This window comes from Eublepharis macularius, chromosome 14 (assembly GCF_028583425.1).
Source record: "Eublepharis macularius isolate TG4126 chromosome 14, MPM_Emac_v1.0, whole genome shotgun sequence".
Classification (NCBI taxonomy): domain Eukaryota; kingdom Metazoa; phylum Chordata; class Lepidosauria; order Squamata; family Eublepharidae; genus Eublepharis; species Eublepharis macularius.
The window spans coordinates 34,296,253-34,583,709 of NC_072803.1; the positions used below are offsets into that span (position 1 = coordinate 34,296,253).

At 44.5% G+C, this 287,457-nt stretch overlaps 8 protein-coding genes across 13 annotated transcripts; 2 read left to right on the forward strand and 6 right to left on the reverse strand.

Annotated features, from left to right (window-relative positions):
- Positions 1–5,729: 5,729 nt before the first annotated feature.
- LOC129342380 (S-adenosylmethionine synthase) lies at positions 5,730–13,200 on the reverse strand. The gene is made up of 9 exons (XM_054998101.1): positions 12,986–13,200; positions 10,512–10,589; positions 10,279–10,401; positions 10,079–10,191; positions 9,847–9,990; positions 9,392–9,610; positions 8,937–9,119; positions 8,213–8,346; positions 5,730–7,224 (listed from the first exon to the last, which is right to left on the reverse strand). The coding sequence occupies exons 1-9, from the start codon at positions 13,062–13,064 to the stop codon at positions 7,122–7,124; spliced, it is 1,176 nt and encodes a 391-aa protein (XP_054854076.1). The 5' UTR covers positions 13,065–13,200; the 3' UTR covers positions 5,730–7,121.
- Positions 13,201–74,789: 61,589 nt separating this feature from the next.
- Positions 74,790–90,746, reverse strand: SH2D6 (SH2 domain containing 6). Its single transcript, XM_054998340.1, has 12 exons — positions 90,665–90,746; positions 87,917–87,986; positions 85,527–85,646; positions 84,171–84,199; positions 83,967–84,003; positions 81,370–81,430; positions 80,602–80,632; positions 80,126–80,150; positions 79,300–79,331; positions 78,494–78,577; positions 76,281–76,439; positions 74,790–75,453 (listed from the first exon to the last, which is right to left on the reverse strand). Exons 2-12 carry the CDS (start codon positions 87,942–87,944, stop codon positions 75,337–75,339), a joined length of 723 nt encoding a protein of 240 aa, XP_054854315.1. The 5' UTR covers positions 87,945–87,986; positions 90,665–90,746; the 3' UTR covers positions 74,790–75,336.
- A 10,525-nt stretch (positions 90,747–101,271) lies between these two features.
- Positions 101,272–122,864, reverse strand: LOC129342589 (N-acetylglucosamine-6-sulfatase-like). The gene is made up of 13 exons (XM_054998432.1): positions 122,475–122,864; positions 119,143–119,202; positions 116,526–116,729; positions 116,315–116,380; positions 115,512–115,610; positions 115,215–115,379; positions 111,730–111,812; positions 109,240–109,358; positions 108,380–108,483; positions 107,703–107,804; positions 106,743–106,853; positions 104,709–104,816; positions 101,272–102,082 (listed from the first exon to the last, which is right to left on the reverse strand). The coding sequence occupies exons 1-13, from the start codon at positions 122,643–122,645 to the stop codon at positions 101,939–101,941; spliced, it is 1,536 nt and encodes a 511-aa protein (XP_054854407.1). The 5' UTR covers positions 122,646–122,864; the 3' UTR covers positions 101,272–101,938.
- A 146-nt stretch (positions 122,865–123,010) lies between these two features.
- On the forward strand, positions 123,011–142,169 carry LOC129342193 (DNA-directed DNA/RNA polymerase mu-like). 2 transcript variants are annotated; one of them, XM_054997828.1, is made up of 12 exons: positions 123,011–123,076; positions 124,593–124,871; positions 126,472–126,658; positions 127,633–127,731; positions 130,060–130,230; positions 130,547–130,618; positions 132,927–133,047; positions 135,501–135,633; positions 136,952–137,054; positions 137,925–138,209; positions 138,841–138,924; positions 139,243–142,169. In XM_054997828.1, the coding sequence occupies exons 2-12, from the start codon at positions 124,678–124,680 to the stop codon at positions 139,327–139,329; spliced, it is 1,536 nt and encodes a 511-aa protein (XP_054853803.1). In that variant the 5' UTR covers positions 123,011–123,076; positions 124,593–124,677; the 3' UTR covers positions 139,330–142,169. The 2 variants fall into 2 exon arrangements, with proteins under 2 accessions (XP_054853803.1, XP_054853804.1); XM_054997829.1 differs by lacking the exon at positions 137,925–138,209.
- Positions 142,170–148,310: 6,141 nt separating this feature from the next.
- Positions 148,311–159,607, forward strand: LOC129341866 (heparan sulfate glucosamine 3-O-sulfotransferase 1-like). 5 transcript variants are annotated; one of them, XM_054997220.1, is made up of 3 exons: positions 148,311–148,379; positions 154,455–154,633; positions 155,532–159,607. In XM_054997220.1, exon 3 carries the CDS (start codon positions 155,789–155,791, stop codon positions 156,695–156,697), a length of 909 nt encoding a protein of 302 aa, XP_054853195.1. In that variant the 5' UTR covers positions 148,311–148,379; positions 154,455–154,633; positions 155,532–155,788; the 3' UTR covers positions 156,698–159,607. The 5 variants fall into 5 exon arrangements, with proteins under 5 accessions (XP_054853195.1, XP_054853196.1, XP_054853198.1 ...); XM_054997221.1 differs by having other exon boundaries at positions 154,455–154,542; XM_054997223.1 differs by lacking the exon at positions 154,455–154,633 and having other exon boundaries at positions 148,320–148,379.
- Positions 159,608–159,737: 130 nt separating this feature from the next.
- Positions 159,738–177,204, reverse strand: LOC129341868 (histone H2A.V). Its single transcript, XM_054997225.1, has 5 exons — positions 177,087–177,204; positions 169,037–169,114; positions 164,287–164,400; positions 162,474–162,603; positions 159,738–160,072 (listed from the first exon to the last, which is right to left on the reverse strand). Exons 1-5 carry the CDS (start codon positions 177,087–177,089, stop codon positions 160,011–160,013), a joined length of 387 nt encoding a protein of 128 aa, XP_054853200.1. The 5' UTR covers positions 177,090–177,204; the 3' UTR covers positions 159,738–160,010.
- Positions 177,205–210,645: 33,441 nt separating this feature from the next.
- PURB (purine rich element binding protein B) lies at positions 210,646–220,917 on the reverse strand. The gene has a single exon (XM_054997324.1). The coding sequence runs from the start codon at positions 220,689–220,691 to the stop codon at positions 219,645–219,647; it is 1,047 nt and encodes a 348-aa protein (XP_054853299.1). The 5' UTR covers positions 220,692–220,917; the 3' UTR covers positions 210,646–219,644.
- A 55,310-nt stretch (positions 220,918–276,227) lies between these two features.
- On the reverse strand, positions 276,228–277,322 carry LOC129342458 (neuropeptide Y receptor type 4-2-like). Its single transcript, XM_054998237.1, has one exon. The coding sequence runs from the start codon at positions 277,320–277,322 to the stop codon at positions 276,228–276,230; it is 1,095 nt and encodes a 364-aa protein (XP_054854212.1).
- Positions 277,323–287,457: the final 10,135 nt, after the last annotated feature.

Here is a 287,457-nt window from a genome sequence, read left to right on the forward strand (position 1 = left end):
GCTCCTGAAGAACAGTAAAGCTAACCTTGCAGGCTAACAAAAAGGTAAATGCATCCAACAGCTAGGTCGCATACGGACGAAATAGGAAAAAGTGGTTTATAAGGGACAAGAAAATAGGAACTGCCAGTTCCAAATATGGACAGCTGAAGAATGCAGTACCCTGTCCAAGTAAAGTTTCCCCATGAAATTTCCATCAAATATGATCTGTACTGAGCATTATTTGATCAGGTCATTAATTCATATTAATTCACCAATGCCCTCTCCAGCTAGTAGCTTTCCAGAGAATGGCAGAAAGGTCATTCTGCAGTCTGTGATACCTGTCTGTCTGTGATCCTTACAACTAGGTCTGTCAGAGATTGAACCAGGCCCTTCTGCTTAAAAAGCAATGCTCTATCTCTGATCCACAAACCCTCTTAACAATGCCTTATATTAATCTGTGGCTTTGTAGAACAACTACGGTGATTTTCCATCAGTAAGACAGGTGGTGTAGTATAGTGGAGCAAAAACCAATTTGCAATATATATATACTTAAAAGGAGGGGGTTTGTGGAGGATAAACTAGTAAGTTGATACCAACAATGATTGTTTTAACAGTAACCACAGAGGTGTTTCTTTATGCCTCAAAAAACATTAACAGCAAGACAAAACACCAATAGGTAAACAATACTAACAATTAAGAATTAAATTTTTCCTTCTCCTTTCCATCTGTCAGTTCTTTCTGGGGGCAGGATATTAATATTTAAATGAATATTTCAGTTATAGTTACATATAACTATGAAACGAAATCCTGCCCTTAAGTCATAGTTGACTTAGGGCAAAACCCTTGGTGGGGTTTTCATGGCAAGAGATTAACAGAGGTGGTTTACCATTGCCTGCCCCTGCAACCCTGGTCTTCGTTAGAGGTCTCCCATCCAATTACTAACCAAGGCCAGCCCTGCTTAGCTTCTGAGATCTGGTTCGCCCAGGCTGTCCAGGTCAGGACATATATAACTATAGCTATAAAATATTTTAATATGCTTGGACACACACCCCCGGTTGTTTTTTCTTCTTCTGAGTCTTAGGTAAACTCAGGCATGTACTCCATGGGTGGAAGAAGAAGAAAAAACAACCAGGGGTGTGCGTCCAAGCATATCCAGATAGAAGGCAAAAGGGCCGTTTACATGGTGAGGGCTGAGGCCACACATGGTTAATTCTGGACACAGGACTACACCCAGCGGAGTTCTGTTTGCTTACTATAACTGGCAAAGGGGATTTTCGGATGCGCTGTATGAAGAATAGCAATTTGTTGTTCAGATCATTCACGTGAACTGTTTGTTAATATTTATATGAACATGTTTGTATAGCTTGTGAATTACACTTTGCATATTTGTAACTATGTTTGCCATCATTATTACGTGTCTAGATTACTGAGTAAGTTGTTTGATATCTAGGTGGATGCTCCACTGTTGATTCTCTGTGCACTCGGTATCTGATATTTTAATACTGCAGGAGCTCTGGGAGCTCTGGGTATCCAATTCTTGGTGCTCCCTGCATACGGACCAGGCAGCAAACAATTTTAATTACACTGAGCAGGAGTCTTGTGGCACCTTGAAGACTTTTTATTCCATCATCAATTTTTGTGGACCAATACTTACTTCCTCTTTTAAGTTGCCAATAGCCACCTGAGCATGTTTCCTGCGACAGACATGTTCTCTGGAATTATCATGTATAAGTGGATTGAACTTGAAGAATTATTATATTCAAAACCAAATAAGGAACAGATCTGAGATGACAAGTTTCATGTGCATAAGGAAGATTGCAAACTCCATTTGTCAGCTGTATTGTGGGGGATAATAGCAGCACTGGCTTTTCTCACCACGCTAGAGAAGAATGATATATAAGTGTTATTTAGTGCACTTGAGGTCCAATGATGGGTAACTGATGGGAGCGCCTTCTAGTAAACCTGCCCAGGATGTATAATCAAACAAGATGGTAGAAGCTAGAGTAAAATGGATTGTGTATTGCTTCGTGTGTCACATCACGAAATTGATACCTGCATACAACATGCCCATCCAGATACAGAATACACAGGTTCACCTGTTTCCCTAGTCAGCAATCTGCATTAGTAGCTCTGTATATTCTAGGTTTGAGAAGAGACTACCATTAGTCCCCTTCTGACCTGCCCAGGCTTGGAGCTCTGTGCCATAAAACTTCCAAGAGCTGCAAGCTTCCTAGCAGCAGAGGTTTGCTGAGCCCTAAAAAGTAATTCCCTTTTGAATGCTTCTTCCTCTCAGCACCAGAGGGCAGTACAGCACCCTTCAACAGGCAAGCGACTTACTGGCAAGAAAAGGAATGATATGCCTATAATTAGATGCAACAATCATATGGAATCTGAATTTTATCTTGACAGGTGTGTGCATGAGTAATTGGTTAACAATAGCAATAGGGCAGCCTTACTCAGTTTACTACAAATCTCCTAAGATCTAGTCTATTTAAACCTACAATTCTGCACAGCAAGAAGGATCTCAAAAGGCCAAGATTTCCAGGCAGCAGCTTTTGAGTCAAAGCAACCTTCATCAGATACCAATAGGAATGAGTTATTGTATCCCACTCAGAAGGGTGTCAGGATGCAGATACAACACAATCAGCTTGATTACAGCAGAGAAGTGCTTAGTTAGGAAATGGGAGAAAATTAGCATCCACAGTGATTTGGAATCCTATGTTCCTATTCAGCCCAGGGGAGGTGGTGGATTCCATTCTTCTGAAATTAACTCAGATTCAGACATTTAGCATTGTATCTCCTCTTGAAGCTTCTCTGTTTGAGGACTGTTTCAGGTGGGTAGAAGAGTCGAGTCCAGTAGCATCATAAAGACCAACTAGATTTCCAGGGTATGAGCCTTCAGGAGTCAAAGCTCCCTTTGTTGGAATGGAAAAAGGTAGGTCTTGTAATCCAGACACAGGGTGAGGACTATCAGTGTCAGCAAGCTAGCTATAATGTTGAAACTAGCTTGATAGAACATGGGTACGAAGTGCAGGAAATTAGCATCTGTAATGCAAGAAAAAATCCTTTTCTCTGCTTGAGAACTGTTTGAGGACTGGCACCCTTACCTGAGATAATAGGGTTTGCGTTATGTTATTACATTGTTAAGAGTGAATATGAGAATGACATCTTGGTTTATTGCAGGCCCTGGTCCTAGAGTCCATGCTCAGATCAGGAAGCTATTTTGAGATGTCATTTAATGTTAGGGGGCTGTTTGTGGGCAAGATTGGTCTCCCAATGAATTGCCCAGAAGGGGTTCCAGCAATTAATGATGCATTGAACTGAGATCCATATACAACTATCACTAATGCTCCATTGTTTCATTTAGGCCTACCTTGTAGCCAGCTATCCCTTAGTTATCAATTTGTATTTCTATGAACATGTACTCAGAAGTTCCACTGAATGCAGATTTCTGAACATGGTGCCAAGGCCCTTGACAACCCCCCAGGATGTGAACTGTACTTAATGGGGGTGGGGGAGGGGAATAGAATTCTAGAATACCCTTAAAATTCTAAATAGTTTGAGCCCCAGACATCTTCGGGTACCCCCTTCCTCTCCATTGCTTGAGATCAGTAGATGCAGCTTTGCTGTGTTCTTTTACATAACCAGAGTTAAAAAATATCTTCTGACGCCACCCACTTTAGAGGCCTACCATGTAAATTCCACTATACCAACCATAGGTGGTCCCCCCCAACAATTATCAATACTAGTTGCTTTCGAGCTTCAGAGATGCTGTTTTTACCATTTTCTTGATCTAAGCCACAATGGTTGCAGAGTGCCTGTAGCGCTGCAACCTCAGTCCACAAGAATGGATTTAAATTCTACCCAGATTATAAAGCTGCATTGCAAATACCTCAGAGATGCATTGTTAGGGACAGGAACTATTTATTAGTCTGTTGGGTACCATCTACTCACATAGAAATGCACGTTTGAGGAAGTTTCCATATTGGAAAAGGACATGTAAATTAATTATGCTTTGTTTCAAAAGGATTTTATCTCTGCTTGGTTTATGCTAGTATTTTCAAATCTTCTGCTAACATGCCCTATTGTATCTTTCAATATCTTAATTGTTCATTATCATACTTTGTTCAGTAAATGTCCTAGCTGTCTGATTATACATTTTTCACTAGCATGTGTAATCTGGCTTAGATCTCTGTGAGAAGAGCAGACCATATATAATAAATGCACTAAACTTTCAGACTGTAGCCTTTGTACATTTTGTAACAGTTAGGGCAATGTACATTTTGATGCTCTCATATTCTGTAGTTATGTGAACTTGACTGCAGTAGTCAGCCTGAATGTGTAAGAATGATACTGAGAATCTACCCCTAACAAGCAAATGCCTCCAGTTTAAAGCACAGGACAGACTTGAGGGTGCTGTTAATCCTATGGAGTGCTGATCCTTATTTGGTCAAATGAGAAGGGTTCAGAACAGAAAGGGCTGAGTTGCACAGCTAGGCATTTGGCAGTATGTTTTCTCACACCAAATCAGAGAAGCACAGCAATGGAAGGTACAATCCAGGCCAACTGCCACCAACCCGGAGAGTCTCTTGCACAGTTGGCCCATTAGGACAAGGACAGCTTCTCTGAAAGCTGCTTAAAAGCTTTAGCAGAGAGACTCATTAAAAAGGCTGCAGCTCATTAGAACAGGCTAGGCTCAGCAATCTGTGTGTGTCAGGTTCACAATCTGCATCTCCCTTCAAAAAGCAGAGTTTCAGAAATTTGCCAAGTAGGTAAGTGCTCATCTTCACTTAACCAAGATGTAAGAGACTGATTAGCTCCAAGTAAGGGAGATGCAGATTGTGAACCTGCCCTATTGTATCTTTACTTGGTTTGTATCTTTTCTTGGAGCTAATCAGAATTCTGGTTTTATATGACTGCTTAGTCCACTTATTTCAAGTGGTCCACACAGGAAGCAAAGATCCAAAGAACTTACCAATGGCACCTAGACAAGAACCCTGAGGACTAAACCTCACCCCAACCCAATCAGGTAAAAACAAACCATATGGTGCATGCTTACTATCACCATGATTAAGTTTGTATTGTGTGCACTTTTTCCATTTCAGTTTTCACATCTGTATATCTCAACTTTTCACCTAATAAGCTCAAGCAGGTTACACAGTCTCTCCCCCACCCCAATATAAGCAAAATACCAACTCAGCCAAGGTCACCCTTCTTACTTTCTCCTAAAAAAAAACCCCCACTAAATTTATAGCTAACTACCAGCTCAACAAGCAGGTCCTATGGAATTTTGTCACTATAGCAACCCCCACCCCTTTCCAGCAGCCTTCAATGAAAGGCCAGGGCACCCTTTTCAGCTTATAAGGGCCTGCTCATTAAGATATGTACTTCAGTTCTTCGCACTGTGTAACAGTCCTTCAGCAGACAAGCATAGAAACCTTTGCACTATTTGCTCACGGTCTTGCATTAACATGGCTAATGTTCCATTGTTCCTGTATGAAGGCAGAGCCCTACACAGTTAAAACATTAGCACAAGACAGCTTCTGGCTGCCAACATGCTGCTAAATCTAGCAGCAATCCTCACTACACACCTGTCTCACTCTGCAACTACAAGGCTGGTATCATATGGAAGAGGATAATTGCCAAGCACAGTCATTTCTAATTATCTTCAGGTACAATGTCATCTTTTATTCAAGCAAGTGGCCATTTCTCTAACCCTTACAGATCCCACACAAAATATACAGACAAGGTTTAAGATAGAATCTACCACTTTATTGAGATCTCCAATCAACTTGGAATTTCATAAACCAGACATACGTAATAAACACCCAGAAGTGGATCGCAAAAGGCACTTCCTGCTAAGGAAACTGCCCATGGGATGGGCGGGTAAACAAGCTAGCTTCTCTGTACAACACCAGCATAATTAGCCCTTCCCAAGGTCAGTCGCCTCAGCACTGCCCTCCCCTGTTTTACACAAGCCAGACCCCCTGTAGGTTGTGACCCAAGGCTTTTCTGTAGGACACCTTGGCCTAGCAGGGAATACTGGAAATTCAAGGAATTTGTGGTGTCAAAAGAAAGTTTAAAAGCTGCCATTTGAGACAAGGGCTTCTCTGTACTCACACCCTGTCTCAAACACAATAAATAAGCAATTATAAAAAAATTTCAAGTATGAAGGGTTTCTCCCCGCTTCCTTTCCAAATGCACTTGTGCTCTGAAGGAACCTGGTTTCTCTGTAGCTACGCCAGCACTTCAGAATGCAATTTGGACCTGACTTTGAAAACTTAAGCCCTGGGAGTTTTGTGCAACATGGATTCCTTGGCTTTTCTGAAGGAAAATGATTCCAGGTGCCAAAGTGTGCAGCCTACAGACCTTGGATACATCCTGGTGATTTCTCTGTAACACATCACAAGGTTGGCCAAGTGCCTGTTTCGATAAAAGTTGGTGAGGTTTGGCTAGTGCTAAAACCATGCATAGGATCTCTTTAAAACCTTATTACGTACATCCATCCAAGAAGACAGAGTGGGAAATGATTAAAATATGGTGCTGACTGAATTTAAGAGCATAATACCATACGTTGTCAAACCAGAACTGCCTCCAAATAAGAACCACCACACCGGACTGGAGCTCCAAATGGAACTTGTGCTGCATGCAAGGCTATCTGGTAAGCTGGCTCACATAAGAACTACCTAGCTGGAGGGAAGTGGGCTTTATATTCTCAATGGAGCCAAGTTATTTCATCATGCTGGTCTATGTATTTGGAAAGAGACTATGTGGAAACACAGACAGTGTGCACATTACAAGGGAAGTTCCTTTTTCATCGTTTCAAAGAAAGGAGTGCTGTTAGGCTTTGGGACAATACAAAGATTTGACTGAAGCACTGTTGATTAGAGCCTGTTCCTCTCTACATTACATTGACAGCTCCTATGTTCAACTGGCTCTACTTGTATGTCAAGAAGAGGAAAAAGCACAGTGCAGTTTGTGGTCCCCATAGGAATTAACATGTCTGGCAATGGACAGTGTGCACCAAGTTAAGAGCAGAGAAGGATAGGACCAGTTTAGGGAAGGGGGCTCTTTCCCCACAGAGCCTGAAAGTTTCTCTGTAATGTACACCAACAGGTCTGGGGAAAAGAAGCCCAACATGTTCAATATTTAAGTTTTTTTGGCACTTCCCATGGGAAGCTGTCCCTACCAAAGTGGCCATAGGCTGCAGTCTTCTGATAAATGGGCTTCTTCAGATCCAGATCCCTGGAATATACAAGTCCGTAACTCAATATAGGGCATTCACCAAACAAAGCAAAAAGCAGCTACACCTGAAGGGCCAACTTTTCAGCAGGGATGATCAATGATGTGGGCCCAAAACAGATCAATGGCTGCGTTGTACAACTCACATTAATTCATTTGTTCGTGTTTTGGGAAATGCAGGCAACAAGGCAAAGTATGATCTAAAGCACTAAGCCCCTGGGCTCAACTGGCATTATACAATACTTACCAACCTTTAAGAGTTGCTACATCCAACTGAAGATCATCACATGGTTCTCCACTGGGGATGACACTATCTGAATAACCAGCTTAACCTAACCAGGCCTGCCCACTTCAAATAGGATGCTTCCAGAACAGGTTCTTAAGGATGCAAGCAGCAGCACAGCAATGTTTGTAGAGCTAAGCACCCCAAGCATTGTGATGGAATCATAGGGGATTGCATTCAGTAACTAATACTAAGGCCATCAGTCTTGGACCGAGTGACGCTAACAAGGCTAACTAAATGCCTAGCATTAGGACTAACAGAAGTTGGCTCAGCACTTAAGGCAAATTGTTACTAACATGAAGCACTCAGAGACCACTCCCCAAGTCTATATTATGGAATTCAAATCATTCTATAAGGCCATTTAACAGTTGCGCCACCATGTTTTTATCATGTATTTGAAATAAACACCGGAAATATCTCTCTATATGTACAGCTCCAGATTCCCTGGAGTAGGTCCAGGTGATCTGACCCCATCACTACATACCAGACTAATTTGTCATGAACTGCTTCCTTCTGCCATCCTGTAGTAGACAGGGGACAGTCACATACTGGGGCAATGTCAAAACCTTTGTACATTCAAGGCAGTTTTTCCCACTGCTTGTGCGTTGCATAGGTTTGACTTACACTTTCAATCTAGTCCCATCCTCATTACCTTGTTTGTTTTTATCTGTATAGATGTGCATGCTTATTCTGCACTGTGATTTTTACCTGACAATGACCCCTGGGCGGAGGTCAAAGTTCTTCTTCACAATTTCTAGCAGCTCATGCTCACTCTTTTGGGAAGTGCCATAATGGAAAATGGAGACTGATAATGGGTCGGCCACTCCAATTGCATAGGAAACCTGGAAGCAAAATTAACATAAACCACAAGCATTAAAGCAGACAGTAACTTTAAACACCACATAGGACCACCTGTTTCCCTCTAGACATCTCTGCCTGCGCTTGACTTTCAACCTACCCTGCAACCTAGGTTCCCCAACTAGAAATTTTTCTAGTGCTGCAGTACTCTTTATCTTTGTCCCTGAAGTAGACTGAAGCTGGTTAGTTTTGTTTGGTACCCAAGCAGCACCACTTATGCTAGATGCCTGTGTCATAGAAGATCACTATTTGTGTTATACAGCAGTTTGGACCTACACAAATGCCATACATTTAGTGATGTGAAAGTTCTTCCAGACCCCAATACCAAATTATAGCTTTGCATTAGCAACACACAAGTTATGTGCCTTGTTTAGCTATTTGTCTACATGAGCACCTGCTTCCTAAACTATCAATTTGTGTTTTGCCGTTTACCTGATTACTGTCAACATAAGGGTCCCTCAAAGTCATATGAAGAGCCAAACACATGCAGAGTACTGTTATCCAGCTGCAACTTAACTGTGTTTCCATCCCTCCCCCTCAATCTTTTAGCCCAGAAGCAACAGGTTGAATATACCTGGACAAGTACTCTCCGACACAGACCAGACATTACAAGGGATTTTGCTACCCAGCGAGCAGCATAAGAAGCTGAACGGTCAACCTTTGTGTAGTCTTTACCAGAGAAAGCACCACCTCCATGAGCACCCCAGCCACCATACGTGTCAACAATGATCTTCCGGCCAGTCAAGCCAGCATCACCCTGCAATTAACAATACTCCATTCAATCATTTAGCCTTATTACATAGTCCAGACAGACAAAGGACTGAACAGCTATATTTCAAAAGCCATTTTTCCCTCTGCAGCATACATGATATTCTACATAATCAAGGCATTTTACGTCAATACCAATTAAAGTAATTTGGACGTATGTAAACCAAGCTATTAACTTATCATCTGTGGCCTCTCAAAAAGCTACCACATTTGTATTGAACAAGCAAGAGACAAGGAGCCAACCCCACCACCACCTCATACCTGGGGTCCACCAATTACAAAACGGCCACTAGGCTGCAGGTGATAAACTGTGCTATCATCCAGATATTTTGAAGGTACAACAGCTCTGACCACTTTCTCTTTCAAGGCATCTCGCATTTCATCCAGGCAAATTTTATCATCGTGCTGAACAGAGATAACAATTGTATGGACTCTAATGGGGATAACAGCACCACGGTCCTGCCTGTACTGCACAGTAACCTGAAATAAAACCCCAAAGAAAAAACATTTTTGTATCACTTCATGTGTTCTGCATACCTTTCAAGTCTATTAACAAACTGTTACTATTAAAAGCTTAACTACATGGTCTCTTCTAACAGAGAAATTGTATGTGAAGAGACCCAGTGGAGTTCACCTGCTACTTTGCTGCATCTGCCTATGTAGGCTGGCTTTCATCCACACTCCTTTCACTAGATTTATACCAACTAGCCATTTACCTGAGTTTTTGAATCTGGTCGCAGCCAGGGCAAGGTACCATTACGACGGAGCTCTGCCAGCTTAGCATTCAGCTTGTGTGCCATGATAAGTGTCAAGGGCATGCACTCTTCAGTCTCATCAGTGGCATAGCCAAACATCAAGCCCTGTCATACAAGAAGAGATTTGGAACTTCAGCTTCCAGGAAAGTCTCAGGAATGTATAACATTTCCCAAACAGGCTGGGAACACCAACCTGATCTCCAGCACCAATGTCTTCTTCGTTTCTGTCAAGATGAACTCCTTGAGCTATATCAGGGGACTGCTGCTCCAGAGCAACCAATACATTGCAAGTCTTGTAGTCAAAACCTAGGGCACACCAAACCAATAACATGTTAAAGGCCAAAAGCTTCTTAATCAGAGTTAGAAAAGGCTTGTCACATACAGACTACATACCTTTTGAGGAGTCATCATAACCAATGTGCTTGATTGTTTCACGAACAATTTTCTGATAGTCAACCGCAGCTCTGGATGTTATTTCCCCAGCCAGGAGAATCATTCCGGTCTTTGCAGCAGCTTCTACAAAACAACATTGTACAAGCATGAATTCCAAGAGGAGAATGATTGCTGTCACTAGCCACACCCCCAACAGGTGCTGTTTTCTTCCCTTAATAGAAGAGTTCACTTACCACATGCAACTTTGGCATCTGGGTCTTGTCTAAGATGTGCATCAAGAACAGCATCACTAATTTGGTCACAAATCTTATCTGAAAATCAGAAAGCCTGCATTATATTCTAGACATCAGGTTGGTATTATTTCAAAACTTAAAACTTCAGTAAATTAGCATGTCTATTCATTTAGAACCGAATGAAACATCAAGCAATAGGAAATTTAAATATAGCCATTTACTAGTTATTTCCAGGAAGTATAACAATTAGAATTTAAATAAATTTGTATTTTATTAAACCATATATCCACTTGCCTTTCAGATGCTGAAACAGGAACTAACTAAAGTCACCACTCACTGATTACTTTTATTCTTTTATTTAAGGAGAGCAGAACCAAAATATCCTCTGAACTGCACAGAAGTGGTCCAACTCTCCATCTCGCCAATTAAAAGGTACTGTTGAACCAATTATGCCTCCCATCTGCACTCCTCTGCCATCCCTGATGCTAGTCAGACATCATGTTGCCAGGTTTCCAAGTTCAATTAGCACCTGAAAGACTTTTACTTTGCTGTCTTCATTTGTCAAAGAGTGATGACACTATTAGTCCCATTCAAACTCTCAAGTATTGTATGCACCTTGACTTGCTTTAAGCAGAAGAGGATCACTTTGTGTGTAGGTACTTCCTACATAAGCTAAATGCAAGACTCAAGATGCTGTAGCTAAAGCGACTTTAGCTTTACTAGAAGCTAAAGCTACTTTAGTTTTACTAGAGACTGCTAGATTTATAACTTGTTTTCTAGGTAACACCCAGTTCTCCAGAACATGTCAAAGATTCAGCCACAACTGGGCAAGCAGAAGAACTTAGGTTCCACCAAGGAGGGCCCAGAATAACAAAGGATGTGACTCTTCCTCCTGGTGCTCCTCCATGAAAACTTTAACAGGAATGCTTATTATATTTTAACACTGACTGTGAATACTAGTATGCAGTATTAAGTCTGCTACTATGCCAGGCACATCCTCTAGCATCTAGACAGCAGCTGGAAGAAATCATTATAAATATATCAAACAGTCTGGGAAAGAAAATCTGGATCTATTACATATCATGACAACAGCACTCAATGATAAACCACAGTTGTGTTTATCAAAAAGTTCTTCACTAGACATTTGTATCATAATATAGTATACTGTACTATAGTATATGCCAAAGACTAACTCTTCTCCCAGTTAAGACTCTTGAGCAGAGAAGAAGAGCATTCTAAAAATCAGTTCATAATAGCCATCATGGCTATCATACATTTATTTAGGCTTCAGAAAGAACAAAGATAAAAGCATGAAGAGAAACCAGGAATGTGGTCACAATGTACTTGTCAAGGTCAGAGTAATTTATTACTGATGCAGCTGTACGTTGAAAGACATAATAATATCAATGGAGTTTGCATGATCTTTTTTAGCCCAGGTTTTTGCACACCTCCCAAACAGCAAAGTCGCCCTGAGGTGCCACATGGCTTAAAGAGACCACATGTCCATGGTGCAACGGCTGCTGATTTCCTGTAGCAGAAGATTTACATGGCCACTGCTTAATTTTTTCATCTTGTTTCTGCATCAAAGATTCCTTCTCAGCAACCCACCACCAGACACCGTATTTAGAGATCTCCCTGTGTACAAAAGCACACTCTCCTAGAGTCAAGAACAGATCTTAACCATTCACCCCCTCACTACCCAAGAGTCAAGGCTGGCAGGCTATCCAGCCGTCATGGCGGAGGACAAAAAATATCTCCTTCACAAGCTCGACACATCGCCCAATTAAGATTAGCCAAAGCAAACGTTTTTCTCAAAGCGCTTTTAGTCACTTTTCCCCTCCCCCGAACATATATATACTCATTTTAAAAAAAAATACTGATTTGAGAAAACTAGCTGTGACCCGCCCTTCCTTAGTAAAATCCGGAATATCCTATTCACCAACTCCTCATACGTCTAGGAACCCTCGTTCCCCTTCTTTTTTTCTCCCACCGCCTCAAAAACTGCTGTTTTAAAATGGATGCCTCCATAACTCCCCCACCCCCTTCCCTCGACTGTCCCCCATCCTCTCCCCCTCAAGAACTCTCCATGCGGACACCACGTGGTCAGCGGCAAAGTCGTCTGCAATGCGGGAGCGCGTACCCGCCGGCACGCGAGCCGGCGGGAGCGCGCGCCCATAGAAAGAGCCGTTTCGTCATCTCTTTTCGCCCATTCTCGTGATTGTAGGGAAAGGGGGAGAGACAACAGCCCCCCCCCGGACGCCCCACAATCCAACGCGACTCAGACGGACTTCTAGGAGGGGGGGAGGCTCGTGCCGCCCCACGGCTCCCCCCCTCATCAGTTTGTCACCCCGAGACGAGCCGCGACGGTCTCCCCACCCACCAGGAGTCCGTCAGTCGCTCCGCGCCCGTCCTCCTCCCCCCGCCCCTCCCCCTCTCCACTGGCCGGCCTTTCTTCCCTCTTTTCTTCCACTCACCTGGGTGCCCCTCGCCCACCGATTCTGAGGTGAAAAGGAAGGTTCCCTCCTCAATCCTGCTGTCGCGGAATCCGTTCATGGCGATATCGAGAAGCTAAAGAAGATGGGAGCAGCAAAAAAAAACCCAAAACCACAGAAACACAAAAAGGGGGGGGGGGACGTTAAAGGGAAGGCAGATGAATACTGTAGACTTCTCGAAAATCCGTTCCCAAAAGCTGGCGCCTTAAAGGAATGAGAGCGGCGGCCGCTAATCGGGAGTATTTATAGAACCAGGCCACTCCTACCTCCCATCAGGCCCCGCCCCGTGTTCTCCTTCAATAACCTAGGCGAGGCCGGGAAAAGAGCGAGAGCGCGCTATCTTGGCGTCTGTCACACCGCTGAGGAGAGATAATTACATTTATTAACAAAGAACCCGCTTTTCTCATGTTCGTCCCTTCGCCAATGACCTTTTCTTCAGAATCAAATAAAGGCTTACCGCTGCAACTTATTCTTAAATAATTGTTTCCTATTGTGAAGGCTGGAAAAAAAAAATAAATGTCTCCGCTTCTCTCCCCACCCCCCCCGCTCTCCCTCCCTCCCCTTTGCATCTGGCTTCCTTTAATTTCCTCAGTCTGGCCTGCGGGAGGCGCAGCGCCGCTTAGAATTTTCCCGCCTTGGTGAGGTAGTAAAAGCGCCGCTTTTAAGAATCCGACCTTTTCTGTGTTCTCTCGTTTCGCTTCCTTGGGAGTAAGTCCCCTTGAAGTAAATGGGACTGCCTTCTAAAAAAAAAACACCAGACCTAAATTCGGGCAACCTCTGATAGGTGCGGCACACACAGCTTGCGTTCTGTCTTTCTTGAGAAGGGAGCAGCGTGGTCCTTCGTGGTGCCTTGAATAGCCACGACGGCCATTTTGGTTCAGTTTCTGTCCTACTCCTTTTTGGAATCACTCAAGGCTCATTCACGCAGTACTAATTCAAATTAAGTAGTGTTTTTTTTAAAGCAGATAACGTGTGGGGGGGCAGTTGAACATAATGCACAAATATGCGTGTCTCCACGGGGGGCGGGGGGGAAGGCCCTGAGCATTTATACATAAAAGCTCACAACACGCACGCACCCACCCACACCTTGTCCTTCCCAAACTGGCAATATGTTGATCTGGTTGTAAAGCTATGTGCCTGGGAATAAATCCCACTGAGGGAGTCCCTATGCTTATTTGGGAGCAAACTATAAAAACAGGTTGCACAGTTGCAGTGCTGTAATTCCTGTGAGTAAGCCTATTGAACACAATGACTTGCTTTTGAGTACACACGGTCAGAAAGCACAAGGTGGTGGTATTTACAATACATAGTAATGTTCCTGCTTTCATCTTCTAATTCTGGCAGGTAAAGTACTGTTATTTGGACAAGTAACCAGAACTAAAGTTGTCATTTGTAGCTATTAGGAGGGCACAGTAATTCTTACACTAAAATTCCTTTCAAATTTTGTTTCAGGAGTTCAGAATAACAACATATTGATTCTATGACTTTAATTTTTGTCTGTTCTTACATGTGTCTCATATAGTTTTTCAGCTTTATTATTTAACAGTTGTATTTCGTTAGGATTTTATCTTGCAAAGCAGCATGAAAAGCTACGTTTCATGGAAAGGAGAGATCCAGACAAAAGAATGAAATAATTCATATATACTGTTCTACAGCCTGGTCCTATGTTTTTGAAATTGCTACTGTAATGCTGCTGCCTGCACAAATCAGCAACTCAAAAACACTAGTAACATTAAAAGAATATTACCAGAAACAAGTTCCATCCTCCAGATGGAGCCTGGAGATCTCCCAGAATTATAACTGATCTCCAGAATATAGAGATCAATTCCCTTGGAGAAAACGACTGTTTTGGAGGGTGGACTCTATGGTATTATACCCTGCTGGAATTTCCCAACCCGGAGTTAGTAAATCTAGAAACAGCAATACCATCAGAATCCAAAAGCACCAGAGTCTTTCCTTCAATGATACAGTTACCTATGAACAACTTCTCTAGCAGTATTGCATAGAAAGTACCAGTCACTAGGCAGCTATTTCACAACTATATGGTTTTCAACTAACATCAATGTACTCATGAAGGGGAAAGGCAGGAAACAACCAGACAGCCCAGAATTGTGCTTGGATCTAGCTCCAGATAACAGCCCTGTACCTCAAGGGTCCAGCTGCCAACAATGGGCATCAGAGAAAGAAGCAGGCAGATACCACCTCGTCATTCCTGGATCCAGCTCCAGTTGAGGACTCTGTCTTCTAATTCCCATTTCAGAAGCTCTCAGACAGACAAAATTAGAAAGTAGCCAGCTGTCATCTCTTCAGTGTTCCTGGATCCAGCCCCACCTGAGACTCATACCTTCACCTGCTTCCAGCTGCCATATGAATCATTTGTAATTGTTATTTTTCTTTAATTTTTTGTAAACTGCTTAGGAAGCCAAATTTGACTGAAAAACGGGAATAAAATATAATAAATTCAGTGCTTGGCAATATTTAATCAATTCTTTCCCCATTCTTTATCTTTAGATAATTGCAAGGAAGGAACAGCAGGCTTCCATTGTGTCCTTCGTTGGTTCTGAACGCTGTAGACCAGTGATTGTGGGACCTCAGTCAGAACTAAGAGACATAATTTAAAATGTCATTTCTCCATTTCAGGTCTCGAACAGCTTTCCCATGTTAGAATTTGCAAGGGACATTTTTGAAATAATTGCTAGCAGTGGAAACTGTGGGGCCACTTAGACAAGGAATCACTGCCACTCACTGAGGAAAAAATGTGGACAAGTGATCTAAATATATAACATTTCAGCGACCCAAGTTAAAAAGTGATTGACATAAGATTACCAAATGAGCTTCATGGCAGAGTTCAATCTGAACTCGGCCCTAGTATGCCATTCCAACCACTGAGTAATTATACAGCTCATTGCTTTCTTTTTGGAGCATAAGAATAATATTCACATTCAGAATCAGAGTTTGTGTCTTACATATCTACCAGTTCCCAAACCAGATATTAAGAGATTCTGATTTCTTACCCACCTCCTATCCCTTTTCCCATATATGTCTCCTTCTATACCATACCAAATTCTTGAGCAAAGTGTATGTCTTCAGGAAAACCTCAAGAATTCAATTTAATTTCAATACATTTATGAAAAACAAACACATCATCACAAGTTATTGCACATCACTGGCATTTGCGTATTTATTTGGAAGTGGCCTATTTTGCAACTTAATGTCTACTTTATAATACAATACTTAATTAATCCAAAATATTTCAGATCAGTACTTGAACCTCAGTCAAGATTCTGCCAAAAAGTCTCCAGAGTAGGGGGCTATGAAAATTCAGGCCACAGAACAAAATCAGGCTTATGCCCCATGAAAAATTCACCTGCTGAATTTTTGCTTTCTGCTAAAGCTACCAGGAAGAAAAAGTTGGGAGTCCTATTAGGCTAGTCGGGAAGAGAATGCTAGAAAATAGAAAACACACTAACACTATAAGGGAATCGAGGCTAAAGGAAAGATGCTCAGTCACCTGCCATTTCGGCTTGCAACCTGCTCACAAGTTGTGATAATGATGTCAAATGATGTTGACATCATTCTACCATAATGATGTTATGGTAGAATAACATGCAGTCTTTCTTAATGGCTGCCCCACTGCTAGATCTAGATACATTTGCACATGAATGTTCTCATACTGCCCTCTGGGAACTGTAGTTTCTTCCCCCACACAAACATCCACAAAATCTTGTTTTTCAACTTTTAAACTAATTTTTAAAATATGGCTTTGGATTGTTTTTGCTGTAGTAATTGCTGGTACACAATACCTCCATTGAAAAAGAAAAGACAGACAAACAATCCAGATAAAGTACATTTGCACATTCTTCCAAGCAACGTCTCTATTGTCAGTCATCTGTGCAGAAGGGAATGTTTCTGTGCTTAAATAGTAGGCAACTTCATGACCCAACCATGACCCTGGAGGGACATGTGCCTTCTTTCTTTCTTACTTATTTATTTAAAGTATTTATTACTTGTCTTTCCTCCAAAGGTGTTCAACCTGACTTACAATATAAACACAAATACATCAAAAAGAGCAGTTAAAAACCAAGTTAAAACACAGTTTAAAAACAGAGTGAAAACAGTTAAAATAGAGTTAAAATCCAATCCACAGTTTAAAAGCTGTCCTAAATAAAACAATCTTCACCTGCTTCCTGAAACTAAAGAGTGTCGGTCCTAGGCACACCTCCCTGGGGAGATTGTTCCACAAGCGTGGGACTGCCTCTGAAAAGACATTTTCCCATGTACCCACCAACCAAGCTTCTTTGGTTGATGGGACAGTCCAAGGACCTCTCTCTGTGATCTTATCCCCTCCCCCTTCCCCCTGGCAGGAACATATGGGAGAAGACCATTCTTCAGATATCCTAGTCCCAAGCCATGTAGAGCTTGACCGGATAGAAACAACACCTTGAACTGAGCTTGGGACATTGTGTTTTTCTTCTCCATAGATCAAGATGATTTCATTCACCAACTCTGCAAGCACAAAAGTGACCATAATCTGCAATGTGTAAGTTACAGAAATAGCTTATTAACAAGGTAAAACAACCCAGACATGACCATATAGTACAAATGGCTACTGTTCAAGTAGAAAGCTGTTGGTGCAATGTGTGAGCTGAATAGCTGAAAAAACACCATCATCTTTGTGAAAAGAATGGCATAGATTAACAGTGACTAAACTTTAACGGAGTAACAGAGCAATTGTACTGCCAATTCAAATATGCTATAAGGATGGAAGAATAAGATTGTTCCTAAATTGCCTTGCACCAATGCAGCCTGCAGATGTATCAGCACAGATAATATGTGCTAGATAGCACCAACATAGCGCTGTTGGCACCCACTGCTGTTAGAACAGCAGCTGTGCAAACAGGTAGGGAAAACTGAATGGAGTCTGCATATCATGATATAAGTGGGTCGTAGTCAAAATCTTATATTTGGTAAGGATATGGTCCCACTTTCTACAAAAGCATAAAGTTACCCTTGCAGACACTCTTTCTGAACTCATTGTAAAGCCAGAAGACCCCACACTCTCCCCTCAGCCACGATAGGGAATAAGATTTTTCCAACTGACTTTGCAGCCAATCACATTACTATGTGTTTACAAGCCACAGCAGGAAACCCTGTTCTCATATATCAAGATTCATAGCACCAGAACCATATTGTTTTGTCCCATGTTGAAAGAACTGTGGGTACAAAAGTAAAGATTTTGGTGAGAAAACAGCGCACAAACACCCAACAGCCAGGTAGAACAGGAAAAAAAGAAGAACAAATGAAGAACACTTGTCTTCTCGGAACCTTTACTGGTATCCTGCCTAGACATCCAGGCACAAATGCCCACGAGGAACCAGTGACTGGGGATACAAGATCAAGGCACTCAACACAACGGGGAGAACTTCACTGGAAATTTCACTGGGAGGTTCTCTGTCTTCTTGATGGAGCGCATAACTGGGAAAGAAGGGGAGACTGTTTGCTATTACACTACATAGTGTTTTGCCAGTGACTTTGCCCACTGGAGAACAAAGCTTCAAAGACCTCCGGACTTTTCTCCCCATCCCCGCCTACTGCTGCCATGATAATAAATCCAGTGGCTGGGCTGCATGATAGACTCTTTAATAGGTTTGTCATGTTTAATGTCTTAATGGATGGATTGTGTTGCATACAATGATTTTAGCACAACCTGTGCGGAATCACTGAGTCTCTCAGTTGGATTATGCCCACTAAGCAGTAGGAATCCTCCGCTGGGGAGTTACTGTCAACTATCACTGGAGGCATGCTTGCAACTTGATATGGAAAGGGATGTATGTATATATGCTACTCATAGGGCCACACACCACCATTAGTCACTGGGAGATGATAATTGAACAAAACAGTGTTTTGCTGCTTTCCTTTTTTCCTCCTTTTTCCTGCGTCCATTCCAGTCCATTTTCTACCCCGGCTGTGGGACAGAGATGGTACTGGTTGCCTTCACAGATGACCTTTGTCAGCATCTGGCTCAAGGTGGGTTGGCGCTGTTATTGTTATTGGATCTAACCGTAACGTTTGACACGGTTGATTATGATCTTTTGATCCACTGCCTTGCCAACGTGGCGATTCAGGGGACAGCCTTGAAGTGGTTAGTCTAATTTCTCCACAGTTGGGGACAGAGGATTGTGCTGGGGAAACAGATGTCACTGCAACACCCTTTGGTGTGTGGCGTCCCTCAGGGGGCAATTCTTTCATTCATGTTGTTTAATATCTATATGCACCCCCTCGTCCAGGTAGTCCACAGTTTTGGGCTGGGATGTCACCAGTATGATGATGACATCCAGCTATATCTGAAGGTAGATGGCCAACTGGATATCGCATCAGACACCTTGGCCAAGAGTTTGGATGCCATGATTGTGACTAAGGCAGAGTCAACTGAAATTAAATCCTCTGAAGATGGAGGTTCTGTATCTGGGTTGTGGGATTACAGAATTGTGGATCCAGCTCCCAACTCTGGATGGATTACAATTAACACCTGTGCATGGGAGAGGAGTTTGGGTGTGATCCTGGATGGCATTCTTTCTATGGAGACCCAGTCATGGTGGTTGCCAGATCTACATTTTTCCATCTTTGACAGGTCGGACAGCTTGTTTCTTTATCTCTCTTCCCATAACTTAGCTACTGTGATCCTTGCAACAGTCACCTCCAGACTGGACTACTGTAACTTGCTCCACACAAGGCTGCCCTTGAGGTCCAAAATGCAGCGTCATGGGTCCTTACAGGGACACTGGTTTGAATACAGCCAGTGCTGTCAGTTGCATTGGCTCCCAGTTGAATTCCAGATCAGGTTCAAGGTGTTAGTTTTGAAATTTAAAGCTCTTAACAGACTGGGACCAACATATGTGCGGAACCATTTTTCCTGATTTGTCCCTTGGAAGGCCTTAAGCTATGCCAATCAACACCTGATGGTTATTTCCAGCCCAAAGGATGTTCACCTCACTTTAACCAGAGCCAGAGCCTTCTCAGCTCTGGCACCAGCTTGGTGGAACACTCTCCCACTTGAGATCCAGGCCTTCTGGGACTTATTACAGTTCCGTAGGGCCTATAAACCAGAGATGTTCTGCCAGGACTATGGCTGAGGCGATAGTGACCCACCCCTACTGCCCCCCCCCCGTTCTGCCTCTGTAGCCATGTTTTTTTTAGCAGATGTTAGTGGTGATATTGTCTGGCCTCAATTGTAGTTATTCGTCTAGCCTGTTGAATTGGACGCTATCTTCTAGTTATATTGTTGAACTGATTTGTATTTATATATTGTTGGTTTAATGTATTATTTTATACTTTTGTTTCTTATTTAATGTTGTAACACAACCTGCTTGCAGAGAGGGCAGGTAATAAGTCAAAGAAAGAAGGAAAGAAAGAAAGAAATCAATTAATAATAATAATAATAATAATAATAATAATTAGATTAGTAAGGTATTCATTCCCAGAAATCCAGTGTGGAGCAATGAGGATCCAGTCCCATGAAGCATTTGATTAACCCAAGGCTTTGTTGACAGAGGAAGGCAGTACTATGTGCCTTAAAATCTTATCCCTCCCTGGAACTTTGCACATGACTGCGGCAAAGCAGGGACTGTTGTACTGTTAAAAGAACCACTGTGGTAAGGTTTTGACTCTGTTGCATCATGCAGAGCAGCCTGACATGTCCTAGAGGTCACGCCACCTCTCATAAACAAACACAGACACTTCTCTGATCCATTATCTTTCCCATCGCATGACTTGATTATTAGTGTGACGATTAATTTTAAAGAGGGAGTTAACTAATCTTCCCTGGGGCTGACCATGCCAGAGGCTACTGACATAAAAAGACTGGAAAATACCATCACTTAGAATGACTTGCTGTTCTTGTTCAAGCCAAACAAAGTGTATGGCTTCATCAAAGCAGGCAGGACTGATGGAGCCAGGGTCACTGGATGCCAAGAAGGAAGGGATATAGGGTCATGACTAGTAGAGCAGAAGTATTTCAACAGGTGTAGCTTTCCTGGCCCTTACACCTGCCAAAACTCTCTCATCTTCCCCACTATTAAAGGAGCACAAGCCCCCTTTAGATCTAAGGAATGGAAACACAGAAGTTTTAAAGGTCACAGAACCAATAAGACTAAAAAGAAGGTGGTGATTGGTATGGGGAATTCAGTACCTCCCCAAATGTCTGTAGAAGTATATTGAAAAGTTAATGTAATTTTTTCCAACTGGTTCTTCTACCCACCCACTCCACCTCGTTAGATTTGTTCTTGTTCCCAAATCATAACTCTTACAGTCTGCTTTTTTGTTGTTGTTTTTAATTCCTGCTTCCAGGATGTACCAGTTTCTGGTCATGGTACTCTTTGTTCTACCATCTGAACTTCTCTTATCTTGATTTGAGGCATATCCGCCTCATTGATGACACGAGGCTTCAGCAGGAGATGGCATATGGAAAAGATTTAGCCTCTGTAGCTTATCTCAAGGCACTCTTGCAGTTAAAAGACCCAGTGGCTATTAAATCAACTCCATTATCTAAATGGAACAGGGAATGCAATGCAAGTCCTAAATTAACAGTTATCTGCCATTTTAAAACTGAAGGATGCTTTGCTCAAAAAATGCTTTTTGGATGTCTTAAAAAAAAGTGAAACTGTTTAGCAAATCATCCCCATTGAGGCCTAGTTTACATGTTGCTTGAGTGGCACAGCAAAGAGGGATCTGATAGGCTGCATCCACTTTGCATACAGGATGACCATTGATGGAATTCAAGGAAAGGCTATGTAGAAAGCATAAGGCGGAGGGGTGAGGGATAGGATGGAGTTCAGACAGAGCTAATGGATGAGGAGTCTATGTGGCATGCAAGCAGGGAGGCTGGCTGTCAAGCAAACAGTAGTCAAAGCTTGTGGGGGGGACTTTAGCATGGGGTTCAGATAAACAGTAGCTAAACAGGAGGAGAGAGGAATGTATGAAGGAAAACAAAAATGGAAGTGGGAATCACATTATATTCTTTGAAGCTATAAAGGGAGACTGGGGACAGGGCAGGTGGTGTAATGGATATAATTAATAATTGGGAGGAAGAGAGTTTGGAAGATTGAAGGGAGGAAATCATCATAATAAAAAATGCCCAGTATATTTTAAAATTACTTTGAACTCTGGAAGGAATAGGGGAAAACAGTTTAAAGGAAGAAGACATTGTCCAATCTGTACAGCTAGTGGTGTTTCCCACTGGAATTATAGAGCTTGGGTGCAGGGATAGCAAAGTTGCCAACCGGACAGGGAGAAAATGCCCTATCCCTTTAAGAAAGGCTTAAAGAGTTATTGAAACTTTTCATGACATGAGGTTAAAAAACTGAAATGAAAGGCTCAGCTAGAAGGACCATCTTAACAGTATGCACCCTAAGAGGCAAGTGCTGTTTTATGGGTAGTGGCCAGCAAACATGGACACAAGTTGTTCAAGATCAGGGCATTGCACTGGTATCCCAAGAATGACCTGCCCACCACCTATGGCTTCAAGGCCAAACTCAGCACTTGCTGTGCAATCCTACACATGCCTACTTGAAACTAAATCTCAGTATGTTCAGTGGGGCTTCCTCTCAAGTAAATGTACATAGGATCACAGCCTGTGATCCTATGTGAGAAGATCAGAGAGAAGATCTGAGATGATCTTGAGAAGATCTGAAGACTAGTGAAGGTTGAATTTTGTCATGCTCTAATGGTGAACCCTCTGAAGCAAACAGGCAATATTGCAAACACAAACTTTGATGACTGAAATAGTTGAAGTTTAAATAGTTTTGAAAAATGCGTATGTCCGTCTTCCACAGAGCCTGAAACACTCACGTTAGCACTGTTGACCTTTGCCCCTTCTTACCCTTGCTTCCATTCTTTACCTTTGTCTTCATGCTCGCCATTCTCTGCATTATACCTTGCTGCATTTACCTTGCTGGAACGGAATGCTTCTTTTATGTGGAGAAAGGTACAAAGATAGCTAAATTCATTTCACGTTATGTTTATTTAGGACACTTGGCACCCAAAGAGCTGTTATATGTGTGCTTTCAGAAATTCAGGGCTAAGACATAAAACAGACCAGCTCTCTGGTTCTGCTATGCCAGTGGCTGCTACGCCCTTGCTAATATTGATGTAATGTCTGCACACTCCCAGCAGCAGACTCAGTCAAGAGCAACACAATAGCAGTAGAAATAAAAGCTAAATACAATTAAGCACACTGTCCCTGGAAGCTCTACCACCAGTCCCATTGCTGAGCACTAGCTATGCCACATTAGCCAGTTATGGAAGGCACCAAACAAGGCAGGCAGCAGAGGAGAGCTATTATGGATATCTGTTTCAGATAGGTAGTCATGTTGATCTGTAGTTGAAGAGCCCGATTTGGGTCCTGTAGCACCTTAAAGACCAACTAGATTTCCAGGGTAGCTCTGCTTAGGAATGCACGATAGGTAACCTTGGACTAATTACATTCTCTCAGCCTAGCCTAACTCACTGGAGTTGTTGTGAAGATAAAATGGGGCAAGGTTCACCCTGAGCTCTTTGGAAGAAAGGAGGGATGAAAATGTAATGAATAAATTATAAAATAAAATCCACCCTAATCCACAGAGCCTCATCTGTAATGGGAAGGCCGCATGCACACAATTATGTGCAAGGATCTCAGCACTGTGCCACTTGTGACTGGCTCTGGGCAGAGGCCATGGTTTAGTAGTAGAGCATCTGCTTTGCATGCAGAGGGTCACAAATTCAATCCCTGCTTCTCATGTTCACAGGATCAGGTAGGAGGTGATGTGAAAGACACTGCCAGTAGACAGTGCTGACCTTAATAGACAAGTCGTCTCACTCAGAATAAGGAAGCTTCATGTGTTCACTAAGGGGCTCTAGAAAGTAACCTAAATTTAGAAAGGGAGATGTGGTGTCCATACGTTTGAGAAATACTGTATCATTGTCTTGAAAGCAAAATAGGCCAGGGCAATTCACACAGTCATACACGTGCATCCTTAAAGCAATTGCTTGTGCTCTGATCCTGCTGATTTCTATGACACTGTTTGCAGGATCTCAAAGTAGAAATACCTGCTTTGACATTTGCCAGTAGAAATTTTGGATACCTTTAGGCAATCCATCTTTTAAGTTGGGCTGATGTAAGACCAAGCAGCTGTTGCTAGATGATGGCCATATGGGTTGCCAACTCCAGTTTGGGAAATTCCAGGAGATTTTGGGAGCGAAGCCTAAGAAGTCAGAGTTTGAGGAGGGGAGGGGGAGCAGCAGGGTATAATACCATAGAGTCCATTATCCTGGAGGACTGATCTCATTGGTCTGGAGATCAGTTGTAGTTCCAAGAGACCACTCCAGGCACCACCTGCACCAGTTCCAAGAGGATACAGATTTTCGGTTTAGCAATGCAGGATGCTACTGTAAGGTTGCAGTTTTTTTCTACTTGCCTTACTCCCCCTGTCTCCCTCTATTGTTGTCTTCCACCAGCAAGTGAAGACTTTGTTGTCCTGTTTGGCATATACCCCATAACTCTTATTGGCCTCCTCCCCTCTTTTTTGGTGTTAGGTGCATTTATTTGTTTTTATTGAATTATTGTATATATCATTTATTTAAAATGTGTTTAAAGCTGAAATGTTTAATGTTTTCCACCTTAGGGACCCTAACTGGGTGGAAAGGTGGCACTGGGGCCTGCACATGGCTGGGAGGTATACTTTACTGGTCCTGGAGGAAGTCTAGAAGGGAGGTCCAGAGCAGTGTTCCCGCTAATGTGAGCACGTGAGCAATCGCTCACAGATTCTGACTCCTCTGCTCACAGCTTCTCAGATGTAGCTCACAGATACTAACACTCAGGCGGCCCCGCCCTCCCACTCAGCCAGCATCTGCAGGTGGGCCCTATAGGGATGGAGCAAGGATGGAGCCTCATCCCACTTCTCTCCTCCCTTCCTGGCTGTGGCTGGTTTGGCCCCCAGGGTGGTGCCAGAGAGCGTCTCCAGCCACTGCTGGCTCTCTAGCTGGGGAACAGAGCAGAGCTGAGTGACCGGGTCTGGCCTGACCCATGAAGCCTGAAATCGCTAGGATCCCCTCAGCCCCAGAGAGCTGAGGAGAGGAGGTAGCACCTCAGTCACCACCATGGTGAAGTCGTCATTTAACTTGGCCTTGGCGCAGGAGGCTGAAGAAGTAAGCACTGACTCACAAAAGCTCATTTTGAAATAAACATGCTAGTCTTTAAGGTGCCATTGCGTGTCTGTTTTATTTTGCAGCAACAGACTAATACAACTACCCCTTTGTAATCAGCATGGGCATATCCATTTTTATACAGAAGTATACTCTGATTTTTGTGGCCCTTTCATTTAATGGCTTTTATTGTTAAATTGTTTTGATTGTAATCAAAATAATTTGATTGTGATTTTTTTAAAAAAGGAGGTGCTCTCAAAATTTTAATGAAAGTTGTTTCAGCTCACAAAGTAGATTTTTAGCTCACAACACTGCAAAGCTTAGAGGGAACATTGGTCCAGAGCTAGGGTTGCCAGGGAGTTTTGGAGGGCTTGGGAGGGGCCAGTATTCACTCTTCAGTATTTGCATGTTGTCACTGTGTTTTCAGCTGATGCTTAAGGAATCTGCCATAGTGCAATGACATTGCTTCCAGTTGCGCTGGAAGTGATGTTACTGGAGCATGCAGGCAGCCATTTAACCAGGCTTCCTGCCAATGGCAGACAATCTCACAGTCACAAACACACATGCTCCATGCTGCCATGTTTTTTGGTGGCTATAAATACAAATCAGGCAGCCAGAAATGTAAGGTGATAAAAGAAAGGAAACTGAAGAACACCATTTTATCCTCCAGTTTTTCAGATCAGACATGTCCTTTCTGCAGTCAGACAATGGGTGGACAAGCATATGGACAAAATCAAGATTAAAATGATTTCAATATAGAGACTGAGTATGTGGCAACTAATTTTCAGTGATGTGTGCATAGCCCTATGGATTCTTTGCACGCTGCCAGTATCTGTGGAAGAAGCTGAAAGAAGTTTCAGCAAACCAGTAATCATAAAAAACTACAGGCGTTCTACAGTGGGGCAAAAACAGTTAAGCCACCCAGCCATTTTGTCTATTGATTGTGAACTTGCAAGATAAATGGACTGGAGGGCTAGTTAATGATTTTGCAATGAAAACAGCTAAAAATTAAAACTTTAAGTTAATTGGCCTAATCTTTGCATCCATGGCCGAATCCACACTTCCCTACCTTCCACTTTTCATGTTCTTTAATCGCCCTGGATTCTATCCCGCAAAGTCCCAGTCTGTGTTCACATCCCTTCTCTTACTGCCGCTGCTTCGCGCTATACTTCGTCCACATCCCTGGTAGAATCGCGCAATACGGGGCGGGTTTAGATCTGATGTCACGGATGACGACATCATGTTCATTTTTTTCCCATTTTTTCATCAGATTTCCGCTATAGTGTTTTTTTTGCTAAATTGCTATGGCGAGGCCACACCCCTATGATGCTGGCCACACCCCTATGATGCCTGTGATTGGTTAATGTTATTCTATGCCTTCTTCTTTGAAATCCATTGGACCATTATTCTGGCGGGCTAATTTGAACTGATATTTAAGGTGGGGGTGATCCAAACTCTCCAAATGGGCAGCCTAATTATTTGACGTTTGAATGTAATGTTTGAATGACAGATTTCCGCTATAACGGTAATTTCAACAGTTAAAAAAAATTAATTTTAACAGCCACCGATATTTCCAACTGTCCAGCATCCTAAAAATGACACGGAAATGGAAATGACGCCACCCCTTGCTGTCTCCACAGGGATTTTGGAGCACCCTGATTAAGATGTATGGCCAGGATTGTGCAACAATGCTGAGAAAGTCCCCTTTAAAAAAAAAAAAAGGGAAAGGGCGGGCCGGCGGGCATGCTGTGGAGAGAGTGGAAAAGCTTGATAATTGCACAGCAAAGAGGGATGGTGTTCCGGAAAGGCTGCAAACACGGAAGTGGGGTGGTTTGAAGGGGGCGGTCTCCTTGTGAAACGCTTCTATTTGTCCACATCCATGGTAAGAACTGCGCAAGAGAAGCGTTTGAACGCATGACAAATTTGTCTGAGGTGCAACGCGAAAGATGCGAGAGAATGGCGGGATTGAGGTAAGAGTATGTGAACAGCCCTCTGAGAAGCGAATAATGGGCAGGGGAAAATCGGAAAACTTGAGACGTGTGGATTTGGCCATGAATCAATTATCCACTGATCTGTTGGATTTTGTTGAGGACTCTTCACTAGCTAGCTGTACTTTGCAATAGTTTGTCCTACACTGATGAGAGGTGGTGGTGGTGGGGTTGTTCTTTGGATTAAAGTTGTGCTATGGAAACATTTTTGATACATCAAAATCAGCTTCCTCTGCTGCATTTCACTCAGTGAAATGACAGCCTGTAAACTACATGGGCCCTTAGTGTTCAGGCATTCACATTTATATGCATCTATGCTAGGGTCAAGATGCACACAAATACCCTAAAGATTGCACTGCTAGAGTTCTTGGGAGGAAATTGAGCCCTAAAGAACAACTTGCACAAACAACATTTTAACAAGACCTCTTCAAGCAGCTTTGAGTCCCTTTGATGGCAAAAATAGGAACAGAATGGAGACAATGATTTACCAGGGACCATGGGCTGAAAATAGACATTATCCTTGGTAAATGGGGCCCCATGGAATGCATGCATACCTGGGGGCCACACCAGACCCATTAACAGTTTAACAAATTACTCATTGCTCAGCAGAACCAAATGACTAGCCAGAACTAGAAGTGCTCCTGAAGAACAGTTGTACATGATCTGAAAAACTAGTCAATCTGGAGCTTCCAAACCTGCCTATGGAGTGTTCTTCAGAGCTAGGGGAAATGTTTGTTATTAACATAAAGGATACTGAATGGGAGATCATTCATTAATGCACTTCTTCTGACCCTTAAAGCTACTAATAGTCACCAAGCACCCTTGGGGCTTTGAACCATTTCCTACTCTCCTGCTTCTTTTTTCTCCCCATTGTGAAGCAGGCATTTAGAGAATTTGTGTTTCTGCCATGAAACTCAGAGTCCTCCTGAGTCCTTGAGTGTGTGCATCAGGAGCATTGTCTGCAAAGGCAAAACTAATTTCTTAATACCATGTCTGCTGAGTATTAATTTGAAGCATTTTTGGTGGTTAAGTTACCAGATGTGTTTTAATAATGTGTATTGGCACATATATACATGTTTAGGAAGTAAAGAACAAGATTAAATAAAAACAAATGTTATTCTTAGCACTCTTTAATTGCTGTTAGTTATTTCCTTATGGTGCCAACTGTCTTACTGCTCCTGTTCCTCTATCTTTAATCCAGAGGAGTTAGCCGTGTTAGTCTGTAGTAGCTGAAAACTTGAGACTTGTAGATTTGGCCCATGTTGGTCCATTAGAATTTTTTTTAAGACATTGGCAGGATAATCCTTTTTTTAGTGACCAAAATGTTACAAAATAATTAGCAAATTTATAGGACTCTCAGGCTGCATTTTATTAAAGAAAAAGCTGGCATTTTTCAGAAATGTAGAATATATAACAGTAATTTCAGAATTAAAACAAACATTTTACATGGCTTAAGAGATGAGGATGAGGGATTATAATATCAGTGTGGAATGGGGGGCATATTTCAAGTTTGTAGTGCCCCCCCCAATAATGCTTGGGCCCCGAGTGATGTAGAAATGCTTTAAATAAATAACTTCATCTCAACTTTTTTAAAAAGGGCACTTTCCGAGCATTGTTGCACAATCCCGGCCATAAATCTTAATTGGGGTGCTCCAAAATCCCCGCGGAGACATCAAGGGGTGGTGTCATTTCCATTTCCGTGTCATTTTAACGGTTGAAATTACCGTTATAGCGGAAATCTGTCATTCTAACATTACATTGAAGCGTCAACTAATTAGTCTGAAAGGACATCATTAAGCAGGGGCTCATAGTAGAAAAGTCAAACCTAGAAGCAGGTCATAACATCAGACTCCCTGGTTCCAATACCTCCAAGTGCAACACTTAGCGCACCCTAAGGAGATAAAAGAGGCATTCAACAGAAACCTCACAGACTTTGAGTCTATCCTTAACCAGGGCCGGTGCCAGAGGTTTTGGCGCCCACGGCGGCGTGCATGTGCGCGCCCGCCACGGCCTGCGTGATGACGTCACGTGCCGCAGCGGGGCTGGGCGGCGCACGGAGGACTGCCGAGTGCAGAAGCTGCGAGCTGCTGCTGGAGCAGCGCGCGGAGGCTGCTCTGTGCGCCGCCCCAGCAGCAGCTCATGGCTTCTGCGCTCGGCTGGGGCGGAGGAGCGCGCAGCGGAGCTGGCGTGGCTGGCTGCAGCTGCTGCTGCAGCCAGCCAGCCCCGTCCTTCCGCCGCCACCGCCACCACCGCGCACCCCAGCTGGGCGCACAAGCTGCGAGCCGCTGCTGGGGCGGTGCGCAGAGGCGCCCGGCTGGGGCGTGTGGCGGCGGCAGTGCGCCGGCCCTGTGCAGAAGCCCCGAGCTGCTGCTGGGGCGGGTGCCGCACGGAGGCTGCTTGGCGCGATGCCCCAGCAGCGGCTCGCGGCTTCTGCGACTGGCTGGGGTGTGTGGGGGCAGAGGAGCGCGCTGCAGAGCTGCCGTGGCTGGCTGCAGCAGCCAGCTCCATGCCACCACCGCCGCCGTGCGCCCCAGCTGGGCGCAGAAGCCGCGAGCCGCTGCTCGAGCGGCGCACGGAGGCTGTGCCCAGCTGAGGTGAGTGGCGGCGGCGGCGGCCGCAACGGGCTGGCTGCAGCAGTAGCTCATGCCAGCTTTGCTGCGCGTGCCTCCGCCCCCAACACCCCCTCCAGCGCCCCTCCAGTGGCCGCGCGCCCGAGGCCACTGCCTACCTGGCCTCCATGGGCGCGCCGGCCCTGTCCTTAACCAAGACCATATACGAAGGAAAGGTCTTATATCTAAATTATACCAACTAGTCTCAGACAAAAAGAAAGACCTACCACTAAAGTACCAGTCACTCTGGGACAAGGATTGTGGCCTTAATTTATCCGAGGCTCGGGGGGGGGGGGATCTGGAAAGCTAAACCACTCAGCTCCAGAGCGGTAACACTACACACCCTCTCCTACAAAATCCTAGCCAGATGGTACCTGTTCCCATGCCAACTGCACAAAATAAAACAGAGTTACAGCCCATTATGCGGGAGGAAGTGTGGCCAGTATGGAAGCTGCATACATTGCTGGTGGAACTGTCCAGTTATTCATACATTCTGGGGGGAAATCTTTTCCTATGTTGAGAAAATAGTTGGATATACTATCCCCAGGCAGCCAGAACTAGTACTGCTGGGGTTATGGGGAGAGGACAGCATCCCAAAACTCAGAAAAGATTTAACTATGTACCTCTTGGCAGCCGCCAAAATGATTATAGCCTCTGCATGGAAAAAAGCTTCCTTACCCCTGATATCTATATGGTTCAATAAATTATGGGAAATTTTTATAATGGAAAAGCTAACTGACCATCTTCACTCCTTAGATAACCCAAACTTTCAGTCCAACTTTGTAAATATGTGGCTTCCTTACCTCACATATATACTACAGTCAGACAAATCTCATATCCCAGACAATATGCTAGTTACGATTTTGTCCACACTATGAGCCGTATCTATGACTTGTACATGGTTAATAGATAACATTATTGTAATCTAAAAAATAACTGTTTTCAAGTTTTATATTCTACATCAACAGTGTTGTCTGTATTACACCATAGTTGTGATGGTAAGCTTGTTATTTTTGTTATTAAAAATGAAAATTGAAAAATAAAGTTATTAAAAATAATAATAATAATTAGTCTGCCCATTTGGAGAGTTTGGATCACCCTCACCTTAAATATCAGTTCAAATTAGCCTGCCAGAATAATGGTCCAATGGATTTCAAAGAAGAAGGCATAGAATAACATTAACCAATCACAGGCATCATAGGGGTGTGGCTTCGCCATAGCAATTTAGCAAAAAAACACTATAGCAGAAATCTGATGAAAAAATGGGGAAAAAATGAACGTGATGTCGTCATCCGTGACGTCGGATCTAAACCCGCCCCGTATCGCGCAATTCTACCAGGGATGTGGACGAAATATAGCACAAGGCAGCGGCAGGAAGAGAAGGGATGTGAACACAGACTGGGACATTGCGGGATAGAATCCAGGGCGATTAAGGCACATGAAAAGCGGAAGGTAGGGAAGTGTGGATTCGGCCATTGGTAGGAAATTTCAGGGCAGTCTTCTATTGGGTCAGTTTTCTTCTAAATAGTGAATACTAAAGCATTATGTGATCTTTTATAATCACATAAGTTAAACAGGGAGTGCAGACACAACTGGGCAACACTAGCCTTTAAAGCAATATCAATCCCACCAAAGCTTCCCAAAGGTGCTTCATGCCCATCAGCTGTATGTCTGAGACACATCTCAGAATTCTAGGTCCCTGTGGGGGTAAAATAGGCTTGCTTGTTAATGAATTCTAATTCAGCAAATTCACATTGGATTCTCCCTTTGAAGATTTCTTGTCTACCTCCAGTAGAATGTCCTGGAAGATGAAAATGTTCACCCACTGTTTTTTTTTAATATTATGGTTTTTAATGTTAGATTTGTGTCCATTTATTCTTTTGCATAGGAGACTAACCTGTTTGGCCAATGTATAGAAGTACATTGATGACACATAATGGCACATATTACTTTGGATGAAGAGCAAGTAAATAATGAGCCAGCGATGGAATTCCAGATGTTATTAGGTCTTGTGATCATATTGCTTGAATGTATGTGAGGATTTGTTGCAGGGCCCAGTTCCTGAGTTTGTGCCTTTGCTGGGAAGCCCACTGTAGTATGTCAGAATGTTCTTTTAGATTTGAGGGTAGATTAGCAAAGAAAGGCCTGCCACCCAGGGCTTGTAAGATAGAAATATAATGGGCTAGGTTAGGCTGGGGGTCATTATGAATGATGCTTTGGACTGGTTTGAGCTGTATGTGACAAGAAGTGGAGTTCCATTGTTTTCTTTTTTAGCCTGTCTTGTAGTAGATTGTTTCTAGGTACCATTCTGGCTTTGTCAATCTGCTTCTTTACTTCACTGGGTGAATACTGCAAATCAAAGAATGCCTACTGAAAATTCTTCAGTTCATACGGGTTAGAACAAATACAGTTGTAATGTAATACTTGGACTATAGACAATTGTTTGTTTGGTAAGTGTTGGGTGGTTCCTGGAAAAATACAGAGGGTTTCTGGTATAAGATGGTGCTTATGTATCCATCATCCTAGCTGTACCTTGGTGTCCAGAAAATGTACCTGTTGCATGGACTGATCCACATTAAGGTTGATGCAAAACTCAATAGTCTTGCATCAATGGTTAAGCATCGTTAGATTTCAAGAGGGAAGGGAAGGTCATCTCCTGTCTCTTCATGGTCATAAAATATTTTAAGTATAGGATATCCTGTTCTGGAGTCATTTAGTCCATTCAAAACACTCCTCAATTTGCTCCTTTATTGTTCAGGAATGATGCAATCTTGTGCGATTTAGAAAACTTTTCAAGAGAGGAACTCCTTGCAGCCATATGCAGAAAGCTGATGCAACCAAAGCCCATCCCTGCCTCACAGGAAACAGGCATCATGATTCTTACTAACCTTGAAGGAACTGGGAATTAAGGAACATCTATTTATCTATCCCAATCATTTTTATTCCACCCTCCACTCAAGAAGCTCAGGGTGGCATACATGGTTCTCTCTTCCACATTTTACCTATTCAACAGTCCTGTAAAGTAGGATAGGCTGATGGAGTATGACTGCCTTAAGCTGGGAATTCAGAGAATCTACTGCATCTTGTGTTACAGCAGTAGGCCAATATATTGATATGAAAATGACAATTTAAAAATTTTCAAAAGTCTTGGTGGCCTATGGGAAGGGGGGTGGTTACTTGTGGCACCAAAAAAAAAAGCAGCACAGTTTGAAAAGCAAATACTCACTGCTAGTCTGTGCGGCATCCCAACAGAGGTCGGTTTAGTCTATCAGTGCCAGCTTCTGCCTACTGGCTCTGGGTCAGCCTGGGTGGGGCTCTCTGGTTTGGACTGCAGGGGGAGAACTTAAGTGTAGATAGTGGAACTGCTCCCCTCTTAGGGTTCCACATGCAAAGACTCGCCCATGTGTCGATTTTCAAGCTTTTTAAAAATTCAGCCCTCGTATTGATTTAGCAATAGAAACATGCACAAAAAATAAGTGGTGTGTGTGCTGTAACATCACCAATTATGCCACCTAAAGCAACAGCACCCTCGCTTGAAAATTCTGATTATTTAAGGCATGTGCAGAACAAAATAAACCAACTCCACAATTGTAGAAATGCTGAGGTAGGGCACACATGCGGAAGAACCATAATCAAACCAATCCCAGGGCTCGGGGATCGACTGCTAAGAAAAATCAGGAATAAGATAAGGGTGCAAAAAAGCCCGGAATCTGGGTGGAGACTAGCAGGTTAGGAACTTGTACCCTCAATTAAATTTGTGTTGGGCAGCTCTCAAGCTAAGAGAATAAGAGCCCTGCTGAATCAGACAGAAGGTCATTCTACCCCAAACCACATTTGTTCTCCGATAGCCCCTGGGAAATTTAGGAGCAGACCATGGCCGAATCCACATGCACTCGCCATCTGCTTATCTTGCGCAGTCATGGCAGTTGGGTTCATTCCGCTACCATGCTGTGCATCATCACATTCACCCTCCCAGTGCATCTTCGTAGTGCAATCATTTCTCCACACGCCACTGAGCAAAGCGTTATAGTGGGTGGTTCCCTCCTCCGTCATCAGCGTTGATGGCGTACGTCACTTCCCTTTTTAAAAAAAAAAAAAAGTTAATTTTGCGCTATACCAATATTCCGACTCTTATGTAGGCAGAGCCAGGGAAAAGCCAGAGTATTTATAGGAGGGGAACTAGGTGCCATTCAAAGCCGAGAGCAGAAAGTAACTGATGGACCATCATAAAGGACCATCATTTATTTCTTTTTCCGCTCAAACCGCTGCTCACTAAAGTAGGTTTTGCGGTATACCGACCTTTCTTTATTGAGCAAATGCGCTATGAAAGCCCTTTAAAAAAAAAAAGGCCAGGCAAAAACAGATTTCCGCCATTATCACATGGTATGGAAAGGAGATGCAATTGTGGCGTGGTGATGGCAGGGAACACGTGGAATGGGAAAGCGTGTGAGTATCTGCTTGAATAGTGCCGCACTTGCGAAAAAGGCGTGGAAACAAAAAGGAAGTGTGGATTCGGCCCATGAAGACCAAAAACACACACCTCTCTTGTATGGTATTTAGAGGCTTTGTGCCTCCAAATCAATTCTATTTAGTTATCAGGGCTAAACAGAGCCAGCTAATGATGATTAACTTCTACCAAACAGTTCCCTAAGCAGATGAGTGAAATAACGGCTGGTTAGTAAAGCCTAACAATTATTGGCAGATATTTTACTAAGTAACTGACATTTTGTACCCAACCTTGCATTTATCAGATGTAAAACCCAAGAGTACAAAAGGGCAAACAGCGGAGGCCCTTTTAAGTGTGCTACCAATCTATAAAGCTATTTTTATATCAGAATTAAACTAGTTCTGCTATTCATCAACATGAGCAGAAGCAGCCACTCTCAGCCAATCAAATCATTTCTGCCAGCATAGCAATTTTTGTTCTTAGCTCAAGGGAAAGAAATTATATGAGATGTGGAAGAATCAGAAATTGTATTGGCAGGCAGAGCTTTGACGTAGAAGGAATAAGAACAGAACATGGGCATGTAACAAAGTTTTATTATTCCTGTCACAACTTCAGAAGTACAGTCTGAAGCAAGAAGAACTTTAAGTATTCTTATAAGTTGCATAATCAGTTTTGATCAAGAAAGTTTGCCAATAATGAGCTGACATGGAGCAAAACCATTCACTTGAGGGAACTTCAGTCAGCATAATTTCTACTTACAGAGTGGAGCAAGTAAAAAAACCTTAACTCCTGCAGGTACTGTTCTTAGCATTTTGGCATCGTTGTACCAAATGCCACTCTGGTGCCTTTTCCTTTTGTGATGAAAAGTTGGGTAGAAGTGTTCTAATAAGTGATTAATTTTTTTAAACCCCCTTTTTGATCTACTCTTTTCTTCCCAAGATGAGAACTCCATGTTCAGAGCTCACAAGAGTACATAGTAGCTATATGGCACCCCAGTTTGGTCTAAGACCACAGAGCGGGGAATGGACTGAAAGCTTTCCCCAGCATAATTTTCCTGGCTTGAAATGACCCCACAGAATTAGATGACGTTTGCCCCTTCGGAGCCTGAAAGTTTACTTAAGTGGGGTAAGTAACAGCTCTATAGGTTTGCTTCAAGTTGCGAAAATTGTACAGAAACTCCACCTCTTCTGGGTATATGCCCCCACAGCACTAATTACACAGAGAAGAAATGTAGGCAGCTTCTTCCTCAATAAACATAAATTCCTGAGCAAGTGAAGCTTTCATGGTTGGAAGAGAAAGGTCACCTGTTTATTGCCGCACACACATGCATGTCAAACTGCTATTAGAGGGGAGGCAGTTTCAAAGTTAGCAACTGTAGTTGTGGCCTGTTGCTCACTTTTCGCCTTTAAGCATCTCTCTCTCTCTCTGACACACACAAACACTCTTTGCAACCCTAAGGACTTTCCTTAGAGTAAGCCACATTGAATAACATGGGACTTACTTCTGAGTAGACCTGATTAGGATTGCTCCCACACAAACATACACTTTCAACTTGAGGTTCAGCCCATTCATTAAGGGACTATTCTATAACCAAGAAAAGCACACCTCTGCCCATGTTCATGGTGATAGTGGGCTACTTCCCAGGCCTCTGCCCCAATAGTTCCCTTTCCTAAAAATAATAAAAATTAAGCACCCCCTACAACAACATTCCAAGATTACAGTCCAATTTTTAAAAAAGTTTAAACTTACAGCAATAATAGCAGTTCCATACGGCTATTCAGTTTTCTGCCAGCATTCTGCACCCATTTGCTTTTATCCCTGTAATCAAGGCTCCCTTTCAGTCACCACCACTCACCTGGGCATTACAACTTGTCCCAGGCCACCTGGAGTCAGAATGCTATATGCAGCTAAAGATGATAGTCCCTTAACTGCAGCAGGGGAGCTACATCATTTCAGCCTTGGGGCAACACTTCCCCAAATTCCCTTTCACTATATCTATTCCACATAATATTTTATTTATTTTATTTTCATATACCATATTTCTAGAGCAGCTCAAAGCCTGGATCAATTAAACGCCTGTTGAAAAAGAAAGGGATTTCCAAAACAATAAGTAGATTTATAAATAACTAGAAGGTCATTCTAGAGTTTTAGGAGCTACACCCTAAAGGATCTACATCTGTCCAAATCTTTCAGTGCTTTAGAGTGTGCAGTGTAATTCACAAATATCTAAGCAATCCTTAAAATAATCCTGCAAGGTAGCTATGCATGGTTCTCCTGTTTTCCCTATTGTGATTTGGGGGCTGAGGCAGAAAGGTACACATTACCTAGAAAGTAAGCATTTTGAACTGTAATTGGATAATTACGTTTTTCTAGTACATCTGCAACTGTCTTGGCTTTAAAATCTATTAAAGAGTAACAGAATACAGTGTACAGCAGGCAGAGTAGACTATTCAGCAAATTGTAATTTGGGGCTGAGGGCCTCCAAACAGAGATCCTTGTTATGAAAATTGAGGAGTTACAAGGTTGACTCTGCTTTTAATCTATAAAATGTTGGAAGGCACACACAAGGTTCCAAGGCGGTCTACTTTTTACTCAAATGGGAGGGCTATATTGTAAGGATGGGGTCTCAGATGCTTCTCTAATGAGTTAGGGACTGTAGACTTCACCACTATGTTGCCTTACATATTATCTGTTGATGTGCCACCTGTGCTTTATGTTGTCTAATGTCAGTCCTAGAATTGATTATGTTCTGTTTCAGCATTTCAGTATGTTGTCTAATGTCAGTCCTAGAATTATGTTCTGTTTCAGTATTTCTTCTGCTTTGAATTGGATTCTTGCTAATGCTATGTCTTTTTAAACTTGTATCTATTTACCTTATGGCATTGTTTATGGAAATGCCCTTGATATTGATTGTACTAATCTCATACTGTATAATCCACCTTGAGTCTCAGTGAGAAAGGAGGACTATAAACGACATCATCATCATTATTATTATTATTGATAACAACAACAACACCCAGTCACTGATCCATCCCAGATGCTTCTGCAAGGCATTGCTGACTATGCTGTGGGTCCTGTATTCTTTGCCACCGGAGTGCATTAAAATAGCAGGCTATGTGCTGCACTGTGGCCTTTTTTTGCATGGGCAATTTTAGTCACTTTAGGCCCCCTACCTCTTCAGGTTTTCTTCCAAATTCTGGACACTTAACTCTCCCTCCAGATTTCAATGCACTGTATCAAGGGTTCTCTTACAAATTTAAAAATCTCTCATAAGTGGGGAGAACTAGGTAAGCCACATGGGCATTACCCCTTTTATATGGCACCAGTTACTACTGATTAGTAACGTCCTATTTTAAAAATAAACTTTAATTCTTTAACTGAAGATACTACCAATATTTTAAATTTTTTAAAAATGAAATAGGTCAGGTAGAACTGTGCCCCCACTGTTCCCACCCACCCTAACTACAGCCTTGTTTAAGAACACTTAGCAAACTAATTAAATTATAACTGAACAAACAGAGGACCTGCAAGGACTTTGGGGGGGGGAGACCTCATTCCCCCCCTCACTATTTCTTCTCTCTTTTTTTGAAAGTCCTCGTAGTCTCTCCCCTTTTCCTGCTTCCTCTTGTCCTTCCCACACACCAACCAAGGGCCCAGCTGCATGGTGGGGACTTTGTAAGGACTTGTGGGGGCACCTCACTTTCACCTGCACCTCACTCCTAGGGTTATGAAATTCTTGGAGATTTTCTGGGTGAAGCCTGAGGAAGGTGGAGTTTAAGAGGGGAGGGACCTCAACAGGGTATAATGCCAGAGAGTCTACCCTTTCTCCGGGGGACCTGATCTCTGTCATCTCCAATTCTGGGAGATCTCCAGCCACCACTTGGAGATTGGCAATCCTGCTCACTTGCCACACTACTCATTACCTTCTCTTGGCAACGCACATATCGTCACCTTTCTGTGTTCCTTTGCTCCTTCCCACCCACCCACCTGTCTTCCTTCCTTTTATCTGCTCCATCTTCAGCTATATTTATTTACTTCATTTATACCCCCACCTTTCTGCACGGTGAGGACTCAAAGCTGCTTATATCATTCTTCTTTCCTCCATTTTATCATTGTAACAGCGGGAACGCGGTGGAACGGAGTTCCAGAACCTCTTGAAAATGGTCACATGGGTGGTGGCCCCGCCCCCTGATTTCCAGACAGAGGGCAATCTAAACTCCCCTTTGTCTGGAAATCAGGGGGCTGGGCCACCACCTATGTGACCATTTTCTCCGAGGGCAACCCACTGAGTTCCACCACCTCTTTTCCCAGAAAAAAAGCCCTGGATGTAGGTTACACTGAGCGTATATAACCAACCCAAAGTCACCCAATGAGCTTCTACAGCAGAGTGGAGATTTGAATTTGGATCTCTCAGATCCTAGTCTAAAACTCTAACTCCTACCCCACACTGTTTTTTGTGGAGTGCCTGCTGTTGAACAATAGCCATTATCCAGTAGACAGGCCTTGGTAAGTCATGCAAGTTACGTGGTATCAAGTCATCTGGGGGTTGCTGCCAGGTCTGGCTCTGATGAGTCATCACTCAAAGGCCAAAACATCCCTGGAAAGGGCCCTTGCCCATCCCCCCTGCTTTTTATTGATGGAAAACAAGGCTGGCAGTACTTTTGTGGCTGCCTAGCAATGGCCACAACAATCACTCAGAGGACATTTGTTTCTTAAAGCTACAGGTGCCACTTCTGTTATTTTGGGCAGTTTTAAACCTCCATGCCCTTTTTTATAGATTTCAGGTTTTTCTGCATACCTTGGGATTTTTTCAGGGTTTAAGAAAGATCTGTTCACACGGCGCCAATCTCTGGATTTAAGTGTCCACAGATCTGGCCATGTTGAAAATTAGATTGACTGATGACTGGGAGCTTCTGTGTTCATTGATCATTCACGACTGTAGCCACCAGTCCCCAAGGTGAGGGGAGGGGCATTGTTGTGTGTGTGTGGGCACACAGAAATCTGTCCATTCACTCATATCATCTTCCACTTTTTCAAGTATAGGACCACCCGCCTGAAATATGAAATACGCTTTTAATTTTCCCCATACATTGATTTTGTTCTCCTTTGTCTCGCATACATATTGAACATAGGCAATATTTGCTCCAAGTGTATTATAAAACTTCCTTTCTCCTCCTTACCCTTCCCCACTCCAAATTAGCCACTGGTATGACTACCTTGTTTGGTGACCCAGTTGTAGTTCATGATCCATTGTCCTGGTCTGTTATGGAATGTGAAAAACCTTAGTTTCATAAACAAAACCTATCACTTTAAGTGATTCACTTATTTGATGGGAAAAGCCATTCTTAACATATTTTTTGTTATTTGCTTACAATAACTCCATGGGACAACAATAGCTTCCTTAAACACAAATCAGTTTTAAAATGGCCATTGATTAAAAGTAGCTCCTAACAATTAAACTAGACAGGAATGCTATCTACATTTACTTGGGTAAGTTTAAGTCTACCAACTTTTCAAACTGTCTGTGTAGCTGTCCTGGTAATAGGGACCTCATCTGCAGCAATTAGCAGATGATGATTGTTAAACATGAAAAGCATAATTTCTGCCTAGCAACTTGTTTAAGGAACACATTAGATTATTGTTGTTTATTCTAGCCAGCTGGCAGCCCTTAGAGTAGTTTTAAGATTTGCTTGCTCCTCAGAAGAAAAGAGATCATACTGAACGTAGCCAACTTTGCTCCAGTTGCCATTAAATCTTGCCAGAGCTTTTTTTAGAGCAAACAGCTAAAGTGGATGGTTGTAAACAGATACTGTAAATGAGTTATTATACTGCAGAGATCCTTGCACTTTTTGAATTGTGTAATGTTGACTTTTCTTATGACCTAAGGTCAAGACAGCTAAAACTAATTACTCGGGAGCAAGTTTTATTAAATTCTACGGGATGGATTTACTTATGAGTAAACAGTCATAGGATAAGGCTGTAGAGTTTATAGAATTCTTGTTGTGTATACATTTTTAGTTGATATTTCTGTCAAAACAATTTAATTTAAAGTGTGCAGGAGGGGGAAGTCTCACTTGAAACCAGTGGGCTTTGCCCTGATCATCTGAAACAAATAATGGTCATGGGGTTTTTTTCCAAAATGGATAGCCCCTTCTGCACCAGGAACATAACACCTCACTTTCCCTGAAGTCAAGCCGAAAGGCATGGAATCAGCAAAGAATGGCGGGATGCCCCGCTTGGGACGGAAATAAATAATAGTGCAGCAGATAGTCACACTGGTAGAGTTCACAAAATTTAAAGTTGTACATAAGCCTAAATTAATACAACAACAGTATCATGACCACTTATTAAGGCAGTGTACAACTTAAAACAATAATAATCTTATAAAGGCTATTGCAAACAGTGAATTCCAAACAGTGAATCACAAAACATGAGTCCCACACAGGGGCCCCCAGGAGTGTACAGGTAAAGAGCAGCAATTACAGTCACTAATGTAAGTATGTGCTCATGTTTTTCTTTTCATAAATCTTTATCTGGAAAAGGTTGGAATCCAAAGGGATGCCCAGAACTGGGGCCGGCAGATTTTCGCTCAGCTTTTCGTCATTGAAGACTTCATCAGGGGCATTCAACCTATATTTCTAATAAATACAAAATATACACCAAATGGACTGGTTGTCATCATTTATACATACAGTTTCATAATGTTTACTGACCAAAATAAGGCTTACCCATGGCTGTTCTCTCTGAAGCGCATAAACCTAGCGTTGGTCACTACTGTCAGAAATCGAAGGATGTGAGCAGATACCATCTATTGGGTACAGGAAGACATCTAACATTAAGGACCTCTTAGTACACTCGGAATTAAAGCCTGTGGAGAACTTATCGATAGTTACCAGAAATAGTAGCATTCCTACTGGAATGCACAGGTGCGGCCACTGTGCAGCTTGCTGCTTTATGATCACAGGAGATCAACTGGCACTACTTTGCCCTGATAAACGACTACAATTAAAACAATTCATTACTTGCCAGACATCAGGAGTAGTGTATGTTATCATCTGCCCCTGTCTTAAATTGTATGTAGGGAACACCATACGCCCCTTGCGGGTCAGAATTTTAGAACATGTCTCTAGAATCAAGAATAGAGTGGTAGAGGCACCTTTGACCCAGCATTATGTGGATTAAAAACATAATTGTACTGATATCCAAGTGTCTGGTCTATATGTGTCACCTAAAGGACCTAGACAACAACGTGACTTGCTGCGTCAAGAAGCACGTTGGATATACTGTTTGAGGACTATGCAACCTAGTGGGCTGAATAATGAATTATCCTTTAAGAGTTTCCTGGGCTAAATAGCCAGTATGACTCTGTGTCTTTAAACTGTTGGTAACAATTTGTATATCTTTGGTACATTTCCCACTTGGTTTTTAGAGCGCGTTTGTACCTGTTCCACATCCCATGTTTGCAAGGTTTTCACACTTAAAAGCAGTCATGGGATGCAGTCCCGCTTTTTGTCCGCTGTATCCCCGATTTTCCCCCCTGCAGAATACCCCGATGTTTTTTTAAGTTCGCTGCCGACTGGCAGCTGGCCCACATTTTGCTAATGTGAACACTTTTGCCCCCTTTTTGCTTCTCTCCCCCCCTCTCCTTTTCCCTGGGAGCTGATTGGTTTGTGCAGAATTAACCACTCCCACCATCCTCAGCTCTCTGAACTCCTTGTCCACCATTTTTTTTAGTAAAGCGAGGTGAGGGTCATAAGGCTGCTTCTTCATTGGTTTCCTTCCTCCCGGTATGCACGCTCTTTTATTTTTTTTTTCAAAAGCCAGGAATGATTCCTAAGCTTTCTGCTAATTCCCTGCTAGCTTTAAAAGCAAGGAAAGTGTTAAATAGCTGCTTTTTCCTTCCTCCCTTAGGGTATGCACACACATTCTTTTTTTTTTTTTAAAGACAAGAATGGGTTGCAACGTTGTAATGTTACTGCACTTTCTTCCTGGCTTTAAAAGCCAGGAAAGGATTAAATAGCTGCTTTTCCCTCCATCCCAGGCATGTTTCAGACTTTGCCAAAGAGGGGGAAAAACCCAAGCATTTTGCACAGCCCTTTGGAAACAAGCCTCTGCTTCCTGGGAAGAGATGAATCGGCAGCATTTTAACCCTTTCCTGGCTTGATTAAAAAAAATGAGAGTGGTACATGTTTTCCCCCAGAACTCTGCCACCAATTGCCTCTCCAGTGGGCAGGGGACAGCCCAATCAGCAAAAAGGGGGGAAGGGTTCCAACGTTGCAACGTTACTACGCATGCTAAATTTTTTTTTTAAAAGTGTGACGTGAATTGCAAGGCCCCGAAAGCCCAAAATTGCACTGAGGTTTTGAAATGAAGCACAGACACCAAATCGAAATTGCAGTGGACAGTGTGAAATGAACAGGTGCAATGCCGAAGCCACTGCGGGGTGAATGCTCATAAATGGCAGTTTAAACCGTAAGTGCGAAAAGGGCCAATGAAGGGTAATTTACAGTACGGACGCTGGATTTACTCCACGTCGCCCTCGGGTGTGGTACTAGGCTTATGCGCTTCAGAGAGAACAGCCATGGGTAAGCCTTATTTTGGTCAGTAAACATTATGAAATTGTACATATAAATGATGACAACCAGTCCATTTGGTGTATATTTTGTATTTATTAGAAATATAGGTTGAATGCCCCTGATGAAGTCTTCAATGACGAAAAGCTGAGCGAAAATCTGCCTGCCCCAGTTCTGGGCATCCCTTTGGATTCCAACCTTTTCCAGATAAAGATTTATGAAAAGAAAAACATGAGCACATACTTACCTTAGTGACTGTAATTGCTGCTCTTTACCTGTACACTCCTGGGGGCCCCTGTGTGGGACTCATGTTTTGTGATTCACTGTTTGGAATTCACTGTTTGCAATAGCCTTTATAAGATTATTATTGTGTTAAGTTGTACACTGCCTTAATAAGTGGTCATGATACTGTTGTTGTATTAATTTAGGCTTATGTACAACTTTAAATTTTGTGAACTCTACCAGTGTGACTATCTGCTGCACTATTATTTATTTCCGTCCCAAGCGGGGCATCCCACCATTCTTTTCTGATTAATTCAGGAGGAGCCATCCTTTATTGTTGAAAGGCATGGAATCGGCTTGAAAGTGGCTGTTCGCACCTCTCTAAATATTAAATTCTTTATTTTTGATACCCAGGTATTTAGCCCCTATACAATATTCCCACCAATGCCAAAGGGGAAAGAATAAAGAGAACTTCCCCCTGTGCTTTCAAACCAGCGATTCACAAATCCTGTGCTGTACTTAAAAAAATTAAAAAGAGAGGAGCCAAGAAGAACTGAAAGGAGGGGAAGGAAGTGGCTGGCTAGACAAGAGTAGGCAATCACAATGCAGTGGGCCAGCAAGGAGTGGGAGAGGGGGGAAGAGGGGGGAACACCAAAAACAGAATAAAGAGTATGCAGGTGGAAACAGCCTACCACAAAGCAGATTTTTTTTTTTAAGTCAGGGTACAAGTGCTCCCAGGAAAGCCGGGGGAAAGCCACATTGTGGCTGGAGTGGCAGCAAATCTGGCGCAGGCAGTTACCAAAAAAACACTGCAGTATGGGAACTGAATTGGCAAAATTGGCCCAGGTCTTGACTAATGTTTCCTTTTTTTTTTTTGGCTTCATATACATAACCCGTTATTTTGAACAATCCAATTGTAGCATCACATTCCTGAAAGAAAGTATGATTATAGCTTGGGATAGCAAAAAACGAACAAAAACAAAAACCCCTCCTTTGATTAATACATTCACAGGTATTAGATTTTAAGGAATTATTTTCCTGTTTGTATAGTTCCTCCAGCTATACTAGCATACAGAAATGTTAGTCCTAAACCTCTTATACACAGAAACTGTTCTTAAAGTTTTGTAATTTTATACCATTCAAAGATTCCAAATTACACCTCCCACCACTTTCATTGCAAGTAAACAGCCCTCTCTTCCTCCAATTTATTTGTATATGTCCAGGTTTAGCCAGAGCAGCTGGTGCATGCACCTGAGGGCTCTTTCTGCTCCACAATCAGCAGGTTCTAACATGCATGCCTGTCATCCACCTCAGGCTTCAGAACAGCACATTGCTGGCTAGGCCTTAGCAAGTTGCTATGGGAACCAGTGATTTGAAATACCATCTTGGAGTGTGCCTACTGAAGCAGCATTGAAAACGGAGATTGGGGCGGGGGGAAGGCTAGCTTGTAGTCATTTATCTCTCCTCCTGCCAGGGAATTATGGTGTGGGTCATTTTTTAATCTCTTGGAGATGGCCTTTGGTTAATCTTATTAGAAACAACAAAATAAATTACATTAGAGAGGGGAAGAAAAATACTAATTTCCCTGCAGATTTTCCTGGTGACGCAGTAAAAGCTAAAGGCGCAAAAGCTCCAAGGCGCTATTAAGACTTGGCAACTGCCCATTGTTAAGGGAATACAGGCAGTTTCTTGTAATAATTACCTAAAATGATTTGTAAAAAAAGCATAATTCCTGGTTTTTTGTTGGAAGAATATCCATGTTAGGCTGCGGTAAAATAAAACAGGAGTCCTGTCCAGCAGCACCTTAAAGACTAACAAAATGTATTCCAGTATCTGAGTGAATTGATTACTGTTTTGTATTAGATCATATTTTAAACTAATCTCTTTTAATAACATCTCCCCCCCCCCCCCATACACACACACACATTTTTCTGTTGGGAATATAAAAGTATTGACCGATGCATCTGCTGAAATGAGTTTTAACTCACCAAATTTATGCTAGAATAAATTTCGTTAGTCTTTAAGATGCTACTAGACTCTTGTTTTATCTTAAATGTGTGCAGTTTCCTGGCATCTCCAGTTAAAGGACCTCAAGTAGCAGGTCCAGCAGAAACTGATGACAAATATAAGCCATCCACCAGCACTACCAAAGATGCCTCTAAGGTTTCCAACAAGACAGGAGAAAAATTTCTTGTCCCTTTAACAGAGGCTTAAATGTGTAGAAATCAGCCACTGAAGCTTTTAATGACATGGAAGTACACATGAAGCTGCCTTATACTGACAGATATTGGTTCATCTGGGTCAGTATTCTCTACTCAGACTAACAGTGGGTTTTCAGGGTCTCAGGGTATGGTCTTTCATATCTCCTACTACCTGAGCCATTTAAATGGAGATACCTGGGAACTGAACCTGGGACATTCTACATGCCAAGCAGATTCTCTGTCACTCAGCCATGGCTCCTTCCCACCTAATATCTCCTGGTAAATAGCATCCTATTAAGCCTGTATTAAAGGGACAGCACATTTTCTCCAGGCAGTTGGCAACCCTGTCTCTGTCTCATAACTAGACCTATACACAGGTTGTGCTGGGTCAAGGGAAGATGTATGTGAAATTGCTCTTGTTTAGCAGTTTTATAGGACAAGATCTTCCATATTTCTTTTACCCCTTGTTTTTTTGGTGAACAAAAGATGTCATATAATTACCAAAGAACTGCTGGAGAGCAAAAGTTTCTTCTTTCTGCTAAAGCAGTGGTTCCCAATCTTTTCGAGTGTGAGGACCCCCCCCCCCATGATCGTAGTTGTACTGTTAATATCCATTGACTAACAAAAAGACAATATGGATTCGTGAACCCCTTACAATAAGTCTTTGGCCCCCCAGGGACACCTGGCCTCCAGGTTGGGAACCAGTGTGCGACTGCAAATATGCCATCACAAGATCTTTGACATTTCATAGATGAAAAGAGAGACAAGCTCATGCATAGACTCTATAATGGAAGTCTGTGCACTGCATGATGCCTTAATGTTCATGTGAATACATCTACTCTCCCCTCTCAGACTTCATGATAAATGTATTTATTTAATGTATTTACATATCATTATTTCCAAGAATTTGCCCTTTTCCATGTTCAAATAAACATACAATGAAATAAAAACAAAAAAACCCACATAAAAATAAAATAAGCCTTAATTGGAAAACCAGCAACAAGAATGTATCTGTGCCAGAAATGGGAATTTTGGTCTTACAAAACAGTGGGAATCTTGAGTAGTGAAAAGCTCAGATGGAGGCAGGTTTTCATCTCAGTTATAGAGCCAGAACCTTGAATGAAAAAAACAGGGTTTCTCACCTGTAACTGTTGATCGTCGAGTATCTTCTGTGCAGACACACATTGGGACTGCGCAGGCGCAGGCCAGCCGTGGAAAGATTTGCCTAGCTTTTAGAGATGTCAAAGGGGATGCTCGGCAAGGCCGTGCATGCACGGTGGTGTTCCCGCCAAAATGCGGCCACCAGCTCGAGCGTCCCCGGCATTCCCTTAGTTCACCTGAGCCGCCGGACAGCCAAACACATATAGAAAACAGCACTCACAGCGGGGCAGGCGGGAGGGAATGTGTGTCTGCACAGAAGATACTCAACGATCAACAGTTACAGGTGAGAAACCCTGTTTATCGTCGTTGTACTTCTGTGCAGCCCCACATTGGGAGAATAGCAAGCATCTCACCAATGGGGGCGGGTGTGAGTGTTCAGTGGAATAAGGAACGCAGGACAGCCGTGCCAACAGCTGATTCACGTCGTGCATTCACGTCCACAGAGTAATGTCTGATGAAGGTGTCTGGTGTAGACCAAGTTGCAGCCTGGCAGACGTCCTGAAGAGGGACGCCACGGAGGAAGGCAGCAGAAGCAGCTTGTGCCCTAGTTGAATGGGCAGTCAACGAAAAAGGGCACTGCACTCCAGCCTGATGGTAACACAGTTTAATTGTGGACACAATCCATCGAGAGATAGATTGGGCAGAAGCAGGAAGACCTCTGCGAGAACCAGAGTAACACACGAACAGTGCAGGAGACTTCCTGACGCATGTGGTGCGATGTAAATAAAACAATAAAGCACGTTTAACATCCAAAGTGTGTAGTGACTGTTCCCCCGGGGAAGAGGGTGTTGGGAAAAAGGAGGGGAGAACCACCTTTTGTTGTAAATGAAACTTTGAAACCACCTTTGGTTGGAATTCCATGCTGGTGTGGAGCACAACCTTTTCTGGGAAAAACTGCAGAAATGGGGGGTCAATGAGAAGGGCAGTAAGTTCCCCCACCCGTCTGGAGGACGTAACCACCACCAAAATGCCACCTTCTGTTTGAGCAGCGGCAAGGGGCAGGTTGACAGAGGCTCAAAGGGCTGGAGCATCAATTGGGAAAGGACTAGGGACAAGCTCCACTGAGGAACCGGTGGAGCCCTAGGAGGGAAAGTCTTAAACAGACCTTTCAGAAATTGTTTAGAGAGCCAGTGGGCAAAAACAGTCCTCCCATCAATCTGCTCATGAAAAGCAGAAATCGCAGCCATATGCACCTTAATGCTGCTAAAGGCGAGACCTTGCGAATGTCAAGTCAAAAGGTAATCCAGTACCAAGGGCAGTGGACAGGTAAAGGGGGAGACCCCTTTAGGGGCCAACCAAAGGGAAAACCGTGACCACTTCCTATGATAGGACACCCTGGTGGACCGTTTGCGGGCATTGAGGATGACCCGCAGAACCCCAGAAGACAGGCCTTCTCCGGGGGGAGCAGGAGCCAGGCAGCCAGGTTTAGGATTTCCACATTGTGGTGCCGGATCCCGTCCCTGACTAGCAGGTCCAGAACAGGCGGCAGAAGCAGGCATCATCCCTGAGAGAGGGAGAGCAACAGAGGGAACCACTCTTGACGGGGCCAGCATGGGGCCACCAGGATACAGTGGGTCTTGAAGGCCTTGACCCGGCAAAGAACCTTGTGCAGGAGCGGGAAGGGCGGGAAGGCGTAAAAGAACCCTGGGGTCCAGGGAACCTTGGGGTCCAGGGAAGGCGTCCCCCAAGGAGCGAGGGCCTATCCCAGCCCGGGAACAGAACACGGGTGCTTTCTTGTTCTCGGCCGTTGCAAACAGATCGACTCGAGGCCACCCCCACTCGTGGAAAACTGGCTGAAGATAGGCACGGTTGAGGGACCATTCGTGTTGTGGTAGGAACACTCTGCTGAGCGTGTCTGCTGAGGTGTTGAGTTCCCCAGCAATGTGAATGGCCCGTGGGAGGACGTTGTTGGATATGGCCCAGGTCCAGAGAGCCGTGGCTTCTGCGCAGAGCTTGAGTGACATCGTTCCTCCCTGTTTGTTGATATAATAACAGGCTGTTGTGTTGTCCGAAAGGACTTGAACCCTTTTGTTGCGGAGCGCATCTGCAAAAGAAGCAAGGGAGTAACGGATCGCTCTAAGCTCTAGCACATTAATACGCAAATTAGCCTCAGCTGGGGACCAAGTGTCTTGGGCTGTCAAAGTGCCACAATGTCCTCCCCAGCCCAGAGTAGAGGTGTCAGTTGAGACAGTGACGTCAGCCAGGAAGGTGCCAAAAGGACAACCCGCAGACAAATTGTCTGAGACCGTCCACCAGGTCAAGGACCGCAGTACCACCCTTGGTATGTAGAACCGTTGGTGTTGACTCATGGTCAAGGGGTCGAATTTGCGAACAAACCAATTTTGCAGGGGCCTCATGCGTAACCGTGCAAAAAAGACCACACCAACAGAGGAGGCCATAAGGCCCAGTAAGGTCTGGATCAGGAGCACCGTTTGAAAACGGTCAGAAATGAAGTGTTGGGCTAGAGAAGCCAGCCTGCGGAGCCTATCAGGGGGCAAAAACGCCCTCCCCAGGGGAGAGTCAAAATGGACGCCAATGAAGCGTATGGTCTTGACAGGAGACAGAATAGATTTTGCATAATTCACCATAAGCCCCAACCTGGAAAGTAACGACAAGGTGAGGGTGAGGTGACCGTGGAGGGAGTCTGCGGAGGGCCCCATCAGGAGCCAATCGTCCAAGTAGGGGTAGATGACACAACCCATGGACCTCAGATACGCCACTACAGCGGCCATACACTTTGTGAACACACGGGGGGCCGAAGCCAGCCCAAAAGGCAGAACCGTGTATTCGTAGGCAGCACCCCCACAGAGAAAGCGGAGGTACTTCCTATGCCCCTCGTAGATGGGGATGTGGAAGTAGGCATCCTTCAGGTCTATAATGGCTAGCCAGACATCCATTTCTAAGAGCTCTATGACCTTAGCCAAGGTCAGCATCCGAAATCTTTGGACCCTGAGATAGGTGTTAAGACCCCGAAGGTCCAATATGGGTTGGGACCCCCCCCCCCGTCCTTCTTGTCCACCGGGAAGTACCTGGAGTAAAACCCCCAAGGGGACTCAAAGAGATTAACCACACGGATAGCACCCTTATTCAGCAACTCCAAAACATTATTCTTCAGAACATCATCAGAACAGGGGGAGGAACGGGGAGGGTGTGAAAGAGGAGGGGTGTCAGTGAACAATAACTTGTAACCACGGGCCACGATTGTAAGGACCCAACAATCAGTAGTAACTAACTGCCAAACGGGCAGAAAAGGCCGAAGCCTGTCCGGGAATGGAGTACGGTGAACAGTGCTCGGTGGCGACAACTGGGAAGCGTCCAGGTCTAGTCAGAAGATGGACTTCTGCCCAGAAGTTGAGGCCTTGGGCGACAAAGGCTGCTGCTTCCCCCTGGAACGGCCGGAGCGCCTAGACGCATGCCTCTGCGGGGCTGAGTAGGAGCGCTGACCATAGGGCTGACCATAAGAGAATCACCCCTGACGCTGGTGGTATGGCTGGTACGGGGTCTGGTAAGGTTGAAACCGCCCGGAACGGTACCTTGGAGCATTCGGAGGATGAGACGCGACGACCCCCAGAGACTTTGCCATCCGCATCTGGGAGAGAGACTCATCAGTCTTTTCCGAGAAAAGGAGGGCACCTTCAAAGGGGAAATCCTCCAACTTGGCCAGCTTTTCTAGGGGCAAGGCCGTCGACCTCAGCCAGGTGTGACGGCGCAGCACCACCGAAGGTGCCATAGACCGAGCCGAGGAGTCAGCCACATCCTTCCCTGTGGTCATCTGTTGCTTGGCAAGCCTGATCGCCTCTGCCTGCAGAGCCTTGACCAAGGGGCGCTGCTCCTCTGGAAGGTCCGCAAGATGGGAAGACAGACGCTTCCAGAGGAACAGATTGTAGGAGCCCATGATTGCCTGGAAGTTGGCAATGCGGAACCCCAGAGAAGCCGAGGAGTAGAGCTTCCATCCGATGTTGTCAAGCTTCCTACCCTCACGGTCAGCAGGTGCGGAGGACGAGCCGTGTCGGAACCGGGCATGGACCTCCTCGGCAACCAGGGAAGATGGCTTTGGATGGGTAAACAGGAAGGGACAGTCTTCCTGCTTCAGCCGATAGTACCGGTCCACCTTCCGTGCGGTCGCAGGAACCGACGCAGGAGTCTGCCAAAGCACATGGGCATTATCCACGAAGTCTTCCACTGGGGGAAAAGCCACCGAAGCTGGGGAATCGGAATGCAAGGCCTCCAAGAGCTTGCTCTTTAGCTTGTTGGTCATCGCCGAGACATCCAGCTCAAAGGCCACTGCCATGCGAGACATCTGCTCCACGAACATCCGGTAGTCATCGTTCGGTGAAGAGGAATGGACATCTCCTACCGTTTCGTCCGGAGATGGATCGGACGCCAGGTCGGAGGAGTATTCAGAAGGCGATGCAAGGCCTTCCTCGTCTTCCGAGCCGGAAAACTCCGGGGGAGCAGGCACCGGAACGGTGGTGGCCGGCCTGGTTGGAACCGATGGATGGGTTCCATATGCGGCAGAAGGCTGTGGCACTCCCTGAGAGGTAGATGGAAAGGGAGGCGGATAGGCAGGCATGGCAGGCTGGGTCGGAACCGGTGCGCTTGGAGCCGACTGCTGGAAAAGGGGCACCGATGCCTGTAGCCAGGAAACAAAATCCTGCCAAGTGGTCACGTTACCTACACCCGGAACCGACTGCCAGGGCGGTAGAGCAGGTCGAATCAGCAACGGCCACTGTCCCGGAACGGAGCGGTGAGGGTCTGAGGGTGGAACCGAGTACCAAGGCAGAGGTGGAACCGACGGGTCGGATGGAATCAGAGCAGGCAAGGAGCGCTCGACCTGCGCGTACGGATCCGGTAGGTCCGGCATGGGAACATAGTCGTCTTGCACCACAGGTGGTGGCATGCGAGGAGGGGATGGAGTGTGAAGGAACTCCTCAATACTTCCCTCAGCCACAACAGACACGGGGGATTTCGAGAGATCCAGGCCAACGGTGGTCACAGACGGTGCCCGCTTCTTGCCCTTCGACTTCAACTTGGCCTTCTTTGGCGGGGGCTCCGAAGTAGCCCTAGTGGTCGAAGATTGGGAGGCAGATCGCTTCTTCCCCGGAACCGAGGACTCACCAGAAGCAGGCTTGGGGGTCGACAGCTTCAGAACGGGCCGCTCCATCGGATCCGAGGATGGGGTCAGATCCGAGGACTTCCGCGATGGGGACAGAGAAGGTGCCGAGGAACGGGGCTTCTCGCCAGACTGGCTTCCCGATGACTTGGGGGGGAGAAGGTTGGCCTCCCACAGGAAAGCCCTTAACCTGGCCTTCCTGTCGCTCCTCGCCTTCGGAGTGAAGGACATGCAGGTAGTGCAACGCTCCACGACGTGACCCTCCCCCAGACAGATGAGACACAAGTCATGGCCGTCCAATTGGGTTATCTTTGTCCCGCATCGCTGGCACTTTTTAAACAGTGATGTCTGAGGCATCTTAATGCCAGATATCTCCCAAAAGTTGGTAAAAAGGAAATATATCTCACGAAAAAAAGCAGAGAGAACTTGCTGAAGAGAACGCTGATCGAACAGATAATGCTAGGAAGAACCTTTCCCGACGGCGGCGAAAAAGGAACTGAGGGAATGCCGGGGACGCTCGAGCTGGTGGCCACATTTTGGTGGGAACACCACCGCGCATGCGCGGCCTCGCCGAGCGTCCCCTTTGTCATTTCTAAAAGCTAGGCAAATCTTTCCGCGGCTGGCCTGCGCCTGCTCAGTCCCAATGTGGGGCTGCACAGAAGTACGACGACGATCTAAAGATTCTCCTTTCCCAGGCTTGGAGAAAGGGAAGTGGGGTGCTGATGATATAATTGATATGTGAGGAGGAAGGAGCTCCCGGGCCCTGGAACTATTTATAGAATAGGAAAGAAAGAGAAGGACTCTGAAGGGAAAAGAGGTAAGGTTGCCAACCTCCAGATGGGGCATGGAGTTCTTCCAGAATTACAACTGATCCCTGCCCTTCAGAGATCAGTTCCCTTGAAGGAAATAACAGCTTCAGAGGGCAGACTATGATACTATATCCCTGCTGAGCTTCCTCCTCTCTCCAAATTCTGCCTTCCTCAGCCACTGCCCCAAATCTTTAGGAACTTTTCAAACTGGAATTGGCAACCTTAAAAAGAGTTGTGGTGAATTATCTCATTGATGTGCAGCTTGTCGCAGGAAATTCCATAGTCCAAATTAGATCACACTGGACTGAGAACCTCTTAATGGGAAAAGCTTTAGTACTTCCTAAGGCATCCAGCTCCTTTGCACCAGAGTATCCACCACCACCATTCCTGATTAATGTTCTGAGGACAAGGTAAGGAAAGGGACTTGTTTCTCTCTGAGAGCCAAGCTGCAAGTGACGAATCACACGTGCATGGCAAGTGAACAGACTCACATGTTTTCCTCCCTGTTCACTTGCCATTCACTTGAGTCTGTTCACTTGCCATGCAAGTGTAATTTGTCACTTGTAGCTTGGCTCTCAGATTACTGCTGTTTCCAGTGGGCATGAGATTTGCATCCAATCATGCTTTTCTTCAGCCTTTGAACTGTATATTTCCCAAAACTCATATCCTGGGTTTCATGCGTTTGGCAGAAAAGAACTGGTCACAGTGGTGAGATGCTACACCTATCAGAATCTGGCAAAGGAATAGTAATAATAACAACATTCGATTTATATACTGCCCTTCATGATGACTTAGCACCCACTCAGAGCAGTTTACAAAGTATGTTACTATTATCCCCGCAATAAAACACCCTGTGAGGTGGGTGGGGCTGAGAGAGCTCCAGAGAACTGTGACTAGCCCAAGGTCACCCAGCTGGCTTCAAGTGGAGGAGTGAGGAATCAAACCCAGTTCTCCAGTTTAGAGTCCTGCACTCTTAACCACTACACCAAACTGGCTGTATTCTCTGGCAATATTCTCCTGCCAGTTAGTAGAGGGTTGGGAAGAAAAAAGTTTGGAGCCAGTTTTACAGTTTGTATTTAGGCAGAGAAGCATCCTGGAAGGCTGTGGGGGTCCATATTGTTGCTTTCTAATGATACAGGACCATCATTTTTTCTGCCTGTTTTTAGAACTAAACATCTCCAACTAGATGTTTCCAACCAGTAGACTGTGCCCATAGATCAGTAAAGATCCAAGTTTCCTTTGCTCACATTCTCTTTCTCTCTTATGCTAAGGTTTACTAAGCCTTTCAGCGCTCATCCAGGAGATGCGTAATAGTATCAAACCAAAACAGAAGTTATGGAAGGCCCTGTATTTGAACAGATTGCCAGTCTGCTTTGAAAGTGACCTAATCCTGGATGTCTTTTCTTCTGCTAGATATGCACTGTGGTCTGTGCTAGCATTTGTTTGGTCTCAGGGTGAGTGAGAGAAAGTTTAACAAGCTGCCTGATGTTACACTTATGTAGCTTCCATCCTCTTAAATGAAGCTTGTACAGCAGTTTCCTGTACTGTTTAGTGAGGAAAAGGATCCCATGTGGATTTTTTAAACTTGCCATCAAAACATGTTGATTTGGACTGAAAGCTTCTGCCTCTTTCAGCTTCATGAGGCTGTGTTGGTCCTTTAGAAAGAAATCCAAACACCACCACCACCCTGCCCGGTATTGTACTACTGTTGGTTTTTGGATCCTCTTTCAAGTCTCTCCTCTGGACTTCGTGTGCCAAGATAATGTGTCATTGTGCTCTCAATGGACTTGAGTCAACTCACAATGCAGCCAGAGGCATCCCTGATGAGAAATCTGAATGCTAATTAAGCCTGGCTTCTGATTAACTGCAAGACAGAAATGCATGAACTTGATTACCTCCCTACATCACAAGGAATTAGCGTGAAGATTTTTGCTGTGGTTATTCCTGTTGCTATCAGTTCATACCTGCTTGCAGCCTTGGTGCTGCATTTTATATCAGTTGAAGCTTCTGGACAGTTGTCAAAGCGTACACTGCAGTCATGTAACCTGGATGTAAATAAGGCATAGCTAGTGGTGGCTAACTCAGTCATGCTCTCTGAGTGGTTGAGAGCATGAAAATATCTCAACAGCTGCAGCATGCAAAATAGCAGGCTGTGTACCACATGGTGAACTTGAGATGCATTCATTCTGCAGCAAAATCTCCCTTCTCAGTCTTCTTTGCTGTAGTTTTCATTGTGTGAAACTGTAATGAGTAGAAGGATAAGCCTCGACTCCAGAATGTACCATATGGGTTAGTTAACCAGAAGCGGTGGGCTAAATCTGGCGCCATGGGGATCTGTTACCCACCCAACAGCAAAGGGCATATGATGCTTGTGCCAACAGACTTTGCTTACACATAATCTCTGGGGCTGTTGTTCTGGAGTACAATCTGTCCCTCACTTTCTTTTTTAAAAAGACTTCCAGGTAATCTAATTGTTGACTGACAGGAAAATGAAGTAAAACTGCAAAAGGGAGGCTTGCCAACTTTTAAACTGGCCACCCTAGCTGGCCCTATAATATCTGTTTGATCTGCAAGCCATTATCAGATTACATTATTTAACATTATGCTATGGAACGTTTTGACTGCCCAATTGCACTCATTAAACCTCTGTTCAAGGGACAGGACTTTTTTTTCCTGTCCAGTTGGTAAAGGCCATCTTGAACAAAGCATTTGAAGTGCAAATAGGTGGAAAGGCTTTGAGAAAACACACAGTGATCTACATTGAAGCTGGACCTTGGACAAGCAGCATATGAGTAATCATTCCTGAACATTCCTTCCGGTTCTCTTTCTCTCTCCTCCTCCTCCCTTTTAACCTATTTTCTGCAGAGTCATAGCTGGCAAATGTCACAGCAAGGGCATGACCATTCTAGTTTTTTACTAAGGTCAGGAGAGAGAGAAAAGAGATGAGACTGTAAATATTGTTTGTTCTGGGATGTGAAGGAGTTGAAGCCCCTCTGCCCACATATCACAATTAATGTAGAAAATGTGATGTCAGCACAACTGCTCATCTCACCAAAGTGGCTCATGAAGGCATTGAGTAGTTTGATTTGGGTTCCAGCAGCTGTTTTAAGGCATCTGCTTCAGTCTGGTGCACAAGAAAAGGGCCCATTATACAAAGAATCTTTCATTGGCTCCACGGACCCCTGGCTTTTGCTTTGTTCATCTATGACTGCCCTGACATGTAAGATAGTCAAGAGTCCAGTAGCATCTTTAAGACTAACCAACTTATTTGTAGCATAAGCTTTCAAGAACCACAGCTCTCTTCGTCAGATGCAACGGCTAACTCCTCTGGATCTTACTTGTAGTACAATGGAACAGTAGGACTCCTTTTTAAGTAAGTAAATATAGGACCGATTTTTAGAGAGGTGGCTGTATTACTCTGTTGCAACCAAAACAACACAGAGCTATATGGCACTGAGGAGCCAGAGCCCACTTCATCAGATGCATGAAGATGGCAGATACATCTATGTACGTGGCAAACAGCAACAAACTATTGCCTACTCTTTTAAAATGACTCCTTTTTCTCTTCAAACACCAACTCCATAGGACAGTTTCCCTATAGTTCAGCATTTCTCAGCTTGAAGATGCAGATCATTATTTCCCCAGCCTGAAAACAGCACCGTAGCTGTTTACAAACTGAACCTGGTAAGTTGATATGGCAGGGAAATGGCCCATGGCACTGGAATGGGAAGGCAGGTAAAGACCTTGCTCCTCCTCTCTCACTTTTATACTCCTTTTTATTAAGAACTTAATATTTTTAATAGATGAGAACAAGATGCACAGAAGAGAAAGACCTGCTTTACACATCTCTCCCTTCCAATAGCAGGTCAAATTTCTAGGGTTGGGGCTTGAAGAATTCCAGAGTCCTAATTTTTTGCCTTTTTACACTAAGGGGGAAATTTCCCCCAGGATTCTTGAGAGGGTGGGTGTATAAGCTGTTTGCTCAGTAGCTCCCCATGTCTCAGCAACAAAGCTACAGGGAGTTTCTTTACATTCATCCTATTGGAGAGCCAGAGAAAAAGCCATGTTTTCCCACATATATGTAGAGAGGACTACTATGCAGAAACTTCTGTCCTTTGTGTGGCTGCCCCCATTAAGAGACGTGCTGATCTGAATGGAGGCCAGCTATTTTGCTGTTAGAGAGGACAAGTGTTGGTAGGAGCAGTGGGGTGGGTAGCCATGAGTAATCCCAGAAGGGAAACAGTTGGGAAATCTTTCCCAACCCTAATCTCTTGTTTCAGGACACTATATATTCTAAGGGGTTTAGGCATGCTATTTTCCCCATCTTTCTTGTCCTGTTTATTCCCCCTTTAATTTACAGTCTCTCTAAACAAGACATCTTACACGAGTAGGATCAAATGAAAGTTCTTACACTTATTCTCCCATTGCAGATAAACATGCAGTGCTAAGAAGACAGAGTACACTTGAATATAAGACTACACAGAAAGTAAGTCACTTGACAATCCTATGTAAAATGTCATGTGTAGAGAAACTCAGGTTCAAGCAGTTAGAACGGCAACCAAGAAAATCCGGCTTCTCCATTTGGTTGGAGACACATCCACCGCCCCCCCCCATCCTGTAGGCATCCTGGTCTTGCAGCTGTAATGGAGAACCAAGCTATAAAACCAGGACGCCTACATTTCCCATCAAAACTTGAGGGAAGCTAACAAGTGTCCAACCTGTGTAAGGCGTCACTTGTAGCTTGGCTCTAGGGAGATCAAACAATTCAAGACAGAGAGATGTAACATTATTGTACGGATGTATGAAAGTAAAATCCAGGCATAAGAGAAAATGTATAATCCTATCAGAGTGGGTACAAACCACTTGATCATGCAGCAAGAAAACATTTCTGACATCAGGCAGGTGTTGAAAAAAAATTACAATTCCCATACCGCAGTACGAGAATCTGCATGTGCAAATTGATCCCGATCTGGACATTTTGCTTGCCTTTGCCATTAACAATAATAGAATCAGGCAGTAAAAGGGACACAGAAAGAGATACCTTACAATTTACTTTACAATTGTGAGTCACTTACTGTGAAATGTGAATATTTTGTATACTTAGAGAATGTGATAAGCCAAAGGGGAAGTGGTCAAGATGGTTGAAGACTGGGTGATTGCAGTCTTGCATATTTGATTGTGGTGCCTGTGATTCTCCATGCATATTACATGTGTTCTGCCGTTGTTCCATTAGTTACCAATTGATTTCTGGTTACAGTTCAAGGTATTGGCTATCACCTACAGAACCCTTCTTGGCCTAGGACTCATATATCTAAAGGACCGCCTCTCCTGATATGCTCCACTGTTACAGCTGTGCTGATCTGAGCAAAGTCTTCTGAAGGTCCCACCCTGCAAATGAATATAACTTGGCAGTTGCCTGTACCCTTGCATGCTCTGTTGTGGCTTCTACTTTGTGGAATGGCCCGCCTGGTTCAGGAGGGTGCTTTTATAAAGGGAATAGGACTGCAAGCTTGTGGCAGAGTTCATTGTATGCATTACCTTATTCTTACTGCATTGTTTTCTAATTTTCTAATTTTGTAACCCAATTTTATTACATTGTTTATACTATTCCTATTGCATTTTTAAATACTGATAATCCACTTTGAGCCTCCACGAGAAAAGGGGACTAAATAGATTTTTTTTAGCCCAGCTGTCATGAGATTTACATTAATATGATGCATTTTTTTAAAAATGTGCTCTTTGAAAGATCCCTGTTACCTATATCTCTGATTCCTCATCATCAGTAATTGTCAACTTTTTCAGATTCAGAACCCATCCCATGGCTCCATGGGACTTTTGTTTTACTATATTTACTTGTTGCATTTACCTATAATGCCTTCCTTGTGTCATACAACTTAAAAGTGGCTTACAAAGGAGTCCCAGGAGGTCTCCCATTCCGATTTTGAGCAGAACCAGATCTGTGTCTCTTGTGCCTTCAGACCAAACAAATCCTGCACACTTTCTTGCACTGCCTCCTGAGAACTGTAGACCGTACTCTTTACTCCTCACCAAATCTACCCATTCCTTTCTTATTCTCTTCCTTTCTCTCTTTATTGGGCCTAGTTCACACATGCAGCAAAATGGGAGGATGGACTGAATCACCATATTCTGGACTGTACCACTACAGATGATTTTGTTAGTACTCCCCAATGGAAACATTTCTGTGACAGTAAATTAAAATAAAATGAGCATATCAGGACAAAGAACGTTTTAAAACTTTCTACTTTATGGGCTAATTTAAATATGTACGGGGTGTGTGAAGGAGCATTAAAAATGTAATTGCACATCTGAGCTAGATGAGCTCTGAAGCAGCCTGCTCCACCGTACCACCGCAGTAACTCCATCAATTTATCCCCCCTCACTCTGTTGCCCAGTTCTCACATTGATAAATCATGCTATAAATTATGTTGGAACTGCCATATAGGCTCTTTTTATGGCAAAGCTGTGTGGCATGTTGTCCTGGTGACTGAGATTTGAGTGCTCCCCCTCCCTTTGCCTGGGTCAATCATTTGGGGAATGCGGGAGCGGGTGGGAGCTGTGATGAAGAGGCCCTGCTTCTGGACGCATTTATAGCAGCAGGTTTTCCCCTGCTGTACTCAACCAAGGGTCTAAAAACTTTTTTAAAACTATATGCCACCATCACTTCAGATTCAAACAAGAGGCTGAACAGGACTCAGATGTGAACTCTCTGGCTATTAAAGGCTGCCAAAGATTCCTGTTCAACACTTTTATAGAAAGACTCAGTATTAAGAGACAAACTGGTACGTATAACCAAAGCATGGGAGCAAGTAGACAGAGGGTGAAAGCTCAGCTTGATATCCAAAAAGTAAAAGATATGATTAAAAAGCAAATCAGAAATGTAAACGGCATTTTAAATGCAAAAAACGCTAATATGGCAACAAAAGAATAATAAAAAAAAGAATTCCAGCACTGCTTCCCAGAGTCTGGCAGGCTTTAAATGCTGCTTACACATAATAAAGAAGTCTTTAGGAGGCCACTACTAGATTCCTGTTTATTTAAGCACACCTGTTATAGACAGTAACTAATTCTCACCTCTGCTTTAATTTGTGAGAGAGCCAGACTTATGTATTTCAGCAAGGGTTTTGATATGGAAGTTTTTGTCTGGTTTTGTGTCTAAACTGGAGTATGGGGGGTGGGATTGAGGGTCCGCACAAAATGGTCCTATAAACCATCCATTTTCCTTGTTTTTCCTGTTTTGCTGTAATCTTTACCAAATCTGGCTACTAAAGGTTGCCAAAGACTCCTTTTCAATACTTTTACAGAAAGACCCAATCTTTTGAAGCCAGTTTGGTGTAGCGGTAGAGTGACAGGAGAGAACTGGGCTTGATTCCCCACTCCTCCACTTGAAGCCAGCTGGGTGACCTTCTCGGAGCTCTCTCAGCTCCACCCACTTCACAGAGTGATTGTCATTAGAATAATAACAACATGCTTTGTAAACCACTCAGAGTGGGTGTTAAATTGTCTTGAAGGACAGTATATAAATCAAATATTATTATTATTACTTTTTATTTATTTATTTATTTCAAATTTCTATTCCACCCTCCCCGTGAGTGGGCTCAGGGTAAATAACATATTAAAATACAATAAAAATTCATCTACATTAAAACATTAAAACAACAGTGTATTAATACACATTTAAAACAAGATGGTGGACAGCCTTCACAGGGAGGGTTAAGATTTTATACACCCTTTTTTTCAGGCCAGCGGAGACCCAGCCTCAGTCATATGCCTGGCAGAACAACACTATCTTGCAGGCCCAGCGAAAGGATAGTAGGCCCTGATTTCAGCAGATAGGATTCCACCAGGTGGAAGCCAGGACCGAAAAGGCCCTGGCTGTAGTTGAGGCTAGGCGGGCCTCCTTGGGGCCAGGGACCACCAACAGTTGTTTGTCCCCTGATCAGAGTATCCTCTGGGGAATATATGGGGAGAGACAGTCCCGTAGATATGCTGGTCCCAGTCCGCACAGGGCCTTATAGGTCAATACCAGAACCTTGAATCTGATCTGGTACTCCACTGGCAACCAATGCAGCTTGCGTAAGAACGGTGTTATATGCGCCTTATTTGGCACTCTCGTAATAACACGTGCCACTGCATTTTGTACCAGCTGTAATCTCCGGGTCATGCTCAAGGGCAGCCCCACGTAGAATGAGTTACAGTAATCTAGCCTAGAGATGACTGGATCACTGTAGTTAAGTCACAGGTTGACAGGTAAGGGACAAATTGCCTGGTCTGCTGCAGATGGAAAAAAAGAGGACCTGACAACCGCTGTGACCTGTGCCTTCATTTTCAGGGAGGCATCCAAAATCACCCCCAGGCTCTTAACCCTCGGAGCTGGCACTAACGGTGCCCCATCGAGGGCTGGGAGCTGGAGTCCTGAACCTAATCCCCCATGGCTCAAGTACAGGACCTTCATTGGGTCTTCGTTGGGTTCAGTTTCAGCCGACTCTGCTTCAACCAACCAGTCACGGCTGCAAAAGCATGTTCCAGGACATCTGGGGCTGAGTCGGGCCAGCCGTCCATCATCAGATACAACTGGGTGTCATCTGCATATTGATGACACTCAAGTCCGAAACTTCGCACCAACTGGGCAAGGGGGCGCATATAGATATTAAACAATAATAGGGAGAGTATTGCTCCCTGTGGGACCCCGCACACCAAAGGGTGGCGGGATGACAATTTCTCCCCAAGTGCCACCCTCCGTCCCCGACCGTGGAGAAAAGAGACAAGCCACTGTAAGGCAGTCCCTGGTATCCCCACATCGGCGAGGCGGTGAGTCAGAAGATCGTAATCGACTGTATCGAACACTGCCGACAGATCCAATAATTTGCAGTCTTTGGGAAAGATTGCAGTTAAAGTGCTTTTGCACACTGTGTGGACGGGAAGGTGAGCATTTTTGCAGGTTAGCAGCTCTCTCCTTGCCTCAGTTCACACAGCTATTGCCACCCCCATTGCACCAAGGGAGGGCTTTTCCCAGGGTTTTTTAAAGCAGTTGATACATCACGATAGTATTAATGTTCAGCAATATGTCAATTAATGAGTTTAATGATGGTCAAATCCACATTACTCATTCTAAGTCGCATGTTCCCCGCATTCCCCATGCAATCCTGAGTGCCGGTCACATTACCTCATTAAACAGACGCATTTCATTCGCATTTCTCCCGAATATGTGGTCACAGGTTTTCAACGGGAGTTTCACGGTGGCCGTGAACGGGCCAATGCGCAATTTACGCGGTTTTTTAAAAAACCACCCCCCTTCCTGTCTCTCCGGCCGTTCTGAGAGTTTCTATTGGCTGATTCAACTTGCAAGTGCTCCGTAGTCTGCAAAAGACTGTTTTTGACTTCATAGCATTGGATTTATCGATTATGCTGTTTCTGAATCAAATCTGGTAGTTTGAAAAATCATTTTGGGGTGAATCCACCCTCAGAACGGACTCGCGAAACTTCCTTTTTAACTGTTTTTTATTTTTTTTATTTTATATTACTGTAATATCGAAATTATGAAATATCGAAATAATGACACTCCAAGGAAGTGAAACTTCAGTAAAATTCAGGCACTGAACTGTCCTGCATAGGAAATGCCCACGAAAGCTTCCCACGTGCTTCCAAGTTTCCCAAAAAGAAACGGAAAAGTGCGCTCAAAAAAATTTTAAAAAATGGGCGGGGAAAAAAGGTCCCGCCCCAAAAAGCGGTTTTCAAGTGGCCGTGTGACCAGAGGGACGCGCGAGAAAGACGGATTGGAAGCAGGAATGTGAACGAAGAGGAAAAAATCGCGGATTGGAGGCAAACGGAAGAGATCTGATAAACATGCGGGTAATGGGTGAATGTGGATTTGACCGATATATCAATTATCATTAAAAAATAAGTCCTCTGATTGCAGGGGGGGGAGGTGCAGTAAGGAATGCATGGGGGAAACTATCAAGTGGACACTCTGTGGCTGTTGCTAGTTTCTCTGCATTCACAGCAGCAAAAGAAGGAACATGAAAAATTGTCACCATGTGGATGCATCCACATACCGAAATCTTACATTTTGGTCAGCTGATAAGCATGCCTTTTTAGCTATTGAGAGAGAACTAAGACAGGCCGTCAAAAGGAATGCAGTAGTGGAATGTAATTTTATAGCAAACATCTGTGAATGTTTGATGTGTCGGTTTGATGAGCAGAAATTATGACCCATTCCCACCTACATAGGAAAGGATATTCCTTCCTGCAGCTTCAACACACATTCAGTGAGCTTATCAATTAATCTAAGATTTTAAGATTATTAGTGAGGTTGCCAGAACTCAAAATAAATTCTACAGGTGCTCTGACAAGAAACAAGGAAGTGGCTTTTATATATTTATTTAATTGCAAAATGGGATTTTTCAACAACTTAAACTGCGAATGGCAATTAAATAAAACAATATAAAATAAACAAAAATGTGTATAGCTAAACATTCACTGTTCATCATGACCATTGTATCAAATTATGGTTTGACATCTGCAAAACAACTGCCTTTCAACAATTAGTGAGAACTGCTGAGAATGCTGGGAATTATGCCCTTAGTACAGCAGCAAAGTTAGGGTGGTAATGCTCAAGTCATACCCATTCCACTAGCTGGCTTTTTGGGTGTAGGAATGTTTAATCTTGGGATTCCCAGAACACATCAAAGCTAACATGTTTGTATAAAACTGTTATATTTGTGAGGTAGTTTTGTTTGGAACAGACCACTTTTCAGAATTGAGAGAGAGAGAGAGAGAGAGTGTGGATTCATTTCTCCAGTTTGAATTATGCAGTTGTGTTGGAATTGATTATTTTGGACTGAATGTAGGTGAAGTTGACTTTTTCCTGGCAGAAAATTAAGGGGCTTGCTCCTGTGCTTCTTCTGAATTGACTTTCCAGCCTATGTGAGCTTGATGCCCCTGACAGGTTTAAGAATACCTGGGTACAGCAACTAACTGCAAGTGGTGTTAAGAGGAAAGATTTCCAGGCCCCCAGCACCATTCCCTTGCAAAATTATGTGCTGGAAAATGCCTGCATGTTATCTCTGCAACCATGAGGACTAGAAATTTTCTATTAAAAATGCTGGGTTTGGCTGGAAGCTAATTCCTGCGCTACGTAGGTCTAGATAATGCTCTACATGTGCTATGCATTAAGCTAAAACCAGAATGGCACAGAGCTCTGCCAAGCTCAGCTGCTGCAGCACCTGCCTTTAAAAATAAACCTGCTTCCTTTCCTGTACTTGGGTACTTCATGGATAGGATCCACTTACACATAACATCAGCCCGAGGCAGCTGCATGGCACACAGCTAAAAGTTCAGGCTGAATTCCTGGAGAGACACTGTAGGCAGCTGTCCAGGAATCTGACAGGACTGAGTTAAATCTACTACTGTACTTTTCAGTTCTGTGGCTACCAGATCCAGGAGGTGTGAATGGGGAGGCAGAGAAACTTACGTCAGTGCTCCATTTAATTCAGGCCTCTCCAGTGTCCTGCCTCCAAATATATGTCACAAACCAGCACTTGCCCCTGCCTGCATAACCTGGGGGTTGTGAAACTGAATACAATCCTCCACTACTACCATGCTACCATGCACTAGATCCTGCAAACACACACATTTTTGTAATCCCAGGAAGACAGTGAAAAACAGGTGGTTTATGAAACCTCTTCTGGAGGTCTGCCATGGTGGACTGTGTTTAGACTGATAAGTCACAAGTTGCATGGGGCTTTCTATACTCACCACTTAGCTCTCATATGAACTAGAAACTGGGATTGATTTTCCCTATGTGTGCCATCTGGCTGAAGAAATGAGTGTCTCTAAGCATGTCCAGAGTAGCTTTTCTTTAATACTATTTCCCATGTCTGCAGGACCTCAGCAATCAGCTAGCAAGGTTTCCCCCAGGAAGTTATTGCTGCATTTCCATGCTTGGGGGGGGGGGAGATGCTGGATGGTGAGGGGCACTTGTAGCTGTTAAGAAGATCCACCCCTCCCCAAATGTCACAAGTTCACAACCATAAAGGGGCTTTCCAGGAACTGCATTCTAACTCCGGTTTTCTAAAAAATGAGCAGTGATGTATTGACATACATTAACTCATGCAAACAAGCTCTAGTGATTAGCTTTTCGTATGAAGGGCAGGAAAGGCAAACTTTGTACCTAACCGCAAGGTCAGTCTCATCTGGCTGTTGTGTGGGTGATTCTCAGGCAAGAGTACAATGTGGAAAAGTGTTTTGCTTTGTTTTGATAGCTATGAATTTTGTTCGCTTGGGGTTCTTTTCAGTCGCTTCTATGAAAGAGATCAAAGGTACAGAAAATTTGTGCTTGGCACAAGAGATAAAAGGTAAAGGCATGGGGTCTGGCATTGATGTACAACAGATGGCCATCCCATATTAGCCATTATATGGTACCTTTCTATGGCCAGGGTGCTGCTGAAAATCCCAGGGTCTGTTTCCTGGGGACAGAAAGGCACATTGCCTTGGCAACCTCATATTGCCATACCACCATTTGCAAAGATAATGCAATGGGGGTGTGGATTCGTGCGGAATTGTCATCAGAGGGAGGTGTTCGATCCTTTGCACATTCCTGTGCTAATCCCCCCACCCCTACTCCTGATATTTTTCTTTGTCTTATCCTATTTCGTTTCTTCAAGTCCAGCTGGGGAAAACATGGGTTGAGAAGAGACTGAGGAGGGAAGGGGGATTGGCATGGGATGACTCCCCTTGACATTCTCCCTGCCTTTACGTTACAAGGTTCAGTGTGGGAAGCCATGTTTGCCTTCCAAACACCTGATAGGACTGGAGCTCCTTCTTAACGCCATAAGGAAAGGCCTATTAGATTAGATCAAAGATCTGTCTCATCCAGAGTCCTGTTTCCCAGATTAAGCAGCCAGGTGTCTCTGAGCAGCTCACAAGAAAGGCACAAAGGTGAGAGAGCCTTCCCACGCTGTTTACCCACAGCAGTATTCAGAGGTATACTGCTTCTATACATGGAAGGTCCATTTAACCAGTCCCAGCTGAAAACAGCAACTAGTCTTTTTCTCCATGAATTTTTCCAATACTTTATAAATGCCACCTAAGCTAGTGGCCATCGCCACGCCCTGCAGAAATAGACATATTGTGTGAAGAACTTCTTTTTGGCTGTCTGACAACACCATAGGATGACAGTTTAGCTCTGTTATAATGAACAAGGAAAGAAAGTGTTTCTGTGCCCCCTCTCTAGCTCATCCATTTTTTAAAAAAACTCCAGCAACAATATCTGAATAAATGTTTCCTCCAGGCAGGTAAAGGCCAGGGCCTGCCTCTTCTGCACCCAACCTTCACACCCTACCAACCTCTTTCTCTCTCTGCCATGCTGCAAAATCTGTCCTCCTTTCCCAAGTTCTCTCTTTGTAGTTGCCAAGACAACATGACGTTTGAGCCTCAGGTGATTTGGCAGCCAGATCCCAGCCTGGAATTTATTTGGATTGTCAATAAGCAAGAGAGTGAACGTCAGGATGACTCAGACTGTTTCCTTCATACCTGCCCTCCTCCATCCTTCCCTTTCCATAGGTTGGACAGATCCCATTCAGAGCCGCTCAGGAGGAACCTTTGGTTTTTGGCTGATTATAAATAACCTTTTACATAATATTGTGCATGCGTGGGTGAGGCAGGGAGTGGAGACCAAATCAGAATCAGTTTAGCCTGGAGGAGAGGCAAAGCCTCCACTCTGGTGGCGCAAAGCTGAGGAAGCTATTTCTCTTTGTTTTTTATTCAAATGGTTTCTCATCTTTTCTTCAATACACTCAGCGGTGCTAACAAAAATTACAGTTGCATTGATACAAAAGAGAAGCTAGAGGGCTTGTAAAGGGAGGCCTGTCCTTGAGCCTTCTGTGTCTTCTCTGCTCAAGAGAGGGATGGCTGATCTTAGACCCATATATAATGGGTCAATGAAGGACTGATCTTAGACCCATATATAAGTTCCAGTTGTCCATCTTTATCAGAGACAGACCCTGATTTTCTCTGGCCAGCCCCTCATCAATCACTGTTTATATACAAATACGTTATTTGCCATGGCTTGGATGTTGTTAGAAAGGGGGTTTCCTTTTGCTTCCCTACAGCATTGTAGGTTTTTTTGTACATTTCCTGTGTTTTCCTTATCTTCCACAAATCTGCTGTATTTCAATGTTTTATGAGAGATCACGTGTGGTGGCATTAGGGTTCCCAGGACCCTATACCTTCCTGGCGGGAGATGGGGAACCCGGGACTTACCCTATGATGTCTCCTTGTGCACGCTCCTGAGAGGTGTGATGATGTCACTTCCAGGAAGTGACATCAAAGTGACATCGTCACACCGGCTAGAATTGGTCCCAATGAAGCACAGGAGCACGCTCCCACTTGGTGCAATGATGTCATGTGGTCATCACGCCCTGCTAGAAATGAGCTGGTTCTCAGGTTACCAGCTGGTGGTGGGCAATTGCTGGGGGTTTGCCACCTCCTGCCTATCACCAGTGATCTGCGGGCAACTGAGCAAATCCCTGGGAGAATGCTCTCCACCAGGGGGCAACTGATAAACCTAGGTAGCACCCATGTGTACAGAAAGTGTAGATATTCCTGCTCCTGCCCATACCATGCCATTTTCCCTAAGTCCCACACAGTGACCATTCTCCCCCCTCCCCCAACACCACTGGAGGGCTATTTTAAATCAGAAATTAAATACTAGCATATAGTTATAAACAATCTGTGTATCATGTTCTCTGAATTCCCAGCATTTATTTTTTAAAATAAGTCTGCTGTTCTTTTAATTCCAGAGATATGCCGTCCCCCCATATCTCTGCAACCAAAAGAGCTAAAGTCAACCAAGAAAAAAGGTATTTTTCTGTTTTATTTCCAGACATGTTGTTATAACATCATAATGCTTTTGATATTTTTGAACTACTGACTACTCCTGGCAAGGGGAATGACAGCAGTGGAAGACTGGGGCAGAGAAAAGGCAGGGAAATCTGCAGTGTGGAAATCCTGCTGCTCTTTTACTTTATCAGCAATAGGAAAATCGGACACCAATGGCTCTCTTTTGTCTGTTGTAAAGATTCTAACTATTTATTGCCATAGTCTCCTAGTTTGCAGTTTGAATTATTTAAAGTGTCCAGTCCAGTGCTTCCCAATCAGTATTCTGCAGGACTGAGGCATCATGGAATAAATAAATAAAAAATTTGAAATACTGTAAAAATTCCAAATGTATGACCCCAAATATCACACAAAGTAAATCTTATATTGGACTTTGGATGTGAACTTTGTTCTGATATTTAAATAAACTTAATTTTGATTTGATATTTGAAAAAATATACTAATTCAAAAGAGAAAAATGCTTTACTTTTTTCTTGCAATGTAAGCTGACATACACTTTCTTGACTATAATTTAGTAGTAATTAAATTGCAGTCCCTGAAGTCAATTTTTTCTGGACTTTAAAGGTTTTTATAGGTAGGATTTCCTTAAGATTTGAAAAAAATCAATTTAGGAGTTCCTCTGTGGAAAAATGGTTGGGAAACACTGATCTAGTCTCTTTCCTTCTGGAATTATAAGGGGAAATGTGCACAGGAGGCGTCCCCCCAAGGCCACTGGGACTTTTCCAGGAGACCTTGATGACCAATCTATCCCAGAACTGACTGTATTGTTTCAGTGAAAGATTACATTGTTCATAGCCCTCATCAGGGCTTTTTTTCAGTAGGAATGTGGTGGAACAGAGTTCCGGAACCTCTTGAAAATGGTCACATGGCTGGTGGCCCCGCCCCCTGATCTCCAGACAGAGGGGAATTTAGATTGCCCTCCGCACCGCTCCAGTGGCACGGAGGGCAATCTAAACTCCCCTCTGTCTGGAGATCAGGGGGCGGGGCCACCAGCCATGTGACCATTTTCTCCGAGGGCAACCCACTGAGTTCTACCACCTCTTTTCCCAGAAAAAAAGTCCTGGTCCCCATACATTACTAATGCCATGTAAAACAGAAAAGTAGCACATTGATCAAAGGGCTAGGCTTAGGGTTGCCAGGTCTGTGCCAGTGGTGGGTAAATTCCTGGCAATTTGCCCCTCTGCCTGCTGATTGCTGAACTTAAATCCTGCTGCAGATTAGTTCTAGGAGAACCACAGGCCTCACCTGGAGGTTGGCAACGCCTGGTGGGGAAGGCGGACTAAAAATCTAATAAATAAATAAATACATTATACAGCATGTGTACACAGCATCATATTTTACTTGCGTTAACTCAGCTTCCCTATGCGCCTCTAGCTGCTTGCCCACTCAAACAGCTAACTATCAAAACTGTGGTCTTGACTGGCTTAGTTTCAGCTTCTAGGCTTTCCCTCATAAACGTCATTGCTGCGTGCGCACACACAAACACACATAGGGAAGAAGCATTGCCAAATAAAGTTCTTACAGCAATTTAAATGAGATATCCAAAAGGAGCACTTCTCACAAAGAAAAAAAACACTGACTACACAACAATGCTTAAAATAACTGTCTTTTGTTCTTATGGCTCTTCCTCTTGCACAACAATATTAGATATATATTGCTTGCTTGAAACATAATCAAGGCAGGCCTATAAACTATCTCCTCTGGTGGGTTTGGAGGCTTCTTCCCTTCTCCTCTCCTGTAGCAGCTGCCCAGTGCCTTTCCGAATGAGCTCAGCTAGCACCTGCTAGCTGAAGCAGGAGCAAAAAATACTCCTGCTTTGCGATTTGTACTATAATTACATAAACACACGTCTTTTTACATCAAATTACCTCCCCTTATAACTAGCAACTTGATGGCTTAGCTTTTAAACTAGCCATTCTAAAGAGTATTTGAAACACAGTTGATTAAGGATCCTTTTTGTTACCTGAAATAAAATCAAGCCTAAGATTGCTCCTGCAGGCCTGGGGGCTTCTTTCCCTTTACCACAACAGCTGTATGAACTCAGCTAGCAGTGTGCAGGGAGCCTTCCTGTGCCTTCTGCAACAGGAGTACAGCATAGGTGCCTGCAAATATCCATCTCAGCAGTCAGCACAACCAGGGGGCTGGGACTTATTGCTCCCATTGTTATCGGAGTCTTCCAGACACCCCCCGCCCCCCGTCATGTTCCCGTTTCAGTTCCCGTTCTTACTGTTCCCCTGCCCCTTTCCTCACAGCTTTATTGTATAGCGCTTGCTGTCCCAGCTTGCTCTAATTTTATTCTGCTTTTTCTGAAACCTGTTTTCCTCTGATCTTTTTTTCCCTGAATGCTTGAATGTCATGCCTGTGCCATTTCTCATTGCTCAGCCCACCTTACTATTTTGCTTTGGTTCATGGTGAGCAGTGAACTTAAAAAAAAAAATTGCATGCTAACAATATAGCGAAACAGTGATATACCACACATACACTAATGAACCTGCAATGGCCAATCAGAACCTTGGAAACAAGCAGCCAATCCTCACCTTGCTTATACTTGGAATATTCCTTCTAAGAGCACACCTGAGCACTGTGCCTGGGCGCCATTTTCAAGCTCTGTGAGCATGGCATGCTAGCTTCCTTTGTAACATGCAGTCTAAAGAGAAAAGCAAGGCAGTTTCCACACGTCCTTAAATGGATGGCCCACTCACCGAATGCTGGCGGCTTTCCCCCTTGATTCCAGACGCCTCTGTTTTCAAAACGGTTGCAGGCTGTTTGGCTCATGTAACAGAAGCCAAACAGCCTGCAACTGTTTTGAAAACTGAGACATGTAGAGTCAAGGGGGAAAGCCAGTAACATTTGGTGAGTAGGCCATCCCTTTAAGGACGTGTGGAAATGGCCCAAATCTGTTTAAGTATGTGGGATTTCCTGGCGAGAAAGGGAAGCTATTGCCTTGCTACCAATTTGGAGTGAGGAGAGGCTTCAGGATGCTTCTAATCACCTGTGCCCCCTGTCCAGCCTAGCACACCATCTATAAGTATCTGCCTAGCAACTCTCAAAAGGCTTTACTACAGGTAGTAGAAGTACTTTATTGAAAAGCTGCCGGAATCATGATCTTACTACATCTTTGCCAGGAATAATGGTTACAGTCAAGCATCAAACATATATAGGTTTCCCAAAGTACGGGTACCTTCTAAATTCCTCCCACCCACTCCCAGTCTAATGGTTCTCTAATTTCAACGGGGAGAGCATCTACATGGGGAAACAGCAAGATTGATGTATGGGGTTTTCCAAAGTTGCGTAGGTGCTTCTTCCCAGGCTAAGTAAGGAGGCCCCTGGTGCAGCTGACAGAATCACAGAGATAACAGCAGGAACAAACACCTCCTATGCATAGTTTCACATCATGGTTCAAAAGAGTAACATCAAGCAAAGAATAGCCTCAGCAATAACCACAACATAAGCATTAGACTACCATCATAACAGCAAGGTATGGCTGGGTATGACAGGTGATGCCAAGCACCTGATATCCCGCCTCCCCAAAACTCAACCCCGGCCCCGGTTTCCCTAGGTATTTTTTCTGAAAAGCCTGTACCAATCTGTTACCAGTTGATTTAACCCATTCAGCATGGCTCTTTGAAAAATGTTTCCATTGGATCAGGTAGTACAGCACTGTTTAGAGTCCAAGATCTGTTCGACCTCTTGGTGTGGTTGCCCCTCGATCATGATAGACTACCATCATAACAGCAAGATATGGCTGGGTATGACAGGTGATGCCAAGCACCTGACACCATCCACAGAAACTGTAGAAACCAAAGAAAGGGACACCTACCAGCAATGGCTCAGCACAGTAACTGGTCTAGTCAGGTCTTTTTCATGATGGTGCTCAGCAGTACTGAGTACCAACACCTTTGGGGGGCGGGGGCTATCCCAAACCCTGAGGGGGAATTGGCAGAAATCAGTGCAACCACGTATATAAGTACTGGTACCTTTTTTAAAAACAAAAAAGTTCTCCTTCCAGAGAGCTGACTTAGGCAACTGGTGATTTTGCCAAGCTAATAAGACATAAAGGCAGGGTGCTGCTGATGTAGCAGCTTTGACAAATGTTAATTTGGCGAGGCCAGGATGGTAAGATTACAATCACCAGCAATAAGTCTCTGGCAAAGGCTTGAGTTCCCAGATTCCCAAGCCGCAAGGCCCGCCCACACAGAACTTGGGTACAACCCACATAAATGCTTCCTCTCAGTCTGATCTAGGTTAACAATGGAACAAGTTAGGGAAACTGCCTGGGGAATCCTATGCTTTTATTTCAATTTTTTTTAAGACTCTGGTTCTCAAGGTTGCAGAGAATAGCTCAGAAATCTGTGCCGTTCAAGCTTGCTGAAGCCTCACAAATTCAGTTTCAACCAGCACCAAATAGAGTCCTTTTCCTCTGCCTAATACTATGCTTTTATATATATGTTTCTATTTTTCCTAAGTGCAGAGAATAATTGTCTGTGCTCAGTACATGGTATTCTCAAAGCTTCTAGGTTTCAAACTTGGATGTTCATAGTTCTTTCTTAGGCCTCTGATTTTCTTCTCCCCGCTCCGCTTCTGTGTATATGCCACAAGAGACGTAAAACTTAAGTCACTGCACATGAACCTGCATTACACCATGTCGGATCATTGGTCTGTCAAGGGCCATTTTCGCACTACTAACCTGCTTCCGTAACATTGTGCAACGTTGCGCAAAACCCACGGAAGATAGCGTCTTCTCACGAGTTTTGCGCAACATTGCGCAAAACTCTCACAAGAAGACGCTATCTTCCACGTTTTTTGCGCAACATTGCAGAAGCAGGTTAGTAGTGTGAAAACGGCCATAGTCTTGATTGCCAGTATTGTCTACTCTGACTGGCAGCTGCCAGCAGCTCTCCAGCATGTCAAGTTTCAGTTTTTCAAATCATCTACTCCCTGGGACCTTTGGCATGCAAAGCAGATACTCAGCTACTGAGCCACAGCCTTTTCCTGCCTGCCTGCCTCTTTTCTTTCTTGGAACTGCTAGGATAATGCAGCACCTGACGTGACATCATGGTACACTGTTTTCTCCCCTACTTTGCTGTATATATCATTGGCTGGACCAAGAGGCGTGGAAATGGAAAGTGGAACGACGTCACATCATGCTTTCCATTCTATTAAGCATCACGAGGCGGAGCGGGGAAAGAAAGACCTGTGCAGCAGCCACCGTCGTTCTGGGCCTCTTGTAGTGTCTCCTTTGCCCTAAGAAAAGGCATGACATTGTGCAGCTCTGACACCTCAGCAGTTTGTTCTCTGAATGGCAGGCTTCGGTTGAAGATGGAGGACACCTGGTGGGCCTTTGGATGTACTACTACTAACCTCGGCATCCCTTGAGAAAGGCTCTTCAGCCACAGAAAGTAATTTCACCCACTGTAGGATTTATTCAGTCCTTCCCCCCCAGCATGCTGCTTTATCAGCTTATTTTATTTTTCTTCATTTATACCTTGCCTTTTGCCCTAAGGGGGGGCTAAACGCGGCTTACATCATTCTCCTCTCCTCCATATGTCCCCCTCATAGCAACCCTGCAAGGTAGAGTCAGGCTGAGACTGTGACAGGTCCAAGGTTACCTAGTGAGCTTCCATGGCAGAGTAGGGAATCAGACCCTGGTCACTCAGAGCGATGAAGTCTGACTCGAAGTCTCAGTCTTTGTGAATTCTGGCATCCCCTCCTAAGCCATGATGCCCCAAGCATAACTGACACCAACCATCAGTTCTATATGTGCATGCCACAGGGATCCTTCTCCACAGGAAGAGTCACAGTTTCCACGCCTGCTACTGCGTCTATAGGCAAATGCTCCTCCATTTGGGTCAGGGGTCCTTTGAGGCAGTGGCTGCAATGCCAGGCCACCTCAGTAGATGGGTGGGAAAACATTTCTGCAACATCATCTTCCTCCAGGGAGTGTCATTCCCCACCCCTGGCGACCCATGGCAAAGCATGGCTTCCCGCCTCTGCTAGAAAACTTCACCCCTCTTGCAGCTCTTGTCCAGGCCATGTCAGTTTCCTAAAGGGCACACAATCCACTGAGAATCTCTCCAGAGCAAGCCATTGAATTAAATTGGAGCTGCACCACCATAGTAATCATAGCCTTTGTGCAGCTAATGATACACACGAGGAAACAAAAAGGCAAAGATTTAAGAGGTTTATTGCAGCCCTGTAATTTAAAAATATTCACACAAGTTACACTTCAAAAATCAAAGCCCAGTAGTTTCAAATCTTACAATACAAACAGCTGAGGATAAAGGAGAAAGGCCACCATTCTCAGTAAAGAATTCAGGAAATGGCCAAAATATCCAGGCCATTTCCACACTGTAAGCAGAAGTTCAAATGGCTACCAGTAAGTGTAATGGTGGAGAGGGGAATCACTAAATGAGATTTTAAAAATTGAGCTGGAGCATGGTTTTCATGATACTTCGCATATTATTTAGCTTGTGTTTCTTTGCAGCCCAGATTCTTACATCAATGTTCTTTGCCTGATTATTGAACAATGAAAACGCTATATAGATGCTAAGTATATTCTTACTACTGAATTTTCCACTCCCAATATTATGCACTGCTGGAAGTACTTATCTGCCTGTTGCAATAATTTATTTTGTAACAGTCTGTCCGGTATTGATTAAAAACCAAAGAAGATATTGATTCTTTTGGTCAAATAAATGCATTGTCCTATAATTTGCTCTCATATGTTGCAGTTCAAACCGAACATCATTGGTTGCAGCGTATGAACTGGCTCAGTCGCCTTGGAAACATCTGGTCAATGTTGGATGCAGGATGCTGGACCAGATGAGATCTGAGTCAGCAAGGCTTCTTGCATTGTCTTCTCTTACTAGTTGTACCTTGGTATTTGTGCACATGCAGTGACATATTCATAGCCTTTGCATTCAAAATGATGAAACCTCACAACTTCTAGAAACTCAGGATATCTGAGGGCCCGCCTCTTTCTATATGAGCCTACCAGCCCCAGCAATAGGCACAGAGAGTAGTGCTTTCTACTGTCTAATAAAAATTGTGATGATAACAAAAAGGACATTTTCAGTGGTGGCACTCCCCTGGGGAACAGCATGCTCAAGACAATGAGGAAGGCAGCCTCATTGACTGGATTTCACAGAGGCTACAAAGCCTACATTTTAATCTCTAATGGGAGGAGTGATGATTTTTATGACAGGTGTTTTAATGTAGAGGTGTACTATTATTTATTTCATTGATACCATGCCTTTTCCCCCACAGGGACCTCAAAGAGATTTACATCATTCTCCTCTTCTCCATTTTATTTTCACAACAACTCTGTGAGGTGGGTTACTACATCCAATGGTCCATTGAAGTCACTGGACTTAGAAGAGTCTAGCTACTTAGAACTGCATTGTGAATGTGCGCCTAGAAGCTAAAATATCAATGCCTTTCAATGGTGCATGTGAGAGGAGAATGCTGTGGCTCAGAGCAGAGTACACACTTTGTATCTGAAGGTCCCAAGTTCAAGCCGTGTGTGTTAGGTGAGTTCATGTGCATGTTTAATGTAGGAAAAAAACCCACATCTATTTTTCTTGGGGGGGGGGGAGAAAAAAACACCTGAGTTTTTTCTGAGTCAGTTTATGTGAGAGAAATGCAGATCTATTTTCAGAAGAAAAATAATCTCTATGTAATATAACATAGCCAAACAAGATGTAGTATCAATATACTGAAACTGATATTAACTAAAATGTATAATTAATTGGCTATACTTTAATGTTTTATAAATGTTTTTAAAAAGAGCATAACATAACTTTCCTGTAGCTGGACAAAACTGATGCATGGAAAAGGGAAATGCTTTAAACTTTGCCATCCATGCCAACAACATCCCTTTAACTGATGAAGTTCATTCCTTTCAACCCCAGGGGAATACCACAGGTCAAGCATTCTCGGCTAATTGACTCTGGAGGGATAGCTGGAAATAGCATTAATTCTGCAAGATATCAGGATACCCCAACACCAAGCTCCAACACTTTGGCTTTACGTTGAACCTGCCAGGGAGGAGAAGAGTTCAGTGTCCGGTACCAGGGACAAAGTCCCTCCTCAGGTAGGGCTGGTCTCCAGGCACTGCCTCACGGCTTTACAGGAAACAACAAGCGAGTCTGTTCCTTGGCAGAGGTAGTGCCATCGATCAGCACAAGTGGACGCTCCATGTAGCTCTGGATGATGCTGGATATGTTGTCAAAGAGCTGGCAAGAGACAGAACAGAATGGGATGGGTGGGAGCATGGACAACACAGACTACCTGGCTAACCTCTTTCCTTTGCTCAGCAACCCACTTTCCTAGTTTTGAGATTTGTTTCCCTAAAATCATGGCTCTAGTCATAAGGCAAAGCAAGATGGCTGAGGAATTCTGGGATCCATTAAGGGTGATCAAGAGGGAGGCAGAGAGCTCTGGCCCAAAGAGTACAATCTACCAGGTAGCAGGGCTGAATCCATACTTAGGCTCAACCACAGCATTGACTTTCAGTGCTAAGATTTAACCATGGAACATACAAAGTGAGAACAGAAGTGCCAAGTGTGAGAACTTCACCTCTAAATAACTATAGCTGAGGAAAGGGTGTCCAGACAAGAGTAAGCAATTTCAGACACTCTTGAGCCCCTGAGCTGTCTTTCTAGAAATAAAACACTGCAGAGAAATCCCCTGCACTGAGCTCTCCCTGCTGAATTGTTTGCATTATTTATTTATTTACTCTTGTATTCCACTCACCCTGAAAAACAGGCTCAGAGCAGATCACATCAAAAATATAAAGCAGGCAGCATAATAATAAAAAAAAAACTTTCAGGAAAAACACTGCAGTATTCCTATTGCTCAATCTCTCAATATGCAAAAACCCATGGGGTGGGTCAAATATTTGCATATTTCATTTATACCAGTCGCAAAAATGCAGTTTTATTTAATAGGTGCAGAATTTGGATTACTTTTGCTTGGAGATTTCTAGTTTTTCTTTTTCACACAGAACATATATGTCTCTGTAGAGAAGACCCTTACTCCCTACAGGGGCTCTGGTACTCACCTCCTCTTGGCTCTTGCCATCCTTGCCAAGAGTGTATTGGTGGCTGCTCTCCAAGTAGCGGATGGGAATATTGTAGACACGTTTTTTGTACAGCACAACCAAAGTGTAGGGCTGATTCCAACCATGTCCTGAGCTTCGTCTCACCATGTAGGCACTGTCCTGCCATGGAGGAAAAGGAGGAGAGGAACAATGTTAAGAGAAGAAAGAGGGGCTCCAAGGGATCACGCATCAATGGGGCTCCAGTACTATAAATAAGGCACAAATTGAATGCCACCACATAAAGTGTAACCAGTGCCAGACAGACGACCACAGAGACATAATGAGGGGAAGGGGGAGGACAACTTCAGCTCCTCCTTTCCACATTGGGGTTTTGCTCCACGAATTAACATTTTGTAATGTTTTCCAAGGAAGCTTACAACAAACTTTAAACTAAAGCCATACTAAAAATGCAACACAAGCAAGTAAAAACAAGTGTTACAAACTTGAGATAACACCTGCTCTGACAGATCCATCAATGTAGGGCTAGTTGAATTGATCTAGGGAAGGAGATCCAGAAACTATGGTGCCACCATAGATAAGATCCTGTCCTGGGAAGCTACTTACCTACCTCGCCTCACAAAATGGGGCAAAAACCCAGAGACAAAATGAGGCAAAGCCCTTCAGGCCAGCTCTCTAATGGGAACGTCTCACAAAGGATGGTTCATCTGGAAGTAGGGCCTCCTTCAGATACTCTAGTCCCAGATCACTTAGAGATTTTGAGGTCAGAACCACAGCTTTGTCCTATGCCAACTTTCAAATGAGAACTAGGAATTCAAGGATGTGCGTCACTCTGCTCTTTCCTTAGTTCTGTGTCTGACATTACTGTCTTGGGCATTGTGAAATTTCAGGGCCCAAACAGAACTTCATGTTCCCAACTCCCATCCTCAGCAATGCTTTGTCTCACTTTCACACCCACAGCCACTATAACTACTATTCCCAAATTCCCAGAATTTTCCTCCTCCTAATCCTTGGCACAGCCACTATGACTATTGTTCCCAAATTCCCGAAACTTTCCTCCTCCTAATCCTTGGCACAAACACTATGACTATTGTTTCTAAATTAAAAAACTTTCCTCCTCCTAATCCTTGGCCAAACAAACTCATCTGCTTGAAAATCTAAGACTTTGAAGGTCTTTCCCTCCCATACATACCCTTTTCTTGACAAGATTTTGGAGAGATGGGGCAAAATATTTTAAATCCATGACATGAATTATACATTCCATCTCCAGAATGTGAAAATAATTCAGACTGGATTGATCTCTGATCCAAATGTCACACCCCCTCACACCACTTGCCACATGGTACAATTCACTGGCTACCCCCACCCCTGCAGCTCCTGTTTATATCAGAGGTGTTTTGCCAGAGAACGTATTTGTAGATTGTTCCCTGTACGCCCGATCTGTGCCTCCTGTTCTGTCCTCAGAAATCTGTCCCACGGGTCATCTCATTTTGCCTCATGGCAGGGCCTTCTCTGACTTAGAGTCTTTTAACACAGAGGTTCTGTAACTGGGGTGTTGAACTGCAGCTTTTTTTCCTCTGAGCTTCCTCACTTCATAGTTTTCTATTTGTTGTCTCTCTGTGCTTTACTCATTGATTTGAGAAAGCACAGAAAATGACGATGAAAACATGGAAAGGCAACCAACAGAAAATTATGAAGCGAGGAAGCTCAGAGAAGAAATGCTGCAGTTCAGCATCCCAAAAGCAGGAAAATCTGTGTGTGAAAAGACCCCTCATAACATGCAGGAATCCAGATTTCCAAAAATTCAGATGCTGCTGCTAGATCCCAGATGTGGTCTGATCTAGCCAGTTGAGTGGGAAGGACAAGCTGATCATAGAATCACAGAACTGGAAAGAACCCCAAGGGTCATCTAGGGTCCTGCACATGCAGGAAATTCACAGCTCCCCCCTCCCTTTCCCAGTGACCCCAGAGGAAAGCAAAAAATCTCCAGGATCCCTGGCCAATCTGGCCTGGAGAAAAATTCCTCCCTGACCCAAAGTGGCAATTGGCATTACTCTGGGCACATAAGAAAGAGCCATAAGAGCTGAGCACCAGCACATCCCTCCATGCGCTCCTTTCCAGCTGCAAAATATAAGGAGAAATCAATGTGCATATTCCTAGAACAGCAACTGTTTTATGGCCATCAAGCAGGGCAATTTTGGAGCACACATCCATACCTTATTACATTGGAGGAGGGCAGCCTCTGCTGTGTGCCGATCACAGCTGCCTGCGTACCAGGCCTTGTTCTGTATACTAGAATCCTGTGGAGATGGATGGAATACAGGAGTCAATACAGGGTACACCTAAATCAATGGGCCACATGGAGCAAACTGATGCTTCTAGTTAATGAAATTCCTCCATGACTCAAAACCAACATCAGATTTCAGAAGAGGACAAGATTACCCCCCAAGCTTGCAGGTTTGGCCCTGCCAAGTGCATGCCTTTGATGGGGACCACAGAGTGGCCCCTCTGAGTTCCTTGGGGAAACAGCAGGACAAAAGAGTAAATTAAACTGAAAGCAAAGCTCAAAAGGCTCATTCTGGAATGCTTAAAATATTAAATTGCCAATTTAAAACAACAACACCCCCCTCAATGTATTTGGGAGGTCTTGTTTCCATTGCTGGGTGAGGAGATGCCTCAGGCCATAGCTCCAACGGGTCTTCCATTATGGTTTCATTTTACTGGTACTGCTCCTGATCATTTGCTGTATAAGTATAAAGGATGGTGTAGGGAGAGAGAGTTCTCTCGTGCTCCTCACAAGTAAACCCTGTTTTTCCTAATAGGATGAGCAATACCTAGACAATTTAATCAGTTGAGGGACTCTTAAAAGCATGGTGCTGCTGTCAGGAAATAAGGGAATTACCCTATGTCCCTTTATAGCACTTTCCATCCTCCTATACAAGTTCTCTCCTTTTTAACTTAAGTTGTTAAAAAAAATTAGTAGTAAAAGCAGGGAACCCCCAGGCAAGGGGTTTGTGCTCACCTCTGGTAGGGATCCACTCTTCAGACACTCTCCTGAAAGAAAGAGGACACACTGCAAGGTTTTAGTGGCACAATAATGATCTGCTAAGCACTTGAGCATATTTGCACATGTATCTCACTAGCACCTCGGCTCAGGATAGAACTTGCAGAAAACACAGGACTGCAGATGACATTTATAGAGAAGAATCCACAAGGAGGAGGGAGTGGTGCTTCCCTACCACCCACTGATCTCCTGTTTTTCCCCCAGTCATGCTCCAAGTCTGGAGGGAAAATGGCCCAGGAGGGGGCCTATTGCAGTTGGTGAGCAAAAGGATAAGCCAGTTCTCATTTCCTGCAGATGTTGTTGTGACCTTTAGAGGGCAGGGGAGAAGCGGCAGGAGGCCTTCACCTGGCCCTTTTATGATCACTTTTTACTTGTTTTCTCCCAGCCATCCTGCAAAACAGAAGCAAGCCCAGCTGAAAGGGAAATGAATGGAGGAGATTGCACTGGAGGGGGATGGAAGGGACCATGCATCCCCTCCATCTTGTTAATCTGTGAGTGTACATGTGTGTACACGCACACCCCTTTTCACATCAGGTTGCCCACTAAAGGTTTGAGAAAGCAGATTTGCTTTCAGTATGCCACAGGATGTTTTGGATCAGGAAGTGAGATGGGAATAGCAATAAGGGACAGGGTGGGCTCAACATCTAGCTTGAGGTGCACTGACACAGGTTGGAGAGAGAGATGGGATGTGGAGAGGCTACAGCAGGGCAAAAGCCACTCTTCTCCCCCAAATTGTATAAGAGGCAATGGGTTGAAGGTAGATGCTTCACAGCGTGACCCTTACCCTGAGGTGAATTCTCTGCAAGGCCCTGGAAAGGACAGAAAGTTTTCAGTTCCGGGCGTTATGAGTTACACATCTCTACCCATCTCCCTCATAAAGCTCTCCCCTTCCCCAGCACCTGGCTGTATAGCACAACAATGCACAACTTGCAACCCACAAAGCTAAACGCAGCCTTGTGTGTGTCCCATTGAAGGCTTGATAAACCTTTTGATTTGATTGCCTACTTGAGATGACAAACATATTGAGTTCTGGGGAGGGAAGGAGGGGGAATGCCAAACACCTGGCAGGCCACAGTATGTGGCTGTTTGGTCACAAGTTGAACAAGCCAGAATGGGGAGGGGGGGACTCACAAAACACCTCCACACCAAACAGAAGCACCTAGAATCACATCCACAAATGCCCAACGACACAGACCTTCCTAGTGATCGCCTCATCCCTCCATCAAGCACCACACAATGCTCCCTCTACTGCTTACTCACCGGTTGGGGTCCAGGCTGGGAGATATTTGTCCTAATGTTAGAGAGAGAGAGAAAGAAAGAATGGGACTAGGATGGGGGTGAGTGAGAGAGCCCTGCGATGTGTAGATTTTGAGCCCATCTGGGAACATAGGCCTAGGGTTGCTTCCACAACAAAGTTTTGTTCTGGTTTGGCATCCAAGCCAAAGATTTCTTGGAGCATCAACACAGCAGCATCCCCTAACTATCCACTTTCCCGGTTTTCCCTGCTTTGCTCTAATCTTTCTGAAACTTGGTTTGATACTATCTTTTTGGAAAGAGTGCAGTCAAAACACATTTGCACACATGGGAAGGTTTGCATTTTTAAAGATCCCTCCCACATCGTCACCATTTTCCTTGCCTCCACACCCTCCCTCAGAGCCACCACTTCATGCACACTGCAGTATGCCTTTTTCAGCTTTGGGGAAAAAAAGGTAATTGCTTGATCACTACATAGCATTATAACAATAACAGTCTACTGCCATAATCTATTATTCCCCCTGAATTCATTAAAACAAGTGTCTAGCCCTTTCTGTTGCAGACAGATAACATTTCCCTTTATATCTGTGCATTTAAAAGGGGGATCTAGCCCATCTTAAACAACCCACCTAGGGAGATTGGATGCCCATAAGCAGTATGTCTGATCATCTAAATTGCAGCTCCTCAAATACCTGTTTTAAAGAATGTATAGTCTTTCCTTCCCTCCTACTCCGGCTTTGAATGTATGTGTGCGTATAGGAGAAAGATACTCACATGGGTTGCTTCAAAGGGCGAGTGGAGCTTGGACAGGGAAGCACTCTGCAGGGTACTGGTACTGTAAGGAAACAGAAAGAAGATCAGACCAAGGAGAAAGGTGGTAGGAGGGACTCTCTTTACGAGTTTAGGATTGGTTAATTTCAGATGAACACAAACACCTCCCAGAGAATGGTCTGAAAGCATGATGCAGCCACCCACTAAGGCGATCTAGAAGAGAGACTGTCTAGGAACTTGGTGTGTGTTGCCCTGTGTTCTATGGAAGAAGGTAAAGGTAAAGATAGTCCCCCTGTGCAAGCACTGAGTCATTACTGATCAATGGGGGACATCACATCATGACCAGGGTCGGGGACAGAGGGTGGCGCTCGGGGGAGATCTATCGCCCCGTCACCCTTTGGTGTGCGGGGTTCCCCAAGGGGCGATACTCTCCCCGATGTTATTTAACATCTACATGCGCCCCCTCACCCAGTTGGTGCGGAGGTTTGGGCTGGGCTGTCATCAATACGCGGATGACACCCAGCTTTTTCTGTTGATGGACGGCCGGCCACACACGGCCCCAGACAATCTGGCTACAGCTCTACACTACTCACCTTCAATCGGAATGCTGCAGAACGTTGCGAACAAAACCCAGAGGATCGCATTTTATCGTGCGAGTTTTGCGCGATGTCGCACAAAACTCGCGTGTGAAAACGCTATCTTCCGCAGTTTTTTCGCAACGTTCTGCGGTGTCCCGATTGAAGGTGAGTAGTGTGGAAACGGCCTAGGTATATACTTATTTCATTTATATCTTGCCCAGTGGCACAGAGTGGTAAGCTGCAGTACTGCAGCCCAGGGTCTGCTCATGGCCTGAGTTTGATCCTGGCGGGAGCCGGGTTCAGATAGCCAGCTCAAGGTTGACCTGGAGGCTGTGACGGCATGGTTGAAACAGAGCAGGCTGAAATTGAACCCAGTGAAGACGGAGGTCCTGCAGCTGGGACGGGGGCTGTCAGATGTTGGGATCCAGCTCCCTGCCCTGGATGGGACACCACTGGCAACTTTGCCAGTGGTGAAGAGTCTGGGCGTGTTCCTGGATGCCTCCGTATCGATGGAGGCCCAGGTCACGGCGGTTGCCAAGTCTGCATTTTTCCATCTTCGTCAGATCAAGCAACTTGCTCCCTACCTGATGCCCCAGGACCTGGCTACAGTGATCCATGCAACGGTCACCTCCAGGCTAGATTACTGTAACTCACTCTACGCTGGGCTACCTCTCAGCCTGATCCGAAAACTACAACTGGTCCAGAATGTGGCAGCGCGGGTCCTGACTGGTATATCTTACCAGTCACATATCACACCTGTCCTGCGCCAGCTGCACTGGCTTCCGGTTGAATTCCGAATCAGGTTCAAGGTGTTGGTTCTTACCTTTAAAGCCCTGAGCGGGTTGGGACTGGCATATCTTCGGGACTGCCTCTCCCTGTACATTCCCCGGAGACCGCTTCGATCAGCGGATAAATGTTTACTGGTGGTCCCCGGCCTTAAGGAAGCCCGCCTCGTTTCAAGCAGGGCCAGGGCCTTTTCAGTCCTGGCCCCAGCCTGGTGGAATGCTCTGTCAATGGAGACCCAGGCCCAGCGGGACATATTATCGTTCCGCCGGGCCTGTAAGACAGAGCTGTTCTGCCAGGCGTTCAGTGGTTGAAGGGGGCGGTGCCATGTCGGCCTCCCACCTTTGGGGTGGGGGAGGGTCCTCCCCACCATTGCACTTGGTTAATTGATTTCATTATTGTTTTGTATATTGATTTTAGTATTGTTGTTTTCTTGTTTTATCGATTTTAAACTGTTCACTGCCCAGAGCCCCTGGGATGGGCGGTATATAAATTGAAATATAAATAAATAAAATAAATGACATTTTCTTGGCAGACTTTTTACGGGGTGGTTTGCCATTGCCTTCCGCAGTCATCTACACTTTACTCCCAGGAAACTGGGTACTCATTTTATCGACCTCGGAAGGATGGAAGGCTGAGAGCCAAGCCACAAGTGACGCCTTACACAGGTTGGACACTTGTCAGCTTACCTCAAGTTTTGATGGGAAATGTAGGCGTCCTGGTTTTACAGCTTGGCTCTCCATTACAGCTGCAAGACCAGGATGCCTACATTTCCCATCAAAACTTGAGGGAAGCTGACAAGTGTCCAACCTGTGTCAGGCGTCACTTGTGGCTTGGCTCTGAGTCAACCTTGAGCTGGCTATCTGAACCCGGCTCCCGTGAGGATCGAACTCAGGCCGTGAGCAGAGCCTGGGCTGCAGTACTGCAGCTTACCACTCTGCGCCACTGAGCAAGATATAAATGAAATAAGTATACACCTGGGCCGTTTCCACACTACCCACCTTCAATCGGAACACCGCAGAACGTTGTGAAAAAACTGCGGAAGATAGCGTTTTCTCACGCGAGTTTTGTGCGACATCGCGCAAAACTCACACGATAAAACGCGATCTTCCGGGTTTTGTTCGCAACGTTCTGCAGCATTCCGATTGAAGGTGAGTAGTGTGGAAACGGCCCTAGCATCATCAGTGGTACAGCAACACACCAGCAGAGGACGAGAGATTCCAGAGGAAGAAGACTCACCTGTGCTGGGCTCACATACCAAGTAGATGGAGTCCTCCTGCGAAAGGGAGAGAAATCTTAGATCCCTGAGAAGCCCACAACTTGCTTCCAGTGACTTCTTGTGTCCAGCCACTACTAAGAGAACATATTCTGCTGCAAATGATAACAAGGAGCAAATGCTCCTTATGAATTGAATGCACCAGTGCTTAATGGGATCTTAGTTACCTCGGCATCTTTCAGGGCTGGGAAAAGATCTGCAAAGAGATGCAAAGATTGGCAAGAATCAGCAGCCAAGAACTAGTCCACTCCTCCTCTGAACATAGCAAGTCCCTCTACTCACTGCTGTATGTGGATTCAAAATAATGTAGGACTTTACATAGGCAATGATTCCAAGAAAGCACACAAGCTGTGTTACAGATGCAGTTTCTTGAAAATCCCAGGACTTGTTTTAAAAATCAAGTTTATTGTTCATATGGTTACAGAGACGCTTAAAAGTATGTGGGCAATTCATGCCAAAATCACAGAAGGTCACTTTCCATGACTAATAAAACCAGAACCAGTTATGCAACTTCAGATAAATCGTGCACTTATGTTAAATTTGCATCATTTATATTACAAAAAAAGAGTTCAGGGTTACTGTAGTGCATTTTAAGTACACTGCAGTGCTTTTAAGGACACTGAAGAGGAAAGTGCTTCATTGATAAATGAGGGAACAAGTTTTAGAAGAGATATGGGTTGGCCAAAAAGGATAGCAGCGTCTAGGAGGGAGGGAGGGAAGGAATAAAGGGAAGACAGAAATGATGGGAAAGGATTTGAAAGAAAGGTTAATGTTAGGAGTGATTGAGGTTTTGACTGTATTGAATTATATGCAACACAATGCACATTTTTGTAGGCTGCTCTCAACTTTCTAGATAGGGCAGGATTTTAAAAAATACAAGTTTTATAGTAAGGGCATCGACTATATGCATAATTGCAATGCAAACTGATTACGGAGCATTGGCTGGGAAGGAGGGTAATGCAGTTTTCCCCAAGAGAGTTTGCCAGTCATGGAGAATCACTGCACAGTAGTGGGACAGATCATGGTTTGGCAAATTAGTTTGGCTGCAAGCTTTGATCTACATTGTATTGTGCTTGTAGAAGTGAACCCCTGAAACCGATTGGCTGAGCTGGTGGGATGGGTACAAAACATTCATAATCATCCCAGCTGCTAAGGGAACAAAACTGTCAGCCTCTGAGAGGGACAGAAAAGTGATCTGTTCGTCTGGGATTAAAAACTGGTACAGGCACCAAAGAAAGGAGCAGCATTGTGGAACAGGCTGTGGAAGAAGCCTCAAAAAATAGGGAAGCTAAAGGGGAGGGAACCTTCAGGCAAGATTATTAAAGAAAGCATGTAGAGAAGCTGAGTGAATTGAAAGGCACGAGATAAAATGGAGGGAAAGCACAGAGATATTTTTAAGTAATTCCATGGCTGCAGGCTTGTAAGCAGATTTTCAAAAAAGTTTAACCACTGAAATCTTTTAACTCATTCAAATTTGCCCTGTGATTATTTAACCACAGTCCAAATACATTACTACTATGTACCTTTGTTTGTGGAAGTTTTCATTTGTTGCCCAGGGGGACTCAGGACGGGCAGGGATACCCTACGGGCAGAGAGAGGAAGAGGAGGAGGTGGGGGAGGTTTCATCTTTCCTGCTTTCCGAGCTGGAAAGAAAAAATAAACTGCATTAGGATGTAGGAGGCCAAGCATTAGAGATAATGGGAAGTATCAAACATAAAGAGGGGCATCCTAGGGAGAACCCATTTCTGTCACAAAACTGTCAAATCTGTTCGGTGCTGTACAGGACCTCATCTTCTTTATAGAAGCCAGGTAAGGTTAGGGATTTCACAAGACCTGGCTGACTTTTAAAAGCATTGGTCTTTGAGGAGAAAGTTCCACTAAGCATGTGCAAGAAGTTTTTTCTTTATGAGGGGAACCAGCACTATTTGTAAAAGTCTCAGAGGAAAAGGACAAGAATTTGCTCAAAAATAAACACCAGCACAAAGATAATCTGAGCATGTTTCTTGCTTTATATCACTATGGCCTGGCCTTTGGCAGTAATGGGTAAATTATGGCTTGGGGGGTAGATAAGGCTAATTGTCAACCCTAGAATCTACAGAGGCTCAGGGTTCATCAGTCTGACAGAATCCACTTATAAATTCAGCAGACTCAAGGTAAAACTTTTCCTGGAATATGTCATTTTGGGGCTGCAAGTTGGAAATCAAATACCCACCCTTCTTAGAGAGAAAAAATCCTCTAGCAAACAGAAAGTCAAGTAGAATTCTAGGTTGAATCCTTCTCCTGATATGCTAGACTTGTATATGCAAGGAATGTTTTAGACAGAGGAAGGGTTTTAACATTTTATTCTCCACCTGCAGCTAGGGAATTCTGATTCTCAAAAGCTGATATGCTGGAAATCTAGTTGGTTTTTAAGGAGCTACTGAACCCAAATCTAGCTCTTCTACAGACCAACACAACTATCCACCTGAAACGTTTAAACTGCTCTCTAGCTGGGCCTTTAATACCAGTTTACTCTGAAACAAATACCAGGTGGTATTATTTATCTCCCCGCTATGAAAAACTGCAACTGCCCCTTTTCACACATTAAGCCTTTATTAAAAGGACAGGACATTTTTCTCCAGGCCAGCCAGCCACTGTATCTGCAGCCTTAAAGTGGTATGAGCTGGAAAATCTTCATTGCTTGGTAAAGCAGTTCTCCTCTTTACCCTCTGCTTCGTATCAGAGCCCTACGTTCTCACTCCATCTAGTGCTCAACGGCCGCTATTGCAGACAACTCTAACATCCTCCATCCATGAACTCGACATATTACCATGGAAACTCACCAGCCTGAGGCCCAAGCTACACTGATGTTGAACTTTCATGAGCAGAACTCCTCGTGTAATCTGGACCTTTCAAAAACAAATGTCACCCCTCCCGTGCTGCTAAACTGTGGTGTTAACAACCCCCCCCCCCAGCCTATTTCTTTGGTTGCTTTAAACCATAGGCAGGAATGGGAGACAGGGGTTCTCCCCCTAAAGGGGCTTAAAGTAGCCTAGGCATTTTCAGTTGGGAAAATAGGACTGGAAGGAAATGGGCCCTTCTAGGGTTGCTAGTCTCCAGGTGGTGGCTGGAGATCTCCTGGAACTGCAACTGGTCTCCGGGTGGCAAAAATCAGTTCACCTGGAGAAAATGGTTGACTTGGAAGCTGGATTATATGGCTTTATACCCCACTAACGTTGCTCCCTCCCCAAACCCTGCCCTCCTCAGGCTCCACCCCCCCCCATCTCCAGAAATTTCCCAATGTGGACCTGGCAATCCTGCTAGTGTTCCATTCTATTTCTGTCATATGGCAATAACGATAACTAGGGTTGCCAGCTCCTGGTTGGGAAATTCCTGGAGATTTAGGGGGTGGAGCCTGGAAAGGGTGGGGTTTGGGAGGGAGAGGGATTTCAGCTGGCTATAATGCCATAGAGCCCACCTTCCAAGACAGCCATTTTCTCCAGGGGAACCGATCTCTGTCACCTGGAGATCAGTTGTAATTCCGGGAGATCTCCAGCCACCACCTGGGGGCTGGCAACCCTACTATGGTACAACAGCATATGGGGTATTTATTCTGTGGTCTTAATGGGACTTGGTGCTATAAAAATGCTATGAAGATTTGATCATGGCTCCTATTGTTTTGCTTATATCAACCCTATGTCACAAAATGAGTGCTCACTTTCACAGAGTGACTTGGGCTCTGGCACAGACATGTTCAAAGACTAAATTCATATTTGTTGAGGCTTGCCTATCATTGCCACAGTTTTTTCTCAGCCTGAACATCTATGGCCCAAAGGGAGAAATTGTTATACTTTTTTCCAAGCTGGCCTTAAAAAAATAAGCAAATCATATCTTCATCCGTCAATTTGCCCAGTCACTAGCCCCTTCCTCTCACCTTTCTCTATTACCAGGAGCCTGGGCATCTCTTCCTCATTGCCACCCTCTGCCCCATGCTTTGACAAGTTCTGCAAGGCATGAAAGGTAATGGGTTATTAATAAAGAAGTGAAACGTTTTATGGTTTGTGTACTTTCTGGACTAGCTTTTTATATTACATCCCACCACCTTTATTTTCTGATATGAATTTGACAGAACTTTGATTAAAAATACATTGCATCATTGATTAGGTTGGCACATATTATTCTGCAGGATATAAATTGGTGATTTTGTGATCTACTGTCCCTCGGTATTCGGGAATGTTTAAATTGATTCCCATCGATGTAAAAGCAAGTGTGATAAGAAGAATATTCTCTAAGCTAATGTTGCAAAAGAAGAGACCCATCAGTTAAAAGATCCTTTGAAAATCCTGATGGCTTGACTCCCAATCCAATGGCCTTTTGATTGTGACTGCATTGTTATGTAACCCTCACCACAGTAGCCTTGCTTACCAATGACAGTGAACACATGTACACTCTGTATACAGCATACACTTGAGTAATTCTCATGTTATATTCAAGGCATGTACAGCTGAATGTGTGATTGAAACCCCAAATAGGGGAGGGCCTATGGCTCAGTAGTAGAGCATCTGATTGGCATGCAGAAAGTCCAGTGTTCTGTCCCAGCCTCTCCAGTTTAAACGGGTCAGGCAGTAGGTGATATGAGAAACCTCTGCTGGAGACCCAGGCCGGAGAGAAAAGGAAACTCAGAGCAGATAATACTGACACTGGACCAATGGCCTCATTCAGTATAAGGCAGCTTCATGTGCATTATCCAGGTGATGCCCCCTCGTTTCATTTATAAAGAGAATGCACATTGGTTCTATTTTACAAACAGGTACATGTAGGTTGTACGTGTATTCACTGTAACATGTGAACAGAGCTACAGAGTACACTTTTTCCAGCTTAAATAAACTTTATTAAAACAGAAAAATTGTATAACTGCTTAAAAATAACATACATCAAAACATTGAAAGGTGCTAAATATTAAAGTATACGCAAAAATTACTAATTAATTGAAGAACAATGGGTCAACTAAATTTCCAATCATGGATAGAACTACAGCTAACGATAAATCTACATCATAAAAGTAGGAACTGTTTGGGGTGGGTGAAGTGGAATGTTGCCTCATTTCTTGCTATAAAGTCAATTATAGGTTGCCATGTTTCAGCAAAATCAGAGATATATTGGTCTGACACAATCTGCTTTTGTTGATCTAGATTTTTCTCCATTAAAAATATGTCCCATATCTTCTTATTCAGAGTATGCTTGATAGTTCTTTATGTATGGGTTGAGTAATTCTCATGTTTTAGTCAACACACATATGGCTGAACATGTGATTGAACCCCCACATTTATTTAGGCACTGGTTCTCAGTCTCATTTGTAAACTGAATGTGCGTTGGCTCTTCCATACCAACAGGTATATGCACTTACAAGTAGGATGTACATCCATCCACTATTACATGTGAACAAGGCTATTATCATGATGTAATCTTTACAACAAAATTGGATAGCTTGGTGTTATTAGCTCCATATTACGGATGGGGGCTGCAAGGGAGATTAGCTTGTTTGAGGAGTTCGTGTCAGAATCAGGATTTGAAGCAACTACACCAAACTCGCTTTTTTCTCATCTCTGAAACATATGGCTGAAGTATACTAACATACTGACACTGCTTAAATCAAAATCAGTGCTATTGGACACTCAGTTGTCCTTTTTCACATTTAAGGACATGCTATATGCTCTCAATAAACTCTGCTTTCTACTTTTTGATTCCTTATTTCTGTTCAATGAACAGCCATCTGCTCAGCTTTTTTCCCTCTTATTTTTCCTCTCTCTTCTAGAAATCAGATTCTCTTCCAAATACTTCTGTTCTGCTTTGTTTGTCAGCATGTACCTGCCATTTGCTTTTGGCAGGTTGACCTTTTGGAAGTTTGGCTTCCTGAATATAAGCAAAGATACCTTATTCAGTTACTATCCATACAACATTCCCATTTCTAAGATAGATGGAAGGGCGGGGAAATGGATAGTTGCCCTACCTATCCCCAGTTTACTGCACACTTGAATCTGAGCTGTTATGTATTCATGCAGAAGAGATGAGTCTAAAGGTTACCAGGGCTTTTTTTCCGGGAAAAGAGGTGGTGGAACTCAGGACCGCACAATGACATCACTTTGGGTCAGCAGGAACAAGGGGGGAATTTTTTAAAGTTTAAATCGCCCTTGGCAAAAATGGTCACATGGCTGGTGGCCCCGCCCCCTGATCTCCAGACAGAGGGGAGTTTAGATTGCCCTCTGTGCCGCTCCAGCGGAGTGGAGTGTAATCTAAACTCCCCTCTGTCTGGAGATCAGGGGGCGGGGCCACTGGCCATGTGATCATTTTCAAGAGGTGCCAAAACTCCGTTCCACTGCGTTCCCACTGAAAAAAACCCCTGAGGGTTACCAACTCCATGAAGGGCCCGGAGTTCTCCCAGAATTATGACTGATCTCCAGTTCACAGAGATCAGTTCCTCTGGTATCGGGTAAAAAGGATCAGTTCCTCTGATCCTTTTTACCTGGAGATGCCAGTGACTGAACCTGGGACTAAGATGCACCAAGCTACCGCCCAATTCCAAAATAGGACAATGCAATTCAGCCCAAACCAGTTGAATTCCAGCCAGCTGGCAACTTTCGCCTCACTATAGGTCTTCTGCATACCCAAACATATCACTTACCAGATGGGTCTTGAGCTGTAGAAAATTATTCGGCTCAGAGAACCGCCTCAGGACTGGGCAATCTGGGGATAAGAGAAACAGCCGGAAGGGGTGGCAAAGTTCACAACAGCCACCTGTATCTCCCCCCTCCCAAGCAACTTTCAGCTACATCCCTTCTTTTCCTTGGTCAATCCATCTCACCTTGTCTTCCCAAGTGGTTCCTAATCTGCTGACCTTTAAAAAAAACCCTGAAGAGGCAGCCCTAAATATGTTGTTCCCTGCCTCCCCGACCCCAAATTATAGGAAGGAGCAGTAAAAATTCCAGCAACAAACAAGGTTAGCCCAAAACATTTGTAGCACAAGTTCATATTCCTAGTGAATTGTGCCCCATAGGCCAGACTTGTCTATCTCTCTGCTTTGGGCCTAGTTTACGCATGCAGAATGATACTAAGGAGGTAGAATGGTCCACACCACAGCTTGCTGTTACAAAGGCTCTGCAGATAGAAAACTATTATGGCAAGTAAATGTTTAGAGAATATTTCTCTCTTCTGTGCTACTTTTGTTTGTGTAGAGGTTTTTGGGTATGGAAGCTAGTTCACCTTACTTTGTGGCATGGGCACAGATACAATCCACTGTCTAAAAAAATTCTTCCACCACCCAAATTGTCATCAGCTTCCTGGATTTCTATCCACCCCTTTGCCCTTACCAATATACACATTCTCTGCAGCTTCCTGCGGCTTGGCTGGAGCCAACCTCTTGCTATGGCCTTCACTTGGAGGAACTTCATAAGTATACTGGTCGTTGTCCTCCTCCTCTTCTTCCTCCTCTTCCTCTGTATCAGTGTGAGCCTGAGGAATGTCAGGAACAAACTGGCTGATGCCCAGACTGACTGGCACTCATTTAATGTTGCAGGGATTCTTATCAATATTCCTCAAAAAGAAGATAAGTAATAGCTGCTAAACTTCCCTGAAGGCCTGCTAAACCTGAAATTACTGAACTTTCCAGTGTGCAACACAAGGGAAAAATTGAATGCATTCCAAGATGCACTGTACATGCACATAGTGTAAAACAATGCCATTCTTGGGGGATGGAGGGAGAAGAATCTGTCCAAAACATTTTTGAAGCAAAATGAGCCCATTATACAGCTAGGGCATTTCAAAGGAGGACAGTTTGTAACCATGGGAGGAACCAAATAATTTTGTGAATAGGCATGTAGAGGATGCCATTCCAGGAAACACCAGGAGAACTGAAACTAAGGTGCACTATTTTGAATCCAGTTGTGTCACAGTGTTAGTCTGCATATATTACATTTCCATTGCATCATTTTACAAAGCTTGGGGGGGGGGGGCTCAAGGTTTATTATGGGACAATGCAGCGCTAAAGTGAAACCATACTTCCTCACCGAGACTTCAGCCTAATATGTTTATTTACCACAATTAGGAGTCATGTGTCCACTAAGGGTAGTCCAAGCTGATGTATTACTACTACCATTGGTCAAGTGCTGCAAGTATGGCAGAAAAATTTCTTGAGGAGAGGAATGATTGACTCTTATTTTTGAATAATAAAAAAGGTAAAAGGTAGAGGTAGTCCCCTATGCAAGCACTGAGTCATTACTGACCCATGGGGGACATCGCATCACGATGTTTTCTCGGCAGACTTTTGTTACGGGGTGGTTTGCCATTGCCTTCCCCAGTCATCTACACTTTACCTCCAGCAAACTGGGTACTCAATTTTAGCGACCTCGAAATGATGGAAGGCTGTCAACCTTAAGCTGGCTACCTGAACCCAGCTTCCGTCTGTATCGAACTCAGGTCATGATGAATAGAGCTTGGGCTGCAGTACTGCAGCTTACCACTCTGCGCCACAGGGCTCTTCATTCTGGAATAATACCACAATGGATTCTGTTTCTGAAATCATTAATATGGCTTAAACATCTCACACATTGGCAATGAATGGGAATAGTACCTACAATTTTTTTTTTTTAATGACATCGAGATCTCCGTCTGATCTGAAATAATTACCATTCCTCTATTTATATTCACCAAGGTGCTTCACTCACATGCATATTCTGAAAGGGGGGGAAGAGATCCACCCACTTTCCACCCTAACAATCAGATATATAAGGATGGTAAAAGGTTCTTTTGAAGTAATTAATCTTCACTAAGTGATCTTGAAGTGCACCCTGAATCAGTAGGTGACACAGAATTAAAGAGGCTAGATTCATTGGGGAAGATGTTTAGGGACAATAGAAGCACCGGGAGGCTATGATATAGGAATCAGGGAGATGGTATCTGTGTGCTTAAGACAGCAATAATATAACACAGGAATAACATTGGGGACACGGTTAGGGGTTCAGATTACTTACCGTGTGTTCCAATTTCTCTGAAAACACAAATAGGGATTTGCATGAGTCATTCAATAATTCAAGAGTTCTGGGGGCCATTGCACCAGGGTTTTGCGATGGTGTAAGGGGATGCAGAAAGGTACTTTGATTTGGACACTGAAACCCTGAATCAATACTGAATGCCTGTCTCAGCTTCAGAAGAAGAGATGCATTAATCAAGAAGAAAAGGCAAGACCCAGTTTCTAAGTGTTTCCAAAATTGTCTACAAATTCTAAGTTCTAAAAATCGTTTCAAAAACTGTAGGTATCGGTGCTCAGTCCTTCTGTAAATTTGTGACTTATAATCCATTACATTTAGGGCCAAACTAGACATGATGATGACATCCTTCTGGTTGCCATGGGGAGGCTGCTGCCATTTTGAAGTGATTTAAAAATGCCACAGGGGCCCAATCCTGTTTCCCTCATGCTGACACATGCCCCCTCCAGCAGCTGTTTCAACACTCGAAAAGGCACGGGGAGGGGGAATTCTGTGCTGCTGACCCAGTCAGGACTGACCTCTTGCAGCATTTCAAAATAACTTTAAAATGGCAGTGACATTCTTGGGGTGGCCATGAGGACACCATTACATCTAGTTTGATGCTTAATCTTGAAAATGCCTTTCTGGTTGTGGCACTCTGTAGATTCTCAAAAGTACATTCCTTTATGATACTCAGCACACTCCAGGGCTCAAGCTTTGCAATGAAAGATTGCAGGGCACTGTCTTCTTGAGCTCTGGGAGAGAGAAATTGAACATGCATGGAGACACTTTTTCTCTGCCTTCCTATCCCTTCACTAAGCCCCAGGGCTTTTTTTCAGCTGGAACGGAGTTCCGGAACCTCTTGAAAATGGTCACATGGCTGGTGGCCCCGCCCCCTGATCTGCAGACAGAGGGGAGTTTTGATTGCCCCGGTGTGGAGGACAATCTTAACTCCCCTCTGTCTGGAGATCAGGGGGCGGGGCCACCGGCCATGTGGCCATTTTCTCCGAGGGCAAGCCACTGAGTTCCACCACCTCTTTTCCCAGAAAAAAGTCCTGCTAAGTCCTAACACTTCAAGCTGCTGTATCTTCTAGAGATTTGGACCAATTTATATTTACTCAAACAGCAAAACTTAGTGCCAAAGTTTTGCACAGAATTGTACCACTACAGGCTGCAGACGGGACAGCAGGCAGCATATCTGAATGCCTTTATCATAACTAAAAACTCCCTGCACATAAAAACAAAACCCTTACTTCTCAGGAAGAAGAGTTCAGCCTAACATTGTTTTTCCACATGTAGGTAGGATTGCCTCATGTGAGAGCATTTAAACATGCATTTAATAAATAAAACATAAATAATAAAACTCAAAAATAAATGATAAACACCCAGCAGTTTTGAGCAGGTAATTGAGTATAATTTTGGTGGCTCATTTCTCCAAAAGGGATAATGATTATTTTAAATTAAAACTGAGAGGATTGGATCTAGACTGTCTCTAAAAAAGATTGTTTATTGCAGCATGTCCTCTGCTCTATGGCCACAACCTTGGTCCTAGATGGCCGGTAGGTATGTACAGTCTTTGGCAACCACTGCATGCATTATGTTCACTTCTCAACAGTGAAGACTCAGCAGGAAGCCCTGGGGTTCTCCAAGAAAGCAGGTGTAGTAATATTTTCCCTAGGCTGGGTGGGTCCCTTTGTGTAATAGGATGGCAAGGCCCATATTGGTCACCAAACTGCCACAGAAAAGCCTCTAGTTAGAGGCAGGGCTTTTTTTCAGGGGGAACGCAGGGGAACGGAGTTCCGGAACCTCTTGAAAATGGTCACATGGCTGGTGGCCCCGCCCCCTAATCTCCAGACAGAGGGGAGTTTAGATTGCCCTCTGCGCCATGTGGTGCGGAGGGCAGTCTCAACTCCCCTCTGTCTGGAGATCAGGGGGCGGGGCCACCAGCCATGTGACCATTTTCTCTGAGGGCAACCAACTGAGTTCCACCACCTCTTTTCCCAGAAAAAAAGCCCTGGTTAGAGGAAAATAAGAACCATCATGGGCAGTCTACTTACCTGGCCGGTCTGGAGGAGACGGTGGGGCCTGAGACCTTTGCCAAATAAATAAATAATTAAAATTTTTAAAAGCTGTGGTTATGCTGTGTTCATCCATTTCCCCTTACAATGGGTATTGAAAAGTGGTATATTCTCCTTTGCATGGAGGTTTCCAGAAATGGTTGGAGAAGTATCTGGTGGAGGTGCTTTAAGCCAGTAGTTTTCAAAGTGTCTGCCTTCAGAGAAAAACTTTCCTGGCATCAGCTTAGGGTCTGAGGAGTGTCCAACAGCAGTCCATAAGCTGGCAATTCTTGCTAGGCGAGCCTGCCCTATCTCCTCATAGACTTCGGTCATTCCTAGATCCCCAGTGCTTATACCCATTTCCATGTTTATGAATTTTTAGCATCAGAAATGCGTAAATTGATTCAGAACAAATAAATGAGTGTCTTCTGACTCCTTAAAGAAGTAAATGCCTTATGACTCCTTAAAGTACAAGACTGGTATATTTTTGCTGCAACCAACAAAGTGCCTTACTATAAATTACAAACTCCACATGTCCCCACCACCACTATGCATCTGTCGGCCACATGTGCTCTGGGAATTCTATGCTCAGAACTTAATTCCAAGGCTTGTGCAGACTAAATGTAGAGTGGGAACAGAATATGAGGGGAGTATGGGATTAAGCCTCCCCCAGCACCATTTTCCTGACCTGAAACAGACATGGGGAGCCATTATAATGTCTAGGTTACCCAGATAACAACAACAACAACATTCTATTTATATACCACTCTTCAGGACAACTTAACACCCACTAAGAGCAGTTTACAAAGTATGTTATTATTATCCCCACAGCAAACACCCCATGAGATAGGTGGGGCCGAGAGAGCTCTGGGATAGCTGTGACTGACTCAAGGTCATCCAGTTGGCTTCAAGTGGAGGAGTAGGGAATCAAACCCAGTTCTCCAGATTAGAGCCCTGCCGCTCTTAATCACTACACCAAACTGGCCCTCATGAAGCAAATAGTGGTTCTCTGGGACCATTTCAGGGTGAGAAAACGGGGAGCGGGGGAAACACACGCTATTTTCCCCACATGCAGCAGTCTCAATCTGATTTGAGCCTCCATGCATTGGGAAGCAGGTTAAATCCTCAGATGTATTCCAGATCACTGAACTCTCGTATGGCTTGGCCCTAAGACAGTCTGTGTTACTGACTGTAGTGCAGACTGAGAGAAAATGCACTGCAGATGTTGTCTATTGTTGGGGAAGGGGCAAGTGTGACATTTACTTCCTCCCCTACCAGTCTGTAGTGCTATAGGGAAGTGTGTACAATACAAATCTTTGCCAGTGTGCACCTAGCAGGTGCAACCTCTAAAAGAATTAAATAGCAAGCAAGCAGAAGTCACAGAGAATCATGGAGAATTAAAGAATGAAATCTAAGTCTTCTCCACCCCAGTAATGGAATGTTTATTCATGCCTCATTAAGGCTTCTCACTGCTCAGCCCAAACATTTTATCTTAAATCTTGAGCAGTTTCAGACCTTGAAGTGAGACCTGAAAACAGCTTTCGCTTCTTTTAGAAAAACTGTTTTGTTGGTACAAAATAATTTATAGGGTTCCTCTTGCAATACTCTCCCCACCAAGATGCAGAGACTCCTCTTAAGAGTTTAATTTCTTTTATTAAAATAAATTCTAGAATTTTTTAATAAAGATATCAAAATATAAATGCTTTTTAAGATAAAACCTACAAAGATGGAAAAGATAAAGACAACAAGAATTAAAAGTTTCCTAACATTTTTCAATCAAATCTAAGTTTTAAAAGCTAAATTTCTCACCTAAATCTCCATGCGATTTCTTTCAGCCAAAACCCTGACCTGCTATCTGGGTTAGCACTTTTATATGGTATCTTATGCAGAAATCTAAGATCCTTTTCATGTGATTATAGATACATTGTGATTGGTTTGAAATTTAATTAATTATTCATATTTTCAATCATGTGACATTCTACCTAGCCAAAAAGTGACACTATGTCCAGCTGCAAGATAAGAGAGATAAATCAGCAAAGATGACAGGAAGAGTTAAGTGAGCAGACCATCACTGGACCATTCTACAATAAGAGAACATTTATCTGATACTGTCCACTATTTTTGACTGGCTGTCAAAGATGAAGGAGAATCTGTATAATTATACAACAGGCTAGAAAAAACTACAGAAAAGTTCATACACAGTTCACTAGAATACACAATGTGCTCTAATCCATATTTCCGTGACACCCCAACACCAGTTGGCCAGCAGTATGATTTGTGCAAATACTACTGTGGAAAGTCAGACTTCGCATAATCCTCTTGGGTGGCAACATCTGTCTATTAACTGTACTGTTTGGTAAACATTATCTGTTGAGCTAGTCTCCCCCACCCTCTGAACTTCTTGAACAACAAGATACCACCACAACAACCAGATATGAAAGTTTCCTACTGTTACTGGTATTTGTTAATTTTCTTGGATTAGTTATAACAACATTTATTAAAGACTGGGACTACTTGTTTCAGGTATTGATGAATGAAGATCTGACATTCTTAGTACAAAGACTGGCATTCACATTCCACTCAAATCCATTTTCATGCAGTCTTTTTTAAGGTACAAAGCACAAGACCTAATAGGAAGCAGCTACTCACAGGTTTTTCTTCCCAAATATGTTCTGCAAACAAACAAACCACCGAGGGAATTAGTAAGGCAGAGTTGAAATGAAGTCAAAACCATCCTTTATAATAATTGGTAAACCTGACAAATACTATCCGTACTGCATATACAAGCCAGTTTGCAATTGTCACACGATAGTTAGACTAAGAAAAGAAACCCAAGACGATGCTACATATATAAAACCAAGTGTGAATCTTAACAAAACAACTAGGGTCCTCAGCATCTGGGAGCAGTAATAATCCACAGTCCAACAGGATCCTCTATTACTTCCTTTACAGTCACATACTGAATGTGAATGTGTTTATTTGTGTTTTTTATACCCTGCCTTCTTCCTCAGTGGAGACCTAAAACAGCTCATATTGTTCTCATCTCCTCCACTTTATCCTCTAAACAACCTGTGTGGTCGGTTAGACTGAGAGTGTGTGAGTAGCCCAAGAAAGCTTCCATGGCAGATTGAGAATGGGGATTTGAACCCCACATCTCAGACCCTGGTCCAACCCTCTAACCACTACACCACACTGGTCACCAATGGGGAAACTATAATGCAGCTTTTAAGAACAAGCCCTAAACCAGCCTAGAAAAAGCCCTAAGCCTGCTATCTACCACTGACACTAGTTGGCCTTGATCATTACAGGTAGGAATTTTTTTTAAAAGGCTGCAATATGGTTCTTTACAGACTTCACAGAAATACATCAACATCCAGAGCTCCTTCCAGTATAAAACATCCCTCCCATACACGCTCCAACCATAATAATGATGGATATTTTGCTAGTCCTTAGCATTTAACAGCTGTGCTATGATACTGATCAAAGTTCTCTCTTAATATCCAGCTTTTTCAGTGCCCAGGCAGATAGAATATGCACTTTCCTGTGTAAAGCCAAATACTTTTTTTTGTACCTAGTATTCGTATAAATCAACAACTACAGAAAACAAGAATTTTTTGCATGGCTAGAGGACATTTTTCATCTTGCTGGGATCAAATTTGTCATGCTAGTCCCAATTGTACTCTTGTGCATTTATTTGTGAACTGCTGGAAAGAGCTCCGAAGTGAAGCATACATTTTAGAAGGAGCCACCAGCCAATCAATAGAACACAGGCTAGGATGGATCCTATCCCTACACATAGGTGTACATAACATAACCTCTTGCTAGCTATAACTTCCATCAGAAAGCTCTCTCTCTGATGCCATGTATTTCTTTTCAGGAGTGTTTGACCAAACCATAAAATAAGGGCAGAAAGCAGAAAGGTGACGGCCTTACCATCCTGGGAGAAGAAACACAGCTCTACCACCTTGGTGCCAGCTTCCATGCAAATGGCAACCTGGGAGTGTGGGCCAGGCACAAAACTCCACTGTATTTTAGATTTGCATATACCTTACTGTCTGATGAGTCAACCAGAAACAGCAGAAACTGAAAGGTGTGGAAAAGAGTATAGAGGAACACAAAGAGTCCATCATTGCCACTTTATACACCCCAGTCCCTTACAAACCACTCCAGAAACCTGGCAACTTATTCAGTTGTAAAAGTGGCAAAAACCAATTTTGCCTAACCCATCAATTCCATATGCTGAACAAGCAATTCTCTTTCAATACATAACATTCAGTACAAATATAATACTTGTCAAATTTACAAGGCTGATTATTGACAAAGTAAATGCATTGTGCTTAACGCACTTCACAGCACTGAGGGTTGGATCCTACCAGCTTTATTGTCGGCCCAAGAGAAGAGTAGTCCCTTCCCTGAGAAGGACAGAAGCCACAGTGAAGAAGGGACTCTGCTGAGATTGCCCCTTCTTGGTCCAGTGAAAAAGCTGTACGTAAACACTACAATTATTATACAGCAGAAAGGACAAAAATAGAAGAAACAGCAATAAGATGATGCCTTAAACCACTAAAAACATAAGCTGCAAATTCCCAGGTTAAACTGTCACCTCAGCTACATGAACTCTTTAGCGGCTTTCAGTAAGCCACTCAATCCAACCATATCATATAGGGATAACAGATAAATGTACAAAATCCAGCAAAGGAGTGATCCCCCCACCATACACCATGAAAGAGTATGCAAAAATAAGTATACATTAAGCTTGAGCAAATAATCAAAACTGTACTGTATTAAAAAAATAGTGAAATGTATTTCACTAAGCGTCCAGAAGAATAAGCGTCCAAAGCCTTGCCTTCTAAAAAAACCCAAAGAAAACATGTGCCTAAAAGTATCCAGAGAACAAGTTCAGTCACTTCAGATTTCTATTAGGAGGCTAGGAGGATGGCAAGAGGTGGCTGGGCACTCGTTTATCATGCCTAGAGGACCCCTTCTTCTCCAGCCTCAATTATTCACTGGACTGGATAGTGAACACATGAGGACTTGATACAAACTGTGGGCACAATCAATTTGTCCATATGATCAGATGTACCCTCAATGCCAACCCAAACAAATCAGCTTAGAGAATCCAATGGCATTTTCATATTATCTCAGTGCATGTAATGTCCAACTTTCCAATTTGAAGACTGGCTAAAGCTCCAGCTTCAGTATCTTCCAAAAATGCTATAACTCCTGGCCTTTTGCGCTCAAGTAGTTACAGCAATGGTGGCTAGAAATATTGTTGGCATTTTCATTTTTGTAGGGATGCAGTGGACCTTTAGATCAGTTATGTTTACAGAATTTCATTTTCCCTTGTCTGTTCCTCCCATTAATCTGTTGTTTCTACCCACTGTTGACATTTATATTACAAACAAGCTCCTGGAGGCAGAGAGATGGAGCGGGGGGGGGGGGGGGGGTTGTTGGCTTACTGTAGTATATAAACCATTATGTATTTTGCTGCACAATCATTTTATAATGCTTTTGAAATCATGCTGTTGTAATCCTCAGTGTTAAAGGGAATAGGGAACCAAGGGAAAAAATTGATCTGAAAACCCCTTTTGGAGTACAACAGTCTGAAGTTTAACACAGATTTAGCCAATCAGTGCCCCGTACCCCGTCATCTTAGCATGCAACATAATGTGAATGTAGAGAGACACCCTATTATTAAGATGCTGAGGAATTTTAATAGCAATCACTAAGGAACATACATTGAAATGTAGCTCAGAAATAGGAGAGTCTGTATTTTGTGAGCCGAGTTCTCTTCTCTATATTCTTCAAACCTTGTCAAACATATCCCTGTTTTCCAAACTACACACAGTCACTTGGGTAGTGCTTGCAGATAATAGTTCTACCAGTTGTTTCTTCCCAGTGCATGCTAATATTAATTCTTTACTTTTCCTCGCAAGCCAGTTAAACATGGCAGTCTATAATCCCTTTCCTTAGGGTAAGGCATGTGAGTTGCTACTTGCTACCAATAGGTAGGGAATGAAGGTGGTGAACAGTGGCGTTGTTGTCCCTATGAAAAGACTGTAGGGTCTTCCAATACATTCTTAGCTCTCAGGCAGAACTTTGTTTGGCTCTTTTTTTTTAAACAGAATGCATACATGTCTAGCGTTTGTTTGTGTTCAGAGCAGAACAGGTTCAACAAACATTAAGGCAAGAACCTTATTCCTAATAAAAAAGTCTTTTATTCCATTTATTTTCACAGCACTAAGTAAGAAAGTCACACATAGGATCAAACAGCAGCTTCCAGAGCCACTATAGGTTACAGTATTTGAATCAAAACTCCTAAGGACAGTGGAGGGGTAGGAACAAACAACACTCAGATCTTAGAAAGAGAGGAAAACATGGTGGTGATAATCCAGTAACTATCAGGAACTGGATGTATTTGTTAAATGAGAAAGTGAACCCATACTTCATAACAGGGAGGGTAGGTTGTCTTTCAGTTGTCTGACTGTAACGAATACTTTAGAGTCAGTATCAGCAACTGTTTTCCCTTAGATCATATCTGGCCCTCTAAATAGAGTTATTTGGCATGTCAATCTGAGACAAAAAAAGGATGTGGATGAGTAGCAGAAAAAGTGACAACAGGAAATGGCATCAGGTCACTGTAGGGAAATGACCTGACCTGAACTTCAACCAACTCCTCCAGCTCACCACCCCATCCTCCTGGCACCAAATCTCATCAACAAAACTATCTGCTGAATTGGGCTTGCCACCCAAGAAATCCAGAACACATAACCAGCATAAGGGCAGATCAGAGAGGAAGAAGGCAAGAATCAAGAGAGGTGGTCATGACTTCCTGGGTTCCTTGGCACAGTCCTTGAGTGACAGCAACGTCGAGGGTCTCTAGGAGCGGCAGCTGGCACCAGAGCAAGCCTGGAACTTGATCAGCCGCTGGTTCATCTGCTCCAACAGTGATGGGTCCACAGTCTTAGCTATATTGACAAGTTGATGTGGGTCTGAAGTCATATTATAAACTTCTACAAAAGCCTGCAAAAAGAGAACAGGGTGGAGGGAAAGGGGGAAGGGTACATGACTCAAGATTGACCAAGAAATAAAACATACATCTTCCCATTGGCTTCATTTTCAGGGGTGGAACTGGAGAAAGAAGGATGGTCTTGAACAAATACAGAAAAGCAGCAAGCAAAGCTTGAGGTGATGCCATCTAAGGAAGTACAATAAAGTTCCTGTTTACCATGGTCAAAATGGAAGAGGAGCTTCTGCATCAAATAGGGAAGCAGGACTCATGCATACTCGCTCCATTAGGGTAGGATTGTAGTCCAGTGGTGGAGCATCTGTTTGGCAAGCTGAAGGTCCCAGGTTCAGTCCCTGACATCTCCAATTGGACAGCCCAGGTAAAGGGTGTTGGGGAAGACCTCTACCTAAGATTCCACTGTTGCTAGAGCAGGCACTACTGACCGTTATTCAGTATAAGGCAACTTCATGTAGTCATAACTTCTTTTGCCCTATACCAATGTATTAGCAAAATGAGTCTCCATGGGCTGAAAAAGCAAGCCCAGTTCATGACCATGGGGCCTTCCTAAACCATGTTTTCTGGAGATTAATGCTTACATGTGGCTCAATAATTGTGGCAATGCATTTTAATAGAATTCTAGGAATTTTGAGTCCTCTCTAATTGTAAACAAAGCTTCCCAGTGATCAGTAGATACTGACAGGCTTCCCAAACAGATTTGGAAGCCCCTTCTACAATTAAGGAGGCCATGGGTCAGTAAAAGAGCCCATGTTTTTCATGCAGAAAGACCCAGTTTTGGTGTCCAGCAAAAAGGATCTTGGGTGCTGCCAGTCAAAGTAAGCAATACTGAGTTAGATGAACTAATAGTCTGACTTCACTGAAACTTCATATATTCATTACAATGCGTTACAGAAAAGAGGTACTTCCTAAATACACACATTGGGGTCACACAAGACAGAAGCAAAGATCAGTGTTTGTCCAGCAAACTGCAGGGACCCTAAAATATTCCCCAGAAAGCTCTGCAGAGAGCAGGAAACCTCTAGCAAACAAACTGATCTGATGTGACAAGATACAAAAGTTGCATGTATTTATGGTGGCCCATAGGGGACAAAAATCCAAAAGCAATTTATCATATAAAGCCTTTTATTAGGGTCAACTAAAATGTTAAAAAGTAGAGAAAAATCTTCCAAGTTCCTCAGATCCTTTCATCAGGCTGGATGTTCAGTACAAAAAGAAGTGGGAAATTAAAAATAAAAATAGTTTCAGGAGATGATGGGAAAAAACAAACCTGCTATTTGTAGAGTCTTAAAATGGAGAAATGGAGGAGTGTGTTGGAGAGCGTGGGTGCTGCCACACAAACCATTTTTTATTAAAAAAAACCCAAAGAATTTAGATGACATCCTAGTCAATTTATTATATTCCTGCGTTTGCCACATCATGTTTGAAAAACATCAAAAACACGATCTCCCCCCTACCACTTGAAATGCAATTGTAGAATAGGCTGACAAAGCATTTTGGAGGCATTTTCAGGAGTGTCCCTTGAAACTGTAGTTGCTTTTTAGAAAAAAGAAAAAAGAAAGCAGCTTCCATTTATTCTTAATTAACTTGTTTTTTATTCTGAACATTACTGAAGGGGTCTTTAATCATGTCCTTTCTTCTGGGGAGGGAATTTAATTACTCCTTTTCCCCTTTAATTAGAAGTGAGTGTTCATTAACTTTCTTTTTTTCCTTAGGATAATAATTCTACAGATCAAGGGCAGATCAGGGGCAGATCATGAACACACACTGCAGCGGAAGTGAAAAGCAGTAACTCAACCCTCCCTGTTCCAGGAGAAACTAACTGATTCAGGAACTTACTTGCAGCAGAGGAAGCAATTAAACAATTAAGCACAGAATAAGCTGCTGGGACGCATCACATTTAAAGGGACAACTGCAGGGAAAAGTAGAATTTTTGTTTACTTCCAAGTATACATCTTGCCCTTGGAAAGGGACACTGCCAGGGAAATTTATTAATATGTTAAGTGCTGTGTTGAACCACCATTTTAGTTCTACTTGTAGTTGAACATTTGCACTGCTGAAAGATTTCTTTTCTGCAATCTTAATTAGGATGACACGGTGCTGGAGGCAACACACAGCTTTTCAAGCTGCACCATCATGATGCGACATCCCCCGCATGGGTCAGTAATGACTCGGTGCTTGCACGGGTAATGACTCGGTGCTTGCACAGGTAATGACTCGGTGCTTGCACCTTTACCTTAGGCTACCAGGACAGAGAAGCAAAATAAATAAATAAATAAGGATTATGTTTTCAAAGCTGGTGGTTAATTGGAGATCACTTCACTGCTAAGCTGCCTTCCATTTTAAGACCCCTATGAACGGGGCCTTTTCCATCATGATCAAAAACATTTTCTTTCTCCACCCACCTCCACTTTTTGGTTTGGAAAATCCAGTCTGATGAAGAACTATGGGAAACTTAGCTCACTACTTTGCCATTGGCTGGGTTGATGGGAAAACAGATTCCTCTAGGGTGGGCACCTTTGAAAAACTGCTGGACTGCTACTGTTCCCAGTGCAACAACGGCAATACAGAATTCCTAGCTCATTAAAGCCTTGGGGGAGTGCTGTAGAATGTGGTCAAGCTTACCTGGGTATCAGCAAACTCACAATACTGCAAGTTGATAGGGCTCAATGTGCGCACACAGGCATAGGTGTTATTGAAGGCATCCTCACACACACAGTCAGGAAAGCATTGCTGGGGTAGAGTGGGGGGGGAGGAGAGCAGAAGTTTATACAAAATTAGCACCTAGCCAAGACCTTACCCATAAACATCTGCTTCAATCAGGGTTCAACAAAGCCATCACAAGACCCTAGGTCAAGACTCCCTCTCTGGACCCGCCCTCACAACATAGGCCTTAGTTCAATCACAGTATGAAAAAAGATCCCATGAGTTGCCTGGTATCCACCCAGAGCCCTGCAATGTTGTCCCTCTAATTGCTTCCAAAGTTCTTGGAAGAGATCTGGATTAAGTAGTAGGAAGGAGGGTAGAGTTTCCTTCCTATCCTTTTAACACAGAACAAAAACTCTAACTGCACTGGCACTAGAGAGTGTGGAACCGAGAGAGGGAGATGATCTGGGTTAATTGCCTTCATTTTAATTTGCTTGGTATAATACAGATAAATTAATGAGGGTTCAAGATGCTGCCACAAAACAAGCCAAGTGCATAGCTTCTGTCAACTGTTTGGAAGGCTGTTTTGGTTTGCATGAAAATTACGGGAAGAGCCAGAAACAAACTCCTCTTTGCATAGGCAAATGTTGAATCTAGTGAGTCCTGGAGTAAAGCCCTGATGACTGAGTGATGGGAAAGGAAATAGTAGGGTTTTTGCATGTTCTGTTGGCACAAAGTTTTGGTTTGGAAGTAAAAGCTAGGCTTTATTCTTAAAAGGGATGGGCAGCAGATGCATGGGTGGTTCCTACCCAAAACTATCCCTTTTATAAACAAAGCTTAGTTTTACTTCTGATTTTGGGCTACCTAAGCCAACAGAAAATGAAATTGAGGGGAATGGGCTGACTTTGAGAATTGTAATAACCTTTGAGAACCTATCCCAGAATAGCTTTAAGAGTATCTCCTTAAACTATATAATCAGCTATTGGAACATGAGTGTAAAAACTCTAAAAGCTATCTAAACACCCGGTATAGAGCTCTTGGTTTTTATGCAGACAATGATATGTAGAAATGTTGCATTTATCCCCACTTAAAATCACAAAGATATACAACACACATGCTAGTAACTGTTGCTACTGTAGTGAGGGCAACACCTCTTTTATTGCATCTCTGAAGCCCTGCCCCAGGGCTCAAAAATTCTGGAGAACCGTGGCAAGAAAGATCTTTAGCAGTTACAGCATTATAGTGCCGTGGCCTGCCAAATTTTCTCTTGAACTATGTTGCAGAACTACCAAACCAGTACCAGGAAATAGTGTTAAAATAATTACTGCAACCTGGAATTTCTTTACAAGGTATTGGAGGAAGGATACTGTGCTGCAAGGAAGTGAATGGCTGAAGACTGTTAAGAAATTTTGTCTTAATAAGACTTATGCTACTGTAAAGGCTCTGGATACCACTCAGTTAGATACATCCTGGAAATGATTATTGTCTGAGGAGTGTTCAACAAACCAGTTGTAATCTAATTTTGTGATTGCAATAAATTGTGTGACTAAGTCTGTTGTTAGCTGGAACTTAAGCATGGTTTTTATTAATTTTTAAAGGTATGATATGTATTATATGAATCTATTTAATATTCAAAATAAAAATTTGATATTAAAAAGATACATTTCACAAATAAATGTGCAAATTAAAAACAAATTACATAACATATACCCCGATGGCATAAACATCTACATGGACTAGGACCTGGAAGACCCAGGTTCAAATCCCAGCTCTGCCATGAAAGTTAGATGGGTAACCTTGGTCCAATCACACTCTGCCTAACATACCTCACAGGGATGTTGTGAGGATAAAGTGGAGGAGAGGAGAATGATGAAAGCCAATTTGGGTCCCCATTGGGGAGAAAAGGCGGGGTGTAAATAAATAATCCAGCATTTCACATTGCAGGAATTGGATTCCCGCCCCCACCAAGTGAAGAGTAAATGCAGCCCTGTGACTAACAGTAGAAACACTCACCGATACTCCAGGTCCTAAGCTTGGACACTTAGGGTCTCTGCCCCCACTGCCTTCTCCTGTGTACTCCACCAGGAAATCAGACCGCCAGCTACTATTATGTGTCTTGTTCACCTACAGCAAACAAAATGTATGCTTGAAGAAGCATCCCAGCTAAAACATTTCCTTGCTCTCCACCATGACATCCCAAACATGCCACCCTACAGTTTAATCTACAGTAGAAGTTTTGGCCTAATCCAAGCATGATGAAGAACAGAACTGGTAGTGATAAAGAAAGGAAATTTCACCAGCAAGTAACTGCCTGTTTGAGAGTTGAATCTACAGCACAGCTCTTCAAACTTTGTTCCAGGGTATCAAGTAATAGCAGTCAAGCTTCCCTGAAAAGAACTTACTGCTACTGTCCCATAGTACAAAGCTATGCATTTTATAGTGTACACTTGGTTCCTGTTGGAGGAACAAGAGGTATTGACAGCAGGTGAACCCAGTATGCATTCGTCTACGTCACTGCCCCCAAACCTCTGCACCAGATTGGAGTTCCATGGCAGGTGGTTCAAAAGCAGAGGAAAAGGTCACATTTCCACTTTCACTCATATCCTCAAAGTGTTAATCAACATTTTAAAATAGAATTCTACCTTTCCTCCCCCCTCTCCATTCTCAGTACCTTCTCCCTCACTTAAAAGGAATGGTTCTGCTATAATAATTCTGTTTTTAACATCTTATAGTCTATCCCTTCCCCTCCCCCACCATTTTGTAACGGACTAAAGAAAACCCACATCATTATATCCTCTGAGCTCCTAAGAATGATTCCTAAACAGCATCTCTCAAAACAGACATGCCAAATAGTTGAGGAAAGAGTCTCTTTCAAGACATGTGTGAAACCCACAAATCTATAGGATTCCTAATAACAATTCTCTTCTTTGTTCCCCAGAACATTCTAGAATGGAATCAAGATGAAATGGTTACCAGCAGAGGCAGGAAGGACTGTCCATCCATGGGAGTCTGAGATACGTTGATTCCTGCAATGTCCAGGAAGGTGGGACCCAGGTCAATATTGAGGATGGGCTCCTGAAAGGAAGAATTAAGAGTAATCTAGGCCATTCAACTCATTATTTTTAAAAATCCTTATTTATAAAATAAGATTGAAGGCTCTCTCTTATGGAAAGCTAACATGTGAGGGCTAAGAATTCTAACCCAAGTTTTCACTAGCTTTCCACAAGCAGGGAATACACTCCTCAGTCTGGGCATCAAGCTTCCAGTTTATCATCACAAAACCTGCCTTAGTTTTGCTCATGAACATTCATAGCAGTAGGGATTACAACCGTGTTTGCAATAGCCATTCAGCGCATGTGCATCACTGAACAGGCCAATCAAAGATTTGGAAGGCTCCTTACATTCATATGGACACATAAAGCTGCCTTATACAGAGGCAAAATCGTTGGTTCCTCCAAACTGCTGCTGTCAATTCCAATTGGCCTCAGAGAAAGGGATTTTCCAGGGTTGCTGTTGGAAACCCTTTTATACAAGGTCCTGAGGATCCAGTCTGGGACTTTCTGCCTGAAAAGCTACGGCTCTTCAAACTGAGACATTCAACCCAAGGTAGGGATCGGTGGGCAGAGGTGAGAAAGAAGAGATGCACCTACCAGACGAGTCTGATTTGGTTTGATACCTGGGCCACGCACAAGCAATGGCACCCGAATGTCAAACTCATAAAGTTGCCGCTTGTCAATGGGCAGAGAAAACTGACCTGTAGAGACAAAAGAAGTCCTTGTTGTTGGCTTTCACCTCCAAAGATAACATTGATGGAAAGGAGGTCAAGAGACTTAAAGATGGTCAGGTTACCTGAGCCTCCTTTTTGGAATATATTCTCCTGATTCTCACGTACGGATCTTTCACCTGGCATCTTCCTTTGGCTCCTTACTTAACCCTAGATACCCAGAATCAGCTCTGCCCAATAACTGAAGCTGCTGTCATAGGTGGGAATTTAGGGACTTTCCCACACTCCATGATATTCCAGGACCCTTTCCTTAATTTTCAGCTTTGATTTAAACACACACCCAAGCTAGCCCCTATGTTCCCCTCAAATATTCTAAGAACCCAACCTGCTCCCTCCTGGGAGAGTTCTGGCCAGTCAGTACAAGGGCACCAGAATTATTGGCATGCGTCTTGCACTGAATTGCATTAAAGTCTCCCAATATATTTGGGGGAAAGGTATTTATACCATTTGGGTATAATCTAGCCAAAATTATGCACTGTTAACACAAATGAAATTATGTACAGATTTTAACAAGAAAATAAAGCACAGTGAGTTTTAAAAACACTTATATTTTCCATTTAAATGTTGCAGCTTCACACTGTAAAACAAGGATCCCCACCCCCAGCTGCAACACATCTGGCTACAAAGCCTGATCACTCCCCACATGTTCTTCCCCAACTGAAGCCCTTCCTCCATCAGTTCCCCCTCCCCCACAGGGTATCTAGACAGCAGCAATTTGCAGCTCACCAACATGGTAACCGTGGTCAGAGGTATAGAATACATATGTGTTACTCATCAAGCCAAGAGACTCCAACTGGCCCAGCACCTTTGCCACCATGTCATCCACAGACAGAAGAGTCTGCCATCTGTAAACAGAGACATACAATTATCTGCTCCAGTACAGATCTACCCACACATTACATTAACAACATATTTAACTCACGCCTCTTCCCCAACTCAGACCATCTCAGCTCCGCTATATACAGCATTCACACATATTTCCTTCATTTCTATTCCACCTTCCTTTCTGAGACACAAGGTGGTTTACAATAGTTTTTTTTTAAAAGCAACAAAATCAAACTGTGTAATTACTAACAATGCAATCAAACAGCATAATACATGCAATAACCATTGCAATAAGATTGGATTACAAGAATTAGAACACAATGCAATCAAAATGAATATGTACAATAAACAATGCAATAAAAATGGCTCCCCCCCACCCCCGCAGATATTAAAAGCTACAACCCTTCTTCTCCCTTTATAAAAATGCCCTCCTGGAAAAACAAATGAAAAAGTGGCTAGGAGGCAAATTTCACACATTTATTTGAGCTAACTAGACAACTCTGGCTACAGGATCTGGTCTCTTTCTGCTGTGAACTGTTTTTACCTCAGAGTATATTCTCAGGTCAGTTTTTAGTTTGTAGAATGAGATGTGTGAGAGCCCAGAATTGCCAGGGAATCACACCTTTCAAGTGACTCTTCCTTCATCAATCTATAAATTTTTTAAATCCCACCCTTTCTCCAAAGTGCCTGGTGTGTCATACACAATTCACCTCACCACCATTTTGCTCTCAGACCAATCCTATATTCAGCATCTGTGTGGCCGTATTGTTTCTTCCGCACTACCATGATAACAAATGTAAGAACACAAGTAGATGACCTGTAAGTAACTTTATGGCCATGGCTCTTCCTTTTCTTCATCTCCCTATCCTCCTCCTACCCACCCCCCTTTAGGTTGCTGAGGCTACCTAAAAATGGCACCCAAAGGCCAATGTCTCTGCAAGATGATGTTGATGGTACCTTGATGGTACTGACAGCACCATGGGGCTTGCCTGAAGAATAAAGTGTCCTTGGCCAAACACAGGACCTTGGCAGAGGGTGATGTGCTCTAAGAACAGGTCTTGAAAGAGTCAGCACGTAGCCAGGTTGCTAAGGCAATCAAAAAGAATGTTCTTGCAAAACTTCAGTCACATTGCAACTGGATCAGCTTGCAATGCATCCCAAATGCACGTGTAGACAGTGGGCCCTTTAAAGGTTTATTTTATCCCACTTTGTGGGTTAAGAAGAAGGGAAGTTACATTATTCTGTATACACAGGGATTTTCCATGTATGTGCAGAGCTACCCCCACCCCATCTTGGTCCCATTGTACAGATTTCACTATCTACACATGGGCCACCATTGCTGAATTAGATATAGTGACAAGCATTACCTTGCTGGCTCAGACTATCTAGTTCAGCATTTGGTTTCCAAAAATAACTAGCCAGATCTCCAAGCCAAGTGACCACCACTCTCTGCTGCTTTATTTTTTGAAGACAATGAGACTATGGGACTTGACCTGAGCTCCACACCTGTCCACTGAACTCCCTGTGTGGCCTTTTGTAAGTCATTCTCTCAGCCTCAGTGTACCCATCTGCAAAACAGGACTGAGAGGGTGCTCTGTCAAGGTCATTTTGAGGTTTAACCGCAAGTTTAAAAGTGATATATAAACTATAAAATGCGTTATATTTGTATCCTGTCCTTCTTGCAAGGAGCTCATCTACATGGCAAGGCATTTTAGGCTTCAGGTAAGTCTCAGATCTCCTAGTGAATATTAAGACCAAGCAAGGATTTTAGCCTGGGTCTCTCGTCATCCAATACTTAGCCATTACACAGCATCCTCTGGCTGCAGATGGGTGGTTGTAATCAAGCTGAAACCTTGTCTGGCTTTGTTCAGGTTGACAAGTCAAGACTGACTACAGGTTAAAGGCCTGACACTGGTTTTACCTAACGTTACATCTTCATGAACAGTTTCTCTGGGGTGTTAAAAAATTTATCAAGGTTTTCAAATCTGTATGTTACTAACCACTTTGCACCCCAGTTCTTCTCTATACAGTAGCCAAAAGACCACTCAATCTCTGACCTTCTCCACTGAGAATAAACATTCTGCACCCCATACTGCCTTCAGTGTTTCCTTCCTGATCTCTTCTTACACATTCTGCATCCACTAACTTTCTCTCTTTGTTGCTCCATTGGCACTGGACCAATGACTTTTGGCACCATATGAGTTCAGCATACCCCCCTCCAACATGGAAAAAAATATGAAATATATAAATATAAATGGATAAATGAAATTCACTTCTAATTCCCCCCCCCCTAAAGCCTGGTGCCCTAGATGACCACGCAGCTCACCAGTACAGTTGGGCTGGCCCTGTGCTCCAAGGAAGCACCCCCAAATGTTCTGAACCCCTTCTTACCGCTCCCTGTAGACATTGTCCAAGAACTCAATGGACGTGTTTGACATGGGAGTCTTCGCTTGCCTCACCAGCCAATGCTTGTCCTGGCAAACAAGAAGATGATGATTATGAATGAGTTATTCAGAGCCCCCAGTATGTTCAGTTGGTTGGTGTCATGGACAGGTATAAGAGGGACAAAGTTGCCTTATACTGACTTGAACCATTGTCCATCTAGCTCATTGTCTGCTCTGACGGGTAGCCGTTCTCTAAGATCCTAGGCAGAGAAAGATCTTTCCTATCCTAGCGTTTGCTGTCAGAGATCCTTTACTTGGAAATGCCACAGAGGTTCTGCAAGTAGAACACGTGCTGCACCACTGGGCCATGACTCCTCTCCCATACCCAAAGACATCACCACTGTTCTCTCCTCACATCTCCACAGCCACCTATCTTCTTTTCATTTATATAGTACATGCCAAAGCATTCATGGCGTCCTGCATAGATTATTTAAAATATTTATATTTCACCTTTCTCCTCAAACTCAAGACAGCATACGTAAACAAGCTGCTATAGAAAAGGAATATAACAATCACAACTAAATATGTGCATTAAAACAGAAATCACAGTAGAATGTTCCTTACAATTGCTAATTGTTACAGAAACACAGAATCACAAAGTTGGAAGGAGCCATACAGACCTTCTAGTCCAACCCCCTGCCCAATGCAGGATGAGCCCAAAGCATCCCTGACAAATATTCATCCAGCCTCTTCTTGAAAACTGCCAGTGAAGGGGAGCTCACCACCTCTCTAGGCAGCTGATTCCACCTTTGAACTACTCTGACCGTGAAAAAGTTTTTGCTAATATCCAGCTGGTACCTTTCTGCATGTAATTTAGGCCCATTGCTTTGAGTCCTATCCTCTGCTGCCAACTGGAACAGCTCTTTGCCCTCCTCCAAATGACAGCCTTTCAAATATTTAAAGAGAGCAATCATGTCCCCCATCAATCTCTTCTCCAAACTAAACATTCCCAAGGCCCTCAGCCTTTCCTCGTAGGGCTCAGTCTCCAGACCCCTCATCATTCTGGCCGCTCTCTTCTGCACCCTCTCAATTTTGTCCACATCCTTTGTGAAGTGAGGCCTCCAGAACTACACACAATACTCCAGGGCCGATTCCAGAGGGCCCTCTGCAATCCAAAACGTTGCGCGTTGTCACGCGTCATCGCGCGGAAAACGCGAAATATCACGTTTTCTCGCGCAAGTTTTGCATGAGGTTGCGCAAAACTCGCGCGAGAAAACGCGATATTTCGCGTTTTCCACGCGATGACGCGCGACAACGCGCAACGTTTCGGATTGCAGAGGGCCGTCTGGAATCGGCCCAGGTGTGGCCTGACCAAGGCAGTATAGAGAGAGACTATGACCTCCTGTGATTTCGATGCAATGGCCCTTTTAATACAACCCAAGACTGAGTTTGCCTTTTTTGCCACCGCATCACACTGATTACTCGTATTTAGTTTACAGTTCACGCTTACTCCCAGATCTCTTTTGTATACACTACTACCCAGAAGTGTATCCTCCATGCTGTATTTGTGCTTCACATTTTTGTGGCCCAGATGTAATACTGTGCACTTATCTATGTTGAATTGCATCCTGTTCACAACCGCCCACTTCTCCAGAGTATTCAGGTCTTGTTGAATTTAAACTCTATCTTCTTGGGTATTTGCCACTCCTCCCAATTTGGTGTCATCAGCAAATTTAATGAGTAGCCCATTTACCCCTTCATCTAGATCATTGATAAAAATATTGAAAAGTACCAGGCCCAAAACTGAGCCTTGCGGCACCCCACTAGACACCTCCCTCCAATCTGACAAAACACCATTGACCACCACTCTTTGGGTGCAGTCCTCTAACCAGCTCCCTATCCACTGAACTATCCCACAGTCCATTTTATCCATTAGAATGACATGTGGAACCTTATCAAAAGCTTTACTGAAATCCAGGTAAATCATGTTGACAGAGTTCCCACGATCCAATAAGCTCATCACTTGATCAAAGAAGGAAACCAAGTTAGTCTGACAAGATCTGTTGGGGACAAAATCATGTTGATTTCCCCGGATCACTAAGCGGTCTTTCAGATGCTTACAGTCGATCCCTTTAAAATCTGCTCTGATATCTTTCCATCAACAGAAGTCAGACTGACCAGCCTGCAGTTTCCCAGGTCATCCTTCTTCCCTTTCTTAAAGAATGGGATAACATTTGCTCTTTTCCAATCTTGTGACACATCCTCAGTCCTCCAGGAGGCCTTGAAGTTGACGGACAGAGGCTCTGTCCATCAGATCCCTGTTACACAAGGCTGTGTAAGTTAGATCAATATTTTTATCCTTATATAACATAGTGGGAGAATATGGAATTTCTTGAAGGCCACCTGAATTAGTTCATGGTAGAGGCAAGATTTGAAATAGGGACTTCTTGCTTTACTGTTGGCATGGCTGACAGTACACTTTACCAAACGTACACACTGGCTTCATGTTTGCTCCTATAAAGAAGTGCCTTCTACATGGTAACTGTAAAATGTGGCCTTCTCTGCAAACCATAAAACATTCATTGTAAGGAGGAAAACAGCACTAGCCTCTTCCAGAGGGGTAGCAATGCTATTTTGTCGCAGAAAAAACCATGCAGGAATGTTGTGGCGCCTTCAGGACTAACACATTTTTATTCCTCTAGTCCTGTAAGACACCTGTCATTTTAGCACCAACCAGAACAACCTTACTATTGCAGCAATGCAGGCTTCAGGTTTATTTCAAAAGTAACCCAATAAAATATGGTATGTGTATGCAGGCTACTACTTCCTACTCAAAAGCTCCTACTAGGGCTTCAAGAGAATGAGAGCAAGGTTGCAAATGGCCACGGTAACGTCATGGTAATTTGAAAAAAATATATAGCTTGTAACAGAGGCCCGCCCCTCCCCCTCCACAGCAGAACAGAATCCAGTTTGCAGTCTCCTCCCCTATTCCTAACTTCATCCTTATCTCTAAAAGCCAACCCAAGCAAGCAGGTCTTACAATTGTTTCTAGGAGTTGCTCAGACTTGAACTTTGAAGAGCCTGCATGACAGGAAGTTGCAGAATTGTGTACTGTAATTATGTCTTCCTTGCTGACTGAACCTGAGGCACTGATGATATTGTTAGGGTATCCTTGCTGGACTTTAACAGATTGTGTCTCATTTCATCTCCCTTTGCAGCCTCCAAAGTATTGGGGTGGCCTAAGCCATCTATAGAACTACAGGCTGTTACCAGCACTTTGAACTATGACCTGAAAAAGACAGGGAGCTAGCATGGATGCCAAGAATGGATGTTGCCTGCACCATGCCATACCCAAGACAAGTTTCTGGTTTTTACTCTGCACATCCCTCTAGACTTGTTCTGCCACATTACTGATACCAGAAGCCCTTGGAGACCTGTTTTGCTTACAAGGCTTTTAAATCCACTGCACACTTGTGATGCTTTGCCACTCACCTTCCCATGGACATTGAAGCTTCCAGTACGTGGTGCTTTGATGGTGCTGTAGGCCGACTTGTAGTGGGGGGCTGCGGTCCAGGGGGAGTGTGAGGCAGGTGGAGCTAACACCATGAGGAAGGGAGGCTGAGAGAGCTTCTGCAGGAATTCCAAGCTCCGATTTGTCTGTGGCAAGGATGTCATGGGGACGGACAGAAAGAAAGAGAGGGTGACAGTGGGAGAGGTTTGTGAATGGCCCAGGCCTCAAAGGGCTGCAGAGTGGGGAAACAGAAAGGAAGGAGATGTGGACAGACTCACAAGGAGGTCAGTGAGGTAATCTTCCTCATAGTGTTCTCCATGCTTCTCCTCATGGCCATTGGCTGAAAGGGTATAGTTGTAATACTTGGAATTCCCCACCTGTTGGGCACAGGCATCAAAGTTAGTGAATTGGCTTCTTTTGAGATGAACCAACCAGCCTCTGACCTATAAACTTCTGTGTTTTATTTCATTCCTCCCACCATATTCCAAGGTTCTGAAACTGCAATACTGTTTGGATTCTTTTAGGAAAGACTGTGAGAGCTGTTGGCTTCATTCTGATGTCACAGCAATCCCTCTTCATACCTGTGAAGGGCACAACACTGCTGGGGTCTGTGCCGTCCCTCCCCACACACACAGCTGAATGCTTTCTGGTTAGGGAAACCAAGCTCCAATTCACTGTGACATCCTAATACAGGCATTAGGACAAACTGGAGCTTGTTGCCTTCTCACAAGCCAAGATTCTAAACTGGGATTAAGCCCAGGAAGTAAACCTTTATTTGCCTAGGCATCTACACTTGAACGTCACAGCATGCTGGAGTCTGAGAAAAGGCTTGCCAAACTCGGATGCCTTCAATTGCATTCTGCATGCAAGGAAGAAAGAGAGTAGGGAGGATGTATGTTTGTACCCAACATAAAGCGAATGGAAATTTGAAGTCTGAATGTGGTTATTTATCAGCTTAACAAGCTTGTTAGCTAAACAGAAAAATGAACCCTGATCTTCCACATCAAAGCCCAGCAGGCTACCCAAAGCACTACCCTCTCAGTTGCAAACTTAGGAAAGAAGAAGAATGTAGCACACTCACCAGACCTAGCCAGTATGTCCAGCCCATGGGGATATGTTGAACACCTCCTACTTGGGGATCACCATACTGGAAAGGCAGGGGGGAATTCCCAGTTAGAGGCAATGAATACATTTTCAAAAGCAAGGTGCACTGGATATTGTGCTATTAAATGATATAAGCTGTGATTCAGGCCCTTTGGGGCATGTTGTCCTGCAGAGGACAACCTCTTTACCTGATTGAGATATTTGCCAGCGTAGAACGTTTGGTAGCCTCGCTTTTGCAGATACACTGGAAAGGTAAACGGCTCCTGAAACTTCTGCCAAAGCTGACTGCTACAGTTGCCATCCAAGGAATTGTTTCTCACCAGGTGGTTGTGAGGGTAGCTGCCAGTCAAGATGCTGCTGCGGCTGGGACAGCACAGTGGAGTGACTGCAAACTGAAGACAAACATTTTAATCAATGCTGTCAGTTCTCCACCCTCCAATGTGACATCCATTCCCTCCATGGGGGTTGTTCAAAGCATCACCTTGGATCCAAAATGACTGGCAATGTAGAAACTGGTGGGGGTTGGAACACCTTCTGTTACATGTGTTTGCAGATCTTTTATCTTAAAGTAAGATGAGGACACAGTCTAGGAGTTCATGAAATTATGAATGCTTGCGGAGAATGGAAACAGGAGCACTTTTGCCTCGCAATACTAGAAGTTTGCTCATGAGTCAACTTCATTGTCTCCCAGTTTGTTTCAAGGCCCAACTCCAAGAGTTGTTTTTGACCTTATAAAGCCCCAAGCAGTTTAAGGTCAGGTTACCTAAAGGACCCGTACGTGACCCTACAAACATACAAGTCATCTCTCAGTGCTCTGCTGTGTGTATCACTGTCAGTGGAGGGTTGAAATAGCCACATATGACAGGGCCTTTCTGGTGGTGGCAACAAGAGTGTGGAATGCCCTTTCCCTTCTGGCAACATCTCAATTTTTCAGGAGGCTGGCCAAAATCTTTCACTTCCAGCCAGTCTTGACTTCAGCTAATTGTTTAGAAAGATCAGTTCATGTTCTTCCTAACCTACCTGTTGCCATTTGAGGATTTAAAAGACTATTTTAAATCGTTTTGTAAATCCCGAACACTAGACTGTCATTTCAGTGTGACTCAATGCAGGGTTTCTTTTTTAACTTGTTGGGCTTTCATTAACGAGAACTGTACCTCATAAATGAGGTTTTCATTATGATGTGAGTATCTGAAAAAGCAGTGTAACATTAACAAGTAAAGAAGCAAAGTTGAGGGCACCCAATTATGTTCACTAGTAGTAGGTTCAGGATTTTATCTATTTATAGTTCACCTTTCTCACTGAGACTCAAGGCAGGTTATATACTGTGAGAATAGTATAGTTCATTTCAAAGTCACTTCAATAAACAATGCAATGGGATATATAAATGCGAATTTGCAAAGCCATTACATCAGCAGAAATTCAATACAGATTTGAAGAAATGCTGAAACAGAGCATAAACAATTCTAGGACTGACATATCAAACAACACAGAACTACTCAATAGGACCATACGTACAAAAACAGATAGTACACAGTAGCACACAGTAGTGAAGTCTATAGTCCCTAACTCCTTAGTGAGGCATCTCTTTGAGACCACCTCCTTACAGCACAGCACAAAAATGAAGTCTTTTTTTCTGCATCATGTAAATGACCACTATCATAATATGTGAGGATGGCCAGTAGCCTCAAGTGACTTTAAAAAAGAGACTCAAAGTCTTTTCCAGTATCTTTATCCTGTCTTAGAGCCTGAGATTTGGGGTGGGTGGGTGCCAAAATGGAAAGTTTTCCAATGTTTAATTTTTCTTTGCAAATTTCTTTCATTGCAAAACATCTGTTGTTCCATAAAATTAACAACGATGAAAGGATGCTATTGCTAATACAATATTAAACAAGTCTGGCAGTTTCCAAGCTATAATTAATGTTTTTTTAAGTGATTATCCCTTGGAATCGTTTGAGAGTACTTGTATATTTTCTTGATTTGTAAACTGGGACAAGAGAAGAGAGATAAAACCAAATACCTAATCACAATCCAAATTTTAAAAACCAAGGTATGAATTCAGCCAAATGGCTGTCATGTCAGATATGTTCTCTTTTGTGGTGTAAAAGATGATCACCAACTTGATATAGAAATAACAAGTAATGTAAGGGATGCCATGAAGAGTGACAGTGAAACTGAAGTGCTCCAGTGATCTCTATGGAAGTCAGATTCTGTTGAAATAGTGGAATGTACAGCAATATCCACAACATATAACGCACAGTTCTTTGAGTGCACTAAAACGAGTGTTCCATCAGTCTCCAGTGCCCTGGGTGGGGGTCTTACAGTGCAATCCTAAACAAAGTTACACCTTTCTAATCCCATTGACTCCACTAGACTTAGAAGGGTGCAACTTTGTTTAGGATTGCACTGTTAAATTTAAACAGTATAAGAGAAGTATATGCTAAAACTCACATTAAAGTTTTACCAGTTGTTCCATATAACGTTTTGAATTTGTTTGCATGTAACATTTAAGCCACACTTTATTTATTGTTTTCCTAAGCAAATATTTCACGTCAAGTATTCATTGCTATTGGGGGATAAAATCAACATGGGATATTTTTAAACTTTTTGTTTACTGCTAAATTCAAGGAAAAACAAATAGGCTAAATTACACTCTGTTTAGGGCACTGGAAAAATTTCTGAATCATATTTTCCTAGAAAACCCTCATCATTGCTTATATCTTGCCTAGCATTATAGGAACAGGAAATGCTGGTATTTAACTTGCACTTGCACAGAGCAATCCTAAATGGCATTAGTAGGATACTCACTGCATTGGAGAAGGAGGCCCCAGACTGGCCAATCAGCACTTGTGTTTTCTTCATGGGAGTCTGGAAATCAAAACAAATAGTTAAGTTAGGCCCTGAGCTTTGAAGACAAGCCTACAAAAACATACGAGCCCATAAAAATGTTTATTTTTATTTTATGTCATTTATAGTCCATCTTTGTCACTGAGACTGAAGAGGGATAATGCAATGCTAATCAATACAAGCAACAGGAGGATACATCATTTGCACATAGTTGATTACGAGTGTCACTTCCAGTGACAACATGCAAATGATGGCAGGGGGAGGACACTCACCATTCCCACCTGGAATTTCAAGCCATAGAATTATCCCTCAGGATCAGGAATCGCTCTCTAGTCTCTATACAGTATTTTCAAAAGTAATCCAAGAGAGGTTCTTAAAGTACACTGAGGCTCTTCCCACCCCCCACCCCCCTCTGTAATCCTGAGAGCAGGACTTTGAATCTTGCTGTGAAATCTGAAATCAGAGATGGTTTCAAATTTCTCATTCCTACTCTTTCAACCTGGGGGAAAAACCCAATTATGCTTCTGTTCCTCTGCTTTATGAAGTGACTCAGAAGTTCTTTAGTTTTGCATGATTTTGTTTCCTTGAACACAATTCCTCCTATAAAATGTAAGCATTTTTCAACATGTGCACCTTAATAAATTCAAATTATACGTGTATTCTATGCATAAATACCTTATATAGTCCATCTAAAATACACAACATGATCACAAAAGGAAAATTAAACTATAGAACTACACAAAACTGAAGCTTTTGACACAAATATAAAAAAATACAAATAAGAAAAAAGAATAGGGAATATTTGCTTATCGTAAGTTGAAATTTCTTTCACCCCAACACCCTAGTGAAACTCAACATGCTACCCCTTGGCCAGTTGTGGCACAATGATAGCTTGCACCACAGTTCTTTGTCAGATAGGTCAAGACTCATAAATTTCTATTTCCAATTTACCTTCTTTTTGAAAGGGGAAGAGAGAAAGAGACAGACAGACACATATACCATAAAAAAATTAAGAGCAAGCCACATGTTGCAAACAGCATTTAGTGTGGCTGGCGGTCTTCATTGACAGATTATGTCCAGATGGAGACCCAAAGCTTTTGCACACTAGAAAACAATCTTTGAACAACTATGCAGGTAGCCATTAAAGGGCCATAGGTGGCAACCTCTGCGAGTTGTTTACAGGTTTGGGCCACTGCAACAACTTCTGTTGCCTCAATCACCCACCATAGTCCCATGATCCGACCAGAATGAAGTCATGCATCACTGAGTAATACCACAGCACTTCCTCATTCCAGATAAAAGAATGGAAAAATAGATGGACTGTCCCGAGGGGATCGGTGTGCCAACAAATTAGTTTGCTTTGACTTGGTGTCCTTGGCTAGCTAATACTGAGACAGATGTTGGTTTAGCTTTTCCCCATAAAAAGGCTTCAAAGTGGGGAAAGAGAGGGAGGGTTGCTTGAGCCCAAAACAATTAAGCTTCAGCTGGTACAGGTAGCACAGGAAGTGAGTTGTGGCAAATTAATCTGACCTTACAGTTAGGTGTTGCTAAGGTAACACTCTGCTGCCATCTGGTCTTTACCTTCTACCACTATCCAGATTTTTTTTAAAATAGAGGATGAAGTTAGTGGTAATCCAAGACTTGATAGTCTTTTTTGCTTGCTCTAAAACTATGGAAGTAGCTTATCTAGCCCTGTGCAGCAACTAAAGCTTTTTAATAACTTAGACCTTCCATACAATTTATATATCTTATTATTACATCTCCTTCTGAAACACTATTATATATCAATCTCAAGCCAAAAAAACACTTTACCTATATTTCGTAGTCTTACATCAGTACAAAAAACAGTCATATCCAAAACTTTCAAAAGCTCAAGTAACATACGCATTATTTGTTCTCCAAGTTTAAAATGGAGGTCCAATTATATCAGAGACAAACATCTAGTTTAATTATTTTTCTATAGCAGCTCAGCTTTTATAGACTCAAGTCCCACCTCCTATACATCACTTCCTGTCAAAGACATACACACCAACCAAATCTTGCTCACCAAACACTGAGTAGTGCTTACAAAAATACTTGATAGAAAGTGGATCCGTAATAACTTCAGGAGATGAAATTTTCTGTGTGTGGAGGAAAACAGCTCTGGGAGTTCCTAGCAGATGACCTAGAGCAGCAGCCATTTTGAGATCTACTGTTCTAAACAGTTGCCCAATATTATGGAGAGTTTGCTTGGTTTCACATTTTAGTCTTTTACAGCACCATTTTATAAAACATGCCACAGCACATACCACAGTAGGGTAGAGGTCACATTTTACTTGGCCTTGTACCATGCTATTGTCAGATACCAGTCAGGAAGGACAAAGCAAACTAAATCACCTTGCCTAAAAAGTCAGCCTCACCACATGACCTGCGGTTGGCTGGTCAGCTCTGAAGTTCCATTAGACTTTAGGGGAGGAGGGAATGCCAGGCCCTGGATTGACAGTTAACAATCCCTTTGGGTGGCTTGGTTTGAGATCCACTCCAAACTATTGCTTCCAGAATCTCATGTTTTTTAACCACCTGTCTCCTGATAGGGGAATTTTGAAGCTGGCTGTGCATGCAGTCCTCTTAGCAATTTTTCTCTTATCTACTATAAATATTTAAACGGTACCATAATAAACAGGAGTCCTGCAACACCTTAAAATTAACCAAGTTTTATTTCAGCATATGCAGTCACTCCACAAAAAGCCCCATGGAAATCAACCAGATTCCAAATAATCAAGCAGAGGAGCTGAGCCTGATTTAACGCAAATACACGTGCGATTATACCTCACTGAAATAAATGAGACCTACTACAAGGTAAGCTTTTGGAAGACTACAGTTTTATTAGTGGGCTACTCTTTCTTACTTCAATTTTATTAGTTGTCTGTCTGTTCTTCCAAGGACTTACTGGTTCTCAGATTTCTCACTCTTTTGTAACAGAACACTGGAGAAATCTTCTTGCTTGCAACATGGGGCAAATACATATGCTCATGCCTGCACCTAGTGTTAAAACTACAGCTCATACTTGCTTAGGAGCAGCACCTCCTGAATGTTTAAGCGGTAGGGGAAACGGCCTCTTCATATACTCAGATACTGTTTTGGATTTCACACCGGAGCCCCGGAACATAGTAAGCTCCGAAACACACCCCCTTAGTCTTGCCACTTCGAGTTAAGGCTTAGAAGTTTTTAATGACCACATTGCAAGGGGGGGGGCGTTTCCTACATACATCGAATGTTGTTATTACTACACCGGACAGACCTGATTTACTTACCATGCCCCCGAGCACTAAGTCTTGGTCATCTGTCAGGATTAGCAGTATGTTGTGCCTCTCCCTCCTTCCACCTCCTGCCTCTATCACTGTCCCCATGGCCAGCATCCAGGCGGTTAAGAGGGAGAAGAGGATCCCATACTTTGAGGAGCCCCCCATGGAAAGGGCTGGCATACCCCCGCCCTGCCGCGCAAAGGCTATCTAGCAGCCAGACTCACGCCTGCACAGCGGAGCACGGAGTTTCAGGAAGTGCAACTTTCTGCGGGTCATATGATGCATGCAAACTCCACCTGCCTCTCTCGCGTCCCCCCCTCCCCACGAGGCTGGGCTGGCCGAGGGAGCCTCCAATTGCACCACCAGCCAACCACGCCAATTTGGCTGCTCCCACTTATCTTGCAAGAGTTCCCAAGCGAGGGTCACTTTCAGGAATAGGTGGGAGGACCTTCGTGTAAGTAAGTCCCGCCCCATGGGAGGGGCTGTTTTACATAATGGGCGTGGCCAGGAAGCGGCTGTGGCGTTTTGACCTGCTGGGGTGGTTGCTGGTTTGTTTCTCGCCTTTGGTGCGCGGCTGCTTGGATTGAATGTCTTTTTATTAAATAATTTGTGTAAGTGTGTGAGAAATTCTGGTGGTGGTGCTGGGCATGTTTATTTCAAAGGAAATTCCATTGAGCTCAATGGGGTTTATTCCTGAATTAATGGTACATGGAACTGTAATATTAGTTACTTTCCTGGTAACGGGGTGTTCCCGCCCCTTCAGTCTGTCTAACTTTGTATTTCTGAATTACGTGGGCATGGAATTGCAATATTAGTTGCATTCCTAGTAATGGGAGTCCCTCCTCAATCTGTCTAACTTTATATTCCTGAATTAAATGTGCAGTATTGTAGTATTATTTGCATTCCTAATAATGGGAGACCTCCCCCACCCGGGTCTTTTAAACTCTGTATTCCTGAATTAAGTGAGCGTGAAACTGCAGTATTAGTTACTTTCTTGGTAATGGGGTATTCCGCCGCTTCAGTCTGTGTAACTTTATATTCCCGAATTACGTGTGCATGGAATTGCAGTATTAGTTGTATTCTTAGTAATTTTACCCACCCACCCCACACACACTTGTTTAATTTTATATTCCCAAACTAAATGTGCGTGGGAATCTCCCCCCTGCCCTCAATCTGTCACACTCAGCCTAATGGAGAAGAAGAGAACTTTATAAACCAGTTTGGCAGGGAGAAAAAGTGGGGTATAAATGAAGGGAATACATTTTATTATCTCAACAGCTGTGGGAGGTAGGTTACTTGGGGAAGGAATGGCTGGTCCAAGATCACCCAGTGAGTTCTGGGTGTAGGTTTGAACCTTATTTCCCCAGGTTCTGGGCTAGGTTTGGTTAGTGATGGACTCCGTTCTTCTCAGGGTCCTTTTACAACTTACTGGCTTGGTTCTTGCTTCTAGGAAACAGGCTGAGGCTCAGTAGCAGAGTATCTGCTCTGTGTGTACTTTCTTGTTCTCCTGTCTGATGAATTAGAGGTTTTTCCCTGCTGTGTCTACGTCTGCCAGCGCCTTGTGTCATTAAAAGATTGAATTTCAGCAATAGCATAAACATAGCATTTCATGGCACATGTCAAGTGTTCAGACTAATTCTTGCAGTAATCTGTGCCATGTTCTTTGTAAGGCAGTAGAGTATTATTCCTGTGTTGTAGATGGGAGGCTGAGTTTACCCAGTGGTGGATGCAGATTGGGGCTTTGGTTCATAGCACTATACTACTGTCTTGCCTGGCCTGCTTCTGTGTTTTCAATAGTGTCTTGATCTGGAGGTGAAGTTCTTCATAACATAGTTAATACTATGTTAGTTAATACTTTGTTCTTCATAATAAAGTTAATACATACAGAGAAGCCTGCTGTTAAGAGCATAGGAACAGGGACCAAACAAAAAGTTGACAACCCTATTTTTAAGTTTTTTCAGACTGTCACTGTACCGAGCTGATTCTTGAAATGATGGGAGAAGCTTCAGTTGCTCTGGTGTGCTTAGTAAAAACATTAGTTGTCTGCTCAATAAGAAACCCAGTAACAGGAAAATGGACTGCTAAGCCAGCAGGAGAAAGATAACTAACTTTTTTTGTGTTTCTCAGGTCCCGTCCTTCCTTGGAATGCCTAGACCACAATCTTGGTTCCATTGGCTGTGTTTTGGGGGAAAGGCCTTCTTCCTCTAAGCCTATGATGTCACAGATTCCTGTGAAAAAAAAGCGTCAACGGCAGTCTGAGCCAACCTTGCCGACTGACCTGGAAGATTGTGTTTGTTTCCCAGAGGTGGTGCTCTGCCTAGTAGAGAAGAGGATGGGTTCCAGCCGCAAGGCCTTCCTCACTACTCTGGCCCGCCGCAAGGGTTTCTGCGTAGAGGCTGCCAATAGGTAAAAAGCTGGAATAATAAAGAGGCAAAAATCCTGCCCACTCACCTGGCCGAGCTGAGAAGAACCGTGTGAGCAGTACCAATATGCTGTATAATACAAGTGTTTGTAAAAGTTTTTTTCAACACCATATACACATTTATTTACTACAAAAGGTGCATGTAAGTTCATAACCACTGCCATAAACCATAACTAACTGCTACATACAGAATTCATATCAACAGCAGAGTAGCTCGGCGCGATGTTCCGTGGCTGGTAAGCAGTGTGAAAATGGCGCAGGAGCCCCCTTTGGGGGTCTCCAAGCAGTGCATCACACACCCACCTGAGGATAATATCATCTTTTCTCACCACCGACATCTCCTTTCCATTCCTCCCCCGAGGGATTTTGCATCGGACTGCACAACATCAGCGGGTGTTCTCAGCATTGAGATTTGGAATACACTTACAAAGAACAATTGCAGGACTGGTTTTTTGCTTGAGGACACGCACACTTATCAGTCAAGGTTTACTCTGCTGTTGATATGAATTCTGTTTGTAGCAGTGGTTTATGGCAGTGGTTATGAACTTACATGCACCTTTTGTAGTAAATAAATGTGTATATGGTGTTGAAAAAAACTTTTACAAACACTTGTATTATACAGCATATTGGTACTGCTCAATAGGTAAAAAGCAGCTGAACCAGACTCTAATGTCAGAACAGGTGGCTGGTCTGGTATACATGAATAAATGAAAGTATCAGTATTAATGTTTGTTTCAAGGTGATATTTTTCTGGACAACTGTCAGAAGGCTTTAATGGCTGAGCCATGCTGAATAACTTGAGAGTTGATTAAGAACGTAAGCAGAGATTTGCTGGATTAGACCATGAATCTGTTTAGTGAAGAATCCTCTTTCTCATGGTGGAAAGACAAATGCTTCTAAGGAGAACCTCCATTATTCTTTGGCATCAGCAGCTGCATTGAACATTGCAATTATGGCGTATAGCTTTTCGCAGCTGTGGTGTATAGCTTCTGATAGACCTTTATGAATGTGTCTGATTCAGTTTTTAAAATCTTTCTAATCAGTGGCTTTCACTGCATCTTGTGACAGTGAGTTCCATAAGTTAATTTTGGAATTATCAATTGTGTTACCATTCTACCAGTGGTGATTGGCCCAAATAGCTTTAGTCCACATTCTAGGCCCCTTTCAGGGTAGTGTAAAAAACCTGTGAGCTACAGCTGCTAGGGCCAGAGATGCTGTTATCAGAAGTCCTGCTATAAGACAATGTGAAATGCCTGCCTCGGGCAGTGGATTCTGTTGACTTTTTTTAAAGAGCAACAGAGAATGAAATAGATTAAGACCCACAGCACACAGTCTTGAAATGAACAGGAGACAGATATTACAGTTCCTGGGGCCTTCGCAAGAAGACTTTCTGGGCAATGCCCAGTATTAATAGATTTTTAAATTTTACTTCTGACACCAAAATGTTATTGGCCATCACAGGCTAGACCTTAGCTCAATTTCCTTCTCTCTGAACTGTATTTACTGTGTACAGCATTAGGCTGGCTGAGTGAAGCTGTGTCACTTTGTCTTACAACTTGAGTCCTCCCTCCTTTCCCTTCCTAGTGAGAGAGTGACTCATGTGGTATCAGAAGGCAACTCGGGAGATGAAGTGGTTGAGTGGATGAAGAGGAATGGGAGCCGCTCTGTGGATGCTGCAGGAAGTGGCCCAGCTCTGCTAGATCTCAGCTGGTTCACAGAGAGCATGAGTACTGGACGGCCTGTGGAAATTGAACCCAGACACTGTCTGGGGGTAAGTTACACTTTCCTATAAAAAGGGGCACCTCGTGATTACTTGGATCACTTTGTGTAGACCATGGAATATAAGCCATGGTTTTTCCATGAGCTTTTGTCTTGCCTCTTCTCCTGTTTATGGATTAGCAATGTGACATACAGATGTTTAGCATGTGAAGTTGTTTTTCCTGGTATGGAGATAAAAGCAATGAGAAAAGCTTTACCTGCTTAACATGTGTGTGAGAACGGTAGCTGCCCTACCTTTTGTGTTTTTATTCAGTGTTTGGACCCAGAGCTGCTGTTTCTTATGTGACTGCTATTGATGCATGCACAGACAAAGGGCTTTGCTGCATTTCACGTTCTGTTGCTCTTTAAGTGCCTTCCTGATTTCCTCCAACCAGTGAGGGGCGGGGAGTGAAGTAAGGAACAGAGTACAATCTTGTATGTAATTAATCTAGATGGGATTTGCCATGAGACCCAAAACGTGGGGAGGCAATGCATCTCTGCTTACTGTGTGTCCTGCAGACTATCAACTTCTGTTCTTTTTTTCCCTTTGTCAAGGAGCTCTGGATGTGATGTCAGAGGGGGCACACCTGAGTGTGACTCTGCTTGTGTGACCGAGACAGAATGCTGAGAACTAGCTGCTATATATAAAATAGCAAGGGCGAGCTGACCATTATGGTCACAGGGACTTTTCCCAGTGGACTGATGGCTCCCCCCCCCCCAGTCTGAGCTAGGCCAAACCTGTGGCAGAAGTGTGGCACATTGGCTTCCCTGAGCCTTGCTCAGTGAATGGGGGAGGTCATGCATGGCCAACTTGGTAGGCAGGCTGCCTTTCCCTCCACCCTTTGGGAGGTGGGGCCTTTTCTAGAGCTGGTTTTCCTTTCCTGTTCACTCCTGAAAAATAAGTAAATATGTAATGCCCACCATGACCATTTTGAAGGGGACAGGTTGCAAATCCTGAAAATACATCCTCTGCTTCCTCTTCTTCAGGTGTCTGTCCAAGCAGAAAGCCTTGAGGACAGATGCCAGGTGTCTCCTTATGCCTGCCAGCGCCGAACTCCACTTGCCCACAAGAATCAGGTCCTCACGGTAATTTGACTAAATCTTCTATTTCTAACTGGAATTTATTGAGGCTGGTGAACTGGAGCAGTCATAGTGGCAGTGTCCAAAGTGCTGGCTTGGGGCAGAGTCCACAGAAGACTGTTTGGTAGTCAATGTGAAAAATCCAGGCCCAAGGCAAAACCAGTCCTTGGTTGACTTATCATCAAATAGTATCAAGACTGAAGGATCAGTCTTGACTGAATGGAAACTGTTAATAGACTTTTTGCATGAAATGGATAACAAGAATTTGTTGACATCTGGATTTATGGATTAAGAAACATAAACAATAGAAAAAGAGGGGGTTTGTGACTAACTTAGAATAAGTGGGACTCTAGGGCCGTTTTTGCACTGCTTACTGGCCACGGAACACCGCGCTGAGCTTCCGGAATAGTGTCTTCCTGGCACGATTTTGCGCGAGAAGGGCTGTTTTTACGCGAAATCGCACCAAGAAGACGCTGTCGTTCTGGTAGCTCGGCGCGATGTTCCGTGGCTGGTAAGCAGTGTGAAAATGGCCAAGAAATTATATATACTTCTGAGAAAATTGGAACTCAACTTGTAGTGCAATTTAGAGGGTTTTTGGTTTTCTTTTTTCTTTTCCTCTTAATTTTATAGATACGTGTATTGTTAGTGTATCATGTTTAGAACTGTGTTTTTTCTTATTCTCTGTGTTTATTGTTTATTATGTTATGGTGTATAGTTTATAGTTTAAATAAAGAAAATTCAAACAAAGACTGAAGGATCAAATTCTCAAAGAAGGCAGCAGGCTGAGAGAAAAAACACAATATGAGAGCCAGTTTGGTGTAGTGGGTGAAGAGTGCGGGACTCTAATCTGGAGAGCCGGGTTTGATTCTCCACTCCTCCACTTGAAGCCAGCTGGGTGACCTTGGGCTAGTCACAGTTCTTTGGCGCTCTCTCAGCCACCTCACAGAGTGTTTTGTTGTGGGGATAATAATGACATACTTTGTAAACCGCTCTGAGTGGGCATTAAGTTGTCCTGAAGGGCGGTATATAAATTGAATGTTATTGTTACAGTTATTATTATTAATATGAACTATTAATATCTGGAGACTTGTCGCATCTTTTGGGAAAGATTTACAAAATATTACTGCAATACCAGACAGAAATAGAGCAAGTTAAAACTTGTATGATAAAATGGATGCAAAATTTTAGGGAAACTATTCCATTCGACGTATGGGAAAATTTATGGAGTAGGGACATAAATTTACAGGTTGCCAGATACTGAGAGAAAATTGGTATAAAGTGTTCTTTAGATGGTACATGACTCCTAAAGTTATTGCGAGGATCAGTAAGGGTTACAGTGGACATTGTTGGGAATGTCAGAATATGGATGCAACATTTTACCATATGTGGTGGACTTGTAAGGAATCACGAAAATATTGGAAAAATACATGAAGAGAGGCAAAAGATCCTCAAACTCAGATTTGAATTTAATCCAAAAAGTATGCTGTTAAATATTTTACCAACTAATGTGAGAAAAGAACAAGGAGACCTCTTCCGTTACATGGTGACGGCAGCGAGAGTATTATATGCAGGTAGATGGAAGAATGATTTTCCTACCCAAGCTTCATTGACATGAAGGGGAGTCTTGGAAGGCCCCTGCTGCGCTGCCACATGGGAGCTGAGTCAGAGCTGTTTCAGGCTTTGAAAAAGGGTATGTGGTGCAGTCCTGGCAAGACTTTCTTCCTAGAGTATGTACATATGGAAGGGGAATTTGGAATGTGAATCTACCTCCAAATCAGAAATACATTTGTCCCCTTTGCTGGCTCTTAACATTTTCTGAGCATGCAAAATTTTTAAAAAATTGCAAGTGAAGATTCACTAAGTGCCATACGACACAATACCATTTTTTAAAATGAGCTGGGTCCAGGTTCTCTGGATTAGAACTGTCATGCTGGCAGGAGGAGTGACGTCTGCTCCCCTCCCCTTTCCTGAGCTGAAATGGCCCCACAGGAGCACTTCTTGCCCTTTTTGATTCTAAGTGCTGTTGCTACACTCTTGCATACGAGAGGCACAGGAGCAAGATGACTAAAAGGAGGGAAAGTGGCAACCCTAATCTGTATCTCTTCATGTGCAGAACTAGCACATAGAGGAGGTTTTTACACTAGTTATGACCCCTGAATCGATAGCTTTGCACATGCTGGGATATTCTGTTATGGGGAATATATAGATGCATTTGCACCTCCAGTTTCCTGTATGCAAATCTAAGGTGGTACAGCTCTCTTCCATTTGAACCTGCGTTTGCAGTAACCAGAAGAAGGCATCTCCCAGAGGTTATCCTTGTTGATCCTTTCTCAGGAAGCTCTGGAAACAATGGCAGAGGAGGCACGCTTCTGTGGCAGTGAAGGACGCAGCCTGGCCTTTTCTAGGGCTGCCTCGGTGCTCAAGTCCTTACCTTGGACTGTCAGAGGGGTTAAAGAGCTACATTTCCTTCCTTGCATTGGGGAGCACTCCAGGAAAATCATCCAGGTAATTTTCTTCATAAGTCCTGCATCAGCCAGTGCGCATATGCATTGGAACCAGCATTTGCATCCAATTGGTGCCTGGCTGATTACCCCTCACTGTTGGGCTTGATGGTATGGAGGTGGTTCTGCTACCCAGCATTACTTAGTTCCATGGCAGATGCCAGAGTAGTCTTTTTCTGCTGATGTCTGCCATCACATAGTGCTTTAGTAGAAGTCGAGGAGAATGGGTTTTGGATAGAAGCTGAGTTTCTGTACTGGTACCTGATGTTGAGCTAGTCAGCCCTGATTTAAGCAATGGATTGTTTGTGTCTCCTGAACAGGAGGTGCTGGAAGATGGCACATCTACAGAGGTGGAGAATGTAAGGCAGTCTGAGAGATACCAGACTATGAAGGTACAGTAAAGCTTGGATGGGGTTTGTTTCCTAGTGGTTGCAGCCGAATGCCATAGCACTTAGACAAGTCTTCTATACCCACCTGAAACTTTGGCTCCAGGACATGGTAGGAAAGGTTCAGCCTGTTGTGTTCGGTACAGAAATCAACATCCAAAGAATCTTCTTTCTCTTTTTGAAGGGGGGAAAGGTTTTTAGACTCTTAACAGGAGTCCAGATATACTTTAAAGAACGTGGTGCAAAGCTTGGTGAAATTTCCAGAGCCCAAGGGCAGTGTCCAGCTAATAAGTCCAGGAATCAGGGGCTGAGGCATCTGTCCCTGCATAACTCCTTGTCCCTCCTAATGGCTAGGAAAAGCAGAATAAATTACAGAAACTCAAGAGTCTCTCTACACAAGACATCTTACACAGGGATGCTCAAGTGACTTACTTTCTGCGTGTTCTTATATTCAAGTGTACTCTGTCTCCCTAGCAGAGCATGTGCATCCACAATGGGAGAACAAGCATAAGATCTTTCACTTGATCCTACTTGTGTAAGATGTATTCTGTAGAGAGACTCTTAGGTAGGTTTCTATGAGTGTGCTGAATCTGCATAAAATTCCGTTTTTGAGTGCAGAATTTAGATTGCGCTAAGAAAAGAATTCAAAGTAAATGCAGCCTTGCCTTGAACTGGCTGCCTTATGAAGCTTCATATAGCGCTTCAGCTGGAAGAGACCCAGAGAGGAAATGAACTGTGGAGTAAGGGAGGTTTTCTCTTTGCAAAATCACTTCTTTCTTCTGGCTGATACTTGGGTCTACCCTTATTGCCCTCTGGTGGTTACTTGTATTTATAGATCTTCCATTGCTCATGGTCCACACATTTGTTTGTTGTGTCCTGCCATGGTTTTTTATCAAATTGGTTTTGCAAATTGTTGCTACTCTAAGCGATACCCTGGAAAAAGCACAATGAGGCCCCAAAGGACTGCTTATTACTGCCCAGAGCCATACATCTGGATGCAGCCAATGTCATTGCTTATTGTCTACTTTCAAGGATGAGTAACTCAATTTTTCTTCCACCCCTTGACATTGAGAGGAGTTTTTGTGTGTTTAATTTTGTAATATTTTATCAGTGCAATTCTAAGAAGAGTTAATCAATGGGCTTAGAAGGGTGAAACTCTGTTTAGGATTGCACTGTGTTTACAGGATGGATACCTGTTGATAAAAATTCTTATTTTAGAGTAATCTAAAAACCTGGGTACTGTGCTTTAATAGGCCCAAGCAAAGCAACAGAGAAATGTATGTAGGAGGGGAGGAGAAAATAAGATAATTACCACATCTCTCCCCCCACCCTTTTGAAGAGACCTGTGTGTTCCATTTGGCACTAGACACATTTGATCAGTTACTAGTTCTTACTATTTTCAAGTGGAGGTTGCCATTATTTCTTCTGTTTTTGGGAAAGATTAAAGTAGCAGTATGATATCAGCTCCTCTCAGAACTACCTAATCTATTTAAGTCAGCAGAAGGACTTTCCAGTCCACAGTCAGGCAAGGGCCACAAGTAACAATAAGTGGAAGTCGTTCCCACGCTCCAGAGAAATAACAGCTTGTGCGTGTTTTCGAATGCATTCACTTGCAAGCATTTTCTAAGCCTTCTGCAGCATAAGCCAGCCAGGCAATTTGTCTTTTGGGACTATCCTGTGAAATGAGAACGGAATGCTTTGTATGGCTGTTGCCTCTTTCACATTCAGGCTGCTGGGATTAGTACTATGTACTGCAGAAAGAGAATTGCATTTCTTTTAGCATTGCTTGCCCTTTATCCACAAAAATATCTTTAAAAGAGAGGTGGCACTCCCATAGCAAGTGCTTTCTATTTGAATGTATTCTGGGGTGCACTTTCAGTTTGAGTGCAGTGATGGAAAGGCCTATTAGATGGGCCTCTACCCTGGGTAAACTAAGAGAGCACCCAAGGATATGCCCCAGAATCCTTTACAGTGCAGGTGGAGTTTTTAGCAAATGAATACACATACATGCACATGTATGGAGCTGCCTTACACTGAGTCAGGCCCTTTCTAATAGGACTTGTAGTGGTTCTCATGGCCTCAGGCAGAGCTCTTTAACATCACCTACTACCAGTTCCTTTTAACTGGAGATACCAGGGATTGAACCTGGGACCTTCTGCAAGCCAAGCAGGTGCTCTGCCATTGAGCCACGGCCCCACGCCAAATAAGTCAACACAGAAAGGATTCTTTCCAGATGGCAAATTGTGAAAACCACTGTGCATGTTTGCAGGAACTGCATGGCAGGAAGTTATAATAAACAGCTTTTTCTCTGTAGCATTTCATGAAGATCTTTGGCGTTGGAGTGAAAACAGCTAGCCAGTGGTATCAGGAAGGGCTAAGGACCATTAATGACCTGCAGGCGCACCATGCAAAACTGGGCAAGGCACAGCAAGCTGGTGAGTAATCCAAGCAGACGGCTGATGGGCATGAATTATTGGGAGCACATCCCTCCGGAACTGAAAGAGCTGTGTTGGCTGGCTCTCCACTTCTGGGCACAATCCAAAGTAGTCGTATTACTTTTAAATAACATTGCAAGCTCTGGGTAGGTGTAACAAGCTTTTGGCCATGTCTGAAACTAAGTTTCTACTAGCCAAAAGAAAGATGTATCTTTTCTCTTGGAAAGCTTTCAGCAATTAGTTCTCAGACCTGTCAAACAGCTACGTTCTTTGGACCACCTGTTGATCAGTACATTTATTTTATATAGGGTTCAGTATTGCTTTGCAGCTCCTTATCAAACACACAGACATTTGTCTGTTTATTTCACTTTATTGAAAATACACCCTAGTTTTTTAATGAAGCAAGTAATTAAAATATAAATGGTTATTAATATAAATCCTATAAAAACAGAACACAGAAAGGCAACAAGAAATAAATTTGCTAACACAAATGGTTCATGCAAAGTTTGAAAGTTCATCTAGAATACAAGTACATGGCATAGTATTGCTTAGTATTGATTATTGTCATGTGCTTTTATCTATATTGGTGCAACATAGGGAAATTCCTGGAGATTTGGGGGGTGGAACCTGAGGGTGGGGTTGGGGTTTGGGGAGGGGAGGGATCTCAGCTGGGTATAATGCCATAGAGTCTACCTTCATTTTCTCCTGGGAAACTGATCTCTGTCACCTAGTGCTCCGTTATCGTTCCAGGAGTTCTCCAAGGCCCTCTTGGAGGTTGGCAACCCTAAAAGTCCTTGGTGGTCTAGATACTTAAAAGACCACCTATATCCAAATGTGCCTGATGTTTTTATTTTTGGTGCCCCTTTCTTTGTTAGAAGAATGGGTCTGTACCAGAGAAAGGGTCTTTTCAGTAGTGACACCTTGTGTATGGAATACCCCCTTTTTAGCCACCCTGATGCTTGTTTCAACATTGGGTTAAATCCTTTTGATAAGTTTTTGATTGTTTTGGTTTGTGATTCTAGAATGAGTGTTTGTTTTATCTGTACCCCTTGGGTTATGGATTCTAAACTTCCATTTTTGTTTTTAAACTGTTGTTGTTTTCCTTGATACTTTGTTTTTAAATTTCCCTCTCATTTCCATGGGGTTGGGCTGGTGAAAATCCTAGTAGGCTGTCAGCACCATCTTAAGCAGAATTATACCTTTCTAAACTTTCAATGGACTTAGAAGGATGTAACTGTGTTCAGGATAACATTGCATGATTGATAGGTCAGATCTTTTTCACCCTTAGTGATGCCCCAAATGACAGGAGGTGGCTTTACCTGGGTCGAATCCACATTACTCATTCTAAGTCGCATGTTCCCCGCATTCCCCATGCAATCCCGAGTGCCGGTCACATTACCTCATTAAACAGACGCATTTCATTCGCATTTCTCCCGAATATGTGGTCACAGGTTTTCAACGGGAGTTTCACGGTGGCCGTGAATGGGCCAATGTGCAATTTACGCATTTTTTTAAAAAAACCACCCCCCTTCCTGTCTCTCCGGCCGTTCTGAGAGTTCCTATTGGCTGATTCAACTTGCAAGTGCTCCGTAGTCTGCAAAGACTGTTTTTGACTTCATAGCATTGGATTTATTGATTATGCTGTTTCTGAATCAAATCTGGTAGTTTGAAAAATCATTTTGGGGTGAATCCATTCTCAGAACGGACTCGCGAAACTTCCTTTTTAACTGTTTTTTATTTTTTTATTTTATATTACTGTAATATCGAAATTATGAAATATCGAAATAATGACACTCCAAGGAAGTGAAACTTCAGTAAAATTCAGGCACTGAACTGTCCTGCATAGGAAATGCCCACGAAAGCTTCCCACATGCTTCCAAATTTCCAAAAAAGAAATGGGAGAGAGCCATCAGTGCTGTCAGTGGGGGAAAGAGAGGCATCATTATCTTCAATGATGTTTCTTTATAAGGCAAGATCGAAATAACGGAAAAGTGTGCTCAAATTTTTTTTAAAAAAATGGGCGGGGAAAAAAAGGTCCCGCCCAAAAAAGCGGTTTTTGAGCGGCCATGTGACCGGAGGGACGCGCAAGAAAGACGGATTGGAAGCAGGGATGTGAATGAAGAGGAAAAAATCACGGATTGGAGGCAAACGGAAGATATCCGATAAACATGCGGGTAATGGGTGAATGTGGATTCGACCCTGACTTGGTGGAAAGGTCCACCTATTGTTGTTTACTAGTTTGCAGGTTTTTGGAGGTGTCTGTTCTGAGTGGCCCTGAAGGCCTTCCAGGGCCCATTGGGCAAAGCCGGAGTAGATCTTGCCCCAGGGATTAGAACAGGAAGTGAGAGACATCAGTACAGCATAGACAGAGATTTGCTTTCGTCCCATCATTGTTCTTATACTCCTAAAGGGCTGATCTCTTTCCTCCTGGGGGTGGCTTTGTTTCCCCTCAGGACTCCTGCATTATAGGGACCTCAACAGCCCGGTGAAGCGCTCTGAAGCAGAAGCCATTGTTCAGGTGGTGCAAAAAGCAGTGGACCAGTTCCTGCCTGGAGCATCTGTGACTCTGACTGGTGGATTTAGAAGGTGAATTACTTTGCTTAAAGGGCTCTTGATACCCTGCTCCTAGACAGCAGTAGTGTTTGCTTTTCTAATCTCATGACTAGAAAATGCTTTGATAAGATGGAGGAATGAGTCAACTTGCTGGAGCAGGAGTCCCAAATCTTTCTGAACTTGTGGGCACCTTTGGACCTCTGACACAAAGCGGTGAAGCCGATCACACAGTGGCTGCCGCAAGAGGTGGAGCCAGTCACAGAATGTCAGAGTAACTTGTTAGCATTTCAGGCCAAAGCTCTGTTTTATGGGATGCCTCTTAAAATTAACATAGTATTTAAAAATGTTTTCTGGCATATACCTTCAGTCACACACTGAGCCAGTTTAGAACCCATTTTGACTGTTATGTTTCCCAGCCAAGAAGTCTAGGAATTGTCCTGTGAAGGCACTAGAGATTTCATAGTGTTGATGAGTTCTCAATCCAATTTGCTTCCCTTAAGAAATAATCTTTAGCTTTGCTTTGGACCCAGGGAGAATGGCAAGTACGCTGGAAACACATGTTCCGTAATGGGGCACAAAGCAGATGTGTTGCTTTCTGTTGTCCTCCTCGAACCCAGCAGATACGCTTGTATATGCCATCCTAACATTGCTGTAGTGCTTGATTCAGTCCAACACATTTTCCACCCACCAAGAGAGCAAAAAATTATTTTTCATATTAAATGGACAAAGTTTGCAGCATATTGCAGAAGTAGCCAAATAAACTCTGGCTTAGATTAAGCGCTGAAGAAAGCCTGTGCCATCATCTGGTGCAGACAGCCAGATGATGGTCAGAAATGATAAGGGACTGTGGACTTCTCAATTTAGAGTTGAAATGAAGCTGACTTAGGGCAGATTTCCCTTCCATTACAAAATACAATTGCTGAGGCTGCAATTTAAAGGGGAACAGGGCCTTTGTTTCTACCCCCCCCCCCCGGTTTTCATTTCTACTAAAGCTGCTTTTACCCCCGCTAGGCAAAATGTGTGGGTCCCTGTGTCTTTCTCAAAGTAGGGATAATGTGTCTTGGTGTGTGGGGTGGTAGTGGTGGTGTTCGGCAGAAATAAAATAACTGGGGGGGCGGGGAATACCTCTCTGTGTGCCAGTCTCCCTTTTCAAATAGCAGCCTAAGCAGCTACATTTTTACCAAGCCCCTAAAAGGAACAGGGGGAATTTCACAAAACATGTAGTTCTGCACTAGACTGGTTTAGCGGATGTTGTGGTTTCCAGTTCTGTGTCAGCTGTGGAGAAAGGGTTGGTTGAGAGCCATTGCTTCCTTCTCCCTTACCTGTGATTGCTTTCCTGCTTCTCCAACAGGGGAAAACCAAGTGGGCACGATGTGGACTTGCTCATCACACACCCTGTGGAAGGCCAAGAGGTGGGGCTGTTGAGTAAAGTCATCAGCTGGCTGGATAGTCAGGTAGGAGCAGTTTTACATTCAAACTGTGGGAAGAGCCTGGGAAGGAAGAATTTTTGGATATGTTGGAGGGGGGGGCGGAGATTACTCTGATAATACCTGTGAAGAGCTTTAAATGCCCCAGAACCCTATAGTGGTAATTTCTTAACTGTGTGACACAAGAAAACTCTAATTGTATCCTCTTCAAAACATTTAATTTTGTGTACACATCACATGGCACAGAGTCTCCAGTCCCTTTTTTTTCCAAATAACTTCTGTTTGGGAGCAAGTAAATCTGCTGTGTTTGTGCTTTGGACACGTTTAGATCATTCACTCCACTACACTGTAGAGGCACAGTACCACTGCCTGCTCTTGGAAGAGGCTGCCTGTTGCATCTCTGTGTGAGCCATTGCCCTGGACTTACCTTGGGCATGTCTCTTCACTGGCAGATCTGTGACTTGTACCGAAACACAGAGTGGGTACCTCTGAGGGTAGGTGTAATCTTTACTGGCACACACTTGGTAAATCTATACCTTTTGGTGTGTAAGAGTGAATTATACCAATTATTATAATACAGGGGAAAAGGGATGCCTTGACTATCCAGAGCCTAGGAATCGTGATACTATATTTTACTTTTCTTTTTAAATTGCCTTTCTCACTGGGATTCAAGGCAGATTACAAGTATAACTGAATAGTTCTATCAATCAAAATTTGGTGATAATATCTGAATCGAATGGCAAAGATTCCTAGTAAACAAAGCTATTCAATCAATTAGCAAGCAGATTACAAAACATGGTAACATTTGAGTCTAACTGTAAAACAACATAATGCAGGAGGGCTGGGATTAATGCATATACATTTCTCAAAAGGCCCATGCCTTCACTTCCTTCCTAGGACTTCTTGCTGTACCACAGCACCCACAGAAACGCTTCCCAGGCCCTCGAGGACCAAGAGTTGTCAGTCAGCATGACAGCTATGGACCGGTTGGACCATTGTTTCTCTATTTTCTGCCTCAACTACCCGCATGGGAGCATTAAAGGAGGCTCCAGGGCTTGGGAGCCTGGCTATGAACTGAAAGACCCTGGAGATGCCACTCTTTGGAAAGCTGTGCGGGTTGACTTGGTTGTGGCCCCCTACAGTCAGTTTCCATTTGCTTTGCTGGGCTGGACTGGCTCAAGAGTGAGTGTGTTGATTCTTCTTGTTTTCAAATAGAGTCCTCTGTTAGTTCCAAAATGCTGTTTCTAAATTAGAAGAACCTGTAATAAGACAGTTTGCCATTCTATTGGATATTATCTTCTATATGTTCTGTATCTCGATCAACCCTAACACTCTTTTTTTTTTCCCTCCTAGGGACTTAATTGGGGAACAACACTACTTTCACTTGCTTTACAGAGCCATTTTTTTTACCTCAGCAGCTATTTCACTCTTTATAGCCCTATTTGCTTAGCAGCAAACCCCACATCTTTATGCAAGGGCTCACACTTGCCATATTTGCATACATAATTATACTGTTCAGGCACCTTGTTAACACGTCTGCTGGGATAGGCATTTCACCACAATGGAATAAGGTTGAGGGTCAGATTAGTGAGGCAGCAAAGTATGTAAAGGGGAAAACAAGGGGTAAAGTTAACTAAGATAGGATAGAGCTACATATCTTCCTATTTGTTGGGCGTTCTGCTAGTCTGTTAGCTTTTGTCTTTAACTGTAGTTGCGTACTTGAGAGAGGTTAAGGTTCAACTCACTTTGGTAATTACTACCTTCCAGACCAACTTACTTTCTTTCCTGTTCTCTATCCCCAATCCACTTTCAGAATTTTGAGCGAGATCTCAGGCGTTTCTCCAAGCATGAGAAAAAAATGGTGCTCAACAGCCACACTCTTTACCACACAGAGAAGGTATGTGATTTCTGGGGAGATGAGAATATGAGGAAGGAGCTCTGGCTTTAGCTTCAAGTTGCCTTCCTGTTGGGGTGCACCTTCCCAGAAATGGTTTCCAGTGCACAGCTTTTGGTTCTTCACAAATCATAGCAGCCTGAAGAGTGTAGGTTCTTAAAGCACATTGATTAACCTTTGTCTAGTGCTTGGTTTACCTGATTTAGGCAGATTACAGAATCTGGATGGAGAGTTAATTTTTTAGACTGCATTGCGGATAGGCATGATGTGGTGAAGGGGCTAAAAATGTAACCATTTATAATTCTTTTAAATTCTTTTCAGAAAATATTTTTGTCAGCTGCCTCAGAGGAAGAAATATTTCAGCATTTAGGCTTGGAGTTTATGCCCCCAGAAGAGAGAAATGCTTGACCTCAGTTGCATAAGGAACTGTCTTGGACCTAGTGAACTCCCTTGATCTCTGAAGAAGCAGGCAGGCATGTCTCAGTCGTACTCTTTCCCACATCCACCCACCTTCCTGGAATGATCTGGAGCCACCTGTTCTTACATCTGCATAAAGGGCTTGTTACCTTTCTCCACTGAGTCAGAAAAAGGCATGTTTGAACATGGCTATTTGTTTTTATGTGTGGAGGGGGAAGGTGCCCAAGGGACATAATCCTCTATCACGCTGATGGGTATTTCAGGAAACACACAATCAACTTTTTCCCTATATTTCACCCTTGTTTCTGCCTGAGTTTTTTCTTTACTCTAGGGAAATCCTATGCTAGCTACTTCTGCAACACAGTTTTTAAAATTACATCGGCCATTTCTGGAGTGGGGGAGGTGAGGTTGCAGAACTTCTGATGCAAAAATAGCTACTGCAATGATGAATGGGACTCTTGTCATTAGAGAATGATGGGGAAATGATTATTTTGGCCAGCAAAAGGGTCTAGGTCTGGATCTCCTGCCTGAAGCTACTGCGCATCTTTGGACCAAAACCCTGGTGGCAGCATTTAGACCCACAATTCTATAGGCTTATCAGTTTACCCCAACATCATTTCAGCCTTGAAACTATCAGTCTACTTTGGCCGACATGTCATCCAAACAGAAGGGCCATCTATCAGCCCATGGAATCCACAGGGCATGAGCAGAGAATGCTATAGAAGGTTGGAGGCAAAGCAAAGTCGGCAGTCAGCAAAACTGCATGTGCTCTCTTGAATGGTAGCCTTGTATGTTGTGGAGGGGGATGTTGTTTTTTGTATGTTGTCTTCTCCTGGATATGTGAATGCACATTTATGGGGGAAAGTAAAGTACTGCATTGAAAGTCCCTGTTTTCCCCTCCTGCAGGTAGGCTGTTCCAGGCATAGGAGGAGACCATACGTTCCTGATGCTCCTCCCCCACCACCATGCCCAAGTACAGCAGCTGGGTCAAAGCAGATACAGTTCTTTGCCCCAGTCTTCTCTCCAGCTGCAGCTGTGTCAACAGAGTAGGCAGCAGAGAGAGGAACCATAGAAGTGTAGGAGGATTCTTCCTGAGAGTTGCATCTCCCTCCGAGCTGAAGTCCCCTTATGTCCATTCCCACTATAGTTTGCCCAATACAATGCACTGTTGCGTGACTGAATGCCTCAATGGCATAGTCATTGCTGTGAGTGAAGCTGCCATCCCCCCCACCACAACCCTCCGCTGGGGCATCTGCCCAGTCAGATCCAATAAGTGTTTGCCACTCTCCTTCTGCACAGGCTGCAAGGGGGGTCTTGAATATTTCATAGTGGCAGCTGCTGTGACCTGTGCCCAGGCCTCTTTGACATAACCCACCCCCTTCTTCCAAATAGATTATTTATGGCAGTGCATGCTCAACATAATGGGATGGAGCCAAAAGGCTTTTGACTGCTTCCTTGCCATGATGGATACAGAGGTATTTTGAACAGTGAGGAGGAAGGGGAAATTGGGAAGCAAGTTCTCCACTTGGTCAGCCAGAGTTCAGGTTCTTCCTTGAAGCAGAAGGGTACCTCTTGTGTCTGTTTGGAGGGGACAGGAAACCTGCTTGATAGTGGTTTGAGGGGTTTTAGTCCCAGTGGGTAACTGGAACTGGCAGGGAGAAAAAATGTTCAGTCTTTCAGTTATTTAAGATAATGGTTGTGATAGATGATCTCTGCTCATCCTGTCTGAAGTCTGCTTTGGTCTATGCTGCTCCCAAAGACTTTTGTCTATACAGGCATTTTTGGCAGACGTGACAACATTGGCAGTCTGTTGTGCATGTTTTCAACTTGCTTGGTGTCCTGTGCAACAAAAGTTCACCAGCCCCAGTCTTGTTACCCTGGTGTTAACTGCTGGAAGCAGTAAACAATGCCATGCAAGCCAATAGAAGAGAGAATTCATTATTAATCTGAATCATTTCTATCTTTGTACATTTGGCTAAAAGCTCACAGGGCTTAATCACCACTTAATCAAAATGATAAGGACTAAGTACTTAAAAGGATCACCATCTCCTCTATGTTCCTGTTTTTGGTGGCTGAGATCTTCTGAACAGGCCCTTCTCTGCATGTGGCCCCATCGGCTGAAGTAAGGCTACAGAGGCTTTTTAAAGGTGGCACCCTACTCATGGAATTAAGTTCCCAGCCTGGAACTCAGACCATGTCTATTGACAATCTGTGTGTCTACTTGGTAGACTTTGTACATGACCAGCCCTAGGGGTCAGATCACCTGCCCTTCTAGATGGGGCACAGGGCATCAGATGTGGGGGAATTCTCCCACACATTTTACTTGCACAGTAATCCTGTGGGGTGGGGGAAGGATGCCCAACATGACACGGAGAGGGTTACTTCCCTACTGAAATATTCTAACCACTGCTTAGTGTGGCTGTGTGTCATTCCACTCTGGGTACAGGCCCCTTAAAGCGTCTGTGGCTGGTGCTTAGACATAGGGGCCATTAGACATAGGATATTTGCATTCTCTTCTCTGCTTTGTCTGGGGTCCTATAAGGCCCAAATGATGCTAGAATTAAATGCTGGTAGATGCAAAAGGAACGCACGCATCTTTTGAACAACTGCTTTGTCTTTTTACAACTTGAATCATACCATCAAAGCTTTTCTCTGTAATCTGCTTTTGGCATTTATTAACTTCCTGCTTCTTTGTCCTGCCAGATGGGAGACACGGTTAGGTAAACATCAGTTTAACAATGCACCATTGAATTTGTTAACTACTTCATTTTGTTATGATCTGAGGAATGATTTGGTGTAACTTTTTTAAAAATTGCATGAAATCCAAACAGCAGTGCTACCCTTTCTTGCTGTGTGTTGCTTGGTCTATGACGTCTATGTTTCAAGTGTGCATTTGATATAAAAACTCCTGTGTTTCTGGCCCTAGTGATTAGGAAAGCAGGATCCTAGAGAAGAAGCAAAATCCATGTAATACCTTTCATGAAGACCAACCAGAACAGCATAGCGCATTGTGCAAGCTTTTGAGTTCTCACTTAAATCTAGCCTGCTGAAGAGTCTGGAGAAATCAAAAGTCTGCACAATGTGTTGTTATTTTAGTCGGACTGAGCAAAAGCTGCTGTGGGCTGGGAGTCTTGCTCTTCAGCCCTAAATCCAGAAGAGCTAAGGGGCTTATTTTTTAAGACAATGTTGTCAGTGTCGTTGACCTTCTACTCAGTGCCATGGTAGAAAAAAATGAAGGTATGCCATTAGTACAATGCTTCAGTTTTCCTTTTGGGGGATTGGTTGTCCTGCCCATCATGTGATCCAGAGTTCACCGTCTGAAAAGCTTAAATAGCTTTTTAAAAAAGGATTGAACAAATATATGGTTAACTAGTGGTCCTTAGCTATGCTATCAAACTGGAACTTCCTTACAGAGGCAGTTAACCTCTGACTTGCAGAGGTTCGGAACAAATGGAAAGGGACAGCCATCACTTTCCTACTCAGCTTGTGAGGCTCCAGATGCATCTGACTGGTTGCTGTTAGACACAGAATGCTGGATTAGATCTGCCAAGTCTGATCCTACGGGACAATATATTAGCAAGTGTTGGCATCTGTTTGCATGGTAGGAAGCAGGATAGCCCATTAGCAATTTAGGACCCCTTTCCCAATATCATTCCACCAGTCACAATTTGCTCAAGAATAATTAAAAAATAAAGCACCTCCTAGAACTGCTAGGTGGGAGAGAAATCTTGAAGGCTGTCTGAAAGATTCGTAATTGCATTATGCATCTCCATATGCTCAACAGTAGAGCCATTACAAATTCTCACACCTGATGTGTGCTAATGAAAGTGGGAAGAGAAATGCCAGAGAGAACACAACTACTGTATGTTCAAAGATCAAGTCACAGTTCTGGGATCTCTATTTTCTTTTTTAGGGTACAGGCTGAAGCGCTATAGAAGGATGTAACATCACACAAAATGAACAGTAAGTCTACGGCCTCCAACAGTGCAATCCTAAACAGTTAAACCCTTCTAAGTCCATTGAGACAAAGAGTTTAGGAAGGTGGAACTCTGTGTAGGATTTCATGCAGGGCAAGTCTCTGAAATGCTACTCTTTGCCCACAGCCTGGTTCCAGGGACCTTTTACAAAGGACTTTAGTGACAGGGGAGTCACTGAGAGCTTAATCTGTGCCAAAAAAACCCAAAATGTCCAGCCTGCCATTCTAAAGCCTCTTCCCAAGTTTTACTCTCTGTGCCCCTGCCTGTAGAAGGGAGACAGATGACAACTAGAGACAAGGTGGAGGCGCCCTGCTTTGGCAATACCCTTCCCATTGAGACTTGCCTAGTGCCTACCTTACTTTGGAGTAAAAAGCCAAAATATTTCTGTTTACCCAGGCTTTCAAGCAGGTGGGTTTTCCATGTTTTCAAAGATTTTTTCCTCCTCTGCTTCTAGCCTGAGGACTGTTTTAGAAATATAATTTCAGGCTGCTGAGTGTTTTTATGCTGTTGTGACGCCTCTAGCTAGTTTTTATGGCTTGTTTTATTATTCATCATGTTGTATGTTGTTTTATCTTTTTTTTTTTTTACTTTGGGACTCACCTCAATCAGGTCTCTGACATAGTTTTTTAAAAAGAATGATGATGGATCTGTGTAGCATAGGTCCTTTGAGATGAGAGAGTCACGGTGCCGGTACTGCAGTCTCAGGGGAGAGCCTGATGCAGCTTCTGCAAAGAAGTGTTAGGCTTTATCTCTTTTAGTTGTCAGCACGGTTCTTAGCATCAGCATATTCTGTTGTTTGTGTGAAACCCACCAACTTTTGAATCAGTGCCAGTTACAGGACTTTTCAGTCAGACTCTTTAATGTTCCCAGAACTTTCTAACCTTGATCATGTCAATCATGCCATGATCATCTTTTATCAGCAACTCTCTAGGTGTATACATGTCTCCTTTATTTGTGTTCAGAGTCCAGAGGTTTGGTTTGGGGCGGGGTGGCTGTTACTTCTCAGTTGGCATGCCTCCTGTTGTACCCTACTCAGGCTCATATCAAGTACATATGATGATGATAAATATTTCCATAATTGTATAAAGGAATATATTTCCTTAAAAGTAGGTCTATATGACTGAGAGCATTCACACAGTAAGTCTCTCTATTTCTTTCTGCTCTGCCACCTTAGTCACAGTGCTCTAGTTAACGCACCCAAATAGTCACTTGATTATACCCAATGCCAGATCTGTGAGCTGATACCATGGGAAAGCACTGCTGTTGAGGCAATGTGGAAAATCAGTATGTGGGGTTGGATCCCATTTGTACATGCAAGTTCGTGGTTGATGTTGCATTCACCAAGAGTTAATTCACACACATGCACAATATTTACAGTGTGTTCCTAAGCAGAGTGGAGCACAAGTGAATGGCACGTGAACAGGGAGGAATACACGTGAGTCTGTTCACTTGCCAGGCAAGTGTCATTCATCTCTTGTAGCTTGGCTCTCTGTGTGCTGGTGCTCAGCTGTAGCATTCACATATACAAGTCAACAAGGGATGCTGCAGCCATCAAGATGGAAGTGAGCTCTGACTCACAAAAGCCCATGCTGTAATAAATGTTATTAGTCTTTAAAGTGCTACTGGACTCCTGATCTATTTTGCTGCTCCAGACTGGCATGGCTGCCCCTCTGGAATTACTGTCAAGTGATGGACATGAGTGCTTGCGTCAGCCTCATGTGATCAAGGCTGCCTACGTGAAGCAGTCCTGCCACTTCAAGTGGCATCTCATTTCACTCTTTAAGCAGCTCTTTGTTCATCTGTTTGCCTTCCTTTCAGTTCCCTGTGAAGAAGAGGAACAAGTGGGGCAGCCAAGCAAAAGTGACTGCCCCACAAGGATGGGTGTTTTTTTGAAATGAGACAGCTGTGCTTTGCAATAATGGGGAAGTAGCAGAGGGTGCTTCCTTGCAAAGGCCATAAAAATGCCAGCAATGCATTGCAATGTCTTTTTATAAACCCATCACAGTTCACTTCCTGTGTGCTGTGTACACAGTTCTGCTTGCCCAGCATAAAAATGATCCCATACAGCTGGAAGAGAGGTAGAGCAGAGCAACCTGATTGATCAAGGGCTTGGAGCACCTTAGGAGGAAAGGATGGGGGGAATTCAGTGTAGGGGATGGGAAGCTTGGAAGACAAGTCTTTCACAGAACAAAGGCACTAAGCAAAAAGCATCCAGTGTGTGTTATGCCATGGGCTGCACCAGCAAATAGCAAAGATTACCTGGAACACTTGAGGAGTTTTGTCCTGGACCAACTGAAAAAGATCTTGGTCTGGCTTCCATCTATGGGACTGACCATCCTGTTTCTTGAGGGTGTATCTGTACTCATAAGGGAGAGCAGCCTTCAACTACGCTGATCCTGCACTGGGCAGGGGGTTGGACTAGATGGTCTGTATGGCCCCTTCCAATTCTATGATTCTGAGTATACTCTTTGTATTCTTTTGCGTCTTTGTAACCAATAAGATTGTGTCCCTCTTGTGGTCAAAGTTTCCTGCTCCATTGACAGAGCCTAGAGATTCCTAAAGGGGGCTACTGATTTCCAGGTGGGGCCTGGAATTCTCCTGGAATTACAATTAGGGTTGCCAACTCCAAGATAGGAAATTCCTGGAGATTTGTGGGTTGAGCCTGGGGAGGGTGGAGAAGGGAACTTAACAGGGCAACATGCCATAAATCCACCACCCAAAGCAGCCGTTTTCTCGAGGGGACCTGGCTGCGGTCACCGGCAGATTAGCTGTAATTCTGGAGGTTGGTAAACCTAATTACAATTAATCTCCAGAATCCAGAGATCCGTTTGCCTGAAAGAAAAGGCAGCTTTGGCGGGTGGATCTACAGTGTATCCTAGGGATCACATTTACCTCAAATCTCCAGAAATTTGCCAAGCTGTAATTGGCAACTCTACCCCTAAAGCAGAATCTCACCTGATCTTACGGGGAAGAAATGATAGAGGTTTATCAAATCATGAATGTGACAGAGAAGGGACTAAGTACGTGTTCTTTCTGCTTCTTCCACAATACTAGAACCTGGAGTCACCCAATGAAACATTAACCAAAGCCATCAGTTCAGGAGAGATAAAAGAAAGGGTGTCCTCATACAATTCATAATTATCTCATGGAACTCACTGCCACAAGATGTGGTGATAGCCACTGGTTTAGATGGCTCAAAAAGGGGGTTAGGCACATTCTTGGAGGACTGCTTTCAAAAGCAGCTACTTGGCCACTGTAGCTAAGCAGAACTTCAACATGTGGGGCAGTATAGCTCTGAATACCTACTAAACAATGCCTTCCTGACCTGTATGTAGGTTTCCTGGAAACATATAGCTGTCCCCTGTTGGGAATAGAACACTTGGCATATCCTAGACTCTAGGGTCAGTTTTTAGAGAGAGTAAATACCTCAAACTGCATAATGAAAGCCTATGCGGTGGCCAAAAGAAGATGAGTATACTCAGGAGACCCAGCTGAAAATACGGGAGTGGGTAAGGGGCCAAAGGTTCCATGGGAATACTCTAATTGTGTCCTTGTGACACTGCGTTTCACAACCTTTTTTCTTGAATTATTTAGCACTCTTCTGCAGAAATGTCCGCACCTCTGGGAGGTTGAATTTGAGGTCAGTAGCTTATGAACTGTGGTTGAACCTGGTGCTAACATCTTCATGTTATGTCTCCCAAGACAATTTGGTGCCCTAGGCAGAAAAGGCAAAGACAACTCCAACCCCCCACCCCATGAATACGGGCCAAAACCCACTGGAAAATTTCCTGCACCAGTCTCCTTGTGGGGTCATTAGCACGCAGCCTGACTCTCCTTTGTCAGCCTACAAGTTGATCAGGCAGGCGGGCATAGAGGAGTGAAAATTCCCTTACAGGAGTTCTTAACGCAGGTTAGTTTTGTATGTTTGCTGCAGCACTGTGTTTTTTAATGTTATTTACGACCCCTCTTTATTTACATGCACCATCGCAGTCATTTTTACAAGAGACCTGTAAGGTAGATCCGATTTGCATCCTAAACTAATACCCAGTGTGTGTGGTAGAGTATTGTTGGACTAAGCACAGGGAGCTTGCAGCCCAAATCCCCACTCTGCCTTGAAGCTCCGATGGGTGATCACGAGCCAGGTTGTTGTGAGGATAAAATTGAGGATGGGACCATGCCTGAGACGATTATTCTTGGAGGAGGGACAGGATGAAAACATAACTAATACGTACTGCAGTCTGGATGTTGAGATTATGAGATCTGTGTCTTTTCTAAAATGGATGATACCCAGTTCCTTTTTATTTTTACTTTTTGCACTTCCAGTTCCTTTACTCTCAAATCCAACCACAAATATTATCGACAGTGAAACAGCTCTGCAGCCCAAAATAAGCTTCAGACCACCAGCACATTCATCCCTGGAAGAAGGCCGGTGTGCCCAGCAAAGGGCCATTTACTGAAGCCCAGTGCAAAGTGTCTCCCCCACCCCACCCTTTTTGACACAGCACTCCAAAGTGGGATGCCCTCAGGAATCCCATTGGGCTGCATTGCTTAATCACTGATATTTGTGATGGGACAAGAGAATAAAGAACCAGGAACTACAAACAGAGAAATGGGTGCCAACTTCATCCTTGTCTAAAAGTGCCTACGGAGTTGTGGCTGGATGAGATTTGAACTCAAGACTTTCTAATCCGTGGGTCTCTACAGCACCATTTCTGCAGTGCAGGCTCCATCCAGTCTTGGTTGTGGTTTTGACTAACCTATCCAATCCTTCTCCCCACTCTCTGACAAATTTACTCTTCTGGAATCACTCATTTCACCCTTTGTGCTTTGGTGACTCAGACCATCTCGTACCTTGTTGTTCTCTCCAGCACCTTCCCCTGAAGACTGCAATAATCTCTCTCCACAGAGAGAAGGCAGGACAAGGATTACTGCTTACAGAGAACCATGTGCTTGTGGGCGGGCAGGAGAAGCTGTACAAAGAGCCTGGCACCAGGCAAAACAGCTGGAGAAAGCGTAGAGGCTGATCTAGACTCTCTCTGACTCTGGAGTCCTGTGTTTTGACAGGTAAGGATTTGGAGTTGAATTTGTTTCTCTTAGTCATAAGTAGTAGACATGGAGGCATCAACACAGAGTGGTGCCTGAGTGCCTCTTTCTATGTGCAGAGTTCAGTGTTTGCATTTGTGGGAGCTGAACTGTGTCTGCTATGGAAGCTCTTGATTTATAGGTGGGCATGATTTTTGGCATCTGGTGTATGATGAAAGTTGGGTCTGTGCTGATTCCTTTTATTTTCATGTATTGAAACTTCTATTGACTTTCCTGGGTCTTCACTCACTCTCTTCTTTATCTGTCCACATGTCCTCTGTAAACTCGACATACATCCTCTGTCCCCTGACCACATCTGTTTTCCTTTGTTGCTCATTACCATTGGGATTCTTGCCTTCCTGGACTCTCTCTGGCTCCTTTCAGATGGTGTATTTTAATGCTGTTAATTTTTTCTTTATCTAATTGATCTCACATCTCTTCTGCCTCTTCCCCCCCCTCCCCGCCTCTCCACTCCTTTTCTAAGTCTAATCTCTAAAATCTGTAAACAAGGGCTGGATGTTAAATATATTGTGTGGAGTAACGGTTAGAGCATCAGACTAGGATCTTTTGAAACATTAGTAAAAATTTATTTATTTTTTAAAAAAAGACTAGGATCTTGGATGACTAGGTCAGTCATGTAAGCCTGCCGGTGACTTTGGGCCCATCACAATCTCTCAGCTTACCTACCCTTACAAGGTGGTGGTTGTGAGGATTAAGTAGAGGAACGAGGAAAAGACGTTTTGGGGCCCCAATCAGGGAGAAAAATGAGATATAAAGTAAATAAAGTCATGTATGCACCTGGTTGCTTAGGAACTCTAGAAAATAATAATTCTAATTCCTGGTAATGAAAGCATATCTCAGAGCACAGAGGAACTAGCTGAGAAATCGAACAGTCACGCTTAAAATAGAGATGAGGATAGAAAATTAAGGTCCATCTTTGTCCCCATCCCTACAATAATTGCAAAGGCCTCAGCAATTCCTGCCCCTCTGCTGTCCCACCAAGCAGAGTAATTCTTGTTCCCTAGTTCAGCATCCCAAATAAAACTCTTATGTCTGGTTTTAAAAAGTTACATGGGGAAAGACTTCTAGGATGTGTTTGTAAATCTGCAGCTCATTGCTGGGTCAGTGTATTTGGTTGCCTATAGAAGGCCAACATACCTGGAAAAAATGCCCTGATTTGCTGCTCTGCTTTAACATCTGCTTGATCTGCAGAAAGGTTTTTCTGGGGTAAAGGAAAAAAGGTCACCTCCTGACATCTGTAGACAAAGCAGGCGTGAAAGGCACTGGAAAAATGGCTGGTGCAAGAAGTAGGTGACCGAGGCAGAAAAGCCAAAAGGTATTTTCCCTCATCCCATTAGGGCATGATCCACTGGGAAATTTTCCTGCACATTTAATTGAGCTGAACAGATGCTGTGCAACAGCCTGGTGGTACATGCTTGGTCCTCTCCCATTGAACTCAGTGGTACTTAAGTGCTTAACTTTGGCTGGTTCACGCCCAGAGATTTTTTGACAGGGTTGAAACTGATGCTTGCATGATAAAGTAGTGCACCTACTCCCCTGTTTTCAGTTTTCCCAGAATTAGGAATGTACAAGCAGGGGACACCTAATTTTCCTTTTCCTGCTTTCCTCTGTAGTTCCCACCCACCGTCCAACCTACCTTTAGCTCTCCCTCACCCCGTCTTCACCTTTCCCTCCTTCCCTCCCCTTGGCAGCCAGGAAAACGTCGGCTGACTTGTACAGTGCTGGCCACCAGGCCCAGTTGCTCTCTGGGCTACTCACAAGGGGCACCTCACTTTCCCTCGTATCTTCCTCCCCACATTATTTCCTCTTACTCTCCTGGCATTCCCCATATCCTTTCCCCTTTCCCTGCTTCCTTCTCTCCTTCCCACCCGCCCACCAACCTACCTTTTCTCTGCCCCCCCATCTTCAGCTATATTTACTATTTATTTATGTCATGTATACCCTTTCTACACAATGGAGACCCAAAGCATCTCCGTTTTATCTTCACAACAACCCTGTGAGGTAGGTTAGGATGAAAGTGTGTGACTGGCCCAAGGTCACCCAGCAAGCTTACACGGCAGAGTAGAGATTTGAAACTGGATCTCCCAGGTCCCAGTCTAGGGTTGAGTATTTGGGGGAGGAATGCAAGTTGTGTAGTGCCAAGTAAGTGGCAGGCCTGGCTGTCATGAGTCTTCCCTCAAAGGTCAAAACAGCCCTGGAGAGGGCCCTTCCCCACCCCCTTTTACTGAAAGACAGAAACCAAGGCTTGAAGGCTGGCAATATAGGTACAGTGGCCCCTGAGAGGGCATTTGTTTCTTAAAGCTATATGCAAGTCACAGCTTCTATTATTGGGTTTTTTTTTAGCCCCCAACCAATGTGTGTGTGTTTTAGATTGCCAGCTGTGGGTAGGAAAATTCCTGGAGATTTTGGAGGTGGAGCCTGGAGTGGGCAGGGTTTGAGAAGAGGAGTGACCTTAGTGGGATATACTGCCAAAGAGTCCACCCTTCAGAGCAGCCAATTTCTCCAGGGAACTGATCTCCGTTGCCTGGAGATCAGTTGTAATTCCAGAAGATCTCCAGTCATCACCTGGAGGTTAAACGTAGTATTTCAGATTTTTCTGCAAATCAGAGGCTTTCCTCAGGTTTGTAAAAAGATTTGTCTGTTCTGTTCATGGCCTTTCCATACCCTTGAGCCAAAGTTTGAGCAATGGGCTCTTTAAGCTCTTATCCCCATGTGAACAGGGGCAGAGGCTTGGGCAGGGCAGGGTTCTCAATGCATGGCACCCGCACCATTGTGTGTGTGAAGTGCTGTCGAGTCACAGTCATCTCATGACAAGCCCATATAGTTTCAAAGCAAGAGACAAACAGAGGTGGTTTGCCATTGCCTGCCTCTGTGTAACCACTGTGGACTTGCTTGGTGGTCTCCCATCCACGTACTAACAAGGGTTGACTCTGCTTGTCTTCTGAGATCTGATGTGATTGAGCTCACCTGGGCCCCTACGCAGGTTATTCACTCCAATTTGCTGGGTCTTCACTCCTCCTATTCAGGCGTGAGCCACTGAGAAGGGGCAGAGTTCAGAGTTGTCAGCTGATAGATGCCAGTGCTTCAAGAGTAGTGGTGGCGCATGAAACAGAGAGAGAAAAAAACATTTTCGTTCTTGGGTTGGGGAGCTGCGCTGAAGACCAGGCAGGAAGCACTCAAAGGCCGGAGTGGGCTCCCCGGCTGCTGGATGACCTATCCCAGTTTTACCATAGAGCTCTATCTTTTCTTCTGGCTCTTCAGGATGATCCGATGTGTAGACGGATGGGGCTTTTTTGCTTTTAAAGGGTTTGTAAGGGACAGAATGTTGGCAAGTTCAAGTTTGTCATGGAACTCCTGCTGAAATTCAATGCAGCTCTGAGAAGCAAATGAACTCTTGTCCTCTTTCGCAACCAGCCACCCTTCTCCCTTTTCCAGCTACATTGCACGGGCTTCAGAACTCCTGCCATTCTAATGATTTTGCCTGACAGCTTTTTCCTCCCTGTCCATCAAGACTATACTCCTCCTGAAAATCCTCACCCACAAATCTTAATTTTTATTTTATTTTGTCAGGACCTGGCAGTGCCTAATGGTTAGAGCACGATGCTTCTATGCTATGCCTCTCCTGTGCCCCCTGCAGTGCCTGTTACCTGGGTGACAGCCTGTACTCCTGCTCCCTACCCCTGGGACCCCCAAACATGTCATACTCCATCATTAGCAAGTGTTAGGAAGTGGCAACCATGCCCAGCCCCAGAGGGATGGATCTCATTAGAGCAAAGCAGGTCTTAATTAAAACAACTTCCAGCAAATGCCTAACCCCACCAGCAGCTCAGCCTTGGTACCCCCAGCCCAGGCCAGGTGCCAAATGGCAGGTTATGACAGGAAGCGCAGTTGCGCTGACACAGGCTCCGGCAGCTAGAGGTGGCCTGGCCATGAAGCAAAGTGAGGAGGCCGCCTTGGCCTACGGATGTGCTAGGGGTAGCAGAAGGAGGGCGGGGGTGGCCAGATATGACTCAAGGGCACAATTTACAGGGGAAGTGCTCCCCTTTAAGCTCCATTGAAATAAATAGGAGCTGCATTTTCCAGGTGGATTGTTCTCCGCAGCAATTAGTGTCTGGATTGTAATTCTGTATTACTTTGAGAAAAGCCCTGGAAGTCTCGATCCCCCTCGCCTGTATCTCAGCAGCTGCAGTGTGAAATTTGCCGGAACTTGTGGAAAGCATGACCATGGAAATGTAAAGGCCCCTGAAGAATTGCAGTGGAGTTTGTCAAACTGTTTAGAGCAGCAGTGTGGCACTGAGTGACGCCACGCCGGCCCCTAGAGAGGAGTAGAGTCAGACATACACAGCAAGAATTCTGCGTTTCAGCCTCTGGAGTCTCATTTAGCAGGAAGGAAAGGAAAAGGGCATTAATAAGGGGCGGGGGCATTATCACTGGATCAACTCACAGCAACCTAACCTAGATCTTCTGTTTGTACATTATTTGCGATGCTGGGCTGAGGATAAGGTGGGGTAAATTTGGCAGCAAATTTGGCATACAAATTAGGGCTAGCAAAGGGTGTGTGTGTGTCAAAATATCCTGCCTCTTAATTTCAATCCAGAAACATCCTCTTTTTGCACAAAGTTTGTGGGGGAGGGGTCCCTGAGATGGTGCCCACTTATGAATTTCATGCAGATTCCCAACTCAAATGGGATCATCTTGCCGCAGCTACTCCAGGAAGTCTGCAGGGCCTGAGTGGGTGGTGTCACCACGGCTACACTGTCTCCCCTGCAACTACCCTCCTCTCTGGAAGAACAGCAGAGGGTGCCACCCAGCTGCAGCAAGGACCAATGAGACACCAGTTATGTGTCCACCAAACTCCATTGCTGACCTTGGGTAAACATCCCTTCATCTGAAATTAACAAGGTTGTGCAATAACCAGGCTTGTTGAATTGCTCCATGTAGGGTAAGGATTGCCTGTGCAAGACACTAGGAGCACTGCATTTCCTACTTTGTTCCTTTGCTGCACTCAGTCCAGATTCTGCCCTTCCATCACTCAAATCCTACTCTCAAAACTAAAATGATGGAAACATATAGCAAAGATCTCCATATACTAACTGTTGCCTTGTGACACGCATATCACCTTGGCTGTAGGCGCAATTGGCTATATGCTGCAGTTGCACCCATGGGCAGAAAAAAAATCAGAAAAAGAAGAGCAAAGCCCCTCCAGATTCAGAATCCCAGGGCACAAATGCTGTGTGCTTAACAGCTTTATGAATTATATGCTTCATTTCCTGGCTTGGAAGTACTAAAATGTGCTGAATTTTGGTTGGATCATGCACCCTGTTTAAACCATTACACTATGCACGTTGGGTGCATCAGTCCAGACTGCATCATTAACTAGTGCAGTGGTTCTTAACCTTTAATCTATGACTGCCCCCAAGTATGCAGAATTATCAGTGAATGACCCTCCCTTCATCTGTTCATTCATTCATATACCCAAAGCCTGACCCAGAGGTAACAGACAATTAAAAAAAAACCAAACAAGGAAAACACAGTGATACAATTTTCCTTCACATACATACATACATACATACATACATACATACATACATTTTCTACCTGCACTGCCTTTGTTCTGTGTGCACCTCTATGGATTGTGATTCATATACATATTTGTTTGCAGGAGTGTGAAAACAATTTTCCAGGGTCAGCTGCAAGATTCAACATAAGGCCCCACCCAAATGCGAGAAAAGGCATGGCAAACATGTATGGGATTTATCTCTGGATCCACAACTTTTCAGCAACTGATGCTGGTCACCAGCAGCTACCTGGCCAAGATGGAGTTGGGAATCATAGTGGCCTGGTTCTTTTCTAGCAAGCGAGTCTCAGAAGAGGGAGCTGGGAGATCACTGTTGGTCACTGTGGGGTGCCATAGTGTCCCCTGTCATATCTTGTGCTGTGTAACATTTGCCTGATATCACTAAAGGTTATCAGAAGATCTGGAGAATCATCAATGTGCTACTAACACCCAACTCTTTCCTTTTCATCTAATTACAGGGAAGCAGAAGAAACCTGAACTGAACTGGTGCTTGGAGTCAGTCCGATCCTGGATGTAGATGAATAACTTAATCCAGACAAGACTGATGTACTTTGGGTTTGGGAAAATCCAGTTCCATAGTTTATTTTTATTTTATTTATTGGATTTATATCCCCCCTTTCCCGCAAGCAGGTTCAGGGTGGGTCACAAGTTGGTGTATAACCTTTTCTGATGTGGCTAAATTCATAATTTGGGTGTATTCCTAGATTCATTTTTATCAGTGGATAAGCAGCTGGCCAGGAGTGCCTTCTAGCAATTAGACTGGTTTGCCAACTTCAACATTCATGGAAAAAGTTGACCTGGCCACAGTCACATGAGTGGTGGTTAAAGGATTAGCCCCCTGTATGGTAGCATAAAAGGGCTGCCTTTGAAGATGGGCTAGGACTACTCCAAATGTCAATGGCCAGGATTCTTACCAGTCTTGCCTAGGGAAGCTAAAAGTACAGTATGTACCCAGGCTCTCAAGGCAGCTTTTGAGTCCATTTCAAAGTCCTCTCTAAAGCTGAACAGCTTGGGCCCAATGTATTTGATGGGTCACCTGTTGTCATGTGAACCTCCCTGGGATCTGAGATCAGCTGGTGGGGCCTTGCTTCACTGCAGTGAGGATGATGTGAGCCTTTTGCATAGCTTGTGAAAACCGGTTTGGAATTGGATAGGTTTTTAGTCCCTGCACTGAGACCTTTTGTATGTATACTGCTATTTTTAGATGTATGGCTGGCTTTTAAAAAGTGATCTTATCTGTTTATTTTCCTGACACAGCAGTTTGTATTGTTCTAACTGGCACACTATTCTATTTGATAATTATAACTAATATAGAGATTTTAAAAATCCAGTAAATTATACAATGCATTAATTTCCAAAGCAATGAGATTAGGGGAACGTTCAAGACTACATCAATAGCCATCAGTCCTTGGCTTCAGGTACCACTCTAGATCCGTCATTCCAAATCAGCTGTAACAATTTCTCTGCCTCTGTGGAACCTTGGAGGATCAACAAACTGGTAGCTATTCACAATATTCTTCTCTCCTTTTCCCCAGGTACAGCTGCTATGAGCTAGGCTGTTGGTAAATGGATGCTCTTCTGCCAGGACCTCCTTGCAATACCAAAATGGAAAGCCCCAAGAGTCTCTGGCCAGTCAAGGAAGAATCTGCTCTATAAAAGTCCTCCACATCCAGAAGAGTGACACGGTCTTCTTGTAAACAAGCACAGAGATGGAACATCTGAACTAGAGGAGCAACCCCTAATCCATTGCAGCACATATTCAATCACTTCCCATCTCAAGACAGTGTCAGAGATGGGAAAGGCCTGCCTGCTTCTCTTGCTTCTAAAGACATGTGGAATTCAAATGGAAGAGGAACCAAGGAGCCACCATGACTGGGAGACTCAGTGGAAAGGAAACACCACTCAATTCTCGAGTGAAGCTTGGAAGCAACGACTACCGCAGAGTATAATTATAGGGGTACGGAAAGGAGGCACGAGAGCCCTACTAGAGATGCTGAGTCTACATCCCCAAGTAGCAGTTGCCAATTCAGAAATGCATTTCTTTAACCTGGATGAGAATTACAACAAGGGGTTGAGTTGGTACAGCCAGCAGATGCCAATTTCACACTCTGGTCAAGTCACTATAGAAAAGACACCTGGCTATTTCTCTTCCTTAAAGGCTCCAGAAAGGATCCATGCTATGGACAGCTCTGTGAAGCTCCTGCTTATTGTCCGGGATCCTGTAGAAAGGCTGGTGTCCGATTACACTCAGATCCTGCACAACCGCAAGGCACAGCACAAGCCCTATCAGTCCTTGGAGCAGATTCTCTTGAAGAATGGCCGGGAACTCAACACCAGATACAAGGCCATGCAGCGGAGTCTCTATGCTCTGCACCTGGCTCGATGGCTAGAATTCTTTCCCAGGACCCAGATTCATGTCGTGGATGGAGGTGGCCTGATCCGGGAGCCACTCTCAGAAATGAGCCAAGTAGAACGCTTCTTAGGACTGGAGCCTTACCTAGGCCCAGACAACTTTTACTTCAACCAAACTAAGGGCTTCTACTGCCTGCAGGCCAGAGGGCATCAGCACTGCCTGGATCAATCTAAAGGACGACCTCATCCTGCTATAGATGAACTACTGCTGGAACAACTCTGCACATATTTCAGTGAGCACAATGAAAACTTCTTTGCCATGGTGGGACGGACCTTCAACTGGTGCTGAGCCCTGCCTAGAGGCTTGCTAAGATAGGATGTAGAGTAAGGTCTCTAGGGACAGGGCTTCTATGGTACAGGGTTGTTCCTTTTTCTATCCAATGAACTGTAAATAGACCACTACAATAGAGAAGCATTTCCGTGGTCCATGAGCCTTGAGGGGAATTGCAGAACAGGAAATAGTTTATACAATGGGGAACAGAATCCCCTTTATTTGTTCAGAGCCTTTTAATACAATTGTTGACTATTCTTTCCAGATCCACAGCAAGTTAAGACTATGAGGCTCCCGTTTTATATATTTAGATGCCACATTCTAGGTTACCAGAGATTCAACCCGCATTACGCTTTGAGGTCTATTTATTTATTTCCAGCAATCGTGTGATAGGAAGCAGAAGATGCAAACCCATTTGTTGTTTCCTCATTCTGTCCCTTACACCATAAGCAACTGTAGGAACTGTATCTCAACTATTCAGCTCTATTCCATTTCATGCTCACTGCTGCAAATCATGCAGTTCTACTGGTTTTCAACAGAGGGCAGCACTTCCTCATGCAATAACACTTCTCTGAGTATGATCTGGGTTGTTAAGACAGTATGCACAATTGTAAAGACCCTATCATATATACAGCTATTCTGCTTTTAGTGTGGCATATGAAATTGCTATCTTATACAGACCATCTAACCCAGTATTGTCTACACAGGCAGCAGCTTTCTAAACAACCTCAGCAGAAGACTGTTCCCGATTCTGTTATCCAAGCTCCTCTAATTGGAGATACCATGGAATAAAACTTGGGACATTCTATACACAAGGGAACTACTGCTGTACTGCAGCCTCTTGCTTTTTGCAGACGGGACACAATGCTGAAAATTGCAGAAAGGTTCCTTCAGGCAGCCTTCACAAGGTAGCGCAAATTCCTTATCACAGTCCTCATAAAAATGTCAGTGTTGCATTTGTGAATGTGAAGCCTGTAATGAACAGCACATGCATCAGTCTGAATAGGAGACTATAAGGGAGGGACTTGGTTACAGCATGTTTGCTCAAGTCCCTTTAACTGGGACTCCACTCCCATGTTAACTGTGCATGGGATTATGGCTTTTCCCCAGCCTTGTGCACTTTCTGGATGGGAAAGGAGAAGCTACAACAGTGTTCCTACCATCCAGCCTTTGAACTTCAGCTTCAGGCCTCTCTTTGAACAAAATCAGATAGGAGCTACTGGAAGAGAATATCCTGGAACCCCTGTGGACTCAACTGCAGATGTAGCTGTTCCTGTGGAAGCCCATTCACTTGCAACCCTGGCTCTACCTTTCTTTGTGAGGAACCAAATATGATTTCTGCAGGAGAGACAGGTTCAGAACAAAAGGGAACTGGAAAACTTGAGATGTACCAGTGACTGCTGAAGGATTCTTATACTTTTACACTATTTTCCCTGATGCCTTTTTTTCAGAGAGTAAAGGTGTAAGAAAGGCATCAGAGAAAGGCTCCAGATCTACTCTTGAAAAGCTGACAAACTCAGTATCATTGCTCATGACCAATCTACACATGTAGGAGAAAGTAATACACTGCTTAATTTGGCAGTTTGCAACAGGCTCTTGGTCTTCAACCCACAATAAAAGACAACCCTTCAGTCCAATCTTCTCTCCATAAAGATGCAAACAACATAAAGATTTCCTTTCTTTTCTATTTGTTAGAGAAGCAGTCCCTTCTAAGTGTAGAATTCACAGATGTTCATAGCCTGTCAAGAGACAGAAAGTAGCCTGTCATAGCCTGTCAAGAGACAAGCTATGTCAAGTAGCATGTTCATAGCCTGTCAAGAGACAGAAAGTAGCATCCTTACTCCTGAAGCTGGACAAGCAGTCTTGTTTGTTTTAGTTGTTTATTGTTCCATAGGAGTGCCATTCTTGGAACTCAGTCAATAAATACCCTATTACAATCTATACTTCCCTATTGAAATATGCCAGTTTTCTAATGTACAATACCATGTTGTTATACCACTTGCACCTTTTAGAAAGAGAAGCTTCTGAAAAATATCAGAACGTTCAATTTTGCTGTCTCATGTACACCAACACAACTCCTTCCCAGCTTGCCTGCCACCACAGGCCTCTTCTTGCTGCTTCTGGAATCCATATCTGTATTCACAAGGGCTATTTGTCCCTCCTTGACTGTAGCTTAGCATTAATTTTAAACATTCATTCTGAAAACATTATGGTGGACAGAAATCAACACTACTGCCAGAAATAGAGATGCAACTAAGCCCCACTTTATATGGCCGAATTTATTCAGAAAGTCTCTTCCCAAAGGGAAGTTCCTACAAGGCTCTAACTTAAAAACTGCATCTTCTGTAGTAGTTTCAATTCATGGTGCTTCTGGACATTATTTTTGGACTGAAACCATAATTCAAGAGTTTATACAGATTTACTTAAGGACAGGCACTGGCATGCCAGGAACTCAAGCATAAGTATTTATAAAATTAAAGTCTCGTTTTGTCATTATAATTTGTCACCACTGTGCCTGAAATTGCACTGTATGAACAAGCTTGATTAATAGCATCTGTAGGAACATTAATTCACAAAGCTTACTGATATGTATAGTCAGTCCCAAAGATATTATACTGTATATGGGGGCCAAACTATAAATTAGTAATCAATTACCAATAAAGTTGCCATTATAATCATGGCCACTCTGTAGAAGCACTTACTTTAATGCATTTAATGATGTTAATTTGTGTACCAAGCCCTTTATAACTAGTGAGTAATTGAGAACATAGCTTTTGCAATCTGACACCTGTGTAAAAGTGTTGCATTATTAAACTACATATTCTTCTAGCTTAAATTAAATTCTGGCCTTTGATTCCACAAGGCTACCTCAATTGTTTAGGTCAAAGAACAAGGCAAGCCAAGACAATCATGAACATGGCCATGTTAAAATATTATAATTTGGGAAGAGGTTTATTTGAAAACATGAAACTCAATTAAGATTTGAGGGCACCAGCTTTATAGCTAAGATATGGAGTCTCAACCACAATGAATTTTCAAAATGACACACAAGAACAAGTTTTGTAAAAAATGGTTTTATCAGTTCCATTTTTGTATAAAACACATGGGAGAAACCTAGCCAATCAACACACAAATTGCTGCCACAAAACAAGGTACTTTTTTTCCTCCAAACTTTGAATCTAAAGAACATACAAATGTTTTAAGTCTACAGTCAATTGTCTATGCTCTTCCATTTAACTATTTTTTTTAAAAATTCCACATATCCCCATATTTCTTCTGTCCCAGTTACAGTACAATGACAGGGAGGAAGAGGGCTGTTTAAAACTCCTCTCTATGCAGTTTTCTGCTGTCCCTTCTTTCCGATCAGAGACTTGTGAATGTGAGGAATTACACCTGCAAAGAGAATAATGGATTGAAATTAATAGTTGCCATTTGGCAGCCATTCAAAAAAAGTGTAACTTTCTCTTCTGGTCCCCTTTACAAATTGAAATTACCGCTATTTAGCAAACTCTGAGGTGTCCAAGTTCACAAACACAATGCAACTGCCTTTACCAAAGTCCTTACTTCAAAGTTCCATGTAAACATATGGGGGAAAGGACCAAGGCCTTTCATTTAATGTTAATACTTGGGGGTGATCTGGCTTGTGCAAAAGAATACCCACTGCCAAGAATTACTACACACTTAAACACACACACACGTTTTCCTCATGGCACTTAAACATCTGGACTGTGAGGGATATATTTTGAAAAGATGTTTCTAGTTTCGTTCCCTGATCTATTTTTGTAGCTCTAATTAAAGATAAGAAAATTATTTTGTAAAAACTTGTTCAAGGATTGATGTCTAAGTGGTGCAGAAAGCATTACTACGAGATCTGCTCTGTTTCTTTTGAGATTAACACCACTTGGGAACAAATGGCTATTTACTACTTTAGCGTATTTTGAAAAATCAACTTTCAACTAGCAGCAATGAATAGAGCCCACCACTATCATAAAGCTGCATCTGAAATAATAACCTGAAATTATGAAGCACGACCATTTACAATTATCATGTACAGTAAAATACAAAACAGCCATCTATTGTGCAGCAATTTGCCATATAAGTGCATTTTCTCACAGCTAAACCAACCAGTGTTCTGGAGGCACTTTTGGGATGGATGAGGGCTAACAAGCTGAAACGTAATCCTGACAAAATGGAGGCGGTACTGATGGGAGGGGGGAGTTCTGACCTATTAATAGGGGTATCTCCAGTTCTGGATGAGATTGCACTCCCCATAAATGAGGTTTGTAGCATGGGTGTGCTGCTGGATCCAAGCCTCCTGTTGGATAAACAGACAGCAGCGGCCAGGAGTACCTTCCATTAGCTCTGGCTGGTGAGTCAGCTGCGGCCCTTGCTGGGCAGGAAAGATCTTGCCACTGTGCTGCATGCCCTCAACAACTAGATTACTGCAACACGCTTTATGCGGAGCTACTCTTGAAGACTTCCTGGAGGCTGCAACTGCTGGATTGCTGAGGCCAGAGTGCTGACTGCAATGTGTTGGTATCAATTCAGTCTTGTTCCATCTACACTGGCTCCCAATTTGCTTCCAGGCCCAATTCAAGGTGCTGGCATTGACCTCTAAAGCCCTATACGACTTGAGGCCAGCATACCTTAAGTACTGCCTTTTCCCAGATGAACCTACTCATCCACTCCGGTCATGTTTGGAGGCCTTGCTTCAGGTGCCCCCACCATCTGAGGCTAAATGGATGGCATCCCAAGAAAGTGCATTCTCGGTAACGACATCAAAACTTTGGAACTCTCTCCCTCTGTCATTGTCTTCCCCCAGTGGGTGAAGACTTTTGTTTTGTTTTGTTTGGCATGCCCCCAATAAACTATTATTGAGCTCCTCCCTGGTTTGTGTCTTTATATGTCTGTGCTTTTTTTGTATTTATTTTTATACACATTATGTTAACTTAAATGTTTTAATATTTGTTATTCACCAACTTGGGGCCCTTGGAAAGGCAGCATATAAATGTTTTAAATAAAGTAGTGAGGGAAATTTTATGCATACCCCCACCTGAACAGAAATCCAGGGAGGAGCAAACTTCTCTCTACTTAGCAGGATGTTACAGATTAGCATCATACCATGTAGATACAAGTACACTGTGAAAAGCTACCACTTGATCATTTTTAGTCAACAGTAGCTTTTATTATAATATAATCATTTCAAAAAGACTCCAGTAGCACCTTTAAGACTAACCAATTTTATCGTAGCATAAGCTTTCGAGAATCAAGTTCTCTTCGTCAGATGCATGTTACAGAAACTGGTCAAATATAGAAGAGGAGGGAGGAGGAGGGGAGGAGAGAGAAGAGGCAATTAGGGCGTGAGAGGGAGGGTGCAAACAAAACATTCCTTTGCTAGTAAATGTAAACATCTCCTTTTGGTGTTGGGGTTTGCCCTGTTAGTTTGTAGCAGCAAAACCAATTCCAATGCAGTATAAGACTTCGATAACCACAGCTCTCCCCGTCAGATGCATCTGACAAAGAGAACTGTGGTCCCCGAAAGCCCACGCCAGGTGTCACTGGGCTCCCCCAGACCCAGCCTCTGTAAAGGAAATCTGTTACCTGTGATAATGTGATAACCATTCATAGTCCCTATTCAGTCCCAGCTTGACAGAGTCAAATTTGCATATGAATTCCAATTCAGCAGCCTCCCATTGGATTTTGTTTTTGAAAGGTTTCTGTTGAACTACAGTGACCTTTAAGTCTTTGATGGAATGTCCTGGTAGATTTCATTTCAGAAACTGTTATTACATACCTCCACCAGCAATTGTAGCTTTAATAAGGGAATCCAATTCCTCATCACCACGAATAGCAAGCTGCAAGTGACGAGGAGTGATACGTTTTACCTTGAGATCCTTGGAAGCATTACCTGCCAACTCCAAAACCTGTCAGGAGAAAGGAGAGACTAAAATAGTATGCTTTTAAAAGGGTACAGCTTTATGTGTTTTTGGAAAACTGCTCATATTTTACTAGCTAGAACATAGACTTGCTTTCTCATACACTGTGATAATAAAAATATTCTCAGGCCTTTATAATATATGCTGTCTTAAAGGTAACCATTTCAAGGAGGTGTAATACAGTAGCTGCAAACTTCTTATTTAGTGAGATTGTTTCATAAAAAAAATTCTGATTTAGTATTTAAAATACTAAAGTAAGGAAATGTCATATTACAATCTGCCACTGAACACTACAGTTAGATTTGTTAGGCTTAGTTGGGGCGGGGTACAAAAAAAGTACTATTCCCTATTGGTGCAGTTCCAATAATGTTCACGATAAAAGAACAAATTTAAGTCTCATATACATATAGCTCATGATTTAAACTGAGGGACAAACTAGATGAGACTCTGGAAGATCTATTGTCAAGTCCTCCCAGTGCTTTTATAAAGCTAGTGAAAGCTGCATGGGCAGCAGTCAGAACGATACCATGCCGGGGAAAGCGGGGTGGGGTGGGCAGACACAGAGGATTTACTTCTTTCCTATAACAGTTTTGCCAGCTGAAACTATCACCCTTTAATGTTAGCTCTCAAAGGAGAAAATACAGGTGAACTGCCTCTCTTCTCCTTTGAGAGCTAACAAAGGTGGTGGGGGTTTCATTTTGATTGGTAAAACCTAATGGAGGAAAACAGCAGGATTTAAGTCCAGTGGCATCTTAGAGACCAACAAGATTTTCAGAGGGTAAGCTCCTGAGAGTTAGAGCCTATAAGGTGTCACTGGACTTGAATCTTGCTGTTCTACTGCAGACCAACATGGCTACCCACCTAAAACTAATGGAAGAAGTTATCCCACCCCCATCAACCCCCTTCAGAAAAGGTTTCTTTCTTTTTCCCAAGGTGGACTTTCTTTATAGCTGAACAAAGATGGTCATAAAGATGTCAGAGGTAAGCCTGAGATAAAAGACAAAGATTGATTTCATGGGCTTGATAAAAGGGCTTTGCTTATGGTACAATAGATCATAGGTTCAGAACTGCAAGCATCTTCCTGTAGGTTAAGTTAGTTGGTGATCCTAAAAGTAGTTCCACCTTCTCCTAAAGGGAACAATATAGTTCATTTTGTTGAGATGTATGATATTTGTTTTACTTGGTCTGACAGGAAGAAAAGATTCCCTAACAGTTCTTCTTTACTGCTATCCAGGAACACTATAGTTTAAACCTAAAAATGAAATTAAACCAGAAAAGCAAAGTAACAGCAACTATTCCAAAACTGGAAATTTGTTTTTGAAACTTGCACTTATGGCCAGTAGAAAAAGCTTTTTCTCAGACTATTCTAAGGCTAAGCATCAAATGGTTGTCATTTCTGCCCTTTCAAACAAGACCGTATTTAAATTTAATATGGCATTCTTAGCTTCATAGAATATTTGGTGAGTCATTTACCTTTTGTACCAAGCCTACCAGAAAAATCTGGGGACTTGGACAGAAGGTACACAAATAAACCATATTAGAGTTTACTAGCTATTAAAGTTGCACAATATTTGATCCAAGTTTCAGGAAAACAGGATCAGCTAAGAAATGGAACTTCAGGTATCTACAGGGCTCTGGATTATGTTCATGTGATTTGGCAATAGAACCTACCTCAGCAGTGAGGTACTCAAGAATTGCAGCACTGTACACAGCAGCTGTAGCACCAACCCGTCCATGGCTCGTAGTGCGAGTCTTCAAGTGTCTATGGATACGGCCCACTGGGAACTTAAAGAAGAAAAACCTGTTCAGCATTCATAGTCAAAGCCTACTACAAGGTACTGCTCTTCCAAAAGTAATTAGTTCTGACAGTGATTCAGCAAACCTTTTCTAGAGAAATAGGGGCACTTAATATAAATATCCCTACTATAATTCGCATCCTGACATCAGATTATAGCTTTTACAGACTGGTCAATCAAGTGCCAAGTCATGCACTGTTCTTGTTACTGGGTTTCAGAGCCCAGAGCTGCCTGACACCAGGGCAATCAAGAATTCTGGACAATCCAGCACTGATCTCCAAGAGATTAATCACAAACAGAAGAATAGATCTGTAGCACTAAAAAGACTGCAGCATTATCCTAAAACTTATAATATCTTCCATAGAGCTAAACACTATGTTAAATTAATAAATTTCCAATGAAATTCAACAGGTAGTTAGTTACTGAAGTTTTTGTAAGTTGGTGAAAATGAGCCATACTGATGCAGGACACTGAATAAACACAGTAACATCTTTAGAAAAGTATCATATATAGTACCCAATACACCATTCATTAAATATATTTCTTCCCAAGAAAAAGGTGTTTCAACAAAAATAAACAAAAACTTGGATTTTGTTAACCTACCTATAAGTTTCTATTCTCATCAGGAACACGACAGTTTGAACATCTGAAGGAAGCTCCCTTCTCTGGACAAAAAGAGGCAAGAGTAACCAACAAGTTTGTTCCAGGGGAAGAGGGCTTCCTTATCAGTTTGTGACAACCCAAAGAAAACTTCAAAACCACCATTAACTCCTTAATACAAACAAGCAGAAGAAGGGGAGACATTGATTTAACAATGAAAAACAAAAACAGACACTGCCAATAAAAAAAAACAGATATTAGCATTAGGGAGGTCCTTCAAGAGTTCATTTAATGATGAAGAAAGCTAGACTCAATTCAGGTTTGTGGGGTTCCTGCCAAGAATAGAGGCAGTTTCCCTTCTGACACAATGTTAAACTCTCCAGGAAGGAGGGTGATATCTGAAACTTACAAAAGTTTATTGTACTGAGGAACAGTCCTTAAAGAACCTAACTACAGTTAAAGATTACAAACAGCCCAGTGTCTTTCTGCTAAAAACTGCGTCTACAGAAGCTCACGTGTTCACTTCATAGTGTTTTCCATACATATGGACTACAGACCAGGTTGTGGCTCTACAGATGTCTGCCAGTAAATATAGCCCACTTAATGTATTAGCAGCCCAAACTGAATGGGCTTTAATGTCCTCTAGAGCCTGTTCCTCATCTGTCAGACTTCAAGGCTTCCAGAGGAGCAGTCTTCCAGGGCAAGAACTTCTGATGAAGTTGCATAATAGCTCAAAGGACATTCTAGTAAAGATTTCAAGAATTAGGTTCAAGCTCCAGTTTGGAAGCTAGTCAAATTAATATAAGGCTATCCTGCATTTGAGCGTTTACTTTATGACCACAATTCAGCCACTTCCTAAAGGAAGCTTAAGAAAGCTATCATAGCTTTCAGGGAATACATTTTTAGAGAACAGGACATTAATATTCATTACATGGCATCATACACTCAGTTTGTGAAGTATCTTTTATACAGCTAAAATACAGAGTATATGAATGTAATTACCCATCAATGCTAGTAGGTGTCTCTCAACCTCCAAGCAACTAATTGAAGAACTCCCACCCCTGGGTGGAAAGCTAGATGTTAAGCAAGACTGGTAATGTTTGAGAGAATCTATGGAAGTGAAGCAGATAAGAGCCTGAACCTGCCCCCTCAAACCACAGATGTCTGGAGGTGGGGGGGAAATGCTATTAGGAAAACCTTTCTATATATCCTGTGGAGAACACTTCTGATTAAGTGTCAGAGAAACTAAATATAGAAACCGCTTGCACAAGCACAGCCGCTCATTTTATTTATTGATAAGGGCTGCAGGATAAAAATCATGTATTCTGATGATTTCTCAGAGGCAAACAGTACTAGTGTTCTTTATATGAATTAAAATATAATGATTCTTTATTCAGTCTTGGAAGGCTAGTACATTCAGACTGACTCCTCAATACTGGTCCAGGCATCTTGAACTGTCATTTCCTTGCAGTGGAATCTAACTCTTGGATTACAGCTCATCCGTTCCTTCAGGGGGTAGTCCCTGGTGAGGTGACTTGAAGAGTCCAGCCACATGCAATGACTGCCACATTGCAAATGGAAATCTCTTGAGGATGTCTGCTTTCTTTACTTGACTGACTGACTGAAACCTTAAGACAATTATCTCAAGGGGTCTGAGATGGTGTTTCAACAAGGAGACAATAGCCTTTCTTGGGTTTGTAAGAGGATGAATCTTCATTCTGTGGAAACCAGGCTGTTCCAATTAAAGCAACTGGACTGGGGCTCAGGACCAGTTCCACTTGACAAGCCTCACTTGTATCACCTTTTTCCAGGATGGATGACAAAACTTTTAACATCTTTGGACTTCATGCAAGTTAGATCTGGAGCTCTCCAGGTGGTTTCGAACTTGGGAAGTAAAATGCTGTCAGGTAGTTCTGTCAAGTAGAACTCTTTCTAGCTACATTAGGGGCAATGATTTCTCTTCAACTGCATAGTATCTCAGGTTGCATCAGCAACAAAAACAGTCACGAACGTTATCTTGCTAATACAGAGATGCAGAATCAGATCCTAGATGTTGGGGAAAAGCCAGTTCATCCATAGAGATGCAGCCCTGGCAAAAGACTCTGTAGAAAATAACCTTAAAGTTTTTGGGTCACACTGAAAGCTCTACCTAAGTAGCGGGCCTGTAGCTGTCCAACTCATCTCTTAAGCAGCTCCAGCCCCTCTTCTTCAGGGGCCAGATGAAAAAGGTCCAGAGGATGATGCTGGCCAGCAGGCTGTAGACTGTATACCCTCTCCAGTGAGCAATCAGAGCACCTCTCATGAGTCTTCCCCAAAACTACAGAAACCTCAAGACATGGACGATATAGGCAAAATACTCTCTGGCCTAGTATACCAAACTAGCAAAGGAAACAGAGAAAGGTAAAGAGTCCCCATTGTTCCTTTGTTTTTTGCTTCCTGTTGATTTTTGTTGTTGTCATCACTAAGCTAGTTTGGGAGAGCTCAAACTAAGACCTTTTGTCCCCACCTAGGCAGGAAATGAATTGGCTAAGCAAAGGAAGCCCCCTTCCATGGAAGTGGCTATTTGTTGCTGCCTCCTGTTATTGAGATGGGAATTTTCCTATAATTTTTTTTCTCTTGATTAAGAAACATAGTTAAGACTAGAAAAGAGTAATTCCACCAAAACATAACCAGTTATAAAATGCTGCTATATGCTAATAAAAAATACAAATTGAGGGTCTGCCAGGAATCACACAGGAGAGGGGAGAGCAGAGAAAACAATGCAATCATTCCCTCCATAGCACACTACTGCTGGCTTCTAGACTATACAAATAGCTTCTTGCTCACTGAGCCCTTCAGTAACCTTGTAGCACTTCCCTGTATCGCCCTCTGAAACATATGGGGATTAACCAGCGGCAGTCCAAATCTCCACCTGGCACAAGCCACTTACTTGGTTCATGTCAACCTTCAGAGCAACTTTCGCTCCCCACACTGCCATGGAAGCTTGCTTGGTGACCTTGGCCAGTCACACACTCTCATTCTAACCTACTGCACAGGGTTGTTGTGAGGAAAAAATGAAAATGAGATGAATGATGTAAGCCACTGTGGGTCCCCACTGGAGAGAAGGACAGTGTGTAAATGAGGTAAAATAAAATTTTAAAAATACATTATTATAGTACAATTCCTCCAATGCCTGGAGGAAGCTTTTTCTATTAGTGGACTTGAGTGGTACAGCATAGGTGGCCCATGTGACATCTTCCTTCCTGCGCTGTATGGAAGAGTGTGGGGGAGGGACAGCATGCATCATCTAATCCTATTTTAAACTCTTATGGCAAGATAGTTAAAACAGTATAAATGATTAGGGGCTCTGCTCCGTTTGTAACTGAAAAAGTCCACGCACATGGTTGCAATGAAGATAGATCCTCTACTTCTAATTATCCTACTCTTCCTCCACGACAATGTACAACAACCCTGACAGGTAAAAGAGTGACTGACACAAGGTCATCAAGTGGGCTTCATGGCAAAATGAGATTTGCACCTGGCCCTCCCAACTTTCTAAGACTGTAGCTACACCACAACCTACTATCCTAATTACCCCCTTAACCAGGATTTTTGGCTTGACAATGGTCCTTAGAAGCTTAGACTATTCTGGACTGCTAGTAGAATGGGTGAATTAAGGTTGGGAAATGAGCAGGCCAATCTCTCCTCCATGCTTTCCAATAAATGATACTTAAATAGATTTTTTCAAAACATGCAAGCATTTTTACAAACTTGGGGAGTCCTCCAATTATGCAGAAACCTGAATCTTGATAATGAGTGACTGTTTTGCTGCCTACTAATAGAGTGAGTATTGCTGCTTTAGCTCACAGATTTAATGAGAGTTAGAGGAAGACTTATGAATCAGAACCTCCTGTTTATGTAATCTTCTAGTTGTATAATGTAGAGCATGTAATAATATAACTGTTGCAACAACAATGCAGCAAGATTGCTCAAGAAATCTTAATAAAATCTGACAGTTTCAGTGGGAGCCAATATATAAATTTTACCTGAAGTCCAGCTCTCTGTGAGCGAGACACTGCTTTCGCCTTGGCCTTTCCACTGTCCTTGCCAGCCTTGCCTCCAGCCTACATTAAAAACAAACACACAAAGTATGTATTTAAGACATTAGTCAGAGACAGAAGACATTCCAAAATTAAAAAAACTAATGTGCAGGGATAAAATTCAAGTATACTCTTAATGGAATGTATCCAAAGTTATCTATCAGAACAAAAGCATGAGAGCAAAACTATTTTAAGAGAATTTAAGGATTACATATTTGTATGTGTTTACCAGCAAAACTAGGCAGCACACAGCCTACTGAACATTCAATCTTTTTGAGGATTTACTTTCAACTAAATGTTTTAGGTATTCATTTTCATCCTTACTTCCTTAATCTTAGCTATACCCACTATCAAATAAAAAACTGTTTAAGACCTCAAGCTGTTGAATTTTAATTTGGCTCTAAATCAGAGCATATAAATTATCTCATGCAATTTGTCTACTACGTTAGTTTAGCCTATTAGAACAAAGATTTTCAAATAGCTATTATTTGCATATTTGTTATTATAATAATCAGAAAGGTTTATCATCAATTGATTTGGTAAAAAAATGTAGACACCTTAAAGAAAGTTTTCTACTATTTATAACCAAGTAGAATCGAACCTTTTTTCTAAGTGCACTAATTTCCATGTACAAGATCATATAAGGAGCGTTTCTATAATCACGGTATCAACAGAATTGTAAAAATGACAGCTGCTGTTTGTATCCACATAAAGCCCTGTTCACAGTATATATCCACATGATTTTGTACTCAATAATGGTCACATAGAGAAAATGTACTCCTTAATACCTTTCCAGTTCTCCATTGAGGAGGATTGTAAACTAGTTTTGCAAATTAGTTACATATGGTTACCTCACCTTCCCCACAAATGTACTTGCTCAGCCAAGTATGATAATTTCTGAAATAAGACGCCAATTTTAGACAAAAAAAGACGACCCAGATCCCTAATACTGTGTCAGAGCAAGAATTACATCCACTGACAACTTCTTGTTTGGGCATTTTGATATGACAAGTTTTCTTCTCAGGAACTAGGATCTTAACCATCAATCCTTTTCAGGATTTTTTTGACTGTATGGTTCAGCATTGCTTTCCCGACACTAAATAAAACAATATCTGAGTCCACAGTGACACCTTAAAGACCAACAAGATCTCCAGGGTATAAGCTTTTTTGTTCGTCTTTAAGGTACCACTGGACTCAAATCTTGCTTTTCTACTACAGACCAACACAGCTATCCATTTGAAACTTGCTAAATAAAATAATCCCACCATAATTCTTGGACCAAAGACCAATGTAAAGATATGAGTTTTATTATGTGTAATTTTTATTGTGTGTGTGTTTTTAATTGGTTAGCCACCGTGGTGGCACAGATGAGAGCAGAAAGGCAGGGTATAAATTCTATAAATACATTATTAAAAGAAAAAGACTCCAAAATGTAAATGGTACAAAGCTGTCATGCTTCCTTGATATTACAACTAGAATCCCCTATCCTTCCTGTGCCTAGCTTAAAGCTAGACACAGTAAATGGTAAGTAAATGGTATTTTACATTGCAAGCCATCCATTTAAGCACTTTCACAAAGTGAATATACAGTGTAACTTTGTCTACCATGTTCAGTAACTAGAGCTGTTTTAAAAGAGAAGAACAGGTGATTTCTTTTAAATGAAAAAGATAAATGGCATAAGGAGCTTTAATTTGCAATAAGGATGTAAAGACTAAGATTAAATAAAAAGAACTTGTTTGCCATTTATATATTACTATGAACATTTAAACATACAGCTAAGTATATTGCTGGTCCTCAGCTGCTCTCTCCTCTTTTAATGGGGAAGACACAGCAGCATGCACATTTGCTCAGAATGAGAGTGCAACTGTAGAAACACACTCTGCTTTCTCATCCCAAGCAAGAGTGGGCTTCTTCCATTAGGCTTCTTCTCAAATAGTTGTGCATAGGATTAAACAGGCTAAGAGCCAGATGTATTAACAAATTTAAATCAAAGATTAATGTTGCATTAAAAATATTATGTGAAATACTCAGGCTGTTGTGTTTTGCATCTGGCTAATGTCCTCAATATTTACTCTTAAGAAAATTCTAATGTTTTCCAATGGGCACTTGTGGATTTTCTTTAGTTCCTTCTATTCATTATTGAACTTCGTTAATGTTTAAATAGCCAAACAATATTTTTTAAAAATAATTATATGGCTAAACAAAATGTATGGACCTAATCTACAAAAACACTGAAAAACCGCACAATCCTAAATATGTACTTTAGCTGCAGCATGTAAACAAGGGGTTATTTTAATATTAGCATCTTATATGCTCAGAGGGCCATTACATACTCCTAGGGCTGGATAGGAACCTGATCTTTCTCTGTCTTTGGCATAATTTGTGTGATTCAGGCCAACAATGATAGCTGTAGCCTTCCATCTTTGTTTGGAACTTCAAACTCACTATGCAGTTATGCCAATCAACAGGCTTGCATCAAGTTATATGAAACCTATTCACATTGAATATTTAGCACATTGTATATTTAGCACTGTTGAGACAGGAGTAGTACAAAGCCCATATTCACCACCATATATTTTATTAGAAGAAACCGTGTGTAAAGTGCCATCTAGTCGCAGTAGTCCCATAGGGTTAAGGCAAGAGACTTCAGAGATGGTTTGCCACTGCCTGCCTCTGAGTAGCAATGCTGGACTTCCCTGGCCGTTTCCCACCCAAATACTAACCAAAGCTGACCTTCCTTAGCTTCCAAAATGTGAGATCCCACTAGCCATACAACTGCCTTATATTTTACATGGTTGTGTGACCAGAATTGTATCTTTACAAGATTCCACTGCTAATGCATTCATCATGCAACTTAGAGCTATACCTTTCAGTAACAATTTCATTCTCTCTCAGACTACTTGTAAATCAGGAGGAACAGGCCTACACTCAATTACACCACCAGAAAAGGCTCTACTTCCCTCCTACAGAACTTAATACACAGTGCGTTGACTTAACACCTAGACCACCAAGGAACAGCAGAAGTATCTGCATGCTGCACAGGACTTGCATGTAACCTAAATACTGAAGAGACAGGCATGCCACATAAACACCTGCATAAATTGGAGGAGGGTTGTCTCCTGCCTACTGATTTGGCATTTGAACTTATTACCGTTGCTTATGCTACATTTATATCTTGTCCTTCCCTCCACTCAAACAAATGAAATCACACTTTAAATTTTGCATTAATGTTATACAAGTTTAGTTTTGAATCATCTGTCAAATCAGAAAGTATCTCTTATATGCACCAGTGCTGTGTACACACACTCCATATTTTTCAAACACTGATATTGCTATTAATATAACTGCCCTCTCTCCAAATAAACAATGATTGAAAAGGTGCTTTTATATTTATAATATACATTTAAGAGTTATATAAGAGTTAAGTTCAATAAATATAGTTAAGGTTTTGACAGTTATCAATCTTGGCTAAGTTTTTCAAGGTTGCAGTTAACCAACTGCTCACTCCTATCAGTTTTATATAAGTCTTGTGTTCTATATCAACTGTGAACATCACCCCTCCTTGGACCTTACAGGGTAAGAGACAAGAAAGCCACCCAGCATAGCAAGAACACTGACTAGGCTAAAGCTGCTCACATCTATTGGGCAAAAAAGCTTGACACAACTGTCAGGTTTTCAATTATAAATTTCATCACAGCAGTAACAGTGGCTGCTAAAGAATGCTGAAATACTAGTAAAATAAGATTTAAAATGACTGGAATGGCTCTTTGTGACAAATCCGTCAACCATGCAAGATGACCAAGATCTTTCACCCAAGGAAGGGCTTGCAGCCACATCCTAATCACAATAATTGAAATAAGTACATTGAGTTCAATGGGGTTTTCCTTCCTATAAAAAGGTCTTAGAACAGCATCTCATAATATATTATTAAACTTTGCCTTTCACAAAATACAAGTATTTTATGACTAAACTGTGTTTGCAAAGTACCTCTTTTCACAATTTGGATAAAAAGAGAATGGGTCAAGTAAAGCTTTCAGACCACAGAAACCAGATATCAAATGATTAACTAACAACTTTCAAGTTAAAGCAAACAATAGAAATATATGTTATTTCAAAAAGCTTTTGAAAGCTAGCTGCACTTCCAGATTTCCTTGCTTGTCCAACAAAGACATCTGTGTCAAAGTATGAATATTCTTTCATGAATATGCATTTTACTTTGCAAGAGCCCAGCAGTCAGAATATACATTCAATTTACAGAAGCAACTTGCCCAAGCTGCCAAGTTCAGTTCTCCTTGCTCCTAATATTTTCTATGCCAGTTCTCTCAGAGAGGCTCTTTCTGGAAGTACACAGAATATATAGCTAAATATACTGAGTCGCATACAATTACCAATATTGTGAATGAACTAGCATATCAATCTGCCGTGCTACTTTAACAGTACATTTTGTGGCATAAAGGGAAAACTATGTTGGCAGACTTTATCCTAAGCACTCATTTGGATAAAGCAACGATATGATACTAGAACACATTTCAATATAATCCAGTTATTCTGTGTAAACCTGTCCATCTCCAGCTGAAGCTGTGTACTGTGGGTTTCCTGGAATTAGGTAGGCAGCTACCAGGGACTGGGCCTTCTTTGTTGAGGCACCTTTGACTGTGAAACCCAAAGATATGTGGTGCCTATTTCAGGCAAATGAAAGTTGTTCTTTGCACTGAAACTTACAGTAAGATTAAATTGGGTATTTTTCAAAATGGCTTAGTGTAAAGGAATTTATGTATGAGCATTATTGGAGCTGTCCTCTCACACAGAAAGCAAAAGCTTTTCTTTGTAAGTAGATTCATTCTGACACAGTTTAAAACACTAAAAGCTGCAGGTCAGGAAGCCCTATAAGAAGAAGAGAATGTCAACACTTCACTTTGTACTCAAGAATTAACCTTGCATAAGCAGCCTCTCAGGAAGATACCCAAAACTCCTGTGTGGCACCAGACATTTAACATGTTTATATTGTAGAGATTTTACTGTTCTGTCAATTAGGCCTGTTTTGGTGCCATGTCTCCCGAAGAATTTGATTCTGAAGAACTGTTTGTATTTAGCTTTGTGTAACAATTTTATCATTTATTCTGTAAACAATTAGCTTTGAAAGTATGTAAGATTTTCTGCTATGGCTGATCTTTATGCTTATGTCCTAACAAGGCATAGCATCTGGGTTTTATTTAAGAAATAAAGCTCATATTTCTTCATTGATCACAGTTTGGTATCTTAATTAATGGAGGGTGACGGCTGTTAGGGAAAATAAAAATTAAAGCAGATTACTTTTTTAAAAATTCCATAACAGTCTATTCAAGCATTTGTAGTCAGATAATTATGTTTCTCCTAGTTTTAACTGCATATGCAATGACTTTAAACATTTAACAGAATGGCAGGGAATAGTTTTTTAAATTACATTTATTCTGAAATGTCCCAGAGTTTAATGAAACTCACTCCCCCAAAACTATTATTATACTTCTATGTGGAAAAAAAAACAAGCAACACATCACTTTTGAATCTCACATGAGTTTTCATTAAGGCTACAATGTCATGCAGAGGTAGGCAGACCTAAGCTCAATGATTTCAGTGGCCTAAGCATATCTAACTTTGCATAGGATTCCGCTGCAAATTAATTAACAATGTGGAAATTGTTTGGTTCAGCAGGCTACATGTTTCATAATTCAATTGAATAATAATGCTAATCTCTTCAAATTTGTGCAGAAAACAGGCCGGTGTAAACAGGCAAGAGAAATTTTAGGCACGCACTATTTTCAAATGATTTTGGAGCACTTAACAGAGCTAATGACAATTAGCAAGCCTAGAACAGTAGTTGTGACTATCTAGCAAAATGAAGCAGAAGCCCTATAGTACCTCATAGTATCTGAAGAAGTGAACTGTAACTCAGGAAAGCTCAATTTTGAAAAAGTGTTGTTAGTCTTTTATGATGCCACTGGACTTCTGTTTTGATTAGCAAGTCTGCTGGACAATACTTTTAAGCTATACAAACATACCACAATCCACAACACAGAAAAGGATATACCACCTCACTGGAATGACTGAAGAAAAACTGTAGTGCAAATAATTACAAAGGCTTCGTTGGGCATTTTATAAAAACAAGACTTTTTCTGTATGCTTGGACAAATTATTTTAATTTGATTGAACTGATAATGTCACTTGTGGGACATCATTAGATGATAAAAGCTAGAATGGATTTCCAGCTCCCAAAACATACAAAGATATTCCCTTGTTAATTCTTAACAAGTAAACCATTTAATATATCTGTGGGTCAGGACCCACAAGCAGGCTGTAACTGTTTTACAGGCAGGTTGCAAGGCCATGAGGTGAAACAAGGTGAGCTGGGAGAAGCGTGATGACAAATTTGGTCTGCCTTTGCATAATGCACAAGATGGTCATGAAATACAGTCTGCTACTCAGTAATGCAAGGTGTGTATTAACTACTAAACATGAAAATAATTATAAACATGTTCATTATTAACAATTTTGAGATTCCTGTGTTTACACTGGGGAGAGGGAAGCATTCTGTTTCTTTTCAAGTCCCCAAAATTAAGGTACATTTAACATTGGGTCCTCGAAAGTACGAAATTTTTTTAAGTGGGTTCCTTGAGAACCACTGACTCAACAAAATACAGAAAAATTAGAAATGGTAAACCTCAGCAACAACTGTAATTTCCATCAACATTAAGAATGCTTTTAAGATTGGCCTACAGAACACTTTTTCATCCAGAATGTTGACAACTTGTGACAGAAAGCAAAAGGCCTCCACTGACTACTTGTCACTAGAGGAACTCTCCTTTGCAGACAAACCCTATACACTTTTACCCAGAACTAAGTCCCAAAGAACTGAAGTAGAATTACACCAGAGTAAACTTGCACAGGATCCGGTGATAAAGCCGGAGTCTTAGTCAGTCACTTGGAAGGAGGTCTCCTTGACCTGCTTGGAAGTTTCTTCAAAAAACAAAACAAAAACCACATCCAATGAAAGTTTCTTCAAAAAATGACCTCCAATAGAAGTTTCTTCCAAAAAACAAAACAACCAACCCTACAACGCAAATCTTATGGGGCACTTGTGAGAACCGGCCTCGAACTGACAGCGGAAAGGGGGCAGGGCCCCTGCGAGAAGTTTCGGCGAGCGGGCCCGAAGCTGTCACAGCGCGAGCTGCCTCTGGTGCGGCCCGCCAACCTTCGCTTGATGCCCGCGTGAGGAAACAGATGACATTTATGCCATCTTCTGTTGCTAGGAAATCTTCTCGCAGCGGAGGAAGCGTCGCGCCAGGCTGCTGGCAGCACTCGAAGCCGCCCTCTGGGAGAAGAGAGGAAGCTGGAAGGCCTTTGCCGTGTCAGTGACACACGGGCGCAGCTTCCGAAGGAAAAGCCCGCCCGCGCGCAACACACACCGGGCCTCGCAAGACCCCCTAGGGATTCGGGTCTACCGTGCACAGACACGGCAAAGCCAGGGCTTGCCAGTGAGCGCGAGTTCCTCAGCGGGAGGTGCCGCAACTGTACGTCGGCTCCCTGGCAAGGATACCCATATGGTACACGTGTTGGCGTGTTCACACTTTACTTTTAAAGAAAGAACACCTGAAAGTGGACTGCAGGAAAAGTCCCCGGAACAAGCTGGGCTTCCAAGACACTTTTGTAATAAAGGCGTTGTGTCCCCACCGGCCACTTCCCGGACCTCCACCCAACTCCCTTAACAACCGGGGCTCGAGGTGACGCGACTCCATCCCATGACAGGAAAAGGTTCGACCTCGATCCGATCAGTCGAGAGATCCGACTCCGCACACAGAAAAGCACACAGCTTTCTCACTCCCCCAAGGGGTGCCGGGCATCGTCCCCTCACTGTTGGCGCTAGAAACAAGTGAGAGCCCCGCCAACGCTTCTCGTTTGACCATCCGGGCTTATTTTCTCAGACGCTTCGCCCTGCACCCCTTTATCTTTCTGCCCTCACCATGGTTCGCCGCTGCCCTGTAAGGTCCGGTCCCGATTCCGAGCTAGAGCTGCCTCAGAAAGTCGAAAGACAATAACCCGCCTGAGCGCGAGGAGGGAGCCTGGCCTGCCGCGGCTACGGCGAGCCAATCAGGACAAGTCATGCTAGTTTGAACCTCCCGCCTTGACCAATCCAATTACGGCTTCTTACTTCCTCGGATAAGCCCCGCCCCGCGGCCCGTTTAACGGCTGCTTTTTGCCCCCCCCCAATTCTTTCTTTGCACACGGCACGTAAAAGCGAGAGAGGTTGGAGGCGGGACAAACTGTCTCTCGATGAGTGTGGGAAGCGTTTGGAGTGGCGGGCCTTTTGACCATTACTAGAAAGAAGCCACCTCGTAGTAGGCTGAGCCATTGAAACAGCAGTATTTTGAACCAATCACAAGCAAGCATGGTTTCCCGCCCATGTTGTCTTCCCCTCCCCCTCTTGTTTGTTTGCACGGATTAAAAAAATGGACTCCGCGGCGGGGGGGAGTCGTTTGTTTTCTTCACGCGGAGATTTTAATATGGTTAATTCGTGGTCATCATGCCAGTGCCAATCATGGAAATAGTAGTTTCTTTTCGGCACTTCCCACCTCCAAATTATCGATCTTTGGAGAAGGTGAATCCACTGCTTTCCCCCCGCCAAAAACCGCCTACAACGCCACACGTATTCCCGTGATTCTCATGGACTCTTCCTCTGTCCTCTCAGACCCTTTTGCATTGTTAATTTTGGAAGACACCCTCGGAGTTCACTGGTTCCGAGGTTGTTTTGGCCTTCGAGGGGACGACGACATGCAAAACTTGTCATCCATACAACTTCCATGACTTATAGACGCCAGGCTGTTTACTTCTGGTCAGCAGCAGCCACCGCACAAAAAACAGTGGTGGTGTAATGGTTAGAGTTTCAGACTAGGAGCTGGGAGACCCAGATTTAAATCCATGCTCTGCCATGGATGCTTGGGCCAGTGAGACATGATAACCTACCTCACAGGGTTGTTGTGAGGATAAAATGAAGCAGAGGGGATTGATGTAAGCTGCTTTGGTTCCTCATTGTGGAGAATGGTGGGGTATAAACGAAGTAAATAAATAATATAGTTAAAGATAGGCAGATAAAAAGTTGGTGGGTGGGTAGGAAGGAGAGAAGGAAGCAGGAAAAGGTGATATGGGTGCTGCCAGGAGAATGGAAAGAGGAAATAGTGTACGGATGGGGATACGAGAGAAAGTGAGGTGTCCAATGAAAGCCCTTGCAGGTTCCCTTCTGTTTAACTGGGTCTGGCCTGGCCAACACCGCACAACTGAGCCCAGAGTGGCAACGGACACTGCTCAACTTGGCCATCGTTTTCCCTGGGGAGAGGCTGCCAAGGGAAGGAGGGAAAACTGAAGACCGAGATGGGACAGATAAAGAAAGGTTGGCTGATGGGTAGGAAGGAGAGAAGGAAGCAGAAAAAGGAGAGGCTATGGGGGGCTTTCAGGAAAGAGAATCAGGAAATAGAGGGATGAGATTTACCCAATAAGTCCTTGAAGGTCCCCCCACTTATATATATTTATAATTGAGCTTGGGTATACTTCCCAGTTGCCCACTGGTGGCAAGCAATCTCCTAGAGGTTTGCCCACTTGCCCGCTGATCACTGGCGATTGGGAACATGCATGTGCTTTGTATGTGTGCAAAATAAACACAGGAGGCACACAATAAGTGCTGAGTCCCCACTCCTGGCAGGAGGGTATTGGCAACCCTGGATAACCTGGCAACTCTAGGAACTTAGCATACTCAGTTGCCAGCTGAATATCTGTGGGGAAACACAGCAACAAACCGCTATTTGGGGAACTCCCCCAGTAGGCAGGAAAATATTACTCTGAAGATTAGCTAAATGGAAATGAAAATTTCTGATGAAGACTGATCAAACTCCAGGAAGGACAGACTGTTGACAGCTATTGAGAGTCAGTGCCAAGCTGGAAACGTTGGGTTAGGCCACCCAACTCTGTATTAAAAAAATTATTTACAAAATGTATACTCTGTATTTCTGGTGTCATCAGGGTCACCAAGGCAATTAACAGCTTAAAAACATATGCCAAAGCACATCTTAGAAACCATTAAAACCAAACTAAAATGCACATATAAAAACGGCAATTAAAATACAGACCAGGAAGGAGGGAATAACTGAAGGAAAATCAGATGAAACAAGTCATTCACTTACAGAAGACAGCAACAGATGAGGAACAGATGAATCTCTCTGGGGACATTCCATTGTTTTGGTGCCATAACCAAGAAGGCTCTCACCCAGGATGCCGCCTATCTAATCTCAGAAAGTAGGCTGGGCCTACCTTCTACGGCTCCCTTGCTTAATGTTCCACCCACTACTGCTGAGGACTTGGTATCAGCCTTGCAGTCTCTGTGCCCCAGTCCATTGCTGGCATTTCCTCTCCATCACCTCTGCTGCTCTTGTTAATGGTGGCAAGTTTGTTGAGGCTTTTTTCTTAGCTGGAGCAAGCCCTGGAGGTGAGTTCTAGACACAGTTAAAGGGGGGGAAGGAGACTAGAAGGAAATTGGTTTGCTGAAACTCCAATGAGCCTATAAAATCCTAGACGAGGAGGTAGTGTGTGGGAATCAAATTTCAAATAGTTTATCTCCTCACCACCTTGCACTTCCTCACAATGCCCCCCATGTTCCCGACTGAGGCTAAGAACCGATTTTCATCCCTGGTGAATAACTTCTAAATGTTGGTAATGCAAAATAGAGTTAAAGAGGCAGGATAGGCAGCTGGAAATGATGGTTTACATTCTAGTCAGTGTAGCTGTTTCATTTGAGTGATACAGGTTAGATAAATTCAGATAACCATTTTTATTGTTCTGCATGGAAACTTTACACTGGAAGGGATCAAGAAGGCTACCTAGTCCATCAACTGGGCCAAAGAGCAATACTGCCTGCCCGCAACAAGGATCCACCTAAGCAATCCATCCAGAATACTCCATGTGCCCACCAAGTGAGGTCAAGCCAATCAGATGCTTATGATTCAGCTAGGTCTGCTGCTCTGAACTGGAGTTTTATTAGTATTTTTTCAGTGACACAGAAAAGTAGGAACTAGAGGCTGCAGGGGAACCATGGCCCCTCTAGAAGCTGCTGATAAAAGTTACTGTTTCATGTTGGTTCATGGGAAATCCACTGCTGATTTTCAGATCCTGTTGACCCGCTTCCACCAGCAACCAAGACTTTCAAGACAATTCTATGAGATTTTGGCATTTCAAGCACCAAGGGAAGCAACTGGATTCCCATACAAATGTTTTGCCCTTTTGCTATGGGAAAATGTATGTTGTGCTTTTTCACCCCCTGCCCCTTCTGTTTCCCAAAGACAATACTTGAGAGGGGTTTTTGATGTAATATTTGCTTATTTACATATAGAGGTATGCATATTGAGCAGTGGAGAATTGGTATACATCAGTTTTCCCTCCAAAACAAATACAGTATTAGAACTTATTGTGGCTAGTTCTTGCCAACCATCAGTGAAGCTCAGACTTCTCCTTCACTGGCTATGGAAAAACAAAATGGAGACTTGTGGCACCTTAAAAATGAACAATTAGTCTTCAAGATGCTATAAGACTTCTTTATGTTTTTTGCTACAATAGACGTAATAGGACTGCCATCACATGAATTCTCTAGTTATGGTATCTTTCCAGCCCTAACAATGAAGGAAGTGTGGCAAATTCTGTTGTTACAAGCCACCAGTCATTAAAGCTGTCATTGTCTATTAAAGGAATACCTTTAGTTAAGAAAAGATCAAGTCTTATTTGGCTATAACAGTACACTTCGAAGACAGCCTTTAAGTAAATTTCAGCTTTCAGCTTGGTGTTAAGGCCCAGAACACATACGGAAGAAATGTTTGTGGCAAGCTAAGGAGGTTTTCATATAATGTAGAAAAACATTTGCAAGCCAACAGAATAGCAAATCATGTGTCATTTACAGAGATGTTCATCACCTGCTGATTGTATTTTCAGTGGGATGCTTTTTTGTTTTGTTTTGTTTCTTCCAGCATGCCAGTGGTGCATTCTGATATTAGCAGGCCACACCCTGTGCTCACTGAAGTCAGGTAAACACCCCTCAGACATCCTATGCATGTCTTAATATCATGGCCTGAAAATTATCCCCTCCGCCCACTGTTTTTATCATCCAGCCTACTGAACAGTTCTGGAAAACATGAAAGCTTACCCACTGTTGTGTATTCTAACAAAAGGTATTGCATGTCTTTCGTTTTTATCATGGAGCATTACTGGATCTGAGGTTGCCATGTACAAGTGCTGCAGAAAAGAACACAATGTTCTTTAGGCAAATTAACACATTAGATTGCCCTTCATCCTATTTAATAGAAGTATAACAGGCAGACCCAGATATCTGCTATTTGAATTTTCCACTTGTCTCCCATGTCTTTTGGGTTGGCCCTGATATCTTCCTCAACATCTCAGTTATCTTTCAAAACAGAAAGGAAATATCTTCAGTGTACTGTTTGTCAGTATCTTAAACAGCATAAAGTTACCAAACAGTATTTTACTGGTCCAACCAGTAAAGCTATGCTCTATCAGGTAAATAGTATTGAAGTAAAAAAATCCAGAAAACTCTAGATTCTGCTAGTATCTGTTCAGTGCATGACCCGCCAAAATCCACTCATGACTTGCTATTCTATATAGATACCAGGAGAATATGTTACTTTTAGAAGTGTTTATTAGATAATATCAGGAATTATTATGATCAGCAAGGAATCTTTTGTCAACATTATACCTCACTGCTGGTACAAGTGACTTAACAAAAATAAGTTTCAGCAGCCAATGAAAAATAATTATGTGATTGTCTGAATCAACCACTAGAGGGAGCAGAAACCATATATTTTCAATTCAAAGAGCTTTTATTTGACATACCAAAACGCAAAGGGTTGTTTCAAAGTATTTTACCATCCTAACAAAGGTACATCTTGCCCTCACCCCCTGCCATACATACGCACATTAGTTCCTGAACATTGAAAATTGAACTACAAGATCTAAAGCAATCAGTATTATCCCAAATTTCAGATGTGAAGGTGAGAGAGAGTAGCTTGCCCAAAACTGTCTTGTGGACTTATGGGGGATGTAAGATTTGAATTAATTTCCCTCCTACTGTCCATCTCCCACTCTACTGGATGTGAAATATGGATCTTCCCACAAAGCCAGTACTGTTGACCAGCTTTCTAGATCACCAATGTCCCACAATTTTAGGCAATAGCTAATTGTGTGACAAACTATTCAAATTGAATCCATGAAGCAGCCTTATACTGAGTCAGTGCATTGGTCTTTCAGTATTGTCTAAGACTGGCAGCAATTATCCAGGATCTTGAGTGGAGAGCTCTTTTTATGTTCTCACTTGCTCCTTTTAACTGGAGATGCCAAGGATTGAACTCGGAACCTCCTATGTGCTGCAAAGCAGATACTCTACCACTGAGCCACTGCCTCACCTCGCTAATCTTGCGCCAAGGCCAACTAGAAAGCAGGAAAAACTAAGAGCCCTTACAAGAGCATTTCTTTGAAATTAAGAACCCTTGATATGCTTACATTTTCAAGTAATAAACTTTAAAGTATGGGAAGTTACCGACTTTGACTCACTTTCCTTTGTATTGCAGGATGAATGATCATATAAAACAGGGTTGGTATCTCAGGTGAGAAGTGTTTACAGTTCTTGGGGAAAGACAGTGAACTTCGTAAGAAAGTGAGCTGTGGTAAATGATTAATGGCCCTGGAACATTTGTGCAAACATGGCTTGTCTCTTCAACTAATGTGGTGACTGTAGACAGGTTAGTATTCTCTCAGCCTCAGCCCTATGGTATTATTGATCTATCTTTCAGGGTTGTTGTATTATTGTGCTAATGTACCTGAGCAGACCTCTGCACAAAAGAATAAATGGACACAAATCTGACATTAAAAATGGCAAAATCCAGAAACCAATGGGAGAACACTTCAATCTACTATGACATTCCATCAAGGACTTAAAGGTCACCATAGTTCAACAGAAACCTTTCAAAAACAAAATCCAATGGGAAGCTGCTGAATTGGAATTCATATGTAAATTTGACTCAGTCAGACTTGGGTTGAAGAGAGACTATGAATGGTTATCTTTTCATCAGAAGTAACTGATTTCATTATCAGAAGCAAACTGATCCTACTATCAGAAGCTACTGATTGAATCTACTCCTTCCCTACCCACATCACCTATATATATATATATATATGACCAGTTTCTTCATACCCTCCATGCATCTGACGAAGAGAACTGTGGTTCTCGGAAGCTTATGCTACAGTAAAGTTGGTTAGTCTTAAAGGTGCTACTGGACTCTTTTCTATTTTGTACCTGAGCAAATTCTCCAGAACATACCTACAAGGCAATTAGACAGGGCTTTAGTGGCCCATCTGTATTCAGTCCAACAGACTGAATTGCGAACCAGAATTGTTTCAGATCTAGACCCTGCCACAAAACATGTATATGTGCTATATTGCATATATACCATTCAGAGATCAGTGTTCCCGTGTACAGCTACTAAAGCACAGCAATGTGACTAACCAGTGGTACTCGCGCTGTAGCTTGGGGAGAGCCACATTCACAATTATCATCAACCAAAAGAGCCACATCTGTCCTTGGCATGAGTATCACAGCTTACCCATTCCTCCAGAAGTGGTTGTTTCAAAGTGGAAACCACCTGCCAACCACAAGCCCTACTTGGCAATAACTTCACCCACTTTCCTGATACATGTGGCATGTACCACACTAGAGAACAATGCTCAGAAAAACTACAAGTGGCATGCCAAAGAGCCACAAGTGACTCTTGAGCCATTGAGAATCACTGCTTAGTAATAGTCATTCAGTGCACCCATGGCCCGGAATTAACAATAAGGAATAATAAAGAATCTGAGCATATGTAGAGTACTTTCCCCTAACCACTGAACAACTAGAAGCTCTTCCCCCTTCCCATATTTGTAATAAAGAGAAGAGGTTTACAGAATGATGGTATTCCTTCCACACAGATGAAATGTCTAGCATTTCTAGCTTTAGAAAGCACTAGTCCCACTACCACAAAAGTATGCTGTAGAGGTCCCTCTATAATCCACTCATTTTCCTTCTATAGTTTACAGAAACAAATTTCTTCTTCCTGTTGACCCAGGCAATATGCTTTCAATAGCAGTACTGAGAAAAGAAATGGGAAGAAAAGTACTTTGAAGAATGTACAGAGTGCTTTTGCCTCCTGTTTGAATTACAACAACCTCCTGTCTCCATACACATTTAGGAACAGATAGCTTCTGGACACAAGATTATGTAGAGGTTTCAAGCATAAGAACTGAACCTATAATCCCATCCTCCACCCCATGGCCTCCCTCCTGCCAGGACCAAAGATATATTTTAAAAAGAAAACTTCCTAACAAATGGAAGAAAGCATATCTTTATATTTATCTGTAAATTAAAATATATGCAGTGAAAGAAAGCCCCGCCCCCCTCAACGCCATCTCTCAGTCTCTAAACTGGCTGAGACAAGGGACTAGCTTATATCAAAAGAATCAAATTTATACTTAATAGCAAGTCTCTTGGGGAGGAAATTTAGGGAAGAAAAAACTAGCAAATGCATCTACATTACATTTTATGCCAGTGTCCTTATATAATTAGAGTGTTGGGCTAGGATTTGGAAAATCCAGGTTTGAATCCTTGTTCTGCCATGGAAGTTTGCTGGGTGACCTTCGGCCAGCGGATCTAACTACACATTACACATTCTGCATGGTTTCTGTCCTCTTTTATGGCTATATAAGATAGGTGGAAAGAAGAGAGGAGCCACATTGTCCTTGCATAAAGAGGCTGTCAAGAGCAGTGCGGCTATTCTCTCTGTTGTTTCCTCTGATAATGAAATTGCTTGCCAAACTGAAGCCAAAGTGAAACATATCAAAAGAGAACTATATTTATTTGGTGTTTTTAGCATCTAATACAGAGATCTAGAGTTCATATACATATATTTTAAAAAAAAATAACTGTCATTCTTTTTAATGGAAGATGATGTTTTGAGTCCCAAAAGTAAGACCTCTGGCAAGCAAACAGGGTCAATGCAATCAAACACCATAGTAACAAGTCCCCCCAGTGTCTCTAATTACCATATAAACCACTGGTAATTAGAGGGTAGTTAAAATAGTGGCACCATCAACTGGCTAACATTCAGTTAAATGAAACAGAAGTCCAGTGGCACTTTAAAGATGAACATTTATTTCACTCTTAGTCTTTAAGGTGTCACAGGATTTGTGTATACCAGATTACAGTTGTCCCTTTGTAGTTATCCTTTTGCAATTAACCTCCGTTTGTAGACGAAGAGGAGTTCATTATGTCGGATCGCTCATTATCCAGTTCTTAAAATTCCAGATGCAGGCCTAGGAGCAGTCACACAGTTACAAAAGGTAAAAGCAGACATGACGGTTGTGTAACATATGATGAAATCCTTACTCTTTCTCTTTCAACCTAATCTACCTCACAGAGCTATTGTGAGGATAAATGGAGGACAGGAGAATGATGTAAGATACTTTGTAACAGTACAAAATAAAATTGGTCCCCATTGGGGAGGAAAGTGGAATATAACTCAGCATAAAAACAGACAAATGTATAAAGATGTCACCAACCAGATCCCCTATAGCCCTGCCCACATCGCAGCAAATGCATGTATATCCTGGATAGGCTTGTGTACACATTCACTTTACAAATGAAACCAGGGATCAGAACGTGGATAAATGTGGGGTTTGTATCACACTTTCTGCGGCACATCTGTTGACTGTACATGAGAATTACCCAAAACACATACAAAGAACAATCAAGTGTACACAGATTGTATGTGTGTTCACTGTAGCTTGTGAACAGGGTTTGTGTCTTAAAGTAGAGACTATGTAGATCCATAGATTAAGGAAACAGTTATTTGTTAAGATCTGTTCTGGTTTTAGTTGCTAAAGGCAATCATGCCTATAAAACCAAGCAAGCAAATCCAAAACAACAATAAAAACTAACTGAAAAACCTAAAAAAGGGCAGCTATTGCTTTGAAATGAGATACTTTGATCTCAGTTAGGTGCTCCAAGGAGTCCCAATATGTAAAGGAGGTGGCTAAAAACTTCCTTAAAAGATTAGTCAAGAGTGGATAAGCAAGCTGTCAACAAGCTCGTAGGTGGATTTTTTGTCTACCAACTGCTTTCTGAAATCAGAACTAGTCAATGCATTTATTTGTTAACTTCATTTACAGTCCACTTTTTTTGTGCTGAAACTCAAGGATGTTTACAAACAATAAACAGTGCAGTAAGAACAGTATAATCAATTTGTCATTTATTTGATTTTTAACTAGAGCCTCCCAAGGCGGCTAAGGACATACAGGGGCAGCCCTGGTAGGATTCAAGGTGGGCTGAAGAAGACAGAGTGAGAAAGCACTTCCTCAGCCTGCCTTGGACCTTCACATGGCAAATGCAACACTAGATGAGGTGTGTGCTTCCTCTTGCGCAGCTGCTGCCCAGAGAGGATCCAAGGCCATTAACAGTGGGACCACTTTCTCCGTAGCCTCTCTTGGAGCCTCCCACGTTGCTTCCCCCTGCTGGTTTGGTACTCCCAAGAGGCTGCTTGGGTCTCTTGGCTTGAGAACCTGTCCTGAGGCGGCTCCCAGTATTCATGAAATGCAACATTCCATGCTGAAAGAATAAGAACATCTTTCAGTTTAAAATAAGATTGCCAACTCACACTTGGAAATATCTGGAGATTTGGGGGGGTGGAGTCTGCAGAGGGTGGGGTTTGGGGAGGGGAGGGGCCTCATCAGGGTATAATGCCATAGAGTCTACCTTCCGAAGCAGCCATTTTCTCCAGCGGAACTGATCTCTGTCAGCTGAAGATCAGTTGTAATTCTGGAAGATCTCCAGTCCCCACCAGGAGTTTGGCATCCCTACTTTAACAACTAAAATAATCTGTGTGGTGGACCTGCAAGCAGAAATGTGGGTGGGGAGAGAGGAGAGATTGAAACAAAGACAAAAAGACTCAGAAACAAAAGGTATTATTAAATAAACACCCAAACCACCTTTCTTATTAAATGGAGAACATTGAGGAAGGGAGAAACAGAATGGACCAGTCTGAGCTGATCTAGGTGTAGATGTATGATGATGTCTTTGTATGCCTCCTTTCTTGCTTGGTTGCATATTTGCATGTGCAAATATAGTTGAGGAAGAAGCTCCAGAGCAAATTGCAGAGGCCAATTCCCGTAACTTCATCTACTTCCCATCACCATCTGTTTCTGGAGCAATTGTGGAGGGAGGGGGTTGTATTTAATGCTAATTCAGCACTGCCTACACTTACCAATGTTTTTTAAAAAGGAAAGCGGGAGCTTTCAGTGCCCCCTTACCTGCCCCATATTCTTTCAAGGACTGTGCCACATTTGACCCTGATCCCATTGTATATTGGCAGCTATTACTGGCAGCCATGCTTTCACGATGCCTCATCAGTATCCTCCGACTAGAATGGTCGGATGGCAACATGCAAAGAACAAGCAGGTCAGAATGCCTCTCAGTGTTTCCCACACTAGCAGAAATGAGTTTGTTCCCAAAAATTCTCTTCAGGTTTCTCTTGGGCAAACAATGACATCAAGATTTGTTCAGTTACTGTCTGAAAATGTGAACATTTGCCAGGCATTCACTGAATATTTGACACTCTGCTGGAGTTGGAGAAAGACGAGGACTAGGAGAGAACAACGACAAACTGTCATGAGGGTCTTCCATCTGTCCCGAAGATTTTGCTGCAGCTGACATTGGCCTGCTTTGCGGAACCCGCCTGCATAACTCGAGGCTCATTCCATTTGTGCATCCTGTCAGATTTTGCACTCATGCCAGAGACCCACACACAATGGGCTGCATTGATAGGATTGCATTGCACCTGCCCTTCTGGGAGAGTGGCCAGCATCTGTGGCAATACCATGATGACATTAAAGGTCTAGAGGGAATGACAGCAATAGAAGACCCACCACCCCAACAGGGATGGGAGGAAAGGGTGTTCTGTGGAAGGTGTGGGGCGGGAGAGAGCCACATGCTCAACAACACCTGTTGAAAAAGCTCAGCTCTGGTGTTATTTTCTGCTTTGGTATCTGAAGGCCATAAAACGGTTAGTAAGACAGAGAGGTAGAAGAGAATAGGAGATGTTAGTGCCCAGATTTTGGATAAGGAATGCAGGAAGGGGGAACAGCTGCTATTTAGTGTCTGGTTAGACACTTGCTGATGTCTTCTTTGCTTTAACGTGCAAGGTCTTGGCAGAGAGGCAAGATTTCATTGGGAATAGGGTTTACTGAGGCCTATTCCCAGCAGAAGCTGTTCTCAGTGCCATCACGCACTCCTGGAATATCTGAATAAATGTAACCGAGTTTCTCTGAAGATGCAGAGAGGACTTGTAATAGACAACAATAACTACCTTAACTTTTCAAGGAGAAAACAAATAGGAGACCAGGTGGCCCAATTGTGATGCAACAAGAGATGAAAACCTACAAGTAATGGATATGGAGCACCATAAATGGCACTAAAGTGGCAGCCAGGCAGAACTGACCCACAGAACACATATGCACAGCTCTCATTCATTGCAATGAGACCTGAGCAGGAAAATTTACTGGCATGTGCCAATTGTTAATTAGTGGGAGAGGGAAAGAGGTTATTTGGACTTTGGCTGTTTCCACAGGGAAGATTTGCTCCACTTGGGCCTTGTTTGTCAAGGGAGCTTGTTTCCCCCGTCGCGTGGCTGTTTAGGGTCTTCCAAAGGCATGACAGAAGCAAGAGTACCATGCTGCCGGCAAATTAGATGTGACTTTGATTGGGCCCTCAAAGCATTTTAAAAGCACTTTAAAATGTCAAAAGAGTACTTGTGGCACCCAGAAGGACACAGTCATGTCTCGTTTGGCCCTCAAACTGGATTGGGGGGGGGGATTGTAGTGTCCACACAACGTTTGTCCTCTAATCAGTCTCTTGCAATGGTTTCTCTTGATGTTTCCTAAACCTACTTTGCTGTAAACATTCCAGACAGACCAGAGTCAAAACAGCTTTGCCTGCAGTGTGACTGGGAAGATGCAGATTTCGAATCCTCCCATATCTGATACCATTTTCTCTTAATGTCCTCTCATATCCACCCAGTGCTACTGGTGGAATTCTTACCACTACAACATTATACCTACCACTGATTTTTTAGAAGGCAAAAAAGCGTTCCAGCAGTGAGGGGAGAAGAAAATGTTGAGCATGAGGAAAACCGTGAAGTTACTCCCATCCTCTGGAATCATCCCTATGTGGAAGCAGCTTTTCTCAGGAACCAAAATGTCTCGTGTGGAGCCTGATGGGGTTTGATTGTAGCCAAGCGTGAGTCCCACCTACAGATCCCAGAGAAGTTAATCCAATGAGGTATCAGTACATATGAATCTCTGTTGCCCACTCAGCTATGTTTAAGCCAGCCTTGTTTTTTTGTTGAGACTCTTTCAGGTTAAAAATCACTAAGTCAATCCAACTTTTCACCACACTTTATATGACCCCTGGCTTTCCAGGCTTCTTAGCCGCACAGGAACTGTGACATCTGCCGGGGCCCGCCTGAGCAGGCAACTCTGGGGTGGCAGGCTGCAGGTGGCAACATGCACCCTCTCTCTGGCAGCTGGCTTGGAGGCACAAGTAGCACCTGCCTACCCTCTGGCCATTGGTTTGGGGGCAGCAGTGAGTGCCTTCCTACCTGGCAGTCAGCTCAGGAGTATCTGCGCAAGCCCAACCCCTCTCCCCCAGCAGCTGGCTCAACTGTACTGAACAAGCCACCACCATGATCACCTGCAGCTGGCTGGAGGGCTGCTCCTTTCTTGTCCCTGGAGTGACTCCAGTAGGGGTGATGGTGGTGCTGTGATTCTGGGGCCCCAGAAGGGTGGCTGGGGGTGGGGGGATGTTCCAGGTCCTTTCACATCTTTTGAAAAAAACCTAGTTAACAACAGTTTACATTGTTATAATGATAATAACAGCAATATGACTTTGCAAACCTCTATGAGCACACTGCAAAGAACTGAGGCCACCACTAAAAAGTCCCATGCCAGGATCCTTTGCAGTTGGGCTCTGTCTGAGAGTTTCACCCCAGTTTTCTCTGTAGTGCCTCAAGGTTTCCTGGGGTACATCTTATTGTCCCAAAATTATTGTTCCCCCAAGGGACCACTTTGAATGTTTATGTGGCAGAAGTGGCCTGGCTTCTGGTCTGAATTTTTCATGGATCATTGGAGGAACAAAGTGTTGCCTGCTAGTTTGCTTTCCTTAATTGGGCTAGAGCAGCTAATTGCACTGACTGTGCTGTTCAAAGGAGAGGCAAGAGATTGACTACCATATCGTTGGCCTGCCTGGTGGAAATGGGACGGGGTAAGCAATGCACATAAATCCCAGGTGGAAAGAAAATGGGATTGATTAGGATTAAGAAACTGAAAGGGAGAAAGGAATCTATAGATAATGGTGTTTTCTTTTCTAGGAGAACTTTATTGGATTAGGTGGGTAATGCCAAATGGATACCTATTGTCTAGAAAGCATGCAGCCTCTTATTAGAGGTAATGATTTTAGAGTAGCAGATGCAATTTGAAACCCCCTCACCATGGTAAATAAAACATATCTTTCCGTTCTAGAGTGGGCTCGGAAACAAATTTCCAGCAGGATCAGTTTGAAACAGGGAAGAACTGACTCTGTAGGGTGCCTGTGGGCTAGCTCCTACAATCCTACCCATACTTCCCTCCTCCAGAGCAGTTGTGCAAGGTTTTTTTAAAAAGTTTGGTGATTTTGTTTTGGTAAAGTGAAGCATAGTCATTTAAATGAATAAGTTTATGCCTGTGACTTTAAGAAGAGCCAGAAGGCCTCCCAGTGCTTGAAAGGAGGGGTAACACTGACAGATGATTCAGCCTTTGAGTTGCTAAAATGCCTGCTGCTTGTAATACAAATTGTTAAGCTGTGCTCGCACCATGAATGAAATGACAAATCTTCAAATACCTTCCCTTCTCTCTTACGTCAGTTTGCAAGTGCCTTTCTAGATAACACCTGTACACGACTCACAGTCCAGCCCCATGCACGGTTTCTGAGAAAGTCTCATTAAATCCAGTGATGCTTACTCTCAAGCGTATAGGCATAACAGTACATCTTCCATTTATTCGTACCAGTCCTCATGTTTGCCAGGAGGTGGCAGCCTATCCCCAGGTACCAGTCAAGTGGACAACCTTTTGGAGAGGCTGTTTTAACAGGTTTCCATAGAGTACTTTTGGCCAACAATCCCCCAAATGTGAACTCAAGTCTGACACCTGGGTGTGCTAGTAAGATAGATAGGCTTTTGTTTCGGAGAAAAGAGGAAAATCCCCCAAATGTGAACTCAAGTCTGACACCTGGGTGTGCTAGTAAGATAGATAGGCTTTTGTTTCGGAGAAAAGAGGATACACACACTCACGGCCTTATACTAAATCAGACCATCAGTCCATTATGGCCCTGTTGTCTACTTAGACTGGCAGCAGCTCTCCAGGGTCTCAGGCGGACGTCTTCCCCATCCCCTATTACCTCCTCTTTCCATCTGAAAATGGTAAGGATTGAACATGGGACCTTCTGCATGCAATGTAGATGCTCCGCCACTGAGCCACAGCCACTCTACATTCCCTCCCTTCCAGGGGAAGGGGGCTGAGTTGGGCATGGAAGATAAGAAAAACAAGACAAGGAAGGCAGGGTCTAAAGGGAAGAGAAGGCTCAGAGGGAGTCCTGGCTGGCAGGTAGCTGACGAGCTGCTGAACAGGGCAGGGCAGTGATTTGCACATACTTTGCATGCTGCAGCCACCTGATTTCATCCCTGGTGTCTCGTTGTCAAGGCACTTTGGTGGTTCATGTTGTAAAGATGCTACCAGAGTCCCAGGAGAGTGGCTGCCATTTGGGGTAGGCAACCCTAGCATGTGTGCGTCGACGATGGCACACCAGCCCATTTTGTTAGGCAGTCAGGGCCAGATCTCTGCCCAGGCAACCAAGGCACTGGCAGCATTGCTGGGGCCAACAGTTTGGGAGAAGGCATCAGGCATGGCTTAAGACCATCATCACTTCCCAGAACTGCACAGCTACCAGCTGAGTTCCAGGCAAATCCTTGATGCTGGCAGAGCTGCTGGGGCTTAGTTTGCTCCAAGTGTGACTGGCTGGACAAGTACAACCCTCGTCTCTATCAACCCCGTTTTGTTCGCTGGAGCATTTTCAGTGCTTGGTTCCCAAAAAGTTGCTCACCCCTGTAGTTGACAATGCTAAGCTGGTCTATCTCAGTATAAATCTGCATTTTGTGCTCTATTGCTGCTGGATTGCCAGTTGGACTTTATATCCCAGAGCCCTGAAATTCTTAGGTGTCATTTGGAGTTTGTGTACGAGAGGGGAGGGGAAGAAGCTTCACCTGCTGCCTCCACCTGCTCCTTTCTGACAGATGCCCTTAAGCCATTTCCACTTTGACTCCCACCCCACGCAGCAGTTTCCACTTTTCACCTCATATAGCAGCTATATCAGCTGCCCCTCAAACCCAGCCTAGTTGAAAGGGGTGTTGGGTTCGCCTGTATTCCCTCTGCCTATATTCCTCTTCTGTCCTGCTATGAAAACTCAGCCTTTTCATCCCTCTAGCCCCATTGCCAGATGAGGAAGCAATGCTGCAATCCACTTACAGCTAAACTACACTCAAGAGGAGGGATTTGGTGACTGGAAGTGCAGACATATTATTTTGCTTTAAAAAGCAATAAAAAATTCCCACCTCTGGCTGCTTTAAAACCCCAGGAAGGAACAAGGGAAGCATAAGACAGGTAACCTACAGGGCGTAAAGAAGTCCTGAGGGGGACACTTGAATAGAGGAAACTATGTAGGGAAGAATTATCCCCTCCTCCATCCTCCAGCATTGATCAATAGCATTCCATCTTCCCCCATGGGTGCTTTTTAAGGCCAAATAATACATCTGGAGTTGTGATTAGAGAACATCAGCACCAATGCAGATAGCTGGGCTCTAGTACAACTTGAAGAAGGAAGAAGAAAGGAAAGGAAGCTGTCTAGCCACACTTTGTTGCTATAGGGCCTGCTACTGTGGAAATGGGACATAGAAGGGGAACCCTCCTTTGTACAGCAAAGCACCTCTGGTTTGGGCAAACCTGGTAGCCAAGCAGAGGAAATCCAGCCAACCAGCACATCCCCCCAACGCCTGTTCTTGCCCAAGGCTTGCTGGCCGCACCGGGGACCACTGCCACGCTGCTCTGAACAGGCCTGGAAGCCTTATAAATCAGTGTCTGAGAATGCACAAAGTCTGTACTTGATTAGCACCCATTTTCACCTCTAGCTGTACTGGCCAGGACCAACGGCTTCTTTATGCTATCTGTAGGATAAAACTGAAAACTTTTCCTGGGACTTAACCAGGTTAGACTTGGGGTGAGGATGGGTTCATGTTTCAGTGTTTTTCTCTGATTAGAGAAAATCTCCCAACAAATAGCAAAACAGGCTGTCAGAGAGAAGTCTAGGTTGTAGTTCTGTGTTGGAATACAGGAGTCGCTGGATAATATGCTGTAGCCACAATGGCAGCATGCAGAACAAGCCTTACAGTTTGATGGTGCTGAATGTAGGAACTGGCATTCCAGTGGTTTCTTACAGTCAGGAAATGCACATCTGTCTTCTAGTCTGTCAGAAGGATTCAGTGAGGAAGATCCAACTCAGACATTCTAACTTGACTCTGGCTGAGGAAGTTGCTTTATCCTTGGGACAGTTTAGTCGCGTTTTTGCTAGCATATTGTATGTTTGATGGTGTGGTGTTCCTCCTTGCTATTTATTTACTAATTAAAATATCTATATCTTGCTTTTCATTGAGGCTCAAGGCAGCTTGAAAGTCACAAATAAAAGCACCCCAATTTTAAAAATATTTTAAAAATTAAAAATATAAAATAAAACACCAGATCCCTCCAAAAGATGCCTGCAGCCTATACCCCATTAAAAGCCCTGACAAATAAAATAGCCTCACACAGCAGCTCGTGAAAAGGTCTGAAGACAGGACCCTCTCCCCTCAGAGAGCCTAGCCTGTTCCACAAAGAGTGAACTACAATGAAGAAGGCCCAGGCAGGCAACCGTGAGTGAGGGAACGGCCAGCAGGTGGCAGCCTGAGAACTGTGGTTGGTGGGCACCCTGGGATAGCTGGGAGGAGACAGTCCTTTACGTATTTATTATATGTGCAGTGTACTGAGCATATGCGCAGACATACAATTCCCCAAATTGTTTCACTCCAGAAAAGGGGTGAAAATATTACAAAAATCATATGGGTGCAGTAAAATATATCATGGATTACAATTTATGCTGTATGTGTGCACTCTCACTGGGATTCCGAGTGTGTGTGCTGCCACGAGCCACTTTTTGAGGTCAGAATTTGCCTGGATATACATAAATAATTTAAGAGTGCAGATCTGGGAGTGGAGATTGGGAGCCGGCTTGGCTGCGCTCACAAAATTTGCATGTCTTTTATGTATAATTTGGAAATGCTTGATAAAGCAAGCCTCTATTGTGGTTTGGGGGGTGGGTGGCAATCCAAGGTTGCAGCAGAAAGCCTCTCATTTGCAGCATGATTTCATTTCCAGTCTGACTACTTATTACCAACAGCATGTAGGTATCCGAAACCCTGTGGCTGCCCAGTGTTCAGGCCTATATTGATCACGTCCATTAATCCTTTTGTTGGCGCGCTCATTCATGGGAAAGGCTTGGAACAGATGGAAGAGCATCTGAGGGCAATTGAGGACACAGGCAGCAAAGGAGCAGGCTGCTGCTGCTGTCTTCGTGATGCAGAGCTGCACGGAATACGAGCTCCAAGCATGTACTGAGCATGCTCACCACAGAAGGACACACAGCACAGGAATATGGAAGACTCGGTTTCCCCAGTAAGCAAACAGAGACTGCCTTTCCACCAGGCAAAGAGCAATGGCAACATCAAGGAGCAGGTTTGGGGTGCCAAAGACGGAAGCATGCTGATCAGATCTCTCAGGGGCATCGGGAAGTTCTCCTGCACAAGCCCCATTGCACAGTTTCAGCTTATTTATTTCAATGGAGTTTGGACAGGGCAATTTCTTGGAAGAATGAACCCTGTCTTAATTAGAGGAAGGATGCCACACTTTCTGCTTTGGATACTCTTATACCATGAAGAGCATTCATACTTCTGGATGACTGCTCAGTTTTGACTAGTGATCCTGATGGCATGAATACACAAAGCTGCCTAATACCGAATCAGACCCCACATTGCAGACCCTGGACCTGTCATGGTCAGTATTGTCTATTCTGATGGGCAGTGGCTTTCCAGGGTCTCAACTAAAAGTCTTTCACATCATCCGCTACCTAATCTTTTAAACTGGGTGTGGTAAGGATTGAATCTGTGACCTTCGGCATGCAAAGCAGCTGTTTTACCACTGAGCCACAGCCCCTTAGCAGTAGTGATCCTTAGTAATAGAACCAGGATATTGAGTACTGAGCCTGGGGCTCAGAATGATTTCAGCCCAGGGTGATTCAGCTCAAACACATACTTTATTGCCAACCTGAACAGACAGACATTCAGCAGAACAGAACCCCTCAATATATACACACAAACTCCGCCCCTGGCTTAACCATCAACCAATAATAACGAACCATCCAGGATACCATCATTTGCATGAACGATATACAATATAACATATTTACAAGAATGTGATTGGCCTTTATTTAGAGCGGGCCACTGGCTGCTTGCCAACTGAAACCTCCAATGAGAATCAGGGTCAGGAAAGCCTAACTTTTATTCCAGCTAGGGCCAGTACATAACACAGGACAGGACCAAACCAGAACTATCAACAGGTGACCTTGAACAGCAGTTGATGCCGTACTTTTGATACATCGATCAATAGAAGAAGTGATGTTTCTTTCCCACTGGCACCTCCTTGATTGTTTGTTTAGGAAAAACATAGGGCAGTGGCTTTTGGGTAAGTCAGGACACACAAAAGAGTGTCATCCATTGAGATGCAGGAGGGAACAGACTGGTCTGCAGAGTAAACAGCAATCTGCATTCCCTGTAAAAATAATATTCACATCTTTGCCTTGAATGAAGTTCCATCGTGACTCACTCCATTGTTTTTACCTCACTCTAGCTGGATTGGGAGTGGGTGGGTTTGTGATCAAAGCATGTCACGTACATTATCTCAGTAATCTTTACAACAACCTTATAAGGTAGGCCAGTCCTATTATCCCCACATTGCAAATGGAGAGAAGTGCTAAGGCTGAGAGAGTGGTCTGCCTAGGATGATGGGGTAAATTCACCACAGAAGGAATATTTGAACTTCCTAGTTCAGAGGTCATCTGTTTAACCACAGTGCTATACTTGCTGCCATTGTCACTGCATATTTTAAGTGGCTGCAGATATATGATTTCACTTACAACACCCCAGTTAGTTAGGCTGCTCCCACAGCCCCCATATCATTGGTGAGGGGAGAATGGCTTGCCTGTGGCCACCCTCTTTGAGGAGACATTGAAACCAGGGACTTCACAGATCATAGTTCATATTACACAAGTTTAAGCCTGGAGGTTAAAGCCAGATCTCAGCCATGGAAAAAGTGGGAGTTTGGGAGTGTGTTGCTTTTGCAGTGCTGGACGGTACCTGTTATGGCTTGGCTGCGGTGGTCACTTTCGTTTCTTTGTGATTTTGTGCGCTGTCGTTGCCGTTGGTTCTGACTGACCCCATTTTCATTGCTGCTGTTAATTATCCTTTTGTTTCTTTTATGCCACTTATGTACATTCTATATCATTTATATGAAAATGATGCAAATATAATGCTGGAGGGAAAAGCATGAGGAAAGAGACACTGGTGTGAAATAAAGAATTACCGGTTCATTTCTCACAAGGGAGAAATGGAGTCCTGTCCACATGAATGCATAAAACTGTGTCAGACCACTGTCTCTGCAGAGAGGTTGCAAAATACTTACTAGGTAACACTAGCATCAGTGATACGTCAGTGCCAGGGATTCGGGGTGGCTTTTTCTCCCACCTGCTCCTACTTCCATCTCCATCCACCCCATTCACTAAGACAATTCTCTGTCCGCTTTCAAGTCAATCTTCACTTCTCTAATTGAGTATTATGTATTTCTCCTACCAGAGGGATGGAGAGGGGCCATCTGGATTTTCCGCTTTGGATGCCAAAAATGTCTGGGGCCAGTTCTGATGATCAGGTAGTTCAACTGTGCTTGGAACTGTCATTCGTCATCCCATTCATCAACCCTTCCTTCAAACTCATCTCTTCCAGCAGACTTTCCTGCCTCTTTCCCCTCAACTGAACTCTCGCTCACCGCACTTGAGGTCTGCAGCCTGCCTTCCATTCCCAGTGTTTTTAAAACCACCACAGTGCTCAGCAGAAGTATATATGTCAAGCTGATTAATAATACAACACCGATAATGTGTGTAAGCGCCACAGTTTAACAACAGCGTAGGTTCGACATTTCCAGCAACTCAAGTACTGCCTGGCACTCTAAGTCTTCTCTTCTTGAGATGAGTAGTAAATGCCTCCACAGTCCAGAGGGAACAGAGCTGAGCAGGTTTGGAAGGATTCGCAGGGAGCTGTTGTGGTTCAGGAGAGACTTGTGTGGTCCAGAGATGGGGTGGCTCAGGGCATTTTGTCTTCCTCCCATGCTGCCCCTCCTGGGTGCGCATTATGAAATGTCCTTGATACTGTATTGAAATGTACTTGAGACTGATTGTACTAATCTTATATGGTGTCATTTGCCTTGAGTCTCAGTGAGAAAGGCGGACTATAAATTACATAAAATAAATAAATAGTTCCACTTCTGCACTTCTCCCTGAGCCTCGTGGCATGCTCATGGGGGGCATACACCTGCTGCACAGATCTGAGAGGCAACAGCTTGTCCAAACCACCACCATCTTCCACATTGCTGAATCTTGCTGATTAAGCACCCCCAAGTAGCCACTCGGGTTGCTTGGATGGAGAACCGTTTCTGCCCAAAGAAGCATCACTGGCTCATTTCTCATTGGCATGGTCACTGCCATCCACAACTTGCCCTCTTGCACTGTTCGAGTCACTCCAACTGTTCTCATGGCAAGGCTATTCATACAACCTAACTGGGCTTGATAATGAATGCACCAGATCGAGCTCAGTTTATAGCCAAGTACTTTTATGACTCATCTCAACATGTAGACCAAGCAAAGTTTATAGTGTCATCTTAGGATCTATTTCCTGAGAGTAAGCCCTGTTGAACAGGCCTTACTCAGTAGGATTCTGAGTTGATCCGCATAGCGCTGGTCTCTTATGGTGCTCTTGCAAAGAGGACCAGCCCATGGAGCAAGCAACAGCTGCTTGGGGCTGCCTTGTGTTTCGGAAGTGTAGCTCCCAGAGATGCACCTCTAGGAGGATTTTTGCAAAAGAGGCTCCAGGGTCATTGCTATGGAGGGAGGCAAGCCCCTCCCCAGGGGGAAAATCTAGCTCTTTTCTGGAATGTTGAACTTGCTTTTTTAAAAAAACTTGTAGCCCTTTTATTTGCACATATATAAGGGTAGAAAGCAGACAGAGTTTTACCCAATTGCTCAAAGTAAATGTTGCATCTTGTGCAGTGGGTGATGATCCATGTCCAGTCATTGCAATTTGGTGCTGGAAAATACTGTTTCCAGCCCCATTCGCACAATGTGGTAACTGTATATATTCAAAAGATTGCAAGTAGCACGCTCTCCCATTATGGGAGACTAGAATGCCAGAACTTTTAACTACGGAACAGTGTTACAGACCCAGCTATCAACCAAAGAGTTGCCACTCGGTATGAAAATGTTAATGTGTCCATTCTCATTATTAAAACATCATTGGAAACATATATGAGATGGAATGTTTGGAAATAGCTGCTGTTGGGGATTCACTTGCACTGCCCTCCTTTGCTTCCTCCCCATCTCCCACCATATAAATTCTATCTAGGCTAGAAGGCTGAACAGATCGTGCCACAGAGCCAAACTAGATGGTCTCCCTTCCCCAGCCACTGGTTCCGTCATACAGACCCTGCAATGTTAGCACTAACAGGAATCAAAATTCTTTACCAGGGTTATTTTTATTATGTGGTGAGAAATGCAGCAGTAACCTAGGTCATGAACCTTACACAAATCTGCATCAAAATGTTTCTTCTTCTGCACCATTTATTCCGCTTGTGCTGGGTGAATGGGTGAGCAAAGAGCTAGGCAGGATCCAAAAGCCTTGGCCCTAAGTCCGGAAAGTCTTGTTTAGCCAGCTCTCTGGTTTCAGCAAGAGATTGCCCACACACTTGGTTGAATTCATATGTGCCACTTAAAGTGCTTTTCTCCCACTATTGGTGCACTGTGCGGATAGCACAAGGTTTAAATGTACTTGAGTGGGACTCAATGGATGGCCATACTGGAAGTGGTTGAACTAGAATCTGCAAGACCCAGGTTCACTTCAAATCCCCACTTTGCCATGGAAGTTTGCTGGGTGACTTTGGGCTGGTCCCACTCTTTCAGCCTGACCTACCACACAGGATTGTTGTGAGAGTAAAAGAGGAGAATGATGTAAGCCATTGGGGAGAAAAGCGGGGGATAAATGAAGTAAATAAATCAATTGATTTACAATCACATCCCAGCTTTCCTCCAATTTACAATGCCTCTGCCTTTTTGCTGTGAGGCAAGTGATAGCCTCTTTTGACTGTGGTACCAGAGCTGAGGAAGTCTCTCTCTCACATTCTACCTGACACCAGCTGTTCCATGTTACTTTTGGGAAGTTACAGGGGTTTTACATTATGGTTTATGGCTCTCCGCTGAATTGTACTGCCTCAAGCTGTGCCTGTTTCATTCCTGAAACTGCTTCTTTTTTGCTACTATTATGGCTTTAATATTGCTAGTTATTTTATTTTATTTTTTAGTAGGATTGTTTCAGTATATTGGATGCCACTTAGAACTCTGGGAGAAAGCATGGCTTTAAAATACCTTAAATAAATAAAGCAAAGGCTAGAAATCTAGAGAGGTGGGGAATGTCTGTTTAAAGAGATCTCAGATACTCAGGAGCCTGAATCCCATGGCCACCATACCTGTTTGTTGCTTTTCTGTACAATTATGACATGTACATATCCTCAAATATTTCAAAATAAATTAATTTTCCATTCAACCTTTTATTAATCTTCATTGTAACTTAGTATTAATATAGTGCGTTCAGTGTATACAAAGATAAGATACATGTTATCACAATAAATATTACATCCCTGTAAGATGGTATTGGTAGAAAGTGCTGTCAAGTCATAGATGACTTACAGCAATCCCTGGTGGGGTTTTCATGGCAAGAGACTAACAGGTGGTTTGCCATTGCCTGCCTCTGCAACCCTGGTTTTCCTTGGAGGTCTCCCATTCAATTACTAACCAAGGCTGACCCTGCTTCTGACAATATTACAGGACAACATTATTGTATACAAACTGTATCAGGTGGGGTTGAGAGTGGGAGTTCACAGCTGAGATCTGAATCATTAAGGTATTATCTCCTCCCCCCCCCCTTTCATTGTGATGTGAAACCATTAAAGGTAAAGGTAGTCCCCTGTGCAAGCGCCAAGTCATTACTGACCATCACACCCTTCTAAATCAATTGAAATCAATATGCTTAGAACAGTGTAACTCTTCTTAGGATTGCACTGTTGGACTACCTGGGTGTATGTGGGGGTGGGGGGAGCCATCAGGGGTAACTTCACAGATGATGAAAGTATTCCAGAGGGAGCAACAGGCACTCATTGCTGCTAATCCCATGACATCAAAATAGTGTGTGGGGTTAAAACCTTTTTTTAAGAAAACTGCTCTGCTGGATTGGAGCAAAGGTCCCCCTGTAGCCCTGCATCCTGTTTCTCACAGCGGCCAGCCAGGATGTTCACAAACTGAGCGTGAAGTCATGGCCCCTTCCCCTGCGATTTGTCACCAACATCTGGTATGCAGAGGCATGTTGCCTCTGAACCTGGAGGATCCATTTAGCTAGCAACAGGGAATAGGAGTAGAAGAACGTGTTTTTCCGGTCAGGCCCAGTCTAGCAGCACCCAAAGGAGATGCTACGGGGCCGCTCAAAGCAGGACACGAATGCTGCGGCGGTAGACTGCTTGCGCGCCTGGAGGTTCGCTCCAGGTGGCGCGGCTGGCGTTCCCAGGCGTGTCTTCTCCGGGGCTGTTCGCCTCCCGCAGCCCCCCTAGGGCAGAAAGAAGCCGGTCCCGACGGCACCTGGCAGCGCGCGCGCGAGCGCGCGCGCTCTGGCGCCTCCCCGCCCTGCGCGCCCAGGCCTTGCCCGCGCAGCTTGCGCGCGCCTTCCTGCGGGTGTTACGTGCGTTCCGAGCTGTACTGACGGCCTCATTGTTCATTTTGCTCCTTTCGGGCGCTGGGGGCGCGGGGGGGAGGGACTCGCCTGGCGGTCGTTTGTCACAGCGGAGCGATCGCTGAGCGAGCACAGCGCGGCCCGGAGCGAGAACCCACGTCCGCAAGCCGCGAGCGAGCAATGGAGCGGAGACGCCGCGGCCAGGCAGAGGGCCGGCGCTGCCGCACTGGGGCTTGTCGGCTCGTGGAGGAACGTGCCGGGGATGGAGATCGGAGGGCAGGCGAGGACAGCAGCTGCTCTCCCGGCGCCCGCCCCCCGCGGCTCCCCCCCGTCTCTGGTTGCAGAGGCTGCGATAAGGTTGCCAACCGGTGGCCGGAGATCTCCTGGGATGACACCTGATCTCCAGGCAACAGAGATCGGTTCCCCTAGAGGAAATGGTAGCTTCCGAAGGTGGACTGTGTGGAAGCACATCCCCGCCGAGCTCTCGCCCTCCCCAAATTTTGCTTTCGCCCCCAAATCTCCGGAAATTTTCTAAGCCAGAACTGGCAACCTTAGCCCGGCACCAGGCGCCCTTCACAACGGTGAACCAGGGAGGATTATCGGACCGCAGGAAATGACCCATTCACAGCACTTTAGCCAGACCTACAGCGGATCGCCAAGGCCAGGGCTCGGGCAGACGGGGTCCCAGGTTCAATCCAGGACATGGCCAGTGCAGAAGATGCCCGTCTGCCCGAGCCCTTGGCGATCCGCTGTAGCTCTGGCTAAAGTAGGGACCCAAAGCAGCTTCTCCCCTTTTCAAACCTCTCAGCAACATCCCTGTAGGGTAGGTGAGGCTGAGAGACTAATGATAGGTCAGTTTCCATGACCGAGTGGGCCTTTGAGTCTGAGGTTTCTAGATCCTCCTCTAATGCTCTAACCACTACACTGCACTGGCTCTCAAGGCTTGGGCAAGGCACCTTCTTAGCAAATTCAAACTAGGGCCCATAGATTTTTTTAAATTCCACTCTTCTTTCAAGGATTTGGGGACATTATATAAATATGATTATCTCACTTCTATTTTGTTCCCACAACAGCCCTGTGAGGTAGGTTAGACTGACAGCATCTGGCCCAAAGTCTTGTGAGCTTCGTGTTGGAGTGGAGATTTGAATCTTTTCCCTTAGTTTGACACTGTAACCACTGCACGGCCTTATGTGATGCTGGAGGTAAACAAGCGCTTTCCAAGGCCGAGCTCTTACAGAACATTGGTGGGTGGGTGTCAAAAGTTGCTAATTGCCCTTGTGAGCTGGATACTGTTCACACATGATATTGAGGATTATGCTGCCATATGGGTCACTTACAGCTTGCTGTAGCACAGTGGTTAAGAGGCTGGGTTGCGCGAATCAGCACTCTGCTAGTTGGACTCCCACTACTGCCACGAGCTTAGTGGGTAGCCATGAATAAACCACTTCTCTCAGTCTCAGTTCTCTAGCTATATTGTGGGGATAGTAATCACACGGACTTAGTTCATTGCTCTGAGAGTGGCACTAATCTGTCCAGAAGGGCAGTATATAAGCACACTGTTGTTGTTACATGTATTATTTATTTTATTTGCCCCACCTCTCCTCCAGTGAACACAAGGCAGCATATATGGACCTCCCCCATTTTTTCCTCACAACAACCCTGTGAGGTAGGTTAAACTGAGAGGTTAAACTGACTGGGCCCAGTGACTGGCCAATGCACTTGACAGCTGAGTGGGTATTCTAAACCTTGTTAACCCCAGTTCTAGTCCAGCTGCTATCTCATAATGTTAGAGGGGCCCTGCTAGATCAGACTAAGGATCTGTTTGGTCCAGCATACTGTTTCAGGCAGTGACCAGCTACTTTTCCTGGAGGGCCAAGGAACCAAGCATAGAGGACAAGGACTTCCTCTTATGCTGCCTCATAACACTGGTATTCAGTGTTTTACTGCTTCTGGAGATGGAGATTCCCTTTAGCCATCATGCCTAGTAGCCCACAAGGAACCTGTCCTCCATGATCTATCTAACCCCCCACCCCCACCATCTATGCTAACAGCCATCACTATGTCCACTAGCAGTAAATTCCACAATTTAATTACTTGTCGAGTGAAGCGTTAATTCTTTTTGCCCATTCTGAATCAACTGTCCATCAATTTGATTGGGTGCCCCCACCTCCCATTCTAGTATTAAGGCAAAAAAGGTTCTACTTTCTCCACTCCGTGTGCAATTTATAAATAAATCTGTAAACTTCTATCGTATCCCACCCTGTCTTTTTTTTTAACTGAAAAGCCCCATACTCCTTAGCCTTTCTGTAGTTTGGTATACACTTAGCGGCATCTAACCACTTGTTCTAGTGTTTGCACATCACTAAACCCTGTGGCCATAGAAACACTCCATAGGGATTTCGAAGGGGTTGATCAACCAACAGAAGCATAAGCCACTGCCAAATGTGAGAAGCCATAAGATTTTCTAAAGAAAGGTTTTGCTATGGGAACCACAGAGATTTCCCTTGAGACCATTACAATTACATCTCCAGCACAAATTTGTGTGTAGGACTTCTGCTAGCTAAATGAAACTTCAGTGTTCAGGAACAGTTTACCCCTGAATTCCAGACACTGGGGACAAACAACAGGGGAAGGCCATGATGCCATGCTCTGCTTGTGAATTTTTCAGTGGCAGCTGGCTGGAAACAGAACATTGAAGCAGCAACGTGCTTCTTATATGATTGACTCCAAAGTACTTTTGAAGAAGGAAAGCCTTAGAAAGATGGTGTCATAGTAATTACACACAGCTGCTCTGAATGAAACGGCTTGTCACCTCAATACACTCATAGTGAGCTGCAATTCGACAGAAGTGGGCTGGCACCCGTGATTGCAACTGGTCAGCAACTAGTTTAGTGGGAGGGCCGCTTGGATGCAGCATTTCCCACCCCTCCCCACTTCCCTAAAGTAAACTGTCAACAAATCCCACCATCAGGGTTGGCAACTGGAGGTCTGCAGGGGCCGATCTGGGCCTGGGATTCTCCTGTTGCTAGTTTTAAAAGCATGGGTGCAGTGGCAAACATGACTTGGGGCCTAGGCATATATAAATAGATGCGTGCTGTGCACAGTCACATAACAGGGACATTGCACAGGCAGGGGACACGAAGACGTGTGGGTTGGTGTACTTATGCAGGGGTGTAATTGCGCTTGTGCGCAGCTCCCAATTAATTTAAATGGGCAAGATAATGGATTCCCTCCCCCGTTAAATTTTTTTTGGGGGGGTGTCCTCTGGATTCTGCAGCTCAGGCACCAAAAGATCTTGCAGGTCAGTTTCCTCCGATCCAGCCCTTTCCTCTAAGGCTGCAAATTCCACGCCAGTCTCGTTATCGATCCGTTGCAGAGCGCAGGGGGAAGCGGCGGCGGCAGCAGCAGCAGCAAGGAGCCGGGTTCATCTGAGGTAAGAGGCGGGCCTTGTGCAAAGGAGGGGCTGCTGATGCGGGCAAATCTCACGCGCCAGCTGATGAATGTGACCCGGCCTGCGCGCGCGCGGATGCGCGTGCGTGAGCCTCCTTTGCATGGCGGCAGAGGCGAGGAGGGAGGGCCGCAGTGTGTAAGCTTCGGCTGGCGTAGCCCGGGCGGATGCACGCTGGGGGACGAGTGTGAATGGAACCCGCTTCCCCTTCCTGCTTAGTCGCGGCAGTGCGGCGGGCCTTCCTTCTCAGCAGCTCTCCTCGGGTGAGCCAGGAAACGCTGCGCGGAAGCCGCCCCTCTTGCCCGCGCCTGCTGCACATTTTGTTCACTCACTCTGCAGTGTTCCCCCCTCCCTTCTGGAGTCGCTCGCGATAGTACATTAGTCATAACGTCTCTCTCTCTTCAACAGCTCGCGGGGTGGATCTGTCCGTACTATTGCAGAATAGCTCCCACGCCCTACACGTTCCCGGGCATTTTGTACCCATTGATGTACAAGGGACGTGCATGCGCCATCCGAGTCCGGAATGTGCTTTGCTCCCCTCCACCATATCGCCGAGATTTCCAGCACAATTCTGAACAACGTGGTTATTCAGAGGGTTTACCGCAAAGTAACTTTAGCGGTTAGCGTGTGACCACCGTAGCATTCGATTTTTGTTTTAAAGAGCCATCCCCCCTCCATAGCCCTCTCCCACCCTGCTAGGGGCAGAATCTTTTCCGGGGACCAGAAAATATGGACAGTTCATAGGGTTGCCAACTCGAGACTGGGAAATTCTTGGAAATATGGGAGGGCCTGCGGAGGGCAGGGTTTAGGGAAGGGAGGGAGCACGGTAGGGTGTAATGCCAGAGTCCACCTTCCATATCGGCCATTTTTCCAGGGGAACGGATCTCTGTTGCCTAGAGAACATTTGGAATTCCGGGAGACCTCCAGGCTCCACCTGGAGGTTGTCAAAACTTCTTCAGGGCAGCAGCACTTTCTCCTTTTCCCAGTCCGGGCTAGGAAAGAAGCTGCCAATGCATAATTAATAGCAGGGGAAGGGAGGGGCGCAGCAGCAACGCAAGAGAGAGCAGCTGACGCAGTCTTCGTTTGCAGCAAGAGCAAGCAAGCAGCCCGTCCGCGTCTATATATAGCCCTGTGCGCGCCTCCATGTGGGAAATGGGCTCAAATGAGGACAGCCGGGCGGGTTCCAGCCAACCGAGCGCGCGGCTTCAAGCTGTAGCGCCCCGACGCTAGGAGGCGGCGGCAGGCCCTTTACGCCCGCCCGAGCTATGGAAATTAGGTTACCTACAACCAACAGCGCCAGCACGTTTCTAGAGCCCGCTGTCGCGCCCTTCCCAGTCACGCGCGATGTAATTCAGTTCAGCCATTCCAAAAAGAATATGTATTATCAATTGTTAAAGGTTTTTAGGAGCCTAGAATACTCTGCAAAGGAGACTATTCACTGTATCTCTGGGTGATTATTAATTACTTATATACGTTACTGATAGTCTGCCTTTCTCATTCAAGGTAGATTATACAATACGACCAAATGGGATAAGATCTCTAATAAGCAATGTAATAGGAGTAGGATTATAGAAGAAACAAAGCGTTAAGTATTAAACACGATGTGTTAAACAGTGCAGAAAATGGTATTACATAGGTAGAAAACAAAGCAATGTGAAAAGGTAATGCACACAGCAAACAGAATACATACTGTGTTCATTAATGTGGTCCACAGTCTCTTCCATTTATTAAAGCACTTCGCTGAACCATTCCATTATAATTTAGTCCAATGCACTTCATAAAAATGCCGTCCCGAACAATTCCGGTTTAGTGAGTTTCTCTCTTTCCAGTCAGTATGTGTGCGGGGGGGGGGGGGGAGGGGTCTACTGTTCCTCTTGAGAGGATTTGATAGAATTACTCAGTCACTTCTGTTGCAAGGACTTAGGACCGCTCAAGTACAAAGGAGAGTCGTTCAGGTCATCTCTGTATGAGTCCATTGTTCTAGGTTTTCCTTCCTCACAGCAGGAGACATGCTAAAGGTTGAGGTGCAGACTCAATAATAACAAAAGTTGATTTTGTATGGCCATTCAGAACAATTTAACACCCACTCCGAGCGGTTTACAAAACATGTCATTATACCCCCACAACAATCACCCTGTGAGGTGGGTGAGGCTGAGAGAGCTCTGGAAGAGCTGTGGCTGACCCAAGGTCACCCCACTGGCTTCAAGTGGAGGAGAGGGGAATCAACCTCGGTTCTCCAGATTAGAGTCCCACTGCTCTTAAGCACTGCACCAGACTGGCTCTCAAATTGGCAAGAAGTGGCCAATATACCTCTTCATGCCTTAAGATTAAACCTTTTTGGTGTAAGAATTAAGTAGTCCTCTACTTGTAATTGAGGGAGACACCTCCATTGTAGGAAGTTTAGGAAATACTGGTTTGAGATATCATACAGCCATCACTGCCGGGAAAACTAAATTACAACTAGCTCCCACCTGGCCAAATGGCCAATATGAATGACAGGAATATATTTATTTTTTACCTTTTTGTCCCATCCTTCTTACAAGGAACTGCAGCCATTTAGCTTCATAATGCACCTGAGAAGTATCAGCACTGGTGTGTGTATGAGACAGGGAACACAAAGTTATGTCACTTTCCGGAATGCTTCCCATTCAGCTTAAGAAAGTTGCTCTGTTAGCTTACTTAGAAATAAATCCCATTGAACGCAGCAGGACTTTTTTCTGAGCAAGCATACATCCATGGGCTGCTCCCATGGGATTTGGTAAATTTCAGCCTAGTCTACTGCCCCCTTTCTTTAATACACCTGCTCTTAACTTGTGCTATGGTCTTTGAGCTACATTGGTTGATCCCCAAGAACTGGTGGACTGATGATCTCTTGCTCAAGCCATTGGCCTAATATTCTTTTCCAACTCCATCTCTCCAGAGCGGAGAAAGGAAGAATGGAAAGAAAGTAAAGAATAGGCAGAATGGGAATCTACCCTGTAATACAGGAGGTATTTTTGGTAACCTAGCTGACATATGGCTGTGGGGCAGAGCAGGGGTGAGGCACTTTATTTGAAATAGACCCACCAATTTCAAACATCTTTGACCAACGGGCCTCCTTATTAGACTGAGAGTTTATGGTGAAAATTTTCTAGAGGCATGTTAGGAATGTGGAATGCAGATAAAACTTTGGAAGAAGGGAAACAGGGATGGAATAATAAAGTCCATCAGGCTTGAGGACACTAAGAAGAGTATGGGGGTGAGTGGGAGAACAGGGCTGGAAAAGCAGAGGCTGCTGCAGGCTTCTGAGAAAGCAGCATTGGCAAGGCTCCATCCAGGGAGCCCTCTCAGCAGCTACGTGCAGCACACCCTGTCCAAGTCATCCCTAATAGTCTCTTTTACACGCACTGAAGCAATTCACTTCCTGGTTTGGGGTTGGTTGTTTTTTAATCAATAGGATCCTCTTGCAGCATACACCCCAAACTGCCTGAAAAACCTTTACCTCTGCAATGCACCTTTCAGCACGTTGACAAAATAGGCACCTAAGCAGATTGCTATCAAGTGCCTTCACATACTACACATGAGAAGAAATGGCAGCCAACATTCCTTGTGCAGCTACTGCCACAGTGGTGGTGCCTACTCAGTGAGCAAATCAGAAAGCAAAGCCAATCCCAGGGCAAACTCTTAATCAATGACATGCATGAAGGTTTATATATGCAGTTGTTCAAAACAGTTTATTCCTAAGCTTGATAGTCTAGCAAAACCTGGGGTCACTGGCAAGTAGTGGTGCAGCACCATTTAACAGATCTTGAGCACTCCAAATTAAAAATAAAAAATGTGCCCAAGCTATACAAATTCTGTTAAGGGAAACCTGTCTCTGTCATGCTGAGAAGCTTTGTTTGAATTAGCTTATGTATTATTCTACGCTATTTTGCAATTTTGTTCTAATTTTGTCAATAATAGGGAGGCCCAGTGAGCTAGAAACATTAAAAATAATTGGAAGTCTTGTTCGCCTACCCCTTGGAATGCCTACAGTTTAACCTAGCATTACCTATACACGTTAAAGCTTATCGTCGCTTATCGTCACAGTGATAAGTGCTAGAAACTTGAAAGAGAGAGCAAAGACTCCTAGGAAGCCAATTCTGGGCCATAGTGAAAGTACATCCATAGACAGTCCTGGTAAGAAAGTGACCCATCTACTGCTCTCCTAAGGCAGTACAAATAAACACTTTTAAGTTACATGCATCACTGTTCTGAGCACTAAATATGGCTAGAGAATGTGCACAACAGCTGAAAGCAAAGAACGCAATTCTGTGTGAACACAGGGACTAAATTTGAGCTTTAACACCAACCTTGATCATGGCAGAATGATATGTGCCAACATATACAAGATACTTTATCCAACATTTCCCCATATCAAGGATTTTGTATAGTGGGAGCGAATACCATCAAGGTCTTTAAACTACAGTGCAGAACGAGTTCCATTTCCTTATGCTTTACCTCCCTCAGTGCCAAGCTAAATTTAAACCTCCACTGCATTTGATTTTCAAGTTTTTTAAAAATATAAAGCATAACATCCTGCATTAAAAATCTGATACTTTGTTTCTAAGAATCATTCATACTAGATACCTTCAAAAGGTTAATAGTGAAACTTTGGAATGGCCCACCTGTTCATTTATTCTAGGGGCAGAGGTTTTTAGACACATATCACAAATAAAGTTACTTTTCTGGCTGGCTGTGGTGGAACGTAAAGTCATATTTTAAGTGGGGAAACACCATATCCAAGGGCAACATTTTTTGCTTACTCATTTAATCTTCAGAGTACGCAGGAGGATGTGCACATTTCCTTAGTTGTAGGAATAGGGCTTCTCTGGTAGCAAGGTAAGAGCGCTGGGAGGTAGCTGTGGATGAATTACAGAGCATATGCTTCACATGCGGAAGATCCTAGGTTCACACTGTTTGACATTTCAAGTCACAAGTGGTCAGAAAAACTTTCTCTGGACCCGTGGAAAACTGCCAGAGTAGGCAACACTGAACTTGGAAGAACTGGCTTATTTAGAATAAAGTAGCTTTATGTTCATGCACTGGGTAAGATACAATGTAATCCAGCAGATAAAAGAGTACTGGATTCCTGGAGTTTCTGCATTCAAATCTCAATTCAGCTATAAACTCACTGGGTAGCCTGAAACAAGTTTACCGCCTCAGCCTCGGTTTTCAGCATGCAAAATGCAAACAACACTGTGCCTATGAGACTTGTGGTGGAATTGTTACCTACCTTTGTCTTTAGGGGCAATGACTACAAGCAAATTAAATTTACTACACCTAAAAAGCAGCTACTGGAACGTGAACAAAACCAATGGTTCTAAAAAGATGTGGGACCAAATGCCTCCCTGATTTCTCCCGTAAGAGTACCAATCCTCTCAACCTACTTCCACCAATGGTAAGATGCAGAACTACATGCCCAACTCCATACAATCATCTTCTTCCGTGCTGGAGATCTGACAAAACAGCCTTCTTTTTCTGCCAGCTTAAGCAGTCCAAAGGTCCCCTTTCTGTAGGATCATATAACTACTTATTTGATCTGCTTGCTTACTTGGATATTTTCCACCCTTGGTTGAACAGGGCATATTTTACTGCAGGAGGATTCAACACATGATAGAAACACATGGTCCTAAAACAACAAATGATTAACCTTTAATTGCATCACATAAAATACTCATCTCTCATTAAAAAAAAACCCAGAGACTGCTGTACATGGTTCATTCACTTTTCTGCATACTTTATTTGTTACAAACATACAATTTTTTAAATATAGACTGTAAAACTCCATTTGCAAAAACCTGCTATTTTAAGGAGTGCTCAACTAGCATGAGGAGTTCTTAATGTCATTTGGACTGTTTTGTTTTTTGCTAGTTAGCTAGTGGTAAATCCAGGACCTGCCTTTATTCAACAACCTGTAGTGTTTGGTTGTATCTGCATTGCTCTTTAAAAAGCAGTCCTGCTACCCCCCCAAAGGGAAATCAGAATGTAAGCTTCAGCCAACGGGCAGCAAGACAAACAGGCAGTTCGGACCCTGGGATTTCAAATAATTTCCAGCGTTCCGCTTGACAGGTGAGAAAAGAATATTTTTTGAATGGGTGCTGCACTTTTTAAACATTTCCATGTTTGAAACTGCATCATGCAGCTGTGTGTGTTGCCAGTTAAAGTGCATTTAATTTTTTTTTATAAAAAAATAAACAAGAGGAATAAACTTTATTCTTTAATTAAGGTACTTAAAAGTGAACTTTTTGGTCTCTCAGCAGATATTCCTGAAACCAGTCCTATTTTTCTACAAATTAACTTCTAGCATTTATATAATATATTTATAGAGGGGAGTTTTTTTAATATATAATATATATAAAATTAGAGCTACTTTTGCATTGACTATCTAGCAGAGAAACAATTTTATAAATACATACACATGTACACAGACATCTCTTTCTATGTATACAATGTACAAACATGTGTATATTTACATATGGGTTGATTACATCCATGTATGATCAGTTATATCACTTGCACAAGGTATCAACTCGGCACCAAATTAACTACTTGCTCTCTACTGAAATTGTACATTCAGCCCAACAAAATGTCCACTCCCCTGAAGGCAATGATCCCCTACAACCTTGCCCTTTTCCCATAGCCCTGTCCTTTCACTTTTCACAAATCTATTAGCATGAAAACTGAGCAACAGGGATCGTAATATCTGCAGTGAGTGATACCTCTAGTGTGCAGAAGCAGCTATTATATCCTCTACTAGAAAAGACTTGGGAGGCTATCCTGTAAGCACAACTAAGGTGCACCATCCATCCATTTCAATGGATGACCTGTGCTTACTTGATCCACTCTGTGCAGATGTTAATTCAACTAAGCAGTGAAGAACAGTAACCCGCCCTCCTGCCAAACCAGATCAGAAATGCTTGCTCCACGGGTCTTGGCAAAGAATGGAAGATGGCAGGCATTTCAGAACTGGCAATGAAACATTAGCGAAAATAAATTGCCTACCACAATAAGGGTTTGACTGTGCTTTTCACTTTTAAAGTAGCGATTTTTAAACTCTGCACCCCACAGAACTCATTCCACACTGCAATTCTGCAGCTCAAGAGGAGCAATTCCTGTGTTACAGAGGATTCTGGGCTACAAAATCTTATCTCCTGCAGAAATACTGCCTAAGTCTATTGGGCCTTACCATATTCTCTCAGAAACTTAAGAGTATGCCTTAACACCGCTATCTGCACCTGAACCTGCACAATGGTATCTTGTCAATGAGGAACTTTCAGAAACACAAGAGCAGTTTGAAAATCGCTGTTCACACAGACTCTTCTGCAGAGTTCGCCCTTAATTATAAAGAGCGAAGGCATTAGCAACACATATGGCCATATTTTCTATTTAGCACATACCAGAATGGACTGTTGGGAAAGGAAGTTAGCAAGGAAAACAGCTCATGTTATTGAGGGCCTAGCTGGCCATCCCACAAAAATGCTGGTAAGGTAGAAACATTCACGCAGTATATATATGCCGGGAGATCATTTAGGAATCCATTTATCATGGCACTCTTTAAGTTCAAATAGTTACCATTTGCATGAGTCAAAAACTCCAATTCTGAACAGGGAGCAATGAGAAGAAACAAAGAGATTAAGCTATATTTTTCTTATAAATCCCACATAAATTCAAAGATGGGATTTTCTAACCAGATGGGCCTTTCAACACAGAAGAGCAGGGCAGGAAATTAAACATCTTGCCTTGGAAACCTGCCTAGGTTAAAATGATGCACAGTGACTGCTGTTTTAAATTAAGTTCTTTCTGCAAGTTTTAAGACAGTCTACCTGGCCTACAAAGTAGTGGTAAACTGGGACAGGACAAATTTTTCCTGCACTTTAATAATAGCTTTGACAAATGAGAACATTCTGCTTTTTCGTCGTGGGCTGCTTACTCTGTGTGTATGTTTATATATACAGTACATTACGAGATTAAGGCTACATAGCAGCATATTACAAAACGCCTTTGACAAAGCACACTTGAACCTTCCCTATACGGAATTTCAGAGACAAAAGGTTTGTTGGTATTTCCACTAGACACTGAACCCTTGAGCTCTCTCTCTCTCCCCTTGTCAGATTAAAAACAGCAGAGGTGGAGTGAAATGACTATCAACAAATTAGCAATTAAAAAAAAATAAAAAATAAAAAGCAAGGTAATAATTCACTGGGAGTTTAATCAGTCAGTTCTTGAGCATTCTATTATTATTAGGTGAGCATTATGACAGCTCTAATTCCTCTCATTATACCCAAAACAGGGTAGCCATTACTAAACACTAAAGACTGAAAAAAATTAGCAAGGGTGTAGCTGTCATTCTCAAAAGCCTCTGAGAACAGTCACATCAGCTACAGACTGTGGCATAATTCTACCCTTCGAAACCAGCCATGAATAAATTTATAACATTAGCCTTAAGTTATACAGCTGCAAGGTTAAGTTGAAGAATACAGGACAGGATTCAAATAATTACTTTAGATACATTCAGTGGAACTGCATGTACTCAGGGAAATTTCAGACTCTGAGCACAGATCCCCGTGCCACGATGCTTTCACAACTCTCAAGTTTTGAAAGCAGTTTGCAGCAGTTTCTACTATTTAAAAATACAAGTCTGCCTCCACTTAGAGTAGAATGCTATGCAGAATTACTCCAGCCTAAATACGACAATGGGCAACACAGGACTAGTCTGTTAAGACACACAGAATTGTTCAACTTTTGGATCCCAGCCATAGCGTTATTGCATACTCCTTGCATCTATAAAAATTGTGATGGTTATGAAAACTCAGGGAAAAAATTGTTGCCATATATTACAACAAAAACCCCCCAACCATCTGATTGTATCAAGATGAAATTAGTTTAGTACCATGGCAAGTAACTGCCCTGCTACAGAAACAGAGGGTGGCAGTTGGTGGCCATATTCAGATATTCTTCTCTCTTTCTGAAATTAAACTTATATGGGCTAAAAACCTTATGTAACTGAACAGCTGTTTCATGCTGTTCTCTCCAATGTTACAATACCTCATCAAAGCAATCTGGCACAGTACTACATTATCTCCCCCCCCCTCCCCTCCATTCTTCCCATGTTAGTTAAAAACCACAGAGTGCAAAAGGTGAGGTTTCTCAAAACTTGCAATAGGGGAAAAGGAAGAATTCTCTTATTTTACAATCAGGCTTTCCCAACCTTAGCAACACTCCATTAATCTGACAAATTATACACAAGTGTGCAATTTTAAGAGGTACACCTCATCCAACAATTAAGATGATCTTGCTAATGCTCAAGCACAACATTTAAATACAGTAATCTTGCTGACACTAAATTACCATAAGCAGCATTACTGGACAATAGGTGAGCTTTCTAAAAACCATTAAGAAACCTGGACATCAGATCATCAAGAAGTACATGAGGGAAAGGAAGCTGTGTATTTACACTGCAGATCCAGAGTGAACAAAAAACCAAGAATGAAATACACGAGAAACCTGCCACTACCTCATATAGACCGAACAAGGTTTGAGCAGCCAACTGCAGAAGACTAATCTGAGTGCAGTGGGTTGGGGCATATCTACACTACTGGTTTAAATAGAAATTTCCTCTCCCCAGTGAATTAACAGCTCTCTAAGAGAAGCTGTGGGTGTCCAACAGAACCTGTTAGCACCTTCACTAAACCAAATCCCAATATTCTTTGGAGGAGCCATCACAGTTCTACTGGTACTAAAACAGTATGCTGGTAATGTAGATACACCTCAGGGGTTCTGCTAGGTAAAACTAAAATTGTTTTCAGGAATAATTTTGAGTATAGCCATTTTAAGATTATCAGCATCTTTTAAATTTGTAATGTTTAGCCTCAAATAGAATGATTACCCTAATATCACTGTTTATAAAACTAAATGCAATTCATAGCAAACATACTTCAAGATATTTACCAATTTACTTGCTTAAAAAAGGAAGCATACGAAGAACATGTTTACCAATAACTCTGTAGAATTAGAATAATTTTGAAGCCAAAAAAGTGCCACTTTCATATAGGGAAAACTAGCTTCTCCTCCCTACCACAAAGTTAAAGAGTCAAGGCCACAAGTTTGTTTTTTAAAATAAAAACTGAATATCTGCTGAGAGATTAAATTGTGCATCAGATAAAGTACCATAATCTGTTAAAACTTTTGAGATGTTCATGCATGTTTATGCACTGAACAGTTTACCACCAAAAATCACAAAACTGCCACCCTCACAAGAGAAAAGTAGCCTGTTACTTTTCAAATGTCCTGTGTAGTCAATACACTACACCCCCTTTAACGGTTGGAGCAGATCACACTGTCACAAGTTACCCTCAGCTATTCCAATACCTGAAGTGTGCAGTCAATGATGGGACCACTCAATATGAGGGACTTATTGTAACCTGCCTCTTGTGCCCATTATCCTGAAAACTATAAAAAATAGGACAGGATAATAAAGTGTGTTTTGGGGGAGAAAAACGGAAGCAGAAGCTTGAATCTTTACTTTTTTAAAAAAGATTTGTGATTTATTGCAAAGATCATTCCAGGGTCAGCAACAGTGCGGGCTAACTTTGAGAGAGAGAAAAAGTTAGCCTTCACTGTTAAGCCTAGAACTGCTTTGCAATTACAGCTATGGAAATAAGAACATGAACCCGTAACTAGATGCGAGCTAAAGCAACGGGCGTTTATACCTGTATGCCTCAAATATTTACAATTTTGGTGCTATACAAGATTTACACTTTTTTGTACAGCAGATGCTTTGACAGTTGCATTCCAGAATCATAATTCCAAGAACAGAAGTCTAAAAATGCCAGGAACTCCCAAGAAAGGCTGTCCAATTTCCCCTTAAAGTCTACATTTTAAGAAAACAGTGTGATCCATAAGCCACTTAAACCAGCATACCTCATCATGCAACATCTTAACTCCAGTAACTTTACTACAACTGAGCTAATATGAGCACAGGCATGCTGGACCCAGTGGTTATAGACTGCACCGAGGCATTGTCAACATTGCTGCAGAAAAAATCCAGGATATGATTTAACTGCAGCACCAAAAAAGAAGGGAAATGGTTAATTAAATTGACATTTATGCACAAGAATATAAACAGGAATAACAGGATTTGCTCATCTCAGATATAACCCCAGCATTACATTTTTCCAACGTGGCTGACTATCCCATCACATAAAGAACAGCTATTCTGAATAGGCATTAAAGTTGCCTGTTTAGAATAGGCACAGAGATAACTGAGAAACTACCAGCTTAGAAAGCAGTGTGATTTTTAACATGTGCCTTGCACAGTCAGGGTGAGGTGATTTCTAACACAGCCGTATGTCAATAATTATTCTTCTTTCATTAGAGGCCATAAATGATTCTAAGCGACCCTGAAATGATCATCTTCGTAGTCTCCACTGTTTTAAGCACAACAGTTCAAAGTTCTGCAGGGGAAAACATTCATGTTCAAAGCTGTACGTTTCAGACAAGCCTCTTCCCTCATTACCCACGCTCTCCAGAGTTCTATTGCCTAAGAAGACCTTGTGCCACTATGACCCATTTTCCCATAGCAAAAGGCTTCGCCATTAACCTCAGTATTAGTTAAAATTTAGAAACCTATCATTCATACTTAACAGGGCACAGGCCGGTATTTTAATTTAGATGCTACTACCGACACACTGCATTGTCACCACCTATACATCTCAAAGGGTCATGTGTCAACCTGTAAAAATCTGAGTATTCAATATACATTTGTTTAACTAATGACAAAAGGAGACTTTCTGGTTGCCAAAGCCAACACCATATATGGCAGCGTTCTTGGCATACAATTGATATATGCTCCTGTCCACTTCCACATATTTCCTAGGCAGCTAATTATAGCTTATGTAGCCACTGGCCAGGGACAGTCAAAACTCTGTCACTACCACATAATACAAAGGTAAGGCTAGTTACTGCAATTCAGCCAAAAAAATCCTCCTGAAAAGGAGAGGTACTGCATTCTTTGCAAGAACTTAATTGGCTCACAGCAGCTGGGCAACAAAAGAAGTAAAACCAATTACCACTGAAGCAACAAAACATCGTTGGTCTATACAAATATTGTACACTGTTTTAAAATGAGTGAAGAGTTACAGCAATATACACCAAGCGTCTGCAGCCTTAATTTTCATTGCTGCCTAGAGTTCTAATTCATTAAGCAGAGTTTTTTCTGCAGTCCTAGAGGGCTGCGGTATCCCAGTTAATCTGTCCGCTGAAACTTTTGTTGGTGAAAATTGTTCTCCGCAGCAAAGAACTACATACATTTGAACAAAAATACATAGGTAAATACAGCAGGACATTATCGAAAACAGCTGCCTTGGAGAGTACAAAATACAGTACAAGTATACGGATGTAATTAAAACATCAAGAAATACTATTGCTCCCATTACAATTCAGGAAACAAGTTCTTTGCGACGGAGAAAAATGGAAAGAAAAGTTTCTTCAAAGATACGATAAAAAGATCTACTATGGACACTGGGAGTAACGAATTAGCTGTAAAACAGACAATCATTTGTGCGGCTGAAAATTTTGTGGTAAACTACTCTGAAATTATTTGCTGATCTTTATAACAGCTACAGCAAAACCATTTTTCCCAACAGAAAATTCCAGCCACTTCCTCCACTCCAGCCACAACTGTGTGAAGAAAGGCCTTTTATGTCTCCTTGCTTACTAATAAATATAAAACAAAGATAGGATAGATAAAAGTAATACCAAAATAAGGTAATAAGGGTATGCAATAAATTAAAAAGGCAGCTCAAATAAAGTACAGGCATGCACAATTAAAAAAATACTAGAGATTGTAGAGGAAGGTTTACCTGCCTCTAAGATGTCACACAAATACCTGAAACTTTGCAATGAACAGAGTAATTCCCATTCAATTCAAAGTTGCTAGTATATAATGTATCTAAAAACATCTTTTTGGAGGGGATAGGGCTAACTTTGTTAGTTTTAAAAATATCATTTTTAGATAAGAATCCATTTAAAATATAGATGAGGCAATTCCTTGAGTGGGGGTGGGAGGGGATATCCAACTTCATTTGGAAAGGATAACTGGAGAAATGGGCAGTAGCCAGTCTACTTTAAAATTTGAAGGTGGTAAAATGCTGCTAGGGTATGTTCATAGTCACAGAACTTTGACGGTTTGTTTCTGCTCCTTTTCAGCAATGGATATCAAGCTCCCACAAGGCATGCATTGCTCTGAACAATCCATACCATCAATCCATGCTTGCCAACTCTGCTGTTAACATAACACGAGGTACTGAGGAAATGGACTGAGTTTTCTTTTTGTTTTAAAAAAAGAATCTTGTTAAAAAGAATAGCTGATACCGAACTTCTGGACCTGAGGTTCTTGATGACCGTTTCCATGGAAAAAGTCCACTGATTTGCACGATGAAAGAAGCCTTCAGTTTCCTACTCAGTTTTTTAGCCATTTTTCTTTGCAAGATTATGATTTTAAATTTTTCTTTTTAAGACCCAGCTACAGACCAAATGCCACTTCATCTGACTGGGTTATCTTTTGAAGCCTGCAGAAAGGCAGTTCCAATATCTGCCTCCTACTAAAACCACTTGTTCTTTCACCTTATTTGGAGAGGGGAAGAACTTTAGTGAGCAACCATTTGTCCACTCTGCATTCCTTGTGCTTTATGCCTGTTTTCTCCTTTAACCTACCTGTTTGCAACCCTCTTTTAAAAATAAAAAAATGCCATTTAAGATTTTTAGAACCTGCCAGTATTAAATTAATTAATCTATCAATTCCAGTTCAGGCACCTGGAGCTTAGCAATTTGCATTCTAGAAACAAAACAATTCTGCAAAGGAAAAAAGAAAGACAATGATGGACATTGGTCCAGATACAAGCTCCCCCCTCCCAACTACATTTCTCAAAGCTCTATGGTTTTTTGTTTGCCCCCCCCATTTAAACTCCTTGCTGTTGCACTTAATACCCCGATTTGTGCTGGACTAAGTCCATGATAATTGATCTTTACAACCCTGAACAAGCTGCCCCATCATGATCTGCACACATCCCCACCCCAAGGATCTGGACAGCTGCAGTGGCTTCTCCCCACCCTTCAAACTGTGCTCAGTGGCCATATAGTCTCCAAGATGCTGGTTTTTAGTGGAGGACATGATTTTAAAAATGCAAGGGGGAGGGGGGAAGAGAAAATGGAGATGACATCCAAATAACATATATCCCCCCCTTCTCCCAAAATAAAACATTTCTGGGATCCAGTAGATGAGGAATCTTTGAAGGCCAGGATGGATTCAGATCACAAAAATCTTTCCTACACCATGGGGTGGGGGCGAGGTGAATTGAGGTCACAGGGATTTCTCTTCCCAAGGTGAGGCCAATGATGTAAAGCCCAGTCCTTCAGGATGGGCCGACCAGCTGAGAGATGCTGTATCCTCAGGAAAAATAAAGGGCCAGGGAGACAGAGGAATTGAAAGGGCTGTTCCAGAAGTGATGCAGGTTGGTGGGTGTATGCAGGTAATCTCGGTGCTCACTCGCTTTCTCCCCCATGATAGAAAGAAGGAAGGCTTGAGATGGGGCTTCTTCCCTGTTTCCACCCAGTCCCCCTCCTTCCATGGCAACCTCCGTGGTGGAGTGAAGGTGGCTGGGGAGGGGGGGAGGTTGTCAAAGCGATGGGGGGCAGGGGGGGAAGAAGAGGCTCAGTCGTCGTCCACATCGTCTCCATCGGAATCGTCTCCAGCGCCGCTGCCGCTTCCCGGCCCGGCGGGCCCAGCGCGTCGGTCGTAGAGCTTATCCCGCTGGCGCTCCTGGATGTCTCGCATCTCGTCGGCGTAGCGGCAGAAGGCTCCGCCGAACTTGGCCCACGCTTTGTAGGGGACGGTGATGGCGTTGCGGTACGAAGGCTTCACCTCGCTGACACGCAGGAAGACACCGTACTTGTTGCAGCCCACGTCGAAGAAGAAGCGCTTCGAGTCCACTGTGATGGAGGTGCCCTCGGGGAGCTCGCCATACAGGCCCCCGCCGCCGGGACCCCCTCCGCCGCCGCCGCCGCCCAGCTCGTCCTCGTCGGCCCCGTAGTCGTCGATGAGCTTGGCCAAAGCGTCGCGGAACTCGATCAGGCCCTGGGCGGGCAGGGCGATGGTCTGGCCGCTCTGGAGGCCCGGGGGGCCGCCTCCGGGGAAGCCCGGCCCGCCTCCGCCGCCACCCCCGCCGCCTGGCCCCCGGTTGATGGTCTGGCGGATGCGGAGGAAGCGGCCGCGCTGGTTCTCCTTCAGGTCCAGGTAGTACTTGCGGTTCTCCCGCACCAGGAACTCGCTCTTGAGCGCCCGCCGGGGACCGCCCGCCCCGCCGCCGTCTTCCCCGCCGGGCCCGGCCGAGGCCTGCGCCAGCTGCTCCGGGCTGCTGGGCCCCAGCTGGGCGTAGTGCTCGATGAAGTCGCCCAGGTAGTCGCGGAACTCGGCGGCCACCGCCATGGAGAGCGTCAGGCGGCTCTTGGAGCCCCCGGCGCCCACCTCGGCGATCTTGAGGAAGCGGCCCTTGGCGTTCTGCTTGACGTCCAGGTAGAAGCGCTTGTTCTGGATGTCCAGTCGCTTCGAGGCCAGCTCCTGCGTCTCCTGCTCCGGGCCCGGCCCGCCGCCGCGATGCCCCTGGAATCCGCCTCCGCCGCCGCCTCCTCCACCGCCACCGCCGCCTCCGCTGCCGCTCCCGCTGCCCCCTCGCTCGCTCCCGCTGTCCCCGTCCGCCATCTTCTTCTTCCGATTCCCTCAGCCGCCGTCGTCAGGCCCGGCCCGCCTGCCCTCCGTCCGCTCCGGCTCTCCTCACTCTCACGCACTCTCTCTCCCTCTCTTTTCCTCCCTCGCTCTTACGCGCACACGCGCGCGCGTCCCTCGCCGCTCGCGCTTCTGCGCGTCCCCTCTCTCCGCCTCGCTCACACACGCACTTGGCGCTCGTGCTTCCCTCAGGCAGCCTCCTCCTCGCGGCCAAGACCCACTTCCGGTGCCTGGCGGCGCGCGGACGAGCCCCGCCGGAAGCCGATGTGTCTTAAGTCAAAGCCCGCCTCTTTCGCTTCCTTCACCGAGCAAGGAGGCGCGTGAAAAATAAGCGGACGGGGGCGGGGGGGAGAGGGAGTTGTGTGGAGTAACGAGCGTGAGGCCTCCTCTTCCTCCACCCCCTCCTCTCGCGGTTACATCTCCCCTCCCCCTCTCTGCGACAAGGGTGAGGTCGCTCCCCCACGCTCGCTTAGTGCCTCTGCGCGCGCAACCTGTTCTGACCGTTTCCCCTGAAAAGTCTGCCGTCTGTTCGCCCCACGTATTTGGTTTCCCTCACGAAGCCCCTTCCATCCCAAAGCAAAGGGGTTGCCAACCTCCAGGTAGAGCCTGGCGACCTCTCGGAATTACAAGGATCAGTTCCCCCTGGAGAAAATGGCTGCTTTGGAGAGTGGACGCTGTCTTGCTGAGGCCCCTCACCTCCCCAAACCCCACCCTCTCCAGGCTGCACCCCCAAATCTCCAGAAATTATCCATTTCGGAGCTGGCGACGCATCTGTGGACTATGCGCCCACAGATGGACAGAGAATGCCTCAGATCACTATTGTTTTGGAAAGGGTCTCATTCCCCTGTTCCAGAATTTTAAAAGTTATGGTTTTCAGACTTCGGAGTGCTAATCGATACCGAAGCTAGGTGTGATGCTAAAAGGAACCCTTCCCTGTTGGGATTTTCCTTCACGTTTTGAAGGAGCCTTGTCTGAACATATTTTAAAGGTGTTACTGAAGGGAATTTCACCAGCTGTGCATTGTTCATTGGTGAGTATGCCAGCAGGAGCTCTCCCAGCCCCCTTTTGCTAATAAACCAAATATATTAATCAAATATTTCTTATTATAGTTAAATTAGAGGCATAAATGTATGGGTAGGTGGCACCTCCTGGAGCTACAACTGATTTCATAGATCAGTTCCCCTGAATAATGTGGTTGCTTTGGAGGCTAGATTCTATAGCATTGTACCCCACAGAGCTCTCTCTAAATCCCACCCTTTCTCCCTATATTTCATTCCCAGAATCTCCAGGAATTTCCCAACCCAGAGTTGGCAACCCTTGGAGAAGAAGTGTTTCATACAAACAACCCAAATGGAAGTAAATCAGTTGTTTTTAGTAAAGGACAAATTAAGGAGGGGGTCACAGGGAGAGACGAGACGAGTGAAAATGCACCTTTTTATGAGTTTGGGAGGGACTGGATAACCCCCCTATTCCATTTCCCTGCCAAGTTGTTAGAGTATTTGCCTACAGCTAAAATAATCTTTTGGGAGGACTGGATCAGTGGAAGAGCTTTCCCCTCTGTTCCCAGTTAGCCATCCTTGAAGGATCTTTTAAGCTAAGAAGCAGACCTATTATAAAACCCTGGAGGAAGGGGTGGAATTGGGATAAATGCTGTTAAACACTCTTAGACAACACAGCACAACATAATGGTGGCATCCCCTGTGTATATGCAAAAACTTCTTGGGTGGCCATATTTTATAGCTGTACTGGTTGGCAGGAGGCCCCCACTTTGCTGTTGCTGGAGACAAGTTGAAGGCCTGTGAGGAATCATGGGAGGGGGCAACAATTTGGGAACCCCCCCCATCTTTTCCTCTAACTGTCAAGTACTTGAACAGGTTGTTTCTCTGTCACCCCTCAGTTTTTCCTTAAACTGACAGTGGGCTGTTCTCGGTGTCCTGTCTCTTTTGGAGCATTTTAAGCCCTGATCAAAATATGTTTTAATTTTTTTTATCCATTAGGTTGATTTCAACCAGGCTTCCTCTGTAATAACATTTGATTTATATACCGCCCTTCAGGGCAACTTAATGCCCACTCAGAGTGGTTTACAAAGTATGCCAATATTATCCCCACAACAAAACACCCTGTGAGGTGGGTGGGGCGGAGAGAGCTCCAGAGAACTGTGACTAGCCCAAGGTCACCCAGCCGGCTTCAAGTGGAGGAGTGGGGAGTAGAGTCCCGTGCTCTTAACCACTACACCAAACTGGCTCTCACCAAACTGTAGGGCATGAGAAACTTTGGTGGTGCAGAAAGCCAAATCCAAGCTGAATATTGTGCATGTGCTGACAGATTCTCATGATGGCTGGGTCTCACCACCAACCAATGAACCAATATAATTTCCCTGCACTCCAGTAGAAAATAGGGGCTCGAAGATCTCAATTTCCCAGAAAATGTTTGTTTTTTAGAACTGCAGAATTTATATGGAACAAATTTTAATGTTGTGGAAAGGAAGCTTGCTGACAAGAGCATCTGCTAGAGCTTGTTGAAGTTGTGTCCAGCACAATGAGGGAATTTCAGTGCTGGCTACATATTGTAATTTGTGCCTCCAACAGTAGCAGCAGTTTTGCTGGTGGAGGGGAAAGCAGGTCAAGTTGGGCTGAAGGTTTCCTTCATTTGTGCTGGCATGCAGTCCTTCTCCATCCTGTTCCCAGCTTTCAAGTATCTATTGGAACGTGGTTAATGCTGAGAAAAGAGACAACCCAGAATGGCTGCCAAGCTCCCTGTCTGGGAATGTTGAACATGCTGCATTTCTTAGCTGTACTTAGAGGAACTAAGTTATTAATGGCCACCTTATAGGGTTGTTATGTAATGGTCATGGGTGACCTCTGCTGGCAAAATAATGTATTGCAATGTGTGGGAGAAGTTGCCTTTTTTAAAGCTATGTTGCTCAGGGAATACTTGGAAACATATGAAGAGGACAGGTCAGTAAGGAGAATAGTAATAGTGGACAAACTGCCCTGAAAGAAAGCTCATCTACCAGTGCCTATATTCTCCAGTAGGAACACCTGTGTGTGTTATGTGCCGTCAAGTAATTTCCGACCTATGGCGGCATCTGATGAAGAGAACTTGATTCTCGAAAGCTTATGCTACAATAAAATAAAATTGGTTAGTCTTAAAGGTGCTACTGGACTCTTTTTGATTTTCCTATGAATGAAAGACCTCCAAAACGTTCTATCTCTAACAGACCTACTCAGATCCTGCAAAATGGAGGACGTGGGTTCTTTTATTGAGTCAAGCCACCTTGTTTTAGGTCTTCCTCTTTTCCTGCTGCCTTCCACTTTTCTTAGCTTATTGACTTTTCCAGAGAATCTTGTCTTCTCATGATGTGACCAAAGTATGATAGCTTTAGTCTTGTCATTTTAGCTTCTAAGGAGAATTCAGGCTTGATTTGATCTAGTACCCACTTGTTTGTCTTTTTGGCTGTCCATGGTATCTGCAGACTCCTCCAGCACCACATTTCAAATGAATCAAATTTTTTCCTGTCAGCTTTCTTTACCGTCCAACTTTCACATACATACATGGCAGTGGGGAATACCATAGTTTAGATTATCTTGATCTTGGTTCCCAGAGAGTCTTCTTTATCTTTAAGGATCTTATCTAGCTCCCTCACAGCTGCTCTTCCGAGTCTCAATCTTCTTCTGATTTCTTCATTGCAGTCTCCCTATTGGTTGATGATTGAGCAAAGGAATAAAAAATCTTGAACAACTTCAGTTTCCTCATTGTCAACTTTAAACACCTGTATGGGAGTATTAAGCTGTTGTCTGCACCACACAGACTTTTCACAGGGTAATGGCAAGTCTGAATACATTCTTACAGCCTGTTCGTTTGAACTTCATACATACGCATAAGGGCCATTGAATTAAATGGGTATACTCCAAGAGGTGCATATAGCATTGCATCCTTAAACTTCAAATAATGTAAGTAGTACCATTTTTGACCTTTATCTCATCCATCTATTCCTGCATTCCATTTCCAACAGCAGCCAGCAGGAGATATATAAGCATTCTTCACCATTATCACCACCATAGAACTGGTACAACTGTGTGTTATAGGCTGTTTCATTAAAGTTGTTGCTAGTTTTCCTTATATCTAGCAACCCTTTTCATTGTCATTTGTTAATAAACTCAGGACTTCATGGTAAAGCAGAGGACAATATGCTTCTGAATATTTAGAGGTAACATACTTCTGAATACCATTTTTCTGGAGAACAACCTACAGGGAATAGGCATCTCCTTTCTATTAAGCTGACTTAAGCAGAGTTAAACCATTAGTCTATCCCATCATAGTATTGTCTGCTCTTAGTAGCAGTGGCTTTCCAAGTTCTTAGGCAGATACCTCCTACCTGGGATTCCTTAACTGGACATGCCAGGGATTGAACTCTGGATTCTTTGCATGCAGACCATTTGCTTTATTAATGAGCCCTTGGAGCCTTTCCCTTTATGCTCTGCTTGTGAGTTTCCCAGAGGCATCCAATGGACAGCTGTTGGAAACTAGATGTTGGACTAAACAGACCTTGGATGGTGTCATCTGACATGATGATTCTTATGTTTTAGTAGTTTCATAAGTTTCAGACTGAGGCAAGGCAAGAATAACAAGGTGTCTTTAATGGAGCTTAATTTTTAAAAGATCAGGAAGTGATGCACAGTGGTAGATCCTGGGGTGTGGTGTGGATTGGGAGCTTGTTTTACATGTGTACCACTGTCAGACCAGATGCTCCATAGATCAGTTCTTTGAAGATAATCACTTGTCTCACTGAATTCACTGAATTATCACTGAATAACTGTAATAAAATGATTCCCCCCAAACCTTCACACAAGAAAAGAGGCTAGTTTTGCAGTCCTCTTTTTGGTCTTATTAAGTGCTGTATTTCCTACCACAACCACCCTTTCCAATCTACCCTTTTAAACACCTCTGCTATAAGTGTTTAAAAATATTTATATCCCACTTTCCCTACCATTCAAAGCAACCTACAAACATATTAAAACAGCATCTTAAAATATGCGAAAAAGATAAGCCATGATTAAATAAAACACAGGCATTACAATACATAGCATCAATCATAAGGCCAAAAATCAAGCCTCAGCTGCTGCTGTCTACATATGTTAGCCTGTAAGTGGATCCTTGTGGTATTCTTTCTTCAGTAGCTAACTGATCCCAGGGCCCAGGAGAAAAAGGAGGGGGTAAATGCCTACAGTTCTAAAGATAGCTGTTTTTTGGTATTGGGAGCGGGGGGGAAATGCTCCATCCAAGTTCTTCTCTGCTCACCCATAGCAGGATCCTACCAATTTCATTTTTTAAAGGTTACGGGATCCTGCAACACCAACTTTATTTACAATATTTTTATACCAACTTTTAGTAAAAGGTGATGTGAAGAGTGGTGCAGATGTACCACTAGCTGGATTCAAGGATCCTCTTCTCGGTCTGAAATGGTCACCTTTCTTTCTTTCTTACTGGGTTTGCTGGCTAGCCAGTATCTTACTGATCCAGTCAGCAAAACCCTATCCTGTCATGTAGTCTGTATTGGGAGGATCTGAAAAATCTAGTTCATGCCAGAATATGCCCTAACTCATTAGGATGAAAGTAAATGGAGTATGCTGATTAAGTGAGCAAGCTGTCAAGTTTTCAGTTAAAATCTTATTTTTCGCAGCAATTCACAGCAACAGGAGAGTCTTTATGCAGTTGGTATGCTTTGAGGAAGTTAGCTCCCAAAACTTGCAAAATTCCATACTGAAATAAATGTTGTTAGTCTTTAAGGTGCCACTGGACTTCTGTTTTTCTGTAGCAGACTAACATGGCTGTTCCTTTGCAATTCTTGTGCCTGATGGGTTGGGGCTTTTGTCTATTGATTGATGTGAGTTGGTTTGGGAGATGATTGTCTGAAAAGTGGGGAATAAAAATAACATAAATAAGAAATCTGCACAGGGCTACATATATTGTGCAAAAAGGGCTCAAATTGTTTCTGAATCTATTTCAATACTTTTTCTAAATACTTGTTTACTTTTACTTCTGGTGAGACAAACTTCACCAAGAGCCACCTGGGCTTTTGCAAATTCCAGTACCTGGGGTTCATCATAGGCACTGGCCAACTTTATCTGTTCCTGGAGAAAATCACCTTAACGCAGACTCCTAGACCCTGCATAAAAAGCAGTTCTGGCATTTTTTGGGCCTTTATTGATGCCAATTCAATCACCACCCAAGCAGAGGCGTACCAGTGCTTAAGTAACACGTTTCCACCACCAGATGATGCTGTAGAACCAGTTTTGGCCACTGTGATCTTGCAAACAAGCCAAAGTCAGGGGTAGTGCTGAATAACCTACAAGGACATGGCCAAGGGAAGTAGAAAATGTGCTGGATTCTGCATCAGAGGAAGGTTCCTTGCACTGAGGAAAGCACCTCTGTTTGTGGAATTGATCCATGGGTTCCAGCTTAATGTGTGGAATAGCCCAGCTAGGGAACAAGTGCACATCCGGCACATAATTTTCTTTGCCAGCACTAAAGGATAGTTCACATTTCTTTACGGGATTAAATCTGGTTCAAACCCATTTCTTTACCCTCAGCCCCAGCATATCATTGTAACTGGGCCTGTGAATCTTTGCAGAGGTACCATACTGACAGTTTTGCAAGAAGTTTAGAAAAGAGATATTTGTAACATTCACAAGATTGGTGTCAAGTTTTCTTTCCATCTGAATGAATTGCCAAGGTCAAGAGGGTGGTCTTTAGTAATACTCAGGAATTGAGTGCCATCCAGTATTTCCCCATGTCCATAGAGCATTTTCATGTTTAATGTTGGGAATAGGAGTTAGTCCCAGTGTTAGCCTCATAGATAAGGAAGGAAACTGCATGTTAAATGAAACTGAAAAGCAGATGCATGATTACATCTGACTGTCAGCTTTCCATGTAGTGTCACTACATGCAAAATGGGAATGGCTGCAAAAGTAGCCTTACCACAAAGCATGGTCAGGCATCCACTTCAGGTGGAGGGTTCAAGGCATCACTGAGGCCGGCAGAGAGAGACAAAAGGGTCTCATGCAAGGCAATCTTTTGAGAAATTATCTTTCCAATTAGATTTTCACACTCCCAGTGGACTGTGCTCCATATTTGCATTTTCAGCCTCAAGCGTGAGAATATCATGAGCCATCCCTGGGTTTTTTATGCCCCCTGCAAGGAATAGCATGAGCTTTGCATTCTTCTGAACTCCTTTTTTATATCTTATGAGAAAAGCAGTGCCAGGAATCAAAAGTAGAAGAGCACTTGTACATTAGGCAGAGCAATGCAGCCTGTCTTAAGGGCCTGGGTACAGCACAGGTGAAGAAAGAAGACGTAGTCTAGGAGTCTGCTATCTATGCACATGCAGGACAGATTCAGATTGGGGCCAGATACATGGGAAGAGGATGCTTAAGCCCCCCTTTTATGTTGTTCTCCTGACCTGAAACAGTTGTGTGTGTGTGTGCGCGCGCGTGCGCGTGCGCGTGCGCTCTTTACCCCATTAAGAAAAGCTACAGGTACCACATGTGCCCTCAACGGGAAAAATAGTGCTTCCCTGCTCAAGAAAACAGCTTATGTGCAAAATCTTAAGCACCTTCTCCCTGTGTACTTCAGTCCTTATGTGAATTGGGCTCACGTGTGCCAGGGAGGTACAGACTCCCAGAACATGTCTGCTGACTTGACCTCCCCCAGAAAAAAAACATATTGTCTGGTTAAGGCTTCTGAGGAAATAGATTTTGAGGTACCATTTAAGAACAGCAAATGGTCAATTGTTCATTATTATATCTTTACAATATAGAGGGGATAACACAACATATAGATTTCCTCAGTGTTGCAGGTTCTAAACACGAATTGATTGGAATCAATACCTTTAGTAGGGACCAGCTAATTTTAAAAACTTTTTCAACTTCCTCTGTCAGGCTTCAGTGTTCAAAGTAGAATTTCCCATGTGAAACTAAAAGTGCTTTTGAGCTTCATGCATGATTTATACATGTAAATGTTTTGCATGTAAGTGATAATGCAAAGAGAAATCAAATGTACTTTGTAGCTGTTAGGGTATACATTCACCTGACAGATGGATTTAAAGCCAAGCCATTTTACTCCTCATGCACTTGGAAATGCTGTAAGTGCAGAAGCCCAGCACCTCTGTGACCTGCCAGAAAGAAGAAAGGAGATGGGGTGAAGCCTTAGGTAAACCAGGGTTCCTCCTTATTTTGCCAGGCTCCATCACTGGCAATGGGCTCTATATTTCTCAAAAATGTCATTCTGAAGAGAGAGATTTGTTTTGGCATTTAAAAGATGCCATAGGTAGAACCAACCAGTTCCAGAACATCTGCTTCAGTTTTCCTTTTGCCATCTGCCAGGGAAGCTCCTTTTCCAATACACATGTGTTACCTTCAAGTTTTTTTACCACAGTCCAGTTAGAAGGGAAAAGAATAGCACATTGTTGCTATAGAGACAACACTGTTTCTATGACAACCCCCTTTTTGGTGGATGCTCTTATAGGTTCCATGGCAACCATGCTGGGTCACCACCTTCAGGTAGTTTGATATTTATACACCCATCCTTAGCACAGGTAACACCCACAGCTAATGGGATAGATAGAATCGTTGCTGTGGATACCTTGCCGCAAATCATGACAACTTTCATTGCTACTCTCATGTAGGACAATAGAGCTGGCTGCCAGCCACTGTGACTAAGAAGAGTTGGTGAGATCAGCAGATTCCTTCACATCTCTGCTCTGACAGCAACCAAGGCTGATTATCTTTTCTTCTGACTTGGTTTTATCTTTGGACGTTTGAGTCATCTCCCATGTATATATACTCATACCTTCTTGTTCACATTGTGAAGTGGTCAGTGAAGGACCTATGAAATTTCTCATGTTCTGGTAAATTACCAAGAATCGTTGGTTCAAGATGTCCTCTGTTCATTTTGGTCAGATTCCAAAAGACTGGACCTGGGCTAGGGCCTAGATATCACATCTAGAATTGTGTGTGCTCAGACTCCAGAGATTGATCTCCCAGCGCAGAAAGGAATAAGAGTCCACAGCATCTGCTCCATTACTGGATGGCTGTTAAAAGCCTCTAGACAGGTCAGGCCTAATGGCTCAGACCACGCAGTATCTTATAGCTGTTACACTCTCCATCACCTGCGACTAAGATCGACAACTCTGAGGTGGAGGATACATTCTTCAGAGTCCGAATTCCTCTGATCCAGTCAGCAGTACTTTGAAGTAAACTGACTTTGAAAAAGTTGACAGTTGTACTTTTGGCCTATCTTAACAAGGTAACTACTGATAACAGGCCTATATTTTTTCCAAATGATGGTGGCAAGAGTGTGTAACAAAAAACTTGTTTAAAATGACACCTGTTCTATATTTCCATTCCCTGGAACTTTTTCCCTACATAAATTATTCATGGACATACTTCGGTTTCTTTTTTAAAAAACCCTCAGTTTATTTCAATTTTTATATAAAAGTACAAACAGTATTGTTGGCATATATACCCTCAGTTACAGAAAGATAAATCACTTTTACAGACTAGCTTGTATTCAGTGTTATATACAGTTTGTACAGATACAGTTGCTAAAGATAATAAGAACACCAATTGTTCTGTTTGTTCTATGTTACTGTAAACGCTCTCCCAAAACTGAAGGACACTTTAGGAACAGTATCTAAAATAACTGGTGTCTCAGAGCCTCTTCAAGATAGAGAAGCAAAGTGCTGTGCGGAAATAGAGTAAGTGAACTGGATATTGATTTGAGAGAAGCAGCAGTAGAAGGCACTGCTAAACAATGCAACCTATCCCAATTGATCAAGAAAGTCCACTCTTTACAATACGTAGAGACCTGTTACCCTAATTCGCTGAAAGAAAAGAAAGTGAATTGGTGGGAAAGGATGAGCAATGCACACAAGAGGGTATAGCAGAGGATGACATGGCTAATATGTTAGTAGAGGTCCTGTACCTTCTAAAGAGTAGCCAGCTTTTGAGGAGGAATTGCCGGAAAATCCTGAGGATTCTAATACAACACTGCAGGCAAAAGACAACGTACCCATAATTGAGACTTTGGACCTAGTCAGATGCCCTGAAACCCAAGCCTAACAGCGCAATCCTATGGCCGGCCCCAACGCCGACGCGGCTGCACTGGTGGTGTGGCGGCGCCGCCGGGCCGGATCCTGTGCCAGCAAAGTGTGGCCGCAGCGGCGCCCGCAGCGGCGCAGAGATGCAATTTTGGAGAACCAGAAAGTGTTGTGGGCGGGTCTGATCCACGGCCGCCGCCAGGCGCAGCCAAAGGGCGCTGTTCCTGACAAGCGTCAGGGGGAGGGGCCAGGAAAGGCGCAGCCTATGGGCAGCACGCGATCCCGGCCAGGCCCCAGAGCAGCAGGCAAACCGCGCCCATGCTGGCAGACTGCCTCGGCTCGTGTGTCGGGCGGGGCTCGCAGTCGGGAAGGAGAGGGGTGGGCGTAGTCTGAGAAGCCTTTCCCCCGTTTGCCCAATGTAGCACCAAGTCCCTGGCAGCCGCGTCCAGAGAGGTTGGCATGGGACTGGCAGGCGCCCTGCCATGAGGAATCCAGGGCAGCAGCCAGTCTCTGGCAGCAGGGGACAGCCCCCAAGTGGTGCCGAAGGGGAGGGCTGGCCTGAGGCCGCCACCAAGAGGCAGACACAGCGGGCCTGCCCCCTCGTCCCCATCCCAAGGCAAAGAACACAGACACCCATTGCACAGAAATCAGCCTTTATTATTATATCATCCCACCTCCCCCAGCAGACGTGAGGAAGGGGAGGCGTGTAGGAGAGCCGTCTGTGCAGCAAAACACCCCACCCCACCCCCAAGGCGGCAGCGGCGGTCACCGGCGAGGCCGGCGGCCGGACCCCCTTGGCCGTCCACGGGCCCGGCCTCTCGCACGCAACTGGGCCCGAGGGAGGGGTGCCTCTGGGGCGGGTGGAGCTGCTGCAGCGGGTGGGGCCGGAGGGTCGAGGATGGCGACGAGCCGCCCGAGCAGGGCTTCGGCACGGACTTGAGAGGCACACCCCACCCCTCCCAACAACCATGGCCTGTTGGCGTGGGAGGCTGGCAACTGCTCCACGGGATTGGATGCGAGGCAGGACGCCCTGGGGTGGAAGGTGTTGGAATGACCAATGGGGCTGCTGCAGACGCCCGAGGGGCTGGACCCACTCTGGGAGGCGGCCGCTCATGGGACTGTGTTGCTGGGGCTGCGGCTGCGATGGGGGCGACCCTCCCCAGGCGCGCGAGACCTCCTGCCCGGGATATGGCATCCACCTGCCACCACCCTGGATTCTCCATTGGTGGGGGCTAGGGTTCCAGCGAGCGGACCGTTTGCCCTGCCATCTCCCGCCCCCTTGCAGCTGCAGCTCGCACCACCCTCTCCCTGGCTTATCGTGTGCCAGCTACTCTCCCCACCGGGGATCCCCGCTCACATGCCCCGCCCCAACCCTCTACCTGGCCATAGATACAGGGGGGTTAGCCGTGTTAGCCTGTGGTAGCGAATTCAAAAAGGGTCCCGTAGCACCTTTACAACTATCCAATTTTATTGTGGCACAGGCTTCTGAGAATCAAGTTCTCTTCGGCAGATGGGTGGTACAGACACTGGTCAAATACAGAGGAGGAGGGGGGGAGGAGGGAGGGAGGGGGCGGGGAGGCAAGACGGGGTGTGTCGGATACATTTGTGGCAATGTGCAGGTGGGGAGATGTGACGGGAGTGTTGGGGGAGGGGCGGAGGACGAAGTCAGACTCGCAGACACAGAAAACAGTTGTTGTACATCTCGTTTTATTGCACTGGAAAGAGCGGGCTTGCGTTTAGGCTGGCGAGGGAGCCGGAGCATTCCACACAGCCCTCCTTCCCGCTCGGAGGGGCGGGGCTGGGATGCAGGCCGCGGCGCGACGGTGCTTCCTGGGCTGCAGCCAACCGTCCGTCAGAGATGTTTGGGGAGGGCGGGGCGCGGGGGAGCAGCCATGCCCTGGACGTGCCTGTGGGGGAAAAAGACACGTGTGGGCTTTGCCTCATTCCACTGGCAAGGCAAGCCCCACACTCCGCCATCCGGGGGGGGGGGTTGCACATGGTCGAGGGCAGCAGCTGATGCATGACGGTCTGGTGAGGATGCACTCGGCCTTGGCAAGCCTTTACCTCTAAGGGAGAGAATGAGCTGGTCACAACAAACACCTGGCCACATGTGGTTTTCGAGGCGCCTGCCTCTGAGGCAGCCAGGGGCGGCCATGGTTGCCCCCCACCCCTGCTGGGCCTCACCCAAAGCGGCAAGTGAGCGGGTGGGTTCAGGTGAATGGGCGGTTTGCACTAATCTGCGGAATGCCCCCCCCCACCTCCTCCTTACCTGTCAGCGCTCCGTCGGTCATCACCAGGTGGGAGCGCCAGAGTCAGGGCACCTGCAAGGAAACGGGAGAGCATGCGGTTAATTTGCAAAGTGTCATTCCCTTCTGCCACGGAAAGGTTAGTTTGTTTGTGCTTAGTTAGAAGCAACTAGCATGCATCAGTTAGCTGTGGAGTCATTCTTTCTATCACGGTAGAAAGAGAGTTAGGCAGACATTTGCACCTCTTCCCCTTTATGCGAAGTTCCCCCAGTTTTTCGCAAAGTCCCCGGAGTGCATTCTGCGCCTGCCAATGTGAATGCCCTCAGCCCGTTTCGGTTTTCAAAGGGGCAATGCCACTCAGCAGACGGGCAGAGCCTCCGGCCGAGTGCTCACTTACCTGGGGGTTTGGGCGGCGCTGGCCGGATGTTTTGTAGGGCGCGGTCGCAGGTGATTGGGTGCAGAGAGGGGGGCTCGTCCACGCCGGGCGCGCACGCTGATTGGTCCCCGGGATAGTTCTCATCCTATGCTCCTTCGGGCCATAGGGGCGGGGCGAGGCGCTCAGAGAGGGGGCTGATTTTTCGCCGTTCCATGGACGCCTATGGGCTACGCCTTCTTTTTCCGTGGCGTAGCTTTTTTGCGCCGCTGTGGGCGTTCCCGCTTCTGGAGGAGCTTAGGGAGCGGACTAACTCTGACCCCGCCTTGCTCCCCGCCCCCCCCTGCGTCGGCGTAGGGCTCTACGCCACTTCTGCGCCGCCGCCCGGGCGCCTGTGGCTTGCACCGGTGCTGGCCCGCCGGCGGGCCAGCGCCACGTCCCAGCGCGGGCGGAAGGCCACTTACGCGGGCGTACGGGCTAGATGCGCCCTCGCAAGCCTTAGTTCGGTTCCTGTTCACTTTCCGTGCCCTTCTTAGGATTGGGCTGCCCGTAAGCCGTGTTACAGGCTTGGTTTATGAATATAGAACTGAATCAGGAAGGCACCCTCAGAAACTTTTTTGGTTTACAAATTATGTGCCTTTCTAAATATTATGTTAAAGGTTTAATTAAAAGAGGGGGTTATAATGGTTTTATAACTCTACCAGGGGGTGGTGTTGGTTGCACATATGAGTGATATATTGGTTCTATATTGGCTCTAGTTGATCTGTAGAAGTTAACTGTTTTTAAGACCCATGCTGGAGACTACTTGGAAACGTTTGATTAAAACTTGTTCCTTAATATGCGCGTTACACTGCTATTACAGGAACAAACCTTCCAGATTCTACCTCATAAAATTGTGAGGATAAATTAGGAGAGCCTCATGTAAAGGAGGAGAAGGCTGAGGTACAAAAGAAAGAAATTCAGAATTCTCTGAGTTCCCATGAACAGCTTATCATCCTCCCATTATACTTTGCTCTGAAATACAGGGGCTTTATTATCTGTTCTCCCGACTTTTTTTTTTTTAAAGGAGTTCTTGGGCTACTTTGCTCCTAAAACACACTACAGCCTAGTTTTCACTGAGGTACTAAACCAGGTACTTGAGCTTATCACTCAGTCTGCAGAAGAGAGCTTAGTTGATGGACTGCTTCATTACAACTCTATTCCCCATTAAAAATCCCCTACAAATAGAAACTTTTGTCAGGGGCATTCTTAGCCAATGGGCAACCAGGGCAGCTGCCCTGGCCTGATGCTGGGTAGAGTTCCAGACACGGGTTTGCAGCATACATGGAAGTTTCTTCCATTTACTTTGGTGGAACACTGCTGAAAAAAGCTCAGCCTTTATCACTGCTGTGATGTTATATTAGCAGGTGTGTCCTAAGCTAAGACTGTTGTGTCTTGATGCAGTTGTCAGTAACAGTTGTGCTTTATGGGCAGAATGCTTTATGCTGGTGCTATTGAATTATAGCAGCTTTTTTGCACTGTGATTCAGCAATATACGGACCCTGCCGTTAGGAATAGGCTGTTGCTATGTATGCTATGACATACATGCTATGTATGTCATCAAGAATGAGCCAAGCACAATGACAAACTGGAATAAGATAAATGTTTTATTATTTAAATGCATTGCCCTGGATCTTCCAAATAATTTTTGTAAATAGCTTCTAGTTAAAGTATGGAAGTGTTTCAGATAGTATATGCACATTAAGTATGGCCTGGGGAAGACAACATGTAGTTCTGGGATTTGGCTTACTTTCTTCAAGCTGGTTGCACTTTATGAATTTTCTGCAAACCCAAAGGCACAATCAGGGAACAGTTGCAATAATCATACTTACAAACAAAACAAGCAGTTTATGATCATGTAGTTTACCAACACCAAGACCTGGGGATTGTAACCGAGGAGCAGAGGCCCAATTAAGTAGGATGCTCAAACATTAGTGCAGCTTAGTTGAGACTCTTGGTTTTATTTCTAGGTAGTTATTCAACAGGAAGGCAAATTACCACCTGAACCGGTAAGGTGTTAAAATAGGTCACTGCAGCAGCTGTAGCCCTTGCAGAAACAATGGTTCATCTTCGTTCTTCTGTGCCTCCACACATGGGGACTGCGCAGGCGCAGGCCAGCCGCCGGAGAATTTTCTAGAGCTTCCATGGCTCCGAAGGGGCCGTTTGTCGCGCGCCTCAGCGACCGTTTTCCCGCCCAAACGGTCACGTGATCCTCCAGCGACCAACGGCCCCTTCCCTCAGTTCTCTTCTTGCCGCCGCTTGGAGAGAACGTGAGCTTCGTTGCTCTGTGCTTTTTTGTGCTTCGTGCTTTATTCTGACTGATTGCTTGGCTTTTGACTTCGGACTTCGTGACCTCGACTATTCTTCGGATCTCGTTTTGGACATTGTTGTGGACTCGGTAATTTGACTCGGACTGTTTTTGACCTTCCTTTCGCGTGCCCCTGAAGATGGCCTCAAAGGCTCTCTTCAAGCATTGCCTCCAATGCCACACGAAAATGGCCAAAACCGATGGCCATGAACTGTGCCTGTTCTGTTTGGGAGAGACCCATAATGTGACGGCCTGTAAAATTTGCCAGGGCTTCACCAGCAAGGCCCGGCAGGAGCGCAAGGCCCGATTGAATTCCTCCCTGTGGCAGAAGGTCATGTCCGGAGGCGCTCCGTTGCCCTCCTCCAAGGCCGGCCCAAGCCCCTCTGCCGAACGGCATTCCAGAGCTGGCTCAGTGGCCTCCGCGAGGTCGGGGTCGAAACCGCGTCCCCCGAGTACCTCGGCGTCGAGAGCGGCCTCTCCAGCGCAGGGACCGGTGCGGCCGCCCCGTAGCGCGTCATCTACCAGGTCGGATCCGAGACCAGCTTCGGAACCGAGGATCCTGGTACCGAGTCCCCGGTCGGAACCGACGGTCGGATCGGTTCCGATGAAGCCTAAGAGGTCGAAGCCGAGGTCCCCTTCGAAGGCGAGGAGCGCGTCGGTTCCGAGGTCTTCTTCGGAACCACCGAAGAAGAAGAAAAAGACCAAGCACCATCGGTCGCCGCGTCCCGCTCCTCAGGAGGAGGTCATCGTGCTTCCTCACACGCCTTCCCCTCACCTGGGCTCCCCGGAGCCAGAGGACATCTCCGTGCAGGTGCCGGATCCGATGGCCTTCGAGACGGTGCCCGCGGAATTCTCGTCGGGGCCGGAGCCGAGCCCGCACCGTCGGAGCCGACCATCGCTTGCCCTTCGGTCACCGAGGCTGGAACCGAGCCCATCTCCTCGTCGGAGCCGTCCGTCGCCTGTCCGTCCGTCTCCACCTCTGGTCGGTCGTGAGCGGCATGGTTCCGGGGACAGTGTCCGATCAGTCCGGTCCACTGCGTCCCGGCATCGGCAGGCTTCCTACCTCCCCTCGCCATACCGTTGCCAATGGGAGGGGGCACCTGCGGGCTTCTCCGTGTCGGAACCGAGGCCTTCGACGTCGAGGTCGGCGTGGGCTCCCCCTCCGCTCCAGGTTCCGGAATCCCAGCTCGGTTCCGATGAGGAGGATGTCGAGAGCTTTGGCGGCTACCAGTCGGAGTCCTGGTCCGAACCATCGCCAGCTGAGGAGCTAGTGCCATCTGCGGACTCGCCATTCGAGGACCTCCGCATCTACGCCGATCAGATGGCAAGGATGGCCAAGGCTCTCGAGATGGACATCTCTTCGGCACTTCCCCAGACCAAGGACAAGCTCCTCAAACGTATCTATGGAGATAATCCGGCGTACGTAGGCTTCCCCATGCTCGAGGGTATTGAGGAGATTGTGGAGAAGGTGTGGCAGGTGCCCTGTGATCAACCTCCAACGTCCAAGCGCATCGAGCAGCTTTACAAGATCAAGCAGGGCACCTGGCCGGCGTTGGTGAAACACCCTCCACCTTCCTCCTTGGTCACAGAGGAGTTCAACCCCCGACGATCGGGTCACTCCTCGGTGCCTGCCGATAAAGAGGGCAAGAAGCTTGATGCCATGGGCAGGCGCCAGTACATCGTCGCTTCGCTGGGTCTGAGGATTGCCAACTACCAGACCATCATGGCAGGGTACCAGCTGTACCTCTGGGAGAAGTTGGCATCCTATACCCGGGACCTCCCTCCTGAGCAGAAGGCTGTGGTGTCCCTGCTACAGACGGAGGCTGTGAGGCTGTCTAAGCAGCAGATGAACGCTGGGAGCCACGCTGCTGACACTGCTGCTAGAGGGATGGCGTCGGCGGTGGTCCTCAGGCGCCACTCCTGGTTGCGGTCTACGGCCCTGTCCCAGGAGGTGCGTTCCAGGGTGGAGAGCATGCCCTTTGAAGGGGACTCGCTGTTCTCCAAATCGACCGACGAGACCCTGAAAAAGAAAAAAGAGGACAGGCAGACGGCGCGGTCCTTGGGTCTGGCTCCAGCGGACAAGCCCTCCTCCAGGTCACGGTACGCTCCCCGGTCCGGCCCTTACCACTACCAGGGCAGATACCAACAGCAGCGGCCGGGCTATCATCAGTATCCTGCCTACCAGCAGCGGCCCTACCCTCCCGCACAACAGCAGAGGAGGCGTCGGCCCTTCAAGCCTCGTCAGGCACAGCAACCGGCCCTGCAGAAAGACCAGCAGGGCGCCGGGAGGCAGTACTGACAGGTCGCGCCAGCCGTACCCCCGAACTTTTCGGACAGACTTAGTCCACTCCTCTCTGAGTGGGAGTCAATAACATCTGACTCATGGGTCTTAACTATTGTTGAACTGGGGTACGGGCTGGAGTTTGTTGAGCTGCCTAGATGCAGTTCACCCCTGACAGCTGTCAATAACACTATGGCCGAGCTGGATGCGGAGATCGTGTCGCTCTTGGCCAAGGGTGCTGTGGAAGAATTGCCCTATGACGACTCTGTAAAGGGTTTCTTCTCTAGGTTCTTCCTGGTCCCTAAGAAGGATGGGGGCTTACGTCCCATCTTAGATCTGAGGGGCCTTAATGCCTTCCTCAAGGTGACCAAATTCAAAATGGTAACGTTGGCGGCTGTGATCGCCTTGCTGAAACAGGGGGATTGGTTTGCGGTTCTTGACTTAAAAGACGCATACTTTCACGTGGGCATACGGAAGGAGCACAGGAAATACCTGAGCTTTGTTTACCGGCAAAGGGTTTTCCGGTATAAGGTGCTCCCCTTTGGCCTGTCCACTGCCCCACGAGTGTTCACTAAATGTGTGGCCCCTGTGGTTTCCTTCCTACGGGAAGAAGGTTGTACTATCTTTCCGTACCTCGATGACTGGCTCATCGTGGCTGACTCAGAGTCTAGGCTGGTGCAGGACATTGGCTTGGTACTTAGCACGTGCCGACGCCTGGGGCTCCTGGTGAACTTGGAGAAATCCAAACTGGTGCCCAACTGCAAGGTGTCCTACATTGGTGCACTTTTGGACTCTGTGGAGGGTAAGGCCCTGCTCCCCTTGGAGAGGGCTCGGTCCCTAAGGGGTCTAGTGTCCATGTTTAAAAGGAACCGGTTCCAGTCTGTGCGCGCTATCCAGTGCTTACTAGGGCATATGGCAGCAGCCACCTCTGTGGTGCCTTTCGCTAGGCTGCGTATGCGCCCTCTCCAGAACTGGTTTGTGCGGAGGTACGATGCTCTACTGCACCCTCCGTCCCTCAAATTCTCTATCCCGAGGGTCATCCTCTCCTCCTTGGACTGGTGGCTGTCTGATGACAACTTGTTTAGAGGGACCCCTTTTGGGTATCAACACCATGACATCACGGTTACCACTGATGCCTCTCTGATGGGATGGGGTGCTTACTGTGGTGATGTGGCTGTGCAAGATGTCTGGTCTGACAGGGAAAAGACCCTCCATATCAATGTGCTTGAACTAAGGGCCATTCGTTTCGCACTTGTGTCTCTTACAGCACTGCTGAGAAATCGTCAGGTGTTGGTGCAGACGGACAACACGACTGCCATGTACTACGTGAATCAGCAGGGGGGCACAGTGTCCATGGCCCTGTGCCGGGAAGCCACACTCACTTGGCAGTGGGCTATCAAGAACGGCGTGTCGCTCCGTGCTATACACGTGGCTGGGTCAGACAATGCCCGGGCAGATGCCCTCAGCAGGGTCCCTTTACTGGAACACGAGTGGGAACTGAACGTAGAGTGCGTTGGGCCGATCTTCCAGATGTGGGGTCATCCAGTGATAGATGTGTTCGCCACTGCGGCGACCACCAAGGCCCACACGTTCTGTTCCAGGGCAGGGGGCGACCCCCTCTCTATTGGGGATGCCTTCCAGTTTACGTGGACGCAGGGCTTGCACTACATGTTTCCTCCGTTCCCCTTGATTCCCAGGGTCCTGTGCAAGATAGAGGAGGACGGGACGGACTGCATCCTAGTGGCCCCCTTCTGGCCACGGCAGGTTTGGTTCCCGAAGCTCCTGCGGATGTCCAAACGGACGTATGTGAGTCTGCCTCCTCGGCAAGACCTTCTCCTAAACGGGAGCCTAGTCCACCACGATCCCAAGCAGCTGCACCTAACGGCTTGGCGGATCGTTCCTCCCCGATAGGCTTTACTGACGAGGTACAAAGGGTCCTCCTGAATGCTCGTCGGCCATCCACTAGGCGCACTTATGCGGCCAAGTGGCGCAGGTTTGAGCTCTGGGCACTTGCCAGAGGGGTGGTGCCTGACAGCAGTCCCTTGGGGGTTGTATTCGAGTATTTGTGCCACTTGCGTGGTATGGGCTTGAAGGTTTCCTCCCTCAAGGTCCACCTGGCAGCGATATCAGCTGCTCACACCCGAATTGAGGGTGCTACGGTGTTTTCTCACCCACAATCCCGCCAGTTCCTTAAGGGCATGTACAATCTTTACCCACCTGTGTCTGCGCCAGTGCCTCGGTGGTCACTGTCCTTGGTGCTCTCACATCTCATGTTGCCTCCATTTGAACCTATGGCTACATGCCCCTTGGATATGCTATCCTACAAGGTAGCATTCTTGGTGGCCGTCACGTCGGCCAGAAGGGTCAGTGAACTGTCTGCACTGCGGTCTGACCCTCCCTTTCTTGTGTTTCATCCCAACAAGGTGGTCCTGCGTCCCTGCCTTGAGTTCCTGCCCAAGGTGGTGTCCGCCTTCCACCTCTCGCAGGATATCTCACTGCCTGCATTCTTTCCTCAACCCTCCTCTAAGGGGGAAAAGGCCCTCCATACCCTAGACTTGAAGAGGGCCCTAGCCTATTACCTGGATAGGACGAAGGGATTCCGCTCCAGTCCTCACCTGTTTGTATGTTTTGGGGCCAAGGACAAGGGTAACAGGGCTTCCTCACAGACCCTGTCTAGGTGGATTGTGACGGCCATTAGCAAGGCCTATTCCCTGGCAGGGGTGGCTTGCCCGCTTCATGTCAGAGCCCACTCCACGCGGTCCCAAGCATCCTCTTCGGCACTCCTCAGGGGGGTGCCCCTGGTTAACATTTGTAAAGCAGCCACATGGTCCTCTGCAGACACCTTTGTCAGGCATTACGCCGTTGATGTCAATGCGGAGCAGGATGTATCTGTGGCCAAGGCTGTCTTACACTCCCTCTTTTCCTGAGGGAGTTTTGGTATGACTTTCTTGACGTACCTGTTGGGTACCCTTGAGTGAAAGTGTGTATATATGTACCTGGGGGTGTGTATATATGTAAATATTGAGTATTTATGTGTCCTTACACAGTATTTTTACATAGATGTATATATGCATATCTATTTATTGTTGTTCTTGTTTGCTTAATAAAATTGTGTTGGACTTCACCCCCGCCTTCCTTATTGTGTGAAGCTTGGTACACTCCCATGTGTGGAGGCACAGAAGAACGAAGATGAAAACAGGGTTAACATACCTGTAACTTATGTTCATCGAGTTCTTCTGTGCTGACACACAACCCTCCCTCCTACCCCGCTGTGAACTCCAATGCACAATACTGTGTTGGCTGTAACGGAAATTGGTGTTTTTAAGGTGTTATGGCTGAAGTGTGTTGGTCAAGCGGCGGCAAGGGAGAACTGAGGGAAGGGGCCGTTGGTCGCTGGAGGATCACGTGACCGTTTGGGCGGGGAAAACGGTCGCTGAGGCGCGCGACAAACGGCCCCTTCGGAGCCATGGAAGCTCTAGAAAATTCTCCGGCGGCTGGCCTGCGCCTGCGCAGTCCCCATGTGTGTCAGCACAGAAGAACTCGATGAACATAAGTTACAGGTATGTTAACCCTGTTTTCCTCTTTACATAACTCATTTACTTTTCAAATGTTCCTGTTTGAGGTCTCTGAATTTGTGAGGGTGAGGAGAAAACCTAAGAAGACAGCCTCTGTCTGGCATTTTGGTGACAACTTTTAAGTATTTTAAAAAGGAAAAGTAGGTTTGCCTACATTTTTAAGGACAGTGACCATAATTAATAAACAGGCTTGCTGGGAAACTGAGCTTGAGTTGCATGTTATTTATTCTTTATTTGTGGGGTACTGAGAGAGTAATAGTTCTTTTGGTGTGGTTAAGAGTGTGGGTTCAAGTCTCACCTTGGTCAAAACCCATTAAGTGGCCTTAACTAAGCAGGCAAAAGGGTGGGCAGGTATCTTTCTCCCTGACATCCATGTCTTCTGTTTACAGAGGCTTTTTTTAAAAGGGAGCATTCAAAAGTAGAATCTGCCACTTGTAGCATGGAGCGGTACACTCTGTTCTTCCACCTCGTTCTTCTGTGTAAGCTGAGTGTAGACCGATGAATTCAAAGCTCTTTCCACACTCAGACTCTTTGTGCTTTGTAAATACCATTCTCATTTGTCCATAGTTTCCATTGTGAAATTCACGTGTAGCCAAGAAAGTATGATTTTTACAATGGACCCAATAGTGGTTTGAAGACACAAAAATAGTGGTGGGGGAGGATGCTACAGGAGGCTGTGTGCTGTGGCTGCAAACAGAACAGAAAAGAGCTGATGTGCGTTGAGGAGGTACAAAACTCCCATTGCACATGTGATACAAAGTCCTTGTGTTGTTCCCCAACAAGCATGAGGACTTTGTAATGTGACGATGGGGCATAAGGGCTAAACTAGACATGACATAGGTCAGCTATGTTTGTTTGTTCCTGGTCACATTTTTTTTTAAAAAAAAGATAGTGGCTAGGGTGTGTTTGTGTCTTATTTTAATATCAGAAGGGATGTATAATGAGTTGAGTTGAATTTTCCCACTTCTGAAGAAGTGTTTCAGGTGCTTTTCTTCCATCCCAACTTACTCTCAGTATTGAAACTGGGTCAACAAACATATACAGCACATTAGACCCTTGACCCATGCAACTCATTCTTGTCAGTGCTCTCAGGCAGAGCAATATCTTTCCCTGAAATCATTCATTGGAGATATTGAGGTTTGGATTCGGGATCTTCTGCATTGCAAAGCATTTGCTCTACCACAGTCCGGATAGGTGCAACCAGCTATGAGAGAATGGATTTGATTAGTTAATCTCTGGATTATGGGCCCAACATGTTTTATGTGCAGTACGCTGTAGATCTGGGGTGATGGAATGTATGGAGATAAGGAAGCAGAGAGGAACCTTCTCTCAACCAGTGCCCTTAAAAATAGGTCCCACCTCCAAACTCCGAATAAAAAGCAAATCATGGATGTTTTCACCATCTCTAGTTTTGTCTTTGTGACAGCTTGTAGTTGATAGGTGGTGATTTTCCCAGAGATTTTCATAGTGCCCCCCCTCAATGTTTTGAACAAGGGTTCCTCACATCCAGTTCCCATGCTTTAGTCAGTGAACCACAGAGTCTACAATAACAGAATTTTTCTTTTACTAACTGGGGAGGGAAATGGTGGTGCGACTCTGCATGTAGCAACATTCCCACAAATATTCCACATCTCGTTAATTTAGGGGGACCTAAATCAGAATCTAAGTGTCCATTTCATAACATATCTTCCCTTGGAGCCTAGTTCATAAAATCCTCCCCCCCACCACCCCATCCCTTGGCAATTTATTGTTTTTCTTTTCCAGTGCAGCTGTGCTGAATGCTGAAATTCCCAGCTTCCTCCAGCTCTAACCCTTTCCACTGAGTTAGAAGCCAGCTGTATCCCAAGGCTTTGAAGGGAGGAAGCCAGAGGCAATCCAGAGTAGGAGTCAGGAGGAAAGAAGGTAGATTATACTTCTTTTCTTTTAGTTTCCAAAGACATCAAATTGAGTTCTGAGTTCCTAAGTGGCTGTGATTCTATTTGCCAACCACTCGAAAGACTGAGAAGAGGGTCTAGTTGTGGAAGGAAGGGCACCACATCTTATATATTTTGACACACACTCCCTGAAGGACCTGGGTGCCCTGCCCCTAAATTCCAAATGTGTCCATGCTCTTTAAGGAGCATTAGTGGTGGGAAGCAAGACCTTGAGTATATCCAGAGAGCTTTCTCGCTTGACAAGGACAGAAATAAACATTGGACTTGTGACAGAACCGACTGTACCAGAAAGCAGCTGCTGCAGTCTCTGGGTGACTTCCTCTCCTCTCATTGGTGATTCAGGATATGACTCCATTGTATAATGCACATTCCTCTACAGCAGGTATTTGGTTACCTATGATGGGGGCAGAGAAACACATGAAATCATGGCAAGCTGTTCTGCAACATGTTAATGGGGGGTGGGAGGGGGAGAGAAAGACACATGGAGTGTGTTGTATCTTGAACACCATGACACGCCAGCTTTATATACAAATAACATACTTTTATTCAGCTCTCACTCAGGCTCAGCCTGTATTTGTAGTCAGCCTCTCAGTCAAACTTCTGCAGTCACCTCAAAACCTTGACAGGCAGCTCTGCCTGCCAACCAGAGAGCTCCCATATCACAGGGAAGCAGGGGAGGGGAAGCACTGGTAGTTATCTTTCCAAAGAAAACAATAGCAAAGTTCCTTTCTCCCAGCAATCCTGCGCAGCTGTCTTTGCAAAGCTCTTCCCCTCCCCTCTCCCCCCATGCTGAGGACATAACACAGTTTTCAACTACAGTTCCCAGGCAAAATTGCATTCCCGACACATTAAAAAACGTGTCTGGTGTCACTTGTAGTTTAGCCTAGAGTGGCCACAGTTTTGTGTTTATTGTGACATCTTGTTAAACCCATGTATTCTGGAGCTTGAGATAGGGTTGCTTCCCCTGGCAGCCCTGTGTTGGGAAGTGGGAAGTGACATCATCATGCTGGCTGTGTGCCACCCAGGGAGCTCTCCTGCGCTCCGCAGGGGCCCAAATTGGGCTGATTTGGACCCGATCCAGGCCCAATTTGGCCTGGATCAGGCCACTGCAGAGTGCGGGAGTTCTGCTGTGCTCTGCAGCAGCCTTATCTGGGCAGAATCGGGCCTGATCCAGGCCGATTCAGCCCCAATTCAGGCCTGAGAGCGCGCCACGTAGCCTAGGAGCACACCCCAGGAGGTACGTTCCCCCCCCCACCAGCCAGGTAAGTGGGGGCAGGGGATCCCCTGCCCCCAGAAGGGGACTGGCAACCCTAGCTTGAGACCAGCTCCAAAGCTGTCTCTGGAATCTGATGCACAGTAGCTGATCCTTTATTTATTTTGCTCTGGCTAGGACATTTCTGGAGGCAACATTATATTCAAAGCTATATTGTTACTTTCCTTGATTTGTACCATACTAGGTGAAGGGTTGGGCCTCCTGAGAATCTCAGCATTCTATTTTTGAAAAATAACAAAAAGCAAGTTCCTAGTTTCTTTAGACATGAAAACCTGCGAGTCTTGGGAAAAAATCAGAACCCTGATGAGGAAGGTAATGCATGAGAATTCAATGCCATGCCCACTCTGAGTCCATCTGTCCTGTAACTAGCAGCAGCTGAGTTAGTATTTTAAAACAGAAAAGTCATGCCCTTTAAAAACATGCCTCTTTTCCTTTAATATACCACTAATAAAGCAGGTAGCCTAATCTCAAACAACAAAACTGAGTAGAGGTAAACACCTTTTCCCTTCCCTGCATGGTCCCAAGAGATATTGAGGTATAATCTTCTCCTTTGTTTGAGCCTTAGGTTAGGCACGTTACTCAAAGCTGTTCACAAATGTGTAGCTTTTAGGCTACTGTATTGGAATACAGAAACAAGAGCATATGTGAAGAATAAGCTGTTGTAGGGCAAGCTGTGCTTTCTTTTGCTCTTGCTCCTATAGCTCCTATACCTGTGCTGATTCCACAGGTAATCGTGGCTCCTCTTCCATGGTTCAGTCAGGCTACTGGCTTTGCTTTCTGGTTCATTTTCAAAGCATCTTCATAGTTACACAATTAAAAGTTTGGTGTTCTCTTGATAGATTTGTTTCCCCCTCTTATTGCACTTTGAAATCCTCTCCAGCCAGAGAGGATGGAGTGACACAAGAGCAGAGCAATAATATTATGTACGGCCAGGGCTTTTTTTCAGCAGGAACGCAGTGGAAACGGAGTTCTGGAACCTCTTGAAAATGGTCACATGGCTGGTGGCCCCGCCCCCTGATCTCCCGACAGAGGGGAGTTGAGATTGCCCCCCCCCGCGCCACCGAGCGGCACGGAGGGCAATCTAAACTCCCCTCTGTCTGTAGATCAGGGGGCGAGGCCACCAGCCATGTGACCATTTTCTCTGAGGGCAACCCACTGAGTTCCACCGCCTCTTTTCCCAGAAAAAAAGCCCTGTGTACGGCCATGTTTGAGAAAGAAGATGGTATGTTACCAGAACTGCTCTTTATTATAATGGGGAATTAGCTATAGCAGTCTGTAACTTATTAATTAAGCGCGGATCATAACCTATGTATACGGAGGTCCCGATCCCAGACACTCTAGTGAAAAAGAGGCAGACTACAAATAAGTTCCAAACACGTGTATTTAGTGTGGCGTAAGCCTAAACTTGCACAAGCATACAAGAGAACATACAAGATCTAAGAAATACAGAGTAGGAAATACAGAGACGTTTGCATTAGCTGGTTCCCAACGATGATAGGGGGAATACTCACTTATCCTGGAGCGAAGCAGAGACACAGCAGCGAGGGTGGCCCAATGCCAGCACTGGGACCACAGACGGACAGCAAGGAAGTCTGGGTAGGAATGGCCTAAGCCACGGACAGCAAGGGGGGGGGGTCTGGATAGGAATGGCCTAAGCACCGAGTGGTCTGGGAGACCAGCTTAAATACCCCAAAACGTACCCTGGGGCTGGTGCTGTACTTGGTGGTTCTCACAGATTAAAACAAAGGGTCTAATGGGCTACTGAATGGCTTGGATGGGCCACTTTGGTAATCAGATTGTGATAAGTGACACCTCAGGAAGAGGGGACAAAAGAGGGAGGGGGAAATCCAAGTGGGCTGAAAGGATGTTCCAGCGGACAGGGCTTGTCCTGATGTCATCAGCTCTGGAATGCGGAGGTTTCTTTGAGATGCATTCTCTAAGTGCTTGGGATGGTCGGCACTTAGTTCTTCTCCAGGGCGGCTCCTAAGATATGCAGAGTGGGGCGAGGGGCTCTCGCTGCGGACGTGGTGTGCCCGCTTCGCCGAAATGGCTTCCCAAAGCAGTCTTCCTCTCAGGGTCTTCTGGCTGCCTGAGAACATGGATGCCGGCTGGGCATGGCTGGGGCTGGATAGCAGGCTGCCCGGTAGCGAGGGCAAGCTCGGCGACCGGCTCGCGGGAGGCTCCAGGCGGGAACTGACCAGGGAGCGCCTAGCCAGGCTCGCTGGAGGTTTCCCCGGCAGGCGCCCGGCTGCTAGCAGCGGCTTGGGCCCATATGAGGCAGACTTCCATGGAGGCAGGGGGAACAGTACTTAAAACACAGTCCAGAGCAGGGAACAGGCACGGTCCGTGGCAGATGGCAATGCAGGCACGGGGCACACTTGTAATAAAGTCCAAACGCACACTAGGAAGTCCAGATACAGGTCAGGGCAGGGCTTCCCAGAAAGAGAGTCCTTTTGTGCAGTTAACCAAACATGGAGTCAGTAAACTACACAGTCTATAACAGCAGCAAGGCAATTGACACGCAGGCAGGAAACTGACACGTGTATCAGAGCACACACGTGCAAAGCAATCTTTGTGCAGCAGTGAAACAGTAACGCAGGAAACTTTAACACAGTTCATAGCAGGCCTTAAAGCAGGGGAGGGGGCCTACTTGGCAACAATTCCCCCCCTCGGAGACCCCGTGACGTCAGGCGCGTGGGTCTCCGAACTTGACTTCAAAGGCGAGGTGGTCGGCAATGTCCGGTGGTCGAGCTTCGAGCGGAAAAGAAGTGGGAAGGGAAGCGGGAGGAGGCGTCACTCAAAAATTTAGTTTGGAGAACCACCTAACCGAATAAGTGCAATTTAGATCAGCCAATGGGCTGCAGGTCTCTGGGTTCACACCAGGGGGTGTGCTAAGTGCAATCGTCAGAATAAATAGCAATAATTCATAAGCAATAGCAATTCATAGTTACATAAGCAGTAATGAGCAATTCATAGCAATGAGTAATTCATATGCAGCGGCAAATTCATGGGTATAAGGTTAAAAGCAAAGGCGATTCATGAGCCAATTCATGAATACAGGATTAAAAGGCGAAGGTAATTCATAAAAGTACAAGCAATTCATAGATAGATGATAATTCATACAGGATAAAAGTGAAATGTGCAAGCAAGGCATAGACAATTCATCAAGGGTGGAACAATTCATAGGTGATTAAAACCATAAATACATATATAGGATTAAAACAATAATTCCGGAAGTTAAAACCAATTTCATAGATAAAAGCAGCAATAGTAAAAGCAAGTGCAGGGAAACAATTCATGAGGGGTAAGCGGCGGAAGGGCTCATGGGGGCAGAAAAATAAACTCTGCAATTAAAAGACCAATTCATACAGTCAAATTAAAACCAAATTCATACAGGCTAAAACCAATGTTTACATACCCAATAAAAGAGACAGCACAGGAGGGGTCTCAGTTAAAACCAAATTCATAAAATGATAAATAGGCTGGAATTACCTCGGCGGAAGGAGTCAGGTTAAAAGGTAATTCATAGGGTTAAAAGCAAATTCATAGGAAAGAAAAATTGATAGGGGGTGATTAAAAGATCCCAGTTCATGGGAGGTTCATGGGCGCACTTGCAATAGATAGTGTTTAGTTCGGGGCTAAATTCATAGGGGGAAATTCATGAAAGCAATAGCAAAAATTCATAAAGACCTTAAAACAATGGAACGGCAAAGATCACAGATGGCTCAGTCCGCAGTACAGCTGCTGGACTGGGTTGCATATATACAGGAACAAGCAAACTTAGTCCATGTGTTCCAAAACACACTTCCACCCCCCCTTGCTGTCTACGTCAATCCGCAGAGCAGGGTCGGTGGGCGGCGAGAAGGGCTTCAGGCACACAGTTCTAGTCCTCATGGAGGTGGCTGGCGGTTCAAAGGCTGGCCGTGGGCTGGGAGGCGGAGAAATATGTCCCCCCCTAGTCCACAAGAGGGCCTCGGAGCGGTGTCCGGCAGCAAAGCGTCCATGGGGCTGGTTCAGGATCCATACATATTGAGCATAAACACAAGCAGAGTTCATAATACCATAAACAACAAAATAAACAAGGGCTAAAAACGGGGCGCCAAGAACAACCACTAAGGCAGAAGGAGGTCGGGTTGTAGCGATCCATGCGGTAAGACAGCTGGAGTTGCTGGAGCTGTCGGCGGCTCCAACAGCCCAAATAAAGTAGTGAGGCACACAACAAAACTTGGAAAGCCAGAATAACGATGATCGGGTGCAAAGCCAAATTGTAAATTCCAGTGGCAGTGGGGCTCCAGCCAAAGAGGGTCTCCCACCACGAATGCTCGCCGGTGGTCTTAATCCGCTGGGCAAGATCCAAAATCTCCTTTCCGTTGTGGGACACAACCAAAGCAGTGGTGTCCCCGTCCCTCTGGATGCTCTGGAGGGTGCGGTGGAGCTGGGGGTGGGTCAGGAGCTCGTGGATTAATTCCAGACCAATGCCAAGGGAGACTGGCTTCACATAACGATAGATGGAGGGTGCCACTAGGATCTCCTCTTGGGTCCAGACCGGTACCGTGTAGGTGAAGTCGCAGGCCACCACCGAAGACAGGTTGCAGAAGCAGCGGTTGACTCCCGGGATCACGGGCTTAAGCTGGAACGAGTTCAGGATCACAAAGTCGCAGGCCGTTCGCACGCAGGCACATCCTTTCCCAAGGTAGACCACAGCGGAGCTGTTCTCCCGGACGACCTCAAAGGAGCACTCGTTGAGGGCGTCGACTTGCGGGGCTACACAGGGGTGATGTGGTGCAAAAGCTTGGTCTTGGCAAATGAAGCCGGTCTGGTCTCTATGCTGGCACCCTTGGAGGCTGACAAGCTGCCATCCGGTCGGGGTGAAGCGAGCCCAATGGTCGGGGTGTCTGGCGTAGAGGACTTCGGTGTCGCTGACTTGGAGTCCCAGAGGCACGACTGGATACGCGTGGAATGACTCGTGCGCACTGGCCGTTAATAAAAATAATTTAAGCTCCTGGGTGGTCGGTGAGAATGAGGAATTTACGAGGGACCACCAGGATTCAAGCTCCAGTTCAATGGGTGACAATTTGGGCATAATCAATCTTTTAATTTCTAGGGGCAAATGCCCGTCCGTGGCTTGCCGAATTAGCCCTATGGCCACAGCCTGATTTAATTGTTGGGCTTGCATACATGCCATGGCTATTGGCACGTTGCGTTCAAAAGACTGTGTTCCTTTGAGCAGCAGAGAAAAATCTCTTTCAATTTGACTCTCCCAGTTAACTAAAATGGAGCTGATCTCGTGTTGCCCATTCGAAATGGAATTTAGGGACTGCACCACCGGTTTACCTAAGTCGGAGATGCTAGTCGTGACATGGGCAAACTTATTAGCGAGAGTCTCAATATTGACCGAATCCATGATTGCTAAGCCTCCGGCTGCAGGAGCAGTCCAGTCGGCAATGCTTCGTCTGGCACGCAAGAGAGAGGGGGAGGGATCGATCCACAGTTGTAGCCATGCATTCCAACCCTTGCTACCGGCCTCCAGATAGGGAGCGCACTGCGGCAGCCTCTGGGTTACATTTAGTTCAGCTAAGTCTATGCGGATCTCTTTTAAAGACATTTGCGGGCGGACTAGAACTCTCTCTCGAATGTCAGTTTTCAAAACATGGGAGCCCACTATATGCGTGCCGCCTTGGCTTAATTGTTCATTGCTGGCAATCAAAGGGTCAATTTGGATGGTGTGGGTCTCCTGGGTCCGGATCAGCAGGGAATAATTGCCTGGTTCATGAGTCAAGTTTACAAAGAGCAGCCCAAGCCGGTGAAATTTCTCTACTAGGGGCTTGGTTTGGCATTCGGGCGTCTGTTGAACCAGTATCCAATCGGGTGGGCCGTGTTTGGCTAGGTCTTCCTCCTTTACAATCCAGGTCAGGTTCTCCCAGCGCTCTATAGCAAAGGAGAGAACTGCGCCTGAAGGGGGCGTGATAGTGACTGATGCAGACTCAGTGGTAGTGGTGCCTAGTAGGATGGTCATTCTAAAGGGGTCTCCTGCCTTCCATACTGCGGCCGACACTAAAATAACTTCACAGTATGGTCCGAAATCCTCAGTGGCAAATGGCGAGGTTTCGAAGTTGGCAGGGGTGGTATATTTGTCTACCACCGGGACTGCGGTGGGGGCTGGCCTGATACGGGGAAGAAACATACAAGGAATCGGAGCGAGAGGTGAAACTGTATCGGTAGGCAAGTAGCACACTAGTTCTTGGGACATAGTTTTTACTCCCACACATAAAATAACAAGCTCTGGGGGTCGGATCCACTGCTCTTCACAACTGCGGAAGTTTGTGCGATCCGTGGGTGCGGTCATATTGCTCTGCTGCACAACCTTGCAGACCATCATTTCATTCCCTGCCAGGGTATTGATGCATCTCCAGTGGGGGTAGGGCATTAATTTGGACGGGCGTCCCTCTATTAGGGTGCCTGCCAGCACGAGCAAACACAGAGTAGCCAGGTGCCTCATCTCCTGGCCTTCCTTTCCTTTCTGTGGCGAAAATATCCTGGGGAGACCTGCGGATATAAGTACAGGTTCCCTGAGTTTCTTGCAGCAAAATGAAATAAAGTGAAGCAGGGAAAAAGAGGGAGGGCGTTTTTCTGCCAGCACTGTCTATTAAGCGGGGTTCGAACGAGAAGTCCCAGGGGCACTAAGCGAGCCTTCCAGCTTGTTGCTCTGGGGAACTCCTGTGCGGGGGCTTCTTCCTAAAGCATGTATATTTCAGAGGGTAGCGTCTTTGCGTTGGGCAAGGGTCGGCTGTGCGTTAGGCGGGGTTATGCAAACTCGCCCCAGGGGTCCCTGGGTGCCTAGGCTATGTGGCCTTCAGGTGTCCCTTGCTTGGCGGCGGGCTGCTTTTATTTTGCGGGCTGAGAGCTATCGGTCCGGCTCAGCCTGGCGTTGCCGTTTTAACAGGAAAAAAAAACTAGAGAGCGGTTTCCATTAACTATAAGGGTTGCTGCAGACGGGGGCCCTCGCTTTAATTTTCAAAAATAGGCCTTCGTCATATATTTGCAGGACAACCAATTTTTGGAGGGACTCCCTCGGGAGGCCCCAATTTCTGATTTTAAAAAAAAAGTACACCGGGCAAAAAGAAAAATATACTTGAGCAAAAAAAAACTGCACTGAGCAAAAAGAAAGACACATGGAGCAAGAGGCATACGGGTGTGGGGCGCTTTTAGGTTGCCCTTACTTGGGGTGCCTGGCAGGGCTTCATTATAACTTCAATATGTCTCCCCCCCTTCTTTTCCCTTATACGGTACGGGCAAGGGAAAAGATTTCAGTACGTGGGGCGAGCGGCTGCTGGTGGAAAGGGCCGAAGTGGAGCCGAAGGTGCTCGGCAGCGTTTATCGAAAAGCGGCGGAGGCGGCCGCGATCTGCCGGCGCCACTGTGTCTGGGTTGTTCGGGGGTCATCTTGGCGCAGGGGATCCTGGCTATGTAAATGAGGCACGCTGCCCCTTGTGCGTGGCGAACGCACCCCAATAACATATTCCAGAGGGCACATATTTACAGAATACTGGCGGGTCTTTTACTTTTGCACTAAAGCGTACTAACTGGTGGCGCCATATAGCAACTCACCATGACAAATATGAACATTAGTAAAAGAGGGATGTTGAGCTATCTGGGGGTCCTTTTCCAGGGGAGGCACGGCCCTCAAAGCCAAAGCCGACCATCATGCGAAAGCGTGGGTCTGGCAGGTGAGACCCCGAATCTACGTAGATGCAGGATCTTCACCAGCACGGCGGGTGAAATGTTTTCAAACAAAGAAATCACCTTTTTTGGTGGTTTCAACGTTGGAAGACTGCATTCACTTTTGGGCTAAAGCCTCTCCAAACACTTTCACACACAGCAAATCTCTTTTGCCTGTGCAATTTTTTTTCCGAACATGCGGCTTACAATCCAATTAAGAATCACTCTTGGTGGTGGTCCTATTTGGCTTTGATTGCCGTGTTTCCCCCTAGGGTCCCAACTGTGGGGCCCGCCTAATGAAGTTAAAGAATAGAACTGGAAAAACTTTTGACATTCACATCTACATCTACATATTCTGCTGTTTCTTTTATACTAGAGCTACAAAGGTCTGGTCTAAGGGGACACAGGGTATCTCTGGCCCATGGTGAAGGGACGTCTGGCGAATCACTGGGCAGAGGGGGGCTGGGCTGGCGGCGGCTCCCCCAGGGTCATACACTGGTGGGGCGGTCTGGAGCGGCTTCCCTTTCCATTCCTTTAATTGAGAGGCGTGGAAGTATTTTAGCCAAGTGCCTCCTGTCTTCCTCTGGATGGCTACCTGATAGACGGCTGGAGAGACTGATGTATTGTCGAAGGCTTTCACGGCCGGAGAACGATGGTTGTTGGGGGTTTTCCGGGCTGTATTGCCGTGGTCTTGGCATTGTAGTTCCTGACGTTTCGCCAGCAGCTGTGGCTGGCATCTTCAGAGGTGTAGCACCAAAAGACAGAGATCTCTCAGTGTCACAGTGTGGAAAAGATGTAGGTCATTTGTATCTACTCAGGAGGGGTGGGGTTGAGCTGAGTCATTCTGTAAGAGTTTCCCAGGGTGTGGAATGCTAATGGCGGGAGGCTTCACTGTAACCTGAGGAGGTTCTTTTGCATATGGATTGGTGCTTGATGTGCTAATCTTCTCTGCAGGGCTATTGTCGGGTGTGGAGTGTTTTGTTGGCCTGGTGTTTTTCAGAACTGGAGCCCATGCTCTGTTCATTCTTAAGGTTTCTTCTTTCCTGTTGAAGTTTTGCTTATGCTTGTGAATTTCAATGGCTTCCCTGTGCAGTCTGACAAAGTAGTTGGAAGTGTTGTCCAGTATTTTGGTGTCCTGGAATAAGATACTGTGCCCTGTTTGCGTTAGGCTATGTTCAGCCACTGCTGATTTTTCAGGCTGTCCAAGTCTGCAGTGTCTTTCATGTTCTTTTATTCTTGTCTGGATGCTACGCTTTGTGGTCCCGATGTAAACTTGTCCACAGCTGCAGGGTATACGGTATACTCCTGCAGAGGTGAGGGGGTCTCTGCTGTCTTTTGCTGATCGTAGCATCTGTTGTATTTTTCGGGTGGGTCTGAATACTGCTTGAAGGTTATGCTTTTCCATAAGCTTTCCCATCTGATCAGTAATTCCTTTGATATATGGCAAAAACACTTTTCCTGTAGGTGACTGTTTTTCCTTGGTTGTTTGATTCATCCTGGGTTGATTCATCCTGGCTGGAGAGACTCTTTTCGTGATTGGGACGGGGCCTTGCCATTTGGCGGCTAGTGAGTGTGCCTTCTGTGAGAACTTTCTATATAGAACGAGCTGTCCTTCCTCCCACTGCCTGGGGTTCCTGACCCATCCTAGTTTGCGGTCCATATCCTTCTGAGCTGTGCCTAACTTCTGGGCCACTTGCATGTGGACGGCGTGTATGGATGAGATGAGGTCCTGAACCCAGGCGTCATTAATTACTACGGGTTGCATATCAGAAGGGAGCTGCGTGTCTAGCCAGAAGGCTTCTGGGAGCTGCATTTTTTGTCCTGTCATGACCATATGGGGTGTGAGTCCGTGAACTGCGGTGGTGCCTCTGATGGCCATTAGAATTATGGGGAGTTTTTCATCCCAGTCTCTCCCGGAGGAACGAACCATCTTGCGGAGAGCCTCCTTGAGGGTCCGGTTGGTTCTTTCTATGGCGCCGGAAGCCTGGGGATGGCCGGCTATGTGAAAGCGTTGTTGGATACCTAACGCCTTGCAAAGTTCCTGGGTTACTTCTCCGATAAAATGTGAGCCCAAATCGGAATCCATGACTCGTACAGTGCCCCATCTCGAAAACACATTATTGAACAGTAGTTTGGCCGTGGTGGCTGCAGTGTTATGCTTACACGGGAATGCCTCGACCCATTTACTAAAGGGATCTATGACAGTGAGACAGTAGCGGTTGCCGCGGGGAGTGGGAGGAAGGGGACCAATAAAGTCAATCTGTATACGAGCCCAGGGTCCATCAATTCTCTGATGCTGGAGGGGAGCTCTAGGTCCAGTTGGGTCTGCATTGACCATAGCACAAGACAGACAGTTGTCCACCCATTGTGCTACTTCGGTACGCATGCTAGGCCACCAACCAACCTCTTTGACCCTCTCCAGAGTCAGGTCCTTGCCTCGGTGTCCCTGCTCGTGGACAAACTGAATCAGGTCGGCCCTGACTTCCAGTGGCACTACCCAGTGGCGTTCACCGGCTGCATCTACTGCCCAAACTATGCCTTCTTCTTCTTGGATCAATAGTCTTCCTGTCTGATCTCTTCCTGCGGCTAGGAGGTCAGCTACTTCTGGGTCAGATATCTGCAGTTGTGCTAGGTCCAGTGTTCCTGCGATTCCCTGAGCCTGGCTGCGGGCTTGTGCCCGGGTGGTGACAGGGTGGAGGGGACAATCGGTGGCTGGTTCCGGTAAGGGAGCATTTTCAGTGGCGGCTGCCTTGGCTGCAAGGTCTGCCTGGTCATTCCAGTAAGCGGTCTCTGAGTTTGTCTTTTGGTGTCCTTTAACATGGGTAACCTGCGTTGGGCCTGTGCGGGACTGAAGGAGCGCGGCTACTTGCTGCCATAGCTGTAGGTGGGCTACGGGTTTCCCATCACTAGCTCTCCACCCCTGATTCTGCCACACCAGGAGCCAGACCGTGGCGGCTTTGGCCGTCCAATCCGAGTCTGTGTAAATGGCAAGCGGGCTTTCTGGGGGCTCGAACTCAAGCACTGCCAGAAGCGCTTGCACCTCAGCCGCTTGGCTGGAATGGGGGCGGGCTGGACCTTTTAGAGTGCATGCGTCGCTCACTCGCACGGCGCCGTAGCCTGTCCGAGGGGAGCCTCCAACGTGAAAGGAGGAGCCGTCGCAGAACCAGCATGTGAAGCCGTTCAGTCGGGCTTCCTCTAGCGGGACTCCCCAAGTGACTGGCCAAACAACCTGCGGTGGCGGGTTCAGGGGGCACTCGTGCTCGGTCCCGGTTACTAACAGGCCATAGGGGGCTGGGGGCTCAGTGGTTTCCTTTTTAAACTCTACTCCGCAGTTAACCAGGGCCAGGGTCCACTGTGCTATGCGGGCGTTTGAGACTTGTCCATCTTGTATTTTGCCAGACAGAATATATTTGAGGGGCGTGTGAGTGGTTTGAACTATTGTGCGTGAGCCTCCTATGATAAATTCCCAATGGGTCAGACTCCAAACTAGAGCAAGGCAAGTCTTTTCGCATGGGCTGAACTTGGTCTCTACTGAAGTTAGATTGCGAGAGGCATAGGCTACTACTCTAGCAGCTCCTGCTTGTTGCTGGGTGAGCGTGGCTCCTATGCTCTTGTCTGACACGGCTAGCTGAATAAAGAATGGCTGGGTAACATCTGGATGGGCTAGGGCCGGGGCTGCGGCCAGGCTGCGCTTCAGTTCGGCTAAGGCTGTCTGTTGATCCGGTCCCCACTCCCAGGGAGTGTTCTTCTTAAGGAGAGCATAAAGGGGGCGAGCCTTGTCTGCAAAGGACTCGATGAAGTCTCGGGAAACGTTAAAAGTTCCTAGAAGGGCTCTGAGGGAGGGGGCATCGGTGGGTGCAGGCAGCTTGGAAATGACCTCCATTCGCTGGGCATCCGGGGTGCAACCCTCGGGTCCCAGGGTCAGACCCAGGTACTTGACGCTGGTCTGAACCAATTGGGCCTTTTCCCTGCTTGCCTTGAACCCAGTCTCGCGGAGGAGTTCCAGGACTTCCCTAGTGATCTGGCGGGCTAATTCTTCCGTAGGGGCGTGGACTAAAATGTCATCCACGTAGCTCAGTACGTGGGGCCTCGAGGAGGGTTGGAGGCGTTCCCACATCTGAACTACATGGGCATGACAAATACTGGGGCTGGAGTGGAATCCCTGGGGTGTCCGCTTGAATGCGTATTGCTGGCCGCGGAAAGTGAACGCGAACTTGTACCAGCAAGACTCATGCAACCGGATGGAGTGGAAAGCGTTGGCCAGGTCTATGACCGAGTAGAACCGGGACCCAGCGGCAATGGCCGTCAGGATCTCGTTGTACTTAGCCACAACCGGGGCAACTGGAGGGGTGGTGGCATTCAGGGCACGGAAGTCGACCGTCATTCTCCAGGTCACTCCATCTGCTTTCAGAACTGGCCACAATGGGGCGTTGCAGATGGACTGCATCGGGAGTATGACGTCCCACTCAAGGAGTCCTTCTATGGTCTTGGCTATCCCTGCCTCGGCTTCGGCTGGGAACTTGTACTGTCTTTGGGGAGGGGGGTCCTTTCCTTCAATCAGGACGCAGGCGTCCTTCACTATCCCACACTCGGCTTTGTCTGTCACCCAAACTTCGGGAAAGTCCTGAACCCAGGAGTCTCCTGTGATGGGGGCGAGAGGAAGGGGGGCCTTAAGGGCTGCACATCGATGGACTGCATTGGCAAAGTCTGGGCCTCCCAGAATGCGCCATAGGAGCCCGTTTGCTAAGTCAATGGTCAGTCCCTCGGCTCGGAAGAACGGCATACCCAAAAGTCCATCATCTTCTCCCCGGTTTGCGCATGCCGAAATCCTGGTGGCCAGGTTCCCAACGGAGAGGGGGATGTCCTGCCAGACCGGGGATTCTTGCATGCCGCCTCCGAAACCGGCGAGCTGCATGGTAGTAGAGGTTTGAGTTCCCTTTGTAACTAAGGTGGGCCGGAGTATATTAAGTGAAGCTCCGGTATCTATGAGGAGGGTGGCAGGCTTCTTCTTTTCCCCGGGAGTCCCGATCCCTGCCTTCACTATCGGTCTCCCCCATGTGTCCGGCTTTAGTTTGGCAACTATGCCCACGGAGGGAGACTGGGACTCGGGGCAACCCTATTCTGATCCTGCGCCCTGGTCTGTGAAAGTGGCACTTTCTCTAAAGGGGTTGTTGGGGCTCGGGCGTTCCCGGACCGCAGCTATCGGGGGACTCGAGAAGGGAGGGTCTGGCGGCAAAGGGGGTGCCGACGGGGGTACTGGGGGCTGCTGCTGGTCTTCCCACTCCATGATCGCCTTCATTAGAACGGACGTGGGCTTTCCATCGAATAGCTCCATGTTCGCTCCAATGTTTTTGAGACGCATCCAAAGTTCCCAGCGAAGGGGGTCCCTGGACTGCAGCGTGCTGCCGCGGTCCCGGTAGCCCTCGTGGTCGCCCTGTGATGCTCCCCAAGCATTAGACTGATCTGGAGGTGGGTAGACCTGATGGTTGTACGGGTGCAATACTCGAGAGTGAGAAGGGGCTAGGGGCGCATCCTGTGATCGGGGCTTGTGGGGTCCCTGCTGGGAGGAGGAACCGTAACTCGGGGTGGGTGCAAAGGAAACTCCCGGGCGGTAGTCCCTTGGCCCTCTTCCCCAGTTAAAACTGCTGCTCCTTCCCCTCAGGACTCCTCCCCTTGCCTCCGAGTACGAGTTGCGTCCTGGCGGTCGGTACTGAGAGTGGGGGCCATGGTTGGCATAAGTGACTGCACTTATCGGCTCGCTCTCCTTCCTACGAGAGGCCGGGGACTTCACATGGCGGATTGCTCCGGTCTCTCGCAATAGGCCAGCAATGCTCCTGATGCGAGCTTCCAGGTCTCCCCATGAGATGCTCCCAGGTTCTACTCCTGCCAGGGCTAGGCGAGTGGTGCTGTTGAGCCCGTCTATGACTGCCCTTCTGAATTCTAGCTCATCGAAGTCGGGCACATCGCTGGCATCTAGGTCCACTTCGTCTGCTAGCTCAGCAAGAAGCTGTTTCCTAGCTAAGTATGCCTCTGGGTCCTCTCCGGGCTTTTGGGACTCTGCAATGTACAGGGCTTTTAAGCTTTTGGTGGGCCATAGGAATGCGCACAGTTCCTTGATGGACCCATACTGACTGCGGGTGGCTAGCCTTCGATTAGAAACGTAAGCATTAAGGGCTGTGACTATTTCGGGGCTGGCGCAGTGGCGGGCCAGTTGGGCCACATCAGAACCACTAGCGGAGGGCTGGGAGGTGGTCACATGGGTGAACCATTGGATGGCCGTGTCTCTGTTTAGGGGCCCCATACGATCTGCTATGGCTTGGAGCTCGTTGGGCCTCCAATTGCGGGTTTCCTTAACGACCCGGTCTGTCTTCTTGCCGTCCTCGTCCATGGAGACAATTTCTTTAGTGGCTATTGGATGGAGGGGCTGTGGGGCTTCCTTGGGCTGGGGCGAAGGGGGTGACCAACTGTTGGTACTACCTTCGGGGAGGGCCAAGAGGGCTGCGGGATGCACGGTGGAAATTACGGCCTGCTGCATTCCCAGGTGCTGCTTTAGGGCCTCTAGCTCCCTCTTACAAGCGGAGTGGTCAGCGGAGGTTACCTTGGAGTGGTTATGCTCTGCCATGAACTGGGCGGCATGGGTTAGCTTAGCGATTCTTTCCTGTCCCTCGATTACTGCATGCTCAGCCATGTCGGCACGAGCGGTGGCCGCTTCAGCCTTGTGCTGGGCGTCCTGGAGGGCAGTAGTTAGTCCTTGTTTTTCTAATATGAAATTGACGCGTTCAGCGCGCCACTCAACTGTCTTTTCCTCATGGTCTCTTTCCTGTTCGACTAGTTTGGCCCTGAGACTCTGGATTTCTAGATGCAGGGCGTCCTGTTCTCGCTTTGCTTTTTCCTCTAGCTCCTTCCTCTCTTTGTCCTGGGCTATTCTAAGCCTCTCTATTTCCTGCTCACTATCTTCCTGCGCGACCTGCAATTTATTAATTAGGGACACGCTGTCCTGTAGGGCAGTGAAAAGTGTCCAAGCTCCGTATCTGTCTTTCTTGCTCGACTTGGGTTTCTCCTTTTCACAAAAATCTTGGAAGGCACTCCAAACTATCTGGAGCGGGTCGGGTCCCTTGAAGGAGCCGGCTTCCCAGGGGCAATCTCCCTTCTTCACTAGCCACTTCTCCAGGCGGGGCACGGTGGGGTTTGCCCGGTACATTTTGCTTTCGTTTAAGGCTGATCTCGGGGAGGTTAAGGAGTGGATCAGCGACACCAGGGGTGGGGCGATTAAAGCTGCTCAGGGGTTTTAACAACTTCTTCCTCTCTATGTTCCTTTTGGGAGGTTTATCCTTCCCTCAGGTCCTCAAGGGTTTTTACCAGGGGGTTTTAAGGTCCTACTTTTAGGTTCACAAGGGTACTCTAAGGGTCCTACACTCGGTTCTTCTCCACCGGGGGGAGAAGGGAAAATTCCTATTCCCGTTTCAAGCTTGCCTACAAGTCACGGGACCAGGAAAAGTTTACTGGCTCAGAAGGTGCTCCCAAGCTCTCTAAGCCCAAGAACCAAAAACGCTCAGTGCTCCCAAGCCTCTGCTCAGAAGCCAAAGCTCAGGGGTCTACCAAGCCTATACTCGGAAACCAAAAAGTGTCCCCAAGCCTCTGCTCAGGAACTGCTACTAAGGGGGTCTCCTAAGCCTCTGCTCAGGCAACCAGAAATGCTCCCAAGCCTCTGCTCGGAAACTGAAGTGCTCCCAAGCCTCTGCTTAGAAGCCAAAATGCTCTCAAGCTCTCTGCCCAAGAACTATACTCAAAAGTGTCCCCAGGCCTTGTGCTCAAAGACAAACGGTTAAACTGTCTCCAAGCCTCGACCAAAAGACTAAATGCGCTCAAGGACTGCCTCTGCAAGTCCCCAAGCGAAAGTGCCCAGGAGTAAAGCTTACTGTACTCCCAAGCGAGGTGCGCTCAAGAGTTCTAACAACTCCCAAGCAAAAGTGTGCCCAAGAGTCCCACTGACTCCCAAGCGAGGTGCGCCCATGAGTCTGACTTAAAACTCTTAAGCACGGTGCGGCCGGCTGCCGCGGGGCTTCAGGAACCTGGCTTCAGATTCCCAAAGCTAAATTGACCAAACAGACTAACGATCCCTTCACGTTTCCTCTGGAGTGGGGATTGAAGCCTAAGTGCTGGCAGGAACGGGGTTTGGACGGACTTAGGAGAGACGGGGGAGGGCGGAAAAGAGTTTTATATGTGCTGCTTCAGGAGATATATATAGAGCCTACTTCTGGGATCCCACCCACATAGACGCGTTTAGGCAGCCTGGAAGGTGGCCAGGAACTTCACCAGTTCAGAGGTCCTCACCCACAGTACACCGGTTATAACGGCTGGAGGGCCTCGCGGTGCACCACAAAAGGCAAGTAGTCCAAACCTGGCTGAAGTAGGAAATGGGGGGAAAAGCCAACCCACAAGATAGAAATGCTCGCTAGAGCCACACACACTCACACTTTTAATTCCCTGAGCTAAAATTGCGCTCTTTACACTGAGGTCTGGAAAATTTCCCTCTAAGTCAGTTCGCTGAAGACACGCGTGTCGACTCACGTGTATTCACACGAACCGGGTTATGCCCGCATCCTCCACCAGTAAACTGTTACCAGAACTGCTCTATTATTATAATGGGGAATTAGCTGTAGCAGTCTGTAACTATTAATATTAAGCGAGGATCATAACCTATGTTTACGGAGGTCCCGATCCCAGACACTCTAGTGAAAAAGAGGCAGACAAGGAGTAAGGTCCAAACACGTGTATTTAGTGTGGCGTAAGCCTAAACTTGCACAAGCATACAAGAGAACATACAAGATCTAAGAAATACAGAGTAGGAAATACAGAGAGGTCAGTAAACTACACAGTCTATAACAGCAGCAAGGCAATTGACACGCAGGCAGGAAACTGACACGTGTATCAGAGCACACACGTGCAAAGCAATCTTTGTGCAGCAGTGAAACAGAAACGCAGGAAACTTTAACACAGTTCATAGCAGGCCTTAAAGCAGGGGAGGGGGCCTACTTGGCAACAGGTAGTTTTATGTTTGTTAAGAGATTGGCCAGTTAACACTGCGCATAGATGGTATTTTCTCAAAGCAGGTTCTGCCATGAACCTGATCATATGGAGATTATCTTCTATATGTTGCAAATCTGATGACTCCACAGCAGGGTCACCATTGAAATTTGCATGTATGAATGCAGCATTTGAACTTTCAGAACAGCAAGATTCAGGTCCAGTAGCTCTAACTCTCAAAAGCGCATATTCTAGAAATCTAGTTGGTCTTTAAGGTGCTACTGGACCAAAATCTTGCTTTTCTACTACAGATCAACATGGCTACCCACTTGAAACAGCTTCTCTTGGTCAAGAATTTGGGTTACCTTGGCATAGGATTGTGGAGTGTTTTTAGCATGGATTATACATACCACTTGTTGTTCTCCTTGACAGGGCTGGATAAGGATAGGATAAGTAGCTTTTCTATCTCTGCATAAAGATATGCAGAGATATCTTTATGTCCAAGAAACTCGTTAGCATACTAATTCCCAAATGAAATGCTGGGGCATGCCTTGTGTGTTGTTCGAAAGATCTTGTTAGCAGTCTATAAAAAATAAATGACTTGAATAACTAAATGCTTCTATAAGTGGAAGCAGCCCTGACAGAGTTTCTCCAAGGCCAGTGTGGCTTAATAATTAGAATAGTGGGTCAGAGAAAGCGAGGTTCAAAACCTGACTTTGCTATCTCTTAGCCTAACCTTCCTCACAAGGTTGAGGATCAGTGGGGGTAGGGGTGGTGGAGGGGGCCCTGAACTCCTTGGAGGAAGATGGGGGTCAAAATGAAAATAACAAGAACATTAAGAAGAGCCCTGCTGGATCAGACAGTGGTCCATCTAGTCCACTATCCTGTCTCTCGCAGAAGCCAACCAATTACTCTGGAGGACCAACAACAGGGCATAGAGGTCAAGGCCTTTCCCTGATATTGCATCCCGGCAGTGGAATCCAAAGGTTCACTGCCTTTGAATGTGGAGGTTTTGATTTTTTACCATGGCTAGCAGCCCTTGATGGACCAGTCCTCTATGAATATGTCTAATCTCCTTTTAAAGCCTTCTATGGCTATGGCTATCACTGAATCCTCTAGAAGCAAATTCTGTACTTTAGTCATTCAACAAGTAAATATTTCCTTTTGTCCGTCTTGGTCCTACAGCCCATCAACTTCGTTGGATGCCTATGAGTTCTAGTATTTTGAGAGAGAGGAAAGAAGTTCTCTCTGTCTACTCTCTCTACCCCAGGTATAATTTTATAAACCTCTATCATGCCCCCCTCTTACTTGTCTGTTTTCTAAACTGAAAATTCCCAGACTCTTCAGCCTTTCCTCGTATAAAATGTGCTCCAACCTCTTAATTATCTTGTTTGCTTTCTTCTTTACTTTTTCCACTCTGCAATGTCCTTTTTGAGATACAATGACCAGAACTGCACACGGTATTCCAAATGAGGATGCACCATAGTAAATTATTCAATCAGCACAGAGGCATAGAAGAATTACTTGCCTTCAGAGAAGACAATGTGAATAATAGCTCAGCCTCATTCTAATAAGGAGACATGCCCAGGACAGTGATTTAAATAGAAACGTTTGTGTGCTCTTCAGAGAACAAGTTAATTATTTTTTTTGTAATAAAAGGAATTTTTTTCAGTCTTAAGAGTGACATGTGGGGTGATTTTAATTCACCCCAAAGTGTGCTCAGCTACCAAAAATTTGAGATACACTCCATCTGCTGGAATTGGGAGTCCACTCGTCTTTGGCAGGAGAGAGCATAGGACATGATTAGAGAGTAGGCCTTGGTGCAGTTAACCCAACTCAAGGGCATTTGTGCTGAAGTCAGAGGGTTACCAACTCTGGCTTGGAAAATTGCTGGAGATTTGAGGGTAGTGCCTGGGGAGGGAGCTCAGCAGAGATGTAATGCCATAGAATACCTCCTCTGAAGCTGAGGAACTGATCTCTGTAGTCTGGAGGTCAGCTGTAAGTCTGGGAGAACTCCAGGGGCCACTTTGAGGTTGGTAACCCTATGAAGTCATCACAATATCTTTGCATCATGTAGAGAGCCTGCTGTTCATGCTTGATGAAACCAGAGACAGATTTCAAGTTCAAATGTAACATAAGGATGGAGGGCATGAAATGTGAGTTGGAAAAACCTATGTCCTATTTTCAGATCATGTGATCCATTACTACAGCTGCCTTTTATTTTTACTGTTCCTTGCTCCTGTGGCGTAACAGCAATTTGCTGTTTCATGCAGCCCCAAACTTATGCAAATTAAGCTGTTGCTAAAGGCAAAGGAGCAGGTCAGGCTGTATATTTCCTGATCATCTGACAATCTGAACCATGGACTCTCTATGTAGCCATCAGGAAGTCACTTCAGCTCTCCCACCCCAAGTTTTATTAATAATGTGGAGTTGGGGACTGAGTTTCAGATGTACCTTTGAGCCTTCCTAGGGCTCAGAATGCAACAAAATAAGGGATGGCAGATTCACAATTGTGCTGAAATTTGGTCCTAATTTTTATTTTTGTTTGGAGAGACCTCAATGACCCTTAAGGAAATGAGCTCCTTCCCACCCCTCCTTTCTGCTCTTCCTTCCTCAGTCAGCTGCTGTCTTGAGGAAAGCATCTCCTCCCAGGGAAGGAATGTTGAGGGGGTAGAAGGTGTGATGTCACACATGGGTTCTTGTGCCTCATCAGGTCCAGGATCTGTGGCAGGATTGACTAAAACAAAGCCTGTACACACAAAACACCTGCTGTATCCCATATCCTGTGATCTTCTAAGGCTAGAGCAGCTGGCTGGAAGGAAACACCTGCTGGACCGAAGTCATAATTGTGCACTGTGGGCAAGGATGTGACTCATCGACTGAGGCCTAAGAATGCCCCTCACTGGATATTTTGCATCCTAAGGTATGATCAGCAAATGCTGTAGATATAAAGAAACTTTGCACCCAGTTCTCACAACGACTCCCTCCAATGTTTGTCTGATGAAAAAACAGAAATATTTTTTTAGAGAGGTAAATATTTTTTTAGAGAGGTAAATATTTTTTTTACCTTCCAATCTGCCATTTTCTCCAGGGGAACTTATCTCTGTTGTTTGGAGATCTGTTGTAATTCTAGATCTTCAGGCCCTGCCTGGAGGTGGACAACTATGGGGCATGCATGCTGACAACTTGGAGCATGTGTGTGCCTGCTGGCTTGCCAGATTCAGCTCAGGGTCTGCACATGCCCAGCTGGCCTAGGATGCTCAAACCGTCCTGCTTACAAGTCTTCATAGGATTGGGAATTCTAGTTGGGGTAACCGGGTTGCCACCAATAAGCCCCTTATAGGGCCAAATTAAATGTTATGGACCTGTCATTCATGTGGCCACCCTGATCACATAATAAATGGGGCAAGTGTATGTATTTCTGTAAACAGTAAAAAGAACCTGCAAAAAGGGTGCTGAGCTCAGTCCTCTCCTGCACCTGCCCCCTCCATAGTTGGTTGCTTCAAAGCCCTTTTTCTGCCTTCCTGGCTTCAGTTCTGAAAGAGAGCCTGAAGCAACATATTATTAAGAACTGGAGGTGGGAGAATTCAGTGCTCCTCTGCCATACATTCCTTTTGCTATTAAAGTAGGATACCGCCTCCCCTACTTTATACTGCAAAGAAAGCAGTTACATGAAAAGAAGAAGGTGCCTGCCATGTAGATTGGCCTTCATTCATTAGAGCAAAATAGGGAATTCTGTATTTCAATGAGGTTTCAGTAGAAAGCAAGCTGATCAAACAAAGCAACCATCATTTGAGATTAATTTTTTCAGTTGCTGCCTATTTTGTCCCTATTTTTGGAATCCAAAAACATCTCTCAGATTCATAAACGTGATGTATGCTGACATGAAAGCTTGCTAGGTGACCTTGAGCCAGTCACTCCTTCAGCCTCACCTACCTCACAGGGTTGCTGTGAGGATAAAATGGAGGGAGGGGAACAATTGTTTGGATCCAGATTGGAGAGAAAAGCAAGGTATTAATAAAAATAAACAATATGCAGATAACCTCTCTGTTTCTTAGTATGTTTATTGATCTAGTGAAAAAGCATAACAACGTCTTTGGTGGAATGCCCTGTTCTAAAGACTGCTTGTTCCTTGGAAATGAGGTTATTAGTGTAAGTCCAAATCTCTAACTTGGGGAAGAAAGTATTTGGCATAGCACTTTGCAAGGATATTTATTAAATCAACAAGCCTGCAATTACTAAGTTGCTTCCCGGCACCTGTCTTGATCTTAGGAATAATAATACAAATATTCCAACCAGCTGGATTTTGCCTCATAGTAGAAATAATAGAATAATTTGGCAATTGTCATTTAAAATTAAGGGGAGATAGACAATCTTTGCCAGCCAGGATGTTTTGTGTGTGTGTGTTTTAATTCCCTACTTCTGTGTGGAGAGAAATTCAACGGGTAATGCTATACAAAGGAGTCTAGCAGCACCTTAAAGACTAACAGGTTTACAGTGGAATCCTAAACATAGTGATACTCTTCTGAACCCCTTAATGGATTTTTGAAGGGTGTGATTGGGATTATTGCAGCCTATGCTTTCCTAGGCTAGAGTCCACTTTGTTAATTGCTTGTAGTGAAATGTGTGTGTAGCTGACTTATGGTGACCCCAGAGGATTTTCAAAGCAAGAGACATTCAGCGATGGTTTGCTGTTGGCTGCCTCTGAATAGTAACCCAAGATTTCCTTGGTGGTCTCCCACCAGCATTCATCCTGCTTCGCTTCCAAGCTCTGATGAGATCCGGCTAGCCTGATTAAATATAAGTATATACACACACACATATACATGGACAACACACAATGGGAGATCAAGATAAAAAGACGAGATCTAGGGTTTTCCCATATACTCAATTTATTCCTGATTTTCTTAGCAGTCGATTTCACAAGCATTGAAATCTGTTTGGGTATGGTTCTTCTGCATGTCTGCCCTTCCTTTGTATTTTTACAGTTGGGGAGATGGTTTATTTTCTTCCACACATGCCTTAAATAATCAGGATTTTCAAGCAAGGGTTGTCATCGGTGATGTTGCAGCACCCTCTTTATTTTTGTACACACTTAAATAGCTAACTCGATAAAAGGGCTGCTTTAAAAAAAAAGATAGAAAATGAATCCACTGCCAATCTTTGCATAGGGAAGAGTAAAAGGGGATAATCTATGCCATCCATATCAAACCGGGTTTGATTCCCCACTCCTTCACTTGAGGCCAGCTGGGTGACCTTGGGCTAGTCACGGCTCTCTGGAGCTCTCTCAGCCCCACTCACCTCACAGGGTGTTTGTTGTAGGGATAATAATGACATACTTTGTAAACTGCTCTGAGTGGGCATTAAGTTGTCCTGAAGGGCGGTGTATAAATCGAATGTTGTCGTTGTTATTATTAAGTCTCCCCATCAGTTGTGCAAACCAGAGAGCCCCCTCCAGACTGACCCAAAGCCAGGAGACAGAGGCCGGCACTGGCGGAGCAAAGTGATCTCTGTTAGGATAGAGCCCGGAGCAGCATCAGTTGTGCTTTTCAAACTGCTTTGTTTTTTCTGGCACCAGAAATGGCCCTCTCTGCATCAGGCCACCAGAGCTTTTGCATTTTTTTAAATAGTCAATTTCATATCGATATATTGACCTACCTCTGAAATAACAGGTGCAGCCGGTTCTCTGACTGCTTTCATTATAAAAAAAAAAAAAGAAATGTGTCTAGCACTTTTCCTTGCAGAGATATAAGGAAAGAGGCATATCTCCAGTGGAATGGGCTACAATTTTTTTTAAAAAAATAAAGATAGGAATTCAGAGAACCTGTTTCATCTATTATTACAATGATAGGTCAATATGTTGGTATGAAATTGATGATAAAAAATATTGAAAACAAAGCCGAGGGAGAAGGTCTGTTTGACAAAGAGGTCATTGAAAAGTGGGTTGGAGGTGGGTGGGAATGGGCAGGACAAACAAAAATGAAAGAAACCTTACACACAAGGAAAAAAATAAACTCAAAATTAGCTCCAAGAAAAAGATTGGAGTAAAAACGGTCTCAAAAGAACAGGGAAAAAACAAATGAAAAAAAACCTGAAAAGAAAACTAAAGGCAAAAAATGTATCAGAAAGCTGTGGATAAACTGAAGCAGTATGGGGCCAGAGCCAATGAAAAACCCGTGTTGAAAACCCCATAGTCTCTGACATCTCTATGCAAAACCCAAAAGTATATGGGTTAAGCATAGTGACCATTCAAATGCAGAGCAATGGAGAATTTTGAATTAGTCACTTGTGCTCACTTCTCCAAGTCATGAGAATTCCCTGAGGGCTTTCCAGCTTTAGTTCCCTTTGGATGGGAGAGCACTGGAGACTTACGATGAAGTCATAATGTTTGCTTTCTTTCTAACCATACTAGCATAAGCAGTGGTAGTTCCACCAGGTCTCATCAAATCCCCTTCACCCCAAGTAGTTTCTCCCTTCAGCAAAACTCACATCTCTGTCTCTGTTCCAAACTGCTAATTACCAGTACTAGGCTAAACTTTCAGACTCATCCCTGATGGTGCAAAGTCAGTTCAGGAAACATCTCCAACTGTTTGTTGTGATTAAAGTGTGAAGGATATTTTTGTGACCTCCCATTACCTGCTGAAGTTCAAACCCATAGAGAATCAACATTTGCAGGAGTGGGAGACCAGTTAGGATGGAGCCTGATGACCCACAGGGAATTTCTTGCTGACACAGTCGATCCTCCAAGCCATCTTGATTGATTGATTGACTGATTGATTGATTGATAGAATAAGGAGATGACCTGAGTGGTTGAAACCCGTCCCCCCAATGTCCTCTGGCTTTCCACCAAGTATTAACAGACTTAGGACAATAAAAGGGGTTGGTAGATGGCAAGAACACAAATGGAGAAAAACTTGCAGTGATGAGTGACTTCAATGAAACACAATCTATAGCACACAGATATACCAGTTCTATGGTGATGGTGAGAGTGAAGAATGCCTACTTCCCCACTACCATTATGTGTGTGCCAAGCCATCCAAAAGAGCTGTAGCAGTCAGTAAGGGGGCTTTGAAATTTGTCCCTTGATGATATAAGCCCAGCTTGGCCAGTAGCTCATTGTGATCTTTTCTGCTGAGCATTTTGCTCGCATTCACAAAAATCTGGACTCTAGTGCTATAGCAGATTAATTTCAGAATATCACTGGAGTGCAGTAGGTTAGTTAACTCCAGCTTGGGAAATTCCTGGAGGTTTGGGGTCAGTGTTTGGGCAGAACAGAGTTTGGGATGGGGAGAGGGAGTTCAAAGTGGATGTGATGCCAAAGTCTCCAAAGCTGCCATTTCTGCCAAGAGAAATCTCTGTAGTCAGTTGTTATTGGTAACTCTAGAGTGCAGTCTTATCCTACCATTCCTGTGCTAATGCTATGCTAGTACAGGGGGGAGCAAGCGGTACTGAATGCTGGCCTTGCGCTGTCCATGAACAATGGAGATAATGGCCCTACCCCCTGCTTGTTCTTAGTCACTCTATAAGCACAGTGCTCCATGCACACATGTAGACTGTACTCATGATTGAGAACATTTGAAAAGCTGCAATCTTGATCACTGACATGGAGGATAGTTTTAGGTGGGTAGCCGTGTTGGTTGGCAGTAGAACAGTAGGCTTTGAGTCCAGTGGCACCTTAGAGACCAACAAGATTTTCAGGGTATAAGCTTTTGAGGAGGTTATGTACATTAGGCTTATGCGTGGAATAACAAACAAATGTGCATTAGGCTTGTGTGTGGAATAACAAACATTAGCCAATTTATAGGCAGTTGTGTCCCTCCAATCTACTCTTAATAGCTTGACCTGGGGGGACCTCAGGCCAATGTTGCCTGGAGATGGAGGCCTTCTAGAAGATGTTATTGTTCTGAGGCAGCTAGCCCATAGCGCCCCTAGTGGTGGGGACAGTAACCATAGAGCATGGATGCAAACATGCCACCAGGCCCATGCTGCCCCAGGAAGGAAGGGAGGGGGGTTACACTAATAAACCTGCTGTGAACAGCAAAGGTTCCCATCTCTGGGCTGGGAAATTCCTGGAGATTTGGGGGTGGAGCGGGGGGGGGATTGGAGTGAGGAGGAACCTGAACACAATATAATACTCTAGATTCCACCCTTTCAAGCAGCCATTTCCTCAAGGGGAACTGATCCCCGTAGTCTGGAGATCATTTGTAATTCCAGGAGGTCTCCAAGCCCCACTTGGAGGTTGGCAACCCTAGTATCACCCTTCTGGGAGAACCCCTCCCATGGCCCCGCAGCAGCCACTCCTTGTTGGCCTATGGGTGCTATTCCACTGACCTGGCTTGTGCACTCTCATAGTTAGCATTCCAAGGTAGCCACTGTGGAGCCTGAAGTCTGGCAAGCATAACTGGACCGAATGAACTCTACTATATCTACCAGGCATGAGTGGCTGAACCAGAGACTTCCTTGTGCCTCCCAGTCACTGAGGATGCTGCTGTTGCAATTCTGTATTCTTTTCAGGATCAGTGCTGGGCAACAACAGAGCTTTCCGAGCTCTGAAACCTGAGTGTATGGTAGTGTGTTCTGAAAACTGACTTACGGTCGTTCATGGTAGTGTGGTAGGCTAGGGTATCTCACTGTATTATTCATTCAATTCAATTCAATTTATATTCCGCCCTCCCCGCATCAGCAGGCTCAGGGCGGATTACAATTTATAAAATAATATAAAATACATGTACTTTTAAAAACCAGAAAACTCATTAAATATTTAAAAACGCACACCAATCAACACAGCAGAAAGTTTTAAAAAGACATAGGAGATTTCTCCAGCCACCACCCAACCACTCCAAGCTCTCTCTAACATACCCCACCAAAGTCCACACAACAGAGCAGAGACCAGTCAAGGAAAGCACAAAACTGCAGCATATTTTATTATTTCCTAGCTGGACAAAAAACAAACAAACTATATAATACAGCCAGTTGAATGCCTTCCCCCACTCTCTGCAATATAATTCAATAATTGGTGTTATAGTTAAAAGCACCCCCCCCCCCAAAAAAAGTCGGTTTTATTCATAGAGTCTGTCTATGCACTGTTGTTGAATGGACATTAAAAGTTCCAACTGCTTTAGGAATCATAACTGCCTGAGGGTCCCCTGAAAACTCTATTTCTCTTGAGGGTGGGAGGTTTCTCCGCACCCTCACCAAAGCCACAAACACTGGTATAAATGCTTATAGATTTGTAACATAGACTGTTTACAAGGGGGCTTTGTATCAGAAATCAGAGACCATGAAATGACTAGCCTCTAAAAGTTACTCAAGTGGGAATAGACTGTTTTTACAAGACAATATTCCGGGTAATATTTTCTAGAAAAAAATTCCTATGAGAACATCTGGCGTTAAGAAATGTGAGTGCCTGCCCTGAACTAACTAGCAGGTGGTCTGATGGACAAGCTTCCAATGGAAAGTACTAGGGGCTTATCAAAACTACAAATGTAAACACATTACCCAAACTACCGTTCCCAGGATTCTTTGGGAGGAAGCTGTGACAACTAAGCCAGTATAAAACTATTGTAAGTTTATAGTACAGATAAGGGGTTCTGAGTGAGTCCAACTTAGAAAAGGGGCTGGATTGTGCTAAAGACTTATACCTTGCCTTGCTGAAGTTGACTCCCACCCTGATATCAATCTATTGGAGTCTCGTTAAAGATTCCGGCCCATAACCTGCCTTAGCAGACAGATCCTTTTGCTAGAGGCTTCAACCCATGTTTCCCATATCATGAAACAGCTGAAACAGTTTTTCTCTATTCTTGCAGGGTAGTTAGAGAAAAGTATTCCTGAGCATGGGTAGAATGCTCTGAGCTCCTCAGAATGAATCACAGCTTGTCACAGGTGCTTGAAATTTGGAAACATTTATTTTTTTCCAAAATAGGTACAGGCTTGGAGATATTTAAAGGTCACAGCTCATGTGTATTATAAAGTATTAGCAGCAGTACATAAAACAGACTTGTTTTCTCTTTACAAAGTAGATGCATGCTTGTGCAGTTAAATAAAGTACATATTTAAAAAACTGAAACACAACACAATTTGCCTGAAAATCTTCTTGCTCCTTGACCTTGGAGCCCAGAGGCATCTCTGTGTTAAGAAATCAGGCATATGATACATTCAGCTGACGTTAAAAGAGTGGAAGCACACAGTTAGCTTAAACCAATATTCCAGTATGTTTGCTCTATGATTATAAATACAATAACTCATTTCATAATGTCCATGAAAATAGAAATTAATGGGATACAAAAATCCCTGGTATCATTTTTGTTTCCCAAACATTGCAGCATTTTTGCCAGGGCCTGAGAACATGTTAAGAAAAAGGTTAGAAACTGACCAGAAATGGGAATGAAATAGCCCAAAACTCAATATGCGGGAGTAAGTCCTGGGCATTTCAACGGAATTTACCTGTAGCTAATGTATTTGTTTCTTTTTGAAATTTCTTGGTGGCCTTTCCATGGTTTAAAACTTGAGGCCTAGACTTTAACTCTCCATTTAATATTCTTGGTTTAAAAATTTCCTTCCCATTATGGATTTTATTTCTGGAGTTAAAGTACAGAAACCCAAACCACAAATGTGTAATAGTTTTGCACAGCCTAAAACCCAATGATAGGAAGACCTGATGGAGACTACAAATGTAATGGGACAAACTGGAGAAAGATCCAGTCAGATAAATAAGCAATTATTTTACATTTCTGAGAACAATTCATTGGGCACTTACACTGCTAAAATGCTACTCAAATAAATGCTCAGGTATTCATCCATAGAATACAAAAATTGGAGAAGCTGTAGTTGCTATGGATGCACACACTCTTGATGCAAGCCAGCCTCCATCAATGGCATATTGTATTCAGGAAGGATGTACTTTCCTGTCAAACATGTAATGTAGATGGAATTGCACATCCAGTATCTGGAAGCACTGTATGTAATGATCTCTGGATAAGGCCATTGACTTCACTAAGAGATTGGACTGCCCATAGAACAAGAAGCCCTGCAACTAATTTCTACTCTCTCCACATAATGTGTAGAGATCCTCAATACATAAGGTGAGCTCGACATTACAAGTTTCCCATCCTGCACAAGTTGCAATCAATGAAGTGGGGAATCAATGGAATCGAGGGGGAATTTGCACATGATGATCTGACAATGTACGTTGAATATTGCTGGACATTACTGTGGAAAGAGGAGAAGGAAACTCGGGGATACCGTTTTCAGTGGCATCTTTGTGTTTATTGTAACGACTAATTCCAGCCTTAGATCCAAGAAGCTTGTTGCAGTAGGTTTGTGAGCTCAACTATTTATCACCATCACATTGGAAATAATATAAACTAGAAGAGTTTTAAAATGGAATTCCCGAAGTCTCTGTGAGGAAAAAGGAAAAAAGGACTACAACCGTTTCAATTTTTTAAAAGGATACGCCTTCTCCCCCTCTCTTATATATTACTCTGAATATCAATAGGCTCAAGATTTTTTACATCAAAGTCAATTAATCACTTAAGTAATCCATGGTAAGTCTCAGATAAAAGCATTGTCATATCGCCAAAACCTCCATATACGTGCTTTTGGAGGATACTGAAAGGTGAGATAACTTACCAGTTAATAAAAAAGCTACTTCTCACTATCACAAGGGAAGACCCTCTGATATTTTTCCTATTACAGTGACACATCGGGTCCAAAATGGTTTAGAAACATTCAGTTTGGTGCGTTGGTTAATGTGGGGGGGGGGCTTAGTTGATTAATTTATTGATTAAACTTACTGCAAAATGTGAAGTCCAACTTTCTAAAATATGTTATATTTGAATCTCTTATTCTAGAGTTCTTGTTTGCAATGAACTGGCCTACAATCCCTCCCTTGCTTCTCAAAGTTACTCTCCAAGAAAACCCCTAAAGTGCCCTGCCAGCCACAGATCCCACTTTCTTTGTATCCAGTTTGCTTCTAGGTTGATAGTAGGGATGATGGTGAAGGAAGACTGACAGACAATATTTGTTAGGGGGTTGGACTCAGCCCAGAGGCCTCTAGTTACTGACCTTTATATTATGAGCTCATTAAGCTCATTAAAAGTATCTGAAATCAAGTGATTCATTTTCTTCTGAAGTATCAAATTATTGTGGCATACTTAAGAGATGCTCTTGCTAAATCTATATTTGCCTCTGCAAATTATGATATTTTTGTATGCGGCAATTTCATAGGCAAATAGACAGCTAGTATGCCATCTGTGGTACAAGTAGTCTGAACGTGCGCTTAGGATATGGCAGGCTGACAGGCACTCATACTGTCAGTTGCCGGATCTGCTCTTTAAATGTGCCATCAGGGAGGAACTGTATTTACTCTTAGCAATTATGCAGATAGCTGCCATTTTCGGTTTAAATTAGTTGGGTGGGTGTGGAACTGATATTTGCATTTGGTATTATAGATGCTTGTATCCATCCCAGCCATGCCCCGCTTGAAATCAGGGATGGCCTACTTTCAAGTTGTTTGGAGGCGCTATGTGTGTTTTCCACATTGTATTTTAAAGGCCACAAGTATATTTTGCTGCACCTTCTGAGCCACTCACTCAGGCCCCTAAAAAAGATAGTGCCATTTAACAGCAACAGCTTCCCACTTAGAGCCCATGTGCTCAGGCAGTGCATCATGTAAAGAGACATGCGTTTGTGTATTACACCTGGGTTGGGTACAAAATCACACAGAGAGATGTAATGTTGAAACTCCATCCAGCTCTGTTTCTTATAACATGGCAACCGTTTTCTTTATGAATAAAGTGGTTGGTGAATATTTTACCATATCTCGATTAAAATTTAGGGCACAGATAAAAGGACCACATTCGGTATGCAGACCAATAGGTGTCCATCCCTGCTTTAAATGATAAACTTAAAATGTTAATACCGTTCCAAATAACTGGTATAGAACCACAGTCCTCAACTAGGACAGTGTAAGTGTTCACTGAATCATCCTTTTAATATGGTGCATACAAAGAGTGTTAGAAATTAGATTCTACTCACCTCCACCAATAAATGTGCATTAAATAACTATTGTTAAACACATAATTCTGAAACTGAGGCAGAACTATTAAAGTCAAATTCCTCCAGACTAGATAGTTCAGCATTCATATTACATGGGTTCGTTTTCATGGGAATTCAGGAGTTAAACCCATAAAAATTAATCAGTACATCATTATCTGTTTAAGAGAGCTTTTGAGTGGCACAGAACATTTTGTCATCCAGAGAAGAACAGGACATCTGCTGAAACCCAGGGCTGGGCTGCACTGGGCAGGGAGATATAGCCTGCGTTTAGCAGTACATTTAGGGGTATCAGAGGAGAAAAATAGATACTTGTTTATTATGATGTTTTATCACCACAGTGAGTTTGTGTGTGTGCATGCATGTGTGGAGCATGCCATTTGGATTTTGTGCCTCCTGCACCAAAATGTCTTGGGGCCATGTCTCTTTAAATCTTGCTGCATGTAACTAGCCAATAATCTGCCGTGGAACCTTAGTGCCGGGATCTGTAACAGGTAAACTGTGAGCTACTGGTAGCGCGCAGGTGCTGAAGAGTTGCTTGTGCAGTCCCTAGAAGGCCAAGATCATGAGAAAGAATGTTTTCAACAAGATGAAAAAGACCCAGGAAGGCTCAATCTACTGACCTTATATATCTGTGCCTGTGGTTATGTATAATGTAATTTTAGACACTAGGAATATTCTTCATTACTCAGAAGGAGTTCTCATGAAAGGAATGTTTAGAGACCTCTGCCCTAGTGCATTGGCTTGGAAAAGATCCTCACACACAGGGAGTGAGACCATTTTCACTGGCAGTCCTCGTGCTGCAGTAGCCCTTCAACTCCCCAGTCGTGCTGCTCCTAAGGGTCCCTAAGAAGCAGCATTTCAGAGGGCATTTCAGGCTGCAGCAGGAGCAGAGGGGTGAGGAAGTCACCACCTGTGCATGAAATTTAGAGGGGGTCCAGATAGGGTTGCCAACTCCAGGTTACAAAATTCTTAGAGATTTGGGGGTGGAGCTTGGGGAAGGCAGGGTTTGCTAGAGGAGAAGGACCTCAGCAGGGTATAGTGCCATAGAGTCCACCCTCCAAAGCAGCCATTTTCTCTAGGAGAACTGATAGACATAATCGGGAGATCAGTTGTTATTTCAGGTGATCACCAGGCTGCACCAGAAGGTTGGCAACCCGCAATCCAGCCCATCGTACAGCAGCCTGGAATATGTTCTAGGGTCGTCAGACGGTCCATGCAGCACAGTGGCCAGTGCTGGGCCTCACTGTTGACCCTTCTGAACCTAAATTCTCTAATGAGCTTCCAAAGCTCTTCGGTGGGTATAGGATTGCAGAGATCACAATATGCCAATTCTCCGATAGTCTGGGTGATCCCTATCACCACCATCAATTTCTATACTTGATCTGCAGGCCACCTTCCTCAAAATGAGGCACTCTAACCAATTTCAGATGATCCCTGAAAACAGCATAGTGTGTAGTGGAAGGTGAAAGTACCAAAAGATTTGGAAATTTCTAAACAGCAGAAACATACCCTCCCTCACTCAGTGCTGAAGAAGGAGGTCTACTCTGATTGCTGTTTGAAGGCACTGCATAGGATCCTGGCAGTCAAGCATTGGTTCCCCCACTACGGAGCGAGGCCTTGGAGATCTCAGTGCTGACAGTAGAGAGGGGGAAGCTCTCATACTTGTCCTTCTCGCTACTGCAGCTACAGCGATACAGCAAGGCCTTAACTTCCTTCTGGAAATTGCTGTTGAGGAACCCATAAATGATGGGATTGATGCAAGTAGAAGCCATGGCCATGAGATGGCAGAGGGAGAAGATGAAGTTGTGGTAACACACAGAGATCTTCTCATGGTCCCAGTCATAGAGGGCATTGAAGACTGTGAGGGGAAGCCAACAGGCGGCAAAAGCAACGACAATGCAAGCCAACATGATGTTGACCTTCCTGTGACTGGTGGTCCGGGAACCATCCTTGGCCCGCTCCACCATGTCCTTGCGGCGCTGAAGACGCAAGAAGATACGGAAATAGCAGGCCATGATGAGGATCAGAGGCAGGCAGTACTGGAAAAGGAAGAGGAAGGTGGTGTAGGCCAGGCGGTGATGGTTTGATGGCCAGCTCTCGATGCAGATCATGTGGTCCTTAAAGTTATCAAAGGGGAGGCTGAGGTTCCGAAAGGGCTCCATCAGGATGTTGAAGGAGAGGAAGGGCAATGAAATTAAGCAGGCTACTGCCCAGGTAAGGGCTACAGCGAGATAGGCATGGTTGGCTGCTGGCTTCCACCCGGTAGGGTTAATGATGAGCTGGTGCCTCTCCAGGGCAATCCAGACAAGGGAAAGGATTGAGACAGTGACAGAAATGCACTGGGCAAAGGGGCTGACCTTGCAGAGCGCTTCTCCCAGGATCCAGCGGTCCATCAAGGTGTAGATGACAGTGATGGGCATGCAGACAAGGGACATGAGGATGTCGGAACAGGAGAGGTTGGCAATGAAGATGTTGGTAACATTCCTCATCTCCTTTTGTTGGACAATGACACAGACTAGGCAGAGGTTCCCAATCAGCCCCACGGCAATGACTGTGCTATAGGCCACTATCAGGAAGGTGCTATTCCCCACGGAGTCACTGCTACACTCCTCACTTTCCTCCAGCAGGCTCAGTTGCTCAGAGAAGTTCAAGTAGAGGAGATTCATCAGCTGGTCCATGGCACTGTCCTGCCCTGCAAGGGTAGAAAGACTGTTCTTCTTTGGACTTGGCTCTGAACGATGCTAGCAGCAGGTGTTACCTCTTCACTAAATGTTCAAGTTGCTGTGTTCACCCAGGAACTGGTCCTGCATGAAAGAAGATGCACAGTGATTAGATGGCATTTACAGGACCTCCTGTGCATATATTTTAGTCTTGTGCTTAATGATTCCAGCCTGTTTCAGAGGCTTGGGGTAGATAGCACTGTGTTAACTGAGAATACCAGTCTATACATGGAGTTACCCTACCCTCTGGTTACCATTTCTGGTGAAGATAAGACTTTAGATTTTGGCTGCAATCCTAAGAACTCTTTCCTGGGAGTAAGCCCGACTTAATAAAATGGGACTTACTTCTGAGCAGACTTGCTCAGGATTGTTTTCTTTAACAGCACATTCTTTATGCACGGGGAAGCGCAGCTCTCATTCATTTCAACATCTCAGTCACTAGTACCCTTGGTTTGCCTTGTCTGGTGTTCTGTCAAATTATCCCAGATACACTGTGTGTGTGTGTGTGTGTGTGTGTGTGTTTTCTTTTGCACAATGAAGTTGCAGTTCTTATTTATTTGCTGCAGTGGATCCAGTTGTCTTTCCTTCAAGAAGCGCAATTGTAAAAAGAATGTCATGTTTTTACAGCACTCACAGCAATATTTGGTTACTAGGAAAATACTATTATTTGCTCTCCTCCCCTCCTCCATCCAGCACATCAGCTATGATAATACAGCTCCACTAGTATCTGAGGAAGTAAGCAATAGCTAAATGCTCATGATCTGTACATTTAAAAAATATATTGATTCTTAAAGGTAGAATTAGGTTTTTCAAATAATATGATAACTGCACAAAAGCTAACAGCAAACGTTAGTTCACCAGCCTGTCTGCCTTGCTATAGTCATTTACACAGGAGCAAGCAGGCTCTCTAACTTACCAAGAATATTCTTTGTGGGCCACTGCCTTGTAGAGCTGCTGGCAACCAGGAACAAGCTGGACTTAGGCTTGGACCTAAGGCTTAGTATTGCCAAAGGCTTGGACCTGGCTGATAGGAGCACTTGGCTGGTACTGACATAGAAGGAGGTGACCTGTGATAATCATCACCACATTCAAGGTGTGAACCAAGCAGCCCCTACAGGTCTGACAGCACTTCAGAGACCACTCAGCTCAGCTTACTTCTGGGCTGTTTTACTCCATCATGCATTTATACTTGCAAGGCATCAGAATCCTACAAACAAAAAAAGAGAATAAACTCTATTCCTGGTTGCCTGGACGCCAGGAGGAGATTCTCACTCATCACAGGTGAGCAGCTATTTACAAAGCTATGGAATATGGATGCATAAATGTCACCAGTATCTACTGGGGAGTCTACAGCAGCAAGTAGTAAAAGCTTTCTCTCCTCCTCAGACCTTTATGCCTGTTGCCTTGTATATTGCAGTGGAAAAGAGCAAGAGTCCAGTAGGACCTATAAGACTTAACAAAATGTGTGGTCTGTGGCTCACAAAAGCTCATACCCTACCACACATTTTGTTAATCTTATAGGTGCTACTGGACTCTTGCTCTTTTCCACTGCTACAGACATGCTAACACAGCTACCCATCTTGAACTATTGTCTTGTATGTAGTTTTCAAAACTTTCATTAATTTCTACTTAACCAGCTGAGACATTGCCTCAGCACCATTTAAGTGCAGGATGTCCCTCCCCCCCCCATTTTTTTCAGAGAACAAAGTTTCTTTCTCTTTGCAGCAGAAATGCCCCCACCGTTCTGTGGAGCCTTACCTCCTGCTTAAACACTCTTCATTCAAAGGTTGTATATGCCCCTCTCCAGCACTGCAGTAGACATCCCAACCCCCTTTAAGCTGCAAAGGGCTATTCCTCCATCCTCTTCTAGGATGACTCTTAAATTTGCATCCAGTGGCTTCAAACGGGCAAAAGAAAGAATGGGTGGATGCAAAAAGTACACTTTTGGGCATGACACCGTGCTGGTGCTGAAGTGCTGCCTTGTAACTGACTGGCCTTGGAGTCCCTTGTCTCCACCCCATGCCCTCTGCCAACCAGTGTCCAGATGGGTATATCGCTGGGTGGCAGATCTCAGAGGCTCTTAAAACCGATGTTTTCCGGAGAGGACTCGCCCCTCAGCAAAGCCCCAGTTTTAGAAACTGAAGAGCTTTGGAAGAAGCTGGGCACCCCCTCCCTAAGGAGAAATACGGACCATACATATTACATAACTTGTAGAGATGTTGCCACAGTAGGAAGAGCGGTCAAGAAACTGGGCACCCAAACGAATGGCCAGATGGCTGGCTGGGTGGCCCAGTGCTCCGACAGACGATGCGCCCCTCCACAAACGCACGCACCCATCACTCACCTAAGACCCCGGATTAGCTCCCCACACAGGGCGTGACATCAGGGCCAGACCGGGCTCTCCGGCTCTCTGTGTCTCTCTTGCTCCCTCCCAGACGGATCTGCTTTGAACGCTGCTGCTGCTGCTGCTACTTCTACCGCACACCCTCCTGGTGCACGTGAATGCGCCTGCCAGCGCCGGGTCCCTCCTTCCCCTTCCACTCCCCCGGAGCTCCAGATCGGGGAAAGGGGGGCGAGGGACCAGCAGAAGGGACGCCTGGAGAATGAACAGGGCCCCCCTCCGCAGCTCCACCCCTGTGAGGAGAGGGGCCGGCTGGGGCGCCTGCCCCAGGCTCTGGCAGGGAGGGGGTGTCGCACGTGGGTACCACTCCCACCCCCCCAGCCCCGCCAGGCCAGCCGCGCTTCAGGCTCCCAAGGGGAGGGGACGACGGAGCGGATGCTGCATGCGGGGGCGGCCCTGGCGTCCAGCCCTGGCGAGGCTCCCCCGCACCGGCACGTAGCCGGAGGTTTCGCAGGAGGGAGATCGTTTTCCGAGTGGCGACTGGCCGCTGCGTGCGAGTCAAGCAGTCTGTCGCGTCTATCTTTCAGCCAAAATGATGGGGATAAAGGGGGGGGGTACTCTCTGCGCCTGAAACGAAAAACCAGATGCAGACCAAATGCTCCTGGCTGCTTGGCAAGGCCCGACAGAAGTCTCCTTCCCCCAGGCATGAAGAGTGGCCTGGGAGCTTCTTCCTCAGGCGCAACTTCATACCATGGCACTGTGTGCAAGCGGGTCTTTCCACTGCTGTCCTTCAGGGAGGATTGGATGTGCTCATTCTGCAGTGGTACTTCTGCTGCTACTGCCCCTTTCCCTGTCTCCCTCCCTACCCCCATGCTTGCAAACGGCAACTTACCTGTTTACAGGTGACCCACGCATACATGCTCATGGCTTCGTGTCTTCTGGCAGTTCACACGTGCATCTGAATGGAGTGATTTCTCCTTGCTGGACACGCCTGTGGAGACATGTGGTTGAAAGACCGGGTCAGCTCTAGTTGCAGAGAAGCACTTTGGAGACTCATAGATATCACTGGACTTTAAGCACCTGCGGCAAACTCTCCAACTGATATCAACTGAACTTAGAAATGCTTACCTTTAGATGTGGTGCCCTTTTTTGTCTGAGATTATGTAAAATGCCATAAAAGAGCTATGTTTCATTCAGATGCACCACTGCAATGCTGCAGTCAGTGAGGGTAGATGTTATGTGATGCTTTCTGATAGCTGTAAAAGGTAGCTTGGCTGTGGCTATTTTTGGTGGGGAAGACTCAGCAAAGGAAAAGAGTTTAGTCCTTAGCCATCTTACACTCCCCATTAATACCCCAACTCCAGTATTTGTAAAAGAAAAAAGCTACCAGGGAAAAGGGGCATCGGGGCTGCTCATTCTGCCCCAAGTATTGCACATGTGCAGGCAGGACTTTGGTTTGCTTTACATTCTTGACTTCACAGCTGAAATGTGTGAACTGTCTCCACTGAAAAGTGTTGTGTTTGCAGTAAGGTGCAGCAACAGGGAATCTTTCTGCAGTGCTCTTGATCTTCAATGGCTGCTTTCAGCATGCAGAAAATAAGGCACAGAAAAATAGCCAGTCCTGCAGCCCCTGAGCAAAGCTCATCCATGAGTGATAATTCTTAGCATCGTGTTGTGCTTTAGGGAATTAAGTGCAATCCACATATATTATCTCAGCTACAATGTCCCCATAAGGTGAGTCAGTATTACTATCCCCATATTGTTAACAGGAGACTGAGGCATTGTTTGGAGGCAGGCAAGAGTTATTTGGGGAATTGCAGGTGGTGGTTTGAAAGAGGGATTGCCGATCATGGTGGGAGTGTTGCTCTCACTTTTGCCTCATGTAAACTGATTGTGCAAGCTTTAGTATTGTTTCAAAAAAACTGTTTCCCAACAGAAAAGCAGTATAAAAGAGATACGTTTGTATATCCTGAGGAGCAAAACACATTTAAATTTCATCTGTCTTTTAAAACTGTTGTCTATCTCAGAACATAAGGTGGTAACAGACTTTGATCTTTCTGCACCTTTGAAGGTTAGGGAAGCAGAACAGGAAGGGGGTGTTTAACCCTTTCTCCTTTGCTGGTTTCTGGATTTAAATCACACTCTCAATGCTGCTATTTTTAAAATACAGGTACCATATATGTATGTTCTTAGCATGGGGATGCTAGCTATGGCAACAGTCCCTGGCATTGATATCAAGTGTTCAAAGCACTCCTTCAATGATTCCACTAGTTCTGCTAAGCTTTTACTAGCTACAGCTCCTGGTCCTATCAGCTGTTTGATGTGCAAATATTAAGAGGAGGGGATGATGCTTAGCTTCATGTCATAAAAAGCCGATAGGCAGATCCAAATGTGTTTAATGGAACAGCAGTAAGCCAGGCCACTTTTTATTGTGAGATGGCAACCCTGTATTCTCACTACTCCGTACGTCAGTGGTGCCTAGTATTATTATCAGGGCTTTTTTTTTCAGGGGGAACGGAGTTCTGGAACCTCTTGAAAATGGTCACGTGGCTGGTGGCCCCGCCCCCTGATCTCCAGACAGAGGGGAGTTTAGATTGCCCTCCGGAGGGCAATCTAAACTCCCCTCTGTCTGGAGATCAGGGGGCGGGGCCACCAGCCATGTGACCATTTGCTCTGAGGGCAACCCACTGAGTTCCACCACCTCTTTTCCCAGAAAAAAAGCCCTGATTATTATCATCCCTTCAATGTAGGTATGCGTGGAAAGGAGCTTGTTTTAAGCTTAAGGCAGTCTGCATGAGTTTGGGAAATCCCACTTATAGATCCTTGGGACCCCAGTAAGGTTGCCAACTGGCAAATATCCTGTCCCTTTCGTAGAGGTTTAATATTTAGTTTAAGGTTTTTACAGTAAATAACATCACTTGATAATTGCTAAAGATCAAACTGATATCAAAGGGACGGCCAGTTTAAAGGTTGGCAACCCTAGACCCCAGTTCTTATGGGGGGAGACAGTGTAAATGTGAGCAAGGAGCCACAATGCCTGCTATGCTGTGAAAAGGAAGTTGCAGCCACCTGCGGAATGGCATGGGGCCTGAGATATGGAAGGAATTTCCTGCCATTCTCTGAGCTGGGGGAAGCCCAGCAGGTAAAGGATGCAGCTTGACCAGGAAATACATTGCCAGCTGGAGAACTGAGAGATTTCTGCAGGGGGGCTTCGTGTTTCCAGCAGCCCTACTGGGATGCAGGAGAGAGCACAAGCAGTATGCCAATGAGAAAACCACAACAAGCTCTTTTGTAAAGAGGGCAGATATCCTAGTCTTGAAGGAAATAGACCAGGGGTCTATTTCCTACCTGCAGGTAGTGAGCTACTACCAGTAGCTTACAACTGCTGCAGACTAGCTCAGGCATCCCCTAGAAAACCCAGGAAAAGATTGTGAGGAGATCTGCTCTGTTTTGTAGGATTTTTTTCTTGGTCTGCTTAGCTGATGGCTTCATTTCTGGTACTCTTCCTAGTCTGTGTTCTGTTTCTAGGATAGGACAAAACTTGGAAACATGCCTAGAGGGGAGGAAGTAACTCAGGATACGTTTTCATTGCTCAGAAGTAGCTGTCGTTAAGCAAAGGGGTTGGTGACCCCCTGAAATAAATGTTGCTGATTTGGGAGGGATCCAGGGTTTGGAGGCTTGAGCAAGAAACTGGTATCGCCCTGAGAGCGCAAGAGCATTCTTTGATGGCACCCATAGCAAATTTGACCCAATTGTTGACTAAGTATTGTTGCAGAGTAGAAAATTTGCACAGCAGATAAAGAATCACAGACACGTGAGTTTAGCTTCTAAAATGTTTACTACATATGGGGAAAATAATAAAGGGTACATTGGAGATAAAATAAAGAAGAGCTAATTTAGTTCCTACATCCTTACATCCTGGAGATAACGGTCTAACTGGAGAGCAATGGTGTTCTGAGTAAAGGAAAAAATGTCAATTGCCCCCCAATAAACCTGGTCAGCCAATAATCACTCCTAGATCTGTTCATTAAGCATGCAACTCCCCTTTTACCCTGGTGGGAAGAACAACTCCACATCTAACTGGTCTTATGCAAACTAGTTGTCTCTAACTAAACACAAATTAACTCTTTCATGACTAAAGAGAATGACACTTGTAAAAATTCCAACACCAATGTTGTCCAATCTATTGGTAAATTAACCGAAGGGAAAGCTTTACTTGTTTAACGGTGGGGACCTAAGGCAATCATTGGGGCTGAGACTTAAAGCACTCTTCTTTGCTTTCTCAAGCTACTGGTGTTCTGGAACGTTATTGTAATAAAGAATGAAAGCAAAAAATTATTAACGAAGACATTTCCTCCTCCGTGGGAGCTTCTGTTGATTCAGTGATATGTTATCTCATGCTTCCTTCGTTATCTTGAAATTTGGATATATATGCAAATCGGAACCAGTCGATTCACTGATTAAAAGGCAGATGATTAACCAGTTAAATATTATATAATTGGTTGATGCCCCTAATCTAGGTTTGAGGCCTGGAGCATTTAGCTTTATGAAGTGCATGGAAATATGTGTGTGTACGGAAAAGAGGTCAATTTCTAGGCTTCTGGCACTGGGAACTATAGGGGTGGGTTCCCCCTGGCCTGAATGGTATTCCCAAAGGGCAGGCCTTTGCTGTGTCCGGTTTCAGTGGCTGGCTGTAATTCACTCTTATGAGCAGAAACACAGTGTTGTCACTACCCCTCCCAGGCCAGACTTGGCAACAGAAGATGACCAGGATGGGCCAGAGACCACCCTGGGGGAAGACCAGGAGGCTCAGGGGACACACAACACCCCTGGACCCCCTCCAGACCCAGGGTCTCTTCCGGACCCAAAGCCCCTTGGATCCCAAGGCCTCTGACAAAAGACCTGTTCTTGAAGGCTTAGCTCCAAACGATGCTGCCAACATGCCAGACTCCAAGCAGCCAGCCTCCTGCTTTGTAGGGCCAGACCCCAGACTATCAGACCCCAGGTTTTCTCTCCACCCAACAGGAGCAGTGGAGATGGCAGGCCCATGAGGAGACAGTTCAGTGACAATGAAGTGCCAGGCTGGCAGCCTGTGTTCCAGTTACTGAGTCAGATCAGTGCTTAAGTGCAGAGAGCGCTCCACAGGATCTGGGCTCGATTAAGCCTTGGACAGATGAAGCCCAGGACTGGATGGGACCTTTTGCACTTGTTCAGCCAATTTGTATAGCTAGCTTACTCCTGTGCTAACTGTGAGTGTGGACCAGGCACCCAGCTACCGAGACTGCTTAAGCCCTTTTAACCTGGACAACAACTGTGTTTCTGTGAGGTCAAAATTTGCACATCACCTAGGGTAGCCAACTTCTAGGTGAGGCCTCTCAGAATTATAACTGATCTCCAGACTACAGAGATCAGGTTCCCCGGAGGAAATGTCAGTTTCAGAATGTCAGTGGACTCTGTGGCATTATACCTGGCTGAGGTCCTTCCTTTCCCCAAAACTCCCACTTCCCAGGCTCCACCCCCAAATCTCCAAGAATTTCCCAACCTGGAGCTGGCAACCCTACCATTATCCCTTTCTCTGGGTGGCCTGAACTTCACGAACTAGTGACCATGGGAGAAGTGCAATGCATCTCAGGGTGGAGACCACATACAGCACCACAAGGGGACCCAACTAAATCCAGACTTCTCCACACATAACAACCATCATAATAACATGCATTTTTTGCTAGCTCATAATAAATACAGGTCATACTGCCAGGTTGTATTAGAGAGAAAAGTGCAAACGTTCTGGAAGAAAAGAGGTTAATGCATTTTCAACAGGAACTAGCAGAAGATAACTTCATTTTAGCACATCAGTGAGCCAAATATCAAGATACTAGTCAGATGAATTAGCTAGAGAGACGTCATCGCCATATAGAATAAATTTGGCTGATTTAAACGTGCAAGAGGGTTTTTTTTATCCTCTTTAATTGAGGGAAATTGATGTGTTTTTCCCCTTTGATGGAATGAGTCACTCTGGATTTATTTCCTTTTCATTCCCTTTTTGTCTCATTAGCACGATAAATGCTGTTTTCAGAATGGCTTGGTCAGATCAGATCAACGATCCAACCGGTCAGTATCTTGCTTCCTGCGCAATTATCAGAGCCAATCATTCCGAATCAGGTGTCAAACCCCTCCTAGTGGACATCCATGAATGTGACCCTGGCAATCTTGGTTCCATTTCCACATTTTTGAAACTACAATAAAATCTTATGGGTTCACTGTTCTCTGTGGCATGAAACTTACAATCCATTGCAAGGAGAATTATTTCTAGTGGTTTGTGCCCCATGGGATAGATGTCTCCCTCCGTAGCACCCATAATGGCACCTGCAATTTCTTACTTGAAATCGCTGCATGAGATTTTCTGCTTCACTGCACTGACTTGTTCAGGTACCTTCTGCCATATTTCTAGTTAGAATTTCAAGGAGAAACACGTGCTGAAATGGAAAAATGCCGTTAGAGCCATGAAACTGAACAGTTGTGTCCTAGCCTCCTTTCAGCAAGACAAGGTTTTCTGGGGCACCTGTTCATATCTTGCACTGCATCTCCACAAAGTACCACCTCTCCCACAGACTATTTGGGTTGCTTACTCTAACTATGTCACATGTATGTGGCACAGTATTTAAAATGCTTCACAAACATTAACAAAATAGGCGGTACCCAAGACTGGATACAATGAACTCCATCAGAAAGCTACAAGAGCCAAATCAAATAGAAAATGATTCCTTCTATCCTCCATACGAATTGTCTGTTGTTATTACTATTTACACACACAACCCATATTTGCAAGAACATTTAAAAAACAAATAGCCAGAAAAGTTGTGCACCGCCTCTCCCCACCCCCAACCCTTTCTCATCCCCTCCAAAGGGCTTCTGATCTCACTAGATTATTGTTGCGTGCATGGCAGATCATTTCAAGGGTGTTAGGAAACTAGGGGGAAAACCTGCATAGAAAAGTAACGAAACTATCATCGATGTGCAGAAACTCGCAAGGACCAAGCGTCACTTCTCTGGGCCCATATAAACTTCTAACAACCTCAGCACAATCTCGTGAGTAATGTAAGAAAAAATATTTTATATTTCTGTTTTAAACTTAAGTCATGATAATAAGCTTGCAACTCACCTGTCCCTAGACTGCCCAAACTTGCAAAACCTAGTCAGGTGTGTCTGTTTTCACCCCCCCCCTTTCTCCTGCTTAGGCCCAATGACAAAGTGGGCTTTACACAGAAATGCCACAGACCTCTTGTCCTGTATGCCCCCTTCCCCATTTGCAACTGTTTCCCTCTGTTCCCATATGTGTGCATGTGTGTCTCCCCATTAACTGAGAATAACATTTCATACAATGGACAAAGTGGGCTCTGGTCCTACCAAAGCTTGTGCCACAATAAATGGATTCATTTACAAGGTGACACCGGACTCTTGGTTGCATTTGCTACAATTGAGTAACCGGGCTTCTCCTCTAGAATACATATCAGTGTGTAAGATGCCTTAGATGTATGGATAGTTTCAGGTGGGTAGCTGTGTTAATCTGCAGTCGCGGAGCAAGATCTGGGTCCAACAGCGTCTTAAAGACCAACTATATTTCCAAGATAGTAAAAAGTCCAGTAGCACCTTTAAGACTGTATGCCCCCTTAAAGAGGCTACTGGACTTTTTACTATTTTGCAACTACAGACTAACACAGCTAACTTCTCTAGCACCTTAAAAACCAAAAAGAT

Bases quoted from the DNA above. Each gene is read 5' to 3' on its own strand.
- LOC129341868 (XM_054997225.1), bottom strand. The intron at 162,604-164,286 runs GTAGGTTCTATT...TTCTCCTGACAG, and splicing joins TTGAGTACCTCACTGCTGAG to GTTTTGGAGTTGGCAGGTAA. The intron at 160,073-162,473 runs GTATGTAATAAC...TTCTCTTTGCAG, and splicing joins AGCTACAATTGCTGGTGGAG to GTGTAATTCCTCACATTCAC.
- SH2D6 (XM_054998340.1), bottom strand. From the start codon at position 87,944: ATGCCCAGGCTCCTGGTAATAGAGAAAG. The intron at 84,004-84,170 runs GTAACTAAGATC...TCCCTTTCGCAG, and splicing joins CAGCCCTGAAAGATGCCGAG to GAGGACTCCATCTACTTGGT. The intron at 79,332-80,125 runs GTAAGGGTCACG...TCTTTCTTTCAG, and splicing joins TGCAGAGAATTCACCTCAGG to GAGAGTGTCTGAAGAGTGGA.
- LOC129341866 (XM_054997220.1), top strand. From the start codon at position 155,789: ATGGGAAAGGCCTGCCTGCTTCTCTTGCTTCTAAAGACATGTGGAATT.
- PURB (XM_054997324.1), bottom strand. From the start codon at position 220,691: ATGGCGGACGGGGACAGCGGGAGCGAGCGAGGGGGCAGCGGGAGCGGC.
- LOC129342193 (XM_054997828.1), top strand. From the start codon at position 124,678: ATGATGTCACAGATTCCTGTGAAAAAAAAGCGTCAACGGCAGTCTGAG. The intron at 126,659-127,632 runs GTAAGTTACACT...CCTCTTCTTCAG, and splicing joins AACCCAGACACTGTCTGGGG to GTGTCTGTCCAAGCAGAAAG. The intron at 127,732-130,059 runs GTAATTTGACTA...ATCCTTTCTCAG, and splicing joins ACAAGAATCAGGTCCTCACG to GAAGCTCTGGAAACAATGGC.
- LOC129342458 (XM_054998237.1), bottom strand. From the start codon at position 277,322: ATGGACCAGCTGATGAATCTCCTCTACTTGAACTTCTCTGAGCAACTG.
- LOC129342589 (XM_054998432.1), bottom strand. From the start codon at position 122,645: ATGCCAGCCCTTTCCATGGGGGGCTCCTCAAAGTATGGGATCCTCTTC. The intron at 115,611-116,314 runs GTGAGTGTGCTA...TGTGCCCAACAG, and splicing joins GGACATACTGGCTAGGTCTG to GTGGGGAATTCCAAGTATTA. The intron at 106,854-107,702 runs GTAACCATTTCA...TGTTTGCTGTAG, and splicing joins AGTCCTTCCTGCCTCTGCTG to GTGAACAAGACACATAATAG.
- LOC129342380 (XM_054998101.1), bottom strand. From the start codon at position 13,064: ATGAACGGATTCCGCGACAGCAGGATTGAGGAGGGAACCTTCCTTTTC. The intron at 10,402-10,511 runs GTAAGTGAACTC...GTTGTTTTGTAG, and splicing joins AGATGCCAAAGTTGCATGTG to AAGCTGCTGCAAAGACCGGA. The intron at 9,611-9,846 runs GTAAATGGCTAG...GTTTTATTTCAG, and splicing joins GACCAGATTCAAAAACTCAG to GTTACTGTGCAGTACAGGCA.